This window comes from Triticum urartu, chromosome 2A (assembly GCF_056163025.1).
Source record: "Triticum urartu cultivar PI428250 chromosome 2A, HENAU_Tu73, whole genome shotgun sequence".
NCBI classification, from domain to species: domain Eukaryota; kingdom Viridiplantae; phylum Streptophyta; class Magnoliopsida; order Poales; family Poaceae; genus Triticum; species Triticum urartu.
In genome coordinates this window covers 270942211-271230568 of record NC_141874.1, presented here as the reverse complement: position 1 = coordinate 271230568, position 288358 = coordinate 270942211, and the positions used below count along the sequence as shown (strand labels likewise).

The window sequence follows — 288358 nt, the reverse complement described above, 5'->3', positions numbered from 1 at the left end:
ATTTTTTTGAAATTGCATCCTACGTTACCCAACAGTGGCATCCGAGCCAGGTCTATGCGTAGATGATATGCATGAGTAGAACACAAAGAGTTGTTGGCGGTGATAGTCATACCGCTTACCACCAATGTCTTATTTTGATTCATTGCTATTGTTGGATGAAGCGGCCTGGACCAACCTTACATGACCACTGTCATGAGACTTGTTCCACCATCAGACATGAGGTAGCTGGCAGGTGTCTATTTCTCCAACTTTAGATGAATCGAATTTGACTGTGGCGGGTCCTTGTTGATGGTTAAAACAACAAAGTTGACGAAACACCATTGTGGTTTTCATGCTTAGGTAAGAAAGGTTCTTGCCAGAAGCCTGTAGCAGCCACGTAAAACTTGCAACAACAAAGTTGAGGATGTCTAACTTGATTTTGCAGGGCATGTTGTGAGGTAATATGGTCAAGACATGATTTGATATAAATTGTTGTATGAGATGATCATGTTTTGTAGAAGTTATCGGCAACTGGCAGGAACCTTATGGTTGTCGCTTTATTGTCTAAAATGCAAATGCCATGCAATTGCTTTACTTTATTATTATGTGTTAGCGATAATTGTAGAAGCAATAGTTGGCGAGACGACCACGACGCTACGATGGAGATCAAGGTGTCTATCCGGTGATGATGGATATCATGACGGTGCTTTGGAGATGGAGATCAAAGGCACAAGATGATGATGGCCATATCATGTCACATATTGTCGGTGCACAAAAGGAGGGGTCCTATTTTGTACCCCTTTACTTGTGTGCGGGCAGTTGGAGGCACGCGTGCGGCCACACCTAGCGGGGAAGAGAAAGGAAGCAAAGCCACAAGACAACCAGAAAAAGCCAAACCAGAAACGCGAGGAGCAGAGGGGCGAGGTGGACTCCCCCGGCAAGGCCCTTGCCGGGCGGGCCTCCGCAGCCCCGGCAAGAACCTTGCCGGGGCTACTTGCCCGACGCTAGTAGAGATGCCCCACCCCCCCTTGAGCCCAAGAGTTCCAACACCATCAACCACTTTGCAACCGAGGCTCGGGAGGCACCTCCATGGTGGCATGAAAATCTTTGTGGAGACCAGAAGCACACAAGACTAGATGGTGACCAGAAGACAACAATCCTCGGCAAGATCCTTGCCAAGGATACTCACGATACCCCCGGCAAGATCCTTGCCGGGGACGACCACGATGCCACGGCAAGACTCTTGTCGGAGCCCCGGCAAGACTCTTGCCGGAAACATCTGCGGGGCCGCAGCCAGGCCCACGTCTGCCAAGACTCCACCGCCGTTCCCACGCAGCTGCCAGCCCACCAGCTAGGCAGGCACCCGCGTGGCGACGTGCGGCCTCTACGCCGACTCGACAAGCACGTGCGTGGTGGCATGCAGATCTCCGTGAAGATTCATCCACCGCACCAACTGAGCAGCTAGCCAACGTGGCACTACACGCCTCGTCAGTTTGGACGTGCGTCAAAGCCAGGCGAGGCGGCGACAGCTGGGACGAGCTTCCTTGCCATCCCCACTAAAGCAAGAAGGGCACGTCGGCAGCGCATTAAATGCATTTGTCCTACAGTGCCAGGAGATAGACTCGATCGTTGTATAGCTTTCCACCTCCGGTGTGCCACTTTGGCAGCCCCTTTGACTATAAAAGAGGCCCGCGGTGTACTGAGAGAGGATTTGGACTTTTTGGACCCTGCAAACCTTTTAGCTTGTCCAAGAACACCATATAAACATAAACCAGCAGGAGTAGGGTATTACGCATCACTTGCGGCCGAACCTGGATAATCTCCCTGCGTTAATCTCTCAATCCCGCTGTTTCCATAGCTCCGCGCTCGCCAACCGTAGCAATAAGGGATTCCTCGTGATCCCCGAGGTGTTGTTTCCCCCGACATCTTTGCCATGCCAGGTAGGGGGCGCAAGCCGTGGAAATCTGGTTTTGGAGCCGACCCGACGACTCTTTCGTGGGGACGGCTCGAAGTGAGAAGGCTATGTCGATCGGCCGCCCTCTGGTGTTGTCCGCAGCTTCGACAACCATCCGCGTGCCCCGAAAAGCTAAGTCATGTAAAATTTTGGCTAATTTCATTTATGTGAGTCTGTCCTCTCCGAAACATCTCTTTCCTTGTATGGGACCCTTTCGCTTTTGGGTCTCTGTCTCGAGTCTGCTCGACAGTTCATGCGACCGCGCTGAGAACGACAAGGCGGCCTACCCGCTACGAGCCGCGCTCTTGTCCTATTTTGTGTCCGCTCGACAGTTCAAGCGACCGCGCTGGAAGTGGCAAGGTGGTTTACCCAGCAGCAAGTGTCCTCCCAGCAGGGTGCTAAGGATTCGTCCTCAAAGAACCACGGCATGGGTTTACGCACCGGCAGCCTTATCTCACCAAGCGGAGTGTGCAAACATACAAAGAAAGATCTAACGGGAAGATAGCATGCAAGATATTGAAGTACTATAGAGTTATATTACATCAAATAATCGTTGCGGTTCTAACTTAAGATAAAACTGTATTGGTATTGAACTCGCAGCGGCAACGAGAAACGGGGTGCCTAGTCCCGGCGCTGGCCCTCAACCCTCTCAACTCCATCGACGCAGTTGATGATGGGATTGATACACTCCTTGAGAACCGCCACCTTGGTGAGTACCTTGGTCAGGGTGCCCCGACAGAGCCTCCGAGACTCGTTCGCCAGATAAGTTTCCCGGTTGGAGTGGAGCTGCTCCAGGGCTGCAAGACCGCCTTCAAAGAACATGTTCAGTCTGGCGTTGGGACTCACGTTAGGCTCCGGGAGGTACCTCACACCTAGCATCCCCATGGCAGCCAGCTTCGTGGTGATCCTGCCAGCGACGTTGGCAAGGCGGCTAACCCAATGGTTTATGCTCTCCGTGTACTCCTTGTGTGCAGCGGCATCATCCATCCGCAGCTGCCTCTCCTCCTCCAGGCCCTTGGTTAGGATCTCTTCCCAGGCCCTGACCTCCGAAAGTGTCCCCTCAAGGCCCTCCAGCTTCAGCTTCAGGTCATTGATGGCGTCATTGGCCTTGGAGAGTAGCTCAGCCTTGCCAAGGACTATGGCCTGTGCCTTCGCCAGAGTGCCTTTGGCCACATCCTTCTCCTCCATCTTCTTTAGGACCCATTCCTTTAGCCCATCCCGCTCCACCTCTAGCTCCGCCACCTTGCTGGCATGGGTCAGGGCTTGAGCATTAAGTGCCTCCTTGTGCCTCTACTCCAGCTCCTGGGTCCACTGTGCGATGAGCTTCTCGACCTCCTCATCTTTGCCGCGGAGTGTGGCGGCGAGCACCTCCTCACGAGCGGCAAGATCCTCCTCCTGGGAGTTCAGCTCAGCCTGGTGCTGGTGTCGGGCGGCCTCGTCCTTGGCGGCCTGTTCCCTCGCCACCTCCTGGACTTTCTCGACGTCAGCCTGCTTCAGGATGAGCTCCTGTCTGCACTCAGCCAACAGATCCTGGGCGACTTTCAGTTCATCATGGGCATGGCTAAACCAGGCCTGCGTCTCAGTGACATGCTCCTCAAGGTCCACCTCTGCTTTTTCTGATGCTGCCATCCTGGACTTCGCCTTTTCCAGGCGAGCACGGTGAAGCGCCTGGAGCTTCTGGAAGTAGATGCTCATGGCCCGAAGGAGCTGCTCCTCCTAGGAACCGTTGCCACCGGCGCTCGGTTCGTCAACAACCTCAAGCCCGGTGGCTATGAGTGCCTCGTCATCGAACACCTCCCCTTAGGTTGGCGCCCTGGTGCTCGCCATTCCTGGGAGGTGGATGAACAGGTCATCGCTCACCTTCATATATTTGCTTGAGCCAAAGGCGGCCGAGGAGGAAGGTTGATAGTCAACCAACCCCTCCCTGGCAAGCCCCTTGTCGGGCTCCCCTGCAGGCCCCTTTCTGGCCTCCCCGGCAGGCCCCTCGGCGGCCTCTTCAGTGGCGGTCTTGGCGGCCTCCCCGGCAGCAATCTTGTTGACCTCGTCCTCGGCGTCCCTGGCGACCTCCTCGATGACGGTGTCGATATCCTCCTGGGCCGCCGGGGAAGGGCCTGGTGACCAAGGAAGGGAATGAGACGGAGCCAAGACCAACATTCAAAAAGCAGAAGAAGGAACAGGGACGAGAACGAACCACTTACCGGCACCAGGCTGGGAAGAAGTGGCGCCTTCCCCGCCAATGTTCATTGCCGGGGCAGAACCAATGGAACCCAAGCTCGCCCCCTCCTCCTCCATATATGTGGGCTCGGTGGTCGATACCCTTGCCGGGGACACCCCACTCTGGACTGTGTAGTCGAGGGGGGCGGTGCGTTGGGGGTGGCCCTCTGTGGCTCCTCGTGCAAACCCAGCAAGGTCAACATCAAAGTTCCACACCCCAGGGTTCATCAATGAAGGAATGAGTGGCGGACCCATGATGGGGGCTGAAGCGGGGGCTGCATCGGGGGCTGCTATCTAGGCTGCTCTCCACCAGCAGCGGCGTATACGGAGTAGCCGCCGGGGGCTTGTCACCCGCCGATGCCTTGGCCCTCTTTGCCACCCTCGGCGTCAGCGTCTCTGTGTCCTTGTGAAGATGACACCAAATCAAAGGAAGATAACACAGGTGTAAGGTCAGGAAGTGGTGGGGGCAGAATAATTACTCGTCCTCCACCTCCTCATCCGCTAGCTTCCTCTTCCTTGCCGGGCTAAAGGACCTGAGGTCGAACTTGGCCTCCAGGGTGCCGTCCGAAGGAGGAGGAGAAGGGGACGGGGTCTGGTGCCGCTTGGACAAGGAAGAAGCAGTTGTTGTCCTCTTCGCCACTATGGTCTTCACCACCTTCTTCGTTGTCGTGGCCTTCATCGCCCTCGTCTCACGCAAGGGTTGTCCCTGGGCCGGCTACCACTGCGCGATCCTACCGGGTCGAACCGACTCGCTAGAGGAAGTCCGCCGTAGGACCCGCCGCCTTCCTGCAGCCGGGGGATCATTCGCGTCGACCTCCTTTTCAGACAATTCGTCACCCACATCTTCCACGAGGGGAGCCTTATCATCGACGCCGCTGGCCTTCCCGGCAGACTCCGCCCACTAGGCGAGCTCCCTCTCCTCTATGGCCGTGTCGGCCTCATCCTCTACGGCCGCGTCGACCTCATCCTCCATGCCGCCAGCGCTGCCGGCCTCCCCGGCAAGCGCCGCCTCCGCAGCCCTGGCGGCGATGTAGTCCCTCTCCGCCTTGGTGGTGTCCTGGATGAGCAGCGGCTCGTCGCGGACATAGGCCTCCGACAAGGTGTCGAAGAACTCCTACACCCTCACCACTGGCGGCTCGGCCTAGGCCGGGTCAAGGCCATGTGCGTTGAAGTCCAGCATCATCGCAATGATGTCGGACTGGCGAGAGTTTTGCTCAGCAGGACCACGTCGGTCCTCTCAGCCCTGCCGTCGCTGCCCACGTCAAGATGAAAGAGCCTTTGACAGAAATTGGCATGCCCCATCATCGTGAAGTTGTGCTTCAGGCTAGGGCGGAGCCTCATGACATTGGCCGCATTCCTGAAGTCCCAGGCCGGCCTCCCCTTGTTGTGCAATTGGGCAATTCGGCGACGTGTGAAGTCCGCCCCAATCATCTCAAGGGTGAGGCCGGCCGCGGTGAGGCGATGGTTCCTAGTGGTGGTGACCAAGAGCTTCTTGTCATTGGCGTCGAGGTCGCTCCAATCCATGCGGCAGGTCGGCGGGTTCTGATGAACCCCGCAAAACTATTGTGTGTCCTCCTCCTTGAGCCAGCACCAACGGCCCAGCCACTCCTCCCACCTCTCCTTCTGGTCACCCTCCGGGTACATGCCTTTCTCCTGGGTCCTCGGGATCCAGGCGATGCTCCTAGAGATGGCGCACCCCTGGTTGGAGGCGAGGAGAGAAGTAGTGGCGGAAGAGCGTTGTGCTAGGGAGCACCCCGGCAAAGCCCTCGTAGAGGTGGGCGAAGATATCCATGCACGCCACTGCGTTCGGCGTGAGATCAAAAAGATGGAAGCCGTAGGAGTGCATGACGTCATTGAAGAAGTCATAAAAAAGGGGTAGAGCCCGCAAGAGAAGAAACCTACGAAGAAGGGGTACCGATTTGGGCCATCCTTGGCAAAATTGGCAGGGACGACGCACGAGGCAGGGTGCCCCGTCGTCTTCCTCCCCCACAAGGGCAAGAAGAAGTTCTTGAGGTGAACCACATGCACCATCGACGGGAAGTAGGTGAGCTGCGTCCGCCGCGCCGCCGACTCGCTCTCCGGCGCCTCCTTCTCCCCGGCATCCTTGGCTGCTCCCTTGCCCCTGCTGGATTTTGGCGCCATGACAGCTGGGATGGGCCGAAGGATCAAGAGAAATGGGGGTGCAGCAGCAGCAAGCAGAGTCCAGAACTTCAAATCTTTCGCCTAAGGAAGAAGAAAGGAATGGCGGTTCCGAGATTGGAAGAGGCGCAGAGGGTAAATGAGCACCGCGGCTGCGGTTTTTCCCTTTTTATGGGGAAGGAGCGGGCCGCCTATTTACCATTTACTATGATGTGGCGCATGAGGGTAGCAACCGCCCCACGCATGACCCCCACGTCACGCACGACTGCCACGTCGTGCATTCAATGCGGGTCGTCGGGAAGTGCGGCGGGCGAGGGAGTTATAACAGTACAACTCGGCCCCAGATACCCGCATCGTTTTGGGCCTAGCCCAACAACACGTCGCGCTTATGTATGGCCCAGGCCCGAGGGCTCCTGTCGGTGCACAAACGGAGGGGTCCTATTTTGTACCCCTTTACTTGAGCGCGGGCAGTTGGAGCCGCGCCTGCAGCCACACCTAGCGGGGCAGAGAAAGGAAGCAAAGCCACAAGACAACCAGAACAACGCCAAGCCAGAAACGCAAAGAGCAGAGGGGCGAGGTGGACTCCTCGGCAAGGCCCTTGCCAGGGGGGCCTCCGCAACCGCCGCAAGAACCTTGCCGGGGCAACTTGCCGAACGCCAGCAGAGACCCCCCCCTTGAGCCCAAGAGTTCCAACACCATCAACCACTTTGGAATGAAGGCTCGGGAGGCACCTCCATGGTGGCATGAAAATCTTTGTGGAGACCAGATGATGACCAAAAGACGATGATCCTCGACAAGATCCTCGACAAGGATACCCATGAGACCCAACGGCAAGACCTTTGCCGGGGACGACCACGATGCCGTGGCAAGACCCTTGTCAGGGCCCCGGCAAGATTCTTGCCGAAAACATCCACGGGGCCACGGCCAGGCCCACGTCTGCCAAGACTCCACCGCTGTTCCCATGCAGGTGCCAGCCCACCAGCTAGGCAGGTGCCCGCGTGGCGACGTGCGGCCTCTAGGCCGACTCGGCAAGCACCTGCGTGGTGGCATAAAGATCTTCGTGAAGATTCAGCCACCGCACCAACTCAGCAGCCAGCCAACGTGGCACTACTCGTCTCGTTAGTTCGGATGCGCGTCAAAGCCAGGCGAGGCGGCGACAGCTAGGACGAGCTTCCTTGTCATCCCCGACAAAGCAAGAAGGGCACGTTGGCAGCACATTAAATGTGTTTGTCCTACGGTTGCAGGAGATAGACTCGATTACTGTATATCTTTCCACCTCTGGTGTGCCACTGTGGCAGCCCCTTTGACTATAAAAGGAGGCCCGTGGAGTACTGAGAGAGGATTCGGATTTTTTGACCCTGCATGCCTTGTAGCTAGTCCAAGAACACCAGATAAACGAAAACCAGTAGGAGTAGGGTATTACGCATCACTTGCGGCCCGAACCTGGATAATCCCCCGCGTTAATCTCTCAATCCCGCTCTTTCCACAGCTCCGCGTTCACCAACCATAGCAAAAAGGGATTCCTCATGATCACGTAGGTATCGTTTCGCACGCTACGTATTTTGATTGCATGTGATGTTTATCTTTTATGCATCTTATTTTGCCTAGTACGGCGGTAGCATTATAAGATGATCCCTTAATAAAATTTCAAGGTATAAGTGTTCTCCCAAAGTATGCACCATTGCGACAGTTCATCGCGCTGAGACACCACATGATGATCAGGTGTGATAAGCTCTAGATTCAGATATAACGGGTGCAAGACAGTTTTGCGCATACGGAATATTCGGGTTAAACTTGACGAGCCTAGCATGTACAGACATGGCCTCGGAACACTGGAGACCAAAGGTCGAACATGAGTAATATAGTAGATATGATCAACATCACTACAAAAAAATACATTTCCGTGATGATACGTGTTTGTCACAGTAGGTCGTGTTTTTTGTCATGCATGTACATCCATGACGATTTTATGACAGAATCAAGATAGTCATACATGTTCCATGACATTACCAGAATTATCATCATGGAAGTGTGCACTTCCATGACGATAAATCGCGCGTCACAAAAGTGCTTTCGTCAAGGGTGACCGACACGTGGCATCCACCGTAACGGAACGCCGTTAAGCTATCGGGTCGGGTTTTGGATCCGATAACCCATTAACAGCCCCGACCAATGGGGATTTTCCACGTGTAAAATCATCATTGGCTGGAGGAAACACGTGTCGGCTCATCGTTGGGACAGAGTCATCCACTCATTGAACAGAAGGCGCCTATGATACGTCGACACGTGGCACGGCCCAACAGAGGCCCGTTCCTGTGAAAAGGCCGGCATGTTTGACTTGGTCAAAAGGTGGCGGTCCGGCCCATGGAAAGCCTGTTAACGGCCTGTTCGCATATAGCCCATTTACATCCCGCTAACCCAAGGCCCATTACGCCCTATCTGAATTAGGCCCAGTAGCGTCATCTAGGCCATCCAATAAGATTCCATCCCGTTTTCACTTCTGGCCCATGTATGGCCCATGACGTCTTTTGGCCCATATGAGGCCCTATGTAACTCTTGGCCTAATAACGGCCCGTGGTGAAACTGGCCCGTAATGAACAGTGTATAACTTTACACCCATTAACGACCCGTGGTGAAACTGGCCCGTAATGAAAAGTGTATCACTTTATACCCATTAATGGCCCGTTATTCCGTTCGGCCGTTTCTAGCCCATGTTATGTTTTGGCCTTCTCAGAGCCCATTTATTCTTGGGCTCATTTCCAGCATTCATTTACTTACGGCCCGTTATTGTCATTTTCTGCTTGTGGGCCAAATTCAGCCCGTGGTTATAGTCGGCCCGTTTGTGGTCCATTAATACGTTGGGCCATTTTCATAGCGTCATCAAATACGTCGTATTAACGATGGCCCGTTATGGTCGGCCCATGAACGGACGATTCCAACTCTAGCCCGTATACGGCCATAATGCGGCCTGTTATTGGCCCATGTTTGGCCAATCAATCATACGGCCCGTAGAAGGGTTTCCACGGCCCGTAGAAGGCCTACTATTTCTACGGCCCGTAGAAGGCACACTACTTCTACGGCCCGTAGGAGGCCTAGTGTCACTACAGTAAATATTAGCCCATGGTTATTGTGGCCTAGTTTTAAAAAATAGGTTATTGCAGTCACTAGCAAACCGCGGAAAAAGAACTGCACTGACTACAAGCAAACAAATAAACAAGACAACAAGGAAATAAATAAGCAAGCAACTTATGCTAGGCTATCACGGCTATTACATGTATTAAATCCACTAGGCATGAAAGTTCACCACCAGTGCAAATATAGGGAACAAAGCAGCATATAAACACCGTAGCAAAACAAGTCCAGAACTGAAACCACTTTAGAAGAGTTCAAGAAACAATATCCTGGGTACCCATAATGCTGGCAAGATGCTTAGCAAGCTTATTAACTTTCTCTTGGTTGGCGCTTAAATCCTCCAGTGCTTGCTCTTGCACAAGAAAGTACGCATCTGAATTCTGCAGGGACTTCCGCAATCCTTCGGCTTCTTGCCGCAGCACAACTAACTGATGCCTTTCATCTTGTAGCTGAGACTGAAGAAGCCAAAGTGATTCAGGCAGTTAGTTCGGAGAGCTTGTGCCAGCAGTACTGGCCAGTAACTCGAACACTACATCAATGCAGGACTGTGGGGTTTTCTCATTGTCTACAATATCGTTTTTATCACCTTTCTTGGAGACCAACAGGGTTGTCTCACTATCTTGAACCTTATCTGCATTACTTTCTCTACCATTGCATAGTGGGGTGCTTTCTCCAATATTCTGTTTGCATACTATAAGAGAAACAAGTAGACACATCACAGGTTTAGCTTGTAGTATACGAAACTCATTTTGGTAAACCGGTTCAGTAGTAAGGTGGATAGGATAACAGCATGAAACAAACATATATCTATGTACTATGGTCACTGTATTGTCCATATCATTCTAGTTTATGTTCTCTAATCAAGATAGAGACACAGTTCAACTCATATATTTTTAAGACACGGCAGCATAGATAGAATATAAGTGTGATAAACTACACACCATTGGAAGCACTTGTAATGTGCATCACATGAGAACATAACTGTTTATACAACTTAAACTGAAATCAGCATACAGCAAGAAGTTAGAACAGTAATCCAGTTAAAGAAATAGGTTTAAAACATACCTGTTGCGCCATTGGAGTTTCAATTGGATCCTTCAAATTTGAAAGTAGTTGGTATGAGTAAATACAGTGATGCAACAACAAAGGAGTATGGACCATAGCTACAGAATCTGACCTGAGAACAGTTGCTCTTCTGCTTTAAACATGGAGTTTGGGTTAGCTGTGGTGGTCTTTGTGCCTTGGGCACAACAGTAGCTTTACAAACTACTCGTGTGGGGGTACTTTGTGATGGACATGGTGCTTTGTCAACTATAAGTGGGTTACTATCCGTTGGGGTTGCGGTTAGATGGGTTGTAGCTGGTTCTCTGCCCAACGGTGTAAGTGTACAATCTGGTAGAGTCTCGGTTATGTGTGGTGGGGCTAGTTTGTGGGCCAGTACAACCATGGTTCTAGCTGCATCGATGGGTAGCACTGTCTTTTGTGAAGATCGGGTTTTTGCTCCCTTAGATACTTCCATCACCCCCTCCAATTCAAAAGGCTAATAAACAAGAAAAGAAATTGAATGTACAGACATTGTATGATAGACAGATGTGGTAATTCACATATATGTTGTCTAACCAAACAGGACAGCATGACACAATTTCACATATATGATGCCTAACTAAACAGGATAGCATGACACAGTTTCAGATATATGATGGATAACTTAACAGGATATAATGGCATAATTCAACATATGATGAGTACCTAAACAGGATGACATGACAAAACTATATGATGTCTTTCTAAAATAGGTTGGGATGAAATAATTCACATACATGTTGTCTGAGTATACAGGATGGCATGATATAATTGACATAATTGATTCATATACTAAGAAGCTGGCACTCGCATGTATGCTATCTAAACTAAGCAGATAGAATTCAATATTGTGTATATGATGTCTAAACTCAGCAATGCAAGACACCATATGCATCATATGAGAAATATAAACATTGCAACTTAGAGCATACACCTCAGGTGGGATATAGGACTGGTCATCTGTCTCTGAATCCTCCTCTGAGGAGCTCCTGTAACCATCGAGGTATATGCTTCAACAGGTACCATTGCCTTCTCTAAAGACCTTGTTTTCACTCCAGATTTTTCCATAACCGGCTCAAATGGCTGATACACATGAAGAGTAGTTCAATATACACAGATTGTCGACAAATGGAATACGTAATGAAAAAAAAGATGGCATGAGATAATTCACATATATGATGCCTGGCTCCATGGCGGTGCATAATTCACATATATGATAACTAGCTGACAAACATGGCATTGCATAATTCACATATCTGATATAGAAATCAAACAGGAGGCATTCACACAAAGCATGTCTAATCTAAGCAGATGGCATGACAATGCAAGACACCATATGCATGATATGGGCAATATAACCCAGCAAAGTTAGAGCATGCACCTCGGGGGGGGGGATACGACTGGTCATCTCTCTCTGAATCCTCCTCTGAGGAGCTATCTGTAACCACCAGGAAATCTGCATCGACAGGTAGCACTGACTGCTCAGAAGACCTTGTTCTCACTCCAGATTTTCCCATGACCGACTCAAATGGCTGATGCACAGGAATAGTATGATATAGAAACCAAACAGGTGGCATCCACACAAAGCAAATCTAAACTAAGCTGATGACATATAAGATGTATAATGTAAGCAAGCAAGGTGCCATATGCATGATATGACCAACATCAGCATGCTAGGTTAGAGCAAACACCTCAGGTGGTAAACAGGCGTGGTCGGCTCCTTCCGAATCTCCATCTGAACAATTATCTTCCTCTGGAATACAATCTGGAAATGCAGGAGGGGGGCCACTTCGCCCACCATGGAGCGGCGTCTTCATGACATTATATTCGCACGCAACGGTCTTCTATTTTTCTCTACATGTTCAGTACGATTGTGTACAATATCTGACATGCATAATAAAAAAATAGTTGTATTTTGTAAGGCCTAAGGGGTGCCTGCAAAATCAAGACTGATGGTAGCAAACGAGTGGATGGATACAAAACTAATGATAGCAGGTAGATTATAGCTTTAGTTTAAAAAGATAGACAATGGATCATCTATTGTTTGTTGCCCACCCAACATGAACCACATAGAAGACCCCAGATGAACCAGATAGTAGACAGATTCTATTCGTTGATGGCTCGATATGAGACCCATGGGCAATTCAAAACTCAAGATTGAACGATTAAGTAGCAGGTAATAATAACCAATGTATAACGTAAGCAAACACGAAAGACTGCGACTTCTCTTCCGGAACTGTGTAGTCCTCAGGTTCATATGCTCAGTCGATGATGGTAATGCAGTTGGCATGGCTGCTGGCGACGGGGAAGATGATCTGAGGCAGCGAAAGGAAGTCTGCAGGGAGGATCTCTGCTGCAGTGAACGCTTCTGTCTATGGTGCACCTCAGGTGGGGTGGATGACGACACGGAAGGAGCAGGACATAACACACAAAGTTTTATTTGACGCCTATCTGAAAATGAAGTAAATATGTAAGGGCTCCTTAGAATTGGAGGATTCTATAAACGCAGGGACAGGAAAAACGCAGGAATAGGATAGGATTGCACGTGCAAAATAGAGCATTTGGAAACATAGGATTTCAGTCAACCTGGGTGTTTGGCTCACATGATTTGGAAGAATAGAGGAATGGAGAAACAAAGTGATGCGATGAGTGTACAACCTCTTTGGCATAGCCTTGTGGACCTCAGCATCATTGGGTTGGACGTGGAGGATGGTGATGATGCTGGTGTGACTGTCGGAGGTGGGGAAGAAGATCCGAGGCCTCTGGAAATGGCGCCGAGGGTACTGCTCTAGTGTGATGGACGGTTCCGTCATTGGAGAAGCTCCGCTAAGGTGTACGACGATGAGGCTGAAGCATGACAAGATAGACAACATTAATCTGAAGTGGGAACCTAATATCATCTGCAATAGATGATGTAAAATACATCACAATAAAGTGCTAGATGTAAAACGCATCAGCCGCGCCACGGCCGCTCCGGCAGATGATGTAAGTACTGTTCACTCTGAACTTAACTGAAGAAAATGAACTTCACAGTCAAAACTGAATTTTACTGTCAAAACTGATTGTACTAGTAACAGAGCATTGCAATAGATGTTTAGGGCGTTGGAGCACTTGTAGCAGAGAAGCAGTGATCTAAATCAGCAGACACTCAAGCAGGGAACGCACTAGCAGAGAGCAAGTCGTGTAGTAGCACCGCGAGCTAGTGCTAAAGCAGCAACTCCTGTAGCTGCCACAGGTCGTGTAGCAGTAGCAGCAGCGCAAGCGAGAGCAAGAGCAGAGCAGCAGCACGAATGAAAGCAGGAGCAGTGCAGCAGCGCGACCGACAGCAAGAACAGAGCCGCAGCGCGAGCGAGAGCCGGAGTAGCTGCAACTAGTGCCGTTGTGGAAGTCGCCGCCGAGGAAGCAACGACATGGGTGAGAGACACCATGGATGATGTGGCCGGCGGCGGCGCCGTCGATGGAGAGACGCCATGTCTGCTTGGTATCGAGCACCGGCAGCCCCGTGAGATCGAATAAAAGATAAAATGCAGCGGTGAGTGTAGAACCTCCTTGGTGGCGCCGAGTTGGCCTTGGCTTCATCAGATGAATTGGTGAGGGTGCTGCGGTTCTAGTGGGGCAGGTCAAGATGGCACTGTGGGGATTGAGGTGGCGCGATAGACAAGGCGAACGTCGGGGCAGCTCCTTGGAGGTGGAGGACGGGGCCGCTGATCCGGCGGGACGACGAGATCAACAACGGATCCTCATCCGGTGCGGTGGATGAGGGACGTCGAGCTGTTGCGGTGGACGATGTAGTCGGGGAAGAGTCTCCGGCTAGGCGGCAGTCGGGAGGCCGACGAAGGAGCGTGGGGTTTCGCGGGTTTTGGCGGCTTCGGTGTACGAATGGGGGGGGGAACGGGGAGGGAGAGCCAAGCTTAGGGAGGCGCTTATCCGAAATGTACGGTAAGTTACCAGCGTACCCCCAGCAGTTTTGACACCGCGACGTGGAGCTTTATTTCCGGCTGAGGGGTAGAAAGGGGATTTCGCGTGTCTGGGCTGTGGGAGCAATTTCGGATGAGGAGGGAGTTCTCGCACGCGTCCAAATTTCGGTATAACAAGGCGCGGGGCGGGTTGAAGAAGCTGGAGTTTCAAAGCAGGTGAGACAAAAGATACTTGACCTTGAAAATTTCGGGATAACAAGGTGCGGATTCCTTGTTCAGCAGAACAAACTTAACGTGTAATAAAACAATTCATATAAGACACAAGAGAGTCATGTCCCCTTTTACTATATTGCTATAGATGCCATTGAAAAAACTACAAGAAAAATATAAAAAAAATCGGGAGAACAAGATTACCCTACACAGTACCAAATCGATTAGCACTTCCCTTAACAACAACAAAAAACAAATCAATACCCACCAAAGAAAGAGTAATGTCCCTTTTTATATGATTACAGATGCCATGGTCTCGAATTTCAACTTTCGAATCCACGTTATGTTGAATTCGAATATATCGTTAGGTGATCTTGCAGTTTATAATTGATGTAGTCGTACATTTTGATCTTCCATCATATATGAACATTTTACTCCACCATGTGAACATATATATTGTCATCCACCATATGGACTAAATTTGAATCAATTTTCTTTATTTGAATACGATTGTTGTCAAGTTATACAATAATTTAAATATTATCTTGATAACAAAAAATATACATATAGCAGTAATCATATTTCACTATGAACTACATGTACCATACGCTCTCCAATTCAAATATTTGTATCCATTTCATGTTGAATTAAAATCATATTACATTATTGGTCTAGGTAGCGAGATATTTGGGACAATCTAAACCCTATTTTCATACGTATAATTTTTGGCTGAATTGGGACAAGTTTTGGTATAAGCCTCTTGCAAAACCGGATATTCTCTCAACAAGCCTCGTGGTTCCGAGAGGGAACGTGTCACCTTTTGTGCGAAATGATATACGCTGCCTCCCCCCTGATTTTATTTACAGAGGCAACATAGAACTATATGAGTGCCTGTTTAAATTTTGGAATTATTTCGGGTTCATTTGGCCTTTTTATACATTAATTGAGTTTCTGGACTTTTAATGTGCATAATCTAAATATGAATTGCATGCACACGCTCCAGTGCACCAAAGTGGGTTGAAAAATCACATGTGGTTCCTTGGTTGAATTTCTAGGTCCCATGGAAGAAATGAGAATGAAATTCAAACATCTGGGCGTCACGACTCGGCAGAGAACATCGAGAAACTTTGATTCTAAATTCATGTAAATCCAAAACTCGCCTGGAAATCATGAAACTTGGCATGGTGTCATGTCATGGAACTAACATGTTATGGTAAAAATTGGGCCGATTTGGAAGCTCGTGGTTCTAAGAGGGAACGTGCCACCTTTGAGTGTGAAACGATATACGCTGCCCCCCTTGAGTTTCTTAACAAAGGCAACATAGAACTACATTAGTGCCCTATTAAATTTTGGAATTATTCCGGGTTCATTTGTCATTTTTATACATTAATTGAGTTTCTGGTCATTTAATGTAAATAAGTCAAATTTGAACTACAAGCACATGCTCTCGTGCACCAAAGTTGGTTGAAAAATCACATTTGTGTCCTTGGGTGCATTTCTAGGTCCCATGAAAGAAATGAGAATAAAATTAAAACATTTGGGCATCGTGGCTCGGCTGAGAACATTGAGAAACTTGTTTTTAAAATTCTTGTAAATCCAAAACACGTCTGAAAATCATAAAACTTGGCATGGATGTCATGTCATGGTACTACCATGTTGGGGTAAAAAAATTGGCCGAATAGGAACAAATTTTGGTATAAGCTTCTTGCAAACCGAAGCTTCTCTCAAGAAGGTTGGTGGTTCTGAGAGGGAACGTGCCACCTTTGAGTGCGAAACGATATACGTTGTCCCCCTTGAGTTTATTTACAAAGGCAACATAGAACTACATGAGTGCCCTGTTAAATTTTGGAATTATTCCAGCTTTGTTTGGCCTTATTTACACATTAATTGAGTTTTTGGTCATTTAATGTGCATAATTCTAATTTGAACTACAAGCACATGCTCCCGTGCACCAAAGTTTGTTGAAAAATCACATTTGTGTCCTCGATTGAATTTCTACACCCTCCTTCCATCTATATAGGTCCTAATGCCTTTTTCAAGGCTAACTTTGACCAAACGTTAGAGCAATAATATATGTCAAAGGAGCTTCCAATAATATAATTTTCATAGTATACATCTCATGTGCTATTAATCTTGTCCATAGTCAAAGGCTGTCTTGAAAAACACATTAGGCCCTATATAGATGGAAGGAGGGAGTAGGTCCTATGCAAAAAATGAGAATAAAATTCAAACATCTGGGCATCGTGGCTCGGTCGAGAACATTGAGAAACTTTGTTTTAAAATCATGAAACTTGGCATGGTGTCATGTCATCGTAGTACCATGCCGTGGTAAAAAATTGGCCAAATAGGAACAAATTTTGGTATAAGCTTCTTGCAAATCGGAGCTTCTCTCAAGAAGGCCCGTGGTTCTGGGAGGGAACGTGTCACCTTTGTGTTCATAATTCAAATTTTAAATACAAGCACATGTTCAAGTGCACCAAAGTTGGTTTAAAAATCACATGTGTGTCATCGGGTAAATTTCTAGGTTCCATGCAAGAAATGGGAATGAAATTCAAAATTCTGGGCGTCGTGGCTGGGTTCGAAACATTGAGAAACTTAGTTTTTTAATTCCTGTAAATCCAAAACACGCCTGAAAATAATGAAACTTGGCTTGGTACCATGACATGGCACCAACATGTTGTGGTAAATTTGCAGTCCGATTTGCGAAGGTGCACACATTAACAATCAACAAAGTCATTTTGGAACAAGTGCTGTCACATTACAATCGGAAACACAAGTATTATTGAAACCGTGGGCGTTCTACTTACTAGTACCATTTACGTCCCACCACGCGTCCCCATTTTTTATTAGCTAGGAGGCGCCGTGCAGGGTAGCTATTTGAGTACGAGAGGCATGCGATCAGACCCCTGCGCGTGCTTATCGGGAGGAGAGCCCTTTTACCTCCATCTGCCGTCCACGGATTGAGCTTTGGTGCCTTAAAGGCACCTACCTTTAGGTCTATGATAGGTGGGCAGCCACCTGTTAGGCCCACTTGTCATAGGCCCAAAGGCAGGTGCCTTAAGGCACCGAAGCAGCGTTCGCCGTCCACGTCTCTCCCAATGTCTCCATTAATAGTGCATGAGCCTCTGTTTAATGGCGTGGCTATGTCTCACTCGACTGAGATTTAAGAGAGAAAAAAGAAAATCTGAAAGCACGGATCTTGATGTAAGATCCGACGGACCTATATGGCATGTACTACGACTTATAGCAGGACTGATGAATATATAAGGACGATTAATTTTTTTGATCAAAGAAGGGCTTGCCCCTTCGGATTTTCATTACTGAAAACCAACACAATTCACAAGAAGTTCAGCACAACTCCAGCCTAACACGAAGGACTAAAAGCTACGAGATTGAAATCGCAACATCCCAAGAGGCCAACAAAGGCCAAACATCCGCGCTAGAACCCAACATTTCACAACCGACGACACAATCCACATCCTAAACCGATTACTACATCAAAAGAAACCAGGAAACTAGTCTCCACGGCGAGCGGCGATGAGCTCTTTTGTGTCCTCAAGATGCTGCTTGAGAACATCCACGAATTCCTCCACCAGCTTTGGTGCTCGTTGCGGAGCATGTCATTCTCATCCATATGTTTCTTGACAATGATGCCGGTCCTCTTCAAGAAGGCACTGGTCTCCTCCTACTGGTCTGCACTTCGGATGATCTTCTTCCTCAATAGGTCGCGCTCGGCCCGGAGCCTCTCATTGCCCTCCCTTAGTTGTCGGATGGCGCCGGTAGCCTGTTCAAACGAGGCTATCATGTCATCCTCCAACCTCGCCGAGCCGGAGATCTGATCCATCTGGCTATGGACGATCGCATGCATGCGCCTGTAACAGTCGTCGCCTGCCTGCGAGAAATTTTCCAAGGCCGGCGCGGCGCGGCGGGACATCTCTGTTGCATTAGTGGCGCGGCAGGACATCTCTGCTACTTCCGCGGCGTGGCCGGACCAGTCTGCTGCATCGACGGTGCGGCGGGACCTCCGTGCTGCTTCAGCGGCGCAGCGGGACCTCCGTGCTGCTACTTCCACGCGACGGGACATGTCGGCTGCTCTTGCAGTGAGGCGGGACATCTCTCGTGCTTCCGCTTCCATGCTCGCCTCTCCCTGGTGGCAATCTCTCGACCCAGAACTCACGCTGGCCATGGCAGACGCAAGGGAAGGATGCTGAATGACATGTTTGTTTTTGTGGATGAGGAGTTGAGGAGGGATGTGCAGTCATCTTGGCATACTAGTATTTATAACCGAGTACTAATACGCTCCTAAGTGGGAAACCGTTTAGGTTGTGGTCGGTGTGAACAAGTTTGCAATTCAATATACTCCCCTTTTGTAAGGCCATGCTTTGGAAAGGTGCATGCATGCAACCATTTCATCGGTTGCATTGAAAGCCATTGTTGTTGGTGCCATGGCTGAAAAATTAATATACTTCATGCATGCTTTTTCACTGGCTGCATGCATGTGAGAGAGTGCATTGGGAGTGAAATGAGCGAATTAATGTGAGAAAATTACTATGTGTCTTGGTCTAACAGAAATTGTCTTTAGGCCTAATAAACCCGGACGGAGGGAGTAGTGTGGTCCTAATATGCTCCTAAGTGGGAAAACATTTAGGTTGTGATCGGTGTGAACAGGTTTGCAATTCAATATAGCGTGGTACTAATACGCTCCTAAGTGGGAAACCGTTTAGGTTGTGATCAGTGTGAACAGGTTTGCAATTTAATATAGCGTGGAGTAATTTGCAATTCAAATTTTAGTTTTTCCATTTTATAAGGCTCAATTTGGTTGTTCCCCAACACATGTTCAGATTCCAAGGTGCATTAAATCATTGCATGCAAGTATTAAGAGAAAATTGACCAATGCATGTACTTTATGCATGCATGCATTGCAATTAATGCATTGATAAACATAATTTTTTGAGAAAAACAAGAGCATTAATTAGGTTCTTTTGCAAACTACAAAAAATATTCCACCACTCACCATCTTGGTTGGTGAGATTTTTCAATTAAGCCCTATAAACCGGATAGGAGGGAGTACTGCTGTGTACGTGCAATAACTGGCACCGTCGTATACATATCTTACGGTTAATGGGGCGTTCGACAGAAATAGCCGCGTGGCGAGCTCTAGGCTAGTTTTTTTCGGACGCATTAAACCTATCTCTCGGGACATCTCGCACGCACCATCGTGCCACCAAAAAAACCTTGTACTGAGTTTAGTAGTACGTTATACAGGAAGAGAAGAGGTGCACGCACGCACTCGTCCTCTCACACACGCGTCTGTTTTTTCTCAGAGAGGATGATGACCCCCAGCCTCTGCATCTGGGAGTCACACACGCATCTGTAGCTACGAATTGTAGTGTTATCAACCATCCGATTGGCTCTATCATGGATGTACCTATATACTAAAACATGTCGAGATACATCTATATTTTGACAAATGGAAGGCATGTATTGTGGAACGGAGGGAGTGCATGTCAACAAAATGGATAAAAAGGGACGATATTGAACTAAAATACGTCTACATACATCTCCTTTTATCCATTATGATGACAAGAATACTTCTTACCCAAAGGAAATTTATATCCAACAGACACAAAAATATCAATTTGACTATTGGAAATTACTGATCTGATGTCGAAGTAATTGTTGCATCGCCACCAAAACCCACCATTTCTTAAGCTAAAGTAGACCAAGGTAATCCCTATATTAGCATATTACTAAGATAAACAGAAGGCACTGTAGAAACATTTAGGACCTGAGCTTGTCAATCTGGATGTGGAGGGACACAAGCTTAGCCCCAGCCAGCAGCTTCGGCAGAACTGTCAAGAAGGTCAGCTCCTGCACGTCAAGATCCCCGGGATCCTTGTTGCTTGTCACCTCCATTTCCACCTTGACGGCGTCGGTCGTGCCTTTAGGCTCCCCCGGCGGGCCATTCGCCCACAGCTTGGCCACGTAGTGCGGCAGCGGGGACGCCCCCGCTCTGATGCAGACGACCGACACAGTGATAGGCGCGCCAATGTTGAGCACACCACCAACCAAGAAAAACATGCGGCGGTCATCCTCCGCGAACAGCAAGAGCTGTGGCTCCGACAGTGGCACTTGCAGCTGGAGCACCTTGCCGTACTGGATCCTGTGCACGGGCATGGGATGTGCGGTGCTGATGTGGTGGTAGAGCGCTGGCGGCGAGCCTTCATAGCCGCAGATGGGCACGGGGCATTTACAGGGCGCGTGCGGACACACGCTCTGGAGATCAACGAGCTTGTGGTAAGTGACGTAGAGCCCACAACCTTCGTGCGGGCACTCCACCCTCACCAACGAAAGGACAGAGTCCACCACCATGTTCCGCACGTCGAAGCCACCGCCGCGCTCGCACTTCTGGCACTGCCGCTGGTTCGCGAGGCGCTCGACATGGCAGTCCGCGTAGGCTAGGTGCCCTCCCTTGCACTGCAGAAATCAATCGAACAGCACATCAATCAAGAAACCTGCACCTTGCTCAATCAGCCGAATGGACGAGTTGCATTCAAACCTCATACACTGGAGGCATCAAGGGGCGGAGGCACAAGGGACAGTGGAGCACGGTGAGGTCCATAGAGACATTAGAGAGCTCCATCGTCGGGTCCTGTTCGGTCTGCATGATCTCGCCCTCCTTGTGCACAACCATCTCTCGACTTGGGCCGGGGTATTACAAAGCTTTACCGTCACATATTTTATACTACTTCAAGGTGCATTAAATAAACACATGCATGTAGTCCCTACGGTCCTTTTTACTCCGCACATTAGCTTTGTCTGAAATCAAAGTTTGCTAAGTTTGACCAAATTTATATTAAAAAATATTAACATCTATAACATCTAATAAATATAATATGAAAATATATTTCGAGATGGATCTAATAATAAATATGTTGTTATGTGAATGTTAATAATATTTTGTATAAATTTGGTCAAAGTTGGATTTGATTGACTTCAGACAAACCTAATATGCAGAGTAAAAAGGACCGGAGGGAGTATCAAAAGGAGAGTCACGGCATGCATGCATGCGTTGTAATTAATGCATCAGTAAACATAAATTATTGAAATATATCGAGTGTAGTGCTTTGATGTGTCGCGTCAACTCGTACATCAACGAGAAGTTTGATTATACTCTCCCTCGCGGACTTAACTGCATCCGCCTTTCGCTGTATGACACGTTGGCCACAGACCCGTCGAGCCCACCTGTCATACACGCAAAGGCAGGAGCGTCCCTCCCTCGCCCATGAGCGTGGTGGCTGGCAAGACTCGGAGATGCTTTCGCTACGCGCTTTCCCTCGTGCACGCGATGGACATGCAGCAGTTCAATCGGTGTCAGATGGACAGAAGCGTATTGTAGTACTCCTCCAGTGCAGTAGTACTCTATCATTGTTCGACTTCCCGAAGAGGAGAAGAGCGAAGCGCAGCCCGGATGCTCGTGTGGCAGTTTCATGTGTAGAGTAGTCTAGGATAGCGTGTACCGTGCCTGTAAGCATAAAATCGTTGGAGTCGGCTCCATTCTATGTGGCTGTCTCGAAGTTTTTTTAAAAAAAAAATAGTCTTCTGGCCCTACCTGACACCCTGGTGATTGTAGTTTGCATGCTCATCTCCTCAAGACAGGAATATATATTTTAATTTGTTTTTTTAAGGGGGGACTCCCCGGCCTCTGCATCAGAACGATGCATACGGCCACATATATTTTAATTTGTGGTGGGTAAATGTTAGAGGTTGCAGCAAATATATTGTACACTGCGGGTCTTTCAGCCAACTTTAGAGGCAAGCATGTGGGGCCAGTGCTATGATGTGTCGCGTCAACTCGTACGACGAGGAGAAGCTTGATTTTACTACATGCCTTCTCCCTCACCCATGCGCGTGGTTGCTTGAAAACGAGTATAGGCTTTTGCTTAGTAGTACTTCTACAACAAGCTATCCGTCCCGCTCGCGATGGATGGACATGCAGCAGTGGATTCGACACTATAGAAGCAGTAGTAGTAACATCATTGTTTGTCTTCTCGAAGAGGCGAAGAGCCAAGCACAAACCGAACGTTGCAGTTGCGAACATTTGAGCACACATATAGCCAGGCTCTTGCATGAGACAAAATTTCTATGTGAGCCCACTATTGTACTAGTACGTACAACTACTTGCTAGTATAGCCCCACCACTCCAATCCATCTACTCCCAAGTCTCTTCACAACACTGCTCACTCCAATCCAAGGCCAACTGACCAGAAGCCACAAGCACATATGGAGGCAATGGACGCGAACAGCAGTCAGTTGTGCCAAATAATCCAAGGCACCAGCCTGCGGCCCCACACCGCGCAGCGTTTCCAGACGGTGCTGGCGACCGCAGGCATCGTTCACGCGGTCATCGCCGCCGAGGGAGGAAACCCACAGCTATCGGAGGGGCCCGATCCTCTGCCCGTGCCGTTCTCTGCGACACAGCGCCGGCTCGGGAGGTCCTCCAACCCTTCTTCCTCCCTGCCGTATTGTCCGCAGATCCGACCCGCCGCCGCCGACATCCCGGCGACCTTCAGGTATAAGTTCTTCGAAAGCGGCCTTCCTCTACTGTCCAAGCTCCCCACATGTCTGCATGTGCATCTTTTTCTACTCCCATCAGCTCTTCCAAAGCCACCTAAATTTTTAGTATTATTAGAGGTAAAGTTACTTCATGCATTCGAATCTAGGGGTTTGTTTAAACAATGAAGAAAGGGGGGAAAGTTGTAGCATGAATCTAGGACTTCATTCAAAGAGGAAATAATATGGTGAAAGTAGTAGAGACCAGATACCCAACCGGCTCTTGGTTGAAAATGGAAATAATGGGAAAACGCAGTACAAACTGGATAAGGAACAAATCTATTATTGGTTGAAAAAAGGATAGAAAGTGGCGGCTGGTGGACAAGTCAACAGAGTATGTCCAGGATTAGATTTGCTGCCATCACATAGTAAAAGGTCTCCAGGATTAGATTTGCTGCCCTCACATAGTAAAAGGTCTCAGGATTAGATTTGCTGCCCTCACATAGTAAAAGGTCTCAGGATTAGATTTGCTGCCCTCACATAGTAAAAGGTCTCCAGGATTAGATTTGCTGCCCTCACATAGTAAAAGGTCTCCAGGATTAGATTTGCCGCCCTCACATAGTAAAAGGTCTCCAGGATTAGATTTGCTGCCCTCACATAGTACAAGGTCTCCAGGATTAGGTTTGCTTCCCTCACATAGCATGAACAAATTGGCATCACCACTTTATGCCTCCTAGTAGGTACATTCTGCTGATGCGTCCACTGTCGCATGTCCATATACCAACCTTTTCTGTTGTTAATGTAAGGGCGCATGTAAAATGAAGCGATCACACTGTTACCTTGGGGACATCTCTAACCAGTGTTATTGTTAATCTAATGCCTCCAGTGATAAGATGCAATTAAACTGTGTTACAAATGGCACTCCTGCTGTTTTCCCTAGTATGATAAGTAAGTTGCTCCTTTATGCTGCTGAGTGTCCTGGTGTCCCCACGGTCCCATGCCCTTAAACCAACTCTTTAGCTGCTGTTGATTTACTGTGTCTGGTAAACAAGCAATGCCACCATTAAAGTAATCACATATTTGAGGAATCTCATTGTTGACCGTAATGCTTCTGGTAACTTGAAACATTGCTGACGTTTTAAAATATCTACTGTCCTTGCGTGATTGCCGTGAACATAATTAAGATGCTTCTTTTCATTTTGTATATGTTTTGTATGTTCTTATTGACCAGCAACTGTTTACTTTCTATCTTTTTATGTAGATAGGGATATCCATTTCACCTTGTTGCTATTGTGACCTTTTGGTGAACTGCACAAAACACTTTTTCTTGAATGAGTGTCTTGTGCAGTTCAACTAAAATGTCACGTGGGCAACATCACTCAATTTTGGTGGAACTGCACAAAATGGTGATTGGAGTTTCCAAAATCTCGTGCAACATTTTATTAGCCTTTGCAAGATGGAGCCGTCACTGTCACCACAATGGCACTTTATTTTAGTGGAACTGCACAAAATGATAAGAAAATTATAGTTGCACCTTACATGAGCCGGACAGCCAACCTTAATGTTCCTCAATTTTAGTGCAACTACTAAAGAAGAACCAGCCAGCTCACAAGAGCAAGTACTTCTTGCTAGCTGAATGATGCAATCTTTGCTTCATTTCTGGTGAACTGCAGAAAAAGGCGCATGAATTGAATCATGGAACTCCAGGCAGACCTCATCCAAGTAGAGCTGGAGGTTGAGTTCAAGGAGGCCGCTATTAAAGCGAAATCATGCTCTCATGTCTCCTTGTTTGTGTTGTGCAAACATGTTGTGCAAACAGGAATACTCAACTACAGATGTTGTGACGGTCAAGAGCATTCGCCAAGTTCTTCGATTGTATGACATGGCTAGCCAAGATGGATTTAATCCCAATATTCACTTTATCAAAAGGCTCTAATGGGTTGGTTCTGAATCTTGCAAGCTGGGAATCAGTGAGATGTGTAGGCATCTTTGTTGTACTTATTATTTGAGTCTTATTTGTTGGTTCTGAATCTTGTAAGCTGGGAATCAATGAGATGTGTAGGCATCTTTGTTGTACTTATTATTTGGATGTTATTTGTTGGTTCTGACTCTTGCAACCTGTGAATCAATGAGATGTGTAGGCATCTTTGTTGTACTTATTATTTGGATCCTATTTGTCGGTTCTGAATCTTGCAAGCTGGGAAACACGGCATGATGATGTAGAGGACAACAACCATCGCTAACAGTTCAAACTTGGTAGTATTATCTTTCTGAAAGTGCGATAAATGTGTTGATCGTGTGTGTCCTGAGAATAATAATTCTGATTATTGTGCATGTTGATCCCGTGGCACTGATAGAATCTGCAAATGCATTGCTTGTTTTAAGTATAAATTTCTATTAAAGCTAATCAAATTTAAGTAAAGTGACCACTAACTCCTATTATTACAGTACCAATACAGATCCGCTCGTTGACTGATGTGTGGCCGAGGGTGCATCTTCTGCCGGGCGTGCAGCGTACGAGGGAGGGGTAGTAACTGTTGTCGTCTGTACACACTCAGCTTATTGTTCAATCCAGTTCCCCAAGAGCTAAAAAACGAACTACTGCCACCGCCTACACACTCATTCACTCGAAGAGACTACAATGGTGATCCGAGGGGAGAGCCTGCTGGCTATGGACTTCAGCAATTAGTTCCCCATTGAGTTCGTTGTTCAGTCCTATGGCTTCACCAAGTTGAATGTGATGTACACCAACGATATGGACTCGGTGAAGCTCTTCCTCACCTTAGTCCTATGGCTGCACCAGGTTCTGGAGCATTCGCCCGTTTCATCGGCAGCGCGGACTGCACATTCGCTACGGTGGAGAGAAGGAAGAACGCGACGATTCGGCCATCTGGTGCAACAAGCTTGTCGACATCCAGAAGCAATACAAGATCATTAGCAACGGGCAGGAGAAGGACTCCGTGGTTGACTTCGCTGAGACCATCATCTACCCCTGATACGCCAACATGAAAGAAGATGACCTGAACATGTGGGAGGTACCTCTGAATCTAGCCTACATAACCTACGCGCCAAGGACGCATACGCATGCTACGACATGTACAGGCAGATCTTGGACATGAGGGCGTGTCTGCTTCCCGTAACCGACGAGTACACGGACAGTCGCAGCGTCATGATCAAGCATGCCAGGATGGTCTAGATGCTGTACTTTATCTGTTTGTAAGCACCTTTATCATCTAAGTTTTTCATGCATTGGCCTATGTGTCGTAATTATCTTTTTTGTCCGAAATATTCCTTTTAAGAACCCATTAACCTGATTGCTTTTTTAGTGGCTATTTGCTTATGTATGTAAACTAGTTCACTTCTTCGTAAAAAAACTAGTTCACTCGGCTGCCGTGCTTTGAATCTCCTTCCTCCCAACATATTCCCCTCCTCAGGTGGACCCAGCAGGTCTCTGAATTTTCCCCCACTTTCTTTTTCTATGTAAACTGAGTTTTCTCCCAGTACTTTCCCCTAGAACCAACTCAACTGTCCCATGTCTAGCCTAAAAAATAATAATACCCCACGTACTATTAACTCATAAAATTAAAATGGTATTTTATTTCGTAAGTTTAAAGTTCTTACAAAATAATAATAATAATTGTTTATATATAACTTGGCAAGTTAACTCCTAGTGATTGCGTACATAAGCTTGCAAAGATTTTACTGGCATGCAATCATGTGTTTATGTTTTTATAACATTTCTCCGTCTAGCCCAACATGATATTTTCACCTACCCCAGCAAGTCCGCGGATTTCGAGAAAAATGCAAATGGGATTTAAACGGGCTGCATAGATGCTACATCATTGTTTCACCCAGCCCACTGATATGTCTCCAACGTATCTATAATTTTTGATTGCTCCATGCTATATTATCTACTGTTTTAGGCAATATTGGGCTTTATTATCCACTTTTATATTATTTTTGGGACTAACCTATTAACCGGAGGCCCAGCCCAGATTTGCTGTTTTATGCCTATTTCAGTATTTCGAGGAAAAGGAATATCAGACGGAGTCAAAACGGAACGAAATCAACTAGAGAAGTTAATTTTGGAAGGAAACCAATCTGTTGGGCTTGGAGTGCACGTCAGGGGATTCCCGGGCTGCCCACGAGGGTGGGGGGCGCGCCCCTCCCCCATGGGCGCGCCCCCCTACTTCGTGTGCACCCTGGAGGTCCACCGACGTACCCCTTGCACCCATATATACCTACGTACCCTAAAACTTCCAGAACAGAACCTAGATCGGGAGTTCTGCCACCGCAAGCCTCCAGAGCCACGAAAAACCAATCGGTACCCCTTTCCGGTACCCTGCCGGAGGGGGGATCCATCTCCGGTGGCCATCTTCATCATCCCGGCGCTATCCATGACGAGGAGGGAGTAGTTCACCCTCGGGGCTGAGGGTATGTACCAGTAGCTATTTGTTTGATCTCTCTCTCTCGTGTTCCCTCTATGGCACGATCTTGATGTATCCCGAGCTTTGCTATTGTAGTTGGATCTTATGATGTTTCTCCCCCTCTACTTTCTTGTGATGAATTGAGTTTCCCTTTTGAAGTTATCTTATCGGCTTGAGTCTTTATGAGAACACTTGATGTATGTCTTGGTGATCAACTTGCGGGTTTCGTGACATTGGGAACCTATGCATAGGGGTTGGCACACGTTCTTGATTCTCCGGTAGAAACTTTGGGGCACTCTTTGAAGTACTTTTATGTTGGTTGGATAAATCTGAGATTGTGTGATGCATATCGTATAATCATGCCCACGGATACTTGAGGTGACCATGGAGTATCTAGGTGACATTAGGGTTTTGGTTGATTTGTATCTTAAGGTGTTATTCTAGTATGAACTCGTTTATAGATTGATCCGAAAGAATAGCTTTGTGGTGGTTTCGTACCCGACCATAATCTCTACGATTGTTCTCCGCTATTAGTGGCTTTGGAGTGACTCTTTGTCGCATGTTGAGGGCTTGTCATATGATCTATCTATGTTATTATTGTTGAGAGAACTTACACTAGTGAAAGTATGAACCTAGGCCTTGTTTCCTATCATTGCAATACCGTTTACGCTCACTTTTACCGCTCGCTACCTTACTGTTTTTATATTTTCAGATTACAAAAACCCATATCTACCATCCATATTGCACTTGTATAACCATCTCTTCGCCGAACTAGTGCACCTATACAATTTACCGTTGTATTGGGTGTGTTGGGGACACAAGAGACTTTTTGTTATTTGGTTGCAGGGTTGTTTGAGAGAGACCATCTTCCTCCTACGCCTCTCACAGATTGATAAACCTTGGGTCATCCAGTTGAGGGAAATTTGCTACTCTCCTACAAAACTGTGCACTTGCAGGCCCAACAACGTCTACAAGAAGAAGGTTGTGTAGTAGACATCAAGCTCTTTTCTGGCGCCGTTGCCGGGGAGGCTAGGTAAGTGAAGGTATATCTTTAGATCTTGCAATCGAATCTTTTTGTTTCATGTTTTAGCACTAGTCTAGTTTATAAAAGAAAACTACCAAAAAATGGAATTGAGTTTGTCTCATACGCTTCATCTTTTTAATATCTTTCATGAGTATGATGGAAAGGATAATTGTGTTCAAGTGCTAGAAGAAGAAATCTCTAAATTGTTTGGCACTAAATCGTTGAATGATGAGCATGATTGCAGTGTTGTTAGTATGAACTCCTTGAGTATCCATATTACTAATGATGATTGTTCTAGTCATGATGAAAATATCTGTCATAAGCATGTCAACTTTTGTGGAGTGCATGTTTGCATGAACACACCAAATAAAGAAGATATATATTGCAAGAGGCATAAGTACTTAGAAACCAAATTGTTGCAAGAAGAGCTAGATGAATGTGCTGAAAGATTCAATATTTTTCGTGCCCCTCGTGAACTTTGCAATGAAGATGGTCATTTAAAGCTCCGATGCTATTCGTTTCATGATCAAGTCGTGTCCAAATATTGTGATAATTTGATTACCTTTGAGCATCATAAAGAACTTAGCCTTCTTTTGGGTTATGAAGAAATGAAACGTATAACTGAGGGTATTCCAAAATTTAATCTTGATAGATTTCTTGATTTTGATCTTGAAAAGATTTATATGTATTGTGCGGTGAATTGCATTGAAAATGCTTATATTGCCAATTACATATAGAAAAGAAAACAAATAGAAGATGAAGAGAATACTAATGAAAGGGAAGAGACTTCCCAATCTCCTCCTATTATTTCTTATGATGAATCAGGTAACAAGGAGGAGCTTTCTATTCAACCAATCTCATCAATAAGGAGATCAAAGAGGAAGGTTGAACCTACACATAATGTGAAGAAGAAAAAGAAAAGAAGGAGAAACAAAGGTAAAATGGTATCCCTTCCAAAGGATGTTGCTCCTACTACTTGTGATAATGATAATTGCTATACTATTGGTGCTATCCATACTATTAATGATGAGAGTGATTATGCTTATGATATGAAAAGGCCCAAACTTGGGGAAGCTATGTTTGATGGGAATGACATATTTGAGAATATATTTGCTAAAATTAATGTTTGTCCCAAGCTTGGGGATGCTACGTTTAGTGAAGAAGATATTTTTAGTCCCCCAAGCTTTGATGAGAAAATTTATTATGATGAAAGCATGCCTCCTATCTATGATGATTACTGTGATGACATGTATGCTTTAAAGAATAATGATAACCATGAAACTTGTCATCTTGATCTTAATTTTCAATCACATGATAGTTATTTTGTTGAGTTTGCTCCCACTATTATTCATGAGAAGAATTTTGCTTATGTGGAGAGTTGTAAATTTTCTATGCAAGTAGATCATGAAAAGAATGCTTTAGGTGCTGGTTATATTGTTGAATTCATTCATGATGCTACTGAAAATTATGATGAGGGAGGAACATATGCTTGTAGGAATTGCAATAATATCAAGTTTCCTCTCTATGTGCTTAAAGTTTTGAAGTTATGCTTGTTTTACCTTCCTATGCAAGTTGATTGTTGTTCCCATAAGTTGTTTGCTCACAAAATCCCTATGCATAGGAAGTGGGTTAGACTTAAATGTGCTAGTAATATTCTTCATGATGCTCTGTTTATGTTTCAATTCTTATCTTTTATGTGAGCATCATTGAAATCATAATGCCTAGCTAGGGGCGTTAAACGATAGCGCTTGTTGGGAGGCAACCCAATTTTATTTTGTGTTTTTTGTTTTTGGTTCTGCTTAGGATCCATCTAGATTCTGTTTAGATGTGGTTTTATCTTTTAATTAGTGTTTGTGCCAAGTTAAACCCATTAGATCTTCATGGAAGATAGTTATTTGATCTTGCTGTAATTTCCAGAATCTTTGCGCTCAGTTCCCGAATTGTCAAAAATCACCAGAACGTTATAAAATAGTTATTCCAATTGCTGCTGATCAATAAACAAATTGCCCATGTCGTCTAATTTTGGTAGAAATGTTTGGGTTCCAGAAGTTTGCGTTAGTAACAGATTACTACAGACTGTTCTGTTTTTGACAGATTCTGTTTTGCGTGTGTTGTTTGCTTATTTTGATGAATCTATGGCTAGTAAAATAGTTTATAAACCATAGAGAAGTTGGAATACAGTAGGTTTATCACCAATACAAACAAAGAACAAGTTCACTACAGTACCTTAAAGTAGTCTTTTGTCTTCTTTCTCTAACGGAGCTCACGAGATTTCTATTGAGTTTTGTGTTGTGAAGTTTTCATGTTTTGGGTGAATTCTTTTGATGGATTATGGAACAAGGAGTGGAAAGAGCCTAAGATTGGGGATGCCCATGGCATCCCCAAGATAATCCAAGGACACCAAAAAGTCAAAGCTTGGGGATGCCCCGGAAGGCATCCCCTCTTTCGTCCACTTCCATTGGTAATTTACTTGGAGCTATATTTTTATTCACCACATGATATGTGTTTTGCTTGGAGCGTCTTGTATTATTTGTGTCTTTGCTTGTTAGTCTACCACAATCATCCTTGCTATAAACACATTTTGAGAGAGCCATGTATGAATTGAAATTTGTTAGAATACTCTAGTGCTTCACTTAGATCTTTTAGAGCACAGTGGTGGTTTGTTTTAAAGAAACTTGATCTCTCATGCTTCACTTAGATTATTTTGAGAGTCATTAATAGCATGGTAATTTGCTTAATGTTAATATACTTGGTATTCAAGATATGTGAAACTTTCTTTTTAGTGGGTTGAATACTAAGATAAGTTTGATGCTTGATAATTGTTTTGAGATATGGAGGTGATAATATCATAGTCGTGCTAGTTGAGTAGTTGTGAATTTGAGAAATACTTGTGTTGAAGTTAGCAAGTCCCATAGCATGCACGTATGGTTAAAGTTGTGTAACAAATTTGAAGCATGAAGTGTACCTGGCTTGTGCATCCTTATGAGTGGCGGCCGGGGACGAGCGATGGTCTTTTCCTACCAATCTATCCCCCTAGGAGCATGCGCGTATTACTTGATTTTTGATGACTTATAAATTTTTGCAATAAGTATATGAGTTCTTTTGACTAATGTTGAGTCCATGGATTATACGCACTTTTACCTTTCCGCCATTTGCTAGCCTCTTCGGTACCATGCATTGCCCTTTCTCACATTGAGAGTTGGTGCAAACTTCGCCGGTGCATCCAAACCCCGTGATATGATACGCTCTTTCACACATAAACCTCCCTATATCTTCCTCAAAACAGCCACCATACCTACCTATCATGGCATTTCCACAGCCATTCCGAGATATATTGCCATGCAACTTCCATCATCATCATCATCATCATCATCATGACATGCTTTACTTTTGTCATATTGCCATTGCATGATCTTGTAGTTGACATCGTATTTGTGGCAAAGCCACCATGCATTATTTTTCATACATGTCACTCTTGATTCATTGCACCATCCCGGTACAACGCCTGAGGCATTCATATAGAGTCATATCTTGTTCTAGTATCGAGTTGTAATCATTATGTTGTAATCAATAGAAGTGTGATGATCATCATTATTAGAGCATTGCCCAATCAAAAAAGAGAGAAAGGCCAAAAAGAAAGGAAAAAAAGAAAGGCCCAAAAAAAGAGAAAATAAAAAGGGCAATGCTACTATCTCTTTTTCCACACTTGTGCTTCAAAGTAGCACCTTGTTCTTCATGTAGTGAGTCTCATATATTGTGCTTCAAAGTAGCACCATGATTTTCATATAGTGAGTCTCATAATTTGTCTTGTTCATACTAGTGGGAATTTTTCATTATAGAACTTGGCTTGTATATTCCAACGATGGGCTTCCTCAAAATGCCCTAGGTCTTCATGAGCAAGCAAGTTGGATGCACACCCACTAGTTTTCTTTTGTTGAGCATTCTTAGCTCTAGTGCATCCCTTGCATGGCAATCCCTACTCCTTGCATTAACATCAATTGATGGGCATCTCCATAGCTCATTGATTAGCCTCATTGATGTGAGACTTTCTCCTTTTTTGTCTTCTCCACACAATCCCCATCATCATATTCTATACCACCCATAGTGCTATGTCCATGGATCACGCTCATGTATTGCGTGAAGGTTGAAAAAGTTTGAGATTATTTGAGTATGAAACAATTGCTTGGCTTGTCATCGGGGGTATAGAAGTTGGGAACATCTTTGTGTGACGAAAATGAAGCATAGCCTAACTATATGATTTTGTAGGGATGAACTTCCTTTGGCCATGTTATTTTGAGATGACATAATTGTTTGATTAGTATGCTTGAAGTATTATCATTTTTTATGTCAATATGAACTTTTGTCTTGAACCTTTTGGATCTGAATATTCATATCACAAGTAAGAAGATTTACATTGAAATTATGCCAAGTAGCACTCTGCATCAAAAATTCTTTTTTTATCATTTACCTACTCGAGGAAGAGCAGGAATTAAGCTTGGGGATGCTTGATACGTCTCCAACGTATCTATAATTTTTTATTGCTCCATGCTATATTATCTACTGTTTTAGGCAATATTGGGCTTTATTATCCACTTTTATATTATTTTTGGGACTAACCAATTAACCGGAGGCCCAACCCAGATTTGTTGTTTTATGCCTATTTCAGTATTTCGAGGAAAAGGAATATCAGACGGGTCAAAACGGAACAAAATCAACTGGAGAAGTTAATTTTGGAAGGAAATCAATCTGTTGGGCTTGGAGTGCACGTCAGGGGATTCTCGGGCTGCCCACGAGGGTGGGGGGCGCGCCCCTCCCCCCTGGGCGCGCCCCCCTACCTCGTGAGCACCCCGAAGGTCCACCGACGTACCCCTTGCACCCATATATACCTACGTACCCTAAAACTTCCAGAACAGAACCTAGATCGGGAGTTCCGCCGCCGCAAGCCTCCAGAGCCACGAAAAACCAATCGGGACCCCTTTCCGGTACCCTGCCGGAGGGGGGATCCATCTCCGGTGGCCATCTTCATCATCCCGGCGCTATCCATGACGAGGAGGGAGTAGTTCACCCTCGGGGCTGAGCGTATGTACTAGTAGCTATGTGTTTGATCTCTCTCTCTCATGTTCTCTCTCGTGTTCCCTCTATGGCAAGATCTTGATGTATCCCGAGCTTTGCTATTGTAGTTGGATCTTATGATGTTTCTCCCCCTCTACACTCTTGTGATGAATTGAGTTTCCCCTTTGAAGTTATCTTATTGGATTGAGTCTTTATGAGAACACTTGATGTATGTCTTGGTGATCAACTTGCGGGTTTCGTGACATTGGGAACCTATGCATAGGGGTTGACACACGTTCTTGATTCTCCGGTAGAAACTTTGGGGCACTCTTTGAAGTACTTTTATGTTGGTTGGATAAATCTGAGATTGTGTGATGCATATCGTATAATCATGCCCACGGATACTTGAGGTTACAATGGAGTATCTAGGTGACATTAGGGTTTTGGTTGATTTGTATCTTAAGGTGTTATTCTAGTACGAACTCTTTTATAGATTGACCCGAAAGAATAGCTTTGTGGTGGTTTCGTACCCGACCATAATTTCTACGTTTGTTCTCCGCTATTAGTGGCTTTGGAGTGACTCTTTGTCGCATGTTGAGGGCTTGTCATATGATCTATCTATGTTATTATTGTTGAGAGAACTTACACTAGTGAAAGTATGAACCCTAGGCCTTGTTTCCTATCATTGCAATACCGTTTACGCTCACTTTTACCGCTCGCTACCTTGCTGTTTTTATATTTTCAGATTACAAAAACCCATATCTACCATCCATATTGCACTTGTATCACCATCTCTTCGCCGAACTAGTGCACCTATACAATTTACCGTTGGATTGGGTGAGTTGGGGACACAAGAGACTTTTTGTTATTTGGTTGTAGGGTTGTTTTAGAGAGACCATCTTCCTCCTATGCCTCTCGCGGATTGATAAACCTTAGGTCATCCACTTGAGGGAAATTTGCTACTGCCCTACAAACCTGTGCACTTGAAGGCCCAGCAACGTCTACAAGAAGAAGGTTGTGTAGTAGACATCACCCACCAAATGGACTAAAGAAACAAATGGACTGGCTGACATGTGGGCCAGTAGGTCGAAGCCTAAGAAGGCGTTGGATTTACATCCAACAGCCGGCATTCTTCTTCAATCTCTCGTCTTCTTCCCCCAGCGCTGCCGGAACCGCCATAGTGGGTGCCTGACTTGTGGGCCTACTAAGTTGACGAGGACGGAGGGCTTTGTCAACTTAGTCAATATGAACGATTCTAGCTCCAGTGACCGTATGATGTCCATCCAATGGCCATAGTGCTTCTTCAACCTCTGGTCTTATTCCTCCAGCCACCCAAAGCAGCGCCGGTCGTGCCACGTACTCCTGGCTCTCGTGGCCGGCTATGATGTCGCGGAGGCCTAACCGCCCCCTACTACTCCCACCGCTGGCCCATGGTATCCCTCTACTCACCCACACCACCTGTTATTCTACGGCGACGGCAGCCTCACGTCGCAGCCGAACCAGTGAACCCTCATACTTCTCTCCGCGGTGGCATCCACTGCCGCGTCTTCCCCGGCTCCGCGTTGTCCCCATCCTAGGCTCCGCCGTCATCCACCGACTTGGTGCTCTCGGTGTGGCGTGGTCAATGTGGTCAACGACCGACTTCCATCGGAAGAGTACTGTACGTGGAGAGGCAGACAGGTGGGTCCACGGGCCACAGCCCAGTTTTTTTGTGATTTGCCAACTAAGTCGCTTTGTCAGGCCTGTTGGGCTGCAAATCTTTCAAGACGAGGAGAGCTTCATTCGGCTAGCCGAGAAAATGGCCTATCAGTAATGAGAAATGGGTTGTACATTTTTAAAACACATCGAACCGACAATTAGTTTCAAATATCTTTTTTCATTTCGAGATTTGAAATTACATTAATTTTTATGCGTGGAGAATTTGTTGGATTTCATATTGATATACATTTATTTTTAAAATCAGTTTGAATGTGAGTGGAAATTTCGGGATTAAAAACAGTTCGGACTGCACCGAAATATGCAAAATTTTGTATAAATTTTTAACCGTGGCCACAATATGGGCTGTAATGCTAACAAAAAGAATATGGGCTCAAAAAAACCTTAAGAATTAGCAAATGGGCTGTAAATTATTAGAAATAATGGCAGATGGGTTGTATGCTGTTTTCCACAAATTTGAAGCTTTCCTAAAAAAATGTTGACGCACAAGGAGTCACTGTTGGATGTCCATCAAACGGCCGTCGTGCTTCTTCAATCTCTGCTCTTCCTGCTCCAGCCGCTCAAACAAGCGCCGGCGGGACTGCCTGCTCCCTCCTCCCCGCGGCCGGCTGTGCTGCCGCGCAGGCCTCACCGCCCCACCATACTCCCATGGCTGGCCTAGCCATTCCTCTACTCACCCACACCTGTTGTTATTCTCCGGCAACGGCAGACGAACCAGTAAACCTTCTTACAGTCGTACTCCCCTCCGCGTGGGAAACAACTGTCGAGTCTTCCCTACCTCCGTGTCGTTCCCTTCCTAGGCCTCGCCATCGTCCACTGCCCTGGTGCTCTCGGCGCGGCCTGGTCAACATGGTCAACGACCGACATGCATCTGAAGTGGACTGTATGTGGAGAGGCCGACGGCTGGGTCCACGGCCGCACGCAAGGAAATGCCTCCTTATTATGCGCAAAATAATGATGCCTCCACCTGACATCAGGGACCCACCAAAAGGGCCTCTGTATTTCGTGAAAAAACGTTACCGCCACTGACAGCTCGGACCCACCAGCTATAACTTCACACGCAAGGAAGTGCCTGTTGGAAATATGCCCTAGAGGCAATAATAAATTAGTTATTATTATATTTCCTTGTTCATGATAATCGTTTATTATCCATGCTATAATTGTATTGATAGGAAACTCAGATACATGTGTGGATACATAGACAACACCATGTCCCTAGTGAGCCTCTAGTTGACTAGCTCGTTGATCAATAGATGGTTACGGTTTCCCAACCATGGACATTGGATGTCGTTGATAACGGGATCACATCATTAGGAGAATGATGTGATGGACAAGACCCAATCCTAAGCCTAGCACAAAGATCGTGTAGTTCGTATGCTAAAGCTTTTCTAATGTCAAGTATCATTTCCTTATACCATGAGATTGTGCAACTCCCGGATACCGTAGGAATGCTTTGGGTGTATCAAACGTCACAACGTAACTGGGTGGCTATAAAGGTGCATTACAGGTATCTCCGAAAGTGTCTGTTGGGTTGGCACGAATCGAGACTGAGATTTGTCACTCCGTGTAAACGGAGAGGTATCTCTGGGCCCACTCGGTAGGACATCATCATATGCACAATGTGACCAAGGAGTTGATCATAGGGATGACGTGTTACGGAACGAGTAAAGAGACTTGCCGGTAACGAGATTGAACTAGGTATTGGATACCGACGATCGAATCTCGGGCAAGTAACATACCGCTAGACAAAGGGAATTGTATACGGGATTGATTAAGTCCTTGACATCGTGGTTCATCCGATGAGATCATCGTGGAACATGTGGGAGCCATCATGGGTATCCAGATCCCGCTGTTGGTTATTGACCGTAGAACGTCTCGGTCATGTCTGCATGTCTCCCGAACCCGTAGGGTCTACACACTTAAGGTTCGGTGACGCTAGGGTTATGAAGATATGTGTACGCAGTAACCCGAATATTGTTCGGAGTCCCGGATGAGATCCCGGATGTCACGAGGAGTTATATATAGGAAGTGCTGTTTCGGCCATCGGGACAAGTTTCGGGGTTATCGGTATTGTACCGGGACCACCGAAGGGGTCCCGGGGGTCCACCGGGTGGGGCCACCTGTCCCGGGGGGCCACATGGGCTGTAGGGGGTGCACCTTGGCCTAGATGGGCCAAGGGCACCAGCCCCAAAAGCCCATGCGCCTAGGGTTTCACTTAAGGGAAGAGTCCCTATGGTGGAAGGCACCTCTAGGTGCCTTGGGGGGGAGGGAAACCTCCCTTTGGCAGCCGCACCTAGGAGATTGGATCTCCTAGGCTGCGCACCAACCCCCCTTGGCCCTCCTATATATAGTGGGGGAGAGGAGGGACTTGACAGACCAGCCCCTAGCGCCTCCCTCTTTCCCCGTTACGTCTCTCTCTCGTAGTATAGGCGAAGCCCTGCTACTGTGACGCCCTGCATCCACCACCACGCCATCGTGCTGCTGAATCTTCATCAACCTCTCCCTCTCTCCTTGCTGGATCAAGGCGTGGGAGACGTCATCGGGCTGTACGTGTGTTGAACGCGGAGGTGCCGTCCGTTCGGCACTAGGATCATCGGTGATTTGAATCACGACGAGTACGACTCCATCAACCCCGTTCACTTGAACGCTTCCGCTTAGCGATCTACAAGGGTATGTAGATGCACTCTCCTTCCCCTCGTTGCTGGTTTCTCCATAGATAGATCTTGGTGATACGTAGGAAAATTTTGAATTTCTGCTACATTCCCCAACAGTGGCATCATGAGCTAGGTCTATGCGTAGTTACTATGCACGAGTAGAACACAAAGTAGTTGTGGGCATTGATTTTGTTCAATATGCTTGCCGTTACTAGTCTTATCTTGATTCGGTGGTATTGTGGGATGAAGCGGCACGGATCAACCTTACACGTACTCTTACGTGAGACCGGTTCCACCGACAAACATGCACTAGTTGCATAAGGTGGCTGGCGGGTGTCTGTCTCTCCTACTTTAGTCGGATCGGATTCGATGAAAAGGGTCCTTATGAAGGGTAAATAGCAATTGGCATATCACGTTGTGGTTTTGCGTAGGTAAGAAACGTTCTTGCTAGAAACCCATAGCAACCTCGTAAAACATGCAAACAACAATTAGAGGACGTCTAACTTGTTTTTGCAGGGTATGCTATGTGATGTGATATGGCCAAAAGGATGTGATGAATGATATATGTGATGTATGAGATTGATCATGTTCGTGTAAAAGATGATCATGGAGCCCCAAGATGGAGATCAAAGGAGCTATATCATATTGGCCATATCATGTCACTATTATTTGATTGCATGTGATGTTTATCATGCTCATACATCTTATTTGCTTAGAACGACGGTAGTAAATAAGATGATCCCTCATTAAAATTTCAAGAAGTGTTCTCCCCTAACTGTGCACCGTTGCTATAGTTCATCGTTTCGAAGCACCACGTGATGATCGGGTGTGATAGATCCTTACGTTCACATACAACGGGTGTAAGACAGATTTAGACAGCAAAAACACTTAGGGTTAACTTGACGAGCCTAGCATGTGCATAGACATGGCCTCGGAACACAGAGACCGAAAGGTCGAGCATGAGTCGTATAGAAGATACGATCAACATGAAGATGTTCACCGACGTTGACTAGTCCGTCTCACGTGATGATCGGACACAACCTAGTTCACTCGGATCATGTAATCACTTAGATGACTAGAGGGATGTCTATCTAAGTGGGAGTTCATAAGATGAACTTAATTATCCTGAACATAGTCAAAAGGATTTTGCAAATTATGTCGCATCTCACGCTTTAGTTCTACTGTTTAGATATGTTCCTAGAGAAAAAAAATTAGTTGAAAGTTGATAGTAGCAATTATGCGGACTAGGTCCGTAAACTGAGGATTGTCCTCATTGCTTCTTAGAAGGCTTATGTCCTTAATGCACCACTCAGTGTGCTGAACCTCGAACGTCGTCTGTGGATGTTGCGAACATTTGACATACACGTTTTGATGAATACGTGATAGTTCAGTTAAACGGTTTAGAGTTGAGGCACCGAAGACGTTTTTGAAACGTCGCGAAACATATGAGATGCTTCGAGGGCTAAAATTGGGATTTCAGGCTCGTGCCCACGTCAAGAGGTATAAGACCTCCGACGATTTTCTTAGCCTGCAAACTAAGGGAGAAAAGCTCAATTGTTGAGCTTGTGCTCAGATTGTCTGAGTACAACAATCATTTGAATCGAGTGGGAGTTGATCTTCCAGATGAGATAGTGATGTTTCTACGAAGTCATTACCACCAAGCTGCTAGAGCTTCGTGATGAACTATAATATATCAGGGACATATATGATGATCCTTGAGATGTTCGTGATGTTTGACACCACAAAAGTAGAAATCAAGAAGGAGCATCAATTGTTGATGGTTTGTGAAACCGCTAGTTTCAAGAAGGGCAAGGGCAAGAAGGGATACTTCATGACACGGCAATTCAGCTGCTGCTCTAGTAAAGAAACCCAAAGTTGAACCCAAACCCGAGACTAAGTGCTTCTGTAATAAGAGGAACAGCCACGGGAGCAGAATTACCCTAGATACTTGGTAGATTAGAAGGCTGGCAAGGTCGATAGAAGTATATTGGATATACATTGTGTTGATGTGTACTTTACTAGTACTCCTAGCAGCACCAGGGTATTAGATACCGGTTCGGTTGCTAAGTGTTAGTAACTCGAAATAAAAGCTACGGAATAAATGGAGACTAGCTAAAGGTGAGCTGACGATATGTGTTGGAAGTGTTCTCAATGTTGATATGATCAAGCATCGCACGCTCCCTCTACCATCGAGATTGGTGTTTGCGTTGAGCATAGACATGATTGGATTATGTCTATCGCAATACGGTTATTCATTTAAGGAGAATAATGGTTACTCTGTTTATTTGAATAATACCTTCAATGGTCTTACACCTAAAATGAATGGTTCATTGAATCTCGATCGTAGTGATACACATGTTCATGCCAAAAGATATAGGATAGTAATGATAGTACCACCTACTTGTGGCACTGCCACGTAAGTCATATCGGTATAAAACGCATGAAGAAGCTCCATGTTGATGGATCTTTGGGCTCACTCGTTTTTGAAAAGTTTGGGACATGCGAACCATGTCTATTGGTGTATATGCATGAAGAAACTCCATGCAAATGGACCGTTGGAACTCACTTGATTTTGAATCACTTGAGACATGCAAATCATACCACATGGGCAAGATGACTAAAAGCCTCGGTTTCAGTAAAATGGAACTGGAAAGCAACTTGTTGGAAGTAATACATTTTGATGTGTGCAATCCAATGAGTGATGAGGCATGTAGTGGATATCATTATCTTCTTACTTCACAGATGATTTGAGTAGATGTTGAGTATATTTACTTGATGAATCACGAGTCTGAATTATTGAAAGGTTCAAGTAATTTCAGGGTGAAGTTGAAAGATCGTCGTGGCAAGAGGATAAAAGATCTATGATATGATCATAGAGATGAATATCTGAATTATGAGTTTGGCACAGAATTAAGACATTGTGGAAATTGTTTCACAACTGATACAGCCTGGAACACCATAGTGTGATGGTGTGTCCGAACATCATAACTGCACCCTATTGGATATGATGCATACCATGATGTCTCTTATCGAATTACCACGATAGTTTATGGGTTAGGCATTAGAGACAACCACATTCACTTTAGAAGGGCACCACGTAATTCCGGTGAGATGACACCGTATGAACTATGGTTTAGAGAAACCTAAGTTGTCATTTCTTAAAAGTTTGGGACTGAGACGCTTATGTGAAAAGTTTCAGGCTGATAAGCTCGAACCTAAAGCGGATAAATGCATCTTCATAGGACACCCAAAACAGTTGGGTATACCTCCTGTCTCAGATCCGAAAGCAATAAGGGATTGCTTCTAGAATCGGGTCCTTTCTCGAGGAAAAGTTTCTCTCGAAAGAATTGAGTGGGAGGATGGTGGAGACTTGATGAGGTTATTAAACCGTTACTTCAACTAGTGTATAGCATGGCACAAAGAGTTGTTCCTGTGGCACCTACACCAATTGAAGTGGAAGCTTATGATAGTGATCATGAAGCTTCAGATCAAGTCACTACCAAACCTCGTGGGATGACAAGGATGCGTACTACTTCAGAGTGCTACATAATCCTGTCTTAGAAGTCATGTTGCTAGACAATAATGAACCTACGAGCTATGGAGAAGCGATGGTGGGCCTGGATTCCGATAAATGGCTCGAGGCCATATAATCCGAGAGAGGATCCATGTATGAAAACAAAGTGTAGACTTTGGCAGAATGGCTCGATGGTCGTAATGCTATGAAGTATAGATGGATTTTAAAAGGAAGATGGACAATGATGGTAAATGTCACCATTAAGAAAGCTCGACTTGTCGTTAAGATATTTTCTGACAAGTTCAAGGAGTTGACTACGGTGAGATTTTCTCACTCGTAGCGATGCTAAGAGTCTGTTGGAATTATATTAGCGATTACTGCATTATTTATGAAATCTTGCAGATAGGATGTCAAAACATTGTTTCCTCGACGATTTTCTTGAGGAAAGGTTGTATGTGATACAACCGGAAGGTTTTTGTCAATCCTGAAAAGATGCTAATAAGGATGCAAAGCTCCAGCAACCCTTCTGAGGACTGGAGTGAGCATCTCGGAGTTGGAATGTACACTTTGATGAGATGATCAAAGATTTTGGGTTTATACAAAGTTTATGAGAAACTTGTATTTCCAAAGAAGTGAGTGGGAGCACTATAGAATTTCTGATAAGTATATGTTGACATATTGTTGATCAGAAATGACGTAGAATTTCTGGAAAGCATATAGGGTTATTTGGAAAGTGTTTTTCAATGGAAAGCATGGATTAAGCTACTTGAGCATTGAGCATCAAGATCTATAAGGATAGATCAAAACGCTTAATAGTACTTTCAAATGAGCACATGCCTTGACGTGATCTTGAAGGTGTTCAAGATGGATCAGTCAAAGAAGGAGTTCTTGCCTGAGTTGTAAGGTATGAAGTTAAGACTTAAAGCTCGACCGCGGCAGAATAGAGAGAAAGGACGAAGGTCGTCCCCTATGCTTAAGACATAGGCTCTGCAGTATGCTATGCTGTGTACCGCACCTAAAGTGTGCCTTGCCATGAGTCAGTCAAGGGGTACAAGAGTGATCCATGAATGGATCACAGGACAGCGGTCAAAGTTATCCTTAGTAACTAGTGGACTAAGGAATTTTCTCGATTATGGAGGTGGTAAAAGAGTTCGTCGTAAAGAGTTACGTCGATGCAAGCTTAACACCTATCCGGATAGCTCTGAGTAGATATAACGGATACATATAATGGAGCAACAATTTAGAATAGCTCCAAGTAGAACAGTTATTTGGATTAGCTCCAAATAGAACGTGATAGCTACATCTAGGAGATGACATAGAGATTTGTAAAGCATACACGGATCTGAAAGGTTCGGACCCGTTAACTAAAACCTCTCTCACAAGCAACATGATCAAACCTAAAACTCATTGAGTGTTAATCACATAGTGATGTGAACTAGACTACTGACTCTAGTAAACTCTTGGGTGTTAGTCACATGGCGATGTGACCTGTGAGTGTTAATCACATGGCGATGTGAACTAGATTATTGACTCTAGTGCAACTGGGAGACTGTTGGAAATATGCCCTAGAGGCAATAATAAATTAGTTATTATTATATTTCCTTGTTCATGATAATCGTTTATTATCCATGCTATAATTGTATTGATAGGAAACTCAGATACATGTGTGGATACATAGACAACACCATGTCCCTAGTGAGCCTCTAGTTGACTAGCTCGTTGATCAATAGATGGTTACGGTTTCCTAACCATGGACATTGGATGTCGTTGATAACGGGATCACATCATTAGGAGAATGATGTGATGGACAAGACCCAATCCTAAGCCTAGCACAAAGATCGTGTAGTTCGTATGCTAAAGCTTTTCTAATGTCAAGTATCATTTCCTTAGACCATGAGATTGTGCAACTCCCGGATACCGTAGGAATGCTTTGGGTGTATCAAACATCACAACGTAACTGGGTGGCTATAAAGGTGCATTACAGGTATCTCCGAAAGTGTCTGTTGGGTTGGCACGAATCGAGACTGGGATTTGTCACTCCGTGTAAACAGAGAGGTATCTCTGGGCCCACTCGGTAGGACATCATCATATGCACAATGTGACCAAGGAGTTGATCATAGGGATGACGTGTTACGGAACGAGTAAAGAGACTTGCCGGTAACGAGATTGAACTAGGTATTGGATACCGACGATCGAATCTCGGGCAAGTAACATACCGCTAGACAAAGGGAATTGTATACGGGATTGATTAAGTCCTTGACATCGTGGTTCATCCGATGAGATCATCGTGGAACATGTGGGAGCCATCATGGGTATCCAGATCCCGCTGTTGGTTATTGACCGTAGAACGTCTCGGTCATGTCTGCATGTCTCCCGAACCCGTAGGGTCTACACACTTAAGGTTCGGTGACGCTAGGGTTATGAAGATATGTGTATGCAGTAACCCGAATATTGTTCGGAGTCCCGGATGAGATCCCGGACATCACGAGGAGTTCCGGAATGGTCCGGAGGTAAAGAATTATATATAGGAAGTGCTGTTTCGGCCATCGGGACAAGTTTCGGGGTTATCGGTATTGTACCGGGACCACTGAAGGGGTCCCGGGGGTCCACCAGGTGGGGCCACCTGTCCCGGGGGGCCACATGGGCTGTAGGGGGTGCGCCTTGGCCTAGATGGGCCAAGGGCACCAGCCCCAAAAGCCCATGCGCCTAGGGTTTCACTTAAGGGAAGAGTCCCTATGGTGGAAGGCACCTCTAGGTGCCTTGGGGGGGAGGGAAACCTCCCTTTGGCAGCCGCACCTAGGAGATTGGATCTCCTAGGCTGCGCACCAACCCCCCTTGGCCCTCCTATATATAGTGGGGGAGAGGAGGGACTTGACAGACCAGCCCCTGGCGCCTCCCTCTCTCCCCGTTACGTCTCTCTCTCGTAGTATAGGCGAAGCCCTGGTACTGTGACGCCCTGCATCCACCACCACGCCGTCGTGCTGCTGAATCTTCATCAACCTCTCCCTCTCTCCTTGCTGGATCAAGGCGTGGGATACGTCATCGGGCTGTACGTGTGTTGAAAGTGGAGGTGCCGTCCGTTCGGCACTAGGATCATCGGTGATTTGGATCACGACGAGTACGACTCCATCAACCCCGTTCACTTGAACGCTTCCGCTTAGCGATCTACAAGGGTATGTAGATGCACTCTCCTTCCCCTCGTTGCTGGTTTCTCCATAGATAGATCTTGGTGATACGTAGGAAAATTTTGAATTTCTGCTACATTCCCCAACAGTGCCTCCTTATTACGCACAAAAAAATGAATACTCCCCCTGTTAGCTGGGGCCCAGTATAGTGGCAGGCTGACTTGTGGGCCTACTAAGTTGACGGGGACGGAGGTCTTTGCAAACTTAGTCAATATGCATGATTCTAGCTCCAGTGACCGTACGATGTCCATCCGACGACTATAGTGGTTCTTCAACCTCTGGTCTTCTTGCTCCAGCCGCCCAAACCAGCGCCGGTCGTGCCTCGTGCTCCTGCTTCCCGTGGCAGGCTGCGATGCGGCGGAAGCCTCACCGCCCCCTACTACTCCCACCGCTGGCCAGGCCATCCCTCCACTCACCCACAGCCCCTGTTATTCTGCGGCAACGGCAGCCTCACACTGCAGTGAACCAGTGAACCCTCGTACTCCTCCACGCGTGGGCATCTACTGTCGCGTCTTCCCCGGCTCCGCGTCGTCACCTTCCTAGGCCTCGCCGTCGTCCACCGCCCCTGGTGCTCTCAGCGCGGCGTGGTCAACGTGGTCAAGGAACGGCTTCCATCGGACGTGGACTGTACATGGAGGGGCTGACAGCTGGGTCCACGGCCGCAGCAAGGAAGTGCCTCCTTATTACGTGCAAAATTATTATTCCTCCACCTGACAGCGGGGACCCACCGGACGGGCCACTGTATTTCACAAAAAAAATGTTTCCCCCCGACTGCTGGGACCCACCAGCTACATCTTCGCATGCAAGGAAGTGCGTCCGAGAAAAAAAAAGATTCGCCCCCTGACTGCTGGGACCCACCAGCTACATCTTCGCAGGCAAGGAAGTGCCTGACAGTCGGGACCCACCTGGTCGAAGCATACGTAGCGTTGTCATTCTGGTCACGAACGTGTACGTTCATATATACTGGTGGATGTAGAGGCGCGCATGTGTCGTAGTAGAGGCGAGCACGTAGCATGTACACGTACGTACAGCGGCCAGGGTGCAAGATAGAAAATACAGCCATGTATGTGTACATACGGGAGCGGTCTCGAACGCCTACTCGCGCATACATACGGCCAGGCTCGTGTACATGGCTGGGTCGGAACAGAGAAACAGTGTCGTCGTCGTGTTCATGGGGAGGCAACGGAATGCGTCGTGTTCATGCGGAGGCAACGGAATGCGTCGTGTTCATCGGGAGGCAAGAACGGAATGCGTGGTCATGTTCATCGGGAGGGCTTGGACGGAACAGACGATGGAAACGAGGCCTGGCGTACCGCAAAATGGAGGAAACGGACCTCCTACGTTCGGAACGGGGTCCTGTTGATCGGGAGGGGTCTGGCGTACCGCAAAATAGAGGAAACAGACCTCCTACGATCGAAACAGGGGTCCTGTTGATCGGGAGGGGTCTTGCGTACCGCAAAATGGACGAAACGGACTTGTGTTGGAGCTCTACGGTCAAAACGGGGGTCCTGTTCATCGGGAGGGGTGTGGCGTACCGCAAAACGGGACTCCACGGGATACTGGTCATTTCCACCGTCGACCTCCTCCAGCCTCCACAGGCTACCGTTGACCTCCTCCAGCCTCGACGGGCTCCTGTTCACCCAGCCTCCAGCGCGCGCTACTCCACCGACTACTGTTCAACCACCCCTCCACCGTCTATAGTTCATCCTTCCCTCCAGACCACTGGGTCCTGTTCAACCACCTCTCCACGGGCACCCCTCCACCGTCTACTGTTCATCAAGCCCTCCACCACACCACGGTGTCCTGTTCATCCAGAGGCAACGCCAACACTGACTGTTCATTCAAACCCCCCCGCAAGGCTCACTATTCATCCCAGAGGAAGTATCGATCGGCTTCAGTTAGCAGTAGTAGCGAAGGAATCGCTCGATCGGGTTCAGTTAACAGCCATCGATCGATCGCTCGGGTTCAGTAACGCGTAGCCTGTAGTGCAGTCGCTCGGGTTCATTTAGAGCCCAACGCCTCGCTCGGGTTTAGTTAGAGCCAACCCCTCGCACACACGCACGTACGTGTATGAGAGAAACGCGCATCGCTCGGCCCCCGACCTCCCACTGTAACCGGGAACACCCCAAAAATTTCCTCCCCCTCGCTTCTACCATGGTTTTTTCCGTCATGGACGGCCCAAAGAATGTCATGCAGCTGCGTCTCCGGCCCGCCCAGGACGAAAAGCCCATTTTCTGTCATGATTTTTTGTCATAGAAGTAGGATCCCACCACGTCTATGATGATACCGGGTTTTGTCACAATTATCGTCATAGAAGTGTCATATGTATGACAGAAAAAAAAATTCGTTCGACCCAAAATGTCACGAATGTGTCTTTTTTTTTGTAGTGCATAGAGATGTTCACCATTGAAGACTACTCCATCTCACGTTGTATCACACCGGTAGTTAAGCTACAGTAACCAAACACCCTAATGGTGGCATGTCATCGATGTTAATTTTATAATCTCACTTTGATCCAAACCGAATTCAAATTTAGTTTAAAATAAAGTCAAATTATTATTTCTTCAACCGGTAAAACAAGTTATTCGCTGTGTTGCAAAAATTCACTAACTAATTGTCCTGAATAGACCAACATTATTCGAATTATTAAAATGCCCTTGACCTATTTTAAACTGGGCAAAACAACCCCTATTATCTCATTTAAATTCCATCGTAAATTCTAGGGGAAACAAACTGTCCCCAAACTTTTTGTGGCAGTGCAAAATATTGCAATATATTTAAGTGGCCAATCTCCATGATTTTGCAAAGTCATTTGATGTCTTATTTAATTGCAACCAGTGGTTGTCTTAATTGTCAAAAAAGTGAAAAAATGCAAACTACCTACTGTGCTAATGGGCTCTATCTACTACAGTAAATGATCCAGCCCAATACCGGGGCCTTTCCTTCAACCTCTGTACAGAGGGAACAGAGGCCATGGCCTGTACTCCGCATGCCCGTCCACGCCGCGGATGTCGACCATCCCGCGGTCTTGCAGTTCGATAAGAGCATCGTTGTGAGTCACCTGGCAAACCCTAGTACAGTTCGCCACGATCGTCGTGGCTCTAGAATCTCCACGGACACCCTCCTCCCCGAGCTGCGCCAAGTTGTCCAGGAGGTCCAACACCCTCGTCCTCATCCTTCTCGACTACTAGGACGAGCCGGACCGCTCCGCAGCTCACAAGCATCGTCGTCCTTTCCCGCACGCGCTCCTCTGCTCAGTTGCCTCCCTGAGTGGATCCCGAGCACACTATGAGCTCACCGTCCCCTGATTTCCGCCTTCTTTCCATCCTGTAGCAGCCACCACCGTCACGACGCCTGCGCTTGTCTGGGGTCATCTCTGACCACGACCACGGTTCTCTCTGCCGTCGCTAGTTACTACGCCCCGTCCACGAACCGAACACACCCGCACGCGCCCAGCTCCCCTCAACCGCGCCCCCATTCGCCAGTGCCTCCGCCCCGTGCCCGCGCGCCGGCCGCCATCCTGCTGTCGTGCCCGTGTGTCACTCCGGCCGCCCGGAGCCTCCCGCTGCTACATTGTTGCTACCTCTGTTGCTATTGGCAACTGCTCCTGTGCTGCTCGCAGCTGCTGTCGCTCCGGCCATCTGATGTTGCCGCTGTGTTGCTTATTGTTGCTTGCTCTGACTGCCTCGCGCCATTACCGCGCCGCTCACCTAGCCCCGCATCGCCCATTGACTTCCGCTGCACGGCCCACGCCTATGCGTGCCACAGCTCCATGATGCTCGTGGTCGTCACGGCATGCTGCTCATCGCGCGCCGCTCACCCCCTCCGCTGTCCGCAGCCCTGGCCCACGCTCACGCGTGTCACTGCCCATACCCACTCCGCCTTCAGCTGCCCGCGGCCGCCGAATCTCGCCGCTGCCCAGCCCGCCTCTGCCGCCACACACCGCCCCAACGACTTCTACCACCACCTACAGTTGCAGCTTGCTCCCAGGAACACGTAGGGCCAAGCCACGCGACGAATGGACACCGGAATCGGCCGGACGGCCATCGCCGGTGCTCGGCCTCGTCGTCGATGAAGTCGCTGACGTGGCGCATCATTAGCACTAATTAAACCCCCCCTCTAACCCTATGACACCCAAGCCCCATGCAGTTTAATTAACCTATTAAAAGTCGGTTTTATTTAATTAATACACCAACGACCGGGGCCACCATACTGTTCCTTTAGATAGAACTTGCTGAGTCAGCACGGGGACCAACATGTAAGCTTCCTTTCCAGTGCTGGGTAAACTTTGCTGGGTACCCCTGGCATTTAACTTTTAGTAATTTTCGAATTAAAAAGAATTCCAGAAATTGTAGAATAATTTTGAAACTTTGAAAAATCATAGAAAATAAACCGTAACTTGGATTAAAATGTTTTCTATATGAAAGTTGCTCAGAAAAATCCAATGAATCCGAATAAGCGGTCCGTTCATCTGTCACATGCCACTAGCATGCTGAACATGGAACTCTTCCCCTCTGGTCATATGTCTGACACAAGTCCGGAACCGGGATACATTCCCCGTTGAATTCCCCCTTCACCTAACGTGCAGCACTTCATTAGGTCGACCCTAGTTCTTCTTTTCATCATGTCAAGCTTAGTGGTACCTCTGTTTGCTCTACATTTACTATTTCCCCCTCTTCTCTCCGGTAGACCCTGAGACTGATGATGCCCTCGTGATCAACTAAGTCGACGACGATGCTTCTTCGTTTTAAGAAGAGCTTCCAGGCAACCCCCGCCACCTCTTGATCACTCTGATATCGTCCATTCCATCCTCTCTCATGCTTGCATTAGATTTTGCTAATATTATTGTTTGCTCCTATTCTGATTCATAGCCTGCTTTTGCTACCTGCTTTCATACTTTACCTGCTTATTCTAAACTTCTTACTATAGGCTGGTTAGAGATCCATCGGTGACCCCCACCTTGTCCAAGTTGCGCTGCTTGATGTTTGATGACTCGATCAACATGATCGACGTCCAACCCCCAACACCGCACATCACCCCCCTTAGTTGTACAACTTTGAAGAGTTACTATCTACTGCCGAGGGTGATACCTTGCCAGCACTTCTGATGTTAACCCCGTAAGGTAGCTATTCGGTCGTGGTAATCGAGGGTGATTCCTCCTTCACCACTCCCGATAACGACTCTAGCATGCAACCCCTCTAGTGTGGACCAACGAGGGTGATTCCTCCAAGTCCACCTTGATGGTTACATCGAGTGGGAATCCATCGAGGGTGATTCCTCAGGTTTCCCCCTTGTTGTTTCAGACACTTGGTTACTTTGACTTATCACAGAACCATGATGACATCGGGTCAGCCCCAAGGGGAACCCGCAAGTAATGTGAAGTCGGGTTGATCTGGAGGATACCCACAAGTTTTTCACGTGGCACGGCTGGGCATTCTTAAACCTAGCTGCAAGTTTGTGAGACGGGGCGACGGGACCACATATCATGGTTTGGATATTTGATCTGAGTAGGCCTCTGGCCTTTTTTGCACGAACCACCACGCGGGAATAAGTATGGGCACTCTGCATCCTATGTATCATTTCCCTAATCGAGAGCATCCAAGCTCGTCTTATCCACCTCTGCATTCATTTCAGTAAGAACCCATTTTGCACGGGCCAATTGTGAAACTGCCTCGTCCTTCGCCAACACCATCTTAGCAAAGTCTTATTTAAAAAATATGAGCTCATTCTCCACCTTCAACTTTTTATCCCGCATCTTGAAATATACTTCAGTGTTGACAACACTTTCTCTAAGCCTACATGTGTTCTCTTCCTCATACATTCTCCAGAGCTTTGCTAGGCACATCTTTAAAGACTGTGGCCACTCTTGATCAACCCACTCCAAGTAAGATCACTTCCGCTCATCCTATAATATTTAAAACTAGATCAGTAACAATTGTAGGGGAAATGGGTTTATAGCAACATAGAAAATCACCAATGCTTATTTTGAAAAACTGAACAAACATGTTAATTATGACATATCTTCTCAAAAAGGTTAATGTGCAAATGAAATAATTGGTACTGAGATAACAACCAAAATCTGGAACATCAGAAGCTATAATTAACTACAACGACGCTACAAGTTCTTACTCATGTACAATAAATAACTAATTGAACATTTTATGAGGAAGGTAAATATAACTGCAACAGCATAGCAACAGTGTTTGGATGACAACAAATTGATACTAACAGGTGTGTACATGCACAAATTTAGTAACATAGAACTAATAACACTAAGGTCGTCCACTATGTATGCCAAAATTGGGGTAAAGACAACTTTTGCTACATCTCGCACCGGTGCCTGAACTGGCGAGCCTATGCAGCGGAAAAAAATCAGGGACCCAAACTCTGGAGCACGTAGTTGCTCCAATGCCCAGTTCCTCCGTTCCATAAAGATTTAGTATTTTACTGCTTGTCTACTCAGATGTGTGGACCAAAGTTGGCTGCACAAACTGCTGAAGCGGTGCCAAATAATTTTCTAATGCACCGCTGATGAGATGGCAACAATTTAAGATACTAGGTACAAACTATGACACTGCCTTAGGATGCGTTTGGTTGAAGGTGTGGTATGAATGGGTTGGGACCGTGAGAGTGTCTGAATCACATCTAACAAATGATTTGTCACAATGAAAGAGGGTCTAACCTTCTCTGCACATGCCAAAAACTTCCTCCCACTGTCCACAGAATCAAACGCAACTAGCTTCACGCATGGAGATTGATGGTGACAACGAGCATATTGATCTTCGGCCAGCCCGCTCCATTCGTTGCCACTGATGGTCTTAGGGAGCTACAAGAGGAAGAAATGACTCAAATCGACCGCCGGGTAAAAATCCTTCATTCCAAGTCATAGTCCAAGAGATAGAAGAGAGGCATACCCGGATAGTGAAGGAGTAGTCGCCGGAGGAGGAACCATTGGAGAGGTCTTTAAAGAAGACCATGGCGACCCCGACGGTAGGATGCGAGACGGCGAGAGCAAGGAAGCGGCTATATCTTAGCAAGGAAGGAAGGAAGGAAGGAGGAAACAGGGGAAATGTAACTTGTGGTCGGGGAGAAAAGGGGGTGCGGAAGGGGGCGGGGTAAATATTTTGGCGGTAGGCCAAAATTTTGGAAATGTGGAGGGAAACTTTGCGCGCGGTGCCACCGGACCATTCACTTTGTACGGTTGTGTGCATCGCAAATGATTCTTCTGCTTTACGCGCATGGGATGAGTTTGATAATTAATGTTTTGGTGGAAATTTCCGTGGGTAATTCATTGCATAATTTAACATCGCTTGCTAATTTGGGCACACAAAAGAGCATACAACAGACAGACCACACTTACTGAATCGAGCAATTTTAGTAATTAAAGAGAGCCAGTTGAGGTAAACATTGCTCTAACGAAAGACCAGCATTAAAAACAAAGCCTAAGTACGCATAATTTTAAAAAATCCGCCGCCGCGCCGGCCTATGCATCGCCGGTGTGAGATGACACGTTGATGACTTGCCCTAGCGACATGCCGCCACTGGTGGACTCCACGCCCCCCTGCTGAAGTCGACCGCGTCCTCGTCCTCGTCCTCGGCGCCGCCCTCAAGGTTGTAGTACTCGTAGTAGTGGTTGCCAGAGCTTGTGCTGGTACACCACCTCCGATTCCTCGATGGACAGACGCTTCTCTACCTCGACCTCGGCCACGCGCAACTCATCCTCCCGGCGCTCCTCGATCTCCGCCGCCTCCAGCATCTCCAGCTCTTGGTCGGCGACCTCATGAGGAAGTAGGTGCTCCATGGCCACCACCGCCTTTTCAGATGTGGGCTGCATGTTGGAGTCTGAGGTGGCCTGGAATATCTTGGCATGTGCCTCCTCGATCTTGGTGTGGACGGCCTCGACTCGGGCCAGGGCGACATCAGCGGCACGGATAGCAGCTCGAGCGCTCTCGGCGTTTGTAGCCGCTGTCGCAGCAGCAGCTACAGCCGTCTCAGCTGCTGCAGCTGCCCTGTCAGCTACCGCAGACGCCCTCTCGGCGAAAGCGGCCGCGCTTAATGCAGATGCGGCGGCACTCCCGGCGTAGGTGGCCGCACTCTCTGCACAGGCGGCGACGCTCGGGGGGGACGTGCACATCGTACGGGCCATCACGACGTGTTTCCACGGCATCATCTTTGCAAGAAGGGCATGCGGGAATGGGGGTCGGGATTCGTGGATTCGCGGGTTGCCGGCACTGGAGCAGACTAGCCGGTGAATCTTAAGGAGGGAGACTAAAATATACCTAGATATTTTCATCGCAAACAGTTCCTAGAAAACAACTGTGTGTGATGTTTTAGATATATTTTTTTAGCTGTGAAAGACGAATTTGGAGTAGAGTGGCAATGGATGGTGTTTTAAATGTATGAGAAATTTTGTAGTACTAATACAACTGTCATGTCAAATTTTGGAAAACTTCAGGGGTCATTTGACCTTTTAAGACATTTAAGTGATTTTCTGGCCATTTAATGACTGTAATTGAAATTTGAACTACATGTACATGCAACAGCTAACCATAACGGTTTGAAAACTCATATTTTTTGTACTTGTGTGCGATTTAATTCCATGTGCGGTAAATTGGAAGGAATTTTCAAACATATTGGTCTCAAGGCTATGACACAATTAAGCATGGAGTGACATGACATTTTAATTCCAAAAAATAAAAAAAATCGGAAACACATGAAACCTTGGTTGATGTAATGTCATGCCACCAAGATGATGTGGAAAAAAATTTGTCATGTTTGACGAAAGTTTGGACACACACACCCCTCACAAACTGGAGCAACTCACTAGAAGGCTCATGGTTCCGAGAGGGAACAATACATGTTTGATGACGAATGGGAGATAGCTTCCTCTTACGGCCTTCAAACTATTCCTATGTTTAACATGCACTACTACAATTGTAACCTGAAATTTTGGAAAATTCTAGGGGTCATTTGACCTTTTAAAGACATTTAAGTGATTTTCTAGCCATTTAATTCAAATTTGAACTCCATCTTCATGCAACGCCTAACCATATCTGTTTGACTAATCATATTTGTGTACATGTGTAGTGAATTAGAAGGAATTTTCAAACATACTTGTCTCATGACATGGACACATGCATATGTATGCATGGAGTGACATGGCATTTTAATTCCAAAAAATTAAAGAAATATCAGAAACACATGAAACGTTGGTTGATGTAATGTCATGCCACCAATATGATGTGGTAAAAAAAGGCATGTTTCACGAAAGTTTGGACACACCCCTCACAAACTGGAGAAACTCACTAGAAGGCTCGTGGTTCCGATAGTGAACAATGCATGTTTGATGACGAATGGGAGATAGCTTCCTCTTACCGCCTTCAATTTTTTTCTAAGTCTAACATGCACTAATACAACTGTAATGTGAATTTTCTGAAAATTCTAGTGGTCGTTTGACCTTTTAAAGACATTTAAGTGATTTTCTAGCCATTTGACGAGCGCAATTCAAATTCGAACCACATCTAAATGCAACGCCTAACCAAAATGGTTTGAAAAATCGTATCTGTGTACTTCCGTGCAAGTTAATTCCATGTGCAGTAAATTCGAAGGAATTTTCAAACATATTGGTCTCATGACATGGACACATGCATACGTATCCAAGGAGTGACATGACATTTTAATTCCAAAAAATTTAAAAAATGATCAGAAAAACATGAAACCTTGGTTGACCAAGATGATGTGGTAAAAAAATTGGCCTATTTGACGATAGTTTGGACACACACCCCTCACAAACCAGAGCAACTCACTAGAAGGTTTGTGGTTCCGAAAGGGAACAATGCATGTTTGACGACGAACAGGAGATAGCTTCCTCTTACGGCCATCAATTTTTTTCTACGTCTAACATGCACTAATACAACTGTCATGTGAAATTTTTGAGAATTTCAGGGGTCATTCGACCTTTTAAAGACATTTAAGTGATTTTCTAGCCATTTAATGACCGTAATTCAAATTTGAACTACATCTACATGTAAAGCCTAACCATAACGGTTTGAAAATTCATATTTTTGTGTAATTGTGTGCGAGTTAATTCCATGTGCAGTAAATTAAAAGGAATTTTCAAAGATATTGGTCTCAAGGCATGGGCACACATGCATGGAGTGCTAAGGCATTTTAATTCCAAAAAATTAAAAAATGATCAGAAAAACACGAAACCTTGCTTGATTTAATGTCATGCCACCAATATGACGTGGTAAAAAAATTGGCATGTTTGACGAAATTTTGGACCCACACCCCTCACAAATCAGAGCAACTCACTAGAAGGTTCGTGGTTCCGAGAGGGAACAATGCATGTTCGATGACGAACGGGAGATAACTTCCTCTTACGGCCTTAATTTTTTTTATACGTTTAACGTGCATTAATACAACTGTCTTGTGAAAATTTGGAAAATTTTAGGGGTCATTTGACCTTTTAAAGACATTTAAGTGATTTTCTGACCATTTAATTAACTTAATTCAAACTTGAACTACATCTACATGCAACACCTAACCATAACGGTTTGAAAAATCATATTTTTGTGTACTTGTGTGCGAGGTAATTCAATGTGCAGTAAATTAGAAGGAGTTTTCAAACATATTGGTCTCGAGGCATGGACAGACATGCATGGAGTGCCATGGCATTTTAATTCCAAAAAATGAAAAAATGATCAGAAAAACATGAAACCTTGCTCGATTTAATGTCATGCCACCATGATGATGTGGTAAAAAAATTGGCATGTTTGACGAAAGTTTGGACACACACCCTCACAAACCGGAGCAACTCACTAGAAGGTTCGTGGTTCCGAGAGGGAACAATGCATGTTTGATGACGAACGGGGGATAACTTCCTCTTACGGCCTTCAAATTTTTCCTACGTTTAACGTGCACTAATACAACTGTCTTGTGAAAATTTGGAAAATTTCAAGGGTCAATTGACCTTTTAAAGACATTTAAGTGATTTTCTAACCATTTAATGACTGTAATTCAAATTTGAACTATATCTACATGCAACACCTAACCATAACGGTTTGAAATATCATATTTTTGTGTACTTGTGTGTGAGTTAAAAAATCATCAGACAATGTAAATATCTAGTGTTCAAAAAACAAAATGTTAGGATCTGGCAAGACAACCGCACCCCACACGATTGGCACTCTATCTTGCGGCTCGAGGTTTGGTAGGTGAGTGGCGGGGATCGTTAATCAGACACGGTTCTGCATTGGAAACCGTCAGCTATTATGTTCACACACGGATTTTGGCTATTATGTTCACACACAGATTTTGTTGTGGGAATCGTGTGTAATTCAAACTACAGTACTCGTAAATTCTGGCGACCGGCGTGTGTACTGTCCCCATCGATCTAGATTCTGTCCGCCAATAAATACTACCTTCCTCACGTCGTCCCGCCTGCGTTCTCTTCTACATTCTCCCCTCGCTCGCCCTCTCTCTCTCTTTCTCTCTCTCTCTCTCTCTCCCTCTCTCTCAAATCTCTGCCATGGCGCCGCCGGTCTGCCCATGAACTGACGAGGATTCACCGCCCCCCCCAGGACGCTCCCACGGTTAGAAGCGACAAGGACCCCTACGCGTCGCCTCACAAGGTTGCACCGGACCCCCAACTTTGGATTGGTTTTGGGGCCAGTACAATCTTTGTCTATGGAAGTCGCTGCCACCGGCTGAGAAAGCCAGGAAAGTGGCGTTCAAGAAGGAGATGGCGGAGGAGGAAGCCAGGTACCAGGGGGTCTGTGAAGCCCATGATGCCACCTGGAAAAAGGAGGCGCCGGAGCTTTGGGGGCGGGCTCGTCATCGTGCCGAGGGAGTGTACGAAGACAGGGAACTTCGCGAGGAAGGTCATAGGCGCTGGGCGCCTCATCGCTGCGTGGAGGTGGACCGATAAGCTCCAGTGTGCCACCGACGAGGAGCTCCGGTGGGCGCCCAAAAAAATGGCAAGATCGGCCGCGTGTCCGCCAGCAAGAGGCAGATCGGTATGTCAAGCGCTGCAAGGAGAAGGAGGCGGAGTAATGCCTCCAACTGGGAAGACGCCGTGCAGGGAGCTGCTGGCGAGGGGCTTCCAGAATACTGGCCCCAGGAGGGATTATTAGTTTTAGTATTGTTCGTTTTCAATTTTATGCATTGTACCTGGTAGTTAAGTATGATCACGTATATGTGATGGTATTATATATATATATATTATGTGATGAACTAATGAACATTTAATATATATATATATTATGAATTCCATTTTCTATCTGTTTTTGTATACCAATTTGAATCTCGTTGTTATCATCCACATATACAGAATGGAAAGCGTATATACACACATTGAAACAGAATATATAAAAATGGAAAATAGAGTAAACACATTGAATCAGAGCAATAAACAGAGCAATACTATGATTGCTGTGAATTCATAGCTATTCACGTCGAAACGAATTTTCAAAATAAAACACGTCCATGAGACCATGGCCAGTAGACCTTGCCTATGGTAGCTCTTGGCTCTTCCTAAACTCGTGCAGGCGTTCATCCAAGCGGTCGACACGCTCGTAGTACATCTGGAGCGTGATCTCGAGCTACAGGTTGGCTATTTCATCGAAGATCACCAGCTCGAGGATGCGACGGCCATGTACCTCTACTGCGTCTAGGTGGACACCTGGGCCAAGGAGGCGGTCAAGCCTATGGACCAGCGCATTGGAATCTAGCGGGCCACGGACAAGGCGAACAACGACACCCATGTGAACGGTGCGGCGGGCGTCAGGTGCAAGTACGGCGCGGCCGGCTTCTTGTGCAAGTACGACGCTGAGGGCCTCTGCCCACTCCTGCCGAGGAATGGGGGTACTGACCGGACGTGTACCCAGCTGTGATGCTGTGTCGATAGCAGTCAAGTGCCAATGGATGAGCTCTTGCTGTGTGCCGCACCACGCCTCTCACTCTGCGGCACTCCAACGGTCTCGCCGTGCGGCGAGCCGCAGCCTAGCAGCGTGGACGTGCCTAGAGTGCTCTGCAGCGCGCCATCGATCATGTTGAGCAGCGAGCTACAGCCTATTGGCGTTGGCATTCCTATCTTGATCCGTGGCACTCAAGCACCATGCGCAAAAGGTCTGCTCAACCCTGGCAATGACGCGCATCACTGTGTCGTCCATCGCGTTGCCGGGGAGCGCCTCGGCCTAGACGGGCTGTGGTGCCTGCTCGTTTTCCATGTCGACGAGGTTGATGGCAGAGGCGATGCTTTGGTGGGTTGGCATGCTTGGAAAAGGTGGATGTGCTACAGGTTGCGCTTGTTTCCTCCATGTGTCGCACGCCGTCTATAATCAATATCGCTGGGTGGAGGGAAATAGGTGAGGAAATGGCGGGAAAAGGTGGTGTGTTCATAAAATGCCATCAATTAATGGAAACTTAGCATAGAAGGAACATCAAGCTAGCACAAGAAGGAGATGATGATCAGATGAACACAGACCACACTAGGGAACTGTTTCTGTTACTATCGGTATCCGCACACATTTATGATTACAGACCTGTTTGTAGTGTATCACAAACATCTTGTTATATTGAACTGCTTCTGCTCTCATGTCTCAACGCAAACAGTTCATCCGAGTGAACCGCATGTCCTATATCGCACACACCTTTGATCTGGCTGACCGATTCTTTTGTGTTGCCTAATCACAAATAGTTCGTCCGAGTGAACCATATGCTGTACATCGCACACACCTTCATTTGGCTGAACCATATGCCCTGCATCGCACACACAACTAAAATCTGAACCGTGTTTGATGCATCCTCCATCGCAAGTGTTTTGCACCTTTTTTGACTATTTTTACACCACTGTTTGCGATTATGGCATCGCACACAGTTTCGTCGAAGGGTCTCTGATCATAGTGTCGCGTTAGCAGCATCCTGCAATAGTGACAACACATAAACCAACTGAACAAATAAAGGTAGAACCCAGTGTTGCTATGATTAAGGATCTCCTGGTTGAAAATATAGGTGGGCATGTTATTTACTTGTATGATGAAGCTGCTAGAATTGCCAAACCCGATGAAAAAGATAAACATACACCTGGTGTTGGCATGCCCGTTGTCTCAGTTAAGATAGGAGATTAATGTTATCATGGTTTATGTGACATAGGGGCTAGCGTGAGTGCTATTCCTTTTACCTTATATCAAGAAATTATGAATGACATAGCACCCGTTGAAATGGAAGACATATATGTTACTATTGAACTTGCTAATAGAGACACCATCATACCACTTGGGATTGTGAGAAATGTTGAAGTCTTGTGTGGGAAAATAAAATATCCTACTGATTTTCCTGTTCTTGGATACCCACAAGATGACTTTTGTCTCATTATCTTTGGTAGAGCTTTCTTGAACACCGTTAATGCTAAAATAGATTGTGAGAAACAAACTGTCGGTGTTAACTTTGGTGATGAGTCTCATGAATTTAATTTTTCCAAGTTTAGTAGAAAACCTCGTAAAAAAGAATTGCCTAGTAAGGATGAAATTATTGGTCTTGTTTCTATTGTTGTACCTTCTACTGATCCTTTAGAAAAATATTTGCTAGACCATGAAAATGATATGCATATGCATGAAAAAAGTGAAATAGATAAGATTTTGTTTGAATAACATCCTCTGCTTAAACACAATTTGCCTATTGAAACTCTAGGAGGTCCTCCTCAACCAAAAGGTGATCCTGTGTTTGAATTAAAACTATTGCCAGACACTTTGAAATATGCTTATCTTGATGAGAAGAAGATATATCCTGTTATTATTAGTCCTAACCTCCAGGACATGAAGAAGAAAGATTACTGAAAGTTCTAAAGAAGCACCGAGCTGCTATTGGGTATACTCTTGATGATCTTAAGGGCATTAGTCCCACTCTATGTCAGCACAAGATTAATATGGAACCTGATGCTAAACCCGTTGGTGATCACCAATGTCGGTTAAATCCGAAGATGAAAGAAGTGGTAAGAACAAAAATACTAAAACTTCTAGAAGCAGGTATAATCTATCCTATACCTGATAGTAGATGGGTAAGTCCCATTCATTGTGTCCCTAAGAAAGGTGGTATTACTGTTGTTCCTAATGCTAAGAATGAACTTATTCCACAAAGAATTGTTACAGGCTATAGAATGGTAATTTATTTTAGAAAATTATATAAAGCTACTAGAAAAGATAATTACCCTCTGCCTTTTATTGATCAAATGCTAGAAAGATTATCTAAGCACGCACATTTTTGCTTCATTGATGGATATTCTGGTTTTTCACAAATACCTGTTTCTCAACCTGATCAAGAAAATACCTCCTTTACTTGTCCTTTCGGAACTTATGCTTATGAACGTATACCTTTTGGTTTATGCAATGCACCTGCTACCTTTCAAAGATGTATGATTGCTATATTGTCTGACATTTGTGAAAAGATTGTTGAGGTTTTCAAGGACGAATTTTTTATTGATGGGATGTATTTTGATCATTGTTTAAGCAATCTTGATCGAGTATTGTAGAGATGTGAGCAAACAAATCTTGTCTTGAATTGGGAGAAGTGCCACTTTATGGTTAACGAAGGTATTATTTTTGGTCATAAAATTTCTGAAAGAGGTATTGAGGTAGACAAAGCTAAGGTTGATGCAATTGAGAAAATGCCATCTCCTAAAGATATCAAAGGTATTCGTAGTTTCCTTGGTCATGTTGGTTTCTATAGGAGATTTATCAAAGACTACTCTAAAATTTCTAGGCCTCTTACAAATCTTATGCAAAAAGATATACCATTTGTTTTTGATGATAATTTTGTAGAAGCCTTTGAAACACTCAAGAAAGCCTTAATTTCTGCACCTACTATTCAACCACCTGATTGGAACCTGCGTTTTGAAATTATGTTTGATGCTAGTGATTATGATGTTGGTGCTGTTCTAGAACCAAGAGTTGATAAGAAATTAAATGTTATTCATTATGATAGTAAAAATCTATACAGTGGTCAACGAAATTATGCTACTACTGAAAAAGAATTCTTAGAAGTGGTGTTTGCATGTGATAAATTTCAATCTTATATTGTTGATTCTAAAGTTATTGTTCACACCGATCATGCTGCTATAAAATATCTTATGGAAAAGAGAGATGCTAAACCTAGAATCATTAGGTGCATTCTCTTGCTACAAGAATTTTATTTGCATATCACTGATAGAAAAGGAGTGGAGAACTCCATAGCTGATAACTTGTCTAGGCTTGAGAATAATCTTGATGACCAACCACATATTAATGATAGTTTTCCTGATGAGCAGTTAGCTGCAATAAATGTTTTTAATAACACTCCTTGGTACGCTGACTATGCTAATTATATAGTTGGTAAATACATACGACCTAGCCTTACATACCAACAAAAGAAAAATTCTTGTATGACTTAAGACATTACTTTTGGGATGACCCACATCTTTATAAAGGAGTAGATGGTATTATTAGATATTGTGTACCTGAGCATGAATATGGACAAATCCTACGGAAATGTAACTCCGAAGCATATGGAGGACATCATGCAGGAGACATAACTGTTCACAAGGTATTAAAATCTAGGTTTTATTGGCCTAGTCTCTTAAAGGATGCTCGTAAGTTTGTCTCATCTTGTGACAAATGTCAAAGAATAGGTAATATCGGCAAGCTTCAAGAAATGTCTATGAATTATTAACTTGCTATTGAACCATTTGATGTTTGGGGATTTGATTACGTGGGACCTTTTCCTTCCTCTAATGGGTATACTCATATTTTGGTTGTTGTTGATTATGTTACTAAGTGGGTACAAACTATTCCAACTAGTAGTGCTGATCACAACACCTCTATTAAAATGCTTAAGGAAGTTATTTTCCCAATGTTTGGAGTCCCTAGATATTTAATGACTCATGGTGGTTCACACTTTATTCATGGTGCTTTCCGTAAAATGCTTGCCAAGTATGATGTTAACCATAGAATTGCATCACCTTATCATCCTCAGTCTAGTGGTCAGGTTGAACTTAGCAAAAGAGAAATAAAATTTATTTTGCAAAAGACTATCAATAGGTCCTCGAAGAATTGGTCTAAGAAATTAGATGATGCACTTTGGGCTTACAGAACAACATATAAAAATCCTATGGGTATGTCTCCTTATAAAATGGTTTATGGAAAAGCTTGTCAGTTGCCTCATGAGTTAGAACATAAAGCTTATTGGGCAATTAAAGAACTCAACTATGATTTCAAACTTGCTGGTGAGAAGAGGTTATTTGATATTAGCTCATTAGATGAATGGAGAACCCAAGCTTATGAAAATGCCAAGTTATTTAAATAAAAGGTTAAAAGATGGCAAGAAAAAAGAATCCAAAAGCGTGAGTTCAAAGTTGGAGAATATGTTCTTTTCTACAACTCTCATTTCATATTCTTTGCAGAAAAACTCCTCTCCGAATGGGAAGGACCATATGTTATCGAGGAGGTTTATCCATTTGGAGCTATCCAAATAAATAATGCCGAAGGTACTAACGCGAAGGTTGTTAATGGATAATGATCAAAACATTATATCTCAGGTACTGATACGTCTCCAACGTATCTATAATTTATGAAGTATTTGTCGGATGTGGGGTTCCGGAAAACCCTTAAGGTTTGAACACTGGGGTACGCGTGAAGTCTTTCCTTCCCACCAATCTACGCCCTGGCTTGCTAAGATCTCGCGGACGAACTCGATGAACTCGCAACGCGGAAAGACACGGAGTTTATACTGGTTTAGGCCACTGTTGTGGTGTAATACCCTACTCCAGTGTGGTGGTGGTGGATTGCCTCTAGGGCTGATGATGAACAGTACAAGGGAAGAGCAGCCTCCTGAGGTTGAGGTGTTCTTGTGAGTAGGCTCTCGATCGGGTTGGATCCAGCTAAGATGAGATGAGATGAGATGCGATCAGATCAGATGCCTCTACTATGGTGGCTAGCTCTACTTATATAGGCCCTGGTCCTCTTCCCAAATATCGAGTGGGAAGGGAGCCAATAATGGAGGGCAAATTTGAAGGGTGATAGCTAGTACAAGCTATATTGGCAAAAGTTGTCTTCACCTGCGAAAAGCTCTGGCGGTGACACCGTCTTGGGCTCCAAGATGATCTCCGTTTTGCCATCCTCCTGGTCTTGGTCTCGTTGCACCAATATAGCAACCTTTGCCTGATGCCTCGGTACTCTTCGTCTGCGCTAGCCTCCTTAGAACCAAAGAGGAAATAAGGACGATATGCGCGCTGGCGCCCGCCTAGTGCCCGCCTGGTGTCGTGCGTCATGGCTCACGTCCCGAGGGCCTCGTGAGGTTTGCCCCGCCTTGATATCTCCACTCCTCATGAGCCCTCCTGGCTAGGCTACACCAGAGGAGGTCTTGCACCGTCTGCCTTGCGAGGTTTGGACCCTCGCGAGGGTCTTGGATGCCTTGTTGATGAAGTTGGGCCATACGGCCTGCTGGCTTGGCCACGCCGTAGGCCGCCGGCAGGCATGTCTGGGGACGCCCGTTCCCAGAATGCCGACAGTAGCCCCTGGGACCAAGGTGCGCTCGGGTGTAGCTTCACGGCGAAGCCAAGGGCTAGGTTCGGAGCACCGCGGGCCCCAAAAGCCTGTGGCCTCGGTTGACGTGTGGCGGTTGACTGGACGTGGGCGTCTTCACTTCCCCATGCTGCCTCGGCAACTGCATGACTTGACAAGTTCCTGTGACATGCAAGGAAAACCATCATTACCTACGATCATGGGAGATGCCGGTTGGCCTTCTCTTGCTATAAATGGGGAGGGGGGCGGAGCCCCCGTCGCCCATCTCTTCCTCGCTTGCTTGCATCTTCCTCCTTGCTCCACTGCTGACAACAGTGGCGCCCATCAGAAAGTTTTCTACTGAAGAGAAAGGAAATGCTCCCCGTGATGACCCGGGGCCTCTTCCTCCGAAGAAAAGGTGGATCCATCGCCGTGATGAAGTGGCGATGCAGGTGGTGTTGAGGCCTTGGTGCGAGCAGGCTCCTCCAAGGTACCCGCTGCTCTTGTACGCCCGAGCCAAGGGTTCGGGAGAACGAAGTGACGAGCAGCGCCGCCCACGCCGCATCCTGGGTCGCCGCACCACGGCTACGCATGCCGTCGCCCCTGGGGTTCACGCTGCGGACTCCTCGCGCGAGTTGGTGCTGTGGGCGCCGATGCCTCCAAGATCCTGGATCCGCTTCCCGCGGTTCTTCTCCAACATGATGCCGCCGAGGATGCCTCTTGAGCTTTGGCTGCATCTCGCCGACTGCAGCGCTCCGGCGACCGGAGCGGAGATCGAAGCGGTCCCCACAGGCAAGATCTTCATGACTCGCTGTTGGGGCAAGATCACACGGGTCTACCGTGCGAGGGGCGCCCTCGCGATCCACTTCGAGTACGACTGCGTCTCCATGCTCTTCTTCAAGGTCTTCGATGCTGAGGGCCTCCGCCTGGAGTGCTGCTCCGGAGAGTAGCATGAGGCTGACACGCGTCCCGCTCGCAGCCACTCCAGCAGCAGCAACCCTTGGGAGTCCAGCAGCTCTCCTGAGCTCTATGAGAGTCCGGAGACGAGCAATGACAGCGATGTGCCCCCGAGCTCTCGCCGTGCTCGGAGCAAAGCTACGACGACCGGCCATAGCCGCCGCTGATCTGGATGGGGTTGGCGCCGACCTCCCATGGCCCACTGTTGATGATGGTGTCCACCACGGAAGGATGTAGATAGGATTCCCCTTAGTATCAGCTTTTGTTTCCTGCGAAGAATCATGAATTACCCCGTGGGGGCATGTAAGGGTCCGTAATGTCTTTTGTGTTTATCTTCCCTGTTATGAGAATTTGGTGAACGCATGTCCCGTTAAGGCCCGGCCCCCCATTTCTTTCCCCGTGATAGCTTGTTGCTCTACGCTGATAGGTCCCGGTCCCCAGGAAGGCTACAGCCGTCGCAGGTATGCCAGGTCGTGTGCCGTGGTCAAGGCTAGGAGGTGTGCGGCCCGAGGTCCAGTAAGAGCCCCTGAGGCGCGATGCTCAGGAGGTCCCCCTTAGCGCTCAAGCAGCCATGGTAAGGCGAGAAAGGGAGTTCACGTGGATGCAACGGGTTTGCGGCAAGGCGTGAGTGACCATTAGGCCCAAACATTTAGCCGATCCGAGTGCGGGACTTATCTTGTTGATCCCGTGGCGACTCCTGACATTGCGCTAGGGCTGCGCACCTACTCGTGCGGCATAGCTAGGCCGACCCATACGAGTTTCTCTTCCCTCATGTTCCTCTTAGTTCTCTACGTCCTCAGGTCCTGGCCCTCGAGCGAGCTCAGCCGCCGCTGGTATGCCAGGTCGTGATGCCGTGGTCAAGGCCAGGGGGTGAGGGCTGGAGAGCCAGTAAGACCTCCTGAGTCGTGATGCTTAGGCCCCCCCTTTTTAATACGCAAGCGAATTGCATGATAAAAAAGGAGACTCGCTGTGCCGCCTGCTATCATTCACACAGGATCCCTGTGAATAGGCACAAGAAGAAACACGGTTTGCCGTTACAGCTGTTAGCCTACCGCTGGTTGCTATGGATGAGGTGAAGGCACTGAGGGCCTGGTGAGGTGACGTGCCGGGGCGTGTGCTGCGAGCCAGAGCTCGACCGCTCAGATTTGTTGGCGTGGCAGGGACGGACCCATGCACCTGCGCCGTGCCTGTGTGGAGGCCCCGGGGGAGACGATGATCGAGAAGGTGATAGCAGTTGACAAGTTAAGCATGGAGAGAAGATCAACTTGGATAAATGCAGGAAGATGCGTGCCACCGGGTCCGGCCCGAGCGGCCTGGGGATGATGCAGCCCGAGGGGCGCCCCCAACAACGTAAGCTAAAGACATAAGCAAAAGGGATACATGCCACAAGGACGGACCCACGTGGCCTGGGAATAATGCAGCCCGAGGGGTGCTCCCAGCTAAACGAGGTTGGAAGATGTCACCTGGTGCTGTAGATGAAGTAGAGTTGGTGCAGCTGAAGGCGTGCGTTGAAGAAATGACTCCTCATAAGCTGCCATAACCCTGAGCCTCGGGAGGCTCTGGGTGCTCGGGAGGTTCCCTGGAAACCATCTCCGTCTCCTCCAGAATGGCGTGGTACTTGGCTTCCTGAGCCGCCAGGACACGTAGCATGTTGCGCTGATAGGCTGACGACACGCTAGGCAAGCCAAAGGGCATACGAACGTAGCTGTGTGGCGGGCCCTCACAGCGGCCCACACACGAAGGCCAGAAACGCTCCTGAAATGCAGCATTGTTGAGCCCTGGGATGTCGATGCAGACACGCAGCCCAGCATCCTCGGCAGGATGCGGAGCTGCGTCTCATGGGTGGCTGTCGCCACGCATGGCTCTTGCTTCTTGCAGTTCCTGGTTGGTGTTGGTGATGAACTCCTGAGTGGTGGGCACTCCTTGTCATGTGTTCTCCTGAGGGTCACGTGCCGCGAAGCACGCCTCCAAGTGGTTCCCAAGTGCCTCACCCGTGAGGTTGGCAAGGTCCGAGGCCCTCCAAAAGAGAGCCCTCGAGCCCTGCCTGAGGAGGGCGCCGGGCGCGCCTTCCTATGCGATGGAGGGAGGCGCCCCTGGAGCGGGCGCTGGTCCTGACGTGGCTCCTGCCGCGATGCCATCCTCCTGAGGTCCTTCACGGCGCGGCTACTTCTTCTTGGGGATGGCCTCCAGAGGGCCTTCATTTCTACTGTCGGGGTCGTCGATTGTTGTGGCTTGAAAGGCGCGCTCGAGGGAGCACACCGCATCCCTCTCTTCACACAGGACCGTGATGATTCCTTCGCTTCCTGGCATCTTGAGAACATTGTAGCCGTCATGAGTGACTGCCATGAACTTGGCCAGGGCTGGATACCCGAGGATGGCATTGTACGGCATGCGGATGTGTGCGACGTCGAAGTCGATGAGCTCGGTGCAGTAGTTCTTGCGCTCCCCGAAGGTGACGGGTAGGCGGACCTGCCCTATCGGTGTGGTGGAGCCGTCGGTCACTTGGAGGTTGTCGAATGTTTCGACGGACAGGACGTTCAGCCCCGCACCGCCGTCGATGAGAGTCTTGGTAAACTGCACATTGCTGATGACTGGGGAACACAACATCGGGAGGACGCCGACGGCGGCTGCGCACTTGAGCTGATCCGCCGAGTTGAAAGTGATGGCGCATTAGGACCACCTGAGCGGGCGTGTGTCCTTGAGTTTGGGGAGCGCTGCGTTCACCTCACAAGCGAACTGTTTGAAGATGCGCTGAGAGGCTGGGCCTGGGTGCCGCCCAAGATGCAGGCGATCGCACGCGGCTCCTGGAAGCCCCCAGCCCCCTCGTCCTGGTGGTGGTCGTCGTTCCTTCTTGGTCGCGGCAGCGGGGGAAGAACGGTGTTGCCCTGGGGGCGATCTTCACGCGGCGGGTCCCTCCAGGCACCCACGAGAGGCTGGTCCTGCCAGCGGTCCTCACGAGGCCGGTCACGCCACTCCTAGCACGGGCCACGGTCGTCCCAACGTCCGCCTCCATGTCCTCCTCCGTGGCCGTAGCCCTTGTCATTGCGCTCGGGGCGTCGACCGTAGCGTCCTTCCCGTATGGCTCTGAGCTCCTGACATTCGCATGTGTTGTGGGTGTTCAGGTTGTGGAAGGCGCAGAACGATCGTTCGTTCTTGGATGACTCGGGCTGATCTCTGCCCCGCTTGATGTCGAGCTCCGCTGCGAGCACATCTGCCTCCTTGCGCTTCACGCCCTTGGCCTTGGCCTTCTTCTCCTCCGCGCCCATGACTGGCAGCTCAAGGAGGGAGAGGCGCCCCTCCTCAGCTCTTGCGTACTTGGTCGCCAGGTTGAATAGCTCCTGAGATGTGCAGTGCTCCTCGTGGATGGCGAGCTCTTCCTTCATCTTGACATCACGGACGCCGTCGGAAAACGCGGAGATGATGGCCTCGTCCGTGACCTTGGGGATCTTGAGGTGGGTGTTGTTGAAGCGCTCGATGTACTTCTGGAGTGTCTCTCCTAGTTGTTGCTTGATGCGGCATAGATCAACCGCGGCCGGTGGGTGGTCGTGAGTGCCCTGGAAGTTGGCGACAAAGCGGTCGCGCATCTCGTCCCAGGAGGAGATCGAGCCGTGCTGCAGGTTTAGGAGCCAGGAGCGAGCTCCATCCTTGAGAGCCACGGGAAACCAGTTCGACATGACCTTTTCGTCGCTGTTGGCCGCTTCGATGCTCAGCTCATAGAGCTGCAGGAACTCCGCGGGGTCGGCGGTACCATCATAGAGAGGAGGCAGATCCGGCTTGAACTTGCCCGGCCAGGTGACCCTACGCAGCTCGGGGGTGAAGGCGCGGCACCCAACCGTGGTTGCCGGGCCCCGCTTCGAAGGTGGAGCTTGGTCTTGACAAGGTCCGCGCTGCGCCGCTATGGGCGGTGCGTGGTCTTGACGAGGTGGTGCAGGGAGCGCAGGTGCAGTTTCTCGCCGCCACGGAATTTCTTGGCAGCTTCTTCGATCACGCCGCAGAGCCGCTTGCCTTGGTGCCAAGGCGCCGTCTTGGGGCTGAGGTGGTGGAGGCATGCGATGAGCCCAGTCGCCCACGGCTGGTTGAGGGGGAGGCAGAGAGTGGGATGACGCCGGAGAGCCCCCTGCGGTGCGGACGAGCTCGGCAACGCGGTCGAGCCACTCCTCGTAGAGGTCGTCGACGGGGCAGTAGCGCAGGAGCTCGTTTTCCGCGAGGAGCGCGTCCCGTGCCTCCATGGGAGCGTGGTGCGCGTGAGACGGAGAACCGGTAGAGGTCAGCGATGGAGTGGTGGTGCGGTCGTGCTGCCGCACCGAAGGATGCCGCAAGGATGCCTGTTGCTCGTTCCCCGCCTGGCTTTGTGCCAGCATTGGCGAGGGAGACGGAGAATGGCGATGTGGCCCACCGACGGGAGCCGTCTGACCAACGCGGGCGGTGAGGGCAGCCCGACGCTCAGCTCGAGCACGGTGAGCGTCCGCCATGGAGACGACGGAGCGATGGAGCGACGAACTGATGGAAGGGACCCTACGACGCACCCCTACCTGGCGGGCCAAATGTCGGATGTGGCGTTATGGCAAACCCTAAAGGTTCAAACACTGGGGTGCGCGCGAAGTCTTTCCTTCCCACCAATCTACACCCTAGCTTGCTAAGATCTCACGGACGAACTCGACGAACTCGCAACACGGAAAGACACGAGGTTTATACTGGTTCGGGCCACCGTTGTGGTGTAATGCCCTACTCCAGTGTGGTGGTGGTGGATTGCCTCTAGGGCTGATGATGAACAGTACAAGGGAAGAACAGCCTCCTGAGGTTGAGGTGTTCTTGTGAGTAGGCTCTCGATCGGGTTGGATCAAGCAAAGATGAGATGAGAATAGATGAGATGCGATCAGATTAGATGCCTCTACTGTGGTGGCTAGCTCTACTTATATAGGCCCTGGTCCTCTTATCAAGTATCGAGTGGGAAGAGAGCCTACAATGGCGGGCAAATTTGAAGGGGGACAGCTAGTACAATCTATCTTGACAAAAGTGGTCTTCGCCTGCGAAAAGCTCTGGCGGTGACGCCGTCTTGAGCTCCATGATGACCTCCGTCTTGTCGTCCTCCTGATCTTGGTCTTCTTGCACCAATATAGCAACCTTTGCCTGATGCCTCGGTACTCTTCGTTTGCGCTAGCCTCCTTAGAACCAAAGAGGAAATAAGGACGCTGTGCGCGTTGGCGCCCACCTGGCGCCCGCCTGGTGTCGTGTGTCATGGCTCACGTCATGAGGGCCTCATGAGGTTTTCCTCGCCTTGATATCTCCGCTCCTCGTGAGCCTGCCTGGCTAGGCTACTCCAAAGGAGGTCTTGCGTCGTCTGCCTCGCAAGGGTCTTGGATGACTTGTTGATGAAGGTGGGCCATACGGCCTGCTGGCTTGGCCACGCCGTGGGCCGCAGGCAGGCAAGTCTGTGGACCCCTGTTCCCAGAACGCCGACAATATTCATGTTGTTATATTATCATTCTTGGATGTTTTACAATCATTTTATAGCAACGTTATATCATTCTTTGGGACTAACCTATTTGACCCAGTGCCAGTTATTGTTTTTTGCTTGTTTTTTACATCGCAGGAAAATCAATATCAAACAGAGTCAAAAAGACCGCGGAATTTTTTTTGGATTTTTTATGGACCAGAAGATATACAATGGCCAAAGCAGCACCTCGAGTGTTCCTCGAGGGGGGCACAACCCACCCCGGCGTACCCCGATGGGTTGTGCCCACGTCGGTGGCCTCCCGTACCCCCTCTTCGCCCTATAAATCGCCAAGTATTCGAAAAACCCTCGGGGTAACCCTAGATGTGAAGTTCCGCCACTTCAAGCCTCCGTAGCCATGCGAAACCAATCTAGACCCCGTTCCGGCACCTTGCTGGAGGGGGAAATCATCACCGGTGGCCATCTTCATCTTCTCGGCGGCCACTATGATGAGGAGGTGGTAGTCCACCCTCGGGGCTGAGGGTTTGTACCAGTAGCTATGTGTTTAACCTTTCTCTCTTTCATGTTCTTGAGATGTCATGATCTTGATGTATCATGGGATTTGTTAATATAGTCAGATCATATCGTGTTTTCCCATTCTATCTTGTTCTGATGAATTGAGTTTTCCCTTTGAGATTTCATTTTATCGGATTGAATACTTTTATGGATTGCTCATTACTCTAGGGAACCTCTCCTCTCCTAGGCGACACCTAGGTTTCCACCGCAGGTGGCCACTCCAGCCCCGACGATCACCATCCTGCCACTTGTCACTCCGATGATGGCAGCCACTTCACACCTAGGAGGGAGGGGGACATCTATGGATCCACCTTTGCTCATCTTTGCTCGAGGTAAAGAGTTCCAATGTTCCACGCGAGGCAAACGTTTGGTCATCCTGTGGTGTTTTCGCCTGGTTTTCGCCAAAGGGAATTCACTATGGTTGTTTCTTTTTGTCGTGCTTGTTTCTGGTTGGATTGTCACACCATTAGTATTACTCTCCAATCCTGTTTTGGTGGGTATCCTCAAGGGTTTCGTGTTCTTCACCTTAAGGATAGATCGTTCAAGTTCTCAGTAGCTTCCAAGGCCGTGGGTTTTGAGATTTACAATCAAGGTCGTGTGATTGAAAAGGACTTTGAATTGGTGTTTAGTATTTCGGGTGTTGGGGTCCCAACTGGATTCAGGAAGAACAAATTTTTTATCATGAAGAAGATGCTTCTTGGACTTTGGTCACAAATGGATCATGAGCAAGATTGGTCGCCGGCAATGTCTTTGGTGATCATCAGCAGCCATCGGTTTTTGCTCGCCTGGCGAATATTCCGGAGTCTAGTGATAATGTGGCTCTGGGCACTAATGAGCCCTTGATGACGGATCATAACAACCCAAGCGAGAGTCACACAATGGTTTTGGAGGGCGGAAATTTGGCTATTTCAAATGGTCTTTCCAGTGCTACGCATGCGGTTAATTGGGCCACTTTGCCAGGGAATATCATGAGAAATGGCTGACTGGGCTTTATCTGTTTCGGCGGTTCGACTCTTTCACGAGCCTGCCAGAAGAGGCCTGGGCCACTGGTGCGGTCTAAGATTGGTTTAAGTCTGCTGGCCCGGCCCACGACCCCCCGATAGTTTCCTCTTTTAGTGAGCTTTCTTCGGGATCTTTCCCTAATTTTCAGCCTCGAGTAGCACTTGCCTCCTGGACTTCTCCACCATCTTCCTCTGCTTCTCCACAGTGCCCAAACCCTCCTCCAGTCACGTCAAGCTCATCTGCAGTAGTGCGTGCATGCGAGTCTACTCCGATGGCCAACATCCCAATCAACCCGCGCCCCTTTGCGCCTCATGGCTTTGATATTCAGTATATTAAGGGGCGTAATGGGGTTGCTCAGGTGGTGCTTTCTCATTGTCCTCGTCTCCACAAAGACTAGGCGATTGCCTCATTCACCCTCTCCCGGCCGATGTGACATTCCCCAATGTAAGAGATGTTCTTGAAGAGTTTGTCATAGTTCATAAGCAGTTGGGAATAAGGAATATTCAGAGGTGTCTGTTCGGAGAAGCTTATGTGTGCCTAACCCAGGTCAGAGATAGGGATAAGTTGGTCCTTGACAGTCCTCATGAATTTGGAGATGTGTTTATCTCTTTTGTGAAGCATGATGAGGGTGGAAATCATAGGAGAGTTCACTTCAATAGGACTGTCTGGCTACTACTGACAGGGGTTCCATTTGATTTTCGGAACACTGAAGATTTGGCTACTGCTATCAGTATGTTTGGCCAATTGATCTCTTGGGACAAGGAGGATGAGCACATGGGACGTATTGTGATGAAAGCTAGAGTAATGAGCTTGGATATTATCCCCAAAAGCTTGAGATGGTCTAAAGGGGATGAGTTTGAGGACGATGGATGGTCATCTTCTATTGAAGTTCTTGCCAGTGAACTCCTAGGTGAGGGCCCCCCAGATGAGCATCCAATTCCACCTAATAATGTTGATCCACACCCTCTTCCCGAAAATGCTGACGCTACTGTTGGTTTTCACAATTATGCTCTCAATAACGACCAAGAATAAAATCATGCTGAAGATAACTGGGAACAAGATGGAAATTGGGAGATGCCACAACAAGACAATCATAATGCTGCTCTTGATGACCTTTTGGATGTGGTCCAGCCAGCAACAGTAGTTTATCCTCTAACATGTCTTTCTCTGAAGGGGGCAATTTAAATTTCCTTGTGCCACCTGTCATTATTGGAGGTTTTCATACTGAGGCTCAAGCTCATGTGGTTTTGCCACCTCCACCTACATATGTGATTGCCAATGGTCTTCAGAATATCATCCAAGCTTATCAATCTGATGATGAGGAGCCTCTTTTGCCTGAGGAGAATGTTGCTTCTCCTCCACATGTTGCAGTTGCAGTGAATGTTGTGCTTGCTCCAGAGGAAGTTGTTGCAGCTCAGGACATCAATGTGGCAGAGAGCTTATTGTCTGGGACTAATGAAAAGTGAATGCCCAATAAAACACTTCTGGGCAGAAGATTTTTTGGGAAATCTCTATGCTCCTTTGGGAGGGGATACTGAGCCAGCTACAACCTAGGAAGTCACTAACTAGGAGCAAATTTCTAGTCTGCTAGCTGCTATAGATGCAGGTACTTCATCTTTTAGTCCTTTCAGCTCTATTCACATCAATTCTACAAGGGGAAGTCTAGAACCAGTAGGTAATATTGGAGAACTACAAACTCGGCTTCAAGGTAAATGGATTACTCAAATTAATGAGCATGTCAATGGGGCACCTTCACTTTTAGGCCTTAAGTGTATTCAACTAGCTCCCTCTATGAATAATGACCATGTTATGTCTGAAGAAGGTCTTGTGCTGTGGAAGAAGCATTTCCAAGAGAAACCTGTGGACAATAAGACTGACTTCTCCACAAGAATTCCTATAAGTTGGTTAAACTTTATTGTTCACCTCCTAGTGACACCTGATAAGTTTGATTGGACATGTTAAAATATGTCATCTGGGAGTGATTTATGATCTTGAGGGCATGTGAGGGAGTCCTAGATTAGGGGGTCTCCGGACAGCCGGACTATATTCTTTGGTCGGACTGTTGGACTATGAAGATACAAGATTGAAGACTTCGTCTCGTGTCTGGATGAGACTCTCCTTGGCGTGGAAGGCAAGCTAGGCAATACGTATATCTCCTCCCTTATAACCGACCTTGTGTAACCCTAGCCCCCTCCGGTGTCTATATAAACCGGAGGGTTTAGTCCGTAAGACAACATACAATCATATCATAGGCTAGCTTCTAGGGTCTAGCCTCTACGATCTCGTGGTAGATCAACTCTTGTAATACTCATATCATCAAGAACAATCAAACAGAACGTACGGTATTACCTCCATCAAGAGGGCCCGAACCTGTTACCATCCGCCGTAGACACACATTTTGGGACCCACTACCCAAGATCCGCCGGTTTTGACACCGACATTGGTGCTTTCATTGAGAGTTCCACTGTGCCGTCACCATAAGGCTCGATGACTCCTTCGATCATCGGTAACGATGCGGTCCAGGGTGAGGTTTTCCTCCCCGAACAGATCTTCATATTCGGCGGCTTCACACTGTGGGCCAATTTGCTTGGCCATCTGGAGCAGATCGACAGCTACGCCCCTGGCCATCAGGTTAAATTTGGAAACTTGAACTACACGGTCGTCATCCGCGGAGACTTGATCTTGGATGGATTCAAGCCCATGTCGGACGCGCCGCACAGTCACGACGAGCATGAAGTAACTCTGCCGTCAGACAATGTTCGGGAGATCGCATCTGCAACTACTCCGGCCATTAATCCGGAGCAAGTCGCGCCATCCAAGAGCGGAGGGATGGACCCCGCCATGGAGGCCGCACTCTAAGTGGCGATATAGACTGATACTGACTTCACCCCTTACGAGAGCCATGTCGCCGAACCACTGGATTCATCTCCGGCCACGGACTCCAAGCCGCTTACATCCGTACCCGTCAAATCCGACTGGGCGCCGGTCATGGAGTTCACCTCTGCATATCTTTCAGCACTCTGTGATAAATTCATTAAGGTCTCTCTCCCTGTCAGGAGAACCTTGGCTGAACTATGTCCGGCTAGAATGGGATGCGGACGACGAAGCTGCCCACCCACCAACCACTTAGTAGCCACTGTCGACGACTTAAGCGACATGCTCTACTTCGACTCCCAGGACTTCGATAGTATGGACAACGACGCCAGAGACAAATAGGAACCACCGCCCACAGGGCGCTGGTACGCCACCTCAGCATATGCTATATACATGGTGGACACCCCAAAGAAGGCAATGGCGATGAGAAAGCAGAGGATGACCCCTCCAAGAAGCAACCCAAACGCCGACATCAGCGGCGCCGGTCTAAGTCCTGCCACAGCAAGAGCAGTGATACCGGCACAGGAGATAATAACACTTCGGATAGTGCCGAAGACAACAACAATCCCCTCCAGCACGATGTAGAGGCGGAGGACGAACAAGCTAGCCCCCAGAGCGGGCAGCAGATGGAGAACCGGAGGAGGACAATTACATGCCTCTCTCCGAAGACGAGGCGAGCCTCGGCGACGAAGAATTTATCGTGCCTGAGGACCCCGTCGAGCAAGAGCGCTTCAAGTGCCGGCTTATGGCCACGACAAATAGCCTGAAGAAGAAGCAGCAACAGCTTCAAGCTGATCAAGACTTGCTAGCAGACAGGTGGACCGAAGTCCTTGCGGCCGAGGAGTATGAACTCGAGCACCTCTCCAAGAGTTACCCAAAATGCTGGTTGGTACCTCACCTCGAGGAGGAAGCATTGAAACCTCAATCACCAATGTACGATGCGGCTGACCGGCCACCGCGTGGCCGAGCCAGAGAGGCGTTTCAGCCTGAAGTTCAGCCTACACCCTACCGCCACTCAATCAAAAATACTAAGGCCCGGGACAACACAAGGGACCTGCGAGACGTATTGGACAGTAAGGCAAAAATCGCAAGGTCAATAAACGGGTCACGGACACGCGCGCCAACACGGGATGATGATCGTCGCGTCAGATACACCAAGAGTAAATCCGGCCGGGCCGAATACAACAGACAAGATTCATATGAACTGCATCGGGATATAGCTCGGGACAGAGGTGCCGCACACCCCCTATGCTTTACTGATGAAGTTATGAATCACGAATTCCTGGAGGGTTTCAAAACCGTAAATATCGAATCATACCATGTCAAAACAGATCCCGCTGTATGGATTGAGGATTTTCTCCTTCACATCCACATGGCTCGCGGTGATGATCTACACGCCCTCAAGTACCGCCCACTAAAACTCAAATGACTAGCCCGACATTGGCTGAACTGCTTGCCAGCAGAGTCTGTCGGCAGTTGGGATGATCTGGAAGATGCATTTCTTGACAACTTCCAGGGCACTTATGTGCAGCCACCGGATGCTGATGACTTAAGCCACATAACCCAGCAGCCAGAGGAATTGGCCAGACAATTCTGGACACAGTTCCTGACTAAGAAAAAACCAAATTTTAGATTGTACGGACGCAGAGGCCCTAGCGGCATTCAAGCATAACATCCGCGACGAGTGGCTCACTCGCCACCTCGGCCAGGAGAAGCCGAAATCTATGGCAGCCCTCACAACACTCATGACCCGCTTTTGCGTGGGCGAGGATAGCTGGCTCGCTCGCAGCAACAACACATCGAGGAATCCGGACACCTCGGATACCAAAGATCTTAACGGTAGGCAACGTCGTAACAGACCAAAGCGCCGCAATAACGGCGATAACACCAAAGATATGGCAGTAAATGCCGGATTCAGCGGCTCTAGATCTGGTCAGCGTAAAAAGCCATTTAAAAGAAATACTTCGGCTCTGTCCAGCTTGGATCGCATACTGGATCGCTCGTGTCAAATCCACGGCACCCCCGACAAGCCAGCCAATCACACCAACAGAGAATGCTGGGTGTTCAAGCAGGCCGACAAGCTAAATGCCGAAAACAAGGACAAGGGGTTGCATAGCGATGACAAGGAGGAGCCCCGGCCGCCGAACACAGGAGGACAGAAGGGTTTCCCCCACAAGTGAAAACGGGGAACATGATAGACGCAACCCACATTCCCAAGAGGGAGCGGAAGCGTGCACTAAGGGATGTCTATGCGATGGAGCCCGTCGCCCCAAAGTTCATCCCATGGTCTGCTTGCCCAATCACCTTCGTTCGTAGAGACCACCCCACTAGCATCCATCATGGCGGATCCGCCGCACTGGTCCTAGACCCCATGATTGACGGATTTCACCTCACTCGAGTCCTTCTGGACGGTGGCAGCAGCCTGAACCTGCTCTATCAAGATACAGTGCAAAAATGGGTATCGATCCCTCGAGGATCCAACCCAGCAAAACCACCTTTAAAGGGGTCATCCCAGGTGTAGAGGCCCATTGCACAGGCTCAATCACACTAGAAGTGGTCTTCGGATCACCGGACAACTTCCAAAGCAAAGAGTTAATCTTCGATATCGTCCTCTTTCGCAGTGGCTATCACACACTGCTCGGACGGACATCATTTGCAAAATTTAATGCAGTGCCGCATTATGCATACCTCAAGTTCAAGATGCCAGAACCCAGGGGGGTCATAACAGTAAATGGAAACACATAATGCTCGCTCCGCATGGAAGAGCACACTGCGGCCCTTGGAGCGGAAGCACAAAGCAGCCTTTAAAGGCAGACCACTCATTCAACGTCACAGCCCCTGGACACCTTCAAGCGAGTCCGGAACAAGCTGCAACAGCATCTCCTGGCACGATCAGAGCTCGCCTAGCAATTTGGCCCCCGTCGCAGTCACAGTCAAGCGACGAAATCCGTGCCACGTGTACATAACTACGCACTGAAAATACCATGGACATAGGCGGGGGCACGATCAGGACACGCCCCGCAATGTGGCTTAAACGCCCTAGGGGTTGTATACCTTTATCATTCCTTTTCTCTTTTAGGGACTAACCCTCTGGAAGCCCTTTCCGGCAGTACGATTGCTGGACACATTCCGTAAGCGACAACCAAGGCGACAAGAAGCTCAGATGAACACGGGGACCCCCAGGTGGTCTCAAATAATAATTGATATACCCGTTTTTTACTATCTATGCGCAGCTCGCCCTGGGATAGGACATTTCGAATTGTCCTACATTCTGCTTATTGCACTACTTGTACCAGTACGCTTCGACGTATTATTTAAATATAATGCATATCGATAGTCTATCATTGCATTATTTAAGTTTTTTTCTTCTTTTCTCTCTTATATGTCCATTTACGACAATCCGCACCCGTACGTGTGGGTACGGTAAGTACGCCAGGGGCTCTCGTTTACCCCATAATACGGCACAAGAAGTCCGAACACTTTTGACAGTGCGACACCCCGAACTTATAGCATTATATGCATCAGCTCTGAATCATATCTTTGGTCAAATGGTGGGTTTGCCCGGCTCCCATGCTTTGGTTCCAACGTTCCGTTATATCGGCTAAGGTAGCGGTGGGAGAACTACTGCGATTGTGTCCCGGTTCTTCCGGATGAGCAACTCAGTAGAGAAAGCCGAAAACTGACTGTCATGATAAGGCGAGAGACTGGTCGCTGTTCGAGAGGTCTCAAGTCCTTAAAGACTTTTTCCGCTTCGGGCGAGGAGTCGGCCTTGTCCAGCCTAGGGGTGTATAGCGCCCCAAATTCGGCCCTCCGAATACCAGGGGCTTCACCAAAATTTAAAATTGTAGACTTCTATGGCTAAGTGAGAGTGATAAAGCATCATAGTCCGATTTCTTGGTTCGTTGCGCTGAACACCTCCCTCGAAGGACCCAAAATTGGGGTAAAGAGTGCTCAGTTTTATCCCGAACACCCCAGTACTTGTTACATGGGGGCAGAAGCCGACGACTGGCCAACTCTCAGATTTTGTAAATGGCCGCACAGAAAGTAATATTTTAAATTAAGAAAGCATTGCATGGCGCAAATGAACTCGTTTCATATTACAGGATCACACGAGCATGTTCATTCAAAAATTACATCCTTGGCACACTCATCCGCCACTAGGCGGGAACCCTTCAAGACACTCTCATAATAATTCTCGGGGCAGCGATGCTCCTTGCCCTTCGGCGGCCCCTGCTTCACCAGCTTCACGCCGTCCAGCTTCGCCCAGTGCACCTTCGCCCGAGCAAAAGCCCTGCGCGCACCCTCGATGCAGGCGGACCGCTTTATGACTTCAAGTCGTGGACATGCTTCCACAAGCCGCCTCACCATACCGAAGTAGCTGCCGGACAGGGGCTTGCCAGGCCACATCCGGACTATAAGGCGTCTCATGGCCTGTTCAGCCGCCTTGTGAAGCTCGACCAACTGCTTCAGCTGGTCGCTCAAGGGCATGAGGTGTTCGGTGCCAGTATACTAAGACCAGAAAAACTTCTCCGTCGAGCTCCTCTCCTCAGCTCGGTAAAACTCCGCCGCATCCAATACACTGCGGGGAAGATCTACAAACGCTCCTGGAGAGCTCCGAACTCGGGTAAGAAAAAGGAAAGTCTCCTTCACGTGCTTGCTTTGCATAATGAATGCCTTACCCACTGCTATCTTCTTCACCGTGTCAATCTCCTAAAGGGCCTTGTGGGCTTCGGCCTTGGCGCTCCGGACGCTTTCAAGCGCCTGCACAAGCTCGAACTCTCGCGTCTTAGAGTCAAGCTCCAAGGACTCATGCTTTTTGGCCCCCCTTAATGGGGGACCGCCTACTGGAGTACGGAACCATCGAAGGTTCCGACGCAGTGTCCGGCTGGGGCCCGAACTCGGAGCCCGTAGGAGCCTCGCTCCCTTGGTACCCAGGTTCCGGGAAGTCGCCGCGAGGTGCCCCCAGGACCACCTCCACTTGGCTCGATGCCTTTTGATACAACACCTCGGCGTTGTCCGTAGGGCGAGGGGTGGAAGCAGTCGGAAGAGAACCGTTGTTCATATCCGACGAGTCCAAAGAGCCACTCGATGAGGATACGTCGAGATGAGCTCGGGACGGACTGAATAATCATGTTCGGCATGAGGAGAGGCAGCACAATAAAACATACCATGAAGTACTATGGTGTCCGGACACTTACGACTTCGCCAGGGGCTTGTCCCTGGGTAGCCATTCGTCGTCGCTGTCGGCGGCCATCGAGGCGCTGTACGGAGGGAGGGTCCTTCCCTTCTTGGAACCTTCGGCCTCCTCAGATGGGTCGGCCTTCCTTTTCTTGTCTCCGCCGGCTGGGGGGAGAAATTTTCTCCTCCTCCTCCTCGTTTCCATGGGAGGAGTGCGTGTCGGAGTCATCGGATGATGAGTCCGATACAACCTTGCGCCGGAGACCCTTTCAGGTCCCCGTGGCCTTCTTCTTGGCCTTCTTTGACGGCACCTCATAAGGTGCCGGAGTCAGCATCTTCGTTAGAAGAGCATCTGTAGGATCTTCGGGCAGGGGGCTGGGCAATCAAGCTGCTCCGCTGTCTCTATCCAGTCCTGTTAATGACATGGAAGCTTAGATCATGCACATAACTAAACCGGGGCGAACAAATACCCTGAGAGATATAAAAGCCTACCGGATTGGCACGGCGCTTTGTGCTGAGTACGCGGTCCTCGGTGAGGGAGGGAGGAATCTCAACGCTCTTGAACAGCACCCTATAGACGTCCTCATGCATCCTGTCATAGAGCTCTCGCAGTGTCTGGTGCTTGGCCGAGTCGAATTCCCAGAATTCAAATGCCCGTCGTTGACATGGAAGGATCCAGCAGAAGAGCATAACCTGGAGCACGTTGACAAGCTTGATTTCCTTGTTCGTCATGTTCTGGATGCAGGTCTGGAGTCCGGTCACCTCTACCGAAGAAGCCCAGGACAGGCCCTTCTCTTTCCAGGAGGTGAGCCGCGTGGGGACTCCAGATCAAAATTTGGGGGTCGCCGCCCAGTTGGAGTCGCGCGGCTCGGTGATGTAGAACCACCCCGATTGCCACCCCTTTATGGTCTCCACATAGGAGCCTTCGAGCCAGGTAACGTTACGCATCTTGCCCACCATGGCGCCTCCGCACTCTGCCTGCTGGCCGACCACCACCTTCGGTTTGACATTGAAGGACTTCAGCCATAGGCTGAAATGGAGCTTGATGCGGAGGAAGGCCTCGCACACGACGATAAACGCCAAGATGTTGAGGATGAAATTGGGGGCCAGATCATGAAAATCTAGCCCATAGTAGAACATGAGCCCGCGGACGAACGGGTGGAGGGGAAATCCTAGTCCACTGACGAAGTGGGTAAGAAAAACTACCCTCTCAAGGGGTTCGGGCGTAGGGATGATCTGCCCCGCATCTGGCAGCCGGTGCGTGATATCCGTGGCCAGATATCCGGCTTCCCGTAACTTTTTGATGTTATCCTCCGTGACGGATGAGACCATCCACTTGCCTCCTGCTCCGGACATGCTTGGAGTGGTTTGAGAAGAAGAACGCGAGCTTGGGCGCTCGATCTCGAGTGTCTGGGAATGGGTAAGCGAGGAAGAAGAAGGCGTGGGTGAAAATGGTAAATCCTTGTCCCTTTATAACGGCGGAAGTGGTGATGTGTCTTCCCACTCGCCTGGTAAAACCGCTTATTCCCCAGCCGTCGTAATTGATGGCGCGGTTGGTTTACCCATGTCTGTAGTGATGAGAATCCCGTTATAAGGGGAACACGATCTCTGCTTTGACAAGACGTGTCAAGAAAACCGCCTCGCGATACGTGCGGTGCTGGTTGGGAAAAACTGTTCAAATAAATACTGGGTTGTGGCCTCATGTCATGCCGTCAAAACGTGTTAGTAGATTAGATTTTTGGAAATATTATTCTCTCTACGGTGGTATGTGGAACTTGTTTTGCAGGGCCGGACACTATCCTTGTGTTCAAACTCTTCCATGGAGTATTCGGGAGGAACCCGCCTTGCAATGCCGAAGACAATACTGCGCGCTGGACTCATCGTCATTGAAGCCTGGTTCAGGGGCGACTGAGGGAGTCCTGGATTAGGGGGTCTCCGGACAGCCGGACTATATCCTTTGGCCGGACTGTTGGACTATGAAGATACAAGATTGAAGACTTCGTCTCGTGTCTGGATGGGACTCTCCTTGGCGTGGAAGGCAAGCTAGGCAATACGGATATGTATATCCCCTCCCTTGTAACCAACCTTGTGTAACCCTAGCCCCCTCCAGTGTCTATATAAACCGGAGGGTTTAGTCCGTAGGACAACATACACTCATATCATAGGCTAGCTTCTAGGATCTAGCCTCTACGATCTCGTGGTAGATCAACTCTTGTAATACTCATATCATCAAGAACAATCAAGCAGGACGTATGGTATTACCTCCATCAAGAGGGCCCGAACCTGGGTAAACATCGTGTCCCCTGCCTCCTGTTACCATCCGTCGTAGACGCACAGTTCGGGACCCCCTACCCGAGATCCGCTGGTTTTGACACTGAAACAAGGATAAAGTTATATTGTTCCACATACCTGAAAAATGCCCTACCTCACATGCTCCTATTTGTCAGGCCATTTCTCTTGACAGACAGCAGGCCTTGGACAAGGATAAAGAAAATATTGGAGTTGCTGCCAATCAACAAGATGCAAAATCCCAGGCTCTACTACAACCATTTGGTCCTGGCAACCTCAGGAAGAGGAGGAGTGGCAAAACTCCCCTGGTTGAAAGTGCGGTAAGGAGGAGTGATATAATTAAGAAGGATAATGCTGGGTATAAGAGAAATTCTTTCTCAAATTCCAAATGCTTCCCCTCCAATGCTGTCCCTCCCATTATACAAAAAATTGTTGTAAAAAATCTCACTTCCTCTTTCTGTAAGGTTGCTGAGAAGGAGTTGGAGGACAAGCTGGCCAAGAAGCAAAGAAGAAAGCAGGAGGAGGAGTTGGTCAAGGTGCCCTTGGCCAAAGGGGAGGGAAATGCTTCAAAGACTCCCTAATGACAGTACATCTACAGTCTAGTGATGGTTGCAGGGGCAGTCTTGTTGGCTCCTCATGTTACATTTTGGGACTATTTATAAGTGGTGTACTTCTGGAATGTTGTCCTTTTGTAGACTCTGACTATTTGGTGATGTACTGCCTTAATGGAATTTCTATAATGCACTTTATGTTGGATGAGGTGGTCATTCTGTGATGTGATATGGCTCATGTTGTTATGGTTTGATCAGTTAGTTGTTAGTTCATATCAAGTGATGGTGCTTGACTTTTGGTTGGTTATACCCATAAGTTTCCATGACTAACATAAATAGAAGTTGGAATATTCTTAATTGGAACATTAGAGGGATGAACACTGAAGATAAATGGCTAGCCTTAAGGCAGAAAATAGATGAGAGTGACTACAACATTCTTTGTCTTCAAGAAACTAGGAGAGAAACCTTTGATCTTGCTTACATAAAAAAATTATGTTCCAATAGAATCAACAAATTTGCTTTCCTACCATCTGTTGGGGCATCTGGTGGGCTAGTAATTGCTTCGAATGGTTCTATGTTTACTAGAGAGGTTATTGCTCAAAACAGATTCTCTCTTTCCATAAAATTCACTAGTCTGCTTTCAAACCAATCCTGGATCCTCACTAACATCTATGGGCCCTGTGAACCACAAGACAAGATTGATTTTATTAATTGGCTTCAGAGTATTCATATGCCTGCTAATATGGATTGGATTCTTATGGGAGATTTCATCTTTATTACATCACCTTCAGATAGGAATAGACCTGGTGGAGATGTTAATGACATGCTAATGTTCAATGAGGCTATTAGTAACCAAGATCTAGTGGAGTTCTCTACATGGAAGACAATTTAGTTGGAGTAATATGCAACAAGATGCTCTTTTGGTTAAACTTGATTGGTTTTTTACCTCTGCATCTTGGATGACCACTTTCCCCAATACTATTGTGCTTCCACTAGCTAAACCTATCTCTGATCATTTGCCTTGTGCGATTAAAATTGGTACTGCTATTCCCAAAGAAAGAGTTTTCAGATTTGAAAATTACTAGTTGCAACATTCTGACTTCTAACAAGTGGTACCTAATGCTTGGAATATTCTTGTGGGTAATTTGGATGCTGCCAGGTGCTTAAATGCGAAATTCAAAAATCTCAGGAGGGCCTTGAAACTCTGGGCTAGATCTCTCTCTTGACTTAAAATTTAGATTGCTAAAATTAATGAGGTGATCTTCCTTTGCGACTTCTTTGAAGAGTTAAGAGAGCTGGATATTAATGAATGGAACTGCAGGATAATTCTTAAAGAGCATCTGTTAATTCTGTTGAGAAACTAGAAGATTTACCGGAAGCAGAGGGAAAAAATTAAGGGGTGAAATTTGGAGATGAAAACACCAAATTCTACCACAACAAAGCCTCAATTAATTATGGGCATAATCACATTGTTGTTCTCCAGAATGATGACGAAGTGGACATTTCTGACCATGCAGGAAAAGTTGCAATCTTATGTGAAGCTTATAAGAAAAGAATGGGGACTTCTCAAAAAACCACCATGCATTTTGATCTGGAATTTCTATATGGACAGAAACCAGATGCTTCAATCTTTGAGAATTTGGAGTTACCTTTCACAGAGGAAGTGGTCAATGAAGTGGTTAAAGAGCTTCCATTGGACAAATCTCCAGGTAGAGATGGCTTTAACAATGAATTCTTTAAATCATGTTGGGATATTATAAAATGGGATGTTCTTAAGTTAATTGCTGATTTTCATGTAGGACAACATTCCCTTGAGAGTATAAATACATCATACATCACTCTTATTCACAGAACTAGCACACCTCTGACAGCAAATGAGTTTAGGCACATTTCTCTCCTCAACTGTTGTCTCAAGCTCATCACTAAATTGTTGGCGAATAGGCTGCAGAAAGTAATCCTCCAACTGGTGCACATAAACCAGTATGGTTTTCTTAAAGAAAGATCCATCCAGGACTGCTTGGGATGGGCTTATGAATATCTACATCAGTGCCAGAAGTCCAAATAAGAGACTATAGTGCTAAAGCTTGATTTTGAAAAGGCTTTTGACACCGTAAGAACCAAGCAATGTTGGCTATTTTGAAAGCTAATGGTTTGGGGGACAGATGATCACATGGATCAGAATGTTGTTCACCTCTGCTTCATTAGCAATTATGTTGAATGGTGTGCCTGGGAAAAAAATTTACTGTTTAAGAGGAGTTAGGCAAGGGGACCCACTGTCTCCTCTCCTCTTTGTCGTTGTAGCTGATCTGCTTCAGTCAACCCTCAACAAGGCTAAGCAACTTGGTTTGGTTTCATCACCGCTACAAGTGGATTCTGGCCCTGATTTCCTATAGTTTAGTATACTGATGATATAAACAACATCAGGTAGCAATGTTTAGAGCTAGCAAACAACCTACTACAGGAACATATCATGGCAAACAAATGCATGGCATGCTAGTACTAAAGGCAAAGAACAAATCTCCCTTACTAAGCTTTACCCAAATACGAACAGAAAATGAGGTAGCACCCATGAAACATGACAAGTGATATGATCAGTTTCAGACTTAGAAGAAAACCCTGACATGGCAGAAACACATTCATGATAGCAACTTTGCAAGCTCATGCCACTCACCACAAAGCATTTCATGGCATCACAATGTAACTGAGAGCAAGAAAACACAATTATGAAGCTAACCATGGCAAGAGCAAGTTCATAGGGTGCATGGATCGCTAGCAAAACACATGGCAAAAATGAACTTCATGTTAACAATCTGCCATAAGAATCCAATACACATCAGCAGGCATATGAATACTCTGAAACCAATCAATAAACTCAATCTTGTCTTGTGGCGTAGTGTAGCTTGTCATTACCATGCTCTACTTTTTCTAAATATTGTTGCTGGCCGGTTTAGCAAAAGTAGAGCATGGTAATGACAAGCTACACTACTCCACAAGAAAAGATTGAGTTTATTGATTGGCTTCAGAATATTGATATGCCTGCTGATGTGGCTTGGATTCTTATGGCAGATTCATCTTTATTAGATCACCTTCAGATAGGAATAGACCTGATGGAGATGTTAATGACATTCTAATGTTCAATGAGGCTATTAGTAACCAAGGATTAGTGGATTTCTCTACATGGAAGACAATTTAGTTGGAATAATATGCAACAAGATCCTCTTTTGGTTTAACTTGATTGGCTTTTTACATCTGCATCTTGGATGACCACTTTCCCCAATACTATTGTGCTTCAACTAGCTAAACCTATCTTTGATCATTTGCCTTGTGTGATTAAAATTGGTACTGCTATTCCCAAAGCAAGTGTTTTCAGATTTGAAAATTATTGGTTGCAACATTCTGACTTCTAACAAGTGGTACCTAAAGATTGGAATATTCCTGTGGGTAATTTGGATGCTGCCAAGTGCTTAAATGTGAAATTCCAAAATATCAGGAGGACCTTAAAACTCAGGGCTAGATCTCTCTCTCTTGCCGTAATACTCATATTGCTAAAATTAATTAGGTGATCTTCCTTTGGGACTTCTTTGAAGAGTTCAAAGAGCTGGATATTTATGAATGGAACTGCAGGATAATTCTTAAAGAGCATATGTTAATTCTTTTGAGAAACTAGAAGATTTACTGGAAGCAGAGGGGTAAAATTAAGGGGTGTAATTTGGAGATGAAAACACCAAATTCTTCCACATCAAAGCCTCAATTAATTATAGGCATAATCGCATTGCTGTTCTCCAGAATGATGACCAAGTGGACATTTCTGACCATGCAGGAAAAGCTGCAATCTTATGTGAAGCTTATAAGAAAAGAATGGGGACTTCTCAAAAAACCACCATGCATTTTGATCTGGAATCTCTATATGGCCAGAAAGCAGATGCTTCAATCTTTGAGAATTTGGAGTAACTTTCACAGAGGAAGAGGTCAATGAAGTGGTTAAAGAGCTTCCATTGGACAAATCTCCATGTCTAGATGGCTTTAACAATGAATTCTTTAAATTAGGTTGAGATATTATAAAAAGGGATGTTCGTAACTTAATTGCTGATTTTCATGCTGGAAAACTGTCCCTTGAGAGTATAAATACATCAGACATCACTCTTATTCACAGAAGTGGCACACCTCTGACATCAAATGATTTTAGGCCAAGTTCTCTCCTCAACTGTTGTCTCAAGCTCATCACTAAATTGTTGGCAAATAGGCTGCAGAAAGTAATCCTCCAACTGGTGCACATGAACCAGTATGGTTTTCTTAAAGAAAGAGCCATCCATGACTACTTGGTATGGGCTTATGAATATCTACATCAGTGAAAATAGTCCAAAGAAGAGACTATATTGCTAAAGCTTGATTTCGAAAAGGCTTTGACACCGTGAGCACCAAGCAATGTTGGATATTTTGAAAGCTAAAGGTTTGGGGGACAGATGGATCACATGGATCAGAATATTGTTCTCCTCTGCTTCATCAGCTATTATGTTGAATGGTGTTCCTAGGAAAAGAATTATTGTCTAAGAGGAGTTAGGCAAGGGGACCCACTGTCTCCTCTCCTCTTTGTCCTTGCAGATGATCTGCATCAGTCAATCCTCAACAAGGCTATGCAACTTGGTTTGCTTTCATCACCCCTACAAGTGTATTCTTGCACTGATTTCCCTATAGTTTAGTATGCTGATGATACTCTGGTTCTACTACAAGTACATGCAAAACAACTTCACTGCCTCAAAGCCCTTCTCAACATTTTTGCTGATGCCACGGGCCTTAAGGTTAATTACAGTAAATCAAGTCTTATCCCAATTAATGTGCCTGAGGAGAAACTGGAGATTTTGATCAACTCATTTCAATGTAAAAGGAAATCCTTTCCTTTCCAATACCTAGGGAGACCTCTAGGCCTTCACCAGCCTACTGTTTAGAAGTGCCTTCCACTAGTAACAACATTGCAAAAAAGCTTGTGTGTTTGTCCTCATTTATGACTCTGGCTAGTAGACGACTGCAAGTTAAATCAGTCCTAAACTCACTTCTGATCTACTTCATGGGATGCCTTGATGTTCCTGTCACAACTAAAACACAGGTAATCAAATATTTGAGACACTATTTATGGAGAGGCCCTAATTTAGAAGACCATAGACCTGCAATGGTGGCTTGGACTACTGTCTGTAGGCCAAAAGATCAAGGGGGCTTGGGAGTGCTAGATATTTTTGTACAAAACAAAGCCCTGCTGCTTAAGAATCTTGACAAGTTCTATAACAGGCATGTCATTCCCTGGGTCAATTTGATTTGGGAATCATATTACAACAATTGTTCACTACCAGGAAATAGTTGGATTGGATCATTCTGGTGGAAGGCCAACCTGTAACGCCCAAGATGCGGCTATATCTCCCATGTGTCGAGGCATGACTTAGAGCCATAACCGCATGTTGGTTTCGTCGCAAGAAGGGTCATCTTCACAAAATCCCATGTAATGAACAAGAAAGGGATAATAGATACTTGGCTTACAATCACCACATCACACAATGATCAAATAATTCATACATCATTCAGAGTACACACATAGTCTGACTACAGACAAATCCAAATGAATTGAAGATAACCCTAGATGCAAGACCCCTGATCGTCCCAACTGGGCACCACTACCGATCATCCGGAAAAGACATGTAGTAACGGCCAAAGTCCTCGTCGAACTCCCACTTGAGTTCGGTTGCATCACCTGTACTGGTATCATCGGCACCTGCAACTGTTTCGGTAGTATCTATGAGTCACAAGGACTCAACAATCTCAAAACCCACGGGATCAAGACTATTTAAGCATATGGGTAGGATGTGGTTATGAGGTCGAGTTGCAGCAAGCGCTAAGCAAGTATGGTGGCTAACATACGAGTACAAGAGTAAGATGAGAAACTACGCAACGGTCGTAAGACTAGAAGCGATCAAGAAGTGATCTTGAAATACCTACGATCATGCATAACCCAACCGTGTTCACTTCTCGGACTCCGCCAAAAAGAGACGATTACGGCTACACACTCGTTTGATTCATTTTAATTAAGTCAAATGTCAAGTTCTCTATAACCGGATATTAACAAATTTCCATCTGCCACATAACCGCGGCCACGGCTCTCGAAAGTTGATACCGTGCAGGGTGTCCCAACTTATCCCATCACAAGCTCTCACGATCAGCGAAGGATATTCTTTCTCGTGGAAAGACCCGACCAGTCTCGGAATCCTGGTTACAATACATTACGACAATGGTAAAACAAGACCAGCAAGACCGCCCGAATGTGTCGACAAATACCGATAGGAGCTGCACATATCTCGTTCTCAGGGCACACCGGATGAGACATACTACGATTAAACCCAAACCTCAAGTTTCCCCGAGGTGGCCCCGCAGTCTAGTCGGTTCGGACAAACACTCAGAGGAGCACTAGCCCGGGGGGCAGAATAAAGATGATCCTCAGGTTAATTACTCCCTAGGCAAAATTTTAGGATGTTATTAGACAAATGTTAAAACCAAGGTTGGACCTTGTTGGATGAGTTTTATTCAAAGAGAACTGTCAAGGTGGTCCCATAACCCCAACCGCGTAAGGAACGCAAAATCAAGGAACATAACACCGGTATGATAGAAACTAAGGCGGAAAGAGTGGAACAAAACACCGAGCAAAAGGCCAAGGCTTCCACCCTTTTCCAAGTATATAGATGCATTAATTAAAATACGAGATATTGTGATATCTCAACATATCCATGTTCCAACATGGAACAACCTGCAAGACACCCGCAACTAGCAACGCTATAAGAGGGGTGAGCAAAAGCGGTAACTTAGACAAACAACAATTTGCTAGGAAGGTGGATTAGAGTCTTAACATTGAAATATGGGAAGCATGATAAACAAGTGGTAGGTAGCGCGACATAGTGATAGAGAGAACAACTAGGTTCCTCGTTCACGAACTCGTCTCCACGGATCTACCCAAAGCAAGAACACATGCAATGGAACAACAATCAATCACGGTGCAATGCACAAGCAACATGATGCAAGACGTGGGTAGTCCGGAATGGAAAAGGATGATCAATGCATCAACTTGGCAAACCAAGCATGCGACTGGAAAGCTGGAGTGATTTTGCTCGAAATTGATATAAGGATCACCGGAAACGGATGCATGGTTTGCAAATGACAAGAAAAACAAGAACGATGCAAAACTTCTCTTAACAACATCATAGCACTTAAGACGCAACAAGAAACTATGCTACAGCACTCCAACATAGCAACAAAGCACATGTCAGTGAAGTATAGGTGAAACTCTACAAATCATGAACACTGAGCTCCTGCTAGAACTCACTAGATCAAGCCTAAAATAGCATGGCAAAAATGCAAATGATAACAGCATCACAGACTTAGTGAAAAGACTAAACATGCTATAAACATCATCAGGTAGCAATGCTTAGAGCTAGCAAACAACCTGCTACAGGAACATGTCTTGGCAAACAAAGGCATGGCATACTAGTACTAAAGGCAAAGAACAAATCTCCCTTACTGAGCTTTACCCAAATACACACAAAAAATGAGGTAGCACACATGCAAACATGGCAAGTGATATGATCAGTTTCAGACTGAGAAGAAAAACATGACATGGCATAAATAGATTCATGATAGCAACTTTGCAAGCTCATGACACTCACCATAAAGCATTACATGGCATCACAAAGTAACCGACAGCAAGAAGACACAATGATGAAGCTAAACATGGTAAGAGCATGTTCATAGGGTGCATGGATCGCTAGCAAAACGCATGGCAAAAATAAACTTCATGTTAACAATCTGCCAGCAACAATATTTAGCAAAAGTAGAGCATGGTAATGACAAGCTACACTACTCCACAACACAAGATTGATTTTATTGATTGTCTTCAGAGTATTCATATGCCTGTTAATGTTGACTGGATTCTTATGGGAGATTTCATCTTTATTAGATCACCTTCAGATAGGAATGGACCTGGTGGAGATGTCGATGACATGCTAATGTCCAATGAGGCTATTAGTAAGCAATGATTAGTGGAGTTCTCTACATGGAAGACAATTTAGTTGGAGTAATATGCAACAAGATCCTCTTTTCGTTAAACTTGATTGGTTTTTTACCTCTGCATCTTGGATGAACACTTTCCCCCATACTATTGTGCTTCCACTAGTTAAACCTATATCTGATCATTTGCCTCGTGTGATTAAAATTGGTACTGCTTTTCCCAAACCAGGAGTTTTCAGATTTGAAAATTACTAGTTGCCACATTCTGACTTCAAACAAGTGGTACCTAATGCTTGGAATATTCCTGTGGGTAATTTGGATCCTGCCAAGTGCTTAAATGCGAAATTCAAAAATATCAGGACTAGATCTCTCTCTTTCCTTAAAACTCATATTGCTAAAATTAATGAGGTGATCTTCCTTTGGGACTTCTTTGAAGAGTTCAGAGAGCTGGATATTTATGAATGGAAATGCAGGATAATTCTTAAAGATCATCTGTTAATTCTTTTGAGAAACTAGAAGATTTACCGGAAGTAGAGGGGAAAAATTAAGGGATGAAATTTGGAGATGAAAACACAAAATTATTCCACACCAAAGCCTCAACTAATTATAGGCATAATCACATTGCTGTTCTCCAGAATGATGACCAAGTGGACATTTCTGTCCATGTAGGAAAAGCTGCAATCTTATGTGAAGCCTATAAGAAAAGAATGGGGACTTCTCAAAAAACCACGATGCATTTTGATCTAGAATCTCTATATGGCCAGAAACCAGATGCTTCAATCTTTTAGAATTTGGAGTTACCTTTCACAGAGGAAGAGGTCAATGAAGTGGTTAAAGAGCTTCCATTGGACAAATCTCCAGGTCCAGATGGCTTTAACAATGAATTCTTTAAATCATGTTGGGATATTATAAAAGGGGATGTTCTTAAGTTAATTGCTGATTTTCATGCTGGACAAATTTCCCTTGAGAGTATAAATACATCATACATCACTCTTATTCACAGAAGTGGCACACCTCTAACAGCAAATGATTTTAGGCCAATTTCTCTCTTGAATTGTTGTCTCAAGCTCATCACTAAATTGTTGGCAAATAGGCTGCAGAAAGTAATCCACCCATTGGTGCACATCAACCATCACTACAAAAAAATACACTTCCGTGATGATACTTGTTTGTCACAGTAGGTCGCTTTTTTTGTCATGCATGTACATCCATGACAAATTTATGAGAGAATCAACATAGTCATACCTGTGCTGTCGTAGAAGTGTTCCATGACATTACCAAAATTATCATCACGGAAGTGTCCACTTCCATGACGATAAATCGCGCATCACAGAAGTTCTTTCGGCAAGGGTGACCAACACGTGGCATCCACCGTAACAGAACACCGTTAAGCTATTGGGTCAGGTTTTGGATCCGATAACCAGTTAACAGCCCCGACCAACGGGAAATTTCCACGTGTAAAATTCTTATTGGCCGGACGAAACACATGTCAGCTCGTCAGTGGGTCAGATAGGCGCCTATGATACGTCGACATGTGGCACGGCCCAACAGAGGCCCATTCCTGTGTAAAGGCCAGCCCGTTTGACTTGGTCAAAATCTGGTAGGCCGTCCCATGGAAAGCCTGTTAATGGCCTGTTCAAATATATCCCATTTATAGCCCGCTAACCCAAGGCCCGTTACGCCCTATCCGAATTAGGCCCAGTAGCATCATCTGGGCCATCCAATATGATTCCAGCCCGTTTTCACTTCTGGCCCATGTATGGCCCATGACGTCTTTCGGCCCATATGAGGCCCTATGTAACTCTTGGCCTATTAACGGCCCGTGGTGAAACTGGCCCGTAATGAACAGTGTATCACTTTACACCCATTAACGGCCCGTGGTGAAACTGGCCCGTGATGAACAGTGTATCACTTTATACCCATTAACGGCCCGTTATACCGTTGGGCCGTTGATACGTCCATTTTGCGTCATGCTTTTATGTTAATATTTTTTTGCATTATGGGCTGTTATTTCACGTTATGTCACAATACTTATGGCTATTCTCTCTTATTCTACAAGGTTTACCATGAAGAGGTGGAATGCCGGCAGCTGGACTTCTGGCTGGAAAAGGAGCAAATATTGGAGACCTATTCTGCGCAACTCCAAAAGTCCTGAAACTCCACGGAATATCTTATAATAAATAAAGAAAAATCGTCGCCAAAGATGAAGGCCAGGGGGCCCACACCCTGCTCATGAGGGTGGGGGGCGCGCCCCTCCCCCCTGGGAGCTCCCCCCTACCTCGTGGGCCCCCTGGTGGCTCTCCGACGCCCATCTTCTCCTATATGAAGTCTTTCGATGAGAAAAAAATCATAAGCAACCTTTCGGGACGAGACTCCGCCGCCACGAGGCGGAACCTTGGCGGAACCAATCTAGGGCTCCGGCAGAGCTGTTCTGCCGGGGACACTTCCCTCCGGGAGGGGGAAATCATCACCATCGTCATCACCAATGCTCCTCTCCTCGGGAGAGGGCAATCTCCATCAACATCTTCACCAGCACCATCTCATCTCCAAACCCTAGTTCATCTCTTGTATCCAATTCTTGTCTCTAAGTCCGGGATTGGTGCTAGTAGGTTGCTAGTAGTGTTGATTACTCCTTGTAGTTGATGCTAGTTGGTTTACTTGGTGGAAGATCATATGTTCAGATCCTTTATGCATACCATTACCCCTCTGATTATGAACATGAATATGCTTTGTGAGTATTTATGTTTGTTCCTGAGGACACGGGAGAAGTCTTGCTATTAGTAGTCATGTGAATTTGGTATTCGTTTGATATTTTGATGAGATGTTTGTTGTCTAACCTCTAGTGGTGTTATGTGAATGTCGACTACATAACACTTTACCATTATTTGGGCCTAGAGGAAGGCATTGGGAAGTAATAAGTAGATGATGGGTTTCTAGAGAGACAGAAGCTTAAACCCTAGTTTATGCGTTGCTTCGTAAGGGGCTGATTTGGATCCATATGTTTCATGCGATGGTTAGGTTTACCTTAATACTTTTGTTGTAGTTGCGGATGCTTGCAATAGAGGTTAATCATAACTGGGATGCCTATTTAAGTAAGAACAGCACCCAAGCACCGGTCCACCCACATATCAAATTATCAAAGTACCGAACGTGAATCATATGAGCGTGATGAAAACTAGCTTGATGATATTCCCATGTGTCCTCGGGATCTCTTCCTTATATAAGAATTTGTCCGGCTTGTCCTTTGCTACAAAAAGGATTGGGCCACCTTTCTGCACCTTATTTACATTTGTTACTTGTTGCTCGTTACAATTTACCTTATCACAAAACTATCTGTTACCACTTATTTCAGTACTTGCAGAGAATACCTTGCTGAAAACCGCTTATCATTTCCTTCTGCTCCTCGTTGGGTTCGACACTCTTACTTATCGAAAGGACTACGATAGATCCCTATACTTGTGGGTCATCAAGACTCTTTTCTGGTGCCGTTGCCGAAGAGTGTAGCGCCTTTGGTAGGTGGAATTTGGTAAGGAGAAATTTATATAGTGTGCTGAAATTTTCTGCCACTTGTTACTATGGAAACTGAATCTCTGAGGGGCTTGTTCGGGGTATCTTCACCCCTTCCAGTAGAGCAAAGAGTTGCTCCTCAACCTACTGATCCTATTGAAAATGAAACTCCTTTTGCATTTCCTTCGGGTATTATGGAAAAACTGCTGGCTAATACTTTTGCAGGAGATGGGACAAAGCATCGCGACGAGCATCTACGCTATTTGGATGATATTTGTGGATTATTTAAGCTTGCAGGTATACCCGATGATGTTGTTAAGAAGAAGGCTTTCCCTTTATCTTTGGAGGGAGACGCATCGACATGGTATAGGCTATGTGATGATACGAGATCATGGAACTATGAAAGAATGAAATTGGAATTTCATCAAAAGTATTACCCTATGCATATTGTCCATCGTGATCGCAATTATATATATAATTTTTGGCCTCGCGAAGGAGAAAGCATCGCTCAAGCTTGGGGGAGGCTTAAATCAATGTTACATTCATGCCCCAATCATGAGCTCTCAAAATTGACAATTCTCTAGAATTTTTATGCTCGGCTTTCTGATAACAATCGCACCATGCTCGATACTTCTTGTGCTGGCTCTTTTATGATGAAGACTATTGAATTCAGATGGAATTTATTGAATAGAATTAGACGCAACTCTGAAGATTTGGACCTCAACGAAGGTAAGGAGTCAGGTATGACACCTAAGTTTGATTGTGTTAAATCTTTTATGGATACCGATATTTTCCGTAAGTTTAGCACTAAATATGGACTTGACTCTGAGATAGTAGCTTCTTTCTGTGAATCTTTTGCTACTTATGTTGATCTCCCCAAGGAGAAGTGGTTTAAATATCATCCTCCCATAGAAGTAAAAGTAGCTGCACCTATTAAAGTTGAAGAAAAGACCATCACTTATAATGATCCTATTGTTCCCACCTCTTATGTTGAGAAACCACCTTTCCCTGCTAGAGTAAAGGATCATGCTAAAGCTTCAACTGTTGTTCGTAAAAGCAATACTAGAACTTATACACCTCCTGAGCAATTCAAAGTAGAACATAATATTGCTATTGTTAAAGATCTCTTGTCTGATAATATTGATGGGCATGTCATTGAATTCTCTGGTGAAACTGCTAGAATTGCTAAACCCTGTGATAGAGATAAACATAGACCTGTGGTAGGCGTGCCTGTTATTTCTGTTAAAGTAGGAGATCATTGTTATCATGGCTTATGTGATATGGGTGCTAGTGCTAGTGTTATACCCATTGACTTATATAAAGAAATTATGCATGATATCGCACCTGCTGAGTTAGAAGATATTGATGTTACAATTAAACTTGCCAATAGAGATACTAGATCTGCAATGGGAATTGTTAGAGATGTTGAAGTCTTGTGTGGGAAAACCAAATATCCCGCTGACTTTCTTGTTCTTGGTTCTTCACAAGATAGCTTTTGTCCCATTATTTTTGGTAGACCCTTCTTGAATACTGTTAATGCTATGATAGACTGCAAAAAGAATGTTGTTACTGTTGGCTTGGATGATATGGTTCATGAGTTTAATTTCTCTAAAATCAGTAAACAACATCGTGAGGAAGAATTGCCTAGTAAGGATGAAATTATTGGTCTTGCTTCTATTGCTGTACCTCCTAGTGATCCTTTAGAACACTATTTGCTAGACCATGAAAATGATATGTTTATGAATGAAAGAAAGGAAATAGATGAAATATTCTTTAAACAGGAACCTAATCTGAAACACAATTTGCCTATTGAAATCCTAGGGGATCCTCCTCCACCCAAGGGTGATCCCATTTTTGAGCTTACACCGTTGCCTGATAATCTTAAGTATGCTTATCTTGATGAAAATAAAATATATCCTGTTATTATTAGTGCTAATCTTTCAGAGCATGAAGAAGAAAGATTATTGAAAACTCTGAAGAAGCACCGTGCCGCTATTGGATATACTCTTGATGATCTTAAGGGCATTAGTCCCACTCTATGTCAGCATAAAATAAATTTGGAAGCGGATGCTAAACCAGTATGTGATCCTCAACGACGTTTGAATCCTAAAATGAAAGAAGTCGTAAGGAAGGAAATACTCAAGCTTCTGGAGGCAGGTATAATTTATCCCGTTGCTGATAGTCAGTGGGTAAGTCCTGTCCATTGTCCCTAAGAAGGGAGGTATTACTGTTGTCACTAATGATAAAGATGAATTGATTCCTCAAAGAATTATTACAGGTTATAGGATGGTAATTGATTTCCAGAAATTAAATAAAGCCACTAAGAAAGATCATTACCCCTTACCTTCTATTGATCAAATGCTAGAAAGATTATGCAAACATACACATTATTGCTTTCTAGATGGTTATTCTGGTTTCTCTCAAATACCTGTGTCGGCTAAAGATCAATCAAAGACTACTTTTACATGCCCTTTTGGTACTTTTGCTTATAGACGTATGCCTTTTGGTTTATGTAATGCACCTGCTACCTTTCAAAGATGCATGATGGCTATATTCTCTGATTTTTGTGAAAAGATTTGTGAGGTTTTCATGGACGACTTTTCCGTCTATGGTTCCTCTTTTGATGATTGCCTGAGCAATCTTGATCGAGTTTTGCAGATATGTGAAGAAACTAATCTTGTCTTGAATTGGGAAAAGTGCCACTTTATGGTTAATGAAGGTATTGTCCTGGGGCACAAAGTTTCTGAAAGAGGTATTGAAGTTGATAAAGCCAAGGTTGACGCTATTGAAAAGATGCCATGTCCCAAGGACATCAAAGGTATAAGAAGTTTCCTTGGTCACGCCGGATTTTATAGGAGGTTCATTAAGGACTTCTCAAAAATTTCTCGGCCTCTGACTAATTTATTACAAAAAGATGTACCATTTGTCTTTGATGATGATTGTGTAGAAGCATTTGAAATACTTAAGAAAGCATTAGTCTCTCCACCTATTGTTCAGCCACCTGATTGGAATTTACCCTTCGAAATTATGTGTGATGCTAGTGATTATGCTGTAGGTGCTGTTCTAGGGCAAAGAGTTGATAAGAAATTAAATGTTATCCATTATGCTAGTAAGACTCTAGAAAATGCTCAAAGAAATTATGCTACTACCGAAAAGGAACTTTTAGCAGTTGTGTTTGCTTGTGATAAATTCAGACCCTATATTGTTGATTCTAAAGTAACTATTCACACTGATCATGCTGCTATTAAATATCTTATGGAAAAGAAAGATGCTAAACCTAGACTTATTAGATGGGTTCTCTTGCTGCAAGAATTTGATTTGCATATTGTTGATAGAAAAGGAGCTGAGAACCCAGTTGCAGACAACTTATCTAGGTTAGAGAATGTTCTTGATGACCCACTACCTATTAATGATAGCTTTCCTGATGAACAATTAAATGTCAGAAGCACTTCTCGTAGCACTCCATGGTATGCTGATTATGCTAATTATATTGTTGCTAAATTTATACCACCTAGCTTCACATACCAACAAAAGAAAAAGTTCTTTTATGATTTGAGACATTACTTTTGGGATGACCCACATCTTTATAAAGAAGGAGTAGATGGTGTTATTAGACGTTGTGTACCTGAGCATAAACAGGAACATATCCTACGCAAGTGTCACTCCGAAGCTTATGGAGGACACCACGCTGGAGATAGAACTGCACATAAGGTATTGCAATCTGGTTTTTATTGGCCTACTCTCTTCAAGGATGCCCGTAAGTTTGTTTTATCTTGTGATGAATGTCAAAGAATTGGTAATATTAGTAGACGTCAAGAAATGCCTATGAATTATTCACTTTATATTGAACCATTTGATGTTTGGGGCTTTGATTATATGGGACCTTTTCCTGCCTCCAATGAATACACTCATATTTTAGTTGCTGTTGATTACGTTACTAAGTGGCTAGAAGCTATTCCAACTAGTAGTGCTGATCATAACACTTCTATTAAAATGCTTAAGGAAGTTATTTTTCCGAGGTTTGGAGTCCCTAGATATTTAATGACTGATGGTGGTTCACACTTTATTCATGGTGCTTTTTGTAAAATGCTTGCCAAATATGACATTAATCGTAGAATTGCATCTCCTTATCACCCACAGTCTAGTGGTCAAGTAGAATTGAGTAATAGAGAGCTCAAATTAATTTTGCAAAAGACTGTTAATAGGTCTAGAAAGAATTGGTCCGAGAAACTTGATGATGCATTATGGGCATATAGAACTGCATATAAGAATCCTATGGGTATGTCTCCGTATGGAAAAGCATGTCACTTACCTCTCGAACTAGAACATAAGGCATATTGGGCTATTAAAGAGCTTAACTATGATTTCAAACTTGCCGGTGAGAAGAGGTTATTTGATATTAGCTCACTTGATGAATGGAGAACCGAAGCCTATGAAAATGCCAAGTTGTTTAAAGAAAAAGTTAAAAGATGGCATGACAAAAGGATACAAAAGCGTGAGTTTAATGTAGGCGATTATGTATTGCTATACAACTCTCATTTAAGATTTTTTGCAGGAAAACTTCTCTCTAAATGGGAAGGTCCCTATGTTATCGAGGAGGTCTATTGTTCCGGTGCCATAAAAATCAACAATTTCGAAGGCACAAATCCGAAGGTGGTAAACGGTCAAAGAATCAAGCACTATATCTCAGGTAATCCTATAAATGTTGAAACCAATGTTATTGAAACCGTAACCCCGGAGGAATACATAAGGGACACTTTCCAGAACGTTCCAGACTCCGAAAAGGAATATGTATGTGGTACGGTAAGTAAACCGACTCCAAAACAATTTTTAAGGCAATATTTCTCCGTTTTGGAATATTTAGAAAAATAGAAAAATAGGTAGCAGTCCAGGGAGGACACGAGCCCTCCACGAGGGTGGAGGGCGCACCCCCCTACCTCGTGAGCACCGCGTGTGCCCTCCGGTCTCCATTTTCCTGCACGATACGTATTTTGGTCAGTAAAAATTCATTATATATTCTCCCGAAGTTTTTGACCCCCGTATCACGTAAATATCCCCTGTTTTCGTTACAAGCTTTTTCCGTTGCAGATTTGAGAATTCCGGAGACTTGATCATCCTTCTATGAGGGTGAGCCTATGCCATGGAAGGGGACGACAAGCTTGCGTCATCAACAACACCTCCACCTCCAACAACAAAGAAGGAGACCTCATCACATGGGTATGTGCACTCCCCTTTGCAACTGCCAAGCTTGGGGGAGGTGCCCCGGTATCGTATCACCATCACAATTCCTATCTTTACCGTTTTTCTTAGTTCGATCCTATTAGTAGTATCTTGATTTAGTAGAATAAAGTCACGGCATGATCTAGTTTTGAAGTTTGCTTTATAATCCCTCTATGCCATCTAGTCCGTGAGCTATATATAATAAAGATTAGTGTTGAGTCAAGGGCTTGATTATTTTTCCATGATCTTGTGTGAATAAAAGAAAGAATAAAAAGAAACAAAGAGCTCATATTGATCTTATTGAGAGTAATGACTTCACATAGAAAGAGTATGATGATTAAAAAGTTGATAGGAGTTGGCAAATATAGCTTTAGTCATCATGGCAATTAATAGGAAGTAATAAGGAGAGAGAGGTTTCACATATAGATATACTATGATTGACATCTTTCATAATTGGGAGCACTCATTAAGTATGACATGCTAAAGAGTTGATGTTGGACAAGGAAGACAACGTAATGGGTTATGTTTTCTCGCATCTCAGTTAAAGCATATTGTCATGGATCATTCAAATATGTTGAGCTTGCCTTTCCCCCTCATGCTATCCAAATTCTCAGCACCAAGTAGAGATACTACTTGTGCTTCCAAATACCCTTAAACCAGTTTAGCCATGAGAGTCCACCATATCTACCTATGGATTGAGTAAGATCTTTCAAGTAAGTTGTCATCGGTGCAAGCAATAAAAATTGCTCTTTAAATATGCATGACTTATTAGTTCAGAGAAATAAGCTTTGTACGAACTTGTTGTGGACGCAATAAAAGCGACGGACTGCATAATAAAGGTTCACATACAAGGGGCAATATAATGTGACGTTCTTTTGCATTAAGATTTTGTGCATCCAACCATAAAAGCGCATGGTAACCTCTGCTTCCCTCTGCGAAGGGCCTATCTTTTATTATTATCCTCTATCTTATGCAAGAGTCAAGGTAATCTTCACCTTTCCCTTTTTCATTTTATCCTTTGGCAAGCACTTCATGGTGGGGTGATCCTAATATATATATCCAATTGGATGTACGTTAGCATGAACTATTATTGTTGACATCACCCAAAGGTGAATAAGTTTGGAGGCAGCATTATAAGCCCCAATCTTTCTCTGTGTTTGATTGAAACTTCATAACCACAAGTATTGCGTGAGTGTTAGCAATTATGAAGGACTAAGTGATAGTTGAGTATGTGGACTTGCTTTTAAGCTCTGACATAGACTCCTTCCGATGTTATGATAAATTGCAATTGCTTCAATGACTGAGGTTATAATTTGTTAGCGCCTAATAAGGTTTCTGATTCATACTTTTGCATTGTGAAAAGATCATCACTTGAACATAAGTAATCATATGACAAATCTATATATGTTGCTATTATGAAACAATCATGATGCCTTCATGTCCGTATTTTATTTTTATCGACGCCTCTACCTCTAAACATGAGGACATATTTATTGTTATCGGCTTTTCTCTTGAGGACAAGCGAGGTATAAACTTGGGGGAGTTGATACGTCCATTTTGTGTCATGCTTTTATGTTAATATTTTTGCATTATGGGCTGTTATTTCACGTTATGTCACAATACTTATGGCTATTCTCTCTTATTTTACAAGGTTTACCATGAAGAGGGGGAATGCCGGCAGCTGGAATTCTGGCTGGAAAAGGAGCAAATATTGGAGACCTATTCTGCGCAACTCCAAAAGTCCTGAAACTCCACGGAATATCTTAAAATAAATAAAGAAAAATCGTCGCCAAAGATGAAGGCCAGGGGGCCCACACCCTGCTCACGAGGGTGGGGGCGCGCCCCTCCCCCTAGGCGCGCCCCCCTACCTCGTGGGCCCCCTGGTGGCTCTCCGACGCCCATCTTCTCCTATATAAAGTCTTTCGATGAGAAAAAAATCATAAGCAACCTTTCGGGACGAGACTCCGCCGCCACGAGGCGGAACCTTGGCGGAACCAATCTAGGGCTCCGGCAGAGCTGTTCTGCCGGGGACACTTTGCTCCGGGAGGGGGAAATCATCACCATCGTCATCACCAACGCTCCTCTCATCGGGAGAGGGCAATCTCCATCAACATCTTCACCAGCACCATCTCATCTCCAAACCCTAGTTCATCTCTTGTATCCAATTCTTGTCTCTAAGTCCGGGATTGGTGCTAGTAGGTTGCTACTAGTGTTGATTACTCCTTGTAGTTGATGCTAGTTGGTTTACTTGGTGGAAGATCATATGTTCAGATCCAGTATGCATACTATTACCCCTTTGATTATGAACATGAATATGCTTTGTGAGTAGTTACGTTTGTTCCTGAGGACACGGGAGAAGTCTTGCTATTAGTAGTCATGTGAATTTGGTATTCGTTCGATATTTTGATGAGATGTATGTTGTCTAACCTCTAGTGGTGTTATGTGAACGTCGACTACATAACACTTTACCATTATTTGGGCCTAGAGGAAGGCATTGGGAAGTAAAAAGTAGATGATGGGTTGTTAGAGTGACAGAAGCTTAAACCCTAGTTTATGCGTTGCTTCGTAAGGGGCTGATTTGGATCCATATGTTTCATGCTATGGTTAGGTTTACCTTAATACTTTTGTTGTAGTTGCGGATGCTTGCAATAGAGGTTAATCATAACCGGGATGCCTGTTCAAGTAAGAACAGCACCCAAGCACCAGTCCACCCACATATCAAATTATCAAAGTACCGAACGCGAATCATATGAGCGTGATGAAAACTAGCTTGACGATATTCCCATGTGTCCTCGGGAGCTCTTTTCCTTATATAAGAATTTGTCCGGCTTGTCCTTTGCTACAAAAAGGATTGGGCCACCTTGCTGCACCTTATTTACTTTTGTTACTTGTTGCTCGTTACAATTTACCTTATCATAAAACTATCTGTTACCACTTATTTCAGTACTTGCAGAGAATACCTTGCTGAAAACCGCTTATCATTTCCTTCTACTCCTCGTTGGGTTCGACACTCTTACTTATCGAAAGGACTACGATAGATCCCCTATACTTGTGGGTCATCAGCCGTTTCCAGCCCATGTTATCTTCCGGCCTTCTTCAGTGCCCATTTATTCTTGGGCTCATCTCCAGCATTCGTTTACTTACGGCCCGTAACTGTCATTTTCTACTTGTGGGCCAAATTCAGCCCTTGGTTACAGTCGGCCCGTTTGTGGTCCGTTCATACGTTGGGCCGTTTTCATAGCATCATCAAATACAACCTATTAACGATGGCCCGTAATGGTCGGCCCATGAACGGACGATTCCAACACTAGCCCGTTTATGGCCAGAATGCGGTCTGTTCGGCTCATGTTTGGCCAATCGATCATATGGCCCGTATAAGGCCCAGTGATGATACGGCCCGTAGAAGGCCCATTGATGATACGTCCCACAGAAGGCCCATTGTTTCTACGGCCCCTAGAAGGCCCACTACTTCTACGGCCCGCAGAAGGCCCACTGTTTATACGGCCCTTAGAAGGCCCATAGTTTCTATGGCCCGTAGGAGGCCCAGTGTCACTACAGTAAATATTAGCCCATGGTTATTGTGGCCTAGTTTTAAAAAATAGGTGATTGCAGCCACTAGCAAACCGTAGAAAAAGAACTGCACTGACTACAAGCAAACAAATAAACAAGACAAGAAGGAAATAAATAAGCAAGCAACTTACACTAGGCTATCACGGCTATTACACATATTACATCCACTGGGCATCAAAGTTCGCTACCAGTGCAAATATAGGGAACACAGCAGCATATAAATGCCGCAGCAAAACAAGTCCAGAACTGAAACCACTTCAGAAGAGCTCAAGAAACAATATCCTGGGTATCCATAATGCTGGCAAGATGCTTAGCAAGCTTATTAACTTTCTCTTGTTTGGCGCTTAAGTCCTCCGGCGCTTGCTGTTGCACCAGAAAGTATGCATCTGAATTCTGCAGGGACTTCCTCAGTCCTTCGGCTTCCTGTCGCATAACATCTGATCAATGTCTTTCAACTTGAAGTTGAGACTCAAGAAGCCAAACTGATTCAGGCAACGAGTTCAAAGAGCTGGTGCCAGCAGTGGTAGCCAGTAACTCGAACACTACATCAAGACAGGACTTTGGGGTTGTCTCAATGTCTTCAATATAGTTTTTATCAGCTTTCTTGGAGACCAACAGGGATGTCTTACTATCTTGAACCTTATCTACATTACTTCCTTTACCATTGCATAACAGGGTACTCTTCTCCAATATTTTATCCGCGTTCTAAAAGAGAAACAAACAAACACATCTCAGGTTTACCAGTTTAGTAGTAAGGTGGACAGGATAACAGCATGAAACAAACATATATGTATGTAGTATGGTCACTGTATGCTCTATATCATTCTAGTTTATGTTGCCAAATCAAGATAGATATAGTTCAAATCATATCTATTTAAGACAAAGCAGCATAGACAGAATATAAGTGTGGGAAACTACACAGCAATAACAACACTTGTAATGTGCATGGCATGAGAACATAACTGTTTATTCAATTGAAACTGAAATCAACATAGAGCAAGTTACAATAGCAAACAGCCAAACACGTTGAAGAAACATGTTTAAAACATACCTGTTGCGCCATTGGAGTTTCAATTGCATCCTTCAAATTTCAAATTAGTTGGTATCAGTAAATACAGTGATGCAAGAGCAAAGTAGTATGAACCATAGCTACGGAACCTGACCTGAGAACAATTCTTCTTCTTCTTTAAGCGTTGACTTCGGGTTCGGAGTGGTGGTCCTCGTGATTTGGGCACTGCAGTTGCCTTACTAACTGCTCATGTTTGGGTGCTCTGTGGTGGAGACGGTGTTGTGTCAACAGGAACTGGGTGTCTATCTGCTGGGGTTGGGGTTAGAAGGGGTGTAGCTGGTTCTCTGTCCAACTGGGTAGGGGTACAATCTGCATGAGTGTGGGTTATGTGTGGTGGGGCTGGTTCTTGGGCAAGTACAACCATGGTTCTACCTGCATCGACAGGTAGCACGATCTTTTCTGAAGACAATGTTTTTACTCCCACAGATACTGCCATCACTCCCTCCAATTGAAATGGCTGATAAACAAGAAAAGTAATTGAATGTACAGACATTGTAAGATAGACAGGTGCAATGGATAGTAGGGAAGAAAACAGGGCATGAAATAATTCACATTTATGTTGTCTAAGCAAACAGAATAGCAGGACATAATTTCACATATATGATGGCTAATTAAACAGGATAGCATGACACAATTTCACATGTATGATGGCTAACTAAACAGGATAGAATGACATACCTCAAAATATGATGACTATGTAAACAGGATGACATGATATAACTATACGATGTGTCTATTAAAGTGGTTGGCATGCCATAAATCACAAACATGCCTTCAATGGAAACATGATGGCATGATATAATTCACGGATAGAATGACATAATTTAAATATGATGACTATGTAAACAGGATGAGATGATATAACTATATCATGTCTTTAGAAAATGGGTTGGCATGCCATAATTCAGATACATGATGTCTATGTAAACATCATAGCATGACATAATTCAAATATATGATTTATATACTAAGGAAGTGAGCAGTGGGCAATCGCATATATGATGTGTCAACTAAGGAGATGGCATTCAATATTGTGTATATGATGTAAAAACTAAGCATTGCAATACAACATATGCATTATATGAGTAATATAACCCTGCCAAGTTTGAGCATACACCTCGGGGGGATAATAGGACTGGTCATCTGCCTCCGAATCCTCCTCTGAAGAGCTATCTGTAACCAGCAAGATATCTGCTGCAGCAGGTAGCATTGTCTTCTCTGAAGACCTTGTTTTCACTCCACATTTCTCCATCACCAATTCAAATGGCTGATGCATAGGAAGAGCAGTTGAATATACAAACATTGTCGACAAAAGCAATGAGAAATACAAAAAAAGGATGGCATGATATAATTCACATAAATGACGCTTGCCTAAACAACATGGCATTGCATAATTCACATACATAATGCCTTGCAACAAGATAACATTGCATAATTCTCATATATAATGTCTTACAACAAGATGGCATTGCATAATTCACATATATGGTAATTGGACACTAAACAGGTGGCATTCACACAACGCATGTCTAAACTAAGCAAATGACATAGCAATGCAAGATACCATACGCACGATATGAGCAACATAACCCTGCCAAGTTAGGGCATGCACCTCGGGGGGGGGGGGAATATGACTGGTCATCTGTCTCTGAATCCTTCTCTGAGGAGCTATCGGTAACCAGCAAGACATGCGCTTTGTCACATAGCATTGTCTGCTCTTAAGACCTTGTTTCCACTCCAGATTTTTCCATGACCGTGCCAAATGGCTGATGCACAGGAAGAGTAATTGAATGTACTAAATTTGTTGACAAATTTAACACGTAATAAAAAATGATGGCATGATATATTTCACATATAAGATGACTGGCTAACTAGGGTGGCATTGCAAAATTCACATATATGATGCCTGGCTAGACAAGATGGCATTGCATGATTCACATATACGATAAAGAAACTAAACAGATGGCATTGACACAAAGCATGTCTAAACTAAGCAGATGCCATCTTTAATGTATACAGTAAGCAATGCAAGGCACCATATGCATGATATTACCAACATCAGCATGCCAAGTTAGAGCGAAGACCTCATGGGGTAAATAGGAGTGGTCTTCTCCTTCTGAATCCCCCTCATAATAGTTATCTTCCTCTTGATTACGATCCGAAATGGGTGGAGGGGGGGCTGCCTTCGCACCCACCATGGAACGACCTCTGCATGAAATTTTATTGCCACGCAAGGCTCCTCTCTTTTGCTCTACATGATCAGTTTCATTGTGTACAATAACTGGCATGCATAGGAATAAAACATAGTGAGATTATGTAAGGAGTGCATGCACAAATCCAGAGTGATGGTAGCAAACTGTGGATAGACCCAAAACCAATGATAGCAGGCAGGTAATAGCTTTAGTTAAAAAATACAGATAATGGCTCCTTTAATGTTTGTTTGCACCCAACATGAAACTCATAGTAGACACCGGAGATTAACTAGATAGTAGACAGATAGTACTGATTGCTGCCCCAATATGTACCCCACAACCATTTAAAAACTCAAGTTTCAGCATTAGGTTGGAACTGACTCGGAGTCTAATAGGTGAACACGACGATAATGTAGCATGTCATCATATTAAGCGACGCATAACGTAAGCAGACACGGAAGAGTGCGACCTCTCTTGCGGACCCGTGTAGTCCTCAAGGTCATCTGCTCAGTTGATGATGGTAATGCAGTTGCCGTGGCTGCCGGTGGTGGGGAAGAAGATCTGAGGCGGCGAAAGATAGTCTGGAGAGTGGATCCCTGCTGTGGTGAAACCTTCCGTCATTGGAGCAGCTGAGCTGGGGTGGAACACAGCGTCGCAGGAGCAGGACAAACCACACAAGGTTTTCTTTGACATATATCTGTAACAGAAGTAATTGAGTAAGGGCTTGTTTGAATTTGAGGATTCTAACAATGCAGGGATAGGAAATAGAAAGGAATAGGATAGGATTGCACATGCAAAATAGAGAATTTAAAAACACAGGATTTCTGCCAATCTGGGTGTTTGATTCACAACAATTGGAAGAGCACAGGATGCAAAAAAGCATGGTGAGATTAAGTCAAACCACAAGAAAATGTACGGTTATAATGCTATTATGCTACTATCTCTTAGTCTTGTGCTTGATGAATAGGAATATGAAAAGGAGAAGTGGAAATAAGAATTCCTATGGTTTTTCTTTCAAGGAGACACTAAAGGAACAAATCCTACAGTTTTCCTTTGCTCCATTCGTTTCACCAAATTCATGAAAAGTAGTACCATAGGAAACTTTCCAATTCCGATGTTTTTCATTCACTTTTCCTTTCAAGCACTGGCGATTCTAGTAAGCAGGCTTGAGCAAGGAAAATCCTACACTAAAAAATGTTTTTGTGCTACTTCTGTTACTTTGGACCCATGCCACTGCCATACTAGCTCAACTCCCAGGCCCATCGACAAATGCACAGCTGAAACATGCAGAGATAAATAATGATGGCGTTCAAGAGAGTCCATCATGGATAGCTAAGTTGCCTGGTACCTCACTGCTTGTCATATAGTAGGATAAAATAATCGTATTTCCCGTTACTACGAGTGCTAAGTGGACAATGATTGGGTTGGCCGATGAGGATGCTCCGGCTGACTTGGCTGTCGGAGAAGGGGAAGAAGATCTTAGGCGTCTGGAGATGGAGCCCGAGGTACTGCTCCGCTGTGATGGAGGGTTTCATCGTTGGAGCAGCTCCGGTGAGTTGTACGACGTTGAGGCTGAAGCAGGACAAGAGAGACAACGAACAACGTTAACCTGAGTGGAATTCTAATAGCATCTCCAATACATGATGTAAAATACATAACCACAAAGTGCTAGATGTAAAATACATCAGCCGCTCATCTCTGAACTTAACTATCGAAACTGAACTTAACTGTCGAAACTAAACTTATCTGTCGAAATTGAACTTAACTGTCAAAACTGAATTTTGCTGTCGAAACTGAATTTTGCTGTCGAAACTGAATGCACTAGCAAGGTGAGGCTACACGTTGGTCGACTGACTTTTTCATCTCTGGTCAGTCGATTTTGCAGCCGTTGCATACGAAATCAAGGGCCTGCGGTTCATCTTCAACCTCCACCCCCCTGAGCCGGCCAAACAGCAGCCCCCCGCCGCCCGCGGCCGGTGGTGCGTCGCCCCGCCCGCCCCGAAAACACTCCCCACCGCCGGTCCGCCGCCGCCCCAGCCATCCCTCTAGGCCACCCCGTCCCTTGCTTTTTCTCCGGCGATACCCACGCCACCGCCCCGCCAACGCCCCGCCACCGCCGGCGACCACCGCCCCCATCCTGAACCCTAAGATAGATAGTGGGGTATCCCTCCGGTGAGCCCCCCTCCCCGCTGCGGCTGGTTCTTCCTTCACCCCGGCAAGCCCCACACCACCTGAAAATCGACTGATCCAAAAGTCGATTCAGTCGACTGATGTGTAGCTAAATCAGAGCAATAGCAAGAGCAGACCAGGTAGGGGACCTAGAGCAAGAGCAGAGCAGCAGCGCGAGCGAGAGCTAAAGCAGCAGCAGGTCCTACTAATGTGGACGTCGCCGCCGAGGGAGCGACGCCGTGGAGGAAGTGGCTGGCGCCGCCGCCGTGGATGGAGCCGTGCTGTGTCGGCTCAGGACCGAGCGCTGGTAGCACCGTGAGATCGAATCAAGAAGAAAATGCGGCGATTAGTGTACAACCTCTTTGGTGGCGCCGATTAGGCCGCAGCTTCATCCGAGGAGATGCTCTTCCGGTGGTGCAGGTGAAGACGATGGTGTGGCACGAAAGACGAGGGGAACGTCGGGGCAGCTCCTTGGAGGTGGAGGACGGGGTGGCTGAACCGGCGGGGCGATGAGATCGACGACGGATCCTCTTGCGGTACGGTGGATGAGGGACATCGAGGTGTTGCTGTGGACGATGTCGTCAGGGAAGAGGCTCCGGCTGGGTGGCGGACGGAGCAGGGTGTGGGGTTTCGTCGCGGGTTTTCATGGCCTTTGTGTACAAATGGGTGGGCAGATGGGATGGCAGTGGGGAACCATGGCTTAGAGACGCGCTTGTCCGAAATGTGGGGTAAGTTACGAAAGTACCCCCACCAATTTGAGGCGGTTCTTTCGGTTCAGGGGTACCACGGGCATTTCGCGTGTCTGGATTTCACAGGAGGTGGGAGTTTTCGCGCGCGTTGTAATTTCGGAATAGAAAGGCGCGTGTTGACATGGAGGGAGTTGTCGGAGCACAACGAGACAAAGATGTATCTTAAATATTTCGGGCTAACAAGGCGCGGGTTGAAGAGGTGGGAGTTTCGCAGCACGATAGACAGAGACACTAGCTTGAATTTTCGGCATAACAAGGCGCGGCTTGAAATTTTGGAAGAACAAGCTTAACGTGTACCAAAAAAGACAATTTGCACCTCAACACGCACAACACACACACAAACACCATTTAGACTAGAGTAAGGTACACGTGCATTGCACGCATGAGATTTGGCAACCAAATTGTGAATAAATACCACATTATAGCATGCAAGCTTTGAGTCATATAGGCATGATGTAGATGTTCATTTAATTCTTATACTTCATTTCATTCAAAAACATCTAGTTTTTATAAGAAAGCTAATCTATTTTAAGATTCATGGAATTGTGCGTCGTAAGACATAAAGTAAAAACAAATAATGGAAAATCATGTAGAAAAACATTTGGGCAATTCTGATACGGAAGATTCTAGAACAAATAAGAAGTGCTTGTGTTTTGATGTTTGTGCATTATGCTTAAGTTCAACCATCTAGTCTTCTAGATTATACATGTGGCGAAATCTGGTGGAATCTAGATGATATCCAATGGCTAGTAGTGCTCAAATTTGCCATCTTTGGACCATCGGATTCGCCTCATCCAATGACCATCTTTCAAAGTTAAATTTACCCGCACACAATATAAAAAATATATAATATATATAGGGGTATAGATATAGATATGTGATGCAAAAGCCGCCCATCTTCTCCAATTAGAATAGTGTGTCCATGCACGGATGCGACGTGGCCAAAAGATGTGTGCCATCTGTATCTCAAATTCAAATCAGTGTAACCTTGTTCAATATGTATACATTACAACATGCTTGTTTCCAAACCACACCGCGCAGATCTCCGTTATATTCATGCATGCATGGGTTTCAAACATCAGGATCTCTTATTCAAATATTTGAATTCAACTTTACATTGATTGTGACCTCACCTATTCAGCTATTCTTTTACACCCACACAGTAGTCTTCTCTTTATAATTGTACCACTAACTTTCTCTCGTGCATGCATGCACACACACTACCAGTCGGCATTATCCATCGCACGTATGCAATCTTTTTCTTCAGGTCGGTCTCCCATGAAGGCACACACCAACACACATCCCCCTCTCCATCATATCGGGCATTCTTTATCTCTCACTCGTGCATGCGCAACGACCGATGTTCCTCTATGTATGTGTGTATATAGCTAGGTCTTTCATAGTTTTCCACACAAATCGATCAATCAATATATCCAGTGAGGTCTCACCCTCTTTCCCACGTCCACATCGATCAATCTATATATCTCTATATAGGATTAGCATATATAGATAATACACCCACATTAATTATGTATCCAACGTCCCCCTCTCATCATCCATGCCTTCCTCTTCATCTCTCAGACGCGTGCACAATGGCGAAGACAGGGGGCAGTAAGGGCCCTACCCCCTCCCCCCCTAACATCACTATATATCAAGGCTAATATGAATGTGATCATTAGACAATTGCTGCTAAAAATGGTTAAAGTTCATGAATTGACCCTCCTCGTAAAGGATTAGCAATGCTTGGCCCCCTAGCTCATTTATTTTTCATGGCCCCGCCACTACGCGCATCAGCGCACGTGTTCGCCCCCTCTCTCTAAATACCGATCTCCACTTGTGCATTCCTTCATAGTCTCCCTCCACTCGGCCCCTCGCACCATCTTCTAGCCCACCCACCGGATTTTGCCACATGTACAATCTAGGAGACTTCATGGTTGAACTTAAGCATAATGCACAAACCTCAAAACAACAGTGGTTCTCTTTTGTTCTAGATTCTTCCGTATCATAATGGCCCAATTTTCTTTTCTAGTTGAATTGCCATTATTTGTTTTTACTTTATGCTTTACAACGCACAATTTCATGCACCATAAAATATATTAAGGGCTTCTTTGATTCAAAGGATTCTCAAAGGAATTTTGGAGGATTCAAATCATTAGGAATTTTTCCTATCTTGGTTGTTTGATTCGTAGGATTGTAAACCATAGGAATTTTTCCATATGATTCATTTGCACTAGATTTCATAGGAAACATCCCATCCACTCAAACCTCTTTGAAATAATTCTGCGTTTTGTCTATGCACAATCAAACACTCGTACAATCCTGTAGGATTCAAGACGACATTCCACTATAATCCCATGTTTTTCCTATTCCCACGTTCTTAGCTTTTTTATAAAAACTAATTGATTTTGAATGAGATGAACTATAAGAATTAAACGAAGGGCTACATTAGGCATATATGACTCAGAGCTTACATGCTATGGTGTGGAATTTATTCATAATTTGGTTGCAAAATCTGATGCGTGCAATGCACGTGTACCTTACTAGTATTTCGAGTTTGTGAAAAACACGTAAACTAGAATACCAATGGCACGCTACATAGTGTCTCTCTTACAGTTCATGAAGCACATGTGTAGGCATTGTCGCGACCTCCTTGCGTGGATTGATCACAATGACGTGCTGCTAGTTCCGGAAGAATGTACTCGTCCTCCCTGAGCCATACTGGCGGTACATGTATGAAGCGAAGATGTGCACGCACGCCATGCACACACTCATTCCTCGCACGCACATGCGGGTACGCGGGCGGACGGAATTTTGTACCAAGATCCACCCCATGTGATAATTTGACACGTGTAAAGTCGTTCACTTCATTGATGGTCGATTAATACAGCGCATGCAAATTGAGTGGACTGAGGGCGGAACAAAGACATTATTACTCCACTGCGCGCATGCGAGTAGTTAAATCGTGGGTTGCTAGTAGTACTTCCATTGGTCTCCTTCATATTTTGTGCCAATTTTTCACAGTAACATACTACTCAATATTTACGCATTTGAGTAGTGTAGTACTTGAAATTTATGTTCCGCTAAACTCATCGGGAGCCGTTTCGGGCCTCGAAACCAAAACCATCAATTAATCTTTACCTTGTTCCCATCACATTCGAAAGCCTGCTTGAGGGAGTCCTGGATTAGGGGGTGTTCGGGTAGCCAGACCATACCTTCAGCCGGACTCCTGGACTATGAAGATACAAGATTGAAGACTTCGTCCCTTGTCCGGATGGGACTTTCCTTGGCATGGAAGGCAAGCTTGGCGATGCGGATATTCAAGATCTCCTACCATTGTAACCGACTCTATGTAACCCTAACCCTATCCGGTGTCTATATAAACGGGAGGGTTGTAGTCCGTAGGCAATCAACTCCATATACAACAATCATACCGTAGGCTAGCTTCTAGGGTTTAGCCTCCTTGATCTCGTGGTAGATCTACTCTTGTACTACCCATATCATCAATATTAATCAAGCAGGACGTAGGGTTTTACCTCCATCAAGAGGGCTCAAACCTGGGTAAAACATCGTGTTCCATGCCTCCTGTTACCATCCGGCCTAGACGCATAGTTCGGGACCCCCTACCCGAGATCCGCCAGTTTTGACACCGACATTGGTGCTTTCATTGAGAGTTCCTCTGCGTCGTCGCCTTTAGGCCCGATGGCTCCTTTGATCATCAACAACGATGCGGTCCAGGGTGTGACTTTGCTCCCCAGACAGATCTTCGTCTTCGGCGGCTTCGCTCTGCGGGCCAATTCGCTCGGCCACCTGGAACAGATCGAAATCTGCGCCCCTGGCCATCAAGTCAGGTTTCGAAGCTTAAACTACATGGCTGACATCCGTGGAGACTTGATCTTCGACGGGGTCGAGCCACGGCCAAGCGCGCCGCACTATCTCGAGGGGCATGATCTAGCTCTGCCCCCGGACAGTGTCCTAGAGGCCGCACACGCATCTGTTCCGACCCCTAACTCGGAGCCCATTGTGCCAATCGAGGATGAGCGGTTGGACGTCACATCGGGGGCTGCGATCCCGAAAGCGATCGAGCCAAACGCTAGCCCCTCACTCTGCACGACCCGGGACTCCGAGGATCCGGACTCCTCCCCGAACTCCGAACCCCCCGCGCCCCTGCCAATCGAATCCGATTGGGCGCCGATTATGGAGTTCACCGTCGCAGACATTTTTCAGCATTCGCCTTTTGGCAACATCCTGAATTCTCTTAAGTCTCTCTCTTTATCAGGAGAGCCCTGGCCGAACTACGGTCAGCGAGGGTGGGATACAGACGATGAGGAAATTCAAAGCCCACCCACCACCCACTTTGTAGCCACTGTCGACGATCTAACCGACATGCTTGACTTCAGCTCCGAAGACATCGACAACATGGATGACGATGTAGGAGACGAACAGGAACCAACACCTGTAGGGCGCTGGAAGGCCACCTTGTCATATGACATATATATGGTGGATACTCCAAAAGATGGAGATGGCGATGGAACAGTGGGGGATGACGCCCCCAAGAAACAGCCAAAGCGCCGGCGTCAGCGGCGCCGCTCTAAATCCCGCCAAAGCAAAAACGGTGATTCCAGCACGGGAGATAATACTACCCCGGATAGCGCCGAAGAACACCCACCTCAGCAAGATTCGGCACAGGAAGATGGAGAAGCCAGCCCTCATGAGAGAGCGGCAAACCGAGAGGTCGAGGATGATAACAATACGCCTCCCTCTGAAGACGAGGCAAGCCTCGATGACAACGAATTCGTCATACCATCAGACCCCGCCGAACAAGAGCATTTTAAACGCAGGCTTTTAGCCACGGCAAGCAGCCTCAAGAAAAAGCATCAACATCTTAGAGCTGCCCAAGATTTGCTAGCTGACAGATGGACTGAAGTCCTTGCGGCCGAAGAGTATGAACTCGAACGCCCCTCCAAGAGTTACCCGAAGCGCAGACCGCTACCCCGATCAGAGGAGGAAGCACCTACATCACCAGCGCATGACATGGTAGACCGGCCACCTCGCGGCTGCGACAGAGAGGCCTCTCGGCCCTCCACCCAAGCCATGCCCCGACGCCGCTCAACTAAGGCATGGGAAAATGCGCCCGACCTGCGAGACATACTGGAGGATAAGGCAAGACAAACAAGATCGATCTACGGATTGCGCAGGCGCCCTACGGCATGTGACAATGATCTTCACGCCGGATACAACAAATCCGGCCGGGCCAAACACAACAGACATAGCTCTTCCAAGCTGCGTTGTGATATAGCCCAGTACAGAGGCACGGCACACCCGCTATGCTTCACGAATGAAGTAATGGATCATAAAATCCCAGAGGGTTTCAAACACGTAAACATCGAATCATACGATGGAACAACAGATCCGGCGGTATGGATCGAGGATTATCTCCTTCACATCCACATGGCACGCGGCGATGATCTACATGCCATCAAATACCTCCAGCTCAAACTTAAAGGACCGGCCCAGCATTGGCTTAACAGCTTGCCAGTAAACTCAATCGGTTCTTGGGAGGACCTGGAAGCCGCATTCCTCGACAACTTCCAGGGCACTTACGTGCGACCGCCGGATGCCGACGACTTAAGCCACATAATTCAACAGCCAGAGGAATCGGCCAGACAATTCTAGACATGGTTCCTAACAAAGAAAAACCAGATAGTCGACTGTCCGGACACAGAGGCCCTAGCAGCCATCAAGCATAACATCCGCGAACAGTGGCTTGCCCGGCAGCTGGGACAGGAAAAGATGAAATCCATGGCAGCCCTCACGACACTCATGACCCTCTTTTGCGCGGGAGAAGACAGCTGGCTAGCTCGCAGTAACAACTTATCAAAGAACCCTGGTAATTCGGATACAAGGACAAAAGTGGCAGGACACGTCGGAATAAGCAAAAACGCCGCGTTAACAGCGACAGCAATGAAGACACGGTAGTCAATGCCGGATTCAAAGGCTATAAATCCAGTTAGCGGAAAAAGCCATTCCACAAAAAATACTCAGGGCCCGTCTAGTTTGGACCGAATACTCGATCTCTTGTGCCAAATACATGGCACCCCCGAAAGGCCAGCCAATCACACTAACAGGGATTGTTGGGTGTTCAAGCAAGCAGGCAAGTTAAGGGCCGAAAACAGAGACAAGGGGCGGCACAGCTACGACGAGGAGCCCAAGCCGCCGAACAACAATGGACAGAAGGGCTTTCCCCCACAAGTGCAGAAGGTGAAGATGACATAGGCAACCCACATTCCCAAGCGGGAACGGAAGCGTGCGCTACAGGACGTATATGCGTTAGAGCCAGTCGCCCCAAAGTTCAACCCATGGTCCTCCTGCCCGATCACTTTTGATCGAAGGGACCATCCCACTAGCATCCGTCATGGCGGCTTCGCCGCATTGGTTCTTGACCCAATCATCGATGGATTTCATCTCACAAGAGTCCTCATGGACGGCGGTAGTGGGCATAGATCCCTCAAGGATTAAGCCCACAAGAACGACCTTTAAAGGCGTTATACCAGGTGTAGAAGCCAACTGTACAGGCTCAGTAACACTTGACGTGGTCTTCGGATCCCTGGACAATTTCCGAAGCGAAGAGTTAATCTTTGATATAGTCTCGTTTTGCAGTGGCTATCACGCCCTGCTCGGACGAACCGCATTCACAAAGTTCAATGCGGTGCCACACTACGCATATCTCAAGCTCAAGATGCCAGGCCCTCGAGGAGTAATTACGGTCAACGGAAACACCGAACGCTCCCTCCGTACGGAGGAGCATACGGCGGCTCTCGCAGCGGAGGTACAAAGTAGCCTTCTCAGGCAATTCTCCAGTCCGGCCATTAAAAAGCCAGGCACTGCCAAGCGCGCCCGGAGTAACCCACAGCAGGACCCCCTGGCACACTCTGAGCAAGCGTAGCAATGCGGCCCCAACCCCGGCTTTCGCGACATAGCGAAACCAGTACCTCGCGTACATAACTACGCCCTGGAAATACCATGGGCACAGGGGAAGGGGCACAATAACGACATGCCCAAAATACGGCTTAAAACGTACTAGGGGCTGCCGGATTCTTTTTTTAATTTTAATTTTTTCTTACTTTCAGGACTCCATAGTTCGGACGACCTGTTCGGCAATTCGACTGCCGCACAAACGATGCAAGATCCAGGGAGGCAAACAAGTCATGCCGCATTATGGAACTCCCAGGTGGTCTCTGTTACTAGCGTTATACCTGTTTTAAATACAATTCCGCGGCCTGCCCCTGGTCAGGACATACTGAATAGTCAAATATCTTTTGCTTACCGCACTATTTGTATCGTTTGGCTTTGATAAATAGCCTCTCTATAAACAATGCTTAGCTTCTTGTCTATTTTTTGCATTATCTTCTTTTCACATTTATCTTTATTAAATGACATGATTGCACCCATACACCATGGTACGGCAAACACGCCAGGGGCTTCAGTACCCCTCATAATGGTGTGAGAAGTCCGTACACTTTCACAAGTGCGGCACCCCGAACTTATAGCACTATATGCATCGGCTCCGAATCATGATTTGGGTCAATAGTTGGGTTTGCCTGGCTCCTATGTTTTGGTGCCTTACGTTCCGCTCTATCGGCTAAGGTAGCACTAGGAGAACCACTGCGATTGTGCCCGGTTCAGCTGGGTTAAGCACCTCAGTGGAGAAAGCTAAAACTGACTGTCATGATGTGGCGAGAGACCGGTCGTTGTTCGAGAGGTTTTTTGAGTCCCTAAAGGCTTATGCCGCTTCGAGCAGGGAGTTGGCTTTGTCCGGCCAAGGCGTGGATAGCGCCCTGAACTCGGTCTTCCGAACTAGGGGCTTCGCCGAAATTTAAAATTATAGAGTTCTATGGCTAAGTGAGAGTGTTCAAGCATTATAGTCTGATTGCCTGGTTCGTTGTGCTGAGCGCCTCCCTCGAAGGACCCAACTATGGGAAAAAGAGCGCTCAGGTTTATCCCGAACACCCCAGCACTAGTGGCACGGGGGCAGAAGCCGACGACTGGCCATCTCTCAATTTTTGATAAACGGTCGCACAGAACGTAATATTTTAAATTCAAGCATTGCTTAGCACATATGAACAAGTTTTCAGCGCACAGGATAACACGAGCGAGTTCATTCAAAAATTACATCCTTGGTACATTCATCCGCCACAAGGCGGGCACCAGCAAGAACATCCTTGTCATGGTTCTCGGGCTTGCGATGCTCCTTCCCCGGCGGCGGCCCGTCCTTCACAAGCTTCTCACCGTCCAGCTTACCCCAATGCACCTTTTGCACGGGCAAGGGCCCTACGGGCACCTTCGATGCAGACGGAGCGCTTGATGACCTCGAGCCTAGGACAAGCCTCCACCAGCCGCCGCACTAGTCCGAAGTAGCTCCCAGGCAGGGCCTCTCTAGGCCACAGCCGAACTATGAAGCCCTTCAGGGCCTGTTCGGCCGCCTTGTGGAGCTCGACCAGCTGCTTCAGCTGGTCGATCAAGGGCACAGGGTGTCCGGCCTCAGTGTACTGAGACCAGAACACCTTCTCCATCGAGCCGCCTTCCTCGGCTTGGTAGAATGCGGCGGCATCGGATACGCTGCGGGGAAGATCTGCGAAAGCCCCTGGAGAGCTCCGGATTCGGGTAAGTAACAAGTAGTTTACTTTTATATGTCTGCTTTGCATATAGAATGCCTTACCCGCCGCTATCTTTTTCACCACATCCAATTCCTGGAGGGCCTTCTGGGCTTCGGCCTTGGCAGATTTGGCAGTTTTAATGGCCGCAGCAAGCTCGAACGCTCGCGTCTTCGAGTAGAGCTCCAAACTCTCATGTTTTTGCATGAGAACCTGAAGCTCTTGCCGCACCTCGCCGACCTGCGCCTCAAATTTCTCCCGCTCGGCGCGCTCCGTGGCCGCTTTCTTCTCGGCCTCAGACAGCGCCTGCTTGAGGGTCGCCACCTCAGTTGTGGCCCCTACAATAAGCAGTATACTCCTGTCATTTTTTGCAATTGCGCCTTCCCATAGGCATTTTTCTATAATGTATCTCTTACCTTCTTTCTCCTCGAGCTGCCATTTGGCAAGGCCGAGCTCTTGGTCGGTCCGCTCGAGGCTCTGCTTCAGGGCACCCACCTCTGCAGTCAGTGCGGCGGTGGCCAGCAGCGAAGCCTATATACGTATATTGACTCCTTTTTAGCTAGACTCCTACGATATTTACTAGGTCCTCTATTCGGCTTTTCTTTCCGAACGCCAAACAGAGTATCAGGGGCTACTGTCTATACGGTAATATTTTTACATATTTTTACTTACCTCGAAGCTTGTTAGAAGGCTAGCACAGGCTTCAGTCAGTCCGCTCTTGGCGGACTGAACCTTCTGGATCACCGTACTCATAATAGTACGGTGCCCCTCGTCGATGGAGGCGCCGTCAAGCACCTCCAGCAGATTGTCCGGCACCTCCGGTTGGATGGAGGCCGCCGGCCCAGAAGGCTTGCTCCTCTTGAAAGGAGTTCGCCTACCGTGGTCTGGAACTGTGGAAGATTCCGCCGCGGTGTCCGGCACAAAGCCGGACTTGGAGCCCTGGGGGGCCTTATCCCCTTCACTCCTGGAGTCCGGGAGGTTGCCTTGCGGCTCCTCCGGGACCACCTCCTCCTGCCCCGGAGCTTGTCGCGATGCCACTTTGACGTCGTCTGAAGTGCAGGGGGAGACAGCGGGCGGAACTGAGTTCACATCCGATGAGTCCAGGGAGCCGCCCGACGATTCGTCGAATTCGGCCCGGGGCGAACTGCATAATTACATTCAACATTAGGGAAAGTTGTGCAACAAAGGAACATCATGAGTTATTCTGATATCCGAACTTACGATTTCGCCGGACGCTTGGCCCTGTTTGGCCACTCCTCTTTGCCCTCTTCGGTGTTGGGGTGTAGTCCGGCGGAGGGGTCTTCCTTTTCCTAGACCCCTCGGCCTCCCCCGTTGGGGCGGCCTTCCTCTTCTCTCCTCCCTCTGCTGGGGGGGGGAGAGTTTTCTTCTTCCTCCTCCTCGTTTTCACGGGAAGAGGGCATCTTGGACTCGTCGGATGACGAGTCCGACACCACCACATTACGGGCACTCTTTCGAGTCCCCGTGGTCTTCTTCTTCTTGGCCTTCTTCTCCGGCACCACATAAGGCGCCGGAACCAGTAGCTTCACTAGTAGAGCTGGGGATGGTTCTTCAGGCAGCGGAGCCGGACAGTTAATCGGTCCGGATATCGCTCGCCAAGCCTGTCAAAGGTAAGGGAGTTTAGATCCCGCATAGAGTCAAACTATGAAAAAAGCTTAACGTCCTGTAAAAGGTGAAGATAGCTTACCTCGCTAGCGTGACGCTGCGAGCTGTATCCGCGGTCCTCGGAAGCGGATGCGGGAGCCTCGGCGCCCTTGAATAGCACCTTCCGGGCATCTTCGTACATCGTGTCGAAGAGCCTGCTAAGGGTTTGGTGCTGCGCCGGGTCGAACTCCCACAAATTAAAATCCCGTTGTTGGCACGGGAGGATCCGGCGGACGAGCATAACCTGGATTACATTAACAAGCCGGATTGGCTTGCTCACCAGGGACTGGATGCATGTTTGAAATCCTGTCACCTCTTTTTTGTCACCCCACGACAGGCCCGTCTCTTTCCAGGACATAAGCCGCGTGGGGGGTCCGGATCGGAACTCAGGGGCTGCGATCCAGTTCGGATCGCATGGCTCGGTGATGTAAAACCACCCGGATTGCCACCCCTTTAGGGTCTCCACAAAAGAGCCCTCGAACCATAGGACGTTGGCCATCTTGCCCGCCATGGCGCCTCCGCACTCCGCCTGGCTGCCGCGCACCACCTTGGGCTTGATGTTGAAGGTCTTGAGCCAGAGGCCGAAATGAGGGCGAACGCGGAGGAAAGCCTCGCACACGACGATAAACGCCGAGATGTTGAGGATGAAGTTCGGGGCCAGATCGTGGAAATCCAGGCCGTAGTAGAACATGAGCCCCCAGAAAAATGGGTGGAGTGGAAAACCCAGTCCGTGGAGGAAGTGGGGTAGAAATACTACCCTCTAATGTGGCCTTCGGGTGGGGAGAAGCTGCCCCTTTTCAGGAAGCCGGTGTGCGATGTCCTTAGACAGGTATCCGGCCTTCCTTAGCTTCTTGACTTGGCCCTCCGTAGTGGAGGAGACCATCCACTTGCCTCCCGCTCCGGACATTGCTGGAGAAGGATGAGGTGGGAAGTGCGGGCTTGGGCACTGGAGCTCGAGTGCGCAGGAGATGGATAGGCAAAGGAGGAAGAAGGCGTAGGTAAAAAGGTGGATCCTTGCCCCCTTATATGGGCGGATGCGGTTGTGCGTCCCCACCTGCCTAGTAAAACTCGCTTGCCTCCCAAGCGCCGTGATAAGTGGCGCTGTTGGATTACCCACGTCCGTATTGACGAGAATCCCATAAAAGGGGGGTACACGATCTCTGCTTTGACAAGACGTGCCAAGGAAACCGCCTCGCAAAACACGCTGAGGTGGAAAAGTGAAAACGATTCGAGTGAAGGACTTGGCTGTAGTGTGATGACGCACTGCGGAATACGTCAGCAGATTTGATTTGTGTTAATATTATTCTCTCTATGTTAATATGTGGAAGCTTATTGTGCAGAGCCGGACACTACTCTTGGTGTTTACAATCTTCTATGAAGGACTTCGAGGAGGAACCCGCCTTGCAATGCCGAAGACAATTTGCGCGCCGGACTCGTCATCATTGAAGCCTGGTTCAGGGGCTACTGAGGGAGTCCTGGATTAGGGGGTGTTCGGGTAGCCGGACCATACCTTCAGCCGGACTCCTGGACTATGAAGATACAAGATTGAAGACTTCGTCCCTTGTCCGGATGGGACTTTCCTTGGCATGGAAGGCAAGCTTGGCGATGCGGATATTCAAGATCTCCTACCATTGTAACCGACTCTATGTAACCCTAACCCTATCCGGTGTCTATGTAAACCGGAGGGTTGTAGTCCGTAGGCAATCAACTCCATATACAACAATCATACGGTAGGCTAGCTTCTAGGGTTTAGCCTCCTTGATCTCGTGGTAGATCTACTCTTGTACTACCCATATCATCAATATTAATCAAGCAGGACGTAGGGTTTTACCTCCATCAAGAGGGCCCGAACCTGGGTAAAACATCGTGTTCCATGCCTCCTGTTACCATCCGGCCTAGACGTACAGTTCGGGACCCCCTACCCGAGATTCGCCGGTTTTGACACCGACACTGCTCACACCTACTAGTAGTACGTACCAAACCTGAACGTGTTCCCACTATGCAGGTATTAGTACTAGTGCTAGTACTTAGGTTATAAAAAGGGGAACTACCTAACCGCAAATCACTCTACCTTTCCTCCTCATAAGTGCTTCTTCTTCGTCCGTCGTTGCCATGGCCGGTGAGTGGAGCTCTAGGTTGAGAACTACTCGTAACAAGGGAGCGACAACCAAGGCTACGGAAAAAAAGAGAGGGCTCGCCGCCACGCAGAGACCTCGAAAGATCTCTCACGGGCCGGCGATGGCTCCCAGGAGCGCCCTAGCCGCGGAGGCGAACATGCCGAGCCAGTGGAGCTGGAGTCGTTATCCCTCGACGGCATGCCCGATCAGCTCAATAAGCAGAAGGAGTTCATCCAAGGCTTGATGGAGTTGCTGAAGGAGAGCCTCGACGACATGCCCGCTAGGCTCAATCAGCAGGGGGAGTTGACCGCCGGCTTGGTGATGCTGCTGAAGAAGAGCATTGCCTCGGAGAAGAAGGCGACTGGCGAAATCCTACGACTTCGGGAGGACAATGCGAAGCTCTGCCACGAGATCGACCTATTGAAGGAGAAGAACGCCGGCTGGAAGAAGCTGCATGAGAATAGTAGTTCCTCGATGAAGTTGCTGCAGGCCCTCGCCATGGAACAGAAGGAAGAGTTGGCGAAGCTCCGCATCGAGCACCCGGCTGCTGTCAAGGTACGTAATATGGCAGTGGAACAGATGATGAAGGCTCGTGTCAAGAAATGCCGCGTCATGGAAAATGATGAAGATGGCGGAGGAGACACGTAATTAGATGGAGGTCATGCAGGCGATGAAGACGCAGTTACGACTCCGCGGCGAATTAGATCATTTGGGTGATAATCTTCCTTCTTCTTTTGCTCCTGTGTTTCATCTTTTGCTTCAGGTGTTTCGCCGCACGTGTCACGTTCTCCGCGAGGCATGAACAGAATAATGTTTTTTTGAGGGAATGAATAGAACAATACTAAAAATGAGATGACTAGCAAATTAGATCATTTTTATTGCCATATGGCACTGGGCTGCCGTGTTTCGTGCTCCTCCGTCGCAGTACTACTCCTGTGGAAAACTTGAGTATAGCGCACGGTTCTTTGCTCCTCCTCGATCAGGTCGTCGGCGCATTTATACGAGCAGTCAAATCACAAGGCCCTCGCCTCTCGTGAAACTGACCAAGCTAGACTGCCCGCCCTGTAGCCTTTTAAAAAATGTATACTTTTGTACAGCAGTAGTATCAATGGATTGCGCCATGGAGCAAAACTTGAAATTAAAAAAAGGTGGTACATATAGAGAGTGCTTGTCGCCAAATTATGCATATAGTAATATTCAAAAGGCTAGTCACAATAATGGTGTCCAGCACAACCAACCCCTCAAATAAAACTAAGAGGGTGCTTGGATACTTTTTAGTCCCATGACTAAAAGTAGTGGGACTAAAACATGCTAGCCTCACCCATGCTTGGATCCAAATACTAAAAAGGCTAAAATCAAGTTAATGAGCATTTATTATCCTCCAAACCCTCCAATCCAGAACTCGCCTGTGTTAAAGGAGAGGAGTTAAATGAGTAGAGAGAGGACTAATCCACATTTTAGTAGGGGTACCCCTGACTAAAAAAAATTAGTCTCAAGACTAGTTTTAGCCCCTCTTTAGTCAGGGGTGCTTGGAACTTTAGCCTCTTAAAGAGACTATTTTTAGTCAGACTAAAATAAGTCCCTTGGATCCAAGCACCCTCTAAGCATCCTGGAATTCTTTGACAAAACTAAGCACCCTGAAATTCTTTGACAACTAAACTGCTGGCTATATGATGTTGGCCATATATATTTTACGTATATAATTTGAAGAAACGAGTGGTAGTACTATACCAACTAAAAGATGAAATGTAAGAAATACTAGTATGTACGTACTAAAGAGTTAAAGTAACGAGAAGAAACATAACATAGTTCTGCTGGGGGCTCAGCACAACACACCCCTCAAATTAAATTAAGCACACCTGAAATTAAACTTTGCAACTATTCCGGTAGACACTGCATTAGAACCACCATGAGCAACGACACTGCCACCTTACTCGGAGTCCTCGTCCACGTCCTCGACTTCGTCCTTGTCCCTCTTCCTCTTGGCCGATACTTCTTTGCTTGAACCACACACTTGGCTGTTGCTCTTCATCCAACCCTTGTAGATATTGAAGCAAAGGTAGCCATCCATTACAGCGTACTGGATGTGGTCTATATCTAGTACATTCTGCTGCCATGCATGACGATGAAACGTGTATGGAGGTTTCACCAGTTTACCGTACGAAGGATGAACCATGGCTCCTGCCAGGGTCAGCATTGAAGGCTGGCGAGAGGGCACCAGCCGATTCTTCCGGAGGTCGAAGGGGTTTCCTACAATGAGGCCTATCCGACCCAGGATTTCTTTGTCGTTACCAAAGTCTACAGTAACGAATTTGACTAGGTTGCTCCCGAGGAAGTCCTTAAAATCCTGGCACTCAACGTCGGCATGGCATGTGTGGTAGACCAAGCATAAGTCATGCACGCAAACCTGGATCACGGCGGGCTTCTTCCTCTCTTCGTCCTTTAGATCCTTCTCTCGTCCTAGGACTGTGGTGTACTCAACATCTAACCCAGCGACCCACTCATCATCTGAGTTTTCGAACATGCGTCTGAAGCAAGAAAGGCATCCTTTCACCGTCGCGGAAGAACGGGTGTAGATGACGTCAAACTCATCGCCGATGATGGTTCTAACCTTGTACTCACTGCCGATCATGGAGATTTGGGACGCCATGGATTTGGGAGGAGGGTTAGGATTAGTGGAACTGTCGTAATGTGAATGGACGGGACGACTAGGAGCGAACCGTCGTAGTATTAAAGGACGTGCGAGGACGAGTAGGAGCGAACTGCCAACGTGCGAACGGCAGGGTAGTGGCTTTCCTTTCTCCCATGATATGGGCTTCCGAGAGCCCTTGGATCTGAGATCGAATGGTTGCATGGCGTGATTCTAGACCTATGGGTGAATATCCCATCCTGGAGGGTTATTCTGCAAATTTTCAGCAACTTAGCATGCGACCGTTTGATCTCAGATCCAAGGGATGCCAGCAGCCCGTATCATGGTTGCGCCTACCACGACCGTCGTGTCGCTCGCGTGGTCGCGCCCTTGGAGATTTAACACGATGTGTTAGGCTATCTGATGTTTGCATGTCATACATAGTCATCACTTAGTCACTCATACTACAACAAGGTTGGCTATAAGTGTATTTTTTGTTACTCCTCTCTATCTCTTTCTTCGTACTCAAGGAAGAAACAGTACTAGTAAGCACGTGTATTTATTGCATTTGCCAAGGAGTGACCTCTTCCAATGAAATGGTGTTGCTAAGTTTGCTTCATTTAATTAGCTATAGACTCAAAATTGTCTTTTCACCTAGGTACACGCGCTTAGCACCGTTTCTTCCTTGCGTCACCAAACTAGTCTCTCTCTTCTTGATTAACTTGCCACATCAGACTTTATGCCTATGTGGCAAGCTTAAGCACCTATAGGAGCAAGTAAAAGTAAGTACAATAGTGCGCTTTACATGGCATTTTTGCATATATGGAGGAAAGAGAGGCAAGGAAAAAGTGGAGAAGTGGGCTCTCATGCAAGAGCCAGCCTCTACTACATGGTGGAGCATTGGGAGAGGCACCTGTATGGAGGTGGTCAGGAATCTGGGAGACTCACGCCGGTCGTAGCGCCGCAGTTAAAATGATAATGGCAAGTCAAATCACGGGGACCCACCTGTCCAGCAGTAACTCACTGTCAAATCACACAGCCCTATGTTTGCAACAGCCTACTCCCTCGTCTTCTCGCGTCTCTGTCGAACCGAGTAGGCGGAACTGCCCCGCCACCTACCGCACAGGAAAAGCCCCACCCTCGACTTTTAAATAGTATATAGTATACTAATATTTTATCCATGGATTGCACCCGCACCATGGAGCAAAGCGTCTAGAAAACGGAGGAGACACGGTGGTCTTGCAATAGAGAAGAGGGAGAGGCGAGACGGTGGTTTTGGAATGGAGATGATGGAGAGGAGAGGAGGTGGTTTTGCAATGGAGAAGAGGGAGAGGAGCGTGCGGCAGTGATTTAGGATTGGACGAGAGGGCCGGCGCGCTCTGACTAGATCAAAATAAAAATCAATTTACCCTTCAATTAAGAAAGAGACCCCACATTAACTAGTATCCCTTTTATTCTGTGTCATAATTGACCATGATTTTCGCACATAAAATATATGTCATACGTTGTATACAAGGCCACTATCAAAATCACAATTTTCAACTATACAAGGCCACTAACATTAATCGAGGCAAAATTGATGGTGTTTGCCTCGTACTAGCACCCGAGGACATTAATATCCGTTGTGTGCATGCAGGAGTGAGAAGGTTAGCTTGCATTCCCAACATTAATCAACCAATGTGGAGTAAGAGGGTTAGCTTGTTGTGCTTGGGAGAGACAAACCACATTAATTAACACGACAATCAAGGTGACAAGCTAGCTAGCAACATTGACTTAGACATAGCATTGATTTTTACCTTGGTACCTGTAATATGAGTTTGTGGCCTTGTATAAAAAAATGGAGGGAGTATAATTTGAAATTACATTCAGATACGAACCAAACGGTACAATTTTTGGTGACATGCATTCACATTTTGCTTGTCAAATACAGTACGTGGTCAAACTTTGACCCAAAATACGTGAAACAACAAAAAAATACTTCCAAGACCAGCGCCGCTCTTCCGCTCTTCTCCTCTTAAACCACCGCCGCTCCTCTCCTGTTCCAACCTAAATGCAGCGCTGCTCCTCTCCTCTTCCATTTCAAAACCACCGCCCCTCCTCTCCTGTTCTAGTCCAAAAATAGCGTCGCTCCTCTCCCGTTCTAATCCAAAACTAGCGCTGCTCCTCTCCTCTTCCATTCAAAAACCACCACCGGCGAGTGAAGGTGCTGTGGAGAAGTAGATCGATGGAGGAGTACAACCGATACGTGAGGATCGCAGACGGCGACCCTGTGAAGCTAGCTAGGATGTTGGAGATACAGTCTTGGTTTGACAACAAGGACCAACTAGCGGCGACGACGACATCCATGGCCAAATATCTGCAACAGAGCGAAAAGGCGGCGATACTCCCGGAGGGAGTCGCGCCGAAGTACATAGAGCTGCTCCTCTGGGCCATGGAGAAAACAGATTCACCGAATCCGATCGTGAGGGAGCGGTGGTGGGAGTATCGATCCCAGATGGAGCATCCACCAGAGATTGAAGGATCGAGCCTCTACAGGGTGCCGTTTGTGAGGGTGTCCGGCCAGAGCGAGCCGGTGGAGTCTTCATTGACCGAACCCAACTGCATGAGGAGAAAAGCAGTTGGCCCGACGATGCTTCCCCGCCATCGTCTCCCTGGTCGTTCACATCGTCTCACGGGGCGGCTGTCTACCGCCGAGGAATAGGAGGGGGCTGCCCCCCCAGCCCAATAGTCGGGCAGGTTGTGAATTGTGAGGAGGAGCTTAGGGTTGTTAGTATTTGCAGGTTGTGAATTGTGTTTTGTGTCGTGTATTTTGAGAGTACTTTCAGATATGAATGTCTTTTGAATTTCAGATTTGCAGTCTTGAGCATATGAAGTATTTTATGAATTCTAGAGATCTATTTTTAGCACTTAAAAAATGTAGTTTCATAGGAGTATAAAAGTGCAGACAATGTAATTATCAGAGAAGAAACTGCAAGTTTCAGTTTCAGATTAGAAACTGGAAGTTTAGTTTCAGATAAGAAACTGCAACTTTCAGAGGCAGAGCATTTATATTAACATGGCCTTTTCAAACAGGGTTAACATCATGTTGGAAGTTTTATTCATGGTCGAAAATGGAACTACCAGCCAGTTAACATCATGCTGATCAACATTCATGCATAGCACACCTTCATCTGATGCACAGTCAAAATGCCCACACAATGTCGAGTGTGCAAACACAGAGAAAACGAGGAACGAAGTTTTGGCAAGTGTTGGACGTGGTTTTGGGCTGCCCTGTCTAGGCTTTCATTTTTAACATGCGCAGCCCACGACCTCAGATGGGAGGTCCATAGGCCTGTTTGTCTTTTCTTAAGGCCGTCATGTATCGACCGGCCTATGGACCTCCCATCCGAGGTTTTATTTTTGGCAGCCCAATTTATGTATATTTTTGAAGAAAACACAGAGGTATGTTCTATTTTTCTATATAAGAATAGGAACGCCAGGTCCAACTTATGTTTCCCTTCTAACAATATTATATTTATTTAAATTATTTTATATGTTGACTGTTTAGTTCACATACTCCCTCCTTTTCGGTTTATAGGGCTTATCTCAAAATTTTAGTTTTTCAATTTTATAAGGCTCAATTTGGTTGTTTTCCATCACATGTTCAGATTCCAAGGTGCATTAAATCATTGCATGCAAGTATTAAGAGAAAATTGACCAATGCATGTACTTTATGCATGCATGCATTGCAATTTATGCACTGATAAACATAATTTTTTTGAGGAAAACAAGTGCATTAATTAGGTGCTTTTGCAAACTACAAAAAGTATTCCACCATTCATAATCTACCTTGGTTGGTGACATTTTTGAATTGAGCCCTATAATCTGAAAAGGAGGGAGTAATTGGCAAATAGATCTCGCCGCCACCCCCCGGCTCCTGACTCCGGGCGCGCCTGCCCCCCTCAGCAAGTCCTCAACAAGGCTATGCAACTTGGTTTGCTTTCATCACCCCTACAAGTGGATTTTTGCCCTGATTTCCTTATAGTTCAGTATGCAGATGATACTCTGGTTCTACTACAAGCAGATGCAAAAAAACTTAATTGCCTCAAAGCCCTTCTCAACACCTTTTTCTGATGCCACGGGCCTTAAGGTGAATTACAGTAAATCAAGTCTCATCCCAATTAATGTGACTAAGGAGAAACTGGAGATTTTGATCAACGCATTTCAATGTAAAAGGGAATCCTTTCCTTTCCAAAACCTAGGGACACCTCTAGGCCTTCACAAGCCTACTATTGAGCTGTGCCTTCCACTAGTAACAAGATTGCAAAAAAGCTTGTGGGTTTGTCCTCATTTATGACTCTGGCTAGTAGACTGCTGCTGGTTAAATCAGTCCTAAAATCACTTCCGGTCTACTTCATGGGATGCCTTGATGTGCCTGTCACAATTAAAACACAGGTAATCAAATATTTGAGACACTTTTTATGGAGAGGCCCTGATTTAGAAGACCATAGACCTGCAATGATGCCTTGGACTACTGTTTGTAGGCCGAAAGATCAAGGGGGCTTGGGAGTGCTAGATATTTTTATACAAAACAAAGTTGTGCTGCTTAAGAATCTTGACAAGTTCTATAACAAGCATGACATTCCTTGGGTCAATTTGATTTGGGAATCATATTACAACAATTGTTCACTACCCGGAAATAGTTGGATTGGATCATTCTGGTGGAAGGCCAACTTGTAACGCCTAAGATGCGGCTATATCTCCCACATGTCGAGGCACCATTTAGAGGCATAACCCCATGTTGGTTTTGTCGAAAGAAGGGTCATCTTCACACAATCCCAAGTAATGAACAAGAACGGGATAATAGATAGTTGGCTTACAATCACCATGTCACACAATGATCAAATAATTCATACATCACTTAGAGTACACACATAATCTGCCTACGGACAAATCCAGGTGAATTGAAGATAACCCCAAATGCTCGATCCCCGATCGTCCCAACGTGGCACCACTACTAATCATCCGGAAAAGACACGTAGTAACGGGCAAGGTCCTTGTCGAACTCCCACTTGAGTTTGGTAGCATCACCTGCACTGATATCATCGACAATTGCAACTGTTTTGGTAGTATCCGTGAGTCACAAGGACTCAGCAATCTCAAAACCCACGAGATCAAGACTATTTAAGCTTATGGGTAGGATGTGGTTATGAGGTGGAGTTGAAGCAAGCTCTAAGCAAGTATGGTGGCTAACATACGAGTCCAACAATAAGATGGGAAACTACGCAATGGTCGTAAGACTAAAAGCGATCAGAGAGTGATCTTCAACTACTTACGATCATGCAAAACCCAACCGTGTTCACTTCCCGGACTCCACCAAAAAGAGACGATCACGACTATATATGCTGTTGATTCATTCTAATTAAGTCAAGTGTCTAGTTCTCTACAACCGGATATTAACAAATTCCCATCTGCCACATAACCGCGGGCATGGCTCTCGAAAGTTTATACCCTGTAGGGGGTGTCCCAACTTAGCCCGTCACAAGCTCTCGAGATCAACGAAGGATATTGTTTCTCCTGGAAATACCCGACCAGTCTTGGAATCCTGGTTACAATACATTTCGACAATGGTAAAACAAGACCAGCAAGACTGCCTGAATGTGTCGACAAATACCGATAGGAGCTGCACATATCTCGTTCTCATGGCACACCGGATGAGACATCCTGCGAGTAAAACCAACCCTCAAGTTTCCCCGAGGTGGCCCCACAGTTTACTCTGTGCGGACCAACACTAGAGGAGCACTGGCCCGGGGGGGGAGAATAAAGATGATCCTCGGGTTAATTACTCCCTAGGCAAAAAATTTGGTTGTTATTAGGCAAATATTAAAACCAAGGTTGGACCTTGCTGGAGGAGTTTTATTCAAACCGAACTGTCAAGGGGGTCCCATAACCCCAACCGAGTAAGGAACAGAAAATCAAGGAACATAACACCGGTATGATGGAAACTAAGGCGGCAAGAGTGGAACAAAACGCCGAGCAAAAGGCCAAGGCTTCCACCCTTTGCCAAGTATATGGATGCATTAATTAAAGTAAGAGATATTGTGATATCCCAATATATCAATGTTCCAACATGGAACAACCTACAAGACACCTGCAACTAGCAACGCTATAAGAGGGGCTGAGAAAAAGCGGTAACTTAGCCAAACAATGGTTTGCTAGGAAGGTGGATTAGAGTCTTGACATGGCAATATGGGAGGCATGATAAACAAGTGGTAGGTAGCGTGCCATAACAATAGAGAAAATAACTAGAAAGCAAAGATAGAAGTGATATCGAGGGTAATGATCATCTTGCCTGCAACGTTCTCGGGGTTGTCTAAAGCTTGCTCCTCGTAAACGTACTCAACAGGTTCCTCGTTCACGAAGTCGTCTCCCCGGCTCTACCCAAAGCAAGAACACAAGCCACGGAACAATAATTAATCATGGTGCAATGCACAAGAAACATGACGCAATACGTGGAATGGAATGCAAGATATGATGTGCAATGCATATGGGTACTCCGGAAGGGAAAAGGATGATCAAGGCATCAACTTGGCAAACCAAGCATGCCATTGAAAAGCTGGAGTGATTTCGGTCGAAATCGATATAAGGATCACCGGAAACGGATGCACGGTTTGCAAATGATGAGCAAAACAAGTACGATGCAAAACTGCGCTTAACAGCATGATAGCACTTAAGATGCAACAAGAAACTATGCTATAGCACTCCAACATAGCAACAAACGCCAACATAGCAACAAAGCACATGGTAGTGAAGTACATGTGAAGCTCTACAAATCATGAACACTGAGCTCCAGCTAGAACTCACTAGAATAAGCCTAAAATAGCATGGCAAACATGCAAATGATAACAACTTCACAGACTTGGTGAAAATACTAAACATGCTATAAACAGCATCAGGTTGCAATGTTTAGAGCTGTTAACCAACCTGCTACAGGAACATATCATGGCAAACAAAGGCATGGCATGCTAGTACTAAGGAAAAGAACAAATCACCCTTACTGAGATTTACCCAAATACACACAGAAAATGAGGTAGCACCCATGCAAAGATGGCAAGTGATATGATCAGTTTCAGACTTGGAAGAAAAACATGATATGGCAGAAACAGATTCATGATAGAAACTTTGCAAGCTCATGCCACTCAATACAAATCATTACATGACAACAAGAAGACACAATTATGAAGCTATAGATGGTCAGAGCAAGTTTATAAGGTGCATGGATCGCTAGCAGAACACATGGCAAAAATGAACTTCATGTTAACAATCTGCCAGCAACAATATTTAGCAAAAGTAGAGCATGGTAATGACAAGCTACACTACTCCATAATTACAACCACATGTATCAATGGATAGAGAATAACCATATGTTCAAATCACTCTTACTGAACCTCGTCAAAATATGCATGGATCTACTTGTGGCAACAAGTTTACATAGCATCATAATGTAACAGGAAAAAGATTGCAAAAGTTACTAAGTGTCTGAAATCAGCAACATCACAAGGCCTATTTTGCATGCTTGTGCTAGTCACCACGGAGCTCATAAAAATACAAGGCTTGCACCACTTTAAAGATGGCATGGAGATTCTCCAAAAACATATAGACATCATTCTCATAGGATGCACACACAAAATGCACTGAAAATGACAAATCAGAAAGTTATGCTGGATTCCAGCAGACAACATCATGTAGCACTTTTGCAACAAATATTAGGGCATAAATATGAACAGTAACATGCATGGAAATGATACTAACATGAAGAGCATCACGAGACGAACATTTCGATATATCATATGCGCAAATCGGAGCTATGAGCATGGAGATATGGCATGTCAAAGTGGTGCACATGAGATGAAAAGTTCAGGACTTAGAAAATACTTCGACCTCCGGATCTAGGCTTTGCCGGAGCAGATCTTGAGGTTTGTCGATGCGGTAGCCGGAGCTGTGGCCAGAGATGATCGGGACAGCGGCCGGAGTTGGAGGAGACGACTGGAGAGGCTCGGGGGCGCCGGATCCGGTCCGGCCTGACCGGATCCGCGGCAGGGCAACAGTGGCGATGGTCCGCGGTGTCGGGCGTGATGGGAAGGGCGAGGCGCGCGATGGCGGCGACGGTCGGTGGCGGTGCGGTGATGGGCAGCGGCGGCAGTGGCGAGCGGAGGCGGCGGTGCGCGGGCGGCGCTGGGCGCTAGGCGGCGGCGGACGAGCGGGCCGGGAGGGCTCCCCACGGGTCGTGGCGGCCTTCGGCAGTGGGGCGGCGGAGTGGCCCATGTGGCATGACGGGATTCGCCAGGGCGCGGCGGCGGACATGTCCGGCGGCGCGGAGGATGGTGGAGCTATGGTTTTGGACGCGAATTTGGAAGGGGGAAGGTGTTTATATAGGTAGAGTTAGCTAGGAGTGTCCAAAGGAGGTGAGGTTTTCGCCCACACGATCGTGATCCAACAACGGAGAGCATGGATGGGGTTTAGATGGGCTAGTGGTCTGTTTTGGAGGAGTGCTAGGTGCAAAGAGAGAGAGAGAGAGGGTTTTGCGGTTAGCCGATTAACCATTGGGGCATAAGACGACCTCCAAATGGAACCAAATTTGCAGGAGGCCTACCGGTGATGTACCAAGGCCACTCAAAAAATCTTGACGTATTCCGAGAACGTTTTTCTGCCTCTCACAAAACGAGATCGGAGAGGTGCAACGGGTGCATGTCGGAGTGTCGGATTCCAATACGGACAATGGGGAAAATGACCGGATGCATGAGACGAACACGAATGCAAATGAGATGCACATTATGACATGAGATGAAATGCATGACATGAGCAAAATGCAAAACAAAGACAAAAACCCAACCACGAAGGATATAACATATCACATAGCCGGAAAAGGCAAGAGTTGGAGTTACAATTATGGAATGTTACATCCTGGGTGTTACAACTCTCCACCAATACAAGAGGATCTCGTCCCGAGATCTAGGACTGAAAGAACTTGGGATATTCGGAATGGAGGTGATCCTCGCACTACCTAGTGGCTTCACGGTCAGAACGGTGTGACCACTTAACTTTCAGGAATTTGATCGACTTGTTGCGAGTTTTCTGCTTAGTTTCTTCAAGATTAGCAACGGGATGCTCATGATAAGACAAGTCTTCTTGGAGATAAATCTCTTCGAAGTTCATAGTGCGCTCAGGAATCTTCGAGCACTTGCGAAGCAGTGACACGTGAAACAAATCGTGCACATTTTCGAAGTTGGACAAAAACTCGAGTTGATAGGTGAGGTCGTTGCCAAGAAGTTGTTGCCAAGAAGTTGCCATGAAGTTCATAGTGCGCTGAGGCCTCTTTTGTAATCAAGTCGTTGCCAAGAAGTTGGCGTTCACTAGTCTCGGACCAATTGAGAGGAGTAAGACACTTTCTGCCATATAGAATTTTAAATGGGGCCTTGCCCGAACTTGCTTGCAAGCTCCTGTTGTAGGAGAACTCGACATATGGAAGACAATCTTCCCACTTCATACCGAAAGAGATGACACAAGCTCTGAGCATGTCTTCGAGGATTTGATTGACTCGCTCGACTTGGCCACTTGTTTGAGGATGAAAAGCCATGCTGAAGCAGATGTTGGTGCCCATGGACTTCTGAAAGGAGTCCTAGAACTTAGATGAAAATGCTTCCACGGCCTGAAGAGATCAGTTGCGGAATACTGTGCAATGAGACAATTCTGCAGGTGTACAACTCTACCAACTGAGCTACTATGATAGATTCTTTGATTGGAAGGAAATGAGCCACTTTTGTAAGCTTGTCAATCAAAACGAAAATAGCATCATTCCCATGCTTGGAGTTGGGAAATTCAGAGACAAAGTACATTTTGATATGATCAAACTTCCATTCTGGAATAGCATGAGGTTTGAGGAGACCAGCTAGTCATTGGTGTTCTTCTTTCACCCTTCGACAGACATCACATTCATTCATGAATTGAGCAATCTCTTGCTTCATTCGAGTCCACCAATACGATTTCTTAAGGTCATGGTACATGTTCGAACTGCCTGGATGAATGGAAAGAAGAGAATTGTGCGCTTCGTTCATTATGACCTTCCTTAGATCATGTAACACCCCGGATGTAACTTTCCCAATTTGTACTCCAACTCTTGCCGTTTCCGGCGTTAAGTTATATTTATTTCCTTAGGTTCAGGTTTTTGTCTCCGTGTGTTGTTATCGTTTTCATGCATCTCATATCATGTCATCATGTGCATTGCATTTGCATACGTGTTCGTCTCATGCATTCGAGCATTTTCCCCGTTGTCCGTTTTGCATTTCGGCGCTTCGTTCTCCTCCGGGGTCATTTCTAGCTTTCTTTCGTGTGTGGGGATTAAACATTTCCGGATTGGAGCGAGACTTGCCAAGCTGCCTTGGTTTACTACCGGTAGACCGCCTGTCAAGTTTCGTATCATTTGGACTTCGTTTGATACTCCAATGGTTAACCGAGGAACCGAAAAGGCCTCGTGTGTGTTGCAGCCCAACACCCCTCCATTTTGGCCCAAAACCCACCTAACTCTGCTCCATCACCTAGAGCGTTCGATCATGATCGCGTGGCCGAAAACCGCACCTCATTTGGACTCTCCTAGCTCCCTCTATGCCTATATATACCTCCCCCATTTCCAAATCCAGATCTCTCCCCGTCCAACCCTAAAAAAAAAGATCTCCGCCGCCGCCGGACAACGTCCGCGCCGAGCCGGACGTGTCCGTATCGGCCACCGCCGCCATGTGGCGCCGCCGTGCTCCTCCCGCCGCCGGCCCGTCCCGGCCCGAAGCCGGCCCTCCGCCGCTCCCGCCTGGGCAAGAGGCGCCGCCCCGCCGCCCTGCTTCTTCCCCGCCTCCAGCGCCGCCCGCGCCCGCCCGCCGCCGCCGCCGCCTTCAAAGCCCGCCGCCGCCGCGCCATTGCCGGCCGGGGCAAGCTCCGTCCCGGACCACCTCGACCGCGCTGCCACTGTTGCGCCGCCGCCTTCGAAGCTCGCTGCCGCCCCGCGCCGCCGCACGCCGCCGCTCCTCCGGCCATCGCCTCACCTCCTCACGCCGGTCGCCGTCCTCTTCTTCTCCGGCCGGGAACAGTAAATCCGGGATCCTCGAAATCCGCGCCGCCTGGATCTAGATCTGGATCTGAGACGGTTGACCTTTTTACCCCCGAACCCTAATCCATATGCCCATGTTCGTAGCCCCATAACTTTGCATCCGTAGCTCCGATTCATGCATATAGCATATCAAAATGTTCATCTCAGAGAGTACATCATTTCATTCCATTGCATCATTTTCATTTGAGCTCATCTTGAGGCCCGAAATGCTGATAGAAGAGGGCTACTTGAGTTAATTGTCAGATCTGCTACTCCGTTTAGCACTTTTGTCATTTTTGCCATGGTTAATGTGTGCATGCTATGCCCGTGAGTTCTACATATGTTTTGTTAAGGGTTTTGTCATCTCTCCAGAGGTGCAACCCATGTATTTTTAGGATGTGTGGTGTCTTGTGCAAGCTTGCAAAGTGGTGCACTTGCTAATTCTGTTTTCAAGGACTTAGTATTTTCACTAAGTCCTGGGGCTGTTTATCTCATGATGCCATATGTTCTTGCTGTTTCCTAGTGATCCGTGCCTCTTTTGAGGATGATCAGTAAGGGAGTTTTGTTAATATTGTAGTGCTCTATCCATCCATGTCTTTTTTGCAATTATGGAGTACCTAGCTTAAGTCAATCGAGCTCTACTTTTGCTACTTTGTGAATCTGGGCAGATTGTCAACTTGTTTGCAATTTTGCCGGTGATGTTGTAGTTGATCCGTGCATGCTATGTTATTGTTCTTGCCATCTCTAGCTTGAATTTTGTGCCTTCTTTATGGAGGTATGCTTTTCTTGCCATGACTTGCACCGTAGTGAGTGCATCGAGCTCATAAACACGCCTACTTGAGTTATATTTCAGCATGTGTCAGTTTTCACCAAGTCTGAAACTGATTATGTTTTTGCTATGTTCACATGCTTGCAATTGTATTTTCTGATCCCTTTTGGCTCAAGGTCACTAAGGGACTTTTGTTAAGATCTTTGAGTAGCTCCATGCCATGCTTTACTTTGCCATGTTCATGTCCTGTAGCATGTAGTTTTGTTGCTCCGAAGAGGGCTACCTGATCTGAATTTCCAGGCGAGTGTTAATTTCACCAAGTGTGAGATCTGTTCGTCATATGCATTTTTGCCATGCTTGTTTGAACCTATTAATGGATGAATTGGCCGTAGCTCAGTGCTAGACTTTTGTTAAGCATCTTGTGTGCATCCCTGCCATGTATTTTGTTGTCATATTTGGTGGCTGTAGCATGTTCATTTCGTTGCAGTTAGATGCCTACTTGCTGTAAATCACACACCGGTGTCATTCTTGAATCGCTTGCCATTTCCAAACCATAACTCCGATTCCATGGTTCTTTATATCGTTTTCAAGCGATTTCATCTCATCTTTCCAGTGGCACACTTGGATTTCCACGTTGAGGCCAGGTTCATGCATTTCCTGTCATATATTGCATTTTGCATCCCGCATCGCATTCCGCATGGCATATCGTCATTTCATCATATTGCTTGGTCTTGCACGTGGTTGATTGTATCCTTGTTGCTTGTTTGTCTTGTTTGGGTAGAACAGGGAGACGAGTTCGCTAACGAGGAGCCCGTTGAGTTTGCTTTCGAGGATCCAGTCAACTCTGACAACTGTGCAGGCAAGATGATCATACCCTCGAAATCACTACTATCTTTGCTATGCTAGTTTGCTCGCTCTTTTGCTATGCCAATGCTACGATGCCTACCACTTGCTTGCAAGCCTCCCAAATTGCCATGTCAAACCTCTAACCGACAATTGACCTAGCAAACCGTTGATTGGCTATGTTACCGCTTTGCTCAGCCCCTCTTATAGCGTTACTAGTTGCAGGTGAAGGTCGGAGGCCGTTCCTCATTTGAACATTTATTTATTTGTTGGAATATCATTATATTATCTTGTTATCTTAATGCATCTATACACTTGGTAAAGGGTGGAAGGCTCGGCCTCTCGCCTAGTGTTTTGTTCCACTCTTGCCGCCCTAGTTTCCGTCATATCGGTGTTATGTTCCCGGATTTTGCGTTCCTTACGCGGTTGGGTTATAATGGGAACCCCTTGATAGTTCGCCTTGATTAAAGCTTTTCCATAAATGCCCAACCTTGGTCTTACCATTTGCCACCTAGCCTCTTTTTCCCTCGGGTTTCCGGAGCCCGCGGGTCATCTTATTTTAAACCCCCCCGGGGCCAGTGCTCCTCTGGGTGTTGGTCCAAACTAGAGTCCTGTGCAGCGCCCCCTCGGGGAAACTCGAGGTTTGGTTTTAGTTGTATGGAGCGCTCATCTGAGTGTGCCCTGAGAAAGAGATATGTGCAGCTCCTATCGGGATTTGTCGGCACATTCGGGCGGTGTTGCTGGTCTTGTTTTAACCTGTCAAAGTGTCTTGAGTTACCGAGATACCGAGTCCGATCGGAACGTCTTGGGAGAAGGTCTATTCCTTCGTTGACCGTGAGAGCTTGTCATGGGCTAAGTTGGGACTCCCGTGCAGGGATTGAACTTTCGAAAGCCGTGCCCGCGGTTATGGGAAGATGGGAATTTGTTAATGTCCGGTTGTAGATAACTTGAACCTTAACTTAATTAAAATGAACCAACTGAGTGTGTTACCGTGATGGCCTCTTCCCGGCGTAGTCCAGGAAGTGGACACGGTGTTGGAGTAATGTTTGCGCAGGTTGCTCTCTAATTTCTTGCTCGCGCTTGCCTCCTCTTCTCGCTCTCCTTTACGAATAAGTTAGCCACCATACTTGCTAGTCGCTTGCTGCAGCTCCACTCATATTTACCTTGCCTTACCTATAAGCTTAAATAGTCTTGATCGCGAGGGTGCGAGATTGCTGAGTCCCTGTGGCTCACAGATTACTATTACACCAGATGCAGGGCCCGATGATTCCGGTCCAGGAGACGCATATGAGCTCAAGTGGGAGTTCGACGAAGACTCTCAACGATACTATGTTTCCTTTCTCGATGATCAGTAGTGGTGCCCAGTTGGGGGTGATTGGGACCGTGTCGCATGTTGGGTTATCTTTCATTTTGGCGCGTAGTCGGGCCATGAGTGTTTGGATGATGTAATGTTATTTATGTACTTGATTGACGTGGCGAGTGTAAGCCAACTATTGTTATCTCCCCTTTATTATTTATATTACATGGGATGTTGTGAAGATTGCCTAACTTGCGACATATGCCTTCAATGCGATTATGCCTCTAAGTCGTGCCTCGACACGTGGGAGATATAGTCGCATCGAGTGTGTTACATGTTGGTAATCAGAGCCTTCCCCGACCTCAGGAGCCCCATTGCTTGATCGTTTTTAGCGGCCGAGTTGTGTCTAGAAAAATGTTTTGAGTCTTTTAGGAATTATATATCTGAGAGTTTAGGAATTCTTTTTACTTCCCAGTCTCCTCATCGCTCTGGTAAGGCATCCTGACGTAGAGTTTTGACTCTTCTCAAATTTCACAAAAAAAAATTAGGATCACGCGGGTATCTTGGAATCGTTCCGATGGTTTTATGATGAGAACATTGTCTTGGTGCCTCCTGTCAGGGGTTTAGTGGAAGTGTCCCGGGGAGTTGAGCTCTGAGGTGTTGTTATCATAATTTTATCGTTGCAGTTATGGAATACCTTAGTTTAGTACGCCGACATCGAAAATCTCTTTTATGCAGTTCGTTGGTGAGATAACCTCGACGCCACCTAGTACTGGGGCGGGAGTTCGGGAGTATCGCCATAACTTGTATAACGGATGCTTTTCGAAGGTTGAGGTAGATGGTTTCCGAAGGTTTCTTGGTTATGTGTTGAAGGATGGATACAGCTGGATTTAGGAATTGCTAGTTTGGGTGAGATATTATGCTTCCCCTGTATCCCCAACACCTGATTGCATAACCGGAAATGTTCGGGAGTTTCATTGGTGGGAATTCTAGTAGCTCTAGTTCTTCTTCCACGGATATTGGTTTGAGATTGGGATTTCTTACCGATTATTCGTTCTTGATCCGTACCTTGTTGATTTATTTCTCTACCTTAATTCTACGTGGCTTCTCAATTTATGGATATGTGACCATTTTAAGAGGAATGCATTCGTTCATTTTGTTTGGATGTGAAGACTATATGTTGCAATTTTCATTCCGTTGGATTCAGCTTCAATATTTGTCTGTCAATGTGCTAATGGTGGTCACCCTCTTCAGGATGGCTCCTCCAACGCGCACGACTCCGAATCCTGATCCGCCACCACCTCCACCCCCTCCGGAGGCATGGCAAGCTGTGATGGCCGCAACCAATGCAAACACACAGTTGATCATGCAAATTCTTCAAGAGCGCAATCAAGGCAACCAAGGGAATCAAGGCAGCAATCAGAGTCACTTTGCTACACTCAACCAGTTCCTTGCTAACGGGCCAAAGACTTTCAGCAATTGTGTTGAGGCAACCGATGCTGACGATTGGCTTGTGGATCCGTGCAAGAATTTCGAGTGCAGTAACGTCAGGCCTGAGGACTTTGTTAAGTTCGCTTCCTTCCAACTCAAAGATCAAGCTGCAGAATGGTTTCAGCAGTACAAGGATTCCCGAGGTGGACGTGTTATCACTTGGGATGATTTCCGTCGAGATTTCCGAGCTCATCATATTCCCCAGAGCGTGGTTGAAAGCAAGCGTGAGGAATTCCGCAACCTGAAGCAAGGCTCTTTGTCTGTCTCTAACTACAACAAGTTGTTTCAGAAGCTCGCCCGCTTTGCCAAGTAGGATGTCCCTGATGAGAAGAGCATGATATACCAGTTCAGGGGTGGTCTCAGAGAAGATATCCAGCTCGCTCTTGTTCTCTTTGAGCCCTTGAGGTACAATGAGTTTTACAACATGGCACTGAAGCAAGAGGCTGCTCAGTTGAGGTGTGATGCTTCCAAGAAGCGAGTCAGAGATGTTACTCCTTCTTCCTCTACTCAAGTGGCCAAGCAGCAGAAGTTTTGGCTTCCTCCTGCTCCGTTCCATCAGCCGTATCAGCAGAAGAGTAAAGGTGGCAGTGGTTCTTCCCACCCACCCATCCCTGGCTTTCAGAACAAGACTTTGTCTCAGCCTCCAAGATCGAGTGCTCTGTATCACCGTCTGCTTTCAGAGGTCACGTGCAACAAGTGCCAACAAAAGGGTCACTATGCCAACAAGTGTTTCAACCAGAGGCGTCTTTCTCCTCCTCCTCCTGTCAGATCGGCAAGTACGGCTGTGGTCAAGCATAACCCCAAGTTCGCCAAGGTCAATATGGTGAATGCAGCTCAGGCAGAGGACTCACCAGATGTCATCATGGGTAACCTTCCTATTAATGATATTCCTGCAAATGTTCTTTTGGACACGGGTGCATCGCATTGCTTCATTTCCAAACCTTTTGCATCAAAGTATGAGTGTGATTATCAGTATCTGCAAAGTTCCTTGCAAATTGTGTCACCGGGCAAGTAGATGACAGCTAACACCTGCGTCCCGGAGGTTACTATCACATTGGGTGACTACAAGTTCCTTTCTTCCCCAATTGTTCTTGGTAACTCGGATATTGATCTTATTCTCGGAATGGATTGGCTTTCTAAGCACAAGGCACATCTTGATTGTGAAGCCAGGCAGATTCAATTGACTCATTCGTCTGAGGATGTAATTGTCTTTGCCGCTCGTGATGATACTATCCGTCTGTTTTCTCTCAATGAGAAGGGTGAATTGGATGCCATCTCTCAAATTCCAGTCGTTTGCGAATATCAAGACGTCTTTCCAGAAGAACTTCCAGGAATGCCTGCGCACCGGCCAGTTGAATTCGTTATTGATCTTGAGCCTGGCACGAAACCTGTGTGCAAACGTCCTTACAAGCTCGGACCTGAAGAGTTGAAGGAGCTGAAGAAGCAACTCGATATTCAAGAGAAAATGGGTCTCATCCGGCCTAGTTCTTCTCCGTGGGGTTGTGGTATTCTTTTTGTGAAGAAGAAGGATGGAACGGACCGACTTTCTGTTGATTACTGTCCAGTAAACAAGAAGACCATCAAGAACAAATACCCACTTCCCAACATCAATGAGCTGTTCAAACAACTCAAAGGTGCCCAAGTATTCTTCAAGCTTGATCTCCGTATGGGTTATCACCAGATTCGCATTCATGAAGAAGATATTCCCAAGACAGCATTCAGAACAAGCTTTGGTTCATATGAATACACTGTCATGTCTTTTGGCCTCGCCAACGCTCCTCCGACGTTCTCTCGCATGATGAACTTCATCTTCAATGCCTTCACCAATGACTTCGTTTTGGTCTATCTCGACGACATTCTGGTTTTCTCGAAGAACAAGGAAGATCATGCCAAGCACTTGCGTTTGGTTCTTGATAAGCTCAGAGAACATCAGTTCTATGCCAAGTTCTCCAAGTGTGAATTTTGGCTCAATGAGGTTCTTTATCTTGGTCATATCATCTCTGCCAAGGGCATTGCAATGAATCCTGAGAAGGTGTCTGCAATTGTGAATTGGGAACCCCCGCAGAATGTGAAGCAACTCCGTAGCTTCCTCGGTCTCGCAAGCTATTGCCGAAGATTCGTTGAAAACTTTTCTAAGATCGCGAAGCCTCTCTCTAATCTTCTCCAGAAGCACGTCAAGTACGTTTGGTCTCCGAAGTGTGACATTGCTTTCAACACTTTGAAAGAGAAATTGATCACTGCTCCAGTTCTGACTCTGCCTGATGAATCCAAGCCGTACAAGGTCTTTTGTGATGCCTCTCTCCAAGGTCTTGGCGCAGTATTGATGCAAGAGAAGAAAGTTGTTGCTTATACCTCTCGCCAGTTGAAGCCTAATGAGAAGAACTACCCCACTTATGATCTCGAGTTGGCGGCAGTTGTGCATGCTCTTTTGACTTGGAGACATCTTCTATTGGGAAGAAAAGTGGACATTTTCACTGATCACAAGAGTCTCAAGTACATCTTCACTCAGCCTAATCTCAACCTCAGGCAAACTCGATGGGTCGAAATGATTCAAGAGTATAATACGAGTATTGACTATACTCCAGGCAAGGCCAATGTGATTGCTGACGCTTTGAGCAGGAAAGCATACTGCAACAGTCTGATTCTCAAGCCTTATCAACCCGAGCTTTGTGAAGCTTTCCGCAAACTTAATCTGCAAGTTATTCCTCAAGGTTTCCTCGCCAACCTTCAAGTCTCTCCTACCTTAGAAGACCAGATTCGCCAAGCCCAGCTTCTTGATGCTATGGTGAAAAAGGTGAAGATTGGGATTGCCAAGAGCCAGTCCAAGTACAAGTGCTACCGCCTTGATGACAAGGACACTCTTTTCTTCGAGGATCGTATTGTTGTGCCCAAAGGCGACCTCCGTAAAGTGATCTTGAACGAGGCTCACAATTCTCTCCTCTCCATCCACCCTGGGAGCATGAAGATGTATCAGGACCTCAAGCAAGCTTATTGGTGGACTCGAATGAAGCGCGAGATCGCTCAATTCGTGAATGAATGTGATGTCTGCAGAAGAGTGAAGGCAGAACACCAAAGGCCAGCTGGTCTCCTCCAACCTCTTGCCATTCCAGAATGGAATTTTGACCACATTGAGATGGACTTCGTGACTGGGTTTCCAAAGTCCAAGCATGGAAATGATGCTATATTTGTTGTCATCGACAAACTCACCAAAGTGGCTCATTTTCTGCCTATCAAAGAGTCGATCACTACAGCTCAATTGGCGGAACTCTATACCTCTCGGATTGTCTCTCTGCACGGTATTCCTCAAGTGATCTCTTCAGACCGTGGCAGCATCTTTACCGTGAAGTTTTGGGATTCTTTTCAGAAGGCTATGGGCACCAACATCCACTTCAGCACAGCTTTCCATCCTCAAACTAGCGGTCAAGTCGAGCGTGTCAACCAGATTTTTGAAGATATGCTCAGGGCTTGTGTGATCTCCTTCGGCATGAAGTGGGAGGATTGTCTTCCTTATGCTGAATTCTCCTACAACAACAGTTTTCAAGCAAGTTCGGGCAAGGCCCCATTTGAAATTCTGTATGGCAGGAAGTGCCGTACCCCTCTCAACTGGTCCGAAACCGGTGAACGTCAGCTTTTGGGTAATGACTTAATCAAAGAGGCAGAAGAAATGTGCAAAGTCATTCGAGATAACCTCAAAGCAGCCCAATCCCGCCAGAAGAGCTACTATGATAGTAAGCACCATGATTTGGCTTTCGAGATCGGAGATCATGTTTACCTCCGTGTCTCTCCTCTGAAAGGTACTCGTCGCTTCGGTATCAAAGGGAAGCTTGCCCCTAGATACGTGGGACCTTTCAAGATTGTCAGCAAGAGAGGCGACCTCGCCTATCAACTCGAGCTTCCTTCAAACTTTGCAAATGTTCATGACGTGTTCCATGTCTTTCAGCTTCGAAAGTGCTTCAATACTCCTGACCGCACCGTCAACTTCGAGGACATTGAGCTCCAAGAAGATCTCTCTTATAGTGAGCACCCAGTTGCTATTCTTGAAGAGACTGAACGCAAGACTCGCAACAAGTCAATCAAATTTCTCAAAGTCAAGTGGTCACACCATTCCGACCGTGAAGCTACCTGGGAACGCGAGGATCACCTCCGTTCTGAGTACCCGACATTCTTTCACTCCTAGATCTTGGGACGAGATCTTTTCGTAGTTGTAACACCCCGGATGTAACTTTCCCAATTTGTACTCCAACTCTTGCCGTTTCCGGCGTTAAGTTATATTTATTTCCTTGGGTTCAGGTTTTTGCCTCCGTGTGTTGTTATCATTGTCATGCATCTCATATCATGTCATCATGTGCATTGCATTTGCATACGTGTTTGTCTCATGCATTCGAGCATTTTCCCCGTTGTCCATTTTGCATTCCGGCGCTTCGTTCTCCTCCAGGGGTCATTTCTAGCTTTCTTTTGTGTGTGGGGATTAAACATTTCCAGATTGGACCGAGACTTGCCAAGCGGCCTTGGTTTACTACCGGTAGACCGCCTGTCAAGTTTCGTATCATTTGGACTTCGTTTGATACTCCAACGGTTAACCGAGGGACCGAAAAGGCCTCATGTGTGTTGCAGCCCAACACCCCTCCAAAGTGGCCCAAAACCCACCTAAACCCCCTCCATCACCTAGAGAGTTCGATCACGATCGCGTGGCCGAAAACCGCACCTCATTTGGACTCTCCTAGCTCCCTCTATGCCTATATATACCTCCCCCATTTCCAAATCCGGATCTCTCCCCGTCCAACGCTAAAAAAAAAGATCTCCGCCGCCGCCGGACAACGTCCGCGCCGAGCCGGACGTGTCCGGATCCGCCACCACCGCCACGTGGCGCCGCCATGCTCCTCCCGCCGCCGGCCCGTCCCGGCCCGAAGCCGGCCCTCCGCTGCTCCCGCCTGGGCCAGAGGCGCCGCCCCGCCACCCTGCTTCTTCCCCGCCTCCAGCGCCGCCCGCGCCTGCCCGGCGCCGCCTCTGCCTTCAAAGACCGCCGCTGCCGCGCCATTGCCGGCCGGGGCAAGCTCCGCCCCGGACCTCCTCGCCCTCGCCGCCACTGCTGCGCCGCCGCCTTCGAAGCTCGCCGCCACCCCGCGCCGTCGCACGCCGCCGCTCCTCCGGCCACCGCCTCACCTCCTCACGCCGGTCGCCGTCCTCTTCTTCTCCGACCGGGAACAGTAAATCTGGCGATCCTCGAAATACGCGCCGGCTGGATCTAGATCTAGATCTGAGACGGTTGACCTTTTTACCCCCGAACCCTAATCCATATGCCCATGTTCGTAGCCCCATAACTTTGCATCCGTAGCTCCGATTCATGCATATAGCATATCAAAATGTTCATCTTAGAGAGTACATCATTTCATTCCATTGCATCATTTTCATTTGAGCTCATCTTGAGGCCCGAAATTATGTTAGAAGAGGGCTACTTGAGTTAATTGTCAGATCTGCTACTTCGTTTAGCACTTTTGTCATTTTTGCCATGATTAATGTGTGCATGCTATGCCCGTGAGTTCTACATATGTTTTGTTAAGGTTTTTTCATCTCTCCATAGGTGCAACCCATGTATTTTTAGGATGTGTGTGGTGTCTTGTGCAAGCATGCAAAGTGGTGCACTTGCTAATTCTGTTTTCAGGGACTTAGTATTTTCACTAAGTCCTGGGGCTGTTTATCTCATGATGCCTAGTTCTTGTTGTTTCCTAGTGATCCGTGCCTCTTTTGAGGATCATCAGTAAGGGAGTTTTGTTAATCTTGTAGTGCTCTATCCATCTATGTCTTTTTTTGCAATTATGGAGTACCCTAGCTTGAGTCAATCGAGGTCTACTTTTGCTACTTTGTTAATCTGGGCAGATTGTCAACTTGTTTGCAATTTTGCCGGTGATGTTGTAGTTGATCCGTGCATGCTATGCTATTGTTCTTGCCATGTCTAGATTGCATTTTGTGCCTTCTTGATGGAGGTATGCTTGTCTTGCCATGACTTGCACCGTAGTGAGTGCATCGAGCTCGTAAACATGCCTACTTGAGTTATATTTCAGCTTGTGTCAGTTTTCACTAAGTCTGAAACTGATTATGTTTTTGCTATGTTCACATGCTTGCAATTGTATTTTCTGAGCCCTTTTGGCTCAAGGTCACTAAGGGCTTTTGTTAAGCTATTTGAGTAGCTCCATGCCATGTTTTACTTTGCCATTTACATGTCCTGTAGAATGTAGTTTTGTTGCTCCGAAGAGGGCTACCTGATCTAAAATTCAAGGCGAGTGTTAATTTCACTAAGTCTGAGATCTGTTCGTCATATGCATTTTTGCCATGCTTGTTTGAACCTGTTAATGGATGAATTGGCCGTAGCTCAGTTCTAGACTTTTGTTAAGAATCTTGTGTGCATACCCGCCATCTATTTTTTTGTCATATTTGGTGGCTGTAGCATGTTCATTTCGTTGCAGTTAGATGCCTACTTGCTGTAAATCATAGACCGGTGTCATTCTTCAATCGCTTGCCATTTCCAAACCGTAACTCCGATTCCGGCGTTCTTTATATCGTTTTCGAGCGATTTCATCTCATATTTCCAGTGGCACACTTGTATTTCAAGTTGAGGCCAGGTTCACGCATTTCCTGTAATATATTGCATTTTGGATCCCGCATCGCATTCCGCATGGCATATCATCATTTCATCATATTGCTTGGTCTTGCACGTGGTTGATTGTATCCTTGTTGCTTGTTTGTCTTGTTTGGGTAGAATTGGGAGACGAGTTCGCTAACGAGGAGCCCGTTGAGTTTGCTTTCAAGGATCCAGTCAACTCTGACAACTGTGCAGGCAAGATGATCATACCCTCGAAATCACTACTATCTTTGCTATGCTAGTTTGCTCGCTCTTTTGCTATGCCAATGCTACGATTCCTACCACTTGCTTGCAAGCCTCCCAAATTGCCATGTCAAACCTCTAACCCACCATTTACCTAGCAAACCGTTGATTGGCTATGTTACCGCTTTGCTCAGCCCCTCTTATAGCGTTACTAGTTGCAGGTGAAGGTCGGAGGCCGTTCCTCGTTGGAACATTTATTTACTTGTTGGGATATCATTATATTATCTTGTTATCTTAATGCATATATACACTTGGTAAAGGGTGGAAGGCTCGGCCTCTCGCCTAGTGTTTTGTTCCACTCTTGCCGCCCTAGTTTCCGTCATATCGGTGTTATGTTCCCGGATTTTGCATTCCTTACGCGGTTGGGTTATAATGGGAACCCCTTGATAGTTCGCCTTGATTAAAGCTTTTCTAGCAATGCCCAACCTTGGTCTTACCATTTGCCACCTAGCCTCATTTTCCCTCGGGTTTCCGGAGCCCGCGGGTCATCTTATTTTAAACCCCCCCGGGCCAGTGCTCCTCTGGGTGTTGGTCCAAACTAGAGTCCTGTGCAGCGCCCCCTTGGGGAAACTCGAGGTTTGGTTTTAGTTGTATGGAGCGCTCATCTGAGTGTGCCCTGAGAAAGAGATATATGCAGCTCCTATCGGGATTTGTCGGCACATTAAGGCGGTGTTGCTGGTCTTGTTTTAACCTGTCGAAGTGTCTTGAGTTACCGAGATACCGAGTCTGATCGGAACGTCTTGGGAGGAGGTCTATTCCTTCGTTGACCGTGAGAGCTTGTCATGGGCTAAGTTGGGAGTCCCCTGCAGGGAATGAACTTTCGAAAGCCGTGCCCGCGGTTATGGGCAGATGGGAATTTGTTAATGTTTGGTTGTAGATAACTTGAACCTTAACTTAATTAAAATGAATCAACTGAGTGTGTTACCGTGATGGCCTCTTCTCGGCGGAGTCCGGGAAGTGGACACGGTGTTGGAGTAATGTTTGCGCAGGTTGCTCTCTAGTTTCTCACTCGCGCATGCCTCCTCTTCTCGCTCTCCTTTGCGAATAAGTTAGCCACCATACTTGCTAGTCGCTTGCTGCAGCTCCACTCATATTTTACCTTGCCTTACCTATAAGCTTAAATAGTCTTGATCGCGAGGGTGCGAGATTGCTGAGTCCCTGTGGCTCACAGATTACTATTACACCAGATGCAGGGCCCGATGATTCCGGTCCAGGAGACGCATATGAGCTCAAGTGGGAGTTCGACGAAGACTCTCAACGATACTATGTTTCCTTTCCCGATGATCAGTAGTGGTGCCCAGTTGGAGGTGATTGGGACCGTTGTCGCATGTTGGGTTATATTTCATTTTGGCGTCGTAGTCGGGCCATGAGTGTTTGGATGATGTAATGTTATTTATGTACTTGATTGACGTGGCGAGTGTAAGCCAACTATTGTTATCTCCCCTTTATTATTTATATTACATGGGATATTGTGAAGATTGCCTAACTTGCGACATATGCCTTCAATGCGATTATGCCTCTAAGTCGTGGCTCGACACGTGGGAGATATAGTTGCATCAAGGGTGTTACAGATCACCTTTACGAACCATAGTCTTGTCCTCGAAGAATAAGGTGTCCTTGTCATCAATGCGATAGCACTTGTATTTGGGTAAGCCATTGGCAATACCATGTTTCACTCTCTTCCCCATGGTATCATGGAGTTTTGGCTCACGTATTTGATCTTCCAAAGTTGGAGTGACTTGAAGGTTGGCATGTAAACCTTGAGGAACAACTCGGAGGTTGAGTTTGTGGAAAGCTTCACAAAGATCCGGTTGGAATGGCTTCTGAATTAAGCTATTGCAATAAGCCTTTTTGCACAAAGCATCTGCAATCACAATGGCATTGCCTGGAGTATATTCAATACTTGGATTGTACTCTTGACTCATTTCGACCCAACGAGTTCTCCTGAGGTTGAGGTTAGGTTGAGTGAAGATATACTTGAGGCTCTTGAGATCGGTGAAAATGTCCACTTGGCTTCCCAGCAAGAGATGTCTGCACGTTATTAATGCATGGAGAACTGCCGCCAACTCAAGATCGTGAGTGGGGTAGTTCATTTTGTTGGGCTTCAACTGACGAGAGGTATAGGCCACAACTTTATTCTCTTGCATTAACACGGCACCGAGACATTGCAATGAGGCATGAGAGAAAACTTCACCAAGGTTGAAAGCAACTTTATTCTCTTTGAGAGGTATAGGCCACAACTTTATTCTCTTGCATTAACATGGCTTGGATTCATCAGGAGGAGTTAAGACAAGAGCTGAGACTAGCTTCTCTTTGAGAGTGTTGAAAGCAACGTCACACTCAGGACTCCAGACATACTTGACATGCTTCTGGAGGAGGTTGGAAAGAGGCTTTGCAATCTTTGAGAAATTCTCAACGAATCTTCGGCAATAGCTTGCAAGACAAAGGAAACTGCGGAGTTGCTTGACATTCTGAGGAGGCTCCCAATTCACAATTGGAGAAACCTTCTCCAGATTAAGTGTAATGCCATTGGCGGAGATGATGTGGCCAAGGTAAAGAACTTGATCAAGGCAAAACTCACATTTGGAAAACATCGCGTAGAATTCATACTCTCTGAGCTTGTCGAGCACCAATCGCAAATGTTTGGCATGATCCTTCTTATTATTGGAGAACACCAAGATATCATCGAGATACACCAGGACTAATTCATTAGTGTAGGGATTGAATATGAAGTTCATCATCCGAGAGAATGTTGGCGGGGCATTGACAACGCAGAAAGACGTGACAGAGTATTCATAAGAACCAAATCTTGTTCCGAATGTTGTCTTAGGGATATCTTCTTCACGAATGCGAATCTGATGATAACCCATACGGAGGTCAAGCTTGGATAACACCTTTGCACCATTAAGTTGCTCGAATAGCTCCTTGATGTTGGGAAGTGGGTACTTGTTGTTGATTGTCTTCTTGTTCAATGGACAGTAATCGATGCAAAGTCGGTCCGTGCCATCCTTCTTCAGGACAAAAAGAACACCAAAACCCCGCGGAGATGAACTCGGTCTGATCAAACCCAGAAACTCTTGTTCATCGAGCTATTTCTTCAATTCCTTCCGCTCCTTTGGCCCAAGCTTGTATGGACGCTTGCAAACGGGTTCAGTACTGGGCTCAAGATCGATAACGAACTCAACTGACTGGTGAGGAGGCATACCCGAAAGCTCTTCTGGAAAGACATATTGGTACTCACAAAAAACTAGAATCTAAGAAATAGCATCTAACTCGCCCTTATCATTGAGAGATAACAACTGATTGGTTTCATCACGAGCGACATATATGATCACATCCATAGAAGAGTGTGTCAACATAATCTCCCTGGAAGCATAGTCAAGGAAGGCCTTGTGCTTAGAAAGCCAATCCATGCTGAGAATTACATCAATATCAGAGTCGCTGAGAACAATTGGAGAAGCCAAAATTTTATAGAAGTCATAAGCTTTCCCGGAGAAACAACTTGCATAACTTTGGACAAAACCTTTGTGTCAACATTGTGCTCCGATGCAAATGGATATGACATGAAAGAGTGCGATGCACCAGAATCAAACAATACTTTTGCAGGAATGGAGTTAACTAAAAGGTTACCCATGATCACATCTGAAGAATCCTCTAGTTGAGCTACGTTCATCATGTTCACCTTAGCATGCTTGGGATTATGCTTGACCACTGCACTACTAGAAGATCTCATAGGAGGAGGAGGTGGAAGGCGCCTTTGGTTGAAGCACTTGTTTACATTGTGACCTTTCTGCTAACACTTGTTGCAAATAACTTCTGAGAGCGGAGGGTGATAAGAAGATGGAGCACTTGTCCTTGGAGCTTGAGTCTGAGACTTGTTCTGATAGCCTGGGTTGGGTGGGTGGGAAGATCCATGGCCACCTTTGTTCTTCTGCTGGTAGGGCTGATGAAACGGAGGAGGCGGAGGAAGCCAGAACTTATGTTGCTTAGCTGCCACTTGTGAGGAAGAAGAGGACTGGACTGCATCCCAGATTCTCTTCTTTAAAGCCTCACACTTGAGATGAGCACCTTCTTGCTTGAGGGCCATGTTATAGAACTGATCGAACTGAGTAGCCTCAACAAGAACGAGAGCTAATTGCAGATCCTCTCTGAGGCCACCCCTGAAGTGATAGATCATGCTCTTTTCATCAAGAACGTCCTGCCTTGGGAAGCGAGCATGTTTCTGAAACTGGATGTTGTATTGATACATGAACATGCTTCCTTGCTTGAGATTGCGGAATTCCTCATGCTTGATCTCAGCAACACTTGTTCGAATGTGGTGTGCTTTAAAGTCCCGGCAGAAGTCATCCCACATAATCACTCGACCTCCTCTGGAATCTTTGTATTGTTGATAGCAATCAACTGCTTGGTCCTTGAGCTGAAAAGAAGCGAACTTGACGTAGTTCTTAGGCCTGACATTGCCACATTCAAAATGCTTGCTGATGGCCACGAGCCAATCCTTGGCGTCCGTGGCCTCGGCACGGTTGCTGAAAGACTTTGGCTGATTTGCATGGAATTGGTTGAGGGTAGCAAACTAAGGATGTTTGTTGAATTGCCCTTGACCTTGGTTCCCTTGGTTGCCTTGACCTTGGTTGCTCTCTTGCAAGAGTTGCAAAAGCATCTGCGTGTTGGCATTGGTGGCTGCCATGACAGCTTCCCATGCCTCCGGAGGCGGAGGTGGTGGCACAGGTGGAGGGTTCGCCTGATCTCCATCGTGACGTTCCGGATTCAGACGTGTTGGAGGAGCCATCCTGAAGAGGGTGATATCCGTTAGAACCATGATAGACAGATAGACAAGCTGGATCAACGGATAGAAATTGCAACATATAGTCTTCACAATAAACATTCGAACAGAGAATGAAAGAATGAATTCCAAAGTTAACAATACACGACCATTAAGGTGAGAAGCCACTTAGATAAATGTTGATGAAAGAAACAACAAGGTACAACTGGAACAAATAATTGGTAAGGATCGCCCAATCACATACCAATTATCTATCGGAAGAAATACTAAGAGCTACTTGAATTCCCACATATAAACTGTCGAAACTTTCAAACAACTAACAAGCCCTACGCTCCAACTATATCCATCCATCAACACATAACCAAGAAAACACCGGAAACCGTGTACCTCAACCTTCGAAAAACATCCGTTATACAAGCTATGGAAATACTCCCAAACTCCCTCCCCAGTATTGGGTGGCGTCGAGGTTATCTCACCACTAGCTGCATAAATGAGATTTTTTATGTCGGCGAACTTAGGTATTCCAGAACTGCAACGATAAAATTGTGACGACAACAGCTCGGAGCTCAACTGCCTGGGACACTGCCACAACCCCTAAATGTCAGGAGGCACCTAAAACAATGTTCTCGTCACAAGAATATCAGATAGATTCCAAGATACCTGCGTGATCCTATTTTTTCATGAAATTGAGGAGAGGAAAGTCAAAACATCTACGTCTGGAAGGCCTCACCAGAGCAATGAAGGGGACTGAGGAGTAAAAAGAATCCTACTCTCTGATAGATAAAATCCTAAGACTCAAAACATTTTGTTCTATACTCAACAACGTCAGCGATTCAATCAAGCAGGGGGCTCCTAAGTCTGGGATGGCTCTGATTACCAACTTGTAACGCCCAAGATGCGGCTATATCTCCCACGTGTAGAGGCAAAACATAGAGGCATAACCGCATGTTGGTTTTGTCGCAAGAAGGGTCATCTTCACACAACCCCATGTAATGAACAAGAAAATAATAATAGGTAGTTGGCTTACAATCGCCACATCACACAATGATCAAATAATTCATACATCATTCAGAGTACACACATAGTACGACTACAGAGAAATACAAATGAAAAGAAGAAAACCCCAAAAGCTAGATCCCCGATCGTCCCAACTAGGGACCAGTACTGATCATCCGAAAAAGAAAGGTAGTAACGGCCAAGGTCCTCGTCGAACTCCCACTTGAGTTTGGTAGCCTCACCTGCACTGGTATCATTAGCACCTGCAACTGTCTTGGTAGTATTTGTGAGTCACAAGGACTTAGCAATCTCAAAACCCACGAGATCAAGACTATTTAAGCTTATGGGTAGGATGTGGTTATGAGGTGGAGTTGCAGCAAGCGCTAAACATGTATGGTGGCTAGCATATGAGTAGAAGAGTAAGATGAGAAACTACACAACAGTCGTAAGACTAGAAGCGATCAAGAAGTGATCCTGAACTCCTTACGATCATGCATAACCCAACCGTGTTCACTTCCCGGACTCCGCCGAAAAGAGACCATCATGGCTACACACGTGGTTGATTCATTTTAATTAAGTCAAGTGTCAAGTTCTCTATAACCGGATATTAACAAATTCCCATCTGCCACATAAAAGCGGGAACGGCTCTTGAAACTTTATACCCTACCGGGGTGTCCCAACTTAGCCCATCACAAGCTCTCACGATCAACAAAGGATACTCCTTCTCCTGGAAATACCCGATCAGTCTCGGAATCCCAGTTACAAGACATTTTGACAATGGTAAAACAAGACTAGCAAGACCGCCTGAATGTGCCGACAAATCCCGATAGGAGCTGCACATGTCTTGTTCTCAGGGCACACCGAATGAGACATCCTACGAGTAAAACCAACCCTCAAGTTTCCCCGAGGTGGCCCCACAGTCTACTCGGTTCGGACCAACACTCAGAGGAGCACTAGTCCAGGGGGGCTGAATAAAGATGATCCTTGGGTTAATTCTCCATAGGCAAAATTTTAGGTTGTTATTAGGCAAATGTTAAACCAAGGTTGGGCCTTGCTGGAGGAGTTTTATTCAAAGAGAATTGTCAAGGGGGTCCCATAACCCCAGCCGTGCAAGGAACACAAAATCAAGGAACATAACACCAGTATGACGGAAACTAAGGCGGCAAGAGTGGAACAAAACAACGAGCAAATGACCAAGCCTTCCACCCTTTTCCAAGTATGTAGATGAATTAAATAAAATAAGATATATTGTGATATCCCAACATATACATGTTCCAACATGGAACAACCTGTAAGACACCTGCAACTAGCAATGCTATAAGAGGGGCTGAGCAAAAGCGGTAACTTAGCCAACCAACGGTTTGCTAGGAAGGTGGATTAGTGTGACGCCCCAAGACCGATGCTCTAGTTGCCATCCATTTATTTTCGTTATCGTCGTGTGTTTCATATGTTTGTTGCCATGATCATGATGAGTGTCATTGTCATATTTTTCTTGTTGCGTCATGTTCATCTTTTGTTATATTGCATTGTGTCATCCATGTCGTTGCTATGGTCATCTTGCTTGTTATATGATATCCCTTTTGTCATTATTTTCATCATGATTATCTTGTGGGTTTGCATTCTTCATATTGATATGTTGTTTGTGCGCTCTCCTTATTCCCCTCCTCGTACGGTTCTTTGCATCATCATCTTTTCATCAAGACCTTTCTCCACGTGCAAACCTGATCACTTCTTCGTTTCTTTCAAATCTTGGCTTTCATGCCAAGTGACATTTTTTGTGCCTCCATTAATGTTCATTTATTTCTTGATGATCATACTCCATGCCTTATACCTATTTGCCAAATTTGACTTCAATTGGACTTGATTTGGTTGGATTCAAAAATGCCTCAAGTTTGAATTTAATTCAAACTTGAATTATTTTTCAACCTCTAAAAATGTCCAACTCAATTTATTCAAATACTATATAAATTCTGGAGCCCATGGGTATATTCACTTCTTCCTCACCACTCTCCTATCCCTCTGTGCATTTTCTCTTTTATTTCCATTTCAAAGAAATAGAAAAACAACAATAGTAGGAGCAGCCTAGCGCAGCAGCAGCCCGGCCCAGCTCTCCTTCCGCAGCCTCCTTTCACTCTCCCGTGGCCAATTCACGCTGGACACCCGTCCAGGCCCCACCTGCAGCCTCTCCTTCCCCTGTTTTTCTTCCTCCTCCCGATCCCTTTTCTCTCACAGTAAAACTTCAAGAGAAAGGGCACATGGCCACCGTGGCCGAACCGCGCCAACACCTCCCTCCTATAAAACCTCCAGTCAAGCCCTAGGGTTTCCTTCTTCCTCTTCTCCCTCTTCTCCGCCGTTTCCGCGTAGGCAAGAGGCACGGGACCTGCTGCCTCGCCTCCTGATGCCATGCCCGGGATGAGCCAGAGCCCTTCTCCGGCGTAGCCCGCCCCGCCGGTTCCCCTCCTTCCTCGCGGACATTTGCGGCACCTCTATGACCCCGTTCCATGGTGATCCAAGGCCGGAGACGACAAGTTCCTCGATGTCCTCTTCCTCCGCTTCGTCTTCTTCATGGTCTAGAGTAATGCCAAGTTTAGCGAGCCCTATGATCCCTCCATCGTCTATGCCCCCCTCGTCGTGTTCCTCGAGCCCATGGTGAGCAGCCGCTCCTCCCCGATTCTTCCCTGGCTTGAACCCATCCCGTAGCCTTTGTTTCGCTCTTGACCGAGGCCACGGCCATCACGGCCAGGAGTAGCAGCTCAGCCTACGCACATGCGTGCAAGGGAGTGTCCACACCGCGCTCATCACACTTGCATCCTTCACACTGCTGAACGAATGCACCGCAGCATATCGGCTCGCCCGCAAGACATTCCAATCTGCCCAACCCTTGCCGTTGCCGCATCGCCGTGTCGTGCTGCGCCCGAGATGAGCAGGGCCTCGTGCTCGAGCCAATCTCCCGTAGCTGCTCCACACGCACGCATCCATACACCATTCCCGCAGGCCCGCCGGTGCTCTACATCATGAGCTGCCGCCTCCAAGTTCGTCAACGCCAGCTCCGTTGATCCCTGTGCAGCCATGGCCAAAGGTTCGGCGTTCAACTTTTGACTCAAGAAGAGTCAGGCGCACTGCATTTCACAAGCGCACATCCAGCCAAGTGGTCAGCAACTTCTCTGCATACCGAGAGGTCCTGGGATCAAATCCCATGGAGCCTGATTCCTTTTCCCCCTTTGTATTGTTTTTTTCCTTCCAACAGTTCACACACAGCCACTTGGGCCTCCTTCACTCTCGGGTCGCTGCATCGTATTGCTTCTGGCCCGCGTATGTTTTTTTTTCAGGTTTGTGATTTTAGCATTTTCCAGTGCATGCATATTTATAGGAAATGCCACTCTTTTGTATTATTAATAACTAAATATGCATGCATCCAAATTAGACAAACTATATATGTAAAATGCTTAGAAATTTATCTAGTTTCACAATATTCAACTTTCATCCATGATAAAATATTTAAAATAGTTGTTTACATTATTTTCCATAAATTCTGAAAGGAAAATAAACTTGGACAGGAAAAAAGAGATAGGGAAAGGAGAATAAAAATAGAAGTAAAACACATAAAAAATTGGAAAAATGGGCCAACACATTCTATGTTGTCGTGTGCAAAACTATGACTATTTCTTGCCCTTTTTGGAAAATAGAATTTCCTAGCTGCTTGAGCTGAAAATTAGGTGGGCTGGCTTCGCTGGCCCACAGCGCGCGGCCCACGTATGAAAATTATTTTTCTAGCGGACAAGGGCAATAGAATTTAGTACCACCTCGGGTAGAAAAAAATTCTTTCGATGGTGAACGGATGAAAAAATTGGCAAAACGCACCGTCCTTTATTAGTAGGTATAGATAAATGACATGCTAAATAACTGTAGCTCCAAACTTAATGAACTTTATAAGTAAATGGGGTGGAAATTCATAGTTTAACATGGAGCACTCATCTTGCATGTTTAGCAACTCTAAAGTAAGGTTTAGGGCAGGACAGTACCAAATTCAAAACATGCACATGGGGACTTTCCGCATTTGTTATTTTTTATATCCGGACTCATTTAATCTTGTCTAGATAGGTAGTTTTCATATGCTTCACCTCTTGCATGTTTAACAACATTTAACATTGTTGAGTACCTAACCGAGAGTGAACTAAATAAGTCATGTGGTGTTTCGTCAATATGCAACTCGTTGCATATTAAGCTCCACCTAACTTGTAGTATTGTTTATTGCACTTTGCCTTGGCATGCCATGCCTCTTTAAACCGGACATGCATCATACTTGGTTGTGCATCACGCCATGTTTATCTGATGGTTGTTTACTATGTTGCTTGCTTCTTTCCGGGTTGCTTCTCTCGTTAGCTTCGGTTTCGTTCCAGAGTTGTGAGGATTCGTTCAACTATGTTGGGTCGTCTACTTCTTGGACTCGTTCTTCTTCCTTGCGGGATCTCAAGCAGGATGACCATACCCTCGATATCAGTTCTATCTTTGCTTGCTAGTTGTTTGCTCTATCGCAATTTCCCGCTACCTACCACTTGTTTATCAAGCCCCCCAAATTGCCATGATAGCCTCTAAACTTTTTCAACCATCCTAGCAAACCGTTGTTTGGCTATGTTACCGCTATTGCTCAGCCCCTCTTATAGCGTTGCTACTTGCAGGTGACGTTGAAGTTTGTTCCATGTTGGAACATTGATATGTTGGGGTATCACAATATCTCTTATTTAATTAATGCATCTATATACTTGGTAAAGGGTGGAAGGCTCGGCCTTATGCCTGGTGTTTTGTTCCACTCTTGCTGCCCTAGTTTCTGTCATACCGGTGCTATGTTCCTTGATTTTGCGTTCCTTACGCGGTTGGGTGTTATGGTAACCCCATGACAGTTTGCTTCGAATAAAACTCCTCCAGCAAGGCCCAACCTTGGTTTTAACATTTGCCACCACCACCTATTACTTTTCCCTTGGGAGTCACGTTCCCGAGGGTCATCTTTGTTTTAACCCCCCCCCCCGGAGCTAGTGCTTCTCTAAGTGTCGGTCCGAACCGGGCAGCCTACGGGGTCACCTCGAGGAAACTTGAGGGCTGGTTTTACTCATAGCTTGACCTATCCGGTGTGCCCTGAGAACGAGATATGTGCAGCTCCTATCAGGATTTGTCGGCACATTCGGAAGGCTTTGCTGGTCTTGTTTTACCATTGTCGAAATGTCTTGTAACCGGGATTCCGAGACTGATCGGGTCTTTCCGAGAGAAGGAATATCCTTCGTTGACCGTGAGAGCTTGTGATGGCTAAGTTGGGACACCCCTGCAGGGTATAAACTTTCGAGAGCCATACCCACGGTTATGTGGCAGATGGGAATTTGTTAATGTCCGGTTGTAGAGAACTTGACACTTGACTTAATTAAAATGCATCAACCGTGTGTGTAGCCGTGATGGTCTCTTTTCGGCGGAGTCCGGGAAGTGAACACGGTCTTGTGTTATGCTTGAACATAAGTAGTTTCAAGATCACTTCTAGCTTCTCGACCGTCGCGTTGCTTCTCTTCCCGCTCTTATTTGCGTATGTTAGCCACCATATATGCTTAGTGCTTGCTGCAGCTCCACCTCATTACCTTATCCTACCCATAAGCTTAAATAGTCTTGATCTCGCAGGTGTAAGATTGCTGAGTCCTCGTGACTCACAGATACTTCCAAACAGTTGCAGGTGCAGATGATACCAGTGCAGGTGACGCAACCGAGCTAAAGTGGGAGCTTGATGAAGATCTTGATCGTTATTTTGTGTCTTTTCTAGTTGATCAGTAGCGGAGCCCAGTTGGGACGATCGGGGATCTAGCATTTGGGGTTGTCATCTTTTATTTTTGTTCTGTAGTCAGACCTTGATTGTACTTTGGATTATGTATGTTTAACTTGTTATTTGTGTGAAGTGGCGATTGTAAGCCAACTCTTTATCCCTTTCTTATTCATTACATGGGATTATGTGAAGATTAACCCTCTTGTGACAAAATCACCATGCGTTTATGCCTCTAAGTCGTGTCTCGAGACGTGGGAGATATTGCCGCATATACAAAATCACCATGTTATAAGTTGGTATCAGAGCCATCCCCGACTTAGGAGCCCCCTGCTTTATCGAATCACTGACGTTGTTGAGTCTAGAACAAAATGTTTTGAGTCTTACGATTATATATATCGGAGAGTAGGATTCTTTTTACTCGTCTGTCCCTTCGCCGCTCTAGTGAGGCCTTGATACGTCTCCAACGTATCTATAATTTTTTATTGCTCCATGCTATATTATCTACTGTTTTGGACATTATTGGGCTTTATTATCCACTTTTATATTATTTTTCGGACTAACCTATTAACCGGAGGCCCATCCCAGAATTGTTGTTTTTTGCCTATTTTAGGGTTTCGAAGAAAAGGAATATCAAACGGAGTCCAAACGGAATGAAACCTTCGGGAACATGATTTTTGGAACGAATAAGATCGAGGAGACTTGGACCCTACGTCAAGAAATAAAGGAGGAAGCCACGAGGTAGGGGGGCGCACCTACCCCCCCCCCAGGCGCGCCCTCCACCCTAGTGGGCCCCCTATTGCTCCACCGACGTACTCCTTCCTCTTATATATACCTACGTACCTCCAAACGATCAGATCCGGAGCCAAAACCCTAATTCCAATGCCGCAACTTCCTGTATCCATGAGATCCAATGTTGGGGCCTGTTCCGGAGCTTCACCGGAGGGGGCATCCATCACGGAGGGCTTCTACATCAACACCATAGCGTCTCCGATGAAGTGTGAGTAGTTTACCTCAGAACTTCGGGTCCATAGTTATTAGCTTGATGGCTTCTTCTCTCTTTTTGGATCTCAATACAATGTTCTCCCCTCTCTTGTGGAGATTTATTTGATGTAATCTTCTTTTTGCAGTGTGTTTGTTGAGATCGATGAATTATGGGTTTATGATCAAGATTATCTATGAACAATATTTGAAACTTCTCTGAATTCTTTTATGTATGATTGGTTATCTTTGCAAGTCTCTTTGAATTATCAATTTAGTTTGGCATACTAGATTGATCTTTCTTGCAATGGGAGAAGTGCTTAGCTTTTGGTTCAATCTTGCGGTGTCCTTTCCTAGTGACAGTAGGGGCAGCAAGGCATGTATTGTATTGTTGCCATCGAGGATAACAAGATGGGGTTTTTATCATATTGCATGAATTTATCCCTCTACATCATGTCATCTTTCTTAAGGCATTACTCTGTTTTCATGAACTTAATACTCTAGATGCATGCTGGATAGCGGTCGATGAGTGGAGTAATAGTAGTAGATGTAGGCAGGAGTCGGTCTACTTGTCTCGGACGTGATGCCTATATACATGACCATACCTAGATATTCTCATAACTATGCTCAACAGTAATTCGTTCACCCACCGTAAAATACTTATGCTCTTGAGCGTAGCCACTAGTGAAACCTATGGCCCTCGGGTCTATCTTCATCATATTAATCTTCCAATACTTAGTTATTTCATTTGCTTTTATTTTACTTTGCATCCTTATCACAAAAATACCAAAAAAATTATTATATCATATCTATCAGATCTCACTCTCGTGTGACCGTGAAGGGATTGACAACCCCTTATCGCGTTGGTTGCGAGGAGCTATTTGTTTTGTGCAAGTATGAGGGACTCACGCGTAGCCTCCTACTGGATTGATACCTTGGTTGTCAAAAACTGAGGGAAATACTTACGCTACTTTGCTGCATCATCCTTTCCTCTTCAAGGAAATCCAACGCAATGCTCAAGAGGTAGCAAGAAGAATTTCTGGCGCCGTTGCCGGGGAGTCTAGGCAAAAGTCAACATACCAAGTACCCATCACAACCCTAGTTTGCCATTTGCCTCTAGTTTTCCTCTCCCCCACTTCACCCTTGCCATTTTATTCACCCTCTCTCTCTATCCTCCCTCTATTTTCTGTTCGCCTCTTTACCATTTGCTTGTCGCCATGGCGAGTCCTCTTTCTTCTCCGTTGTCTCCCGAGAATGAAATTCTGAATTTTAAGAAAAGGGAGGGAGGAAATCTAAAAGACGCTTGGTATAGAATTTGTGATGCTCAAAATAGATCTACCAGACAACATTCTTCTTCCATTCTTCTTCGCAATTTTTATGTAGGCACTACTCCTTGGCACAGATATATCCTTGATACCATTACCAGAGGGAACTTCTTGGGTAGCCATACTTTTGATTCTTATAATGCTAGGATAGATTTGTTTGGCTCACCACCTCTTTTGGTTAATGGAACTGTGTTAACTTTGGAGCATGTAATGCAAAGACTTGAAATTATTGAGAATAAGGTTGCTATAGTAGAGTTAATTGAAAATTTAGATAAAAATATCCACAACCAAATGACCCAATATGGATCTAAAGTAGGAGTAACTTTGAAAAAAATTAAAGAGAAGGAACCTATAGTTAATGAAAGAATAAATCGTGATTCCACTTGAATTGATAAACATGAGGGTATTATTACCAACTTGGGAACCACTTTTTCTGCCGTAAAGAATACTCCAAGTCCTCCCACTAAAATTGCCAATCTTATGTATGTTCCTAAAAATAAGTGTGAATCCTCTAGTAAGGAAACTGCGGATCTCAAATCAATAAGTATTCATCCTAATCTTTTTGCTATCATTAAGGAACCATTTGCTACTAATGATTTTTTCGATCTTGTGACTAAAAGTTTGATAATCAATAAAAAGAAAGAAATTCCTAAGGATTGTAGATGCCTTATTGAAGAATTACCTACCAAAGACGGCAATGCCTAGATCTATCCTTGCTTTTTATGCCTAGCTAGGGGCGTTAAACGATAGCGCTTGTTGGGAGGCAACCCAATTTTATTTTTATTCCTTGATTTTTGCTCCTGTTTAGTAATAAATAATTAATATAGCCTCTGTTTTGGTTGTGTTTTTTTTGTTTAATTAGTGTTTGTGCCAAGTAGAACCGTTGGGAAGACTTGGGGAAAGTCTTGATATCTTGTTGTAAAAAGCAGAAACTTTAGCGCTCATGAGAGCTGCTGCCATTTTTATTTGGAAAGTGCTATTTAGTTAATTCTTTTTGAAGATTATTAATAGATAAATTCCTCACGTCCAGGTATTTATTTTAGAATTTGTGGGGTTCCAGATCTTGAGCTAGCTACAGATTACTACAGACAGTTCTGTTTTTGACAGATTCTATTTTTCGTGTGTTGTTTGCTTATTTTGATGAATCTATGGCTAGTAAAATAGTTTATAAACCATAGAGAAGTTGGAATACAGTAGGTTTAACACCAATATAAATAAAGAATGAGTTCATTATAGTACCTTGAAGTGGTCTTTTGTTTTCTTTCGCTAACGGAGCTCATGAGATTTTCTACTTTAAGTTTTGTGTTGTGAAGTTTTCAAGTTTTGGGTAAAGATTTGATGGATTATGGAACAAGGAGCGGCAAGAGCCTAAGCTTGGGGACGCCCATGGAACCCCCGAGGTAATCTAAGGACACCTAAAAGCCAAAGCTTGGGGATGCCCCGAAAGGCATCCCCTCTTTCGTCTACTTCTATCGGTAACTTTACTTGGAGCTATATTTTTTATTCACCACATGATATGTGTTTTTCTTGGAGCGTCTTGTATGATTTGAGTCTTTTCTTTTTAGTTTACCACCATCATCCTTTCTGTACACACCTTTTGAGAGAGCCATACATGGTTTGGAATTTGTTAGAATACTCTATGTGCTTCACTTATATATTTTGAGTTATATAGTTTTTCTCTAGTACTTCACTTATATCTTTTAGACCACGCTGGTGGATTTGTTTTATAGAAACTATTGATCTCTCATCTTCACTTAGATTATTTTGAGACTCTTAAATAGCATGGTAATTTGCTTAAATAATCCTAATATGCTAGGTATTCAAGATTAGTAATTTTTTTCTTATGAGTGTTTTGAATACTAAGAGAAGTTTGATGCTTGATGATTGTTTTGAGATATGGAGGTAATAATATCAAAGTCGTGCTAGTTGACTAGTTGTGAATTTGAGAAATGCTTTTGTTGAAGTTTGCAAGTCCTCTATCATGCATGTATGGTAAATGTTATGTAACAAATTTGAAACATGAGGTGTTCTTTGATTGTCCTCCTTATGAGTGGCGGTCGGGGACAAGCGATGGTCTTTTCCTACCAATCTACCCCCCTAGGAGCATGCGCGTAGTGCTTGGTTTTTGATGACTTGTAGATTTTTGCAATAAGTATGTGAGTTCTTTATGACTAATGTTGAGTCCATGGATTATACACACTCTGACCCTTCCATCATTGCTAGCCTCTTCGGTACCATGCATTGCCCTTTCTCACATTGAGAGTTGGTGCAAACTTCGTCGGTGCATGCAAACCCCGTGATATGATACGCTCTTTCACACATAAACCTCCTTATATCTTCCTCAAAATAGCCACCATACCTACCTATTATGGCATTTCCATAGACATTCCGAGCTATATTTCCATGCAACTTTCCACCATTCCGTTTATCATGACACATTCATCATTGTCATATTGCTTAGCATGATCATGTAGTTGACATAGTATTTTTGGCAAAGCCACCGTTCACAATTCTTTCATACATGTCAATCTTGGTTCATTGCATCCCAGTACACCGCCGGAGGCATTCATATAGAGTCATCTTTTGATCTAGCATCGAGTTGTAATTATTGAGTTGTAAATAAATAGAAGTGTGATGATCATCATTTTCTAGAGCATTGTCCAAAGTGATGAATCTAAAAAAAGAAAGGCCATAAAAAAGAGAAGGCCCAAAAAAAGGGGGACAATGCTACTATCCTTTGCCACACTTGTGCTTCAAAGTAGCACCATAATCTTCATGATAGAGAGTCTTTTGTTTTAGTCACTTTCATATACTAGTGGGAATCTTTCATTATAGAACTTGGCTTGTAATTCCAACAATGGGCCTCCTCAAGTGCCCTAGGTCTTCGTGAGCAAGCAAGTTGGATGCACACCCACTTAGTTTCTTTTGTTGAGCTTTCATACATTTATAGCTCTAGTGCATCCGTTGCATGGCAATCCCTACTCCTTGCATTAACATCAATCGATGGGCATCTCCATAGCCCATTGATTAGCCTCGTTGATGTGAGACTTTCTCCTTTTTGTCTTCTCCACATAACCCCAATCATATTCTATTCCACCCATAGTGCTATGTCCATGGCTCGCCTTCATATATTGCGTGAAAGTTTATAGGTTTGAGATTACTAAAGTATGAAACAATTGCTTGGCTTGTCATCGGGGTTGTGCATGATGACAGCATTCTTGTGTGACGAAAATGGAGCATGACTAAACTATATGATTTTGTAGGGATGAAATTTCTTTGGCCATGTTATTTTGAGAAGACATAATTGCTTAGTTAGTATGCTTCAAGTATTACTATTTTTATGTCAATATGAACTTTTATCTTGAATCTTTCGAATCTGAATATTCATACCACAATTAAGAAGAATTACATTAAAATTATGCCAAGTAGCACTCCGCATCAAAAATTATATTTTTTATCATTTACCTACTCGAGGACGAGAAGGAATTAAGCTTGGGGATGCTTGATAAGTCTCCAACGTATCTATAATTTTTGATTGCTCCATGCTATATTATCTACTGTTTTGGACATTATTGGGCTTTATTATCCATTTTTATATTATTTTTGGGACTAACCTATTAACCGGAGGGCCAGCCCAGAATTGCTTCTTTTTTGCCTATTTTAGGGTTTCAAATAAAAGGAATATCAAATGGAGTCCACACAGAATGAAACCTCTGGGACAATGATTTTTGGAACAAATAAGATCAAGGAGACTTGGGCACTACGTCAAGAAATAAAGGAGGAAGCCACGAGGTAGGGCGGCGCGCCTACCCCCCCCCCCCCCCCAGGCGCGCTCTCCACCCTCATGGGCCCCCTGTTGCTCCACCGACGTACTCCTTCCTCCTATATATACCTACGTGCCCCCCAACGATCAGATACAGAGCCAAAACCCTAATTCCACCACCGCTACTTTCTGTATCCACGACATCCCATCTTAGGGCCTGTTCCGGAGCTCCGCCGGAGGGGGCTCCATCAGGGAGGGCTTCTACATCAACACCATAGCCTATCCGATGAAGTGTGAGTAGTTTACCTCAGACCTTCGGGTCCATAGTTATTAGCTAGATGCCTTCTTCTCTCTTTTTGGATCTCAATACAATGTTCTCCCCCTCTCTTGTGGAGAGGTAGTCGATGTAATCTTCTTTTTGCGGTGTGTTTGTTGAGACCGATGAATTGTGGGTTTATGATCAAGATTATCTATGAACAATATATGAATCTTCTCTGAATTCTTTTATGTATGATTTGTTATCTTTGCAAGTCTCTTTGAATTATCAGTTTGGTTTGGCCTACTAGATTGATATTTCTTGCAATGGGAGAAGTGCTTAGTTTGGGTTCAATCTTGCGGTGTCCTTTCCCAGTGACAGTAGGGGCAGCAAGGCATGTATTGTATTGTTGCCATCGAGGATAACAAGATAGGGTTTTTATCATATTGCATGAATTTATCCCTCTACATCATGTCATCTTTCTTAAGGCGTTACTCTGTTTTCATGAACTTAATACTCTAGATGCATGCTGGATAGCGGTTGATGAGTGGAGTTATAGTAGTAGATGCAGGTAGGAGTCGGTCTACTTGTCTCGGACGTGATTGTGACGCCCCGAGACCGATGCGCCAGGTGTCTCCCAGTTGTTCGTCGTCATTGCCATGTCATTTGCTCATGTTTTGCATCTTGTCATGTCATCATGTGCATTGCATCATCATGTTTTCAAAACTTGCATCTGTCCCGGTCTCCCAGTTCCTTTCGTTGTCCGTTCTGAGCCCAGACACACTTGCACGTGCCCGCGGCACGTCCAAAATATTATTTTATAAGTGGCTGGAAAATGTTCTCGGAATGGGATGAAAGTTGACGCGCGGTGTTTTTTTGTTGTCAGTAGGCCGCATGCCAAGTTCATCGCGTTTGGAGTCCGTTTGACGGCCCAACGGATAAATATAGCGGCAGTATAGCTGGTCTTTTCGTCGAACGTTTTCGGTCTCCGGAAACCGTGTCGGGCTGCATCTCTCCCCTCTTCTCTCAGACCAACCCTCTCTCCACAGTCCACCTAGGTCCATGCCTACCCCTCTTCGTGCCCGGAGCCGTCCGATGCGTTCGCACGGTCCGAAAACCCCTCTTTGCTCAGAGCACAAACCCACTCGCGTGCGTGTCCGAAACATCCCCGGACCCGACCCGGGCAGTCGTCACCGTTGGATTCAGATCATCCCCAAACATCTACAAAACATCACAGTTGGAGGGACGAGGTAGCCCCTAACCTAATCCGTAGGGGTATATATAAACTAGTCCAACCCTAATCTTTAGGAGGTTCGTCCCATCAGTCTCGTCCCCGCCGCCAGACATCCACCCACTCGCCTCCCACCTTGGGATCCTCCCAGATCCGATCGAACCAACCACCTGCAACCATCTCCCTCCTTGTTTCATCCTCGACCCCATCCTCTCACCACCACCAACGTCTCCATAGCCTACCAATGACCTTCTCCTTCCTCTGGCCGTAGCCAGCTGCCTTCCGCAGAACCAGCATCTCGTAGGAGCCTGCAGATGAGCGCCTCCCTTATTGGCTCTGTTCTTCGCTTGCTCCCTTCTTCTAATCTCTCTCCCTCGTTATTTTGAACAGGAGCTCCCGCCATTGCGCCATCAATGGCCTCGACCTCCATCGTCCCGCTTCAAGCCCTGGCCTTCTCCTCCTCCGCTCGGCCTCATCTCCTTGGCCCCACTGCCGACCAGACCCGCGGCTGTCCTGCGTCGCCTTGTCTTCTTCGTCCGTACCTCGCCGTCGGAATCCTGCTGCTAGCTCCGCCTGACGCCATGGCCGACGACCTCCTCAAGTCCGGTCCGCCCCGCCGCCTCCGCTCGCGGTTCCGGTGAGTCCCAGTCATATCGTGCCGCCTCCGCTTCTCCCTGTCGTCGCCTGGCGCTGCCAAGTACCACTGCCTCGCCTGCAAGCCCCATGGCGCTGCGTCCTCTGCTTCCATCGAGAGAGAGGACGACCACGTTGACCTTTCCCCGATCAAACCCAGCTGGCCGGCCCAGCGCGCCCTGCCGGCCACTCCCTCTCCTCAGACCTGGGCCAAGCCCACTGGGTGAGCAGCCCTAGTGCCTGCTCCTGTTGGGCCTTTGCACAGTTTTGGCCCGACTCATGTTTTTTCCCATGGAGTGATTTATCTTTTTATCCAGGAGTTTTACTGATTTGCAGAAAACCCCTCCTTCTTCATGTATATAATAACTTAATAACCACGCATCATATGTAAAAACTTCAAATATGAAAAATGCTTTGAATTGCATCTAGATTCATAATATCAAACTTTCATGCATGTTTGAACTGTTTAAAATGTTGTTTATCTAATTTTTCTTAAATGCCATGCTAAAATGATTTAATTCATAACTAAATAACCGTAGCTCGGATTTAAATAATCTTTATATGTAAATGGGGTAGAAAAATGCCTAGTTTAACATGGTGGCTTTACTTTGCATGTTTAACAACTCTAATATATGGTTTAGCATAGAACAAGACCAATCCTAAGATATGCACATGAGGAATTTCTGGATTTTTTGTTTGTTGTTCCAGCCTCATTTAAACTTTCCTAGACAGGTAGTTTTCTTTTGCTTCATCTCTTGCCATGCTAACCAACATTTAATATTGTTGGGTACCTAAATGAGAGAGAACTAAACAAGTCACGTGGTGTTTCGTCAATATGCAATGGAGTTGCATATTGAGCTCCACTTAATATGTAAGATTGTTTGTGCATATTGCCATGCCGTGCATCATTAAAACGAACATGCATCATACTTGGTTGTGCATCATGACATGTTTATGTGATGGTTGTTTACTATGTTGTTTGCTTCTTTCCGGTGTTGCTTCTTCGGGATAGTTCCGATAACGTTGCATTTGTGAGGATCCGTTCGACTACATCTGTTTGTCTTCTTCATGGAATCGTTCTTCTTCCTTGCGGGATCTCAGGCAAGATGACCATACCCTCGAAATCACTTCTATCTTTGCTTGCTAGTTCCTCGCTCTATTTCTATGTCACGATACCTACCACTTGCTATATCAAGCCTCCCATATTGCCATTTCAAGCCTCTAACCCACCTTGTCCTAGCAAACCGTTGTTTGGCAATGTTACCGCTTTGCTCAGCCCCTCTTATAGCGTTGTTATTTGTAGGTGAAGATGAAGTTTGTTCTATGTTGGAACATGGATATGTTGGGATATCACAATATCTCTTATATTAATTAATGCATCTATATACTTGGTAAAGGGTGGAAGGCTCGGCCTTATGCCTGCTGTTTCGTTCCACTCTTGCCGCCCTAGTTTCCGTCAAACCAGTGTTATGTTCCTTGATTTTGCATTCCTTACATGGTTGGGTGTTATGGGGACCCCTTGACAGTCCGCTTTGAATATAACTCCTCCAGCAAGGCGCAATCTTGGTTTTACCATTTGCCTCACCACCACCTACCATTCACTCGGGTCGCCCAACCCGAGGGTCACCTTTATTTTAGCCCCCCCCCGGGCCAGTGCTTGTCTAAGTGTTAATCCGAGCAGAGCTGCCTGTGGGGCCACTTCAGGAAAACTTGAGGTTTGGTTTTACTCATAGCTAGTCTCATCCGGTGTTGCCCTGAGAACGAGATACATGCGACTCCTATCGGGATTGTCGGCACATCAGGTGGTCTTGCTGGTCTTGTTTTACCATTGTCGAAATGTCTTGTAACCGGGATTCCGAGTCTGATCGGGTCGTCCTGGGAGAAGGAATATCCTTCGTTGACCGTGAGAGCATGTGATGGGCTAAGTTGGGACACCCCTGCAAGGTTTTGAACTTTCGAAAGTCGTGCCCGTGGTTATGGGCAGATGGGAATTTGTTAATGTCCGGTTATAGAGAACTTGACAATTACTTAATTAAAATACACCAACCGCGTGTGTAGCCGTGATGGTCTCTTTTTGGCAAAGTTCGGGAAGTGAACACGGTGTTGGAGTTATGCTTGAACGTAAGTAGTTTTAGGATTGCTTCTAGTTCACGACCGTTCTTTGCTTCTCTTCTCGCTCTCATTTGCGTAAGTTAGCCACTAGATATGCTAGTGCTTGCTGCAGCTCCACCTCATTACCCCTTTCCTACCCCTATGCTTAAATAGTCTTGATCTCGCGGGTGTGAGATTGCTGAGTCCCCGTGACTCACAGATTACTTCCAAAACCAGTTGTAGGTGCCGTTGATACCGGTGCAGACGATGCAGCTGAGCTCAAGTGGGAGCTTGATGAAGATCGTGTTCGTTGGGTTGTTTTGTTTCCTTTTGATCAGAAGTGGAGCCTAGTTGGGGCGATCGTGGACCTAGCAATAGGGGTGGCCTTTCTTTATTTTGGTTCCGTAGTCGGACCTTGATTGTATTCTGGATGATGTAATGCTACATTCATGTATTGTGTGAAGTGGCGATTGTAAGCCAACTCTTTACCCCTTTCTTGTTCAGTACATGGGATGTGTAAACATTACCCCTCTTGCGACATGCCTACCATGCGGCTATGCCTCTAAGTCGTGCCCCGACACGTCGGAGATATAGCCGCATTGTGGGTGTTCCCAGTTGGTAATCAGAGCCTTCCCCGACTTAGGAGCCCCTTTCTTGATCGAATCACTGGCGTTGTTGAGTCTAGAAAAAATGTTTTGAGTCTTATAGGATTATATATATCGGAGAGTAGGATTCTTTTACACCTCAGTCCCTTCGTCGCTCTGGTGAGGCCTCCTGACGTAGAGTTCTGACTCTTCTCTTCTCAAATTTCACTAAAAAAAATTTAGGATCACGCGGGTATCTTGGAATCGTTCTGATGGTTTTGTGACGAGAACATTGTTCTGGGTGCCTGCTAACATTTAGGGGTTGTGGAAGTGTCCCGGGGAGTTGAGCTCCGAGGTGTTGTCGTCAAAATTTTATCGTTGCAGTTCTGGAATACCTGAGTTCGCCGACTTCAAAAATCTCATTTATGTAGTTGTTGGTGAGATAACCTCGATGCCACCCAGTACTGGGGCAGGAGTTCGGGAGTATTGCCATAACTCGTATAACGGAAGCTTTTCGAAGGTTGAGGTAAATAATTTCCGAAGGTTTCTTGGTTATGTGTTGAAGGATGGATACAGCTGGATGTAGGATTTGCTAGTTTTGGATGAGATATTATGCTTCCCCTGTACCCCCAACACCTGATTGCATAACCAGAAAGTTTTGGGAGTTTATAAGTGGGAATTCAAGTAGCTCCTAGGATATCTTTCCGACAGATGTATGATATGAAATTGGGGTTCGACGTCTAGTGGTCCGCCTATCCACGGTTGGTTTTACAGTGGTCTCGTTGTGTCTTAAAGAGTCCTTGGCTATGCTGACTCGGGGACGCTTCGTATGTCATGTGCACTGCCTTGTACATGATGGTGTTGTACGATCGAGCCCGTGTGGGCCCCACCACGAAAACTTCAGACGAAATCTCTATCATATGTTTGTTCTGGCTTATTTTGCAAGCCAATCCTATGTTTTGTTTTGGGTTGTGGTATTCGAGTTGCTTCAATGTCAAGTGTTTATTCCATGCCTTTTCCTAAGTGGTGTTCTCATATTCCTATGTGAATACTAATCCCTCTCGATCATTGAGTTTGTCATTTCAATTTTTTTCAACCGGTGTGGTCCTCTTCAGGTGGATCCAATCTTGTCAACATTCGCAAGATCAACTCTAAGTATTCTCAGTGGTGTTTGTTTCATCCGTTCCCAAATTGTTTTTGTTTTCCCACCCTCCCACCCTTTTTCTTCAAGGGCTCAGGTTTCTTAATCAAATATCCATTTTATTCATGTGAAGTCTCTTCGTTCTTTTCTGTCAGTATTCTTACCCGATGGTTCTCATGAAGATGCTCCACAAGTTCATCATTCTTCCTTCTCTTTTCTTCTCCGATGGATTCAATCCAAGATTTCAGTGTCGATCATATATTTTTCCTCGTTACAAATGCTTTCTCTTGTCGGTGCACCTCTTAATCATCCACCTCTTGCTATTCATGTTATCTGGAGTGCTGAAGATATCTCGGAAGGTTAGTGCTTCTATTCTTAATCAATCCAAGCTAGTTTTCGAGGTTTTTTCTCATTCAAGCCATTTTATTCAACCGGCGCAATCTCCCTTTCAAGTAATTGTTCAACGGTGTATCTTTTGAGTGGGCCCTAACCCACAGGTTTTTTTCCAGGATCTTACCTGACTCTTCTAATTTTTCCGGAGTTACTCTCAAATTCTTTTCCAAGTTTGACGTAAGAATGAGTTATCATCAGTCAAATGCATCCTCCAAGATCTTTCACATTATTTTCATCATTGGTTCAACCTTTCTAATTTTCATTCCAGAGTACCTCAACAATTCATGGTGGTGTTTCTCGTCGTCATTCTCAGATTTTGAACACCGGAGAAGAGTTTCTCTTAAATCTTGCTCCATTCTCTTCAAGATTCATGGTTATAGCTTGATGCCATCCTGTCATAATTGTTTTCGATTATGAGAATTGTTTTCACCCATCTAGAGCATTTTAGGAGTCTTTTCAGTTTGATTCTCCGGAGGCCATCATTTCGGAAGATTTATTCATTCTCAGCTTTCAGCTCTCGTTCTCGAAATCTTACCGTGATTCATCCCTTTACTTCAATCGCTTTTCAATTCTTACAATGGTTCGTTCAAGATTTCCCTTCCTTCATTATCATATCATTTCATTCTCTCTTTTCCAATCCTACCGGTGGTTCATTGAAGATTTTCCAAAGTTTGCTCTATATCTCTCTTCAATCTTTTCAAGAACAATAAGTAGTATGTCAAATCCGTTGCTCATCATCAATTTAAATTGGTGAAGGATGCACATAACATAATTCTTATTCTTGTTTCACCCAAGTGAGTAATTCTTTCCTTCGGAGTTTGTCCAGGATGAGGAGATTCTCAGTTTCAAGTTGTTCATTTTTTTTCTCGGAGTTCCAAGTTTTCTCGGTTATATCATCACGAAGCTCCATCTAATCAATGCAAGGATTCATCTTATTCAATTCAAGATTCCTTTCTTTGTGACCACCGGAGTTATTCGAGAGTTTCTTCATGGAGGTTCATCAAGGATTTAATTCTTTCTCAAAGTGTTCTGCAAGATTTTGTTGGAGGAGCTCAAGAATTCTTCATCTTGCCATCCGAAGTGCATTTTTCTCACTTATCTTTTGAGGTGGTAATATATCATTCGTCATTCACAATGAATGGGATATTTTAAACCCATCTTTTTCAATTTGGTCATGAGATCCTTGCAACCCATCAATCTCTTATGTGGAGTTATCTTGAGTTATATTTCACCTCAAGCTTTCCCTAAGGATTGTCGCTAATTATGGTGCTCATAAATGTCCAAAGTTCTTCATTTACCCTCCTAGTAAAATAAGCTTCTCATCTCCTTGTTGATGTCAATTCAATCTTTTCCCGTGAGTGGCAGGTTGTCACCTCAAAATTTTGAGATGTCTTCCATTAGCCCATATCAAGCTTATTCTTCGTAAGCATGCTCTTTCAATTTTATTGAGGAGAGTTGTCATTCTTCTTCTCCATTCTTTTCCATCCAACTATCTAGTTTTTTTCATTCATTTGTTCCTGAGGCTTGGTGATGTTTCTCTCTTCGTCCTATCATCTCGTTTTGCATATATCATGCACTTTCCTTGGTCTATCTTTTCAACCGGAGTGTCGTGTCCAACATTCAAGTTCTCTCATCTTATCAAGTTTTGCCTCCCTTCTCAACCGGAGTGCCATCTAAAATCTTTCTTACCCCTTGTACCATTCTTTCAATAGTTCTGGAGGCAGTATGTTGTTCATCTCAGCAAGTATCCTCTCATCTTGGCAAGTTCTTATTCAAGTCCTTTTCTTTTCATTCAGAGTGCTGTCCAAATTATATCATTTTTAATCCTTCTCTATCTTGTTTTAAAAGGAGTGGTTTCAATTTATATCTTGCCCTTCAACCTCATGGTTTTTCGCAATGTTCTTTATTCCTCTTTTCTAATGGAGTGTTTTCGACTTTGTTCACCTTCGTTGTATTCTTTTCTCGATTTTGTTCAACCTCACAAGGTTCTTTGGTTTCACTCATTCGTCAAAGAAGCAACTTTGTTTTACCTCTTCTCTTTCTCTTCTGTTTCTCTCTGGTGCCATCCTAGATCTCGGGACGAGATCCTCTCGTAGTGGTCGAGTGTTGTGATGCCCCGAGACCGATGCGCCAGGTGTCTCCCAGTTGTTCTCCGTCGTTGCCATGTCATTTGCTCGCGTGTTGCATCTTGTCATGTCATCATGTGCATTGCATTATCATGTTTTCAAAACTTTCATCTGTCCCGGTCTCCCCGTTGTCCGTTCTGAGCCCAGACACACTTGCACGCGCCCGCGGCACGTCCGAAATATTATTTTAGAAGTGACCGCAAAATGTTCTCGGAATGGGATGAAAGTTGACGCGTTGTGTTGTTTTGTTGTTAGTAGGCCGCATGCCAAGTTTCATCGCACTCGAAGTACGTTTGACGCCCCAACGGATAACTATAGCGGCAGTATAGCCGGTCTTTTCGTCGGACGTTTTCGGTCTCCGGAAACCGTGTCGGGCTGCATCTCTCCCCTCTTCTCTCAGACCAACCCTCTCTGCACAGTCCACCTAGGCCCATGCCTACCACTCTTCGCGCCCGGAGCCATCCGATGCGTTCGCACGGTCCGAAAACCCCTCTTTGCTCAGAGCACAAACCCCCTCGCGTGCGTGTCCGAAACTTCCCCGGACCCGACCCGGGCAGTCGTCACTGTTGGATTCGGATCATCCCCAAACATCTACAAAACATCACCGTTTTCTTATTTGGACTCCCTAGCCTATTTTTCCTGGTCGTCCGATTTTGATCGGAGGGACGACATAGCCCCTAACCTAATCCGCAGGCGTATATATAAACTAGTCCAACCCTAATCTTTAGGAGGTTTGTCCCATCAGTCTCGTCCCCGCCGCTAGACATCCACCCACTCGCCTCCCACCTTGGGATCCTCCCAGATCCGATCGAACCAACCACCTGCAACCATCTCCCTCCTCGACCCCATCCTCTCACCACCACCAACGTCTCCACCGCCGCCCAATGACCTCCTCCATCCTCTAGCCGTAGCCAGCTGCCTTCCGCAGAACCAGCATCTCGCAGGAGCCTGTAGATGAGCGCCTCCCTTATTGGCTCTGTTCTTCACTTGCTCCTCCTTCCTCTAATCTCTCTCCCTCATTATTTTACACAGGAGCTCCCACCGCCGCGCCATGGATGGCCTCGACCTCCATCGTCCCGCTTCAAGCCCCGGCCTTCTCCTCCTCCGCTCGGCCTCATCTCCTTGGCCCCACCACTGACCAGACCCGCGGCTGTCCTGCGCCGCCTTGTCTTCTTCGTCCGTACCTCGCGGTCGAAATCCTGCTGCTAGCTCCGCCTGATGCCATGGCCGACGACCACCTCAAGTCCGGTCCGCCCCGCCACCTCCGCTCGCGGTTCTGGCGAGTCCCAGTCGTATCGTGCCGCCACCGCTCCTCCCTATCATCGCCTAGCGCCGCCAAGTACCCCTGCCTCGCCTGCAAGCCCCATGGCGTTGCATCCTCTGCTTCCATCGAGAGAGAGGACGACCACGTTGACCTTTCCCCGATCGAACCCAGCAGGCCGGCCGAGCGCGCCCTGCCGGCCACTCCCTCTCCTCAGATCTCGGCCAAGCCTGCTAGGTGAGCAGCCCCAGCACTTGCTCCTGTTGGGCCTTTGCACAGTTTCGGCCCGACTCATGTTTTATCCCACGGAGTGATTTATCTTTTTATCCAGGAGTTTACTGATTTTCAGAAAACCCCTCCTTCTTCATGCATATAATAACTTAATAACCATGCATCATATGTAAAAACTTCAAATATGAAAAATGCTTAGAATTGCATCGAGATTCATAATATCAAACTTTCATGCATGTTTGAACTGTTTAAAATGTTGTTTATCTAATTTTTCTTAAATTCCATGCTAAAATGATTTAATTCATAACTAAATAACCGTAGCTCGGATTTAAATAATCTTTATATGTAAATGGGGTAGAAAAATGCGTAGTTTAACATGGTGACTCTACTTTGCATGTTTAAAAACTCTAAAATATGGTTTACCGTAGAACAGGACCAATCCTAATATATGCACATGAGGAGTTTATGGATTTGTTGTTTGTTGTTCCGGCCTCATTTAAACTTGCCTAGGTAGATAGTTTTCTTTCGCTTCACCTCTTGTCATGCTAACCAACATTTAATATTATTGGGTACCTAAACAAGAGAGAACTAAACAAGTCACGTGGTGTTTCTTCAATATGCAACGGACTTGCATATTGAGCTCCACTTAATTTGTAAGATTGTTTGTGCATATTGCCATGCCATGCCTCATTAAACCGGACATGCATCATACTTGGTTGTGCATCATGACATGTTTATGTGATGGTTGTTTACTATGTTGTTTGCTTCTTTCCCGTGTAGCTTCTTCGGGTTAGTTCCGATAACGTCGCGTTTGTGAGGATCCGTTCGACTACGTCTGTTTGTCTTCTTCATGGACTCGTTCTTCTTCCTTGCAGGATCTCACGCAAGATGACCATACCCTTGAAATCACTTCTATCTTTGCTTGCTAGTTGCTCGCTCTATTGCTATGCCGCGATACCTACCCTTGCTATATCATGCCTCCCATATTGCCATGTCAAGCCTCTAACCCACCTTGTCCTAGCAAACCGTTGTTTGGCTATGTTACCGCTTTGCTCAGCCCCTCCTATAGCGTTGTTAGTTGCTGGTGAAGATGAAGTTTGTTCTATGTTGGAACATGGATATGTTGGGATATCACAATATCTCTTATATTAATTAATGCATCTTTATACTTGGTAATGGGTGGAAGGCTCGGCCTTATGCCTGGTGTTTTGTTCCACTCTTGCCGCCCTAGTTTCCATCATACCGGTGTTATGTTCCTTGATTTTGTGTTCCTTACATGGTTGGGTGTTATGGGGACCCCTTGATAGTTCGCTTTGAATATAACTCCTCCAGCAAGGCCCAACCTTTGTTTTACCATTTGCCTCACCACCACCTACCCTTCCCTCGGGTCGGCAACCCGAGGGTCATCTTTATTTTAGCCCCCCCGGGCCAGTGTTTATCTAAGTGTTGGTACGAACCGAGCTGCCTGTGGGGCCACCTCGGGGAAACTTGAGGATTGGTTTTACTCGTAGCTAGTCTCATCCGGTGTTTCCCTGAGAACGAGATACGTGCGACTCCTATCGGGATTGTCGGCGCATCGGGTGGTCTTGCTGGTCTTGTTTTACCATTGTCGAAATGTCTTGTAACCGGGATTCCGAGTCTAATAGGGTCATCCTGGGAGAAGGAATATCCTTCATTGACCATGAGAGCTTGTGATGGGCTAAGTTGGGACACCGCTGCAGGGTTTTGAACTTTTGAAAGTCGTGCCTGCGGTTATGGGAAGATGGGAATTTGTTAATGTCCGGTTGTAGAAAATTGACACTTAACTTAATTAAAATACACCAACCGCGTGTGTAACCGTGATGGTCTCTTTCCGGTGGAGTTCGGGAAGTGAACACGGTGTTGGAGTTATGCTTGAACATAAGTAGTTTGAGGATCACTTCTAGTTCACGACCGTGCTTTGCTTCTCTTCTCGCTCTCATTTGCGTAAGTTAGCCACAAGATATGCTAGTGCTTGCTGCAGCTCCACCTCATTACCCCTTTCCTACCCCTAAGCTTAAATAGTCTTGATCTCGTGGGTGTGAGATTGCTGAGTCCTCGTGACTCACAGATTACTTCCAAAACTTGTTGCAGGTGCCGTTGATCCCAGTGCAGATGATGCAGCTAAGATCAAGTGGGAGCTCGATGAACATCGTGTTCGTTGGGTTGTTTTGTTTCCTATCGATCAGTAGTGGAGCCCCGTTGGGGCGATCGGGGACCTAGAAATAGGGGTGGTCTTTCTTTATTTTGGTTTCGTAGTCGGTCCTTGATTGTATTCTGGATGATGTAATGCTATATTCATGTATTGTGTGAAGTGGTGATTGTAAGCCAACTCTTTACCCCTTTCTTGTTCAGTACATGCGATGTGTAAAGATTACCCCTCTTGCAACATGCCTACCATGCGGCTATGCCTCTAAGTCATGCCCCGACACGTGGGAGATATAGCCGCATTGTGGGTGTTACAGTGATGCCTATATACATGATCATACCTAGATATTCTCATAACTATGCTCAATTATGTCAATTGCTCAACAGTAATTCGTTCACCCACCGTAAAATACTTATGCTCTTGAGAGAAGCCACTAGTGAAACCTATGGCCCTCGGGTCTATCTTCATCATATTAATCTTCCAATACTTAGTTTCCTTTGCTTTTTACATTGCTTTTATTTTACTTTGCATCCTTATCACAAAAATACCAAAAATATTATTCTATCATATCTATCAGATCTCACTCTCATAAGTGACCGTGTAGGGATTGACAACCCCTTACCGCGTTGGTTGCGAGGAGTTATTTGTTTTGTGCCGGTACGAGGGACTCGCGCGTAGCATCCTACTGGATTGATACCTTGGTTCTCAAAAACTGAGGAAATACTTATGCTACTTTGCTGCATCATCCTTTCCTCTTCAAGGAAATCAAACACAGTGCTCAAGAGGTAGGAAGCCTCCTGACATAGAAGTTTTGACTTTTCTCTCCTCGAGTTTCATGAAAATTTTTTAGGATCACGCGGGTATCTTGGAATCGTTCCAATATATTCTTGTGATGAGAACATTGTTCTTGGTGCCTATTGACAATTAGGTGTTGTGGCAGTGTCCCGGGGAGTTGAGCTCCGAGGTGTTGTCGTCACAATTTTATCGTTGCAGTTCAGGAATACCTGAGTTTGTCGACATCGAAAATATCTTTTATGCAGTTGTTGGTGAGATAACCTCGACGCCACCCAGTACTGGGGAGGGAGTTCGGGAGTATTGACATAACTTGTATAAGAGATGCTTTTCAAAGGTTGAGGTACATGATTTTCGAAGGTTTCTTGGTTATGTGTTGAAGGATGGATAAAGCTGGATGTAGGGATTGTTAGTTTGGGTGAGATATTATGCTTCCCCTATATCCCCAACACCTGATTGCATAACTAGAAAGTTTCGGGAGTTTATACGTGGGAATTCAAGTAGCTCCTAGAATATTTTTCCGACAGATGCATGATATCGGATTGGGTAAATCTCTATCATATATATTCGTTCTAGCTTATTCTGCAAGCCAAATCCTTGTTTTGTTTTTGTCAAGACAAATCGAGTTGCTTCAATTCAAGTGTTTATTCCATACCTTTCCTAAATGGTGTTCTCATATTTTTATGTGGATTCTAATCCTTCATGATCATCGAGATTGGTATGTCAATTCTTCCCAACCGGTGTGATTCTCTTCAAGACGATCCTATCATTTTTCCCGTTTGCAAGATCCAATATCAGTTTTCTCAACATTGTTTGTTTCGTCCGTCCCATGTTTTCTTTGTTTTCCTGCCCTCCCACCCTTTTTCTTCAAGGACTCTGATTTCTTAATCAAGTATCCTTTTTATTGATGGGAAGTCTCTCCATTCTTTTCGTCAATGTTCTTATCCGGTGATTCTCAGGAAGATACTAATGGATCTTCAAATCTATTTTTCTTTGTTCTTTTCTTCTCCGGTGGATTAAATTCAAGATATCGGTGTTAATCTTAACACTTTCCTCATTACACAATGCTTTCTCATACCGGTGCACCTCTTAATCGCTCATATCTCGCTATTCATATCCGAAGTGCCGAAGATAGATCAGAAGATTCAGTTTTCCTTTCTCGATTCGTCCAAGCTCTTTCGAGGATGTTATCTCAATCTAGCCATTTAATTCAACCGGTGCAATCTCTCTTTTCAATTTTCAACGGTGTATCTTTTGAGTGGGCCCATAACGCACATGTCTTTTTCCAGGATCTTACCTGACTCTTCTAATTTTTCCCACAGCGATTCCCAAATTCTTTTCAAACGTTGACGTAAGAATGAATTATCATCAGTCAACTTCTTTCTCCAAGATCTTTCAAATTCTTTTCATCATTGGTTCAACCTTTATAATTTTCATTCCAGAGTGCCTCAACAATTCATGGTGGTGTTTCTCATCGTCATTCTCAACATTTGAAGACCGAAGAGGAGTTACTTTTAAATCCTTATTTGTTCTTCCAAATATGTGTGGTTCTAACTTGTTGCCATCCTCTCATAATTTTTTTCGATATTGACAATTCTTTTCACCCATACGGAGCAATTCAGGGGTCTTTTCAGTTTGATTCTCTGGAGCCCATCATCTCAAAATTATTCATTCCAGCTTTCAGCTCTCGTTCTCCAAATCTTACCAGGCCATCATTCAATTATTCTCTAATCAACCCGTGATCTATTCGTTCTCACGTATCTAAATTCTCTCAAGTATCTTCGTTCATTTTCTAATTCTTCCTGGTATTTTGCTATCTTTTCTTTGTTCATTTTATTTCTTACGGCAGTTTGTTCAAGGTTCCTCTTCATATATCATCATATCAATTCATTCGTTCTTTCCAATCCTATCGGTGGATTGTTGAAGTATTTTCTCAAGATTGCGCTATGTCTTTCATAATCCTTTCATCGAGAATGAGTAGTATGCCAAATACATTGGTCATCAATTTAATTGATGAAGGATAAGCATAATGTAATTCTTATTCTTGTTTCATCGAGTAAATTCAATTCCTTATTCCGGAGGTTCATCAAAACTCTTGGTTTCAAGTTGTGCATCCTTTTTTCCGGAGTTTCAAGTTCTCTCAGTTAACTCTCGCGAAGCTCCATATAAATCATTGCAAGGCTTCACCTTTTGTTTTCAACTTCTCTTTGTTTCTGTCATCCTTTTATTACCAGAGTTCTTTCAGCTTTCCTTTCGTTTGATCATTCTTTTATTACCGGATTTCTTCATGGAGGCTTGACATGGTGGTTCGCCAAGGAATTCCTTTCATTCTTCAATTGTTCGTCAAGATTTCTCTCAAAGTTAAGATCCGCCAAGCTATACTCTAAAATAAACATCATGCTCAAGACATGTTTTGTTGGAGGAGCTCAAGCATTCTTCATCGTGCATTCTGAAGTGCAATTCTTCTTCATTGTCTTTTGAGGTGGTCTTATATCATTATTGACAATTTCTTCATGTTTCATGATTCACAAGTTGTCCGGAATAATATATTTAAACCCATCATTTTATTCCTTGGAGTTATATTGGGTTATACTTCACCTACAGCCTTCCCTAAGGAATGTAGCTATTTGTGGTGTTTATCAATGATCCAAGTTTCCTCCTATTCTTGCAGTGAAAGAAGTTTTTTCCATCTCTTCATTCCTCTCAGATAATTAATCTTTTGGTAGTGGCTGGTCTTCACCTCATAATTTTGGGATGTTTTCCTTAAGACCATTGGAAATCATATTCTTTCGTTGTTGATTTTCCAACATCTCCGTTCAATCCTTCTTCGCAAGGATGCTTTTCAAATTCATTTGTGGTACGAGTTGTCATTTTCTTCTCCTTTCTTATTTTCCATCAATCCAGCTTCTATTCTTTCAGTCCAGAGGCATGATGATGTTGCCCTCTTTGAACCATCGTCTCGTTTTGTCAAGATAATGTTCTTTCTTGCTTATCCAGTTAACCGGAGTGTTGTATTTTCATTCAACTTCTTTCATCTTATCATGTCTTGCATCTGTTTTCAACCGGAGTGCTGTTTCAATTTGTTCTTCCTTGTTACTTGCTTATCTCGTTTCAACTAGAGTGGTTTCAATTCCTTTTTCTCCATTGTGCTTGTCATTCATAGCTTTGCAACGTCCAAGGTTCACATGGTGTTCCTTGTTTCTCTTTTCTACCTGAGTGCTCTCCATTGTGTTCAACTCATTCGTGTTCTTTCTTTCAAGGTTTCAACCTCTCAAGGTTCATTGGTTTCACTCATTTGTCAAAGAAGCAACTTAGTTTTACCTCTTCCTTCTTCTGTTTCTCTGCGGTGCCATCCCTAGATCTTGGGGCGAGATCTCCTGTAAGTGGAGGAGAGTTTTGACGCCCCAAGACCGATGCTCTAGTTCCCATCCATTTATTTTCTTTATCGTCGTGTGTTTCATATGTTTGTTGCCATGATCATGATGAGTGTCATTGTCATATTTTTCTTGTTGCATCATGTTCATATTTTGTTATATTGCATTGTGCCATCCATGTTATTGCTATGGTCATCTTGCTTGTTATATGATATATGATATCCCTTTTGTCATTTTTATTTTCATCATGGTTATCTTGTGGGTTTGCATTCTTAATATTGATGTGTTGTTTGTGCGCTCTCCTTATTCCCCTCCTCGTACGGTTGTTTGCATCTTCATCTTTTCATCAAGACCTTTCTCCACATGCAAACCTGATCACTTCTTCCTTTCTTTCAAATCTTGGCTTTCATGCCAAGTGACATTGTTTGTGCCTCCATTTATGTTCATTTATTTCCTGATGATCATACTCCACGCCTTATACCTATTTGCCAAATTTTCTCCTCAATTGGACTTGATTTGGTTGGGTTCAAAAATGCCTCAAGTTAATTCAAACTTGAATTATTTTTCAACCTCTAAAAATGTCCAACTCAATTTATTCAAATACTATATAAATTTTGGAGCCCATGGGTGTATTCATTTCTTCCTCACCACTCTCCTATCTCTCTATGCATTTGCTCTTTTATTTCTATTTCAAAGAAATAGAAAAACAACAGCAGCAGGAGCAGCCTAGCGTAGTAGCAGGCCTGCCCAGCTCTCCTTCCACAGGCTCCTTTCACTATCCCGTGGTGAATCCACACTGGACACCCGTCCAGGTCCCACCTGTAGCCTCTCCTTCCCCTATTTTTCTTCCTCCTCCCGTTCCCTTTTCTCTCACAGTAAAACTTCAGGAGAGAGGGCACATGGCCACCATGGCCGAGCCGAGCCGCGCCCGCACCTCCCTCCTATAAAACCTCCAGTCCAGCCCTAGGGGTTTCCTTCTTCCTCTTCTCCACCGCTGCCACGCAGGTAAGAGTCACCCACGCAACCTGCTGCCTCGCCTCCCGACGCCATGTTCGGGATGAGCTGGAGCTCTTCTCCGACGTAGCCCGCCCCGCCGGTTCCCCTCCTTCCTTGCGGACTTTCGCGGCACCTTCACGACCCCATTCCGTGGCGATCCAAGGCCAGAGATGCCAAGTTCCTCGATGTCCTCTTCCTCCACTTAATCTTCTTCACGGTCCAGAGTAACGCCAAGTTCAGCGAGCCCTGTCAACCCTTCGTCATCTATGCCCCCCTCGTCGTGTTCCTCAAGCCCATCCTGAGCAGCCGCTCCTCCTCGGTTCTTACTTGGCTTGAACCCATCATGTAGCCTTCGTTTCGCTCTTGACCACGGCCACGGCCATCACGGCCAGGAGCAGCAGCTCGGCCTACGCACATGCATGCATGGGAGCATACACACCGTGCTATCCTCACTCGCATCCTTCACGCCGCTGCACGAATGCACCGCAGCAGCTCGGCTTCCCGCAAGCCATTCCGTGATGCCCAACCCTTGCCGCCACCAGATCGCTATGCCGTGCTGTGCCCGAGACGAGCAGGGCCTCGTGCTCGAGCCAATCTCCCGCAGCTGCTCGGCACGCGCGCATCCATACCCAATTCCCGCAGGACCGCCTGTGCTCTGCATCGTGAGCCGCCGCCTCCTAGCTCGTCAATGCCAGCTCCGTTGATCTCTGTGCATCCATGGCCAAAGGTTCGGCGTTTTGCTTTTGACTCAAGAAGAGTCAGGCGCACTGCATTTCACAAGCGCACATCCAGCACCGTGGTCAGCGACTTCTCTGCATACCGAGAGGTCCTGGGATCAAATCCCATGGAGCCTCAATTCCTTTTCCCCCTATGTATTGTTTTTTCTTCCAACCGTGCACACACAGCCACTTGGACCTCATTCACTCTCGGGTCACTGCACCGTATTGCTTCTGGCCCGCGTATGTGTTTTTTCTGCTCTGTGATTTTAGCATTTTCCAGTGCATGCATATTTACAGGAAATGCCATTGTTTTGCATTGTTAATAACTAAATATGCATGCATCCAAATTAGACAAACTATATATGTAAAATTCTTAGAATTTTCTCTAGTTTCACAATATTTTACTTTCATCCATGTTAAAATATTTAAAATTGTTGTGTGCATTATTTTGCGTAGATGACATGCTAAAATGATTTATTTCCTAACTAAATAACTGTAGCTCCAAACTTAATAAAATTTATATGTAAATGGGGTGGAAAAATACATAGTTTAACATGGTGCACTCATCTTGCATGTTTAACAACTCTAAAATATGTTTTAGGGCAGAACAGTACTGTTGGGAATATAGCTACCAGGTAAGACCCGCCCAGGAGGGGCCGGGTCAACCCCAATGGCGGGTTACAAAAGGAGCCCAGTAATATTCAAGGTGGTAGTTTATTAAGACATGTAGAAGGCCTAAGCCCAGAGGCAGCTTAAGGCCTAATATTGTGAACCGCCGTATGTAAAGAAAGGCATATAAAGAAGTCACCAAGCCGGACACGTTTTATGAACCGGCTGGGACTCTGTAGGCCTCCAGGCGTCAACCCATGTATATAAGGGGACGAACCGGCGGTGGCTTAGGGCAAGAAACGAGAGATCGATAACCAAACCGGAAGATTAGCCCCTTGGTGATCGTAACCCCAGCAATTCCAACACAACTAGACGTAGGCTTTTACCTTCATCGTAAGGGGCCGAACTCGTATAAAACCTCTCGTGTCCTTTGTCCCGATTAACCCCTTTAAGCTTCCTAGTTGCGATGGCCCTATGACTAAGTCCTTTTGATAGGACATCTTTCGTGACAATTCCACGATAGTTGGCGCCCACCATGGGGCCCGCGCACGATGGATTTGAGTCCTTGAAGGGCAACTTCGAAGGGCTCAAGGGATAAGCTGTGGGCCGGATGACCAAGAGTCGTCGCGGCAAGATCTACATCGACGACGAAGGCTGGGGCCCCGAGGCCTGCTCAATTGAGTACGGGTACCGGGTACCCTTCGGCGGAATTCATGTTTTCATCGGCCGGATCGGCGAATCGGGCCCTGAGCCAGACGTCTGCACCAACATCATCGAGACGGCTCAGGAGACCCCACACGCCCATCGGGGCGGCAGTGGCCGGGCAAATCGGATCTGGTTCAGCCGCGGGCCATGGAACCGCCTCGTATGAATACCGCTCCGCCTCATTATACACCAATATCACCGGGTCACTTTTCCAATCCTCTAGAGAATCTCATTGCTGCGTCGGCTCGTTTGGTAGCTCTCCGGATGGAAGGAGACTCTCCGACAGCAATCGAAACATGAAGGGTGAGAGAACTTCTTCAGACGGCTCTGGCGCTGCAGGATGCGTACTCTTACAATCGAGACAGAATCCATTAAACCCCTCGCCCAAGCCGGAGCCCGAGGTATAGCAGGCATATGGACTCAGCCGCTATGTCGAGAAACGCTCAACGCCGTAACCAACCGCGCAGGCATGAGCCGGCACAGGGTGGAGCCCTTAACTTGGCGGATCAGGAGAGGATCCGTCAAGAGGCTGAGCGGGCGGTTCGACTGGCAACTGAGCAGGCGGCTCATCAGGCTTTTCCGGCTTATCCGGCAACCTCTGGTGAGGCAGGAGTAGCCACGAGAACAGGAGGTGTCCCTTGCCTGGTGCTGGCTATACGTAATGAGCGCTTGCCAAAAGACTTCAAGGGCCTCATAAGGTGCCTAATTAAACGGCTGACTTGCAGCCTGGGGCTTCGATTGAAAGTTATGAGATGACGATGGAGTTGTTGGAAGTCAGCAATGCAGCAATGGCTAAGTATTTCACTATGATGTTGGATGGAATGGCCTGCACTTGGGTGAAAGGATTGCCCCCCAATTCCATCGGCTCATGGGCGGAATTAAAGGCCCGGTTCATTCAGAACTTCAAGAACACATGCAAACAACCTATGTCAATCGTGGACCTGACTAATTGTAAGCAAGAGGAAGGAGAGTCGATGACCCATTGGGTGCGCCGGGTCAAGGAGATAATACATTCATCTCATAAGATGGATGCCGGCTCGACAGTCTTAATGTTGGAGAAAAATTGCCGTTTTGAACCTCTGAAGAAGAAGCCGGGGCGGCTCAAGCGTGACTGCAATGACATGGGCAAGTTGATGGCAGCCCTAGTCAAGTATGCTGATTTTCACAATACCAAGGATCATGTGTCTGATGAAGATAAAACAGGGAAGGGAAAGAAGAACGGCAACGGCAAGGGTCACCAGCATAACCCGACAAATCAAGGAGGTAATAAACGTAAGGCTGACGAATTTGTGGCTAACACCAATGCACAGGGCAACAACGAACGACGCAAGGGTAGGCAACCCCCTCGGTCAGGCGGGTCAAGTCCCACCCTCGAGCAACTATTGAATGAACCTTGTCGAAGACACGGCACCCGAGAGAAGCCAACCACCCATTTGTGGAAGGACTGTACGATCATGAAGGCATTTAAAAATTCCAACACATTTGATGGTAGTCACGGTCCTGGCGGCGGTTCAGGCGGAGGCAGTTTTCATGGCCTGGGCGCCGGTTCAGGTGGAGGCGGTTTTCACGGTCAGGGCCATCCGGGTAACCAGGGAGGTTATAATCCACAACCCGGCCAAGGTAATCAGCACCAACAGTCCGGATATCAGAGCAACCCAAAATAGTTAAATAGTGTGCAATACCATGTATTTACCACTAGTTTATGCAAGAGGGACCAGAAGCTTCATAAGAGGGCTGTCAATGTCGTTGAGCCGGCGATTCCACGTTATTTGAGGTGGTCAGAATAGCCTATTGTGTGGAGCAGAGAAGATCATCCTCCCTAGGTTGATAATCCGGGTCACTTAGCCTTGGTAGTGGCACCTCAGGTTGGTGGATATAAGTTCACTAAAGTGCTCATGTTTGGAGGCAGTAGCATCAACATCCTCTATTATGAGACGTTCCGTCGGATGGGGTTGACTGATAAGATCTTAAGCAATCCAACACTGTTTTTCACAATGTAGTGCCTGGCATGTCGGCATACCTAGTTGGTAAGATTGAACTGGAAGTAGCCTTTGGGGATGAATATGATTCCAGGGCTGAGAAGTTAACTTTTGAGGTGGTTAAGATCAAAAGCCCATATCATGCTCTGTTTGGACGGCCGGCTTACGCCAAATTCATGGCTTGGCCGTGATATGTGTATCTACAGCTCAAGATGCCGAGTTATAAAGGCACCATCACGGTACATGGAAGCTGGAAAATAGCCCTGGAGTGTGAAGAAGGAGATGTCGCTTATGCTGAGTCTGTTTGTGAAACAGAGGAGTTAATGTTTTATAAAGATAATGTTGACCCGGCAGACATGACGTCTTTGAAGAAGCCAACTACGGAGCATGAATCGGTGTTGAAATTCAAGTCAGCTGATGACACCAAGATGGTTGATTTTGTGCCTGGCGACTCATCCAAATAGTTCATTATCAGTGCCAACTTGGATCCAAAATAGGAAAGCACGCTCATCGAGTTCATCCGTGATAACCGGGACATCTTTGCATGGAAACCTTCTGACATGCCGGGTGTCCCGAGAGAACTTGCTGAGCACACTCTTAATATTGATCCGAAGGTTAAGCCGGTCATGTAGTTTCTTCGACGTTTTAATGAGGAAAGGCGCAAGGCCATTGGAGAAGAGGTGGCCCGGCTCTTGGCAGCTGGGTTCATTGTTGAAGTTGTTCACCCAGAGTGGTTGGCTAACCCGGTGCTTGTACTCAAGAAGAACGACACCTGGCGTATGTGTGTGGATTACACCGATCTGAACAAGGCTTCTCGCCGCGATGTTGCAAACTCTTCTTTTCAGGATATAAAGAAAACACTTGTTGAGCCGTCGGTACTTGCTGCTCCAGTTGAGAAAGACCGTTATTGTTATATGTAGCTGCTAACTCACGTACTGTTAGTGTGGCCATTATGGTGGAGTGCAAGGAGGCTGGCAAGGAACATCCGGTCCAATGGCCGGTTTACTACGACAGTGAGGTGTTGATTGAATCTAAACAAAGATATCCACATTGGCAGAAGCTCATTTATGGGGTGTTCAAGGCAAGCCGGAAGCTCAAACATTACTTTCAGGGTCACCCAATCACTGGACGAGTCGCCAAGTGGGCTATTGAACTTGGGCCACGTACTGCGATCAAATCTCGAGTGCTAGTTGACTTCACTAATGACTGGATAGAGTTGCAGATGCTAGAGGAGAAACCAGACAACACATATTGGATGATTCATTTTGATGGGTCTAGATAGTTGGAAGGCTCGGGGGCTGAAGTTGTTTTAACTTCTCCTCGAGGTGACAAGTTTTGTTATGTGTTGCTAGTGATGTTTCCTTGTACTAACAATGCAGCAGAATATGAAACCTTGCTCCATGGTCTTCGAATGGCTAAAGAGATGAGTCTGAGCCGGGTCCGGTGCCTTGGTGTCACATCCCTAGTTCTGGTATGATCTAGACAAGCTAGTCAGGTGTGCATCATGTTTGAATTATATTTAAAATTGAAATGGGGATTTGTGAAACCCTTAGAAATCATTTCTGGAAATAACCCAGATAAAAATTGCTCCAAAACGGTCCAAGAAAATGTTCATGTTACTCTCTGAAAATATTGGTCAGAGTTAAAATTCAATCCAATATTTTTAGGAGCTCATAGATATTTATATTTATCATATATATAAATATATGTTCAATAATTCTGAAAATTGTTGTGTGACTTTGTATAAGTCCACTTAGTTGACACAATTATTTTCATGAAGTTTAAAATTGATTTAGTATTTTACTAAATCAGAAACAAATGTCAGAAAATAGAAAATAGAAATAAAAGACAGAGGAGAGAGATACGGCTTACATGGCGCTCACCTGACATGGCCCAGCACGGCCCAGCTCACCAGAGCCAGGCGCTAGTCGTCTCCTTCCTTGCCAGGAGGACGACGGCGTGGCGCACGCACAGGAGGCGAAGGCACCTCCTGCTTCCACCTCCTCCTGCCTCCCCCGTCCTCACTCGAGCGCCACGGAGACGCCCGCAACCCCTTGGTCACTCTCCCCCTCTCTCCCGTGCCTATCCCTCATCTGCCCCCCTTCCCCGAGCACCACCGAGTGAAGCTCGTCACCGCCGCTCACCGTCGCCGTAGCTACTGCCCACGCCGAGCCCCGTTGTCGTCTCCCACTAGTCCGCCGTCGAGCACCGCCTCACCAAGACGAAGGTCACATCGCCGGACTCCCTGTGACGACGCCTCCGAGCTCGTCACCGCCGCACCTGCCGCCGGACTTTGCCCGTCGATCTGCGTCGTCCAGTGCCTCCCCGAGCTCAACGACGGCGCCGTTCGAATCTCTGTGAGCCCCGCCGTCATCTCCCCCTTCTCCCCTGGTTGCGGTCGCCCTCTACGCCGTAACCCCGCCATGGATGAGAGCTTCTCGCTGCCGTGCTCATCCCTGCTGTCGCTAGCAAGCCCTAACGACCAAACTAAGCTCGCAGACTTCTTCCACGTGCTGCGTAGATGCCTGTGCACTGCTCAACTCCCTCACCCGCGAGATCTAGCCTTCCCAGCCGCAACCACCGAGCTCCGGCCGCCGCTTTTGCCATCGCCGCCGTTGATTCCGGTGGCCTCGCAACCTGCCGCTGCCTCCGCTAGATGCGCATGGGCAAGGGAAACCCCCTGGTGCCCTTAGTTGTCGCTGCCATGGCCGCTAGGGTTGACGCCGCCGCGCTTGTGTGCTCGCCGGTGCTGAACTCCGGTGAGATGACATGGCCTGTCATTAGCAGCTAACAGCCCCACTAATTAACCCCTCCAGTGACACCGGCATATGGGCCACACACCCTTAATTAACCATAGTATAGTTTCTGATTAGTTTTAACTAATAACAATGGCCCCACAAGTCAGAGTTGACATGCTGACGTGGCCGTTGACCGGACCCACCTGTCTGTGTCACTAACTGATACCGAGTCGATGACACATGGGTCCCACTGTCAGGTTTGACTCTGGTTACACGTTGTTGACCTGCTGAGGTTAGCATGACCTAATGCTGACGCAATAAGGCTTTTTATGGATTAAACTTAATTTAGAAAATTCTAGAAATTAGTATAAGCTACTAAAATTCAAAGAAATTCAACCGTAACTCCAAATGAAATAAGTTATATATGAAAAATTATCAGAAAAATCCAAAGAATCTGAATATGGTATTTTCATGCATGTTTGAACAAGTTAACCTCATTGAATAGGAAAATTCATGATTATGGAATAAATGGTAATTGGTTTTGGAGTTGGAATTTGCTATAGGTTTGAATTCCACTTCAACGAATATGACTAACTGTTGCACTAGGTCAATTCAGTACCTTAATATGACATATCATTCATATGTATGTGCATTGCATTGATTGCGGTTCCTTTTGTGTTTGCCGGTGGTTGTTCCCTCTCGGTAGACGTTCATTCTGACGATGAGTTCGATGACACCGATGAAGAGTTATATCATCTTCAGAAGTGCCAGGCCAGCAAAACCCCCTTGTTCATTCCGATACAATCCCACTCTCTCGCTCCTTCTCTCTTTTACCGCATTAGGACAACAACGTTTCAATTGTTACATGTTGTGGTAGCTGAACCCCTTTCCTCTACATGACCTGTCAATGCCACAATAAATAGATGAAACCCACTAGCATGAGTAGGAGTTGTTTGAGCCCTGATGTGCCTAATCATTCATGTTTGTTTGTCATGCCTGCTACTGCTTAGAGTTGAGTCAGGTCTGATTCATCGGGAATGAATTGGAATGGTGATGAACATGTCCTACTGTGTGTGAGCTAAGTGTGTGAACATGATTTGGTAAAGGTAGCGGTGAGAGGCCATGTAGGAGTACATGGTGGGTTGTCTCATTGCAGCCGTCCTCAGGAACTGAGTTCTGTGTTTGTGATCCATGAACAGTTAATACCACACATTGGGTTCCCGTAAGTCGACCCCTATCGACTTATTAATCAACTCGATCTCTGTCCAGGAGTTGCAACTAGTTTCTGGTGTTTGTAGGTAGTGTTAGTAGTCTACCAAGTGGCACCCGGTACAGGTGGGCTTGGGACCGAATAGGCACAGTGGCACGGTGTACCAAGTGGCACCCGGATGGTGGGCTTGGGAACCCTGCACACATCGTTTGGGGCCGTGAGCGACACCCCAACCGGATCTCCTTGCGGATGGAACCCTAATAGGCGATAAACCTGGACTAGAGACTTGTTGGTTAGTCAGGCCGTGGCCGACTCCCTCGCCAGGCTTCCGCTTGAAGGTTGCCGAGATACACGATGTGTACATGGTGGTAAGTGGCGAGAGCGTGTGTGAAGAAGTACACCCCTGTAGGGTTATCATTATCTATTCGAATAGTCGGATTCCTCGGATATGGAAACTTGGACCCCTTTCATAGTTCATAGAAAAGTGAAAGTGGATACTCTAAAACTCGCAAGATAAGCATGAGTGCTATGGATGGCGTTCTCGCAGGGAGACGGGAGCGGATCCATATTGGTGTATTGGTATGGTGAATTTGTGGACTCGTGTGCGCCACCTCAAAAGAGTTACTTGAAGTCGTAGTTCAGGTTAGCCACTGAGTCAAAGCTGGCTTGCCGCAGTTAAACTCCACTACCCCCTTTGTTGATAACGATGCATATGTAGTTAGTTCTGATGTATGTCTTGGTGGGTACATTTGTACTCACGTTTACTTAATTTATGTTTTGTAGAGAGACTTCAGTCTCGCTAGTAGTTCCACGTGGACTTCGACGTTTAGCTTGTTACCTCAGCTACGATCTTGTACCGTTGGGAGGATCTTGTAGATAGTCATGCTTCTCAGCCTTCTTCATTTGTAGTTGTCTGTACTCAGACAAGTTAAGCTTCCGCATGTGCTTGTTGCTTGTATGCTCTGTATGTTGGGTCATGAGACCCATGTTTGTAATATCTCGCTCTTTGGAGCCTATTGAATAAATACTATGAGTCGTAGAGTCTTGTTGTGATGCCATGTTGTATTGCACATATTGAGCATATTGTGTGTATGATTGAAATGCTTGGTATGTGTGGGATCTGACAACCTAGTTGTTTATCCTTGGTAGCCTCTCTTATGGGGAAATGTAGTCTTGTGCTTCCATGAGCCATAGTAGTCCGCTACATCCCGGTTCACCGGAGTCCTTCTAGCCCAGCACCACTGCTCCGGAACACTTGACTGGCCGGCATGTGATTCACTTCATTCCTGTGTCTGTCCCTTCGGGGAAATGTCATGCGGTCACATCCGGAGTCCTGCCTAGCCTACTACAGCCCGGGTTCCCGGAGTCTTGTTAGCCTAGTGCTTTAGCCCGGATTCGCATGCTGCTGACCGACATGCTCGATGTTGATTCATGTATGCCTGTCCCCGTAAGTTAGTGCCACTTTGGGTTCACGACTAGTCATGTCGGCCCGGGTTCTCTGTCATATGGATGCTAGCGACACTATCATATACGTAAGCCAAAAGGCGCAAACGGTCCCGGGCCATGGTAAGGCGACACCCGTGGAACACCGTGTGTGAGGCTGCAAAGTGATATGAGGTGTTACAGGCTAGATTAGTGTGACTTAGAATCGGGGTCCTGACACTTGGCGATTCAGATTTGGTGGCTGAATAGGTGTCACGCAAGTGGGATTCCAAGGATCCTCTCATGGCGGCTTATCACCGTGAAGTCTACGCTGTTGCAGGACATTTTAAGGGTTATAAAGTGGAACACATTGACCTTGGAAAGAACGAAGCGTCCGATGCCTTAAGCCGGTTGGGATCTCAGCGTAAGCCGGTGCCACCCAACACATTTTTGGATGTTTTGCATAACTCGTCTGTTAAGTTACCTACAGAAGAAGATTTGGCTCTTCCTGACCCAGAGGCACAGTTGGTGGTGGCTCTTCACGTCATTCCAGATTGGACAGTACCGTTCTTGGCTTACATGACCCGGGGCGAGTTGCCAGAGGACGAGACACTGGCCTGACAGATAACCCGGTGGTCCAAGTCAATGACGATTTCTGACGGAGAGTTGTATCATCCCAGCGTCACTTGAGCGTTTCAGCGTTGTGTTTCTCCTGAAGAGGGTCAAGAAATACTTCGTGAGATCCATGAAGGGGATTGCGGTCATCACGCCGGGTCAAAGTCTCTTGTTGCCAAAGATTTTCGTCATGGTTTTTTCTGTATAACGGCTCACGTTGATGCAGAGGATCTGGTCAATAGGTGTGATGGATGTAAAAAAATTGCATGAGGAGTGCATGTGCCAGCTCAGGAGTTGCGGATCATTCCAATCACTTGACTGTTTGCAGTCCGGGGGCTTGATATGGTTGGACCTTTCAAACGGTCCAAGGATAAAAAGACACATCTTTTAGTGGCAGTTGACATATTCACAAAGTGTGTTGAGGCAGAGCCAGTGAGTAAGTGTGATGCAGCCACGGTGGTTCAGTTCATGAAAAAGGTGATTTCTCGCTTTGGTTTTCCACACAGCATTATCACTGACAATGGCACTAATTTGTCCCAAGGTGCTATGGAGGAGTTTTGCCAAAGAGAGCACATCCGGCTGGATGTTTCTTCCGTAGCTCACCCTCAATCTAATAGGCAGGCTGAGAGAGCAAATCAGGAAATCTTAAAAGGTCTCAAACCCCGGCTCATGGTTCCCTTACAACGGACACCGGGTTGTTGGGTAGAGGAGTTACCCTCTGTGTTGTGGAGTATCAACACCACTCCTAACAGGTCTACATGTTATACACCTTTATTCATGGTTTATGGAGCGGAAGCGGTGCTACCTAGTGACATCCGTCACGACTCGCCTCGTGTGGCGGCTTACGTTGAAGTTAATAACGAACAAGCCCGACAAGATGCACTTGACTTGTTAGACGGGAGAGAGACTTAGCAGCGGCTCGATAAGCAATTTATCAACAGGACATGCGCCGTTATCAAAGCTGCCGGGTTAAGTCCAGGACTTTTCAAGAAGGTGACCTGGTGCTCCGGCTTATCCAGGATCTGTCAGATGCACACAAGCTATGCCCGCCTTGGGAAGGACCCTTTGTGGTCAGCAAGAATTTAAACCACGGGTCATATTACCTCATCGATGTTCGAGAAACACAAAGACTCACATAAGTCGGAGGAGAAGACCCGCCGGCCGTGGAACATTGCTCAACTTCGGCCATACTACACATGAGCCATCGGCTCTCTTCATGTACATACATTGACATTGTATTTATTATGATAAGTAATAAAGCAGGACCTCTGCCCTTTTCCTCTTCAAAGGTCATATATCTTTACTATTTTCATGACTATTAAGGAGTTGATCATATCTGAATTTATCTTAACCTTTCTGGTCCGGCTTATGATCGTATTTGAATCTAGCTGTAAACCTCATGATCACTTGGGGGCTTCCTGTTCAAACATAGGTCGTATTCGAACCAAAGAGAATATAGCTGTCATAACCCTCTTGATCGGTTCAAAGCCAAACTCACTAGGGGGCTTCTTGATCATATCTGAATCATAGCTTAACCCCTTTTGGGTCCGACTTGGATCGTATTCGAATCAGGGTCGTTAAAAACCTCTCAAGGTCATTTGGGGGCTTCCTGTTAAAACATAGGTTGTATTCGAACCAAAGAGAACATAGCTGTCGATACCCTCTTGATCGGCACACCGCCAAAGCCACTTGGGGCTATATGATCGTATTCGAATCTTAGATTAACCCCTTTGGTCTGGTTTACTGATCGTATTAGAATCAGAAACCCCCAACTTTCAGTTACAAAGTTAATTTATATTGTTTGAAATCTGCTATTTGTCTTACTGGTATTTGTTGTCTCAAATTTAAACGACCAGCACGGTTTTTTCACTGGCTTGATTATTTGACAATAAGCCGCAAGGCATGATAGTTATCAGGCATACAGAAGCATTGACTTCTGAAAAAAGGACCGGGTCATCAACCTCATCACCCGGGTCATATAAACCGGTGGTCCAGATGCAAAGGATACAGGTATGACTATTATTTATGAACAGTTCTTTCTGTGATTTTTCGTTAATCAAAGGTTTTTTCAACCTTGTTTATTTTCATGTCTGTTTCTGTTTTTTGTACTATGATAAAACCATTGGTCATATACTGGGTGTTCTGACCCGTTCGGTGCTAAACCGCCAAGCCAGTTTTTTCCTTTTCTCCAGGAACAAAGCTGAAATATTATAGAGATAACCATAGATGGGATGCATATATTGACATCATGAAGCAAAGAGTCACACACGGCATCTTATGCACGATGGCATAGGAAAAATATGCAGTTGTTTCAAACTAAACCTATTACAAGGCATTAAGAGCCCAAAAGGTTACTGTTTTTCTCTCTCAAGACAGGTCCTAAGCTAAAAGCGGGATTGTTCAGATGATTACAACTCCCCCCTGGCCGGTTCATCTCCCTCCACTGGTTGAAAGCAGGGATTCGACCAGTCAAAGCCGTCCAGAGCAATAAACTCAGCCTCATCATCAATTAAGCCGGCCGGGTCAATCTCTGGGGCAAATGTATGTAGGTGAAATGGCGGGATAAGATCCATCACATTAGAAGAGAGAGTCGCCATCTTCTTATTCTCCAAATCAAAACCCGGCTGGTATTTATCAACGTTGGTGTCATCTCCAAGAACGGTGGCTTGAGGTTGAACTCCCCTCACGCAGGCAATAAAGTCATCTTGCTAAAATAGAGACCCATCTTCCTTCACGGTAGGTGAGGGAGTCCTGGATTAGGGGGTGTTCGGGTAGCCGGACTATACCTTCAGCTAGAGTCCAGGACTATGAATATACAAGATTAAAGAGTTCGTCCCGTGTCCGGATGGGACTTTCGTTGGCATGGAAGGCAAGCTTGGCGATGCAGATATTCAAGATCTCCTACCATTGTAACCGACTCTGTGTAACCCTAACCCTATCCGGTGTCTATATAAACCAGAGGGTTCTAGTCCGTGGGACAACTTCATCATACAACAATCATACCATAGGCTAGCTTCTAGGGTTTAGCCTCCTTGATCTCGTGGTAGATCTACTCTTGTACTACCCATATCATCAATATTAATCAAGCAGGAGTAGGTTTTTACCTCCATCGAGAGGGCCCAGACCTGGGTAAAAACATCGTGTCCCTTGTCTCCTGTTACCATTCGCCTAGACGCACAGTTCGGGACCCCCTACCCGAGATCCGCCGGTTTTTTCACTGACATTGGTGCTTTCATTGAGAGTTCCTCTGTGTCGTCAATTTTAGGCCCGATGGCTACTTTGATCATCAACGACGATGCGGTCCAGGGTGAGACTTTTCTCCCCGGACAGATCTCGTCTTCGGCGGCTTCGCACTACGGGCCAATTCGCTTGGCAACCTGGAGCAGATCGAAAGCTACGCCCCTGGCCATCAGGTCAGGTTTGGAAGCATAAACTACACGGCAGACATCCGCGGGGATTTGATCTTCGACGGATTCGAGCCACAGCCAAGCGTGCCACACTATTTTGAGAGGCATGATCTTGCTCTGCCGCCGAACAGTGCCCTAGAGGCTGCACGCGCACTGGTTCCTACCCTTAATCCGGAGCCTATTGCGCCAATTGAGGATGAGTGGCTGGACGTCACCTCAGGGGCTACGATCTCAAAGGCGATCGAGTCGAACATCAGCCCCGCGTTCTACGTGACCCGTGACTTCGAGGATCCGGATTCCTCTCCGGACTCCGAACCCCCCACGCCCCTACCGATCGAATCCGATTGGGCGCCGATAATGGAGTTCACCGCAGCGGACATCTTTCAGCGCTCGCCCTTCGGCGACATCCTGAACTCACTAAAGTCTCTCTCTTTATCAGGAGTGGCATTGCCGGACTACAGTCAGCAAGGATGGGATGCGGACGACGAAGAAATTCGAAGCCCACCCACCACCCACTTTGTAGCCACTGTCGACGATTTAACCGACATGCTTGACTTCGACGGTATGGACGACGATGCAGGAGACGAACAGGAACCAGCACCTATAGGGCGCTGGAAGGCCACCTTGTCATACAATATATACATGGTGGATACTCCAAAAGATGGAGATGGTGATGGAACAACGGAGGATGACACCTCCAAGAAACAGCCAAAGTGCCGGCGTCAGCGGCGCCGCTCTAAATCCCGCCAACGCAAAAATGGTGATTCCAGCACGGGAGATAATACTACCCCGAATAGAGCCGAAGAACACCCCCTACAGCAAGATTCGACACAGGAAGATGGAGAAGCCAGCCCTCATGACAGAGCGGCAGACCGAGAGGTTGAGGATGATAACTAGATGCCTCCCTCCGAAGACGAGGCAAGCCTCGACGACGACGAATTCGTCGTACCATCGGACCCCGCCGAACAAGAGCGTTTCAAACGCAGGCTTTTAGCCACGGCAAGCAGCCTCAAGAAAAAGCAGCAACAGCTTAGAGCTGATCAAGATTTGCTAGCTGACAGATGGACGGAAGTCCTTGCAGCCGAAGAGTATGAACTCGAACGCCCCTCCAAGAGTTACCCAAAGCGCAGGCCGCTACCCCGATTAGAGGAGGAAGCACCTACATCACCAGCGCACGACATGGCCGACCGGCCACCTCGCGGCCACGACAGAGAGGCCTCTCGGCCCTCCACCCAAGCCATGTCCCGGCGCCGTTCAACCAAGGCACGGGAAAATGCACCAGACCTGCGAGACGTGCTGGAGGACAAGGCAAGACAAACAAGATCGATCTACGGATCGTGCAGGCGCCCCACGGCACGTGACAGTGATCTTCATTCTGGATACAACAAATCCGGCCGGGCCGAAAACAACAGACATAGCTCCTTTGAGCTGCGTCGTGACATAGCCCAGTATGGAGGCGCCACACACCCATTATGCTTCACAGACAAAGTAATGGATCATAAAATCCCAGAGGATTTCAAACCCGTAAACATCGAATCATATGATGGAACAACAGATCCTGCGGTATGGATTGAGGATTATCTCCTACACATCCACATGGCCCGCGGCGATGATCTACACGCCATCAAATACCTCCCGCTCAAACTTAAGGGACCGGCCCGGCATTGGCTTAACAGCTTGCCAACAGACTCAATGGGTTCTTGGGAGGACCTAGAAGCCGCATTCCTCGACAACTTCCAGGGCACTTATGTGCGACCACCGGATGCCGATGACTTAAGGCACATAATTCAGCAGCCAGAGGAATCGGCCAGGCAATTCTGGACACGGTTCCTAACAAAGAAAAACTAGATAGTCGACTGTCCGGACGCAGAGGCCCTAGCAGCCTTCAAGCATAACATCCGCGACGAGTGGCTCGCCCAGCACCTGGGACAGGGAAAGCCGAAGTCCATGGCAGCCCTCACGACACTCATGACCCGCTTTTGCACGGCAGAAGATAGCTAGCTAGCTCGTAGTAACAACTTAGCAAAGAACCCTGGTAATTCGGATACCAAGGATAAAAGTGGCAGGACACGTCGGAATAAGCAAAAGCGCCGCGTTAGCAGCGACAGCAACGAAGACACGGCAGTTAATGCCGGATTCAGAGGCTATAAATCCGGTCAGCGGAAAAAGCCATTCAAAAAGAATACTCAGGGCCCATCAAGTTTGGACCGAATACTCGACCGCTTGTGGCAGATACATGGCACCCCCGAAAGGCCAGCCAATGACACCAACAGGGATTGTTGGGTGTTCAAGCAGGCAAGCAAGCTAAGAGCCGAAAATAAAGACAAGGGGCTGCATAGCGATGACGAGGAGGAGCCCAGGCTACCGAACAACAGTGGACAGAAGGGTTTTCCCCCACAAGTGCGGACAGTGAACATGATATACGCAACCCACATTCCCAAGAGGGCGCGGAAGCATGCGCTACGGGACGTATACGCGATGGAGCCATTCGCCCCAAAGTTCAACCCATGGTCCTCCTGCCTGATCACTTTTGATCGAAGGGACCACCCCACTAGCATCCGTCATGGTGGCTTCGCCGCATTGGTCCTCGACCCAATTATCGATGGATTTCATCTCACAAGAGTCCTCATGGACGGCGGAAGTAGCCTGAACCTGCTTTACCAGGATACAGTGCGGAAAATGGGCATAGATCCCTCGAGGATTAAGCCCACAAAAACGACCTTTAAAGGCGTTATACCAGGTGTAGAGGCCAACTGTATAGGCTCAGTAACACTTGAAGTGGTCTTCGGGTCTCCGGACAATTTCCAAAGCGAAGAGTTAATCTTCGATACAGTCCCGTTTCGCAGTGGCTATCACGCCCTGCTCGGGCGAACCGCATTTGCAAAGTTCAATGCGGTGCCGCACTACGCATATCTCAAGATCAAGATGCCAGGCCCTCGAGGAGTAATCACGGTCAACGGAAACACCGAACGCTCCCTCCGTACAGAGGAGCACATGGCGGCCCTCGCAGTGGAAGTACAAAGCAGCCTTCTTAGGCAATTCTCCAGTCCGGCCGTTAAAAAGCCAGACACTGCCAAGCGCGCCCGGAGTAACCTACAACAAGACCGCCTGGCACGTTCTGAGCAGGCGTAGCAATGCGGCCCCAACCCCAGCCCTCGCGACATAGCGAAACCAGTGCCTCGCGTACATAATTACGCTCTTGAAATACCATGGGCGCAGGGGAAGGGGCACAATAACGGCAAACCCAAAATACGGCTTAAAACGTACTAGGGGCTGCCGAATTCTTTTTTTAATTTTCTCTTACTTTCAGAACTCCATACTTCGGACGACCTGTTCGGCAATTCAACTGCCGCACAAACGATGCAAGATCCAGGGAAGCAGACAAGCCATGCCGCATTATGGAACTCCCAGGTGGTCTCTGTTACGAGCAGTATACCTGTTTTGGCATACAATTCCGCGGCCTGCTCCTGGCCAGGACATGTTAAATAGCCCAATATCTTTTGCTTATCGCACTACTTGTATCGTTCTGCTTTGATAGCAGCCTTTCTATAAACAATGCATAGCTTTTTGTCTATTTTTTGCATTACCCACCTTTCATATATATGTTTATTAAATGACATGTTGCACCCGTACACCATGGTACGGCAAACACGCCAGGGGCTTCAGTACCCCTCAATATGGTGTGAGAAGCCCGTACACTTTCACAAGTGCGGCACCCCGAACTTATATCACTATATGCATCGGCTCCGAATCATGATTTGGGTCAATAGTTGGGTTTGCCCGGCTCCTATGTTTTGGTGCCTTACGTTCTGCTATATCGGCTAAGGTAGCATAGGAGAACCACTGCGATTGTGCCCCAGTTGAGCGGGGTTAAGCACCTCAATGGAGAAAGCTAAAACTGACTGTCATGATTAGGCGAGAGACCGGTCATTGTTCGAGAGGTTTTTCGAGTCCCTAAAGACTTATGCCGCTTCGAGCGAGGAGCCGGCTTTGTCCGGCCAAGGCGTGGATAGCGCCCCGAACTTCGTCTTCCGAACTAGGGGCTTCGCCGAAATTTAAAATTATAGAGTTCTATGGCTAAGTGAGAGTGTTCAAGCATTATAGTCCAATTGCCTGGTTCGTTGTGCTGAGCGCCTCCCTCGAAGGACCCAACAATGGGAAAAAGAGCGCTCAGGTTTTTTCCGAACACCCCAGCACTAGTGGCATGGAGGCAGAAGCCGACGACTGGCCATCTCTCAATTTTTTGATAAATGGCCACACAGAAAGTAATATTTTAAATTCAACAAGCATTGCTTAGCGCATATGAACAAGTTTTTAGTGCACAGGATAAACACGAGCGAGTTCATTCAAAAATAACATCCTTTGTACACTCATCCGCCACAAGGCGGGCACCCGCAAGAACATCCTTATAGTATTTCTTGGGCTTGCGATGCTCCTTCCCCGGCGGCGGCCCGTCCCTATCAAGCTTCTCACCGTCCAGCTTACCCCAGTGCACCTTTGCACGAGCAACGGCCCTACGGGCACCTTCGATGCAGACGGAGCGCTTGATGACCTCGAGCCTTGGACAGGCCTCCACCAGCCGCTACACCAGCCCGAAGTAGCTCCCAGGCAGGGCCTCTCCAAGCCACAGCCGAACTATGAAGCCGTTCATGGCCTGTTCGGCCACCTTGTGGAGCTCGACCAGCTGTTTCAGCTGGTCGCTCAAGGGCACAGGGTGTCCGGCCTCAGCATACTGAGACCAGAACACCTTCTCCGTCGAGCTGCCCTCTTCAGCTCGGTAGAATGCGGTGGCGTCGGATACGCTGCGGGGAAGATCTGCGAATGCCCCTGGAGAGCTCCGGATTCGGGTAAGTAACAAGTAGTTTACTTTTATATTTCTGCTTTGCATAAAGAATGCCTTACCCACTGCTATCTTTTTCATCTCCTCCAACTCTTGGAGGGCCTTTTAGGCTTCGGCCTTGGCAGACTTGGCAGTCTCAAGGGCCGCTGTGAGCTCGTGCGTCTTTGACTCAAGCTCCAGACTCTCATGTTTTTTCATGAGAGCCTGAAGCTCCTGCTGCACCTCGCCGACCCGGGCCTCAAGTTTCTCTCGCTCGGTACGCTCCGCGGCCGCTTTCTTTTCGGCCTCGGACAGCGCCTGCTTGAGGGTCGCCACCTCAGTCGTGGCCCCTACAATAAGCAGTACAATCCTGTTATTTTTTGCAATCACGTCTTTTTATAGGCACTTTTTTCTGTAAGGTATTTCTTACCTTCTTTCTCCTCGAACTGCCGCTTGGCAAGGCCGAGCTCTTGCTCGGTCCGCTCGAGTCCCTGTTTGAGGGCACCCACCTCCGCAGTCAGTGCGGCGGTGGCTAGCAGCAAAGCCTGCATACGCATATTGACTCTTTGTTGTTAGACTCCTGCGAAATTTAATAGATCCTCTATTCGGCTTTTCTTTCCGAACGCCAAACAGAGCATCAGGGGCTACTGTCTATGCGGTTATATTCTTACATATTTTTTACTTACCTCGAAGCCTGGTAGAAGGCTAGCGCAAGCTCCACTCAGTCCGCTCTTGGCGGACTAAACCTTCTGGATCACCGTACTCATAATAGTACAGTGCTCCTCGTCGATGGAGGCGCCGTCCAGCTCCTCCAGCAGATTGTCCGGCACCTCCGGTTGGACAGAGGCCGCCGGCTCTGAAAGCTTGCTCCTCTTGGAAGGAGTTCGCCTACCGCGGTCCGGAACTGTTGAAGATTCCGGCGTGGTGTCCGGCACAAAGCCGGACTGGGAGCCCTGGGGGGTCTTGCCCCCTTTACTCCTGGGGTTCGGGAGGTCGCCCTGCGGCTCCTCCAGGACCACCACCTCCTGCCCCGGAGCTTGTTGCGACGCCACTTCGGCGTCATCCGCAGTGCAGGGGAGACAGCGGGCAGAACTGAGTTCACGTCCGATGAATCCAGGGAGCCGCTCGACGACTCGTCGAGTTCGGCTCGGGGCGGCCTGCATAATTATGTTCGACATTAAGGAAAGCTGTGCGACAAAGGAATGTCATGAGTTACTCCAATATCCGAATACTTACGATTTCGCCGGACGCTTGGCCCAATCTGGCCACTCCTCTTCGTCCTCTTCGGCGTTGAGGGAGTAGTTCGGCGGAGGGAGTAGTTCGGCGGAGGGGGAGAGTTTTCTTCTTGCTCCTCCTCGTTCTCACGGGAGGAGAGCGTCTCGGACTCGTCGGATGACGAGTCCGACACCACCACATTACGGGCACTCTTTCGAGTCCTCGTGGCCTTCTTCTTCTTGGCCTTCTTCTCCGGCACCACATAAGGCGCCGGAACCAGCAGCTTCACTAGGAGAGCAGGGACTGGGTCTTCGGGCAAGGTAGATGGACAGTTAATTGATCCGGACTGCGCCTGCCAAGCCTGTCAAAGGTGAGGGAGTTTAGATCCCGCATAGAGTCAAACAATGGAAAAACTTAACATCTTGTAAAAGGTGAAAATAGCTGACCTCGCTAGCGTGCCGCTGCGAGCTGTATCCGCGGTCCTCGTAAGCGGATGTGGGAGCCTCGGCGCATTTGGTTAGCACCTTCCAGACGTCTTCATACGTCATGTCGAAGAGCCTGTTAAGGGTTTGGTGCTGCGTCGGGTCGAACTCCCACAGAGTAAAGTCCCGTTGTTGACACGGGAGGATCCGGCGGACAAGCATGACCTGGACTACATTGACAAGCTTGATCGGCTTGCTCACCAGGGACTGGATGCATGTCCGCAATCTGGTCACCTCTTTTTCGTCGCCCCACGACAGGCCCGTCTCTTTCTAGGACATAAGCTGCGTGGGGGGTCCGGATCAGAACTCGGGGGCTGCGATCCATTTCGGATCGCGCGGCTTGGTGATGTCAAACCACCACGATTGCCACCCCTTCAGGGTCTCCACGAAGGAGCCCTCGAGCCATAGGACGTTGGCCATCTTAACCGCCATGGCGCCTCCGCACTCCGCCTGGCTGCTGCGCAACACCTTGGGCTTGACGTTGAAGGTCTTGAGCCAGAGGCCAAAATGGGGACGGATGCGGAGGAAAGCCTCGCACACGACGATAAACTCCGAGATGTTGAGGACGAAGTTTGGGGCCAGATCATGGAAATCCAGGCCATAGTAGAACATGAGCCCCCGGACAAATGGGTGGAGTGGGAAACCCAGTCCGCAGAGGAAGTGGGGAAGGAATACTACCCTCTCATGGGGCCTTGGGGTGGGGAGAAGCTGCCCTTCCTCAGGAAGCCGGTGCGCAATGTCCTTGGACAAGTATCCGGCCTTCCTTAGCTTTTTGACATGGCCCTCCGTGACGGAGGAGACCATCCACTTGCCTCCCGCTCCGGACATTGCTGGAGGAGGTCGAGGTAGGAAGTGCGGACTTGGGAGTTGGAGCTCGAGTGCGCAGGAGATGGATAGGCAAAGGAGGAAGAAGGCGTAGGTAAAAATGTGGATCCTTATCCACTTATATGGGCGGATGCGGTTGTGCGTCCCCACCAGCCTAGTAAAACTCGCTTGCCTCCCAAGCGCCGTGATAAATGGCGCAGTTGGGTTACCCACGTCTGCATTGATGAGAATCCCATAAAAGGGGGGACACGATCTCTGCTTTGACAAGATGTGCCAAGAAAACCGCCTCGCGAAACGTGCTGAGGTGGAAATGTAAAAACGATTCGAGTAAAGGACTTGGCCGTAGTGTGATGTCACGCTGCAGAATACGTCAGTAGATTAGATTTGTATTGATATTATTCTCTCTATGGCAATATGTGGAAACTTATTTTGCAGAGCCGAACACTATCCTTGGTGTTTAAAATCTTCTTGAAGGACTTGGAGGAGGAACCCACCTTGCAATGCCGAAGACAATCTGCGCGCCGGACTCGTCGTCATTGAAGCCTGGTTCAGGGGCTACAGAGGGAGTCCTGGATTAGGGGGTGTTCGGGTAGCCGGACTATACCTTCAGCCGGAGTCCATGACTATGAAGATACAAGATTGAAGACTTCGTCCCGTGTCCGGATGGGACTTTCCTTGGCGTGGAAGGCAAGCTTGGCGATGCGGATATTCAAGATCTCCTACCATTGTAACCGACTCTGTGTAACCCTAACCCTATCCGGTGTCTATATAAACCGGAGGGTTCTAGTCCGTAGGACAACTTCATCATACAACAATCATACCATAGGCTAGCTTCTAGGGTTTAGCCTCCTTGATCTCGTGGTAGATCTACTCTTGTACTACCCATATCATCAATATTAATCAAGCAGGAGTAGGGTTTTACCTCCATCGAGAGGGCCCGAAGCTGGGTAAAAACATCGTGTCCCTTGTCTCATGTTACCATTCGGCTAGACGCACAGTTCGGGACCCCCTACCCGAGATCCGCCGGTTTTGACACCGACAGTAGGGTACCCCCTAGCTACATCCACCGGGTCTAGATCTGGCACCTAGGCTTTGGAGCGGCTCAGGGCAGTCAAGGCTCCGGCTCTAGCACATGATCGTTTGACCTCTTGAAACCTGGCGGGTAAGATTGACAATTTGTTCAAGACATCGCTCAGCCGATTGGGTCCATGGTTGGTAGGAGAGATAGTAGCAAGTGCTCGTTGAGCGCCAGTATACAACTGCTCCACTAAGGTGTAAACCGCCTTCAGTTTTGTCACATTATCTTGGCTCAGATTTTTGCTTCACGGACCTGCACATATTTTTTAAACAAGGGGTCAATAGGCGGTTTTATATTCCGTGTCAAAAGAAGGTATAAAAGATCAGTACAGATGGCTTACCAAAGATGGTGGAAACCATTTGAGACACCCGGTTCTTTAAGCCTGTAAGCTCCATGGTAACCTCCTCAAGAGCCGCTTCAGCTTTTCAGCACGTTGTATCAGCAGCGTCTTTTCTTCGGCCCAGGATTTCTTTTTGGCAATCAAGATGGTTTTCAATTTTTCCGTCTCAGAAAGACACAATTGAATTTTAGAATCAGCAGACTTGATTTCTGCCTCTTGATGCGCCAGCCGGGTCTTTGCATCAGTTAAGTGGGACCCCAAATCAGATAAGGCGTTCTACAAAACATACACAGGTGTGTCAAGGCTTAAACTAAAAGTTATAAAGATTCAAGTCTCAAGTACTTTGCACTGCAATACCACTTGACACTTGGGGGCTAATGTTTGCCAAAACAATCTTTTATGACTCTTATATGTGTCAAGTCCCAAGTGTTTTACAAAGTAATAACACTTGACACTTGGGGGCTAATGTCTGCCAAAGCAATTTCTTATGACTCTTATATATTTCAAGTCCCAAGTGCCTTACAAAGTAACAATACTTGGCACTTGGGGGCTAATGCATGATACTCAGAAACTTTCTCAAGATTAAACCAGATTACAATATTTATTGGGACTAGCAAAAGACAGCTATGAAGTTAAGTACCGGTTCATTTATGATAAATTGAGCTAGCCCTTGGGGACTACAGTTGAAGTTTACACTATTTTGTTGGACTTTTGAAAAATTTAGAGAGAAAGTATCGATCTATATCATAAAGTCTAGAAAAATGTTGAGTCTAGAAATCGCTGGCGTTGTTGAGTCTAGAAAAATGTTTTGAGTCTTTTAGGATTATATATATCAGAGAGTAGGATTCTTTTTACTCCTCAGTCCCTTTGTCGCTGTGGTGAGGCATCCTGACGTAGAGTTTTGACTCTTCTCCTCTCAAATTTCACTAAAAAAAATTTAGGATCACGCGGGTATCTTGGAATCGTTCTGATGGTTTTGTGACGAGAACATTGTTCTTGGTGCCTCCTGACATTTAGGGGTTGTGGCAGTGTCCCGGGGAGTTGAGCTCCGAGGTGTTGTCGTCACAATTTTATCGTTGTAGTTCTGGAATACCTGAATTTCGCCGACATCGAAAATCTCTTTTATGTAGTTGTTGGTGAGATAACCTCGAAGCCACCCAGTACTGGGGCGGGAGTTCGGGAGTATTGCCATAACTCGTATAACGGATGCTTTTTGAAGGTTGAGGTAAATGATTTCTGAAGGTTTCTTGGTTATGTGTTGAAGGATGGATACAGCTGGATGTAGGATTTGCTAGTTTGGGGTGAGATATTATGCTTCCCCTGTATCCCCAACACCTGATTGCATAACCGGAAAGTTTCGGGAGTTTCATAGGTGTGAATTCATGTAGCTCTAGTATTTCTTCCGCAGATATTTGGTTCGTGATTGGGTAATCCTTACCATGTATCTGTTCATATCCGTACCTTGTTGTTTTATTTATCTACCTCTATCTAAGTGGCTTCTCAATTTATGGAAGTGTGACCATTTAATTTGGAATTCATTTGTTCATTCTTGTTCAAATGTTAAGGCTATATGTTGCAATTTCGATCCTTTTGATTCAGCTCGAATATATGTCTGTCAAGATGCTAACAGATGTCACCTTCTTCAGGATGGCTCCTCAAACGCGTCAGAATCCGGAACCACTACCACCACCTCCACCTCCGGAGGCATGGCATGTTGTGATGGCCGCTACCAACACCAACACGAAGTTGATTATGCAACTCTTGCAAGAGTGCAACCAAGGAAATCAAGGCAATGGCAACAATCAAACTTAGTTTGCTACCCGCAACTAGTTCCTCGCAAACCTGCCAAAGTCTTTCATTAACATTGTCGAGGCCACAGACGCTGATGATTGGCTCATGGATATCTGCAAACATTTTGAGTGTAGCAACGTCAGGCCTGAGGACTTTGTCAAGTTTGCTTCGTTCCAACTCAAAGACCAAGATGCTGAGTGGTATTAACATTACAAAGATTCGAGAGGAGCTCGTGTAATTACCTAGGATGATTTCCGCCCAGACTTCAAAGCTCACCACATTCCTCAGAGTGTTGTTGAGAGTAAGCATGACGAGTTCAGCAACCTGAAGTAAGGCAGCTTGTCTGTTTACCAATACAACATCATGTTCTAGAAGCTCACTCGCTTCGCCAAGCAAGACGTCCGTGACGAGAAGAGTATGATTTATCTATTCAGATGTGGCCTCAGCGAAGATCTGCAACTAGCCCTCGTGCTTTTTGAGCCGAAAAAGTATGATGAATTCTACAACATGGCATTATAGCAAGAGGTTACTCAGATCAAGTGCGATGCATCTAAGAAGAGAGTCAGGGATGCAACTCCTTCTTCTTCTTCAACTCAAGTGGCAGCTAAGCAGCAAAAGTATTGGTTGCCTCCTCCTCCTCTGTTCCGTCAGCCTTATCAGCAGAAGAGCAAAGGTGGCAATGGATCTTCCCACCAACCCAAACCAGGCTTTCAGAACAAAGCTTCATCTCATGCCCCAAGGTCAAGTGCTCCGTATCACCGTCCTCTCTCAGAGGTGACATGCAACAAGTGTCAGCAGAAGGGTCACTATGCAAACAAATGCTTCAACCAGAGGCGTCTTCCACCTCATCCTCCTGTGAGATCTGCCAGCAATCCAGTGGTCAAGCATAATCCCAAGACTGCATAGGTCAACATGATGAACGCAGCTCAGGTAGAGGACTCTTCAGAAGTGATCATGGGTAACCTTCCTGTTAATGATATTCCTGCAGAAGTCCTTTTTGATACTGGTGCATCGCATTGTTTCATTTATAAACCTTTTGCATCAAAGTATGAGTGTGATTATCGACATTTGCCAAGAACTTTATCAATTGTGTCCCCGAGCAAGCAAATGTCAGCTAATATCTGCATCCCGGATGTTTCTATCATGATGGGCGACTACAAATTTCTGGCTTCTCCAATTGTTCTAGGTGACTCGGATATTGATCTAATTCTCGGAATGGACTGGCTTTCTAGGCGCGAGGCTCAACTTGAATGTGCTGCCAGCAGATTCAATTGACACACTCGTCCGAGGATGTGATCGCCTTTGCCGCTCGTGATGATACCATTCGACTATTTTCTCTCAATGAGAAGGGCGAGTTGAATGCCATCTCTCAGATTCCAGTCGTTTGTGAATATCAAGACGTCTTGCCAGAAGAGCTTCCAGGAATGCCTCCTCACTGGCCAGTTGAATTCGTCATCGATCTTGAGCCTGGCACGGAACCTGTTTGCAAACGTCCTTACAAGCTTGGACCAGAAGAGTTGAAGGAGCTGAAGAAACAACTCGATATACAAGATCGTATGGGTCTGATCCGACCATGTTCTTCTCCATGGGGTTGTGCTGTTCTTTTTGTCAAGAAGAAGGATGGAACGGACCGACTTTGTGTCGACTACCGTCCATTGAACAAGAAGACCATAAAGAACAAGTACCCACTTCCCAACATCAATGAGCTTTTCGAACAACTCAAAGGTGCTCAAGTATTATCCAAGCTTGACCTTCGTATGGGCTATCATCAGATTCGCATTCATGAAAAAGACACCCCCAAGACAGCATTTAGAACAAGCTATGGTTCCTATGAATACACTGTCATGTCTTTCGGCCTTGTCAACGCTCCTCCAACATTCTCTCGCATGATGAACTTCATCTTCAACCCATACACAAATTACTTCGTCTTGGTCTATCTCGATGACATTTTGGTCTTTTCCAAGAACAAGGAGGATCATGCCAAGCACTTGAGGTTGGTGCTGGACAAAGTCAGAGAACATCATTTCTATGCGACGTTTTCAAAGTGCGAGTTTTGGCTAGATGATGTTCTCTACCTTGGGCATATCATCTCCGCCAAGGGCATAGCTGTTAATCCTGAGAAGGTGTCTGCAATTGTGAATTGGGAACCGCCTCAGAATGTGAAGCAACTCCACAGCTTCCTTGGGCTCGCAAGCTATTGTCGAAGATTCATTGAGAATTTCTCTAAGATCGCGAAGCCTCTTTCCAACCTCCTCCAGAAGCATGTGAAGTATGTCTGGACGCCTAAATGTGACATTGCCTTCAACACCCTCAAAGAGAAGTTTGTCACAACTCCAGTTCTGACTCCTCCTGATGAAACCAAACCATTCGAGGTTTTCTGTGATGCTTCCCTTCAAGGTCTCGGTGCTGTGTTAATGCAAGAGAAGAAAGTTGTGGCCTATACCTATCGCCAGTTGAAGCCCAACGAAAAGAACTACCCCACTCATGACCTCGAGTTGGCGGCAGTTGTCCATGCTCTTTTAACATGGAGACATCTCTTGTTGGGAAGAAAAGTGGACATCTTCACTGATCATAAGAGTCTCAAATACATCTTCACTCAGCCCAACCTCAACCTCAGGCAGACTCGTTGGGTCGAAATGATTCAAGAGTATAATCCGAGTATTGAATATAATCCAGGCAAGGCCAATGTCATTGCTGACGCTTTGAGTAGGAACGCTTACTATGACAGTTTGATTCTCACGCCCTACCAACTGGATCTTTGTGAAGCTTTCTGCAAACATAATCTCCAAGTTGTTGCTCAAGGATTCCTTGCCAACCTCCAAGTATCTCCTACTTTGGAAGATCAGATTCGCGAGGCTCAACTTCTTGATGCCATGGTGAAGAAGGTGAAGATTGGGATTGCCAAGAGCCAACCCAAGTACAAGTGCTGTCGCCTTGATGACAAAGATACCCTTTTATTCGAGGATCGCATTGTTGTTCCTAAGGTTGACCTTCGTAAAGTCATTATGAATGAGGGTCACAATTCACTCTTATCTATTCATCCTGGAAGTACAAAGATGTACCATGACCTCTAGCAGTCGTATTGGTGGACTCGAATGAAGCGCGAGATTGCTCAGTTCGTGAATGAATGTGATGTCTGCAGAAGAGTGAAAGTAGAACACCAACGACCAGCTGGTCACCTCCAACCTCTTGCCATTCCAGAATGGAAGTTTGACCATATTGAGATGGACTCCATGACGGGATTTCCCAAGTCCAAGCGTCGCAATGATGCTATCTTTATTGTCATCGACAAGCTCACTAAAGTGGCTCATTTTCTTCCTATCAAAGAATCTATCATAGCAGCTCAGTTGGCAGAGCTATACACCTCCAGGATTGTCTCTCTACACAGCATTCCACAGTTGATATCGTCAGATCATGGAAGCATCTTTACCTCTAAGTTCTGGGACTCCTTTCAGAAGGCCATGGGCACCAACATTCGCTTTAGCACAACCTTTCATCATCAAACCAGTGGCCAAGTCGAGCGAGTCAATCAAATTCTTGAAGATATGCTCAGGGCTTGTGTCATTTCTTTCGGTATGAAGTGGGAAGATTGTCTTCCATATGCCGAGTTCTCCTACAACAACAACTTCCAAGAAAGTTCGTGTAAGGCCCCATTCGAGATTCTCTATGGAAGAAAGTGTCGTATTCCACTTAACTGGTCAGAGACTGGTGAACGCCAACTTCTTGGCAATGACTTGATCACAGAGGCTGAAGAAATGTGCAAAGTCATTCGTGAAAATCTCAAAGACGTGCAATCGCACCAGAAGAGTTACTATGATAGCAAGCACCGTGACTTGGCTTTCGAGATCGGAGACCATGTCTACCTCCACGTCTCTCCAATGAAAGGTACTCGTCGCTTCGGTATCAAAGGGAAGCTTGCCCCCAGATACGTGGGTCCTTTCAAGATCATTGGCAAAAGAGGCGATCTCGCCTATCAACTTGAGCTTCCATCCAACTTTGCAAACGTGCATGACGTGTTTCACGTGTCTCAGCTTCGCAAGTGTTTCAAGACTCCTGACCGCACCATCAACTTCTAAGAGATTGATCTCCAAGAAGACCTGTCTTATCATGAGCATCCCATTGCTATCCTTGAAGAAACTGAGCGCAAGACTCGCAACAAGTCTATCAAATTCCTGAAAGTGATGTGGTCACATCATTCCAACCGTGAAGCCACCTGGGAACGCGAGGATCACCTCCGTTCTGAATATTCGGAGTTGTTCCAGTCCTAGATCTTGGGACGAGATCCCTTCGTAGTGGTGGAGTGTTATAACGCCCCGTATGTAACTTGCCATATTTGTATTCCAACTCTTGCCATTTTCGGCACTAAGTTATGATATTCCCTTGTGGTTGGGTATTGTCTTCATTTTGCTTTTTGTCCATGTCATGCATCTCATATCATGTCATCATGTGCATCGCTTTTGCATATGTGTTCGTCTCATGCATCCGAGCACTTTCCCCGTTGTCCGTTTTGCATTCCGGCACTCCTACGTCCTCCGGTGTCCCCTTTTGCCTCTTTTCGTGTGCGAGTGTTAAACATTCTCGGATTGGACCGAGACTTGCCAAGCGGCCTTGGTTCACTACCGGTAGACCGCCTGTCAAGTTTCGTGTCATTTGGAGTTCGTTTGATACTCCAACGGTTAACCAAGGGACCGTAAAGGCCTCGAGTGTGTTGCAGCCCAACACCCATCCAATGTGGCCCAAAACACAACTAAACCCCCTCCATCCTATTGGCCATTCAATCACGACCGCGTGGCCAAAACCTGCACCTCATTTGGACTCTCCTAGCTCCCTCTACCTATATAAACCCCCTCTCCCCCGAAATTTCGGCCTAAAACCACCCCTAACCCTAGCAAATCGCCCCTCTCCGCCGCCGAACACGTCCGGTTCCCACCGGACGAATCACCGCCGCCGCCCGCAGCCAGTGGTGTGGTGCCACGTGGCGCGCCCGCCGCCCGCTGCCGCCGGCCCGCCTGAGCCCGGGTCGGGCCCCCCGAGACTGCGCGCGCCGCCCCGCTCCCCCGTGCCGTCCCCGCCGCCAAGCTCCGCCGCCCGCCGTGCCGCTCGCCGCCTTTGCTCACAGGCGCGTCGTCCGCTGCCGCGGACCTCGATGCCATCCTCGCAGCCATGCTCCACCGGCCTGCTACTCCGACCGCGCCGCTGCGAGGTCGCCGGCCCCGGACCTCGCCCCGCCTCCTCCCGTCTCCCACGAGCCCATCCAAGTCCGGCTACTCCTCTCTGGCGTCCCCGGCCACCACGTCCATTAATTCTGGTGAGACACTGGCAGACTTCGGGAACCATGCCCCGATCTGGATCTAAGAAGAACCTAGGGTCGACCCCTCTTTTTCTCCAAGTCTTTTCCTGTTCATATTTTATAGGCATGTTCATCGCACCATATTTGATCATCCCTAGCTCCGTTTTGCGCGTGTGATATATTGAATTGTTTGTCTGGATGTGCTCTTCATTTTGTTCCATTGCACCATGCTTGTTTGAGTCCATCTTGATGCCTAAAATGGTGTTGCAAGAGTACTATAAATGTTAGTTTCCGTTTCTTAACATATTATGGACATTTGTCATTTTTGCCATGATTAATGTGTGCCTCCTATGAACTTGAGCCCTACATATTTTTTGGGCTATGCCATGCCATATTTGCAGGGGTGTATGCCATGTATTTTTGTGATAAATGTGGTGACTAGCACAAGCATGCAAAGTAGCTCTCGTGATGTTGCTGATTTCAGGGACTTAGAATTCTTCCAAGTCATTTCCCTGATGTTATTTTTATGCCATGTATTGATGTTGCTACAGAGTGATCCATGCCTCTTTTGAGCATGTTCAGTAAGGATGATTTTGAGACATTTTTATGCTCTACTCATCCATGTCTTTGTTTGCAATTATGGAGTACCCTAGCATGACAAAATCTTGCTCTACTTTTGCTATAAAATGTTCCTGGCAGATTGTTTATGTGTTAATCAATTTGAAAATGTCTTCTTGATAGGTGTATGCTTAGTTTGTCACACAATGCCTTATGGTGAGTGCACCGAGCTCGCAAACATGCCTACGTAACTCTGTTTTTGCCATGTCCAGCTTTCTGCTAAGTCTGAATCTGTTAACGAAACTTGCTATGTTTACATGGGTGCCATTATATCTTATGGTCCTTTTTGGCTTATGGTCAGTAAGGGACTTTTGTTATATTCTTTGAGTAGTTTCCTGCCATGTCTTGATTTGCTATGATATGGTCGTGTAGCATGTTGTTATCTTGCTCTAAATTTTGCTTCCTGATGTTAAATCCTGACATGTTCTTGTGTGATTTAGCCTGATACCTTTTGCACTTTTGCCATGCTTGTTTTAACCTGCTCTTGTGTGATTTAGCCGTAGCTCAGTGTTCATCTTTTGTCAAGCATCTTGAGTGGATCACTGCCATGTGCTTTGTTGTTATGTTAGAGTGCAGTAGCTTAGTTTCTTGTTGCATTTTAGATGGCATCGTGCTGTTAATCGCAGAATAGTGCCATTATTGTTTTGCTTGCAATTTGCAAATCGTACATCTGATTCCGGTGATCTTTATATAAATTTCGACCGAAATCAACTCATATTTCTAGCGGCGCTCTTGGTTTGCCAAGTTGAGGCCTGGTTCAATCTTTTCCTTCTGGAGGACGCATATGCATTGCATATTACATCCCGCATATCATGCCATGTTTTGCATCATGTTGCATGCGCATTGCACCATGGTTGATTGTGGTTCCCTTTTCTTGTGTTCTTGCTTTGGGTAGAGCCGGGAGACGAGTACGTGATTGAGGAACCCGTTGAGTACGCGCACGAGGATCAAGCTTACGTCAACTTAGAGAACTTTGCAGGAAAGATGACCATACCCTCGAAATCACTTCTATCTTTGCTTGCTAGTTGCTCGCTCTATTGCTATGCCTATGCCTCGATACCTACCACATGCTTTATCATGCCTCCCATATTTCCATGTCAAACCTCTAACCCACCTTGTCTTAGCAAACCGTTGTTTGGCTATGTTACCGCTTTGCTCAGCCCCTCTTATAGCGTTGCTAGTTGCAGGTGAAGATTGGAGTTTGTTCCTTGTTGGAACATGATTCTTGTTGGGATATCACTATTATATCTTGTTTACTTTAATGCACCTATATACTTGGTAAAGGGTGGAAGGCTTGGCCTTATGCCTGGTGTTTTGTTCCACTCTTGCCGCCCTAGTTTCCGTCATACCGGTGTTTTGTTCCTTGATTTTGCGTTCCTTATGCGGTTGTGTTATAATGGCAACCCCTTGACAGTTCGCCTTGAATAAAACTCCTCCAGCAAGGCCCAACCTTGGTTTTACCATTTGCCACCTAAGCCTTTTTCCCTAGGGTTCCGCGGACTCAAGGGTCATCTTTATTTTAAACCCCCGGGCCAGTGCTCCTCTGAGTGTTTCTCCAAACTAGAGTCCTTTGCAGCGCCCCCTCGTGGAAACTTGAGGTTTGGTTTTAGTTGTACGGAGCGCTCATCCGGTGTGCCCTGAGAACGAGATATGTGCAGCTCCTTTCGGGATTTTTCAGCACATTCGGGCGGCTTTGCTGGTCTTGTTTTACCATTGTCGAGATGTCTTGTAATCGGGATTCCGAGTCTGATCAGGCCGTCTTGGGAGAAGGAATATCCTTCGTTGACTGTGAGAGCTTGTGATGGGCTAAGTTGGGACACCCTTGCAGGGATTTGAACTTTCGAAAGCCGTGCCCGCGGTAATGGGCAGATGGGAATTTGTTAATATCCGGTTCTAGAGAAGTTGAAACTTAACTCAATTAAAATGGATCAACCGCGTGTGTAGCCGTGATGGTCTCTTTTTGGCGGAGTCCGTGGGAGTCCGTGAAGAGAACACGGTCTCGTGTTATGCTTGAACATAAGTAGTTCTAGGATCACTTCTTGATCATAGATTCTCGAACGTGCTTTGCCTTCTCTTCTCGCTCTCATTTGCGTAAGTTAGCCACCATATATGCTAGTGCTTGCTGCAGCTCCACCTCACTACTTTTCCCTACCCATAAGCTTATATAGTCTTGATCGCGAGGGTGAGAGATTGCTGAGTCCCCGTGACTCATATATTACTTCCAAAACCAGATGAAGGTGCCGATGATACCATTCCATGGATGCGACTGAACTCAAGTGGGAGTTCTACGTGGACTCAGGACGTTACTACATTTCTTTTCCAGATGATCAGTAGTGGAGCCCGGTTGGGGTGATCGGGGATCTTATGCATTTGGGGTTGTCTTTATTTTGGTTCCGTAGTCGTACCTTGATTGTATCTGATTGATGTAATGCTATATTTATGTATTGTGTGAAGTGGCGATTTTAAGCCAACTCTGTACCTCTTTCTTATTCAGTACATGGGATGTGTAAAGATTACCCCTCTTGCGACATGCCTACAATGCGGTTATGGCTCTAAGTCGTGCTCCGACACGTGGGAGATATAGCCGCATCGTGGGTGTTACAAAGGGCTACCTTCGACTCAGAATCATCATCAAGCTTTAACAGGTCCTCAGCAGTGCTCTTTTTCTTCTTGGACCTCCGGGTCGTCTTCTTGGCGTCTATGGCGGTGGCTCTAGCCTTCTTGGTGGCTTCATGGTCATACTTGGCTTTCCAGAAGTCAGATTTGACCTGTAAACAAGTAAAATAGATAAAAAGGTCATGTGGGTATTTAAAACTGTTGAGGAAAATACAAAGAGAAAGGGGTCAGGGATTTTTTTACCTCTCGCATCGGGTTAAGTTTGCAGAAGGGGTATAACCCGACTTTACTGCAGTCTTCATATTTGCCGTTCACCAGAAGGGTTGACATTGAAACAATAACTTCTTCAGTTAGTTGAACGGAGCTGTGACGAAGAGAGTCATGTGGGCCTCCGCCATAGTCATACATCAATTTGGATCGGCGGCTTAGGGGGATGACCCGCCACGAGACCCAGCAACCGGTTAGGTCAAATCCGGTTAAGGCATTCCCCAATAAGGCATTAATCCTCTTAATAGATGGGATAAGCTTCTTGCATTCGGCGGCAGTAAGCTTATCAGGGAGCACAAACTTGGAATCCAGACGCTCCGCGCGGTAACCCGGCAGTGGTTTTCATTGGCTGGAGATGTGTATTGGCAATAAAACCAGGTCTGGTTCCAATCCTTGGGATAACTCGGTAAGACTATTAGGGGAAAGACGACGCCCTATTGACGCTGAATTGAGATTCCACCGAGTTCCAAGCTAGGGCCATTGGTAAACTCATTTTGGTGGTTCAGATAAAAGTACTCCCGGAAGAGTTCCATAGTCGGCTCTTCTTGAAGATACACCTCACAGAGAACTTGGAAGTTGTAGATATTGGATATGGAATTGGGACCAAGATCTTGAGGGTAGAGTTTGAAAAAATGAAGAAAGTCTCTGAAGAACTTTGAGCCGGGCGGTGAAAAACCCCGATTCATGTGGTCAGAGAAGACAATAGCTTCATCATCTTTTGGGTTAGCGCGTTCCTCGTCCGGGTCAGGTGCACGGTAAGACATAACATTCTTCCCTGGCAAAAATCCTATGGTGAAGAATTCCTTCAAGTTATCCTCAGTCACTGTGGAGGGAACCCAGTTGCAGACAGTCGGTGCTTTTGATCAAAAGACGAACTGAAAAGAAAGTAATGTGCCGGTTCAATTCAATGGTGATGGTGAAGTTAAATGATGATGGTGCAAATGAGTAATGGCGGCTTAAGTAAGGGCTAATGTCATATAAGGGAAAACTAAGCCAGCGTCATAAGTCGTCATGACTAAAGACATTTGAAGGAAACCAGAAACAGAATTGGCTAAGTGTTGAGGCAAACAAGTTTCCTAATTTCATGATATTATTCTGGATCAAATGGTCGTTCAAAATGGAAAAATATTCTAGACCTAAAAATCTAGCACAGATGAGTTCATGAGTTCTAATGAGGCCTTTGAACCAGAGAAAGGGATCTGTTGGCATCGAGAACGGGCACAAAACAACTACCGCACGAATATATGTTCTTTTTGGATCAAGAAGAAGCCATAGTGGAAGAACTACAAAGAAACCGTGATGAACTATGAAGAACACGCAGAAATCTAGAAACCCTAATGCGGATCTAAGGAGCAGGAAGGTGAACACTTACAACCACGGATCTTCTGCAGAGGTCGCCACCATTCTCTGGATCGATTCAAGTTGATGCAGCGGCCAAGGTCGACGAAGACGAGGTGCTCTGCGATGGCGGCGGAGCTCGAGCAACGGTAGGGTTGCGAGAGGAAGAAGCCGAAGAGAGAGAAAATGAGAAAGACCGGGGCATGCCTATTTATAAGGGGATAAGCAAACAGGCGGGCGCGAAAATCGAGGAAGACCCGAATAATGATTATCCAACTAAACGGACGCCTCGATTCTCGGAAGACATTAAAAGATAAAGATCCATTGAGGATGACATCAGAGCAGTTTTTCGTGTTATCAGAAGATGAAGTTATGGCTGGTTACAGAATTTCTGCAAAGAGAGGAAGATGGATTTCATTTAAGTATTGAAGACTCACAAAGAACAAAGTTTAAAGTCAACCTGGGGCCTAATGTTGGGAATATAGCTACCAGGTAAGACCCACCCAGGAGGGGCCGGGTGAACCCCAATGGCGGGTTAAAAAAGGAGCCTAGTAATATTCAAGGTGATAGTTTATTAAGACTTGTAGAATACCTAAGCCCAGAGGCAGCTTAAGGCCCAATATTGTAAACCACTGTATGTAAAGAAAGACTTGTAAACAAAGGCATATAAAGAAGTCACAAGCCGGACATGCTTTATGAATCGGCCAGGACTCTGTAGGCCCCCAAGCGTCAACCCATGTATATAAGGGGACGACCCTGCGGTGGCTTAGGACAAGTAACGAGAGATCGAGAACCAAGCCGACAGATTGGCCCCTTGGTGATCGAAACCCCAGCAATTCCAACACAACTAGACATAGGCTTTTACCTTCATCGTAAGGGGCCGAACTAGTATAAAACCTCTCGTGTCATTTGTCCCGATTAGCCCCTTTAAGCTTCCTAGTTGTGATGGCCCTACGACTATTTCCTTTTGCTAGGACATCTGCCATGAAAATTCCATGACAAGTACCAAATTCAAAATATGCATATGGGGATTTTCCGCATTTGTTGTTTGTTATATCCAGCCTCATTTAAACTTGTCTAGATAGGTAGTTTTCATATGCTACACCTCTCGCATGTTTAATAACATTTAACATTGTTGAGTACCTAACCGGGAGTGAACTAAATAAGTCATGTGGTGTTTTGTCAATATGCAACTCGTTCCATATTGAGATCCACTTAACTTGTAGTATTGTTTGTTGCACTTTGCCTTGTCATGCCATGCCTATTTAAACTGGACATGCATCATACTTGGTTGTGCATCATGCCATGTTTATGTGATGGTTGTTTACTATGTTGCTTGCTTCTTTCCAGGTTGCTTCTCTTGTTAGCTTCGGTTTCGTTCCGGAGTTGTGAGGATTCGTTCGACTATGTTGGGTCGTCTACTTCTTGGACTAGTTCTATTTCCTTGCGGGATCTCAGGAAAGATGACCATACCCTCGATATCACTTCTATCTTTGCTTGCTAGTTGTTCGCTCTATCGCTATTTCGCGCTACCTACCACTTGTTTATCAAGCCTCCCAAATTGCCATGATACCCTCTAACCTTTTTCAACCATCCTAGCAAACCATTATTTGGCTATGTTACTGCTTTTCCTTAGCCCCTCTTATAGCTTTGTAATTGCAGGTGAAGTTGAAGTTTGTTCCATGTTGGAACATGGATATGTTGGGATATCACAATATCTCTTATTTAATTAATCCATCTATATACTTGGTAAAGGGTGGAAGGCCCGGCCTTATGCCTGGTGTTTTGTTCCACTCTTGCCGCATAGTTTCCGTCATACCGGTGTTATGTTCCTTGATTTTGCGTTCCTTACGCGGTTGGGTGTTATGGGAACCCCTTGACAGTTCACTTTGAATAAAAATCCTTCGGCAAGGCCCAAACTTGGTTTTACCATTTGCCTCACCAGCACCTATGTTTTCCCGTGGGAGTCACTCTCCCTAGGGTCATCTTTATTTTAACCCCCCCGGGCTAGTGCTTGTCTAAGTGTTCGTCCGAACCGGGCAGCCTGCGGGGCCACGTCTGGGAAACTTGAGGGCTGTTTTTACTCGCAGCTTGACCTATCTGGTGTACCCTGAGAACGAGATATGTGCAGCTCCTATCGGGATTTGTCGGCACATTCGGGTTGCTTTGCTGGTCTAGTTTTACCATTCTCAAAATGTCTTGTAACCGGGTTTCCGAGACTGATCGGGTCTTTTTGGGAGAAGGAATATCCTTCGTTGACTTGGAGAGCTTGTGATGGGCTAAGTTGGGACACTCTTGCAGGGTATAAACTTTCAAGAGCCATGCCCGCGGTTATGTGGTAGATGGGAATTTGATAATGTCCGGTTGTAGAGAACCTGACACTTGACTTAATTAAAAAGCATCAACCGTGTGTGTAACTGTGATAGTCTCTTTTCGGCGGAGTCCGGGAAGTGAACACGGTCTTGTGTTATGCTTGAACATAAGTTGTTTCAGGATCACTTCTTGATCACTTCTAGCTTCTCGACCACTGCGTTGCTTCTCTTCCCGCTCTTATTTGCGTATGTTAGCCACCCTATATGCTTAGTGCTTGCTGCAGCTCCACCTCATTACCATATCCTACCCATGATCTTAAATAGTCTTGATCTCGCAGGTGTAAGATTGATGAGTCCTTGTGACTCATAGATACTTCCAAACAGTTGAAGGTGCCGATGATACTAGTGCAGGTGACGCAACCGAGCTCAAGTGGGATCTCGATGAAAATCTTGATCATTGTTTTGTGTCTTTTCGGGTTGATCAGTAACGGAGCCCAGTTGGGACGATCGGGGATCTAGCATTTGCAGTTGTCTTCTTTTATTTTGGTTTCGTAGTCGGATCTTGATTGTACTTTGGATGATGTATGTTTAACTTGTTATTTGTGTGAAGTGGCGATTGTAAGCCAACTCTTTATCCCTTTCTTATTCAGTAAATGGGATTCTGTGAAGATTACCCCTCTTGCGACAAAACTATCATGCGGTTATGCCTCTAAGTCGTGCCGCGACACATGGGAGATATAGCCGCATCGTGGGTGTTATAATTAGAGTCTTGAAATGGCAATATGTGAGGCATGATAAACAAGTTGTAGGTAGCGCGAAATAGCCATAGAGTGAACAACTAGCAAGCAAAGATAGAATTGATATTGAGGGTAATGATCATCTTGCCTGCAGAGGTCTCGGGGTTGTCGAAAGCTTGCTCCTCGTAAACGTACTCAACAAGTTCCTTCACGAACTTGTTTCCCGGATCTACCCAAAGAAAGAACACAAGCAACGGAACAACAATCAATCATGATGCAATGCACAACCAACATGATGCAAGACATGGCATGGAATGCAAGATATGATGTGCAATGCATATGGGTACTCTCAAAGCGAAAAGTATGATCAAGACATCAACTTGGCAGACAAAGCATCCAATTGGAAAGCTGGAGTGATTTCCATCGAAATCGATATAAGGATCACCGGAAAGGGATGCATGGTTTGCAAATGACGAGCAAAACAAGAATGATGCAAAACTGCGCTCAACAACATCATAGCACTTAAGATGCAACAAGAAACTATGCTACAACACTCCAACATAGCAACAAAGCACATGGCTGTGAAGTACAGGTGAAGCTCTACAAATCTTGAACGCTGAGCTCCTACTAGAACTCACTAGAACAAGCCTAAAATAGCATGGCAAAAATGCAAATGATAACAGCTTCACAGACTTAGTGAAAATACTAAACATGCTATAAACACCATCAGGTAGCATTGTTTAGAGCTAGCAAAAAACCTGTTATAGGAACATATCATGGCAAACAAAGGCACGACATGCTAGTACTAAAGGCAAAGAACAAATCTCCATTACTGAGCTTTATCCAAATATGCACACAAAATGAGGTAGCACCCATGCAAACATGGCAAGTGATATGATCAGTTTCAGACTTGGAAGAAAAACATGACATGGCAGAAACAGATTCATGATTGCAACTTTGCAAGCTCATGCCACTCACCACAAAGGATTACATGGCATCACAAGGTAACCGACAGCAAGAAGACACAATTATGAAGCTAAACATGGCAAGAGCAAGTTCATAGGGTGCATGGATCACTAGCAAAACACATGGCAAAAATGAACTTCATGCTAACAATCTGTCAGCAACAATATTTAGCAGAAGTAGAGCATGGTAATGGCTAGCTACACTACTCCATAATTACAACCAGAGTAATGAATGGATAGAGCATAACCATACCTTCAAAACACTTTTACTGAACCTCATCAAAATAAGAATGGATCTACTTGTGGCAACAAGTTTACATAACATCATAATGTAACAGGAAAAATTACTAGGTGTCTGAAATCAGCAACATCAAGAGCTAGTCACCACAAAGCTCATAAAAATACAAGGCTTGCACCACTGTAAATATATCATGGAGATGCTCCAAAAGCATATATACATCATGCTCATATGCACACACAAAATGCAATGAAAATGACAAATCAGCAAGTTATGCTGGATTCCGGCAGACAACATCATATAGCACTTTCGCAACGAAAATTAGGGCATCAATATGGACAGTAACATGCATGCAAATGACACTAACATGAAGAGCATCACGAGACAAACATTCTAATATATGATATGCGCAAATCGGAGCTATGAGCATGGAGATATGGCATGTCAAAGTGGTGCACATGATATGAAAAGTTGAGTACTTAGAAAATATTTCGACTTCCGAATCTACAGTTTGCTGGCGCGGATCTCGAGGTTCATCGACGCGGTCGCCGGAGATGTGGCCGGGGACGATGGGGACAGCGACCGGAGTTGGAGGAGATGGCCGGAGAGACTCGTGGGCACAGGATCCGGTCCGGCCCGACGAGATCCGCAGCGTCGATGGGCGGCGGCGTCGGGCGCAATGGACGGCGGCAAGGCGATCGGTGGCGGGGAAGGTCGGCGACGTCTGCGGCGAGCATAGGCGGCGGTGCGCGGGCGGCGTGGTGCGGCGCTGTAACGCCCCGAGACCGTTGCGGCATGTGTCTTCCAGTTATTCGCTGTCTTTGCCATGTCATTCTCTTGCATGTTGCATCTTGCCATGTGATCATGTGCATTGCATCATCATGTTTTCGAAACTTGCATCCATCCCGATCTCTCGGTTCCTTTCATTGTCCGTTCTGAGCCCAGACACACTTGCACGCGCCCGCGGCATGTCCGAAATATTATTTTATAAGTGGCTGGAAAATTTTCTCGGAATGGGTTGAAAGTTGGCGTGCGGTGTTGTTTTGTTGCCGATAGGCCACCTACCAAGTTTCATCACATTCGGAGTCCGTTTGACGCCCCAACGGATAACTATAGCGGCAACATAGTCTGTCAAATGTCGGACGTTTTCGGTCTCAGGAAACAGTCGCCGGGCCTCTCTCTCTTCTCTTCTCTCAGCTCGAGACCATCTACACAGTCCACTACCTACCACCAAGCCTACCTAAGCTCTCTCGTCAGCCCGCGGACCTCCTTGCGCGCGCGTCCCAAAGCTGCCCCGGAACCGACCCGGGCAGTCGTCACCGTTGGATTCGGATCATCCCCGAACATCTACAAAACATCACCGTTTTCTTATTCGGACTCGCTAGCCTATTTTCATGACCATCCGATTTTGATTGGAGGGTCGAGATAGCCCCTAACCTAATACACAGGCCTATATATAAACTAGTCCTACCCTAATCTTTAGGAGGTTTGTCCCATCAGTCTCGTCCCCACCGCCAGCCATCCACCCACTCGCCTCCCACCTTGGGATCCTCCCAGATCCATCCCAGGCCAACCACCGACTCCCCTCGATCCATCTACCCAACCACACCGCAGCCAGCCTCCTTGTGGCGCCCTCTCCCTGGAGCTCCAACGGGAACCGCGCCACCAGGACCTCACGGCCTCAAGCCCCTCGCGACCCGACCACCTCCCGTGTACGTCACTGGCTACCACCACCAGTAGCAAGCAGAGCCACCGGAGCTCCTTCCTCCACCCTCTTCTTCCAAGAGCACCTCGTCCCCACTGCCTCCTCCTCGTCGTCCAGCAGCAGCACAGAGCTATCGGCGAGCAGCACTAGCACCAGAGCCATAGCCAGGCTAGCCCCTCGCGCCCCTCTCCTTCTTCCCTTCTCCTTGTCGTCATATCCTCCCTCTCTCTCTCTAATTCCTGCCATGGCCATCCTCGCAGGTAACCGAGCTCCGAACAGCGCCGCCCGGCCATGGATGCCGCCATGGACGCTAAGCTCCTCAAGCCCGGAGCCGTCCAAGCCCATTCCCGGCCAGATCCGAACGCCCTGTACCTCGCTGCCCCTTCTCCCGCTCGCCGGAGCTCTACTCCCAGCCACCGCCGCCCTGCTTGCCTCCTCTGCTTCGGGCCATGTCCAGCACCGTGTCGACTCCCCTGCATCGCCCTGTTTCCGCGTCAGTAGCCGCCGCTGGCGTGGTCTTCTCCTTCGCCAAGTTCCAGCACCCGCGGCCCTCCGCCTCTGCCTAGATCCTCCAAGTCCCACATCGCTGGCATCCTTTCCCGCCGGCCGTCGCTCCGTACCTCACGCCCCAACTACTGTTTTGGCTATTCAGAGACAAGGGCAGCAGCGCCTCGTCCTGCTCACCGCGTTAACCACTTCAACCTCCCCTGGCGGCCCAGATCCGCTGGCCTACCACTTTGCTTCTACTTTCAGGCTGAGGCCCAATGTGAGCACCAAATCCAGCCCTCCTCTCTGTTGGGCCAGACGGATTCGGCCCATTACGTTTTTTTCAGTTCTGAAGGTTTTTCCTATTTATCCAGAGATTTCAGTTTTACAGTATAGCCCCTAAACTTAATATGAAATATGACTAGAATTTCATCTAGGTTTATAATATGCCACTTTCATCCATGTTTGAAATGTTTAAAATGATGTTTGTGGTTATTTTGCTTAATTGACATGTTAAAATGCTTTATTTCATAACTAAATAACCGTAGCTCCAAACTTAATAAACTTTATATGTAATTGGGGTAGAAAAATACCTAGTTTAACATGGTGGCATTACTTTGCATGTTTAACAATACTAAAATATGGTTTAGGGCAGAACAGTACCAAATATAATATATACTCATGAGGATTTTTTCCAGACTTGTTGCTTGTTGTTCCGGCCTCATTTAAACTTGCCTAGATAGGTAGTTTTGTCATGCTTCACCTCTTGCCATGCTAACCAACATTTAATATTGTTGAGTACATAAACAGGAGAGAAATAAATAATTGATGTGGTGTTCCGTCGATATGCAACTCGTTGCATATTGAGCTCCACTTAACTTGTAGTTTTGCTTATGCACATTGCCATGCCATGCCTCATTAAACCGGACATGCATCATACTTGGTTGTGCATCATGCCATGTTATGTGATGGTTGTTTACTATGTTGTTTGCTTCTTTTCGGTGTTGCTTCTTAGGGTTATTTCCGATAACGACGCGTTTGTGAGGATTCGTTCGACTACATTCGTTTGTCTTCCTCATGGGCTCGTTCTTCTTCCTTGCGGGATCTCAGACAAGATGACCATACCCTCAAAATCACTTCTATCTTTGCTTGCTAGTTGATCGCTCTATTTGCTATGCCGCGATACCTACCACTTGCTATATCATGCCTCCCATTTTGCGATGTTAGCCTCTAACCCACCTTTCCTAGCATACCGTTGTCTGGCTATGTTACCGCTTTGCTCAGCCCCTCTTATAGCGTTGCTAGTTGCAGGTGAAGTTGAAGTTTGTTCGATGTTGGAACATGGATATGTTGGGATATCACAATATCTCTTATTTAATTTAATGCATCTATATACTTGGTAAAGGGTGGAATGCTCGGCCTTTTGCCTGGTGTTTTGTTCAACTCTTGCCGCCCTAGTTTCTGTCATACCGGTGTTATGTTCCTTGATTTTGCATTCCTTACACGGTTGGGTGTTATGGGGACCCCTTGACAGTTCACTGTGAATAAAACTCCTCACTACTAGGAAAAGGGCTATAGATGGAATTGACACTATTGGCGCACCAGACATGTGGTGCGCCATTACTATATACTAATGGCGCACCATGTGTTGGTGCGCCATTAGTGTGCAAATACTAATGGCGCACCACGTCCACGGTGCGCCATTAGTAAATTTCTTTTTAATTTTTTCAAAACTACTAATGGCGCACCGTGGGAGTAGTGCGCCATTACTAGTTGAACTAGTAATGGCGCACCACATCCACGGTGCGCCATTAGTAATTTTTTTTTAATTTTTTCAAAACTACTAATGGCGCACCATGGAGTGGTGCGCCATTACTAGTTGAACTAGTAATGGCGCAACTAGTAATGGCGCACCATGCCACGGTGCGCCATTAGTAACTTGGCCCAAACATTCGCCCAAATGCACACCCCCCCCCCCCCCGTGGACCGCCTTTTCAGTTTCAAAAAAAAATAAAAGAAAATGATAGAAATGTCAAAAAATAAAAGAATATAAGATTCCCATGTGATATGTGGTCTAGTTGTTAGCAAAATTTACAAACATGAATTTTCGACTTTTTTGCAAAATCTCTCGAGAATTTGTAAAAATGGGCATAACTTTTGCGTACGAATCCGGATGAAAAAGTTTTTTATATGAAAAATCATCTACTCGAAAAGTTACATCCGAATTTAACTGGGGGCACCCCATTAAACATTTTCAAAATCCTCAAAAACCTAACAGAAAAAAGATACTTCCAAACAGTTGCAGGTGCCGATGATACCAGTGCGGATGATGCAACCAAGCTCAAGTTGGAGCTTGATGAATCTCGTGTTCGTTGTGCTCTTTCGTTTCCAGTTGATCAGTAGTGGAGCCCAGTTGGGGCGATCAGGGATCTAGCATTTGGTGTTGTCTTTCTTCATTTTGGTTCCGTAGTCGGACCTTGATTGTATTCGGTATGATGTATGCTATATTTATGTATTGTGTGAAGTGGCGATTGTAAGCCGACTCTTTACCCCTTCTAATTCAGTACATGGGATGTGTAAAGATTACCTCTCTTGCGACATGGCTACCATGCGGCTATGCCTCTAAGTCGTGCCCCGACACGCGGGAGATATAGCCGCATTATGGGTGTGACAGGCATGGAGCGCTAGGCGGCGGCAGACGAGCGAACCGAGAGGGCTTCCCGCGGGTCGCGGAGGGCTTCGACGGTGGGGCGGCGGAGTGGCCCATGTGGCATGATGGGATTCGCCGGGGCGCGGCGGCAGACGTATCCGGCGGCGCGGAGGAGGGTGGAGCTAGGGATTTGGATGCGAATTTGGAAGGGGAAGGTGTTTATATAGGTAGAGGTAGCAACGAGAGTCCAAATGAGGTGCGGTTTTCACCCACACGATCGTGATCCAACGACGGAGAGCATGGAGTGGGTTTAGATGGGCTAGTGGGCTGTTTTGGAGGGGTGATGGGCTGCAAACAGAGAGAGGCTTTTGCGGTTACCCGGTCGACCATTGGGGCATCAAACGACCTCCAAATGGAACGAAATTTGACAGGCGGCCTACCGGTGATGTACCAAGGCCACTCGACAAATCTCGACCCATTCAGAGAACGTTTTTCTCCCGCTCAGGAAACGAGATCTGAGAAGTGCAATGGGTGCATGTGGTAGTGTCGGATTCCGAAACGGACAAAGGGGAAAATGACCGGATGCACGAGATGAACACGGATGCAATGCACATGATGACAGGAGATGAAATGCATGACATGAGCAAAATGCAAAACAAAGACCAAAACCCAACCACGAAGGATATAGCATATCATATAGCCGGAAATGGCAACAGTTGGAGTTACAATTAACGAATGTTACATCCGAGGCGTTACACAACCATAAGCTCATTGATAATTATAAATCCTTGGCTAAATGTAATATTGGTGTCGGAGTAATTGGACACGAATACCCCGAAGACGGCAAGACAATAAATCAAGACATCGGGGCTAGCAAAGCCCCTCAGTCCGACTGCCCGGCCGCTCCTGCCGGCTCCCCGTCCGACTGCTCTGCCCGGCCGGCTGCCGGCTGCCGACTTCGCCAACCAGCCGGCTGCCGACTGCAGCCTGACACGACCCCGATAGGACGGCCATACCGCGGACGAGACAGCTGTACCGCGATGCCATCATCTACAGTGTACCTGTCCCCTTGGCACTATTCTATAAAGTGCCTAGGGGACAAGCTTGACATGCACCATGCCCCATGCATGGCTTGGCTTGTAAGCTACCCAAGGTAGCTTACAACCAACGCCATGTCCCATGCCCACTACACACTATATATAGCTAGCTCCATCCATCCATCAGAGGATGGACTCACACACTCACACAAACACACAAGCTAGCTAGCTAGCAAGAGAGCTAGCTAGCAATCCATCCATCCACTCCTACGGGCAAGCATGCCGAAGCACACAATTCAGCCAAGAGCAACGGCCACTGTGCCACATGCATATACGAGGCCAGATGCCTATGGCACTGACCTCAGATACAGCTCCAGGAGCACTCTGTACCAGATATACCACATATACTCAGACATGCAGGAGTAGGGGTGTTATCTCTCCGGAGAGCCCCGAACTTGGGTAAACTAGCGCGTGATACTCGCATACCCGTCCCTGGATATTCCGACAGCAGTCTTGCCCTCACACGAAGCCACCTTGTGGCATATGTCGTCTGGCACCCCCCGTGAGAATACCACGACATTTGGCGCCCACCATGGGGCGGTACTATGCTACCGCGCTGCTGCTGGTTTCGCAGTCCGGGCGAGACCATCTTCGTCATCACCGCGGCATCGCCGTCGTCTCTCCGGTAGCGCTCGGGGGCCCGACACCGACGCGGCCTCGGAGCGGCCGCGAGGGGCGGCATGTCCTCGCCGTCGGCTCTTCGTCATCACCACCGCAACGCCGGCCGTCCGAGCCTCGCTTCGGTCGGCCGCATCCGTCGACGCGTCGTGCCGCGTCGCTCGCGTCTGCTCCTCTGTGCATTGTGCCTTGCTCCGGCCGAAAAGCGCGTTTGCCACTCCATATATCATCCATAGAAGCTAGCTAGATGCAAGTCAAACCGTGGTCAAACGTTAGCCATACACTGGTTATACATGCCTCGTATGCTTCCTGTACCATGGCCATGCGCCACCAAAACCATGCCCAGATATTCCCCAGATAATAGTCACATAATCCCCCTATAATCTACTGCTTGTACACTGACTGGATACTAGTCAGATATCCATCAGAGAACGCCCAGACTATAGCGCTGCTCGTTGCTCCTGCCACCCCGCGTGCCTGGCTCAAAGTCCTCGCGCGGCTCCGGCCTCCTCCACGCTCGGCCTGCCCAGCCCGCGCTGTGCCCTGCATCCGGCTCCATGCCTCCATCACGGCCGCGCTGGCTCGCCTGGCCGTCCGCTCAGTCTCCACATGCCTGCCCGGGTCGCCACTGCGGCCACCCGCGCGCCGGCTCCGTCTCCCGCATGGGCTGGGTTGCCCCTGTCGCGTCCCGCGCCGGCCGGGTCCTCCGCTGCCGGGTCCGACTCCTCCCGCGTCTGCGCCGTCTAGCGCTGGGTCCGGCTACGCGCCCGCCTTGCCACTCGTCGGCTCGCCTCCCGCCGCCTTCGCCTGCAGCGCCGGGTTCGGCCCCGTCCGCTGGAGTCCTCCGACCCGGCCGCGCCGGCTTCCTCGCAACCCGGCCTGCCGGCTTCGCCCCGGGCCGGCTTCCTGCGCACTCGGCACGCTGGCTCCACCCGCGTCGGCTACCCGGCCGGCCTTGCCGCCTACCGGCTTCCCAGCGACCCGGCTGCTTGCCGGCTTCGCCCCGGGCCGGCTTCCTGCCCACTCGGCACGCCGGCTCCACCCGCATCGGCAACCCGGCCGGCCTTGCCGCCTGCCGGCTTCCCAGCGACCCGGCTGCTTGCCGGCTCTGCCCGCAACCCGGCGACCCGGCCGGCTTCCTCGCAACCCAGCCTGCCGGCTTTTGTTGTGCCCCGGCCGCTGGCTTCCCCGCAACCCGGCGGCGGCTTCTGCCGCGCCCCAGCTGTCGGTTTCAGCTGCGTCCCGCTCCTGCCTGCTGGTCATGCAAAGAAAGAAAGAAAAAGAGAGAAGGGGCCGGCTGGAAAGAGTTTCCGGGTTTAAAAAAACGAAGAAGAGCTGTGTCCGACTGTTCTAGGCCGGCTAGCGAAAAAAGAAAAAAATGGAGTGAGATGCCGGCTGGAAAGAAGCAAAGGACGAGTGCCTAGCCGGCTAAGAGAAAGAAAAGAGTGGCCGGCTGGATATAAAAAATGAGAAAAAAGGGAAAGATATGACTGCGTAGGCTGCTGCCCAGCCGACTGCTTTGTTTGACTGACCGCATCACCGCTCGGCCGGCCAGTTCGTCTGCCCGCTTCGCTACCAGGCCGACCGATGAGCCGGTCCGGCTGCGCACAGCCGGCTGACGAGGAGAAGAGAGGAACAAAGTAGTCGCCGGAAGATCCGGCCCGACTGCTCGGCAGTCGGCCCGAATCTCGGGGCTACACCCAGCGGGTGCGCCGACGCGCAGCCGCGCCGGCTGTCTTCGACGACCTCTGCCGCGACTACACGAAAATCAATGTGAGCTCCTCACCCGCATATTTTTGCATCAGGCAAGCACGGTTAACCCCGAACGATGCTCGGGGGGCTATCTCCGCATTTTTATTACAGTTGCACCACTGTTCGCCCCGGTACCAGCCAGAGTTGGCCCGGGGGCTGGCCGCTTGGCCTAAGATGTTTTTTCCCACAGACGGCTTAGTAGCGTGTGCAGTACCAAAGTCCAACCTCTCATCCATAGACCGTGGAGCGGCTGTCCGGCTAGCGAGAGCAAAAGCGGGAGGTCACCCCACGCAAAAAAACGTCCGGGAAGAGAAACGCTTCGGGCGACCCGACCGTTTCCTTTATGAGTATCTGCTTGGTTAAATCCACTCCCAGAGTCCGAGTACTGTACACTCCACTTTGTGGCCCACTCTCAGCCACAGACCGCAGAGCGGCTCTCCGGCAAGCAAGAGCACAAGCCAAAAAGCGGAGGGAACACAAAAAAGATTAAGGGGGCTCGGACGAAATCGAGTCGGCACCCTCCGCATAAAAATTGCAATGCTAAAGGCAAACATTAGATATATCTGCGTTGACTAACTTTGTCTTTTTTATGATCATTTCCATGAACACTCGCCAAAAAACCTCCGCCCAACTTTGCCAAGTTGCCCGGAGGCTTGGGGGCTACTGTCGGAGTAATTGGACACGGATACCCCGAAGACGGCGAGACAATAAATCAAGACATCGGGGCTAGCAAAGCCCCTCAGTCTGACTGCCCGGCCGCTCCTGCCGGCTCCCTGTCCGACTGCTCTGCCCGGCCGGCTGCCGGCTGCCGACTGCGCCAACCAGCCGGCTACCGACTGCAGCCTGACGCGACCCCGACAGGACGGCCATACCACGTACGAGACAACTGTACCGTGACGCCATCATCTACAGTGTACCTGTCCCCTTGCACTATTCTATAAAGTGCCTAGGGGACAAGCTTGACATGCACCATGCCCCATGCATGGCTTGGCTTGTAAGCAACCCAAGGTAGCATACAACCAACGCCATGTCCCATGCCCACTACACACTATATATAGCTAGCTCCATCCATCCATCAAAGGATGGACTCACACACTCACGCACACACACAAGCTAGCTAGCTAGCAAGAGAGCTAGATAGCAGTCCATCCATCCACTCCTACGGGCAAGCATGCCCAAGCACACCCATTCGGCCAAGAGCAATGGCCACCATGCCACATGCATATACGAGGCCAGATGCCTATGGCACTGACCTCACATACAGCTTCAGGAGCACTCGGTACCAGATATACCACATATACTCAGACATGCAGGAGTAGGGGTGTTATCTCTCCGAAGAGCCCCGAACTAGGGTAAGCTAGCGCGTGATACTCGCATACCCGTCTCTGGATATTCCGGCAGCAGTCTTGCCCTCACACGAAGCCACCTTGTGGCATATGTCGTCTTGCACCCCCCCCCCCCGTGAGAATACCACGACAATTGGTGATGGAAGAAGTGCCCTCTTCTGGTTTGATCTATGGCACACTGCTTTCTTGCAGGATATGTTCCCTCACCATTTCTCTTTTGTGAAAAACAAGGACACTACTGTGCACTCAGTCATCCACACTAAATATTTGGAGGATCTGGTTCATTTGCCTCTGACTGTGCTGGCATTTGCTAAGTTTGAATCTATGGAAGACATCTGCATAACCTTAAGAGCTTCTAAATTCCTTGAGTGTACTGACACTTGGAGTTATCTTTGGGCAAATGAGCAATTTTCTGTGGGTAAAGCTTGTAGAATTATGATGGGAGTTAAAGTTGCTCCTCAACAATTCAATTGGATATGGAATAGTTCCTGTCAACCCAAGCATAAGGTGTTCTTCTAGAGACTTCTTCATGAAAGTCTAAACACAAGGAATTTATTAAGGAGGAAAACTTTCCATCTGGACAGCTATAATTGTGCTGTGAACAATTGCCAACAGGAGGAAACACTTCAACATCTTTTTTGCACCTACCATTTTGCTGCTTAATGTTGGGACCTAGTATGTTCCTCAAGACAAGCCAATGTTTCAGTTCTGGGAGCTTTTGCTAACCTCAGGCAGAAATTGCATGTGCCTTTCTTCATGGAAATTATTATCATAGCATCTTGGGTCATATGGATTTCCAGAAACAACCACATATTTCAAGCCATCCCTCCTAGCATCCAGAGGTGGTAAGCCATTTTCTTGGAGGAACTCAACTTACTCAGATTTAGGAATAAGAGGAGCTATGCTAGGGCTTATTGCTCCTGGCTGGATAATCTGGTCTTGAAATTTAGGTTGTTAGCTCTTTTTTCTGTTTCTTTTTCAGGTTTCTTTCCAGCGTATCTCAAGCCTTTTGTAATTTAGACTTTGATCTATATTGCTCTTTACTTAATTAAATGAAAAAATTGTAGTGGGGTTTTGCCCTACTGTGTATAGTCAAAACAATTCCTTTATGGATTTGAGAGCACTTGATATATAGATGTCTCGCATATGAATACCCGTGGTGACAATGGGGTATTGTTTTGATCCACTTGATATATGTGTTGCCACTCAACTCGCGGATTCCCGAGGTAACATTGGGGTAATCTACGCATAGGGGTTGATACACGTTGTTGTCATTGTTTCTCCGATAGAAATCTTGGGGCACTCTTTGAGGTTATTTGTGTTGGATTGGGTATTATGAATCTGAAACTATTTGGTGTTATTTTAGTATGAACTCTTGGATAGATCGATCGGAAAGAATAGCTTCGAGGTGGTTTCGTACCCTACAAATGATTTCTTCTTACGTTCTCCGCTAGATATGAACTTTGGAGTGATTCTTCATCGCATGTTGAGGGATGGTTACATGATCCAATTATGTTAGCGTTGTTGAGAGATTGCACTAGCGAAAGTACGGACCCTAGGCCTCATTTTCAAGCATTGCAATATTGTTTGTGCTCACGTTTGCTACTTCTCGGCTTGCTGTTTTTTATTGTTCTTATTACAAAAATAAATATCTAGTATCCATATTACACTTGTATCACCATCTCTTCGCCGAACTAGTGCACCTATACAAATTACCAATGTATTGGGTGTATTAGGGACACATGAGACTTTTTGTTATTTGGTTGCAGGGTTGTTTTAGAGGGACCATGTTCATCATACGCCTCCTACAGATTGATAAACCTTAGGTCATCCACTTGAGAGAAAATTGCTACTGGCCTACAAAACTCTGCGCTTGGAGGCCCAACACGTGTCTACAAGAATAAAGTTGTGTAGTAGACATTAGGTACGCCCATTAATGTTGGAAAAAATATTATCCAAACTATGACACCGGAAGAACACATAAAAGAAACCTTCCAGAACACTCCAAAATCATGAAAAGAGGAGGTATGTGATAAGGTATATAAACAGACTCTGAAAAATCCGTAAAAATACTTTTTGTCAGTTTTGGAATATTTAAGAAATTAGGAAAATAAGAAACAACCACGAAGGCACCATTGGTGCGCACAAGACACTAGGGCGCGTCCAAGTGGGTTGTGCCCACCTTGGGTACCATCTGGACACCATTTTTCTTCCATTTGCTTGTTTCCCAAGATAAAAAATCTTCATATACCCCCTGAACCTACTGACCACCGTATCACAGAGAAATCTCTTGTTTTCTTTTCCTTACTGTTCTCTGCCAGATCTGAAAGTATGCCATCGCAAAGTTCGGAGGAGGATTGTCCAATTACTTATCGGCCTCTAGATAAGAATATCTTCAAGGATACCTATCACTATATGTGGTACACCAATGAGGAAGATGGAGATGAACCAGTCCCTCCTCGTTTCAATAACGAGAGCATGGAGGCATTGTGCAGGAGGATAATAAAGCTCGAGGCGGAGTATGATGAGTTGAGGATAAATAACTCTATCCTCCGACGAAAGTTGGAGGAAAAGGAGGACAAGATCGCTACCACTTCATCATCACCACCTCCTTCATCACCAAAAGAAAATTGAGTATTGGGTATGGGCACTCCCCTTGGCTTGAGCCAAGCTTGGGGGAGGTGCCCCAGTATCGTATCACCACCACTATATTTTGCCTTTACTTATGTTAGGTCGATCCATAGTTATCTTTTGCTTTAGATGAATAAAAGTTTAGTTCAATCCTTTCTATTTGAGAGTTTTCTTAGTGATCTATCTTTGTAATCGTCTGCGAGATATATAATAAAATTTAGTTTGAGTTTTGTTTTCTTTACTTTCATGTTTCAATAAAAAAGAAAGGAAATAAATGAAAAAGATCATATGCTAATCTTATGGTAAGTAATGACACCACATAAGGAAAAGTATAAGTAGAAAATTTTATTGATGATTGAAAAACATAGCATTGGTCAATGATGCAATTCATGAAAGAATTAATAAGGGAAGAGAAGATTCACATGCAAATACACTATCTTAGAAATCTTCTGTGATTGTAAGCCCCATCAAAATATTATATGCGAAATTTGTTCATATTCACATAGAAGTTATATTGTCAAGGAAGACAACGTAGTGATTTATGTTTGTTCATATTCACATAGAAGTTATATTGTCATAGATCCTTCAACATGTGGTGCTTGCCCCTCATCTTTGCTAGCCAAAAATTCCGCACCAAGTAGAGGTACTGCTTGTGCATCCAAACCCTTAAACCCAAATCTTATTTTCAAGAGTCCACCATACCTACCTAAGGATTGAGTAAGATCCTTCAAGTAAGTTGTCATCAGTGCAATAAGGCAATAAAAATTTCTTCTACAAGTGTTAGATCATTTAGTGTAAGAGAAAATTGAGCGTTGTACGAACTTGTGATGGGAAAGAATAAAAGCGACATACTGCATAATAAATGTTGCTATCCTAAGGGGCAATATAATGTGATGTTCTCTTGCACTAAGGGATTGAGCATACAAACAAAAATGCATGACAACCTCTACTTCCCTCTGTGAAGGGCCTATCTTTTACTATTATGTATTTACCTTTATGCAAGAGTCATACTTCTTCTCTCTATTCCTTTTTATTTTCACTTTTGGCAAGCATCATGTGGTGAGGAAAGATATAGGCACATATATCCAGTTGGATATGGGTAGCATGAGTTATTATTGTTGACATCACCCCTGAGGTGAATACATTGGGAGGCGAAGCTATAAGCCCCTATCTTTCTATGTGTCTAGTTGGAACGTTTTGCTCATGTGTATGCGGCGAGTGGTAGCAATCATAGAAGACTATATGATGGTTGAGTATGTGGACTTGCCTAAAGGCTCCAATACGCGACCCTTCATGAAAAGATGATGAATTGTAGTTGCAAAGTTGACTGAGAACATAATTTGTTGGTTTCCAATAGAGTATATTTATACTTCGATGTTATGATGAATTGTTACTTCTTCATGAGAAGTCTATGATAAAAGTTCTATGATAAAAGTTTTATGTTAAAGTTGCTGTTGTTATAATAATTTACATGATGCTTCCATGTCCGTATTTTGTTTTTATCGACACCTCTCTCTCTAAGCATGTGGACATGTTTTTCGATTTTGGTTTTATCTTGAGAAAACACGAGGTCTAAGCTAGGGGAATTGATACGTCCATTTTGCATCATGTTTATCTGCTGTTATTTATAATGTTTTAATGCATAATGATGCTTTTTGGAGTAATTCTAATGCCTTTCCTCTCATAAATTGCAAGGTACACACAAAGAGGGAGAATTCCGGCAACTGGAAATCTGGACCTGAAAAAGCTATGTCAAGCTACCTATTCTGCACAAATCCAAATGAGCTGAAACATCATGAGGAATTTTTATGAAATAAATAAGAAATACTGGAGCAAATAACTACCGGAGGGGGGCCACCTGGTGAGCACAAGACACCAGGGCGCACCTGGCCCCCTTGGCGCACCCTGGTGGGTTGTGCTCAGCCCAGCCAACCTCCGGGGCCACTTGGTGAGCATATGTCATTTTGACCTAGAAAAAATAAGGGGAGGAATTTCGGAATGGAGCGCCACCGTCTCGAGGCGGAACTTGGGCAGGGGCACTTTTGCCCTCCGACGGAGCGATTCCGCTAGGGGAACTTCCCTCCCGGAGGGGGAAATCATCGTCATCATCATCACCAACAAATCTCCCATTTTGGGGAGGGAAATCTCCATCAACATCTTGAACAACACCATCTCCTCTCAAACCCTAGTTCATCTCTTGTGTTCAATCTTTGTACCGGAACCTCAGATTGGTACTTGTGGTTGACTAGTAGTGTTGATTACATCTTGTAGTTGATTACTATATGGTTTATTTGGTGGAAGATTATATGTTCAGATCCAATATGATATTTAGTACCCCTCTGATCTTGAGCATGATTATCATTTGTGAGTAGTTACTTTTGTTCTTGAGGTCGTGGGGGAAATCTTGTTGCAAGTAATCATGTGGACTTGATATGTGTTCGATATTTTGATAGTATGTATGTTGTGATTACCTTAGTGGTGTCATGTGAACGTCGACTACATGAAAACATATTTGGGACTAAGGGAATGCATTGTGGAGTAGTAATTAGATGATGGGTTGGGAGAGTGACATAAGCTTAAACCCTAGTTTATGCGCTATTCCGTAAGGGACCGATTGGATCCAAAATTTAATGCTATGGTTAGAATTTATTCTTAATATTTTTGTCATAGTTGCGGATTCTTGCGAGGGTGTTAATCATAAATAGGAGGTTTGTTCAAGTAAGAACAGCACCTAAGCACCGGTCCACCCACATATCAAATTATCGAAGTAGCAAACACGAATTGAACAAACATGATGAAAGTGATTAGATGAAATTCCCGTGTACCCTCAAGAACGCTTTGCTTATTATAAGAGACTGTTTTTGCATGTCCTTTGCCTCAAAAGGAATGGGCTACCTTGCTGCACTTTTGTTACTACTATCGTTACTTGCTCGTTACAAATTATCTTGCTATCAAACTACTCTGTTACTTACAATTTCAGTGCTTGCAGACATTACCTTGCGAAACACCACTTGTAATTTCCTTCTGCCCCTCATTGGTTTTGACAATCTTACTTATCAAAAAGGATACAATTGATCCCACATACTTGTGGGTCATCAAGTGGCTAAGCGCGTATAAGTGTGTAAGGGTCCGGGTCAACCAACCCCTTGTTCGTTTGCCTTGGGCCTCCTTTTATACATCAACGGGTCACCATAGTGACAAATCAGTCATTACACACTGATTAGATAGCAAACAGTGCTATCATACCAACACTGCAGGCTGACAGAGCGCATTAAATGCTCCGCTCAACGTCACATCACAGCTCGCCCGGCAGGCCCTGCCGGGCTGTTTTGCAAGTTTCGCACCTACTTGCTTGACACGTCTCAGGGCGGGTGTTGCATGGAGGTTTTTTCTGTAGGAATTGGCTGCCATGTCGCAAATAGCAGCCACTTAGTCATTTTGGAGCTTGACACCGCACTAATCGACGACGTGCGTCGTGATGAGGTGGTGTAGTGGAGTGGTTTGCCTCTGTTAGCCCGGCAGGCCTGCCCGGATGACCCGAAAGCTTTCTTATGGGGGTAACCTCGTCTTTGCCAGGCTCGCCTGCCCGACAAGGGAGGTTTTCCCTTGGCGATATCTTGCTTCTCTGAATAGTCTTGATCCTCTTGATCTGCACATTGGTCCTTCGAAGGACTGATCCCTTGTGCTTCAATCTGGTCATGGTGCTGTGATCTTATTCTTGTGCTTGTTTGCTTACCACCCGTGCACGAGTCAGGGGAAAACATACACCCTAGTTTGTGTTCCCCATCACATGGAAAACAAAAAAATTCTACACACATGCAATATCTATCCATGGAGATGTATAGCTATGAGAGGAGGAGAGCATAACATACCCTTGGAGATCGTTAAGCGGAAGCATTTGTCAACACGGTTGATGTAGTCATACACATTCACGATTCGTCCCGATCAAGTACCGAACATACGGCACCTTCCCGTTCAGCACACGTTCAGCTCGATGACGTCCTCGCCTTCTCAATTCAGCAAGAGAGGTGAAGTAGTAGATTAGTTCTGGCAGCACGATGGTGTGGTGACGGTGGTGGTGAAGCTATTTCGTAGAGCTTCGCCGAGCACACTGGTTTAAGACGGAGGACGAACTAGAGGTAGAGGGGGCGCCGCACACGACTTGGGAATCGTGGTGTGTAATGCCGCCTCACCTCCTCACATAAATATAGGTGGAGGGGAGAGAGGAGTGTGGCACCCCGGCTTAGAGAAACCGGAATGCCCCATATTCTAGCCCAGAGATCGAGGAAAACTCTTCTGGAATACGGCACTTCGTAGCATAGAACAAATAAGCTCTTTATTACAATCTATATTGGGTACAAGGGGTTTCGATATAACGAGGAATTACATCGGCACGACGACACAACACCTGCTACTTATGCTCTATGCAAGCAGCTGAACAACTCGAAGCGGCGGAATAACTTCTAGAAGTGGAACAACGACTATAGTGGTGAACTCCACTCCACAAGGACTCTGGCTGGAACGCTTATCCTAGCTCACAAACAAGAACTCCATGGCAAACAAGCAATCAAATCCGGCATGACCTGCAAACTGGCATGACACGCCAGGTCGGTACATTGAATGTACATGCAAGCTCACAAAAACTAGAAGCATTCAAGACAAACAACAGCATGGCGATTACATGTTAAGCAGGGATTATCATGAGATCATTAGAACAACATGGCATTAACAACAGGGTGCAGCTAGAACAATATGAGCATGGCATGGCCATATAAACATGATGCCACTATATGCACCACTTATTCTACTCGGTTTACCTTGTAACCATCACATGCATCACTTACCAGCCTCAGACATCACACAATCATCTCAGGATCAAATCAACCTTGGTATAAACAATACCATAGTACTCGTTGAATGACCACAAGGAGCTTGATCTTTACCCACGATTCTCGCACAACATCATGAATATCCAACCACTTGGTATCCTCGATACCACAGTGATCATCTCACGATCACATAAAGATCAACCAACTCTGGTATCCACGATACCTCCGTGATCCTCTCTTGATAACAACCAATCTCTTTCTCATCATCAAACCGGGGTTGTTGTTAAGAAAGTTATTATTATTACTATTGACCGGCAGTGTGAGTGACACGAACTGAGCCCTTATCCGCAGGCACGGCTATCGATAGATTCAATACACTCTACAGAGGTAGTGCACTTTACTGACACCACGAAACCCATGGCCTCACACTCCCATTTGGGTGGACCAACAGCATTATGACAGAACTCTCCCATTGCCATGACACTCTTACGGCCACTCCGACCAACTCTCCAATGGGCTTAGTCCTGGATGACCCAGCCTACCAAAGGCAAAACTACCACAGTCATGGCAAATAAACAGTCCCAAATGGAGACACTGTACCATAACAACAACGGGTTCACAAGGTTATGTATTCTTACCGGGCCAGGGTAACACATGCCCATAACCTTCCCTCGTTGGTGGCACCGACAAAAGGCATGACAACGGACGACCACCGGCCTCCCCATAAAGGCAAATGTGGTTGCACTTTTTAGCCCGATATGGTGGCACCATGACTCAGCCAACAGTTGTTCAAGTTCAATTTAATCCGGTTAAACTTGAATGCAATATGCTGAGCCATGATCAAATAACTTGATGCAATTACAATGCATGAGCATGATAGAAGCATGGGGTGCGACAACCATATCAACAATGAATGATATACAACTGAGCATGGCATAATGAAGAGCATGAATATCACAAGTATAACACTACTCACAAACTTAGTAGAATAGCTAGCATCAATGATAAATATAATGCAAGACCATATCAACAATGCTACCATGCAAGCATTTAACTAGCTGGATGTAATGGAACATGCATAACAACGGCACTCGGAACAGACGATAGTCATGCCACTAAGACCATCACCGACATCAACATGCACTACTAGCAAGCATAAGAATATGAAAGTAATACTAGCAGGAATACATGATAACCAAGTGCAAGACAACATGGCAAGAGAGTGAACATGAAACTCTAAGCATCACCGGAACAATGGTAACCATATTTTAAATGAGCAAACATTGATTAAATATTCAAGTTAAAAACCATGGCTACGGCATTACTATCATGCAAGTGGGTATTATGGCTTGCCTGGGGATGAAGAAAGCATCGAGGAGAAGTGCAAAGGGATCGCAAAGAGGTTTGCCAGAAACAGTCCTCTCCCGGAGGGGGCTGTTTACATGCAAGGGAAAAATGGTCATTTTCAGAATGTTAAAACCAGAGTGAAAATGATGCCAACGGAACGGGCTCGACAAAACAAAGACGTGGGCTCTGGATTCACCTCAAACGTAGTTGCGAGCAAAAAGTTATAGTTGCTTTTCTGCCAAGGACCCATTTGTAAATCAAATCATCACAAACAGGCCCTCGGCCGGAAAAACAGAATGCGCACTTCCCGAAATACGCCTTTGCCTCGGGGAAATGTGTTCTAGGCTGAAACAGAGAGAAATACGCTTTCAATGAAAGAAAACACACTCTGTCTGAAGCAGAAGCAAAATACGCTTTCCAGAAATAGAAAGCATACTCATTGGAAGTATGTCGCCACTTATCTGACCTGGGAGGGGAGGAGTCAACGCATGTGGCTGCCAGGTGGGGTCGCATGGGGAGTGGGGTCCTCCTGGCCTCTGTCTTCTTCTTCCTCGCCCTGCTCCCGCATGGGACAGAGGAGGCAGGGGAGGGCGCGTCACGGGCGACGGGCCAGCCGGCTCAGGCGAGGGCGGAGCCACCGGTGGGCTCAGGAGGCCATGCCGCTTCCATTCAGAGAGGAAACGGGCAGCGGTGAGAGCTAGGGCGGGCGTGGCCTGGAGACAACAGAGGACGGGGCGGTGGCCAAACGTGGCTCCGGCGACGAGGCAAGTAGGTGGGGATGGTCGGCGGAGTGCGGTGGTGGCTCTGGTGGTGAAATAATGAGGAGGGGAGGCCGGTGCTGAGCCAATTTAGCCCGAGGCCGATGGCGCGCACGGCGGCCATGGGGTCGAGGAGAGGCTCTCGAGCTCGGGTGAGAGGCTGGGAAGGTCTAGAGAATAGAGGAGGGGAGGCTAATGAGCTCGGGAGGCCGCGGGAATGGCTATATATAGCCAGGGCGAGAGGCACGGCTCGGGTGCCGCCGAGCACGTCCGGCCAAGGCCCTGGCGATGGCAGCGATCACGGGGATGCACGGGGAAGGCGACGAGGGGAGAAAGGACGAGCTATAGAGGAGCACGAGGTAGCAGGGGCCAAGGAGGAGCCAAGGAAGAGGCCGAACATCATTAAAACGCTGTTGGGCTTAGTGATCTCGTGGGTGAACGGAGACCAGTGCTAACGGATGGGCTTACAGAGGGGGAGAGGAGTCCAGGGGGATGGCGACGACCCAGTGAAGCTGTTGGACATACTAACGAGCATGAAGACGACGAGAGGAGGAGGGGCCCGAGCAAAACACTACCCAGCTCGCTGCCATGGCATGCCAGGGCAGTGTTCACCGCGTGACCCTGGGCATTCAATGCTCTCTGGCGCCCAAAGTAGTGTCTAGCAGAAAGTCCCTGGTGCCCTTAGTTGAAATAAAGGAAGAAAAGATCCTGGGGGCAAAGAAGAGGTTTGCAGATGGCCACAAATGAGGGCAACAACAAGGTGTTTGTTGCCTTCCGTGGTTCACATGAGAGGAGTTAGACTCCGAGATTTGGTACAACATGATTAATCACTAAGGGGATGCTTATTACAAAAAATCAGACTAAGAGGAGAGGTTTATATTGTATTTGCTGTAGAAACCACCATAATGGCCAGAATTAGAGATGGTGAAGTTGCACTCACATGAAGAGGCAAGTTGAGATGAAATTGGGCATGGTCGAATGATTTGAAGATATGAAGATGCTCAAAAAGTTTCATGTCATTTGGACGTGCCAAAGTAACACTTGCTTCATATATATTTGCTTTGGACAGAATCTAGGAAAAATTGCACAGGGCAAATGATGTAATGGATTGAGACAAATTTTGGTGGAGAGTGTTGATATGGATAGGAGATTGTCTTGGTAAATTTTCAGCTTAAATGAAGCAATATAAAATATAGTTGCTTCACAAACTTAAAATCTGACCAGAAACCAAGATGTGGAGCTGAGCTCACATAGTCGAGTTACATGTGCTCATATTTGGTGGAGAGTCATTATTTGATCATCTGAAGGACCTTGCAAAAATGTCAACTCATTTGGATATGCCTAGCCTGTACTTCCTTCACAATCAATTCCCTCAGACAGGAACTTTGAAAAATTGCTCAGGAATATTCACTAGGCAAATTAAGTTGAATTTTGGCATGAGCAATTATTTGGACATGAAAAGGTGTCCAAGAAGTTTGGGGTCAATAGGGCAAAGATAATTGACACTTGCTTCACAAACTACCATTTAGGAGAGAATAGGAAAGGAATTAATTGACCATGATGGGAAACATGGCCAATGAAATATTTTGCCATATTTGAGGTAGATATGACCCAGACAATTTATGAGAATTATTTGGGAATTTTTGGGAGTGATAGAAATATAGGTTGCTTCACAACCTAGGTCTAATTGGGTTATTCCTTTAATAGAAAAAGGAATATTCTCAATAAAAAGAATATTGGGAATGGGTCCAAGGTGGAAATGGAAAGGTCTTGGGAAGGATTTGAGGTTGGCAAGCCACTCTGGAAGCAAAGAAGAGGTCATCTTCTTCAGTCTCTAGACCACATAGCCACAGAAAAAGAAAACTCATGCAAAAACCTCAGAAAAACAAAAGAAAAAGAATGGGCCAAAAATCGGGTTGTGACAAGGAGGCTGCCTAGGGTGCCCCCAAAGGGGGCCGGCGGCTACCCAGGCGCCTGCCCTGACCGCCCCTTCCTTCTTAGGCATATGAGGGAGGCAGGAGGGGAGGCGCCCCCCGTTTCCTTTCCCTACATCTGGAAGAGAAGGAAAGAGGGGGATAGCTCTCTCCCTTCCTTCCCTAGGGCCGGCTGCCATGAGGTGGTGGCATGCCAGCCCCATGTGGGCTGGTGTGCTCTCCCTCATTGGCCCGTTTGTCCCAATATGCTCCCGCGGCCTCCCGGAACCCCTTTCGGTGATCCAATAATTATTCGGTGTATTCCAAAACCTTTCCAGAGACCAAATACTATCATCCTATATATCAATCTTTACCTCCGGACCATTCCAAAGCTCCTCGTCATGTTCGTGATTTCATCCGAGACTCCTAAAAACATTTGGTCACCAACATACATAACTCATATAATACTGTATCATCAATGAATGTTAAGCGTGTGGACCCTACGGGTTCGACATGACTGAGATGCTTCTTCGGTCAATAACCAATAGCAGGACCTTGATGCCCATATTAGTCCCTACATATTCTACGAAGATCTTTATCGGTCGATCCTTTATGACAACCAACATAATTATCTTTGTCCGTCGGTATGTTACTTGCTCTAGATTCGATCGTGGGTATCTCCATACCTAGTTCAATCTCGTTACAGGCAAGTCTCTTTACTCATTCCGTAATACATCATCGTGTAAATAACTCCTTAGTCACTTTGCTTGCAAGCTTATTGTGATGTTTTATTACCGAGAGAGCCCAGAGATACCTCTCCGTCATACAGAGTGACAAATCCCAATCTCGATTCATGCCAACTCAACAGACACCTTCGGAGATACCTGTTGTAACCCCCTCGATGCGGCTATATCTCCTACATGTCGAAGCACGACTTAGAGGCATAATCGCGTTGAAAGCAATGTCGCAAGTAAGGTAATCTTCACAACAACCCATGTAAATATATAAAAGGGGAAATGATACATAGTTGGCTTACACTCGCAACGTCACACAAATACATGAATAACATTACAATCATCCAATACACTCATGGTCCGACTACGGTACCAAAATAAAGATCAACCCCAACATGCGAAATGGTCCCCGAACGCCCCAACTGGGCACCACTACTGATCATCTGGGAAAGACACATAGTAACGGAGAGAGTCTTCATCGAACTCCCACTTGAGCTCAAGCGCATCGTCTGGAGCGGTATCATCGATCCCTGCATCTGGTTTTGGAAGTAAACTGTGAGTCACGGGGACTCAGCAATCTCGCACCCTCGCGATCAAGACTACTTAAGCTTATTGGTAAGGCAAGGTAATATGTGGAGCTGCAGCAAGCGACTAGCATATATGGTGGCTATCCTGTTCGCAAAAGAGAGCGAGAAGAGAAGGCAAAGCACGGACAAATAACTATGATCAAGAAGTGATCCTAGAACAACCTATGTCAAACATTACTCCAACACCGTGTTCACTTCCCGGACTCCGCCGAGAAGAGACCATCACGGTTACACACGCGGTTGATTCATTTTAATTAAGTTAAGTTTCATGTTATCTACAACCGGACATTAACAAATTCCAATCTTCCCATAACCGCAGGCACGCTTTCAAAAGTTCAAATCCCTTCAGGGGTGTCCTAACTTAGCCCATCACAAGCTCTCACGGTCAACGAATGATATTCCTTCTAGCGGGAAGACCCGATCAGGCTCGGAATCCCGGTTACAAGACATCCTCGACAATGGTAAAACAAGTCCAGCAACACCGCCCGAATGTGCCGACAAATCCCGATAGGAGCTGCACATATCTCGTTCTTAGGGCACACTCAGATGAGACTAGCTACGAGTAAAACCAACCCTCAAGTTTCCCCGAGGTGGCCCCGCAGGCAGCTTAGTCGGACGAACACTCAGGGGAGCACTGGCCCGGGGGGGGGGGGGTTTAAATAAGATGACCCTCGGGCTCCGGAAACCAAAGGGAAAAAGAGGCTAGGTGGAAAATGTTAAAACCAAGGTTGGGCATTGCTGGAGGAGATTTATTCAAGGCGAACTGTCAAGGGGTTCCCATTATAACCCAACCGCGTAAGGAACGCAAAATTCGGGAACATAACACCGATATGACGGAAACTAGGGCGGCAAGAGTGGAACAAAACACTAGGCAAAAGGCCAAGCCTTTCACCATATACCAAGTATGTAGATGTATTAAGATAACAAGATAATATGGTGATATCCCAACAATAAACAATGTTCCAACAAGGAACGATCTCCAATCTTCACCTGCAACTAGCAACGCTATAAGAGGGGCTGAGCAAAGCGGTAACATAGCCAATCAACGGTTTGCTAGGTGTAATGCCCTCGATGCGGCTATATCTCCCACATGTCGAAGCACGACTTAGAGGCATAACCGCATTGAAAGCAATGTCGCAAGTGAGGTAATCTTCACACAACCCATGTAATACATAGGGGAAAGATACATAGTTGGCTTACAATCGCCACTTCATACAATTACATGAATAAAGCATTACAACATCCAAATACAATCAAGGTCCGATTACGGAACCAAAATAAAAGAAGAACCCCAAATGCGACAAAGGTCCCCGATCGACCCCAATTGGGCTCCACTACTGACCAACTAGAACGAAACAACAGAAAGGAAAAGATCTTCAACGAGCTCCTCCTGAGCTTGGTTGCGTCATCTGCACGGACTCATCGGCACCTGCAAGCTGGTTTTGGAAGTATCTGTCAGCCACAGGGACTCAGCAATCTTGCACCCTCGCGATCAAAACTATTTAAGCTTATGGGTAAGGTAAAGGTATGAGGTGGAGCTGCAGCAAGCGACTAGCATATATGGTGGCTAACATACGCAAATGAGAGCAAGAAGAGAAGGCAAAGCACGGTCGATAAACTATGATCAAGAAGTGATCCTAAAACAACCTACGTCAAGCATAACTCCAACACCGTGTTCACTTCCTGGACTCCGCCGGAAAGAGACCATCACGGTAACACACGTTGTTGATTCATTTTAATTAAGTTAAGGTTCGAGTTATCTACAACCGGACATTAACAAATTCCCATCTTCCCATAACCGCGGGAACGGCTTTCGAAAGTTCAAATCCCTGCAGGGGTGTCCTAACTTAGCCCATCACAAGCTCTCACGGTCAACGAAGGAATAGACCTCCTCCCGAGACATTCCGATCAGACTCGGTGTCCCGGTACAACAAGACATTTCGACAGGGTAAAACTAAACCAGCAACACCACCCGAATATGCCAACAAATCCCGATAGGAGCTGCACATATCTCTTTCTCAGGGCACACTCAGATGAGACATCCTACGAGTAAAACCAACCCTCAAGTTGCCCCGAGGTGGCCCCGCAGTCTACTCGGTCGGACCAACACTCAGAGGAGCACTGGCCCGGGGGGGGGGGGTAAAATAATGATGACCCTCTGGAGCGCGACTCCCAAGGGAAAAGAAAAGGCTAGGTGGCGAATGGTAAAACCAATGTTGGGCATTGCTGGAAGAGCTTTACTTAAGGCGAACTGTCAAGGGGTTCCCATAATAGACCAACCGCGTAAGAAACGCAAAATCCGGGAACATAACACCGATATGACAGAAACTAGGGCGGCAAGAGTGGAACAAAACACCAGGCATAGGGCCGAGCCTTCCACCCTTTACCAAGTATATTGATGCATTAATTAAATAAGATATATTGTGATATCCCAAGAAGTAAATAAATGTTCCAACAAGGAACGGCCTCCAATCTTCACCTGCAACTAGCAACGCTATAAGAGGGGCTGAGCAAAGCGGTAACATAGCCGATCAATGATTTGCTAGGACATGGTGGGTTAGAGGTTTGACATGGCAATTTGGGAGGCTTGAAAGCAAGTGGTAGGCATCGTAGCATTGGCATAGCAAAAGAGCGAGCAAACTAGCATAGCAAATATAGTAGTGATTTCGAGGGTATGATCATCTTGCCTGAAATCCCGCAAGGAAGAAGAACAAGTCCATGAAGAAGACAAACGGACGTAGACGAACGGTTCCTCACAATCATGACGTTATCGGAACCAACCCGAAGAAGAAACACCGGAAAGAAGCAAACAACATAGTAAACAACCACCACATAGAAATGGCATGATGCACAAACAATTATGATGCATGTCCGGTTTAAAGAGGCATGGCATGGCAAAGTGCACAAACAATCCTACAAATTAAGTGGAGCTCAATATGCAACGGGTTGCATATTGACGAAACACCACATTCAAGTTATTTTGTTCGATCTCGTTTATGTACCCAACAATATTAAATATTGTCAAACATGGCAAGAGGGTGAAGCAAAGTAAAACTACCTAACTAGTCAAGGTTAAATGAGGCCGGAAGCAACGAACAACAAATCCGGAAACTCCTCATGTGCATAAATTAGGTTCGGTACTGTTCTACCCTAAACATTATTTTAGAGTTGTTAGACATGCAAGATGATGCCACCATGTTAAACTAGGCAAAATTCCACCACAATTACATATAAAGTTTATTAAATTCGGAGTTACGGTTATTTAGTTATGAATTAAAGCATTTTAACATGGCATAGGAGCAAATTTACACAAAAAACATTTTAAACATTTTAAACATGGATGAAAATGACATATTATTAAACTAGACAAAATTCTGAGCAAGTTTCATATATAAATCATTTTAAACCGATGCACAGTTGTGAAGTTATTAAATGCATGAAGAACAGGGACTTAACTACAAAACTATTTTACACTGGATATTAGACAAATTTGCTCAGGAAAAAAATGACATGGGCTGAATCTGTTGGGCGCTGGGCTGTCTCACCATCGGCTTCAACTCAACTAGTGGGGAGGAGACCGGGCAGGCCGTCTGGCTGAGGAGGCCCGCTGGGCCCTGGACGCGCTGGTCGCAGCCCAGGCGTGGGTCAACGCGCGGCGGCGCTCGCTCCTGCTGCTCAATGCAGGAAAAGAAGAGCACGCAGCGGCAAAGGACTCGGCCATGGGCGGCGCGATGGAGGGAAGGTGGAGGAAGGAGGGGAGCGGGGCTCGGTGCTGGCGTGAACGAAGACGACGGGCGGCGAGGAGGAGGTCCTGCGGGGTCACTCCATGGGGCAGAAAGACTTGGTCCCGGCGACAATGGAGCTTCAGGTTCAGGAAGTCATGGCGTGGAGCCCCTCCTGCCAGGCAGGGGACGGCCAGAGGTCGGGGATGGACTAGTCCATCCATTCCCACTCAGATTCCGGCGAAGGCTTGAGGTCCAGGAGCCAAGGCATCGGAGGGATCTCCTGAGGTCATCCATGCCAGAGAGGGAGAGAGGTTAGAGAGGAAGAAACTAAGGAAGGAAAGGAGAGAGGCAGGGCGCGGGGCTGGCCTGGAGGTCGAGGTCGGGCACGGCCGGCGCTCGACGGTGGCGGAAGGGTGGCTGCGCTCCGGTGGTGGTTGGCGCAAGGAGCAGCAGAGAGCTCGGGCACGCTGGGATCCAGGAGACGGGGATGGTGGGCGAGGAGGTGGAGCTCGGGCTCCTGCGGGATTTGAGCGTTGGCGGTCGTTCACTCAAGATGGATCGATGGGATGGATGGATTGGATCTGGGTGTGGCTGATGGTTGGTGCAGGGGGAATGAGAGGATCTCGAGGTGGGAAATGAGTGCGGCGGCGGCGGCTGGGAGGATCCCTAAAAATTAGGGTTGTCCAAAATGGACTAGGGATTGACTATATATATAGTAGGTGGGTTGACTTAGGGGTATATCGTCCCTCCGATCGCAATCGAACGATCGCGAATAAAATAGCTAGGAAGTCCAAATAAGAAAACGGTGACGTTTTGTAGACGTTTGGGGATGATCCGGATCCGACGGTGACGACTGCCCGGGTCGGGTCCGGGACAATTTCGGACGCACACGAGGAGGGCGCGGGCTGACAAGAGAGTTTAGGTAGGGCTTGACGGTCAGTGGGTAGTGAGCTGTGCAGAAGGCCTCAGACTGAGAGAAGAGAAAAGAGAGAGAGACCCGACGACTGTTTCCGGAGACCGAAAACGTCCGACGTTTAACCGACTATATTGTCGCTATAGTAAATCGTTGGGGCGTCAAACGATCTCCGAATGCGATGAAACTTGGCAGGCGGCCTACCTACAACATAACAACACCACATGCCAACTTTCAACCCATTCCGAGAACATTTTCCGGCCACTTATAAAATAATATTTCGGACGTGCCGCGGGCGCGTGCAAGTGTGTCTGGGCTCAGAACGGACAACAGACGGAACTGGGGGAACCCGGACGGATGCAAGTTTTGAAAACATGATGATGCAATGCACATGATGACATGGCAATATGCAACACGCAAGAGAATGACAAGGCAACAACAACGAAACACCAGAAGACACCTGGCGCAACGGTCTCGGGGCGTCAGAACACTCCACAACTACGAGAGGATCTCGTCCCGAGATCTAGAATGGCACCGGAGGGAAAACGGAAGAGAAAGAGAAGAGGCAAAACTAAGTTGCTTCTTTGACAAATGAGTGAAACCACGAACCTTGAAAATTTTTTGAGCAAATTGAAAGAAAGAATGCAACGGGGATAAACGAAGTTGAAAGCACTCCGTTAAGAATGAGGAATAAGAAAGAACCGATTCAGACAGCACTCCGGTTGAAAAGAAAAGGAATTGAATAAGAACTTGGTAAGATGAGAAGATATTTGATGAAATCACAACACACTGCCTCCGGAACTATTGAATGAATGGAACAAGGGGCAAGAAGGATCTCAGACAGCACTCTGGTTGAAAAGAGATGAAAGGCTTGATAAAATGAAAGAGCTTGCGCAGCGGGCACACACTCCGGTTAAATGGAATGCACGAAAAGAACATGATATTCACAATTCGAGATGATGATAGAAAAGAGCAACATCACAATGCCTCCGGAACAAAAGTAAGAATGGAATGGAGTGAACAAAGGGAAGCACGATCTTGAGGGAGCACGCTAACACCAAAAGCTAGAATGGAATTGTTGGAAAAAACCAACAACGAAAAGGATAAACTGGATATGGTCTTATGGAATACATCCGAAATTATGAGGTGACAACCAGCCACTCACAGGAAGAAGAATTGGATTGATATGAACAAGGAGATGAGAAAAACTATTACACCGGTATGATAGATGAAGAACTTGGGTCATTTATGTGTACCATAATAGAAACAATCCTTAGGGAAGGCTTTAGGTGAAATATAACCCAAGATAATTCCAACGAATAGGTTGATGGAATTAAAATACCTCATTGTTACCAATATGTGAATCATGAAACATGAGCTCAAATTATCAAGAATGACATAATACCACCTCCAACGATACGGTAGAAAGATTTGCACTCCGGATAGCAAGAAGAAGAAAACTTGAGCTTCTTAGCAAAGACTGTCGATGAACACTTCGAGAAGGAATTAAATCCTTGATGAATCCATCAAGCATAACCTTCATGAAGAACTTCGGTAACAAAAGGATAACGAGAAAAAAGAGAAGTTGAAAAACACAAGGTGAAGCCTTGTGATGATTTAGATGGATCTCCGTGATAATTAGAGCTTGGAACTCCGGGAAAGAAAAGATAAAGCATCTCGAACTGAGAATATGATATGATGAACCACTCCGGAAAAAGGAATTAATCACTTGGATGGAACAAGAATAAGAATTATGTTATGCGTATCCTTCAACTATTTAATTGCTGACAAGCAATGGATTTGGCATACTACTTATTCTCGCAGAAAGGATTATGATAGATATAGCGCCAACTTGAGAATGTCTTCAACAAGTCATCGGTAGGATAGAAAACAACGAAAGAATTTGTATGACAACCAAGGAAGAGATCTTGAGCGAACCACCGTAAGGGTTGAAAATGAAAGTAACAAAGGCACAATTCACCGGAAAGAATTGGAGAATGAATGAAGATACTTGAGGTAAAATAAATATATGAAAACGAAGAGATCATGAGCTGACTGGAGAAATACTTGAATGATGCACCGGTAAGATTTGGAGAACCATAGCTGAAAGCCGAGAATGAATAAATCTTAGATGATGGGCTCCAGATGAACAAACTGAAAAGGCTCCTGAATTGCTCCGGATAGGTGAAAAGAATTTTCACAATCAAACCAATTAAGAGAGGATGGCATGAAGCTAGAGTCATAAATCTTGAAGAGAAAGGAGCAAGATTTAGAGGAAAATCTCTTCTTCGGTCTTCCAAAATCTGAGAATGACGATGAGAAACACCACCATGAATTATTGAGGCACTCCGGAAGAATCCCAAAAAAAACGAAGAGGTTGAACCAACGATGAAAAGAAATTGAAAGATCTTGGAGAAAAGCATTTGACTGATGATAAATCATTCTTACGTCAAACTTCGAAAAGAAATTTGAGGATAGCTCCGGGAAAATAAGAAGAGTCAGGTAAGATCCTGGGAAAAGACCTGTGGGTTAGGGCCCACTCAAAAGAAACACCGTTGAAATGATTAAAGATATATTGCACCGGTTCAATTACATGGCTCAAAAGAGATAACATCCTCGAAAGAGCTTGAATGAAAGCAGAGTGGAAACACGATTCTTCTAGATATTATGAGCACTCCAGAACAATTGAATAGCGAGAAAAGAATGAACATGAGGAGCACCGGTATGAGAAGGCATTTGAAACAAGGGAAGGATATGATCAATAAAGCTTGAATTAGTTCCACAGGAGAATAAAGAGAATGAATAATGATGAACTTGTAGAGCATCTTCATGAGAAACACCGGGTAAAACATGAAGCAAAAAAAAGAATGGAGAGAATTCTCATGAATAAAAGGATACTTGATTAAGAGATCTGAGTCCTTGAAGAAAAGGGTTAGGAGGGCGGGAAAACAAAGGCAACTTGGGGATGGATGAAACGAACACCGTTGAGAAGAAGTGATAATTGATCTTGCGGAAATTGAAATGATCGGATCCACTTGAAGAGAAACACGCCGGTTGAGAAGAAATTGAAATGACAAAATCGATGATCGAGAAGGATTAGTATTCACATCGAAGTATGAGAACACCATTTGGGAAAGGTATGGAATCAACACTTGACTTCGAAGCAACCCGAATACCACAACTCAAAACAAAACAAAAGGATTGGCTTGCAGAATAAGCCGGAACAAACATATGATAGAGATTTCGTCCGAAGTTTACGTGGTGGGGCCTACACGGGCTCGATCGTACAGCACCATCATGTACAAGGCAGTGCACATGACATACGAAGCATCCCCGAGTCAGCATAGCCAAGGACTCTTTAAGACAAAACGAGACCACTGTAAAACCGACCGTGAATAGGCGGACCACTAGGCGTTGAACCCCAATTTCATATCATACATCTGGCGGAAAGATATCCTAAGAGCTACTTGAATTCCCATGTATGAAACTCCCAAAATTTTCTGGTTATGCAATCAGGTGTTGGGGATACAGGGGAAGCATAATATCTCACCCAAACTAGCAAATCCTACATCCAGCTGTATCATCCTTCAACACATAACCAAGAAACCTTCGGAAATCGTCTACCTCAACCTTCGAAAAGCATCCGTTATACGAGTTATGGCAATACTCCCGAACTCCCGCCCCAGTACTGGGTGGCGTCGAGGTTATCTCACCAACGAACTGCATAAAAGAGATTTTCGATGTCGGCGTACTAAAATCAGGTATTCCAGAATTGCAACGATAAAATTATGACGACAACACCTCAGAGCTCAACTCCCCGGGACACTTCCACAAAACCCCTGACAGGAGGCACCAAGACAATGTTCTCATCATAAAACCATCGGAACGATTCCAAGATACCCGCGTGATCCTACAAAAATTTTAGTGAAATTTGAGAAGAGAAGAGTCAAAAATTTATGTCAGGATGCCTTACCAGAGCGATGAGGAGACTGGGAAGTAAAAAGAATTCCTAAACTCTCCGATATATAATTCCTAAATGACTCAAAACATTTTTTCTAGACTCAAACTCGGCCGCTAAAAACGATCAAGCAATGGGGCTCCTAAGGTCAGGGAAGGCTCTGATACCAACTTGTAACGCCCTCGATGCGGCTATATCTCCCACGTGTCGAAGCACGACTTAGAGGCATAAGCGCATTGAAAGCAATGTCGCAAGTGAGGTAATCTTCACACAACCCATGTAATACATAAGGGAAAGATACATAGTTGGCTTACAATCGCCACTTCACACAATTACATGAATAAAGCATTACAACATCCAAATACAATCAAGGTCCGACTACGGAACCAAAATATAAGAAGAACCCCAAATGCGACAAAGGTCCCCGATCGACCCCAACTGGGCTCCACTACTGACCAACTAGAACGAAACAACACAAAGGAAAAGATCTTCAACGAGCTCCTCCTGAGCTTGGTTGCGTCATCTGCACGAACTCATCCGCACCTGCAAGCTGGTTTTGGAAGTATCTATGAGCCACAGGGACTCAGGAATCTCGCACCCTCGCGATCAAAACTATTTAAGCTTATGGGTAAGGTAAAGGTATGAGGTGGAGCTGCAGCAAGCGACTAGCATATATGGTGGCTAACATACGCAAATGAGAGCGAGAAGAGAAGGCAAAGCACGGTCGATAAACTATGATCAAGAAGTGATCCTAAAAGAACCTACGTCAAGCATAACTCCAACACCGTGTTCACTTCCCAGACTCCGCCGGAAAGAGACCATCACGGTAACACACGCTCTTGAGTCATTTTAATTAAGTTAAGGTTCAAGTTATCTACAACCGGACATTAACAAATTCCCATCTGCCCATAACCGCAGGCACGGTTTTCGAAAGTTCAAATCCCTACAGGGGTGTCCCAACTTAGCCCATCACAAGCTCTCACGTTCAATGAAGGAATAGATCTCCTCCCGAGACATTCCGATCAGACTCGGTATCCCGGTACAACAAGACATTTCGACAGGGTAAAACTAAACGAGCAACACCGCCTGAATGTGCCGACAAATCCCGATAGGAGCTGCACATATCTCTTTCTCAGTGCACACTCAGATGAGACATCCTATGAGTAAAACCAACCCTCAAGTTGCCCCGAGGTGGCCCCGCAGTCTACTCGGTCGGACCAACACTCAGAGGAGCACTGGCCCGGGGGGGGTAAAATAATGATGACCCTCAGGAGCGCGACTCCCAAGGGAAAAGAAAAGGCTAGGTGGAGAATGGTAAAACCAATGTTGGGCATTGCTGGAAGAGCTTTACTTAAGGCGAACTATCAAGGGGTTCCCATAATAGCCCAACCACGTAAGGAACGCAAAATCTGGGAACATAACACCGATATGACAGAAACTAGGGAGGCAAGAGTGGAACAAAACACCAAGCATAGGGCTGAGCATTAATTAAATAAGATATATTGTGATATCCCAACAAGTAAATAAATGTTCCAACAAGGAACGGCCTCCAATCTTCACCTGCAACTAGCAACGCTATAAGAGGGGCTGAGCAAAGCGGTAACATAGCCAATCAACGGTTTGCTAGGACATGGTGGGTTAGAGGTTTGACATGGCAATTTGGGAGGATTGAAAGCAAGTGGTAGGCATCATAGCATTGGCATAGCAAAAGAGCGAGCAAACTAGCATAGCAAAGATAGTAGTGATTTCGAGGGTATGATCATCTTGCCTGAAATCCCGCAAGGAAGAAGAACGAGTCCATGAAGAAGACAAACGGACGTAGACGAACGGTTCCTCACAATCACGACGTTATCGGAACCAACCCGAAGAAGCAACACCGGAAAGAAGCAAACAACATAGTAAACAACCACCACATAGACATGGCATGATGCACAAACAATTATGATGCATGTCCGGTTTAAAGAGGCATGGCATGGCAAAGTGCACAAACAATCTTACAAATTAAGTGGAGCTCAATATGCAACGGGTTGCATATTGACGAAACAGCACATTCAAGTTATTTTGTTCGATCTCGTTTATGTACCCAACAATATTAAATGTTCTCAAACATGGCAAGAGGGTGAAGCAAAGTAAAACTACCTAACTAGTCAAGGTTAAATGAGGCCGGAAGCAACGAACAACAAATCCGGAAACTCCTCATGTGCATAAATTAGGTTCGGTACTGTTCTGCCCTAAACATCATTTTAGAGTTGTTAAACATGCAAGATGATGCCACCATGTTAAACTAGGCAAAATTCCAACCCAATTACATATAAAGTTTATTAAATTCGAAGTTACGGTTATTTAGTTATGAATTAAAGCATTTTAACATGGCATAGGAGCAAATTTACACAAAAAACATTTTAAACATTTTAAACATGGATGAAAATGACATATTATTAAACTAGACAAAATTCTGAGCAAGTTTCATATATAAATAATTTTAAACCGATGCATAGTTGTGAAGTTATTAAATGCATGAAGAACAGGGACTTAACTGCAAAACTGTTTTACACTGGATATTAGACAAATTTGCTCAGGAAAAAAACGACATGGGCTGAATCTGTTGGGCGCTGGGCTGTCTCACCATGGGCTTCAACTCTACTAGTGGGGAGGAGACCGGGCAGGCCGTCTTGCTGAGGAGGCCCAATGGGCCCTGGACACGCTGGTCGTAGCCCAGGCGTGGGTCAACGCGCGGCGGTGCTCGCTCCTGCTGCTCGATGCAGGAAAAGCAAAGCACGCAGCGGCAAAAGACTCGGCCACGGGCGGCGCGATGGAGGGATGGTGGAGGACGGAGGGGAACGGGGCTCGGTGCTGGCGTGAACGAAGACGCCGGGCGGCGAGGAGGAGGTCCTGCGGGGTCGCTCCATGGGGCAGAAAGACTTGGTCCCGGCGACTATGGAGCTTTAGGTTCAGGAAGTCATGGCATGGAGCCCCTCCTGCGAGGCAGGGGATGGCCGGAGGTCGGGGATGGACTAGTCCATCCATTCCCAGTCTGATTCCGGCGAAGGCTTGAGGTCCAGGAGCCAAGGCATCGGAGGGATCTCCTGAGGTCATCCATGGAAGAGAGGGAGAGATGTAGGGCGCGGGGCTAGCCTGGAGGTCGAGGTCGGGCACGGCCGGTGCTCGACGGTGGCGGAAGGGTGGCTGCGCTCCGGTGGTGGTTGGCGCAAGGAGCAGCAGAGAGCTCGGGCGCGCTGGGATCCAGGAGACGGGGATGGTGGGCGAGGAGGTGGAGTTCGGGCTCCTGCGGGATTTGAGCATCGGCGGTCGTTCACTCGGTGTCGAGCTCCTGAAGGAGGCCCGAAGCTCACGAACATCAACCGTCGAGGGTAAGAAGAAGGCGGACTTCATTCGGTCCCCCAATAGCTCACTCTCCGGCGGCTCCACAGTCCCAGCGCCCTTGGCCACCCCCTTGCCCTTGACGGATTTGGGCGCCATGGCGGCTAGGAAAGTTAGAGGACTAAGGGAGGGGGATGGCAAAGCAACAACGGCAGGTGACGGCGGAAGCTTAGGAAGGAAGGAAGGAAGAGAGGAAACGGTGGCTCTGAGATTGGAGAAGGCACAAGGAAAGAGGAGAAAGTGAGCATCGCTCCCATGGTTATTCCTTTTTTATGGGGGAAAACACGGGCCGCCTCCTTTCACATTAACTGTGATGTGACGCATGCCCGCGGGAACCAACCCCACGCATGCCGCTCACAACACACGCACCTCCCCACACCGTGCCACGCATGGGAGTCGTGGGAAGCGCAACGCGCGAAAAATCTTACCGTGGTAAAAAACCGCCCCGCCTGCGCGCGCACCGTTTTTGGGCCTAGCCCAACAACGCGTTGCGCTTATGTGTGGCCCAGGCACGGGGGCTCCTGTCGGTGTACAAAAAGAGGGGTACACTTTTTTGTACCCCTATAACTGTGCACGGATAGTCTGAGCCACGGGCACCACCACACCAAGCAAGGCAAGGGAGGTGAGCCAGGGTAAGACCGAAGCTCAAGGGAACTAGGACGACGCCAAGGCCAAGACCATGAAGAGCAAAAGGGACGAAGCGGACTCCCCCGGCAAGATCCTTGCCAGGAGACAGCTTTGGCAACCCCGGCAAGACCCTTGCCGCGGCGACTTGCCCCACGCCTACGGAGGAAATTACCCTTGAGTCCACTGCCCCCAAGGGGCAAGGATTTGGGAGACATCCCCATGGTGGCATGCAGATCTTTGTGAAGACATTCAAGATCAGATACGCACTAATAAGACGACGACCTTTGGCGAGACACCAGCCAGGGAAGACCACGAGACCCCCGGCAAGAGCCTTGCCGGGGATGACAACAGGCGCCTCGGCAAGACCCTTGCCGGGGCCCCGGCAAGGCCCTTGCCGAGGACATCTGCAGGGCCACCATCAGGCCCACGCCGACTAAACCTCCACCACCATACGCATGCGGCTGCCAACCCAACCAGCTGGGCAGGCACCTACGTGGCGGCATGCAGATCTTCGTGAAAACCCTCCACTGTGCCACCTCAGCTGCCTGCCTACATACATGGCATCACAGGCATCGCTGCCCAGGGCGCGTATCGACACAAGAAGGAGCGCCGACGGAAGAGACAAGTTTCTCCCCCGTCCCCGATAAAGCAAGGACACCTAAGCAAGACGCATTAAATGCGTCTTGTCATGTAATGCGAGGGATAACCTCGCATCACTATACCCTTTCCACCTCCTGCGTGCCACTGTGGCAACCCCTTTTTTTGTAAAAGGAGGCCCGAGGCGACCAGGAGGAGGATTCGGCTTTTTTGGAGCTCCTAATGCCCCAGAGCTAGCTCAAGAACAGGAATATACATCCACCAAAGCAGGAGTAGAGTTTTACGCATCCTCGCAGCCCGAACCTGGATAAACAAACTGTGTACTATCTGTTTGATACGCTCTTCTCACGACCCCGCGCCCCGCTAAGCGTAGTTCGGATTCTTGTGATCCCATAGGTGTCATTCCCACCGACATCCGGCGATGGTGGCCGCGGCCGGAGTGGCAGAACCGCAGTGGAGGCGGCGGAGTGCGGCGCCGGCGCGGGAGGAGAAGTGGCGCGGGCGCGGGCGTCGATCGGCGGCAGCCTGGGCCGGGGAGGGCCTGCTACGGGCCCCTGCGGGCCGGCGGCGGGGAGAGCAGCGATGTGGGCGCGCGGGCACCACGTGGCGTGTCAGGATTGGTCGGCGGCGGTCTCGTCCGGCGTGGGCGGACGTGTCCGCGCGCGAAAGGGATTATCTAGGGTTTGGAAGGAGGGGATCCGGAATTTTCGAGAGGGGATCTATATATAGGCATAGAGGGAGCTAGGAAGCTCCAAATGGAGTGCGGTTTTCGGCCATGCGATCCTGATCGAATGCTCTAGACGATGGGAGAGGTTTTGGTGGGTTTTGGGCCAAATTGGAAGGGTGTTGGGCTGCAACCCAAACGAGGCCTTCTCAGTCCCTTGGTTAACCGTTGGAGTATCAAACAAAGTCGAAATGGCACGAAACTTGCCAGGCGGTCTACCGGTAGTAAAACAAGGCCGATTGGCAAGTCTCGGTCCAATCCGGAAATGTTTAACCCCCACACACGAAAATAGGTAGAAAGGACCACCGGAGTGCATAGGAGCGCCGGAATGCAACACGGACAACGGGGAAAATGCTCGGATGCAAGAGACGAACACGTATGCAAATGCAATGCATATGATGACATGATATGAGATGCATGACAAAGGCAACAACACACAAAGACAAAAACCCGACACCGAGGAAAATAAAATAACTTAGGTCGGAAACGGCAAGAGTTGGAGTACAGATAAGGTAAATTACATCCGGGGTGTTACACCTGTAGAGCACCTTTATGATCTCCTAGTTACGTTGTGATGTTTGATAGCACACAAGGTATTCCTCCGGTATCCGGGAGTTGCATGATCTCATGGTCGATGGAATATGTATTTGACATTAAGAAAGCAGTACCAGTAAACTGAACGATCATATGCTATGCTAACAGATGGGTCTTGTCCATCACATCATTCTCCTAATGATGTGATACCATAATCAAGTGAAAACACATGTCTATGGTTAGGAAACCTTAACCATCTTTTTATCAAAGAGCTAGTCTTGTAGGGGCTCACTAGGGACATGGTATTTGTTCATGTATCCACACATGTACATAAGTTTCCGGTCAATACAATTATAACATGAATAATAAAGCTTTATCATGATTAAGGAGATATAATAATAACCACTTTATTATTGCCTCTAGGGAATATTTCCAACAGTCTCCCACTTGCACTAGAGTCAATAATCTAGTTCACATCGCCATGTGATTAACACCCAATGAGTTCTATGGTGTGATCATGTTTTGCATGTGAAATAGGTTTTAGTCAACGGGTCTACAACATTCAGATCCATGTGTAATTTACAAATATCTATGTCTACAATGCTCTGCATGGAGCTACTCTAGCTAATTGCTCCCACGTTCAATAAGTATCCAGATCGAGGCTCAGAGTAATTTGGATCCGTGTCAAAGCTTGCATCGATGTAACCCTGTACGATGAACTCTTTATCACCTCCATAACCGAGAAACATTACCTTAGTCCTCTCTAGGTACCTAAGGATAATTTTGACCACTATGCATTGATATACTCCTGGATCACTTTTGTACTTCCCTGCCAAACTTATGGCAATGCACACATCATGTCTGGTACACAACATAACATACATAATAGAACCTATTATTGAGGCATATGGCATGACTTCCATTTTCTCTCTATCTTCTGCCATGGTTGTACTTTGAGTCTTACTCAATTTCACACCTTGCAACACAAGCAAGGACACTTTATTTGACTGATCGATTTTGAACTTCTTCAGAACTTTGTCAAGGTATGTGCTTTGTGAAAGCGTCTCTATCTATCCCTATAGATCTTGATGCCCAATATATAAGTAGCTTCAGCGAGGTCTTTCATTGAAAAATTCTTAGTCAAGTATACATTTATGCTATCCTGATATTCTACATCATTTCCAATAAGCAATATGTCATCCACATATAATATAAAAAATGCTATAGAGCTCCCACTCACTTGTAAATACAGGCTTCACCGTAAGTCTATATAAAAACATATTCTTTGATCACCTCATCAAAGCGTATATTCCAACTCAGAGACGCTTGCAACCGTCCATAGTTGGATCGCTAGAGTTTGCACACTTTGTTAGCTTCTTTAGGATCGAGAAAGCCTTCTAGTTGCATCATATAAAACTCTTCTTTAAGAAACCGTTATGGAATGCAGTTTTGACATGATTGTGACAGACTTAAGCATCGCTACGGGTTAGAAAGTCTCATCGTAGTTAACCCCTTGAACTTGTTGAAAACCTTTTACAACAAGTCGAGCTTTGTAGATAGTGATATTACCATCAGCGTCCGTCTTCCTCTTGAAGATCCATTTATACTCAATGGCTTGCCGATCATCGGGCAAGTCCACCAAAGTCCATACTTTGTTGTCATACATGGATCCTATCTTAGATTATTCATGGCCTCAAGCCATTTTATCAAAATCTGGGCTCATCATAACTTCTTCACAGTTCGTAGGTTCGCTGTTGTTTAACAGCATGACTTCCAGGATAGGATTACCGTACCACTTTTGTGTGGTACATGTTCTGGTCGATCTACGAGGTTCAATAGTAACTTGATCCAAAGTTTCATGATCATCATCATTACCTTCTTCTCCAGTTGGTGTAGACATCACAGGAACGGTTTTCTCTGATGTGCTAATTTCCAATTCGACAGAAGGTGCAATTACCTCATAAAGGTCTACTCTCGTCCCACTCACTTCTTGCGAGAAAACTCCTTCTCTAGCATTGACCCATTCTTAGCTACAAAGATCTTGCCTTCGGATTTGTGGTAGAAGGTATACCCAATAGTTTCTTTAGGGTATCCTATGTAGACGCACTTCTCTGCTTTGGGTTCAAGCTTATCAGGCTGAACTCTTTTGACATAACCATCGCATCCCCAAACTTTATAAAACGACAGCTTAGGTTTGTTGTCAGACCATAGTTCATACGGTGTCATCTCAACGGATTTAGATGGTGCCCTATTTAACATGAATGTGGTTGTCTCTAATGTGTAACCCCAAAATGATAAAGGAAAATCGATAAGAGCCATCATAGAACAGACCATATCTAAGAAAGTATGGTTATGACGTTCTGACACACCGTTACACTGTGGTGTTCCAGGTGGCGTTAGTTGTGAAACAATTCCACATTGTCTTAAATGAAGGCCAAACTCGTAACTCAAATATTCGCTTCTGCGATCAGATCATAGAAACTTTTTTTCCTGTTACGATGATTCTCTACTTCACTCTAAAATTCATTGAACTTTTCAAATGGTTCGGACTTGTGTTTCATTAAGTAGATATACTCATACATACTTAGATCACATGTCAAGGTTAGAAAATAACGATACCTGCCGCGTGCTTCAACACTCATCGGACTACATACCTCACTATGTATTATTTCCAATAAGTCATTACCTCGCTCGATTGTTCAGGAGAATGGAGTTTTAGTCATCTTACTCATGAGGCAAGGTTCGCAAGTATCAAATGATTCATAATCAAGTGATTCCAAAAGTCCATCCATATGGAATTTCTTCATGCGTTTTACACCAATATGACCTAAATAGCAGTGCCACAAGTATGTTGCACTATCATTATCAACTTTTTGCATCTTTTGGCATCAATATTATGAATATGTATATCATTACAATCGAGATTCAACAAGAATAAACCATTCATCAAAGGTGCATGACCATAAAAGATATTACTCATATGAATAGAACAACCATTATTCTCTGACTTAAATGAGTAATCGTCTCGCAATAAAGAAGATGCAGATTGTGTCACCCCGGCTCAAAGAAACAGAAATGCCACGTATTCCAGCCCAGAGATCGAGGAGAAATCTTCTGGAATATGACACAACTTAGCATAGAACAAATCAGCTCTTTATTACAAGCTATATGAATACAAGGGGATTACATCTGCACGACGACACTACGCTTACCATGGTTGCTCCATGCAAGCAACAGAACAACACGATGCAGCAGAATAACTCTAGCAGCGAACAACGATGACAGTGATGAACTCCACTCTGCAAGGACTCTGGCTGGAACGCTTATCCTAGATCGCAAACAAGGGATCCACATGTAGCGCCCAGATCCGCTAGTCTCCGCCACCTCACCCAAGTTCCGTCGCTGCAACGTCTTCGCTGTCCCGCTCCGTGCGCTGCTATCGTCTCACCATGTCTTCAGGAGTGAGATGCTGACTGCGCTGATAGCAACGCCCCAGCGCCCGCGCTTGGGCCACCTCTGCTCCGGCCCAGCTACTCCCCTCTGTCGCGTGAGGCCCAGCGCCCCATGCTGACCTCCTCTTCAGATGGGCCAAGCCCATGGTGAGTAGTGCCCTCCTGTTCCTTGTTGTGTGCTATTCCACTATGCTGCGCCCATCAGTTTCGGCACATAACCTGTTTCTTCTGTCCAGTGAATTTCCGAATTATCCAGTGTTCTGCATATTTACAGATTGGCCCCTCATTTTCATGCATATAATAACTCCTGAACTGTGCATCAGATGTAAAAATGTAAATATGAAAAATTGCTTAGAGTTTTGTCTAGTTTCATAATATGCAACTTTCATCCATGTTAAAAATGTTTAAATTGCTGTTTGGTTAAATTTGCTCAAATACCATGCTACAATGATTTATTTAATTACTAAATAACCATAGCTCCGAATTAAATAAATTATATATGTAACTTGCTTAGAAAAATGAATAGATTAACATGGTGGCTTTACCTTGCATTTTTAGCAACTCTAAAATATGGTTTAGGGCAAAACAGTACCATATCCGAATTATGCACATGGGGATTTTCCGGATTTGTTGTTTGTTGTTTCCGACCTCATTTAAAATGCCTAAATGTGTAGCTTACTTATGCTTCACCTCTTGCCATGTTAACCAACATTTAATATTGTTATGTACATAAACGAGATTGAACTAAATATTCAAATGTGGTGTTTCGTCCATATGCAACTCGTTGCATATTGACCTCCACTTAACTTGTAGTGTTGTTTGTTGCACTTTGCCATGCCATGCCTATTTAAACCGGACATGTATCATACTTGATTGTAAATCATGCCATGTTTATGTGATGGTTGTTTACCATGTTGTTTGCTTCTTTCCGGTTGTACTTCTTCTCAATAGTTCCGGTTACGTTGCGATTGTGAGGACCCGTTCGACTACGTTGGTTCGTCTACTTCATGGACTCTTTCTTTTTCCATGCGGGATTTCAGGCAAGATGACCGTCACCTTGGATTTCACTACTATCATTGCTATGCTAGTTGTCTCGATGCTATCGTTATGTCGCGCTACAAACCACTTGTTTATCAAGCCTGCCAATTTTCCATGATAACATCTAACCTTTTTCACCCTGCGTAGCAAACCGTTGTTTGGCTATGTTACCGCTTTGCTGAGCCCGTCTTATAGCGCTGCTAGTTGTAGGTTGTTCCATGTTGGGACATGGATTTCATGGATATATTGGGATATCACAATATCTCTTATTTAATTAATACATCTATATACTTGGTAAAGGGTGGAAGGCTTGGCCTTATGCCTGGTGTTTTGTTCCACTCTTGCCGCCCTAGTTTCTGTCATACCGGTGTTATGTTCCTTCATTTTGTGTCCCTAACACGCTGAGGGGTATTGGACCCTCTTGATAGTTCACTTTGAATAAAACTCTTCTAACAAGGCCAAACCTTGGTTTTACTATTTGCGTAATAACAACTAAAACTTGTATAGGGACTTGTCGGCCCCCATGGATTTTTAATTCAACCCCTAGGACAGTGCTCCTCCAAGTGTTGGTCCAAACCAGGCGGTGTCCGGTGCCCCCTGGGCAACCAGGGTCTCAGCCAACCCGACGTCTGGCCCATCCTGTGTGCCCTGAGAACGAGATATGTGTAGCTCCTATAGGGATTTGTCGGCACATCGGGAGGTCTTGCTGGTTTAGTTTTACCATTGTTGAAATGTCTTGTGCACCTGGATTCCGAGTCTCATCGGGTGTCTCACGATGGAGGATTGTCTCTGTGGATCGTGAGCTTGTCATGGGCTAAGTTGGGACAACCCTGGAGTGATTGAACTATCGAGAGCCGTGCCCACGGTTATGTGGTAGATGGGAATTTGTTAATATCAAGTTGTAGAGGACTTGAAGTAAACTAAAATAAAATACACCAACCACGTGAGTAGCCATGACCGTCTCTTTTCAAGTGTGTTCGAGAAGAGAACATGGTTGAGTTATGTTTGAATGTAAGTAGTACAGGATCACTTATTGATTGTTACTAGTTTAGGACCGTTTGCGTAGTTTCTCATCTTATTCTTGTACTCGTGAGTTAGCCACCATACATTGCTTAGTCGCTGCTGCAACCTCACCACTTTACCCCTTCCTTTCCCATTAAGCTTTGCTAGTCTTGATACCCATGGTAATGGGATTGCTGAGTCCTCGTGGCTCACAGGTTACTACAACAACAGTTGCAGGTACAGGTAATGCGATGATCTGGCGTGAGAGCGATGCTTGATTGCTTTTGGAGTTCTTCTTCCTTTTCTTCGATCAAGGGATAGGTTCCAGGTCGGGGGAGCCTGGGCTAGGAGGGTGGATGTCGTTCTTCTTTTCCGTTTGATTTCATCCGTAGTCAGATCCCGCTCTTCAGTATGATGATTGCTATGTATTGATGTATTGTTGTATGAATTATGTAACTTGTGGCGAGTGTAAGCCTTTATCTTGCATTCTCATCTATTCAATACATGGTATGTCGTAATGATATCCACCATGCTATGCGCTCGAAATGCGGATATGCCCCAAAACCCCTCCTAACCCCTCAAACCCTAACCCTACCTATAAATGGACACCCCCATCTCTATTTTGGGCAACCCTACCCCCCTCCTCCTCATTTTCCGTGCCCCCACCTACCTTCAGCCGCCACCAGCATCGTTTTCAGCGCCGGCAAGCCATGTGCTGCCACTTGGCGAGTCGCCATGGGCCCGCTGCCGCTTGTGCAGCCGCTTTCCTCCACTCATGCACTGCCACCTTACCTCGCCAACTCTCCCTGCCACCGCGGCCCGCAGAAGCCCGCAACCGGCCCGCCCCGCGTCGGAACTAGGCCCAAGTGCCCCAAGCAACCGCCCGTGCCCGAGGCTCTCCCACTCGATCCCGTTGGATCAGGATAGCGCCACCCCGCCGCCATCCGTTCGCCACCGTGCCTCCCGTGGTTCTCCACTCCGGCGAGCTCCATCGCCGACGAGCTCCTGCTCAGCCTTGCCGGACCCCCCAAGGTCACGCCGCCGTCGACCATCCCCTCTCATTTCCCGTTTCTTTCCTCTCTCTCTCACCGATCTCATCCTCCCTCTTCTCTGTCTTCTTAGGTGCCGAATGCCGCCGCTCGCCCGACCTCGTTTCTCTCCAATTCTGCCTGCCTCACCTCTCTCTTTCCCTTCAGGAGACGTCATGGATGGCCTCCCGTAGCTCCAGCTCCACCAGAGCCGCTACTCGTAGCTCATCGGACCCACGTCAACCAGCCCCACCAGCGGCGCCCTGCTTTGTTGCCATTGGCAAGCCCCTCGGGAAGACTTCGATGGAGCAGATCGCTGCCGGGATACCCCTCCTTGACCTCCATCGAGCCCAGTTCCACGCCTTCCGTCCTTCGCCGCGGCGCCGGAGAGCCCCGATGCCATTGCTCTACTTCAGCTCCCTGTCGAGCAGAGGACAGCGCCCTGCTTCCCTGCTCGAACCGCTACTCTGCGTCGTCTCTTTCGGCCGCCCGCACGCCACCTCACCAGAGAACACCGTACATGCTCGGATCCGCTTGTCTCTGCCGCCTCCCCCATGTTCTGTGGCTGCCGCACCTTCTCCATCCCGCTTCGTGCGCTGTCATCGTCTTGCCATGTCTTTAGGAGCGAGAGGCTGACTGCATTGATGGCAACGCCCTAGCGCCCGCGCATGGGCCACCTCTGCTCTGGCCCAGCTTCTCCCCTCTGGTGCGTGAGGCCCATCGCCCCAAGCTGGCCTCCTCTGCAGATGGGCCAAGCCTATGGTGAGCAGTGCCCTCCTGTTCACATGGTCTGCTATTCTGCTATGCTGCGCCCATCAGTTTCTGCCCATAACCTATTTTTTCTGTCCAGCGAATTTCCAAATTATCGAGTGTTGTGCATATTTACGGATTGGCCTCTCATTTTCATGCATATAATAACTCATGAACCGTGCATCATATGTACAAACTTTAAATATGAAAATTGCTTAGAATTTAGTCTAGTTTCAAAATATGCAACTTTCATCCATGTTAAAAATGTTTAAATTGTTGTTTCATTAAATTTGCTCAAAAACCATGCTAAAATGATTTATTTAATAACTAAATAACCGTAGCTCCAAATTAAATAAATTATATATGTAACTTGCTTAGAAAAATGCATAGATTAACAAGGTGGCATTACTTTGCATGTTTAACAATTCTAAAATATGATTTACGGCAGAACAGTACCATATCCAAATTATGCACATGGGGATTTTCCGGATTTGTTGTTTGTTGTTTCTGGTCTCATTTAAAATGCCTAAATGTGTAGTTTACTTATGCTTCACCTCTTGCCATCTTAACCAACATTTAATATTGTTGTGTACATAAACTAGATTGAACTAAATATTCTAATGTGGTGTTTTGTCAATATGCAACTCGTTGCATATTGAGCTCCACTTAACTTGTAGTGTTATTTGTTGCACTTTTTCCATGCCATGCCTATTTAAACCGGACATGCATCATAGTTGATTGTGCATCATGACATGTTTATGTGATGGTTGCTTACCATGTTGGTTGCTTCTTTCCGGTTGTACTTCCTCTTGATAGTTCCGGTTACATTGAGATTGTGAGGACCCCTCGACTACATTGGTTCGTCTACTTTGTGGACTCGTTCTTCTTCCTAGTGGTATTTCAGGCAAGATGACTGTCGGTGTCAAAACCGGCGGATCTCGGGTAGGGGGTCCTGAACTGTGCGTCTAGGCCGGATGGTAACAGGAGGCAAGGGACACGAAGTTTTACCCAGGTCCGGGCCCTCTCGATGGAGGTAAAACCCTACGTCCTGCTTGATTAATATTGATGATATGGGTAGTACAAGAGAAGATCTAGCACGAGATCAGAGAGGCTAAACCCTAGAAGCTAGCCTATTGTATGATTGTTGTTGTATATGTTGTCCTACGGACTAAAACCCTCTGGTTTATATAGACACCGGAGAGGGCTAGGGTTACACAAAGTCGGTTACAATGGTAGGAGATCTGTATATCCGTATCGCCAAGCTTGCGTTCCACGCCAAGGGAAGTCCCTTACGGACACGGGACAAAGTCTTCAATCTTGTATCTTCATAGTCCAGGAGTCCGGCTGAAGGTATAGTCCGGCTATCCGAACACCCCCTAATCCAGGACTCCCTCAGTAGCCCCTGAACCAGGCTTTAATGACGACGAGTCTGGCGCGCATATTGTCTTCTACATTGCAAGGCGGCTTCCTCCTCCATGTACTTCATAGAAGATTTTGAACACAAAGATAGTGTCCGGCTCTGCAAAATAAGTTTCCACATATTGCCATAGAGAGAATAATATTTACACAAATCTAATCTGCTGACGCATTGTGTAGTGTGACACACCACGGCCAAGCCTTTATCCGAGTCATTTCACTATCCCACCTCAGCGCGTCATGTGAGGCGGTTTCCTTGGCACGTCTTGTCAAAGCAGAGATCGTGTCCCCTTATTCCGAGATTCTCATCAATACGGGCGTGGGTAACCCAACCGCGCCATTGATTACGGCGCTTGGAGATAAGCGAGTTTTACCAGGCTGGTGGGGACACGTAGTTGCATCCACCCATATAAGGGGATAAGGATCCACCTTTTTACCTACGCCTTCTTCCTCCTTTGCCTATCCATTCTCCCGCACTCGAGCTCCAGTGCCCAAGTCCGCACTCCCCACCTCAACCTTCTCCAGCCATGTCCGGAGCGGGAGGCAAGTGGATGGTCTCCTCCGTCACAGAGGGACACATCAAAAAACTGAGAAAGGTCGGATACCTATCTAACGACATCGCGTACCGGCTTCCCGAAAAGGGGCAACTCATCCCCACCCCTAGGCCCCATGAGAGGGTAGTGTTCCTTCCCCACTTCCTCCGCGGACTGGGCTTTCCGATCCACCCATTCATTCGGGGACTCATGTTCTACTATGGCCTGGATTTCCATGATCTGGCCCCGAACTTCATCCTCAACATCTCGGCATTTATCGTCGCGTGCGAGGCTTTCCTCCGCATCTGCCCCCATTTCGGCCTATGGCTCAAGACTTTCAATGTCAAGCCGAAGGTGGTGCACGGCAACTAGGTGGAGTGCGGAGGCACCATGGTGGGCAAGATGCCCAACGTCTTATGGATCGAGGGCTCCTTTGTAGAGACCCTGAAGGGGTGGCAATCGGGGTGGTTTTATATCACCAAGCCGTGTGACCCCGAATGGGTCGCAGCCCCCGAGTTCTGATCCGGACCCCCTACGCGGCTCACCTCCTGGAAGGAGACGGGCCTGTCGTGGGGTAAAAAAGGAGAGCTGACCGGACTCCAAACATGCGTCCAAACCCTGGTGGACAAGAATCTCAAACTTGTCAACGTAGTCCAGGTTATGCTCATCCGCCTGATCCTCCCGTGTCAACAACGGGCTTTCAACCTGTGGGAGTTCGACCCGGCGCGGCACCAAACTCTGAACAGGCTCTTCGACACGACATACGAAGATGCCTGGAAGGTGCTTTTCAAGGGCGCCGAGGCCCCCGCATCCGCTACCGAGGATCGAGGATTTAGTACACAGCGCCATGCTCATGTGATAAGCTGTTTTTTCCTTTTACAAGGTATCAGTTTTTCATAGTTTGACTCCATGCGGGATCTAAGCTCCCTTACCTTTGACAGGATTGGCAGAAGACGTCCAGACAGATCAACTGTCCGACTCCTTTGCCCGAAGGCCCAGCGGACGCTCGCTTGGCGAAGCTGCTGGTTCCAGCACCCTATGTGGTGCCGGAGAAGAGGGCCGCGAAAAAGGCCACAAGGACTCGAAACAGTGCCCGGCGCCAGGAGGTATCGGGTTCATCATCCCATGGCTCCGACGCGCATTCCTCCTGTGAAGACGAGGAGGAAGAAGAAGAGACCTCTCCCCCTTCAGCGGGGGGGGGGGGGGGAGATGAAAAGGAAGGTCGCCCTCTCTGGGGAGGCCGGAGGGTCCATGAAGGGGAAAACCCTTCCTCCGGACTACTCCACCGACGCCGACGACGGTGGAGAGGAGTGGCCGCTTAGGGCCAAGCCCCTGGCGAAATCGTAAGTATCCGGATACCAGAGTAATTCATAGCATTCGTTTATTGCACAGCTTTCCCTTATGTCGAATATGTTTATGCAGCCCACCCAAAGACCGGCTCGACGCATCGTCGAGCGGCTCACTGGACTTGTCGGATGTGAACTCGCTTCCGACGGCTTCCTCCCCCCGTCCTATGGACGAGCTGAAGTTTTGTCTCAACAGGTTCCAAGCTGGGAGGAGGTGGTCCTGGAGGCGCCGCAAGGCGACCTCCCGGACTCCAGGAGTAAAGGGGATAAAACCCCCCAGGGCTCCAAGTCCGGCTCAAGGCCGGACACCGCTCTGGAACCTTCAAAGGTTCCAGAGTCCGGTGGGCGACCTCCTTCCAAGAGGAGCAAGCCCAGCGTGCCCGTGACCCCCGTCCAACCGGAGGCGCCGGACAATCTGTTGGAGGCGCTCCAAGGTGCCTCCATCGACGAGGAGCACCGCACCATTGTGAGTGCTGTGGTCCGGAAGGTTCAGTCCGCCAAGAGCGGACTGACTGAAGCTTGTACTAGCCTTTTAACAGGCTTTGAGGTAAGTAAAGAATGTGTAAATAATATTACCGCATAGACAGTAGCCCCTCATGCTTTGTTTGGCGTTCGGAAAGAAAAGCCGAATAGAGGATCAAATAAAATTCGCAGGAGTCTAACAAAAAGGAGTATGCATATGCAGGCTTCCCTGCTGGTGTCCGCTGCACTGACTGCGGAAGTGGACACACTAAAGCAGAGCCTCGAGTAGTCCGAGCAAGAGCCCGGGCGTGCCAAGAAGCAGCTCGAGGACAATGAAGGTAAGAAATACCTTGTTTAAATATATATAAAAAGGTGCAATTGCAAAAAATGACAGGATTATCGTGGCTATTGTAGGGGCCACGTCTGAGGTGGCAACCCTTAAGCAAGCGCTGGTCGACGCCAAGAAGAGGGCGACCACGGAGCGCACCGAGCAGGAGAAGTACGAGGCCCAAGTTGCCCGGGTACAGCAGGAGCTCCAGGTTCTCATGAAAGAACATGAGAGTTTGGAGCTTGACTCAAAGACGTGAGCGTCCGAGCTCGCAGCGGCTATTAAAAATGCCAAGTCTGCCAAGGCCGAATCCCAGAAGACCCTCCAGGAGTTGGATGAGGTGAAGAAGATAGCGGCGGGTAAGGCATTCTTTATGCAAAGCAAACACATAAACGTGAGTTACTTGTTACCCGAATCCGGAGCTCTCCAGGAGCGTTTGCAGATCTTCCCCGGAGTGTGTCTGACGCCACCGCATTCTATCGAGCCAAGGAGGGAAGCTCGACAGAGAAGGTGTTCTGGTCTCAGTATGCTGAGGCCGGACACCCCGTGCCCCTGAGCGACCAGCTAAAGCAATTGGTCGAGCTCCACAAGGCGGCCGAACAGGCCATGAAGGGCCTCATAGTTCGGCTATGGCCTGGAGAGGCTCTACCTGGGAGCTATTTCGGGCTGGTGCGGCGGCTGGTGCGGGCCTGTCCGAGGCTTGAAGACATCAAGCGCTGCGTCTGCATTGAAGGTGCCCATAGGGCTCTTGCCCGTGCTAAGGTGCACTGGGGCAAGCTGGATGCTGAGAAGATTGTGAAGGACGGGCCACCGCCGGGGAAAGAGCATCGCAAGCCCAAGAATTATTATAAGGATGTTCTGAAGGGTGCCTGCCTTGTGGCGGATGAATGTTCCAAGGATGTATTTTTTGAGTAAAACTCGCTTGTTTTGTCCTGTGCGCTGAAAACTTGTTCATATGCGCTAAGAAATGATGTTGGAATTTAAAATATTACCTTCTGTGAGGCTATTTATCAATACTGAGAGATGGCGAGTCATCGGCTTCTTCCCCTGTGTCGCTAGTGCTGGGGTGTTCGGGGATAAACCTGAGCGCTCTTTTTCCCTTGTTTGGGTCCTTCGAGGGAGGCGCTCAGCCCAACGAACAAGGCAATCAGACTATAATGCGTGAACACTCTCACTTAGCCATAGAATTCTATAATTTTAAATTTCGGCGAAGCCCCTGGTATTCGGAAGACCGAGTTCAGGGCGCTATCCACGCCTTGGCCGGACAGAGCCGACTCCTCTCTCTAAGCGGCATAAGTCTTTAGGGACTCGAAAAAGCTCTCGAACAGCGACCAGCTCTCGCTTCATCATGACAGTCAGTTTTAGCTTTCTCCACTGAGGTGCTGGACCCAGCTCAACTGGGGCACAATCGCAGTGGTTCTCCTAGTGCTACCTTAGCCGATATAGGGGAACGTAAGGCACCAAAGCATAGGAGCCGGGCAAACCCAACTATTGAGCCAAGACATGATTCGGAGCCGATGCATATAATGTTATAAGTTCGGGGTGCCGCACTTGTTAAAGTGTTCGGACTTCTCACACCATATCGAGGGGTAATAAGCCCCTGGTGTATTTTGGCCGTACCAAAGTGTACGGGTGCAACATGTCGTTAAGGAACATATATTTATAGAAAAAGAGTAATGCAAAAATAGACAGAAGCTATGCATTGTTTATTAAAAAGGGCTGCAATCAAAGCAGAACGATACAAATAATGAGGCAAGCAAAAGGTTGGACTATTTAACATGTCCGTTCCAGGGGCAGGCTTGCGGAAAGGTATGCGAAACAGGTATATTGCTCATGATAGAGACCACCTGGGAGTTCCGTAATGCGGCGTGGCTTGTCTGCTTCCCTGGTTCTTGCATCGTTTGTGCGGCAATTGAACTACCGAACAGGCCTTCCGAAGAATGGAGTCCTGAAAGTAAGAGAAAATTAAAAACTTGGCAGCCCCTGGTGCGGTTTAATCCGTGTTTCGGGGGTGCCGTGATGGTGCCCCTCCCCCTATACCCATGGTATTTCTAGAGCGTAGTTATGTATGCGTAGCACTGGCGTCGCCTTTTTGCGAGGGCTGGGGTTGGGGCCGCATTGCTACGACTGCTCGGATCGTGCCAAGCGGTCTTGTTGTGGGTTACTCCGGGCGCGCTTGACGGTGTCCGGTCGTTTAATGGCCGGACTGGAGAACTTCCTGGAGAGGCTGCTTTGTACTTCCGCTGCAAGGGCCGCCGTGTGCTCCTCCGTTCGGAGGGAGCGTTCGGTGTTTCCATTGACCGTAATTACTCCTCGAGGGCCTGGCATCTTGAGCTTAAGGTATGCGTAGTGCGGTACCGCATTGAACTTGGCGAATGCGGTTCGTCCGAGCAGTGCGTGATAGCCACTGCGGAATGGGACTATGTCAAAGATTAACTCCTCGCTTCGGAAATTATCCGGAGATCCGAAGACCACTTCAAGTGTGACTGAGCCTGTACAGTTGGCCTCTACACCTGGTATTACACCTTTAAAGGTCATTTTGGTGGCCCTAATCCTCGAGGGACCTATTCCCATTTTCCCCACTGTATCCTGGTAAAGCAGGTTCAGGCTACTGCCGCCATCCATAAGGACTCTAGTGAGATGAAATCCGTCAATAGTTGGGTCTAGAACCAATGCGGCGAATCCGCCATGACGGGTGCTAGCGGGATGGTCCCTTCGATCAAAGGTGATCGGGCAGGAGGACCATGGGTTGAACTTTGGGGCGACTGGCTCTATCGCGTATATGTCCCTTAACGCGTGCTTCCGCTCCCTCTTGGGGATGTGGGTTGCGTATATCATGTTCGCCGTCCGCACTTGTGGGGGAAAACCCTTCTGTCCACTGTTGTTCGGCGGCCGGGGCTCTTTGTCGTCATCGCTATGCATACCCTTGTCTGTATTTTCCGCATTTAACTTGCCTGCCTGCTTGAACGCCCAACAATCCCTGTTGGTGTGATTGGCCGGCTTTTCGGGGGTGCCATGTATCTGGCACAAGCGGTCGAGTATTCGGTCCAAACTGGACGGGCCCCTAGGATTTCTTTTGAATGGCTTTTTCCGCTGACCGGATTTATAGCCTCTGAATCCGGCATTAACTGCCGTATCCTCAGCGTTGTCGCCATTAGTGCGGGGCTTCTGCTTGTTGCGACGCGACCTGCCACTACTGTCCTTGGTATCCGAGTTACTAGGGTTCTTGGTCATGTTGTTGCTACGAGCAAGCCAACTGTCTTCTCCCGCACAGAAGCGGGTCATGAGTGTCGTGAGTGCTGCCATAGATTTCGGCTTTCCCTGTCCAAGGTGCCGAGCAAGCCACTTGTCACGGATATTGTGCTTGAAGGCTGCTAGGGCCTCTGCGTCCGGACAGTCGACTATTTGATTTTTCTTTGTTAGGAACCGTGTCCAGAATTGCCTGGCCGATTCCTCTGGCTGCTGAATTACGTGACTTTGGTCATCGGCATCTGGGGGTCGCACATAAGTGCCCTGGAAATTGTCGAGGAATGCAGTTTCCAGGTCCCCCCAACAACTGATTGATCCTGTTGGGAAGCTGTTAAGCCAATGCCGAGCTGGTCCTTTAAGCTTGAGTGGGAGGTATTTGATGGCGTGGAAATCATCGCCGCGGGCTATGTGGATATGAAGGAGATAATCCTCGATCCATACCGCAGGATCTGTTGTGCCATCATATGATTCCATGTTTACGGGTTTGAAACCCTCGGGGATTTGATGATCCATTATCTCGTTTGTGAAGCATAGTGGGTGTGCGGCGCCTCTGTACTGGGCTATATCATGACGTAGCTCAAATGAGCTTTGTCTACTGTGTTCGGCCCTGCCGAATTTGTGGCCCACGTGATCCGTAGATCGATCTTGTTTGCCTTGCCTTGTCCTCCAACATATCTCGCAGGTCCGGCGCATTTTCCCGTGCCTTGGTACGGGGTGTGGCTTGAGGGGAGGCCCGAAAGGCCTCCTTGTCGCGGCCACGAGGTGGCCGATCGGCCGTATCGAGTGCAAGTGATGCAGTTTTAAATGCTTCCTCCTCTAGTCGGGGTAGCAACTTGCGCTTTGGGTAGCTCTTGGAGGGGCGTTCGAGTTTATGCTCTTCGGCCGCAAGGACTTTAGTCCATCTATCGACTAGCAAATCTTGGTCAGCTCTAAGCTGTTGCTGTTTTTTCTTCAGGCTTCTTGCCATGGCCAGAAGCCTGCGTTGAAAATGCTCTTGCTCGACGGGATCCTCTGGCACGATGAATTCGTCGTCGTCGAGGCTTGCGTCGTCTTCAGAGGGAGGCATATAATTGTCGTCCTCGACCTCTCTGTCTGCCACTCTCTCATGAGGGCTGGCTTCTCCATCCTCCTGTGCTAAATCTTGCTGGAGGGGGTTTTCTTCGGCGCTCTCCGGAGTATTATTATCTCCCGTGCTGGAGTCACCGTATTATTATCTCCTGCGCTTAGGCTGTTTCTTGGAGGGGTCATCCTCCGCTGTTCCATAGCCATCTCCTTATTTTGGGTGTCCACCATGTATATGTCATATGACGAGGTGGCTTTCTAGGGCCCGATAGGCGCTGGTTCTTCATCGTCTCCTGCATCGGCGTCCATACCGTCGATGTCTTCAGAATCGAAGTCGAGCATGTCGGTTAGATCGTCGACAGTGGTTACAAAGTGGGTGGTGGGTGTGCTTTGAATTTCTTCATCGTCCATATCCCAACCTTGCTGACCATAGTCCGGTCAGGGCTCTCCTGATAAAGAGAGAGAGACTTTAGTGTCTTCAGAATATCGCCGAAAGGCGAGTGCTGAAAGATGTCCGCAGCAGTAAACTCCATGATCGGCACCTGATCGGATTCGATCGGCAGGGGCATGAGGGGTTCGGAGTTCGGAGAGGAGTCCGGCTCCTTGGAGTCATGAGTCTCGCGGAGTGAGGGGCTGGTGTTAGGCTCGATCGCCATTGGGATCGCAGCCCCCGAGGCGGTGTCCAACCACCATCCTCGCTCGGTGCAGCTGGCTTTGAATTAAGGGTCGAAGCCGATGCGGGTGCGGCCTCCAGGGCATTGTTCGGCGGCAAAGCTAGATCATGCTCGTCGTGATAGTGCGGCGCGCTCGGGAGTGGCTTGAATCCGTCGAAGATCAATTCCCCGCGGATGTCGGCCGTGTAGTTTAAACTTCCAAATCTGACCTGACGGCCGGCGGCATAGCTTTCGATCTGCTCCAGATGGCCAAGTGAATTGGCCCGCAGTGCGAAGCCGCCGAAGCCGAAGATCTGTCCGGGAAGGAGGGTCTCACCCTGGACTGCATCGCTATTGATGATCGTAGGAGCCATCATGCCTGACGGCGACGACATAGAGGAACTCTCAATGAAAGCACCAATGTTGGTGTCAAAAACGGCGGATCTCAGGTTGGGGGTCCCGAACCGTGCGTCTAGGCCGGATGGTAACAGGAGGCAAGGGACACGAAGTTTTACCCAGGTTCGGGCCCTCTCGATGGAGGTAAAACCCTACGTCCTGCTTGATTAATATTGATGATATGGGTAGTACAAGAGTAGATCTACCACGAGATCAGAGAGGCTAAACCCTAGAAGCTAGCCTATGGTATGATTGTTGCTGTATATGTTGTCCTACGGACTAAAACCCTCCGGTTTATATAGACACCGGAGAGGGCTAGGGTTACACAAAGTCGGTTACAATGGTAGGAGATCTGTATATCCGCATCGCCAAGCTTGCCTTCCACGCCAAGGAAAGTCCCTTCCGGACATGGGACGAAGTCTTCAATCTTTTATCTTCATAGTCCAGGAGTCCGACTGAAGGTATAGTCCGGCTATCCGAACACCCCCTAATCCAGGACTCCCTCAATGACCATCACCTTGGATCTCACTCCTATCTTTGCAATGCTGGTTGTCTTGATGCTATTGTTATGTCGTGCTACCTACCACTTGTTTATCAAGCCTCCCAAATTGCCATGATAGCCTCTAACATTTTCACCGTTCCTAGCAAACCGTTGTTTTGCTATGTTACCGCTTTGCTCAACCCCTCTTATAGCATTGCTAGTTGCAGGTGCAGTTGCAGGTTGTTCCATGTTGGGACATGGATTTCATGGATATATTGGGATATCACAATATCTCTTATTTAATTAATACATCTATATACTTGGTAATGGGTGGAAGGCTCGGCCTTATGACTGGTGTTTTGTTCCACTCTTGCTGCCCTAGTTTCCGTGATACCGGTGTTATGTTCCTTGATTTTGCGTCCCGAACACAATGAGGGGTATGGGACCCTCTTGACAGTTTGCTTTTAATAAAACTCTTCCAGCAAGGCCCAACCTTGGTTTTACCATTTGCCTAATAACAAATAAAACTTGCATAGGGACTTGCCGGCCCCCATGGATTTTTAATTCAACCCCTGGGCCAGTGCTCTTCCGAGTGTCTGTCCAAACTGGGCGATGTCCGGCGCCCACCGGGCAACAAGGGTCTTAGCAAACCCGACGTCTGGCCCATCCGGTGTGCCCTGAGAATGAGATATGTGCAGCTCCTATCGGGATTTGTCGGCACATCGGGAGGTCTTGCTGGTTTAGTTTTACCATTTGTCGAAATGTCTTGTGCACCGGGATTTCGAGTCTGATCGGGTGTCACATGATGGAGGATTGTCTCCGCGGATCGTGAGCTTGGCATGGGCTAAGTTGGGACACCCCTGCAGGGTTTAAACTTCTAAAAGCCGCGCCCGGGGTTATGTGGCAGATGGGAATTTGTTAATATCTAGTTGTAGAGGACTTGAAGTAAACTCAAATAAAATACACCAACCGCGTGCGTAGCCATGACCGTCTCTTTTCAAGTGGGTTCGAGAAGAGAACACAATTGAGTTATGTTTGAACGTAAGTAGTACAAAAACACTTATTGATCAGTACTAGTTTACGACCGTTTGCGTAGTTTCTCATCTTACTCTTGTACTCATGAGCTAGCAACCATACATTTCTTAGTCGCTGCTGGAACCTCACCACTTTACTCCTTCCATTTCATTAAGCTTTGTCAGTCTTGATACCCATGGTAATGGGGTTACTGAGTCTGTTTGGCTCACAGATTACTACAACAAACAGTTGTAGGTACAGGAAATGTGATGATCTGACATGAGAGCGATGTTTGATTGCTTTTGGAGTTCTTCTTCCTCATCCTCGATCAAGGGATATGTTCTGGGTCGGGGAGCCAGGGCTAGCAGGTTGGATGTTGTTCTTCTTTTTCGTTTGATTTCATCTATAGTCGGATCCTCCTCTTTTGTATGATGATTGCTATGTTTTGATGTATTGTTGTATGAATAATGTAACATGTGACGACTGTAAGCCTTTATCTTGTATTCTCATCTATACAGAACATGGTATGTCGTAATGATATACACCTTGCTATGCGCTCGAAATGCTGTTGTGCCCCAATCATGAGTTCATGATGTGATTGGGATAGAATCGCATCTTGCGTGCTACACCACGCCAAACAAGCAATCAAATCTAGCATGACCTGCAAACTGGCATGACACGCTTGGTCAGTACATTGAATGTACTTGCAAGCTCACAAAAACCAAAACAATCAAGACATACATCAGCATGGCAGTTATAGGTTAACAATGATTAACATGATACTATCAGAACAACATGGCATGAACAACATGATACAGCTAGAGCAATACGAGCATGGCATGAACAACATGATACAGCTATAGCAATACGAGCATGGCATGAACAACATGATACAGCTAGAGAAATACCAGCATGGCATGAAAATATAAACATGATGACACTATCATGCAATATGATGACGTTATCATGCACCAACTTACTCTGTTCGGGTTACCTCATAACCAACACAGACATCACACGGTCATCTCAGTATCCAATCAAGCTTGGTATTAACAATACCGTAGTAATCATTACATGACCACAAGGAGCTTGGTCTTCACCCTTGACTATCGCATAACACCACAAATATCCATCAACTCGGTATACTCGATACCACGGTGATCACCTCACGATCGATCACAATCACAAATATCGATCAACTCAATATATCCTCGATACCATGGTGATCATCTCACGATCACAACCACAGATATCCATCAACTCGATATCCTCGTGTCGGTGAGAACGACACCTATGGAGTCATCAGGATCCCTTCTACGGTAGACGGGTGTGGGGTTGTGAGAAGAGCGGGTCTGACAGGGAGCACACGGATCGTTTACCCAGGTTTGGGCCGTGAATAAGCGTAATACCCTAGTCCTGCTTTGGTGGATGTATTTGAGTGTGTTCTTGTGTTCTTGAGCTAGCTACGGGGTGCAACTTGCCCAAAAGAGCTGAATCCCTCTCCTGGTCACCTCGGTCCTCCTTTTATAGGCAAAAAGGGGTCTCCACAGTGGCACATAGGAGGTGTAAAGGTCTAAAGTCGATGAGCCTATCCTCTGGGACCGTCGGACAAACACATTTAATGTGTTGCCGACGTGCCCCCCTTGCTTTATCGGGGACGCCAGGGAAGCACGTCCCAGCTGTCGCCGCCTCGCCTGGCCTTGACACGCGTCCGAGATGACGGGGCGTCGTGGCGCCACGTTGGCTGGCTGCTGGCTGGCGTGGTTGTCGAGCCTTCAAGAAAACTTGCATGCCACCACGCAGGAGCTTGCTGGGTAGGTGTAGAGGCCGCATGTCGCCGCGAAGGCGCCTGCTCAACTGGTTGAGCTGGCAGCTGCATGGGGACGGTGGTGTAGTCTTGGCTGGTAGTCCTGGAGTGGTCCTACTGATGCCCTCGGCAAGGATTTTGCTAGGGGCCCAACAAGGGGCTTGCCGTGGCGTTGCTGTCATCCCCGGCAAGTGTCTTGCCGGGGGTCTTGTGGATTTTCTCGGCTAGGATCCTACCGAGGGTCACCATCTTCTGGTCCTCATCTGAACTCATATATTCATGATCTTGACGAAGATTTGCATGCCACCACAGAGGCGCCTCCCAAGCCTTGGCTCCAATGTAGTTGATTGGGTTGGAGCATGTGGGCTCAAGGGTGGCTGGCTCTGGCTCAAGGGTGGTTGGAGCCTGTGGGCTCAAGGGTGGCAAGGCCCTTGCCGGGGCTACGTGGGGCCGCCTCGGCAAGGATCTTGCCGAGGGAGTCCACCTCGCCCTCTTGCCCTCCCGCGCTTCTGGTCTTCGGGTTGCCTTGGTTGTCTTGTGCTTTGTCTTCTCTCCGGCTTCCCTCCTCTGCCCTGCTAAGTGTGGCCGCGGCGCGTGGCTCTGACTGACCGTGCACAAGTAAAGGGCTCAAAAGGAGAGCCCCTACTTTTGTACACCGCCAGGAGCCCCCGGGCCTGGTCCACACATAAGAGCGACGCGTTGTTGAGCTAGGCCCAGAAAGGTGCGTGGGCAGGTGGGGCGGATTTCACTGCAGTAACTTCTCGTCCGCTCCACTTCCCCACGACCCGTGTTGAGCGCGCGATGTGGAGGGTCATGTGTGACGTGGGGGTCATGCATGGGGTGGTTTTTGCACGCATGCGTCACATCAATGTAAAGAGGCGGCTCGCGCCTTCCCCATGAAAGGTGGGAGGCGCAGAGGCACGACCCGTTTACTTGGGCAGACTCGGGTCGTGGTCTTCAAGGCGCCCGCGCCCCACGATCACGCGGGGGGGGGGGGGGGGGCGGCTGCTTCGCCCGCCCCTTCAATGCTGCTCGCTCGCCATGTGTCCCTCATGTAGGTGGCAGGAGGTGGAGGCGGGAAACCGGGCCGTCGCTGATTGGGACAGCGGGCCGGTTCTCATTCCCTGTGCCCCCGATGACCGGATTGGTAGAGTGGGGCGGACGAGCCCTGACTCCACCCCTTAATAAGAAGGGGACGGGGCGTCATTCCACATTCTTCCATCATCTGTCTCCTTCCACCTCCGCTTCTTTCTTCCATCTGCCATGGCGAGAGGAAGCGCTGGCCCTTCGACGGTGGCGGCGAGGGTTGCTACTCATCAGCGCGTTCCTCCTCCCCAAGAGCTCGTGGCGGCGGAACCGGCCACGGGAGGAAGGGGGAGGGGGCGAGGCCGAGGTCGTCGTGGCACTCGGGGGAGAGGAGGACGGGGCGGCGCATCGGCCTCACCTGTGCTAGCGATGCCTCCCCCGATGAATGGCCATGTCGGGGACCAGCCCCGCGAGTTCTTCATCAGGCTGGGCTGGCCACCGCGTCGCCGTCTCCGTCTCCCTACTGCATTTTCTCGGGAGATGGAGCTCGATCCACCCTAGACCCTCTGGTTGCAAATGAGGGGCTACGGGAACGGCGGCACACGGGTTGACGTTGACTTCCCTGCTCCTCACATCATGTACCTCCGCCGCGGATGGAAGACGTCCACTCGCATCCACAGCCTTACGACGGGGCTTGTCCTCTATTTCAATTTAATGGAGGGCAGCCTGCTTTCCATCATGGTCTTTGGAGATCTCGGAACTCGCTTGAGGTGCTGCGTGGAGAGCTCCTCCGACGATGAAGATTCCTCTTCAAGAGGTTGTGATGAGGAGGGCAGCGATAGCGACGACGAGAGCATCGAGCGGGGTCACGTTGACCTCGTCTCTCACTGACCGCGTCGCCCCGCCCTACGTCGTGCGGCCTGCCGAGGGCCTTCCTCGTCAAGCTCTCCGTCGGGGTGCTCCTCGTCATCTCCTTGGGAGGCTGGCGTAGGAGGGCCGGAGGAGCCGAAGAAGGCGGGTGGCGGCCTTAAAGTTGGAGTACGCGGGCACTGACGCCTTCGCCGCGTATTGCCGGCCCGCTGCCTCGTCTTCCAGCTCCTTTCCCGGCACCAAGATGTTCTCTTGGTGCCTTCTGCTCCTCGTACCTCCCTTAGGCGCTCTTTTCACCCTCCCGCCATCTTTTTCCACTTTCCACCATCTCTTTTTAGTTTGTAAGCCTGCGGGCACTTGTTAATTTTAAGACTTGTTATCTCCTTGCTCATGTTTTTAATTCCATATGAACTGTACCTGTATGGGATGTTTTTAATGAAAAAGGGTGCTTGCCAGGTTCTTTGTGCATGAGCGAGGCCCATGTCAAGGAACGAATCCTTGTTATTTTTAAAATAAACATTGTTGCCCTACAACAGGCCTTGCCGTCCCCTGACTTCAGTCGACCATTCTCATGCTTTCAGCGGAGGCAGGGGCGAAGTAGAGTTAGGCCCTTCGTTTATTTCCTTGCCACCGCGTCTATGTCACGGTTGTGTCCCAGGGACTTGGGTACAAGAAGAAGGGGAGCACTATGGTCTCGAAGCGAAACGAGGTTTCATTTGTCCCAGTTCTATACAGAAATGCACCAAAGGGGATGACGGACTTATTTGAATCCGCAGCCCCCGGCAACTTTGGCTTCCCGTGGTTAGATCCTTGTGTCTTCAGCCCCCGGTAGTCTTGGCTTGCCGGGGCCAGAGTGCCGATTCGTTTTCTTTCTCCCAAGTGGCTCAGCAGAAGTGTCCATGTGCCCTGCGAACCAAAGGAGACAGAAAAACACATACTTGACCTCTAGGCTAGGGGTTACTCACCGCTACGCACTATCAACCCTAACCGAGGGGGAGTCTTTACCTAGCATGCATGCTAAAACTTAGGGCGCCAGCACTTCGTTTATTTATGCTTAGGGTCTGCGCCTGGCTTTGTACAGAGGGTTACATGCCTTTCCGGAAAGGCTTGTACAAATGGTGGGTTGCCGAGGGGCCCGGCAACCACGCCTTATGGGTAAAACTTGCGAAGATGTTCAATATTCCAGGAGTTGCTCACTGGAATGGCATCTTCAGTCTCCAGGCGGACTGTGCCAGGCCTGATGACTCGTATTACCCGATAAGGGCCTTCCCACTTTGGCGTCAACTTGTTGGAATTCTTGGCCGACTGAACGCGCCGAAGAACAAGGTCGCCATCCTCAAAGCTTCGGGCATGAACATTGCGGCTATGGTAGCGGTGCAAGGCTTGCTGGTAGCGTGCTGCTCTCACAGCCGCCCGAAGACGATCTTCCTCAAGGAGCATTGCATCATCTTGCCGCAATCGCTCTTGCTCAAGCTCGTCATAAGCAAGCACTTGAGGTGACCCGTATTTGAATTCCATGGGGAGAACTGCTTCTGCCCCGTATACCAGGGCAAAGGGTGTCTTGCTGGTGGCTCGATTTGGCGTCGTTCTGATCGACCAAAGAACCACCAGCAACTCATCAATCTAGCGCCGTCCGCTTTTATGCAGCTTGTCAAAATTCTTTGTTCTCAGAACTCACAGTAATTCATCATTTGCCCTCCCTGCCTGGCCGTTGCTCCGTGGGTGTGCCACGAAGCGAAACAGACCTTGCTGCCGAGGTCTTGGTTGTACTGCATGAAGTTGTGGCTTGTGAACTGCGTGCCATTGTCGGTGATCACTCTGTTCTGCATGCCAAAACAGCTGACTTGTCCCTTGAAGAACTTGACGGCTGACTGTGCTGTCACCTTTCTCACTGCTTCCACCACCGGCCACTTTGTGAACTTGTCGATTGCAACGTACAAGTACTCAAAGCCCATGATAGCACGGGGGAAGGGGACCGTATGTCAAGCCCCCAGACCGAAAATGACCAGGAGAGGGGGATTGTTTGAAGGGCTTGAGCTGGATGATGAAGCTTCTTCGAATGGAACTGACATGCTTCACATTTGGTTACTAGTATCGTTGCATCCTGGAGGGCAGTGGGCCAGAAGAAACCTTGCCGGAACGCTTTGCCGGCAAGGTCCCTCGACCCTATGTGGGAGCCACATATGCCTCCGTGTATCTCCGCCAAAAGCTCCAGTCCTTCCTCCTGGGGAATGTACTTCAATTTCACGCCCTTCGGTCACTTCCTGTACAGGACGTCATCGACGAACTGATACATAGCGGACCGATGGGCTACTTTCTCTGCTTCTTCCTTCTCTTCAGAAAGCTCCCCTGTTTGGAGGAATCAGACAATATGTTGTGCCCATGCTGGAGCCTGGGGATCGATGTCAAGGGCCAAAGGCATTTCGTCTGCCATGGGAGCAGCCATTTCTACGGCTAGGGCTTGACGGCCCACCGGAATCAGTCTCTCCTCGGCAGGCTTAGAATCCACGGCAACACCCTCGCCGGTGGCCCCCGGGGGCTCAGCAGGAAAGTACTTGTCGGGGCCTGATTTCCTCCATTTTGTTCTGTTCTGTTGATGGTTCGATGGATGGTTGAGTTAACCGAAGCAGAAAAGTACCTGGTTCCATAGGTAACTTGAATGCAGCGCGCTTTGACAGGTAATCAGTGATGTCGTTCTCCGCTCGGGGAACGTGCTCCGCTTGTATACCGTCACAGCACTCCTCCAGCTTCCTCACCTCATCTACGTAGGCCTCCATGGTCGGGCTCTGATAATCTTTGTTAACTTTCCTGACGACAAGTTGTGGATCGCCCCTTACGATGTGCCTCTTGACCCCGAGGTCTGCCGCGATCATGAGGCCGGTAAGCAACCCCTCGTAGTCAGCAGTGTTGTTGGTGGACATCTCCCTGGGAAAGTGCATCCGAATTACGTACTTTAGGTGCTCTCCGGTGGGTGCTACGAGAAGCACACCAACACCAGCGCCTTGCAGCGAGAAAGCGCCATCAAAGTACATGATCTAGTTGCGACTTGCTTCCTTGCCAGGGAGGGTGGTCTCTGGGATCTCTTCGTGAGGCATTGAGGTCCATTCTGCAATAAATTCTGCAAAGACTATACTTTGCATTGTCGAAGTACTTTCAAACTTCAAACCAAAGCTCAAAAGCTCCAAGGCCCACTCCACAATCCTTCCGGTTGCGTCTGGGTTGTGCAGTATCCGTTGTAAAGGGAGGCGGGTGACGACGGTGATTTTGTGTGCTTGGAATTAGTGACGCACCTTCCTCAAGGCCATAAGGAGGCGAAAGAGCAATTTTTGCACACCAGAGTACCTTGATCTAGCCCCCTGCAAGAGGGAGCTGACAAAGTAAACCGGGTGCTACATCATCATCTTCTTCTGCACCACCTCACTTGATAGCATGGGGTCTGTCTGAATGGTGTCAGACTCCGCCAGGGGCCTTGCCTTGCTGGCATCGGGCCCTGCCGGGGGAATCTCTGGCTTGCCATCCACCAGTCCTGCCGTCGCCACTGCCTCTTCACCGACCTCCCGCTACACCACTAGCACGGCACTGACCACTTGATTCGTCGCCGGCAGATACAGTAGCAACGGCTCTTGTGGTTTAGGCGCAACCAGTATTGGTGTGGAGAAAATGTATTTCTTCAGATCCTGCAACACTGCCTTGTCCTCTGGGGTCCACTCCATTGGGCGCGCCTTCTTTAAGATCTTGAAAAAGGGAAGGGCACGATCAGCGGACTTGGTGATGAATCTGCTCATGGCAGCAACGCAGCCAGTGATCCGATGCACATCCTTGATCCACTTGGGTGCCTCAATCTGCTCAATAGCCTTGATCTTCTCTGGGTTTGCCTCGATCCCACATTGTGACACAAATAACCCAAGAAGTTTGCCGGACGGAACACCGAACACACAATTCTCAGGGTTTCGCTTGAGGTTGATCTTGCGTAGGTTGGCAAATGTCTCTTCTAAGTCTTGTACAAGGGTTGCTTTATCCTTGGTTTTTACCACTATGTCATCCATATAAGCTTCCATATTTCTATGTAGCTGGGGCTCAAAAACAATTTGGACCGCCCTTGCGAATGTCGAGCCAGCATTCTTCAACCCGAAAGTCATCCGTAAAAAGCAACACATACCACATGGGGTGATGAATGTTGTATTCTCTTCGTCTTCCTTTGCCATGAAGATCTGGTGGTAGCCCGAGTAGGCATCGAGGAATGATGACAGATCGCACTCGGCCGTGGAGTCAACAATCTGGTCAATGCGCGGCAACGGAAAAGGGTTCTTAGGACAAGACTTATTGATATCCGTGTAGTCAATACACAGCCTCCCCTTCCTGTTCGCCTTGCGCACCACCACCGGATTGGCCAACCACGTCGGATGGAGCACTCCTCTCACCAAGCCCGCCACTTCCAATTTCCTTATCTCCTCTTTGATGAATTTCTGCCGTTCCAAAGCTTGATTCCTGGTCTTCTGCTTAACGGGTTGAGCATGGGCACAGACAGCAAGGTGGTGCTCAATCACTTCCCTGGGAACGCCGGGCATGTCGGCTGCTTGCCATGCAAACACATCGACATTCGCTTGCAGGAAAGTGACGAGCGTGCTTTCCTATTTGCTATCGAGGGTGGAGCTTATGGTGAAAGCTCCTCCCGTGCCATCCTCCTTGACGGACACCCTCTTGGTCTCTAGTGGTGCAGCTCTAGATTTCTTGCCCTTGCCGGTGGAGCTCTCTGGCACGTCATCAACGGTAGCACAGCACTCCGAAGAGGTGCGCTTGTCGGAGTGGGTGCGAGAGGTCCTGCCGGTCTTCGTCTTCCCTCCCGGGACTTCGGCAGTAGGAGGAGGCACCTTGGTTGCAGCTACTGCAACCGCTTCCCGGTCGAGTTGGTCAGCACAGATCAGCGCGTCGTTCTTGTTGGAGGGGACGGTGATGATGGTCATCGGCCCAGGCATCTTCAGCGTGTTGTAGGCATAGTGCGACGCCGCCATGAACTTGGCTAGTGCCGGGCGAATGAGGGTCCCGTTGTAGGGCAAGGGAATCTTGGCTACATCGAAGACAATCTTCTATGTCCTGTAGTTCAACTCGCCTCCAAACGTCATAGCAGCATGATCTTCCCCTTCGGCTGGCTCCTTCCTGGGTTGACCCCTTGAAACGAGCTTGTTTCCTCGAGGTCTCCATCAGGAATTTACAACCTTTTGTTCACAACGGGTGAGATCAAGTTCAGACCGGCCCCGCCGTCAACCAGCTTCTTGTTCACCTTGAGGTTGCGAATCATCGGTGAGACCAACAGCGGCAAACACCCGACCATAGTTGTGCGGTCAGGGTGGTCCTCGGCTTCAAAGATGAGGGGAGTGCTGGACCACTTCAGTGGCCTCTGAGCGTCGAACGAGGGCTCCGCTGCTGTGATCTCACGCACCCACTGTTTGAGCTGGTGATTAGAAGTATGCAGCGAGGCGCCACCATCGACACACGTGGCCTCCGTAGCCTTCTGGAACTCATGCTCACCGGACTCGTCGTCCTCGTCATGATCATCGTCTTCCTGCTTCTTGTCGCGGCCACGAGCAGGCCTCTCTTGCTGGTTATCCTTGCCGCGGCGACCTCCTTGGCCGCAACGCTTCTTGCCAGATCCCTCGGCACCATCCTGAATCTTCTCCTTGTCCCGCCTCTCATATTCGGCTTTTTGATTTTCAGTAAGTAGCTCAACTTGTCGGCAGTTCTGGAAGTCATGGCCCTTGGTGCGGTAGATATTGCAATACTGCTTGTCGGAGCCCCCTGGCTTGTCGGCAGCCGCCAAGGCCCGGCAAGCGGCACACACGGCAATCTCCTTGTCGGGGTTGTCTGCATTGGCCTTCTTGGTGGCGCTGGTGTCGCCGGATCCCTCGACGGCAAGCACGGTCTTGTCCTTGCGGTTCATGTTGCGACGCCGACCCTTATTCGTCGGGGCAGCGGTGTCTTCGTTGGTAGAGTCGGTTTCCGCACCAGCGTCTTTGCCGGGGTACTTCCTTCCCTCTTCAGCCCCGACGCATCTATCGTCCAGAATGTAAAGTTCGGCCACGTCCTTGATCTTGTTCATTGCCAGCTCTTCACGCATCTTGCATTTACGCACATTCTGATGGAATGCGCTGATCATGGCGGCAGGATGAACATCTGGGATGTTGTATTGCACTCGGCTGAACCTCTGGATGTACTTGCGTAGGTTTTTGCCTTCCTTCATGATATTTAAATCACTGGCCTGGCCATGATCTTGGTGGCCTCCAGTGAAGGCCCCAACGAACTCATGACACAGATCTGACCAACAAGAAATGCAATCCACCGGCAAGTGCATCAACCAAGACATGACATTGGGTTTCAGGGCCAACGGGAAGTCGTTGGCAAGCAACATGTCGTCGCGAGTTCCAGCGGCTTGAGTCGCGATGGTGTAGATGCTGAGGAACTCTGACGGATGGGTCTTGCCACTATACTTCTCGCGGACATCGGGCTTGAACGTGCTGTGGGACGGCCACTAGAACTGCCGCAGCTCACGGGTAAAGGCTGGGGAACCCACCTCGTAAGGTAGGCCGCCGAAGCCTCCCGGTGCTGGGTGGTCCTTAGCGGGCCCTGTCCGCCTATCTGAGTGGTGGCGCGTATCGTGCCAGTGCTCGATGGTGGTTCGAGCGTCTTCATGGGCTCGCTCCCGAAGAACATGGCGTTGGTTGCGGTGGGTCCATGGGTCAAACGACATTATGGAAATGTCATCACAAGCGTCATCATGACGGACCGACATCCACAGTGGCTGGCGTGGAGGAGGAGAGTGCACCATGGCCACGGCGCCTCCGGCCCCTCCACCGCCGGCATGGAGTGGCTCGATGGAGCGCCGGCCTGAGGGCCCCGCCAGCCGTGGCTCGTCTTTGTTGGCGACGCCGACGAGGCTCCGGATAGTGGCTCCCCACTCGTCGAGCTTCTCCGCAGCGGGAGGGAAGTTGCGGAGCAGTTGTGCGAGCGCCAAGGCTTCTGCTGGTGTGGGTGGCGGCGAAAGCTGCATGGACCGTGGCGCACTTCATTTTTAACCACGTTAGAAGGAGCTCTGTCACGACCCAGCGGCTGTGCGCCATCTTCGCCAGCACTTCGGCAGGCAAGCTGGCCTCCTTCGTCCTGCGGATGACGCATAGTACTATTCCCACGTCGGTGTCTAGGGTCACCGGCATGGTGACGCTGCTCGTCGCGCACAACCTGCGAAGAGCGTGCTATGGGCGCCAGGGTAGGCGTCCCGGAGGTCATCGCGCCGCCCGTGGGTGGCACGGCGACTCCCCCGGAGGGTCCCGCGCTGCCTGCGGGGGGTCCAACTCCTTCTCCGGATCTTGCGGCGTGCGGCCCATCGCCTTGCGCATGAACGATGCCGCTCGCCTGGCTCTGACTGCTAGAGCGGTGTTGGTGCCCGCGGGCCGCGCCTCGGGTCCTATCCGCGAGTGGCCCGCTGTTCGCCCGCACTAGTAGGGGTCGTCCGGCTCTTGACGAACCGACTGTTGTGGCTGCCTTCTTCTTGGGAGCCATGACGATGAAGAACCGCTAGGCTGACTGCCAGACCAGATTTTCACAACTGCGCGTCCCCTACCTTTCGCGCCATAGATGTCGGTGAGAACGACACCTATAGGGTCACTGGGATCACTTCTACAGTAGGCGGGCGCGGGGTTGTGAGAAGAGCGAGTCTCACAGGGAGCACAAAGATCGTTTACCCAAGGTCGGGCCGCGAAGATGCATAATACCCTAGTCCTGCTTTGGTGGATGTATTTGAGTGTGTTCTTGTGTTCTTGAGCTAGCTACGGGGTGCAACTTGCCCAAAAGAGCCAAACCCCTCTCCTGGTCGCATCAGGCCTCCTTTTATAGGCAAAAGTGGTCGCCACAGTGGCACACATGAGGTGGAAAGGTCTACAGTCGACGGGCCTATCCTCTGGGACCGTCGGACAAACGCATTTAATGCGCTACCGACGTGCCCCCTTGCTTTATCGGGGACGCCAGGGAAGCACGTCCAAGCTGTTGCCGCCTCGCCTGGCCTTGACACGCATCCGAGCAGACGAGGCATCATGGCGCCACGTTGGTAGATCCCCAATCAAGGTCCGACTATGGAACCAAATAAAAGAAGAAAACCCCAATTGGTAGATCCCCAATCGCCCTGACTGGGCTCCACTACTGATCAACAAGGAACGAAACAAGACAACGGATGCGATCTTCATCGAGCTCCTCCTTGAGCTCGGGTTGCGTCACCTAAATGGTATCCTCGGCACCTGCAACTGTTTGGAAGTATCTGTGAGCCACAAGTACTCAGCAATCTCACACCCCCGAGATCAAGACTATTTAAGCTTATGGGTAGGAAAAAGTAGTGAGGTGGAGCTGCAGCAAGCACTAAGCATATATGGTGGCTAACTTACACAAATTAGAGCGAGAAGAGAAGCAAAGCACGGTCGTGAACTAGAAGTGATCAAGAAGTGATCCTAAAACTACTTACGCACAAACATAACTCCAAAACCGTGGTCACTTCCCGTACTCCGCCGAGAAGAGACCATCACGGCTACACACGCGGTTGATGCATTTTAATTAAGTTAAGTGTCAAGTTCTCTACCACCGGATATTAACAAATTCCCATCTGCCCATAACCACGGGCACGGCTTTCGAAAGTTCAAAACCTTGTAGGGGTGTCCCAACTTAGCCCATCACAAGCTCTCACGGTCAACGAAGGATATTCCTTCTCCCAGGAAGACCCGATCAGACTCGGAATCTCGGTTACAAGACATTTCTACAATGGTAAAACAAGACCAGCAATACCACCTGCTGTGCCGACAATACCGATAGGAGTCGCACGTATCTCGTTCTCAGGGCAACACCGGATGAGACTAGCTACGAGTAAAACCAAACCTCAAGTTTTCCTGAGGTGGCCCCGCAGGCAGCTCAGTTCAGACCAACACTTAGAGAAGCACTGGCCCGGGGGGGGCTTAAAATAAAGATGACCCTCGGGCCTTGCTGGAGGAGTTTTATTCAAAGCGAACTGTCAAGGGGTCCCCATAACACCCAACCGTGTAAGGAACGCAAAATCAAGGAACATAACACCGGTATGACGGAAAACTAGGGCGGCAAGAGTGGAACAAAACACCAGGCATAAGGCCAAGCCTTCCACCCTTTACCAAGTATATAGGTGCATTAAAGTAAACAAGATATAATAATAATGATATCCCAACAAATATCCATGTTCCAACATGGAACAAACTCCATCTTCACCTGCAACTAGCAACGCTATAAGAGGAGCTGAGCAAAGCGGTCACATAGCCAAACAATGGTTTGCTAGGACAAGGTGGGTTAGAGGTTTGACATGGAAATATGGTAGGCATGATATAGCAAGTGGTATCGCAGCATAGCAAAAGAGCGAGCAACTAGCGAGCAAAGATAGAAGTGATTTCAAGGGTATGGTCATCTTGCCTGAGATCCCGCATGGAAGAAGAACGAGTGCATGAAGAAGATAAACGGACGAAGTCGAACGGATCCTCACAGACGCGACGTTATCCGAACTAACCCAAAGAAGCAACACCGGAAAGTAGCAAACAACATAGTAAACAACCACCACATAAACATGGCATGATGCACAACCAAGTATGATGCATGTCAGGATTAATGAGGCATGGCATGTCAAAATGCACAGCCAATCCTACAAATTAAGTGGAGCTCAATATGCAACTCCGTTTCATATTGACGAAAAACCACGTCAAATATTTAATTCCTCTCGTTTATGTACCCAACAATATTAAATGTTGATTAACATGGCAAGAGGTGAAGCATAATAAAACCACCTAACTAGGCAAGTTTAAATGAGGCCGGAACAACAGACAACATGTTCGGGAAATCCTCATAAGCATAATTATGGATTTGGTAATGTTCTGCCCTAAACCATATTTTAGAGTTATTTAACATGCAAAGTAAAGCCACCATGTTAAACTAGGCATTTTTCTAACCCATTTACATATAAAGTTTATTAAGTTTGGAGCTACGGTTATTTAGTTATGAAATAAAGCATTTTACATGGCATTAGAGCAAATTTAATCAAACAGCGAAATAAACATGGATGAATGTTGGATATGGTGAAACTAGACGAAATTCTAAGCACTTT

The 288358-nt window shown here is 47.0% G+C and overlaps 1 protein-coding gene across 1 annotated transcript; it reads right to left on the bottom strand.

The window, feature by feature from the left end:
- Window positions 1-20409: 20409 nt before the first annotated feature.
- LOC147984784 (E3 ubiquitin-protein ligase SINA-like 10) lies at window positions 20410-21322 on the bottom strand. The gene is made up of 2 exons (XM_087541266.1): window positions 21188-21322; window positions 20410-21105 (listed from the first exon to the last, which is right to left on the bottom strand). The coding sequence occupies exons 1-2, from the start codon at window positions 21320-21322 to the stop codon at window positions 20410-20412; spliced, it is 831 nt and encodes a 276-aa protein (XP_087397392.1).
- Between the last annotated feature and the right edge of the window lie 267036 nt (window positions 21323-288358).

What these genes read in the sequence shown, in the direction of transcription:
- LOC147984784 (XM_087541266.1), bottom strand. Translation starts at nt 21,322, where the DNA reads ATGGTTGTGCACAAGGAGGGCGAGATCATGCAGACCGAACAGGACCCG. An exon ending in TGATGCCTCCAGTGTATGAG is followed by an intron (nt 21,106 to 21,187) that starts GTTTGAATGCAA and finishes TGATTTCTGCAG; the next exon opens with TGCAAGGGAGGGCACCTAGC.